Source organism: Chiloscyllium plagiosum, unplaced genomic scaffold (genome assembly GCF_037043375.1).
Source record: "Chiloscyllium plagiosum isolate Xiang-an unplaced genomic scaffold, Cpla_swu_hap1 HiC_scaffold_15, whole genome shotgun sequence".
Classification (NCBI taxonomy): domain Eukaryota; kingdom Metazoa; phylum Chordata; class Chondrichthyes; order Orectolobiformes; family Hemiscylliidae; genus Chiloscyllium; species Chiloscyllium plagiosum.
The window spans coordinates 28818766-29099679 of record NW_028270153.1 but is presented as its reverse complement, the minus strand read 5'-3'; the positions used below and the strand labels follow the sequence as shown (position 1 = coordinate 29099679).

At 40.5% G+C, this 280914-nt stretch overlaps 1 protein-coding gene across 3 annotated transcripts; it reads right to left on the bottom strand.

Moving 5' to 3' along the window:
- Positions 1 to 154027: 154027 nt before the first annotated feature.
- Positions 154028 to 266773, bottom strand: mtcl2 (microtubule crosslinking factor 2). Of its 3 annotated transcripts, none has more exons than XM_043710552.2 (14): positions 265828 to 266773; positions 257363 to 257587; positions 245640 to 245798; positions 216658 to 216720; positions 214053 to 215342; positions 205925 to 206092; positions 196396 to 196521; positions 192111 to 192341; positions 191281 to 191445; positions 189793 to 189960; positions 177570 to 177821; positions 172623 to 172693; positions 167495 to 168950; positions 154028 to 165786 (listed from the first exon to the last, which is right to left on the bottom strand). In XM_043710552.2, the coding sequence occupies exons 1-14, from the start codon at positions 266485 to 266487 to the stop codon at positions 165649 to 165651; spliced, it is 5172 nt and encodes a 1723-aa protein (XP_043566487.1). In that variant the 5' UTR covers positions 266488 to 266773; the 3' UTR covers positions 154028 to 165648. The 3 variants fall into 3 exon arrangements, with proteins under 3 accessions (XP_043566487.1, XP_043566488.1, XP_043566489.1); XM_043710553.2 differs by having other exon boundaries at positions 205925 to 206089; XM_043710554.2 differs by lacking the exon at positions 205925 to 206092.
- Positions 266774 to 280914: the final 14141 nt, after the last annotated feature.

The following is a 280914-nucleotide window of genomic DNA, read 5'->3' as shown; positions in this document are numbered from 1 at the left end:
CAATACCGGAGCTCGAATCAGTTTATTTTTAATAATATTAAATCGCTGCTCCTCCTCATCTGACCAGTCCACCTTTTGTCCTTCTTGTCCCAGTTTGTCGTACAAAAATTTTACTAAAGTGGTGTAACTTTCAATCCATATCCGGCAATACCCTACTAGTCCCAGGAATTGTCTGACTTCCTTCTTCGTCCTGGGTATTGGCATACCCGTAATTCCTGATATTCGTTCTGGCGTGATACGGCGGTGCCCCTTACTGACTTGATGGCCCAGATATCTTACTTCTCGCTCCACAAACTGGAGTTTTGTCCTGGAGACGCGTAGACCCTGTTTCCCCAGGAAGTTCAACAGGGCAACGGTGTCTGCTCGTACCTCCTCTTCTCTTGGTCCTGAGAGTAAGAGATCATCGACATATTGGAGCAATTGATTCTCCGCGTTACACTGAAATCCTCCTAAGATCTGCTCCAGTATTTGTCCAAACAAATTGGGTGACTCCGTGAATCCCTGCGGCAAGACCGTCCATCTTAACTGTCGCTTTCGTCCTGTGAAGGGATCCTCCCATTCAAAGGCAAAAAGGTTCCGACTTTCTTCGTCAAGGGGGCAACTCCAGAAAGCATCCTTCAGATCTATTACGCTGAACCATTCATGTTCAGGGGGAATTTTACTCATTAACGTGTAGGGATTAGGTACCACCGGGTATCTAGCCTGGACTACTTCATTCAACCCCCGCAGGTCTTGCACCAGCCTATATGTCCCGTCCGGCTTCCTCACAGGGAGTATTGGAGTATTGAAAGGGGACATGCATTCCTCCAGTAGTCCATCTGTGATTAATCTTTCTATCACAGGTTGTAACCCCTCCCGTCCTTCCATAGCAATCGGGTATTGTTTCCTTCTTACCGGGCCTCTTCCTGGTAACATGGTGATTTGGAGAGGTTTGATGTTTAGACCCCCTCTATTCCCCTCTCGGTACCAAACTTCCGGGTCTATTTGTTGATCATCATCTTCGGTGAGGGCGAACAACCTTACCACCATTTCCCCGTTACTTGGTACCGTTCCGATCCCTAGTTTGACCTGCAAGTCTCTTCCTAACAAATTAAATTCCGCCGATGGCAGTAGAAGGAGGTCTCGTTTAGTAGTTCTGTTTTCATATCCAATTTCCACGTCCTCTACCACTGGGACTTGTAATTTCTGTCCTCCAATTCCAGATACCCCCATAACTTTTCCTCCTGCTCGGGTGCCGGGGGGTATTTGGATTATACTTGATCTTTCGGCTCCCGAGTCCACCATAAATGTGATCTCCGATCCTTGGGGCCCTACTTTCAAGTTTACCAGGGGTTCCTGTCGATAGTCCTTTTGCCCCAAGGGTAGGAACCCCCGACCTCCCTAATCTTCCTCCATCAGGGCGTACGACCTCACCTCCCATGGGCACTTCCCGGAGTGGATTCATTCTTGCAATCGGGACAGAGTTCCATCTGTGACTCTTTTCAGCTTGAGATCTAGTCTGTACTCCTGAGGCACCTGGTGGTTCCTCCCCATTTTCTTCCCCTTCCCCTGAATCGTCGTCACCCGAAGGAACATTCTGTGGGGCAGACGGGGTCACGTAGGGCGGCGGTAAGTGATCTAAAGGGTCCCATTCTTTCTGCCCTTCCGAGTCTTTATTAGTTACCTGCATTTGGCAAGATATCGTAACCGGCAGCCAACAAAGGGCATAATCACTTTCTTCCAGATTAACATCAGGTTTTGAATTGACATATAAAATGAGGGCTTGCCGGACCCAGTCTTCGTCAGTACCGAATCTAGGCCACCACACTGAGTCGCCCTGAATAGGTTTCTGGGACCACTTTTGACAGTATTTTACCATCTTCCTTTTAGATTTTCCCTTTCTTCCAGCCTGATCCCAATTATTTAGCATTCTCCCTAACGGACTATCGTCAGGTACCCCGGGGTATGTGTCATTGTCCCTGTTTAAGCCTACCTTTCCCTTAATCACCTAGATCCCTTATTTCCCATTTCCGAGGACTTCGTATTTTTCCCGTGATAATCTATCACAATGTAGCCAATTCCCGGACCTTCAGTCCCGTGATCGCCCAGGTTCCTTTGCAGGCACCCCCGGTCTTTGGATTCCTGTGTCCTACGTCTCTGTGACACAAATCACAGGCACCCCGTAGGTACACGTTCCTCCTCAAACACGGTCTCTGCAAAATCCCTCACAGGCGAGCCCCGGTCTCTAGATTCCTGAGTCCCACGTCTCTGTAGAAAAAATCCACAGGCACCCCGTAGGTACCCAGTCCTCCGGAAACACGGTCCCCGCAAGTTTTTTCTTACCTGGGTTCGGTGCACCGAAATTACTCGATCGTTAACCGTCCCCACTGCCTCGGGTACACCCCTCCTTTGTTTTCCTGAGCCTCCCGGATATCACTCGCTCAAACCGCGCGGGGCGACAAGCAAGGAATCAGGGACTGCTGAACTCAGCAGGGTGCACCTTCTCCGATATCCTTCCTCAACTCCCCTTGCGGCCGGAGTGTTGATCCCGGATGACGAGCCCCCAAGTTGTTAGAAACGAAAATCGCTTCTCAATAATCGCTCTAGACAAATTCAGGAAAACAAAGTTTTATTAACAAGTCAAGTCTGCAGAGTCGGGCACCCTTAAAGAAAAGGCGCGCTGAGGCTTACAAAGTCTCCATTATTTATAGGACAAGTCCCTCCTCTCCTTGGCTCCAACAAGCCATGAGGTTCACATTCTTAAAAACATCATTATTTTTATCACAAAGTCTGCAACAAAAGGCTCCAGAGTCTCCAAAGTTTGTTGTTTTTCTCACCCTGTAGTCTTATCAGTCAAAAGCTTTAATTTGAAACAGATGTCTCAAGTTGTTCCCCCATCCTGGAGTCTTATCAGTCAAGGACTCATCCTTCACAGCTGTGTGAATGGCTTCATTAATCAAGAGCCTGCTTGCTTTTACTATAGCTCACAAATTGTCAGCATTCTGCACAATTTAAACTACTCTACTTTTGAGTATATAAAATGGTTGTTAGAAAAGAAACAAAGGTTTTGTCTTTTATTATAGATCAGTCTGTGGTCCAGGCACATCTTAAAGTTTAAACCGAAATTACCTCTTACAAGACCTCAACACTCACTGGATGAAACGTTTTCCTCATATCAGTTTTGCTTTTTTATTACTTTAAAACTGTATCCTCTCTCTCTTACACAAGTGAGAACTGTTTCTGCCAATCTACTCTGTCCAGACCTTTCATGATTTTCAATACCTCCATCCATTTTATCCAGTGACAACATCAGTCTTCATAATTGAAGTTCCTCATGGCTGGAACCATTACGTGTAGCACATAAGGACATAAGAAATGGGAGCAGGAGTAGGCCATCTGCCCAGTTGAGCCTGTTCTGCCATTCAACAAGACCATGGCTGGTCTTTTCATAGACTCAGCTCCACTTACTCGCCCCTCAGCATCATCCTTAATTCCTTTACTGTTCAAAAATGGGGTGATTGGCCTAATTTCTGCTCCTATGTCTTATGGTCTTAAAAATCTATCTTTGCCTTAAAAGAATTCAATGAAGTAGTATCAGCTGCTTCACTGGGCAGGAAATTCCACGGATTCACAACCCTTTGGGTGAAGAAGTTCCTCCTCAACTCAGTCCTAAATCTGCTTCCCCTTATTTTGAGGCTATGCCCCCTCGTCCTGTTTTCACCCACCAATGGAAACAACATTCCTGCTTTTATCTTATCTATTCCCTTCAAAATTTTATATGTTTTGATAAAATTCCCCTTCTTTCTTCTAAATTTCAATAAGTATAGGCCCAGTCTACTCAATCTCTTCTCATAAGCCAACTCTCTCAACTCCACAATCAGCCTGGTGAATCTTCTCTGCACCTATCCAGTGTCAGTACATCCTTTGCCAAGTAAGGAAACCAAAACTGTACACCGTATTTTAGGTGTGACCTCACTAGCACCCTATACAGCTGCAACACCCAGAACTGATTAGATTAGATTAGATTACTTACAGTGTGGAAACAGGCCCTTCGGCCCAAAAAGTCCACACCACCCCGCCGAAGCGCAATCCACCCATACCCCTACATTTACCCCTTACCTAACACTACGGGCAATTTAGCATTACCAATTCACCTGACCTGCACATCTTTGGACTGTGGGAGGAAACCGGAGCACCCGGAGGAAACCCACGCAGACACGGGGAGAACGTGCAAACTCCACACAGTCAGTCGCCTGAGGTGGGAATTGAACCCAGGTCTCTGGCGCTGTGAGGCAGCAGTGCTAACCACTGTGCCACTGTGCCACCCATTTTTATAAGATTAGATTAGATTAGATTAGATTACTTACAGTTTGGAAACAGGCCCTTCGGCCCAACAAGTCCACACCGCCCCGCCGAAGCGGTTACAATACTCGAACTGAGGCTGAACTTGTGTGTCATAAAAGTTCAACATAACCTCCTTGCCCTTGTAACTGTGCCTCTATTAACAAAACCTAAGTTACTGGAGGTTTTATTATCTGTTCACATGACCAGCCCTGCTATTTTCAGAGAGTTATGCCCATATACACACAGGTTTTTCTGCTCTTTGAAGATAGGATGTCGTTCAGCTGTCATTTTCTTTCTGCCAAACCTTGGTTTTAAGTTATTCTGCTCAAATTCATTCCAAGCGCATTGATGGCAGCTTTCCTTTCATTTAGTATTCTTACTCTGACTGTTTCTTATTTTCACCCATGACATTGCTGCTGATGTGAACCAGGGCTGCTGACTGTTCACCTTTTCCCTCACAGTGCTCAGCAGCTGTTCAGTGGCATCCTTGACCTTGACACTGTGGAGTCACAGTCACAGAGTCATACAGCACGGAAACAAACCCTTTGGTCCAAACAATCCAATGCCAACCATAATCTCAAACTAAACCAGTCCCACGGGCCTGTGCTTGGTCCATATCTCTCCAAACGTTCCTTATTCATGTATTTAATTACATCTCTTTTAAACATTGTAACTGTAACCACATCCACCACTTCCTCTGGAAGTTCATTCCACACACAACCACGCACTGTGTAAAAGAAAATTGTCCCTTATATCTTTTTAAAAATATTTCTCCTCTCACTTTAAAAATATGCTGCCCAGTCTTAAAATCCCCCACCCTAGGGAAAACACACACGCCGTTCATCTTACGAATACCCTTCATGATTTTATAAACCTCTATAATATCACCCCTCAACCTCCTATGCTCCAGTGAAAAAAGTCGCAGCCTGTTCAGCCTCTCCCCACAACTCAAACCCTTTATTCCCAGCAACATCCTGGCATATCTTTACAAGGATGTTGCCAGGGTTGGAGGATTGGAGTTATAGGGAGAGGTTGATTGGGCTAGGGCTGATTTTCTTGGAGTGTCGGAGGCTGAGGGGTGATCTTACAGAGGTCGATAAAATCATGTGGGGCATGGTTAGGATAAATAGACAAAGTTCTTTTTCCCCTGGGGTGGGACATAGGTTTAGGGTGAGAGGGGAGAGATATAAAAGAGATCTAAGGGGCAACGTTTTTCATGCAGAAGGTGGTACATGTATGCAATGAGCTGCCAGAGGAAGGGGTGGAGGCTAGTACGATTGCAACATTTAAAAAGCATCTGGACGGGTATATGAACAGGAAGGATTTGGAGGGATATGGACCTAGTGCTGGCAGGTGGGATTAGATTGGGTTGGGATATCTGGTCGGCATGGACAAGTTGGACTGAAGGGTCTGTTTCCATACTGTACATCTCTATGACACTATGACTCTATGATCTCTTCTGAATCCTCTTCAGCTTAGTAATATCCTTCCTATAACAGGGCTACCAGAACTGGATAAAGTACTTCTGTACTTACCAGTTCAACATAATGTTCCAACTCCTATACTCAAAGGTCTGAGCAATGAAGGTAAGCTGTGCTACATACCTTCTTAACCACCCTAACTACATGTGATACAAACTTCAGAGAATTATGTACATGAACCCCAAGGTTTCTCTGTTCTACAACACGACCCAAAACCCCACTTTAATTGTAAAATCTTGCCTTTATTTGTTTTACCAAAATGCAATACCTGGGAGGCAACACCATCCTGATTCACATCTGTGATTGCAGAAATGTTTATCTATCCTCTTTTTGAATCACTTACTATTACTTTTCTTCCAGTATCCTCTATACCTCCATCCCTCTTCCTTCTGAGCAGCTGAGCCATCCATGTTGCCATGAACTTGGGTCTGTCTGCACTGCTCAGATGTACGATCATTCTCATCAGTATTCAGAACTGATTGAACAATGAGAAGCATTCAGGGAACTCCTGCACCAGCCGTGTATTTCTTTTTGATTGCCAGGTGGTCACCCATTTCCACTCCGCCTGCAAACTATTAAGCTGTGGGGTGACTACATCTATAAATGTACCATAGATGTAGTTCTCAGCCTCAAGGGTGCACCGTAGTGACATTAACTGCTGCTTAACGTTTGAAACCCAGAGCTGGTGCAACTGATGGCACTTCCTGAGCACAATGCATCCTGGAATTCCCACATTGCACAAGATATGCACTCTCAAGGTTGGAAATACATACAATATTCTAAGTTTTATTAGCAGGAGCATAGAATACAAAAGTGTGTTGTTGAAAATGTACAAGGTATTAGTTCGGCCTCAGCTGTAGTATTGTTCTGGATACCGTGTGTTTGGATTTGAAGGTATTGAAGCGGCTGCAGAAGAAGTTAATGAGAATGAGGAGTAACTTGAATTATGAGAGTGGATTGGAAAAGTTAGGACTATCTTCCTTAGAGAATAGAAGTCTACGAGGAGACTTAATAGAGGTATTCAAAATTGTGATGGTTCTGAATGGTGTAGATAGGTAGAAATTGTTCCCACTGGTGGAAGGACTGAGAATGAGATAACACAGATTTAAAATAATTGTCAAAGAAGCAAAAGTGACACAAGGAAAATCTTTCTCACACAGTAAGTGATATAGGTCTGAATGCACTGTTTGAGAGTCTGGTGGAGGCAGGTTCATTTGATGAGACCTAAGGAAATTAGACTCTTATTTGGAAAGAAACAGTATGATGGGTTATAGGAGAAAGCAGGAGAATGGCGCAGACATAACAATCCAAATGAGCTCCTCCTGCAGAATAATAATTCTGTGATTCCAAGTATACCACTTCACTCTAACCCTAATCCTAACCTTACCAGAGATTTTAGCTTGACAGGTGCCTGCTGTATCAAGCATGGCTGAGCTGGTGACTCTGCCAACTGCCAGAGGCATATTGCAAAAGCTTACAGGTTAATGGTCAATCTATTGGGTATGATGCAAATGCACCTTCTGTGATCATCAAGTCTTGAAGTGGAACTTGAACTCAGAACTTCTGGTTCAGAGATAGAACTACCACTGAGACACATGACTTTCTTTAAGTTGAGTTAGGATCCTTAAAATTTAAGATATTCTGTCTGACCATATATCAAGCCCATCACCAAGCTAGCATGATTTCACACCCCTAACCTTCAGATTGTGTATTGTTAACATCCTCACTCAAACCATTGTTACCCCTAAACTTAAATATTGCAATGCACCTGAACCAGCCTCCCACATTCCATCTGACATAAACTGACCTCCTCCATAACACTTGCACCCATCTTAATTGTTTCAAAACTTATTTACACCTCATCCATGTGCTCATTGACTTACTTTGGCTTCAAGTCAAGCAACTCTCTGATTTTAAAATTCTAATCCTTGTTTTCCTTAATGGCCTTGCAGCTCCCCAACTCAATAGCCTTCTCCAAACTTATTCAATATCTCTGCATTTCTCTATTCTGGCCATTTGGGAATCCCTGATTTTAATCACTTCACTCTTGGTAGCTGTGCTTACAGCTGTCTCAGCCCTCAGCTTGACATTTCTTCTCTAACCTTCTCTGCTTCTCTGTCCACTATTAAGATGCTCCGTAAGATATTCACTAAAACACCTACTTCACGGTAGATTATTTGCCTTAACAAGTACCATTAGGAGAAAAGGATTCAATTGTTTTCTAAATTCCATGATGCGGCAATGTGATTAAACATTGATCTGGTGAACTGTAAATTCAATGTTACATTTATCCTCAAATGCAGTATATTCTCATACTTGCAACTTATTTTACATGTCATAAAGAAAACAGGAATCTACTTTTTTTTTGTATTTTTGAAACTGGATAATAACCTGATAGATAAAATCACCTTCATGTGAAACACACATTAATTAATCTGCAATTTATATTGAAATTCTAAACTTCTCATTAACATACATCAAGATTAATTTTAGTGCAACACAGTCAAATCTATTTTTAAATCTCATTATTCAGCAAATCCTATTTTTCTCAGTCAATAAATGACACAGAAGGAAGTTTCCTTCAATCGGTCAGTTGATTGATGAATTATACTTGTCACATACTAGAATTTTTTCCAGTTTTCCCAATAATGTAGATAATGAAAATACATTCTATCATCTCAGTTGTAAATGGAGAGAAGAATAATACCATCCAACTGATGAATTAACTGGCACTATAAAGGTTCACGAATGAATAATAAGTTAGTGTCTGGGCATAAAATATTAGTGAATATCTAGTACCTGATAAACTTTAGCCTAGCTGGGTATCAAATGAGGCAGAGAGAAGGAAATTGGAGAGGGAAAATAAAGTTGTTGGGATTGAGTTGATGGTTAATCACTGAATCATGGAATATATTTTACACACGTTCTAAGTCTTATGAAGCCCCTTTTCGGAATATATTTTCCAATAGCATAATCAGTTTTTGGTCATTTAAGACTAAAAATTCTAAGAAACAATTAAAAGTAGACATTTTGCTGGCTGCTAAGATTTTCAACCTCTTTAATTGCAGACACCCTTCCAACCAGCATTGTGGGTCAACCTACAGCAGGTGGACTGCAGCAGTTAAATAAGGCAGCTCACCTTCTCAAGGGCAACTAGGGACAGGCAATAAATGCTGGCTAGCCAGTGAGGCCCCCATCCCAGAAATGAATAAAAAAAGCTACTAATTGTATTTAACTTTCCACTATTGATTAGTTTCTTCTAGACTTGGTAACTCAGTTAAAATGTCCCTTGTTTTTCTTTATGTTTATGCTCTCCTCTCCCAAAATTATGACATCTTCCAAAGAGACAATTTGACATCTACCACTCACCCATTAATATCTTGCTGTATTATTCATTATTTGCATGTGGGGGTCAACAGTTGGTCATTAACTTATGTAACCTGGGCCTTACAGAGACTGATTCTTTCCTCATCCAAGTAGGTACACTTCAATGGGCTCACTGGAACGTTCACTGGATAACAAACAGTACTTTTCCCTCCGTAACTCAAGGAAAATTACCCTTATTTCCATGAGGCTAGCAAGGTCAGCAAATTCACCACAGACTGAAATTTGAACCTGATGTTTCTTGCTCAGTCTGATTCAACGATTCATTGCCTCAACAAATTAGCCAATTTTCATTTCATTTGAAAAATTCAAAGATACCAGGGACATTTTACTGTTGTGATGACCTCTCCAAGCAGACTTTAAAGGACACCTTTCTAAATATGGTTATTTGGAAAAGGAAAGCAAGATGAGAAAAATCATAACAGCACTTCACTAATGTGACATCATGATAGTGATCTAATAGCATTATGTACATGTTTACAAAGATTTGTTGAACATTTTCATGATATTACTGTTGTTTCTAAACAAAACAAAGTTATTGATTTTTGCTGTTAAAAATTATGTCAACACATTTTATCCACATTAGTTAAACAGTAAACTAATCTTAGTATGATAAAATATTACAATGTCACTGAGAGTTGAAGATGGTGTAAACAATACACTACACCTTAAACTATTTATAACCAACAAGTGGATTTATAATAGTATAAATGTCAATGCTCTCCTATCGAACACCATCAAATGTAGCCAATGTGCACTGTAAGCACTCATGGAAGCCCACTTTTCAAAATGGATGTATTAAATCACCATTTTATCCAATGCTAGTAGGTTGACATTGTAAACAAACAGGAATCCAACACATGATTCACACAACAGCTCTTGCTCAGATTTAAGTGTTTGCAAATATTTAAGGATATTTAAGAGACGGTTTTCATTGACAATAAAACTCTTGCTTTGCAGGTTTAACTTTAAATTGCTAAAAAATGGGACTAATTATTTGGGGAACTGTTGAGCCTCAAAAGTCCAGATAAATTCAGAAAAAAAAGTAAATTTTTGCAACTCATTTAACATAGTAAAATCTCCCAAGGCATTTGACAAGAATAAAACCAATAAAACTACTGGGCAACAGGAGGATGTATTAGGGCAGATTACCAAAAGTTTAATCAAAAACAGCTCAAGGCTGATCACAGTGTGCAAGATAACATGAGTCCTCCCATACACTTTCTTGATTTTTGTTTCAAGTCTTGTCTTACTTCCTAAAGAGAAAATTGGTCTTGAATATTTAATTTAACCAATGAGTTTCATACTAATGTGATATGATTTATACATTACTATGATTACATTTTCTTAACTGACTACTTTCTTGCAATTGATGCACTGAGAGAAAAAAAACTACCAGAGCCTAAGCAATGCATGGCTCTTCGGGCAGTGTCTTAGAAGGCCAAAGAAATTCCTGAAACCCTGTCACACCAGTTTCTGAACTTTTCAGATAGTTTCCAGGAGTCCCAGGACCAGGCCTTATTTGTCTCTGTGTCTACCTCGTTTTTGTTCCACCTTTATTCCTTTACAGAGGAACTGCAATGTTCCACCCCAGCAGTACCATTTTGCACAGCCTCTGTTGCATCTAGTGTAATTAGAATTGATAGAGAATTTCCAAGCTGTTCCAGATTAATATGTTTTAAAATATTTGAATTGTGAAATTATTTTCAACATTTTGTCAATATTTTCTTTCCTATTATTGCCTGGTTCAGTATCCCAATTGTTGTTCATTTGTAGCAAATCTGACTACATCAGAGCCTTAACATGTTTGAATGTATGAACATGTATGAACACATGGCAAAGCATGGAATAAGGAAATGTTTATGTTACATTAAAAGAATAGTGAGCAGTGAATGGAATAGCAAAATTGAGGCATGCAACCGAAATCACAACATTTTTTAATGTAGCAGTCCATGAAACATTACAATTGCTGTCATTTGGATTCTTTTAGAAGGGCTTGCTGTGGCTATTCTCTCTATCATCACATGGTAAGCTAGACCTCAATGGCCATAGACTTCCCATTTCACTATGAAAGTTAAAGCAAGAACTTGCAGTGTTTAAGAAAAAGTGTTGAAACATAAACACTTATAATATAACAAATAGTCATTTAGATTTAGCATGAAAAAAGACCATTTTTAAAAATGAGGGACAAATCTACTCTAACTACAAACTCATTTGTCTCACCCAGAAAAATAAATGATCAGTATCAGGAATAATTATGAAGATTAGGTGTGAATCATTGAGACAGTAAATAAAACCCAAATATATTTATGAGGGATGATCTTGCCTGACTAATCTCTTTGACTCTTCTTTGCAGTCAATTGGATAATAGAAAATCACATGACAGAATGATAATAAGGCTATGCCCAGATCATCATTGGTCAGCATTTGGGGTTCCAAGGAAATGTTGCTTGAGCAAGAGCTTTAGATTTCTGATCTGTTCTGTTAATTTATAAAGGTTATTTACATAAGAAAAAAGGGGTTTCAAGTATCTTCAGTTTCCAGTGCTGATACTTTAAATAGCTGGATGACTGCCACTTTTATCGGCCTGCAATAAAAACTAATATTTTTAAGCAAGTTAGCTTTAGACCTTTTCCTATGTGGGTTAAAATGCCCAAGTTGTGTTTGGACATTCTGCGAGAGAAAATCAGGTCAGCCTGCGGCAGTTGTATTTTTACATCTGCAGGTGTATGAAGTGTGTATGTGCAAATTGGAGCCCATCCCCACTCTCTTGCCATGTTTGTATACTGTACTGCGGGATTTCAGCCTCTGCTGCCATTTTAAAATGAAAGAGAGGCTTTCAAAAATTCGGGCCATTATTGGTGAAGATAATTGGCAGATAAAATAATAGATTTACAGTTTTGCAGTAATTGATCCCCATTGGGAGCTTATGCCAATGGTTACTTTCAAAAGAAAAATCCTTCCAAAACCACAATTCCCAAAAGGCTGGATGTATGAAGATGGCTTGAAATATTGCTGAAGAAGATTTGGAGTATGTAAAGAAAAATCTTTTATCATCTGGAAGATCTTCTTGATTACACCTTGTTGATGATGTTACTAAAATTAGTTTATAAATCAGTGATTTTTGATGAAATTGTATTTATTTGTGTATGTTTAAATTAATTTAATAAGTTTGAACTTCACGCACACAAAATGATGTCTGCATCACTGTGAAATATTATTTTATGAATACAAATTCAATAATAAAATTCACTTAGGCTCATTTTGCACAAGTTTGGGGAGTGGCAATGTCTGGAACAGTCCCTGACTTGCTAACTCTGAAATATGCTGATACACTGCTATAAACAGGCAATGAGACAGTGGGAGAAGGGGATTTGTTGACCCCTATTTTTTGGCTAAAATTTTAGTCTCAGAAGCTTGACTTTTTCTTGAGTAAATAGTCGTAGTTATGCTGCGTCTGATGTGGAAATAGAGGCTGTCAATGTTGGTGGGTCCAGAGGATAGGAATAAATTTAGCATTTAACTTATTAAAGCAATATACAAAGTGAATCCCTAATTATACTGCTCAAGCCTTGGAGCATAAAGTGAAAGATGCAATGCTAAAATAATAGTTTCCTAGTACAGTTTCCTAGTACAGTTTTCAGTTTATTTTCCACTATTCCATTAAGACTATTAAAGGTATTGATCACTCCTGATGTGATTATGTAGTTCCTGTTTTTGGGAAATCTTCCCTTGACTAGTTAACATAAAAAACGTAGGAAACATAGCAGATAGGAGCAGGAATAGGCTATCCACCCCTTGTGCCTCCTCTGCCATTCAATAGGATCATGGCTGATCATTGAGCTGAATACCCCAAGCCTGCCCTCCCCTCCAAAATCTCTTGATCCCTTAAGCAACAAGAGCTTTCTGTATTTCCTTCTTGAAAACACACAATGTTTTGGCCTCAACCACTTTCTGTGGTAGTGAAATCTACAGGCGCACCAATCAGGGTGAATAAATTTGTCCTCATCTCAGTCCTAAAATGTTTATCCCTTATCCTTAAACAATGACCCCTGGTTCTGGACTGTCTTACCATTGAGAAATCTTTTCTGCATCTAACCTGCCTAGTTCTGTTAGGATTTTATCGGTTTCTATGAGAAACCCCTTTATTCTTCTAAACTCCAGTGAATACAATCTTAACTGATTTGATTTCTTCTCATTCTTCAGCCTTGCCACCCGGAATCAGTTTGGTAACCCTTTGCTGCATTCCCTCTATAGCAAGAACATCCTTCCTCACATAAGGAGACCAAAACTGTGCATAATATTTCAGATTTAATGTAGTTTAATTTGAAATGCTGTTTTGTAATTGTTTTTAGTACCTTATCTAATTTTTATGATCATTACTGATGCAGCTTCTTCAGAGCTCCCTTCAGTTTCTAACTCCCATATACTTTCTGTTGTAAGTACTGCAGAACTAACCAGTAGAAGCTAATGGTTGGGGTAGAATGCTGCCACCAATCCTTCTTTCTAGTGTTTTTCAAAAATCACTTTAATGGGTTAAACAATACCTACTTTCTATACTGGGTCTAAGGGCATATTTGGTAGAACATAATCCATTAATGAGCCTTAACAAGAAGAAACATTTGGCTTAACAAGATGTAATTTATTGCATGATAACAATTGGGACTAGTTACATTTGGTAGTTTCACATAATTACTATGTCTATTCATAACCGGGGATGACATTTCTGATCCCATTGGACCTCAAGATAGATTCCTGTTTTTCCATCCAAGACTGCATGACATCATGGGATTGAGTCGAACCTAATGTTGTCTCTAACGTTAACCCTTTCAGAACAATTACCTTATACAACAGCTGCTCCCACCAAGCATTTTATCCCTGTAGTTAAAAATCATACTTTCAGGCATATGACTACTTTTATTCATCAATGTCCCCTCCCCCAGGTGTTTGACTTCAGATGGTCCGGAGATTTTCAAAATGCATTCTTAAATGTAGAAGATGTGTAGCTGACCACATTGGAGACTGTTGACCGAGATGCTGATCATCTTTTTTGTCTGTTAGATATACTTTCTGGAGCTTGTTGTTCCTGTTAAACCCAATAGTCATTCCATTACCTTAACTGGAGGAATCTTAATCTCCTGAACCCCCTTTGTAGAGGAGCTCCTCATAACAACACCTGGAGGACTTTTAGTCTCATGAATGTCCATCAGGGAAGATGTCTACTCTGTCAAAACGTCCTTTCTTCCTTGCAATATCCTGGATTTCTGGACCAGACAATTTTGTCTTTTTGACAGTGTCCTCAACCTGTGAACTTTGGACTGCTTTCCATAAAGCTCTCTACAGCTCATCTCCATTTTGCATAAGCAAACCTTTACTCTCAATCTGCTGATTCAACTGTGTTGAAGTATGTAAGGACCTGACTTCAACTTGTTAAGTCAGTTGGGCACTTTTATTCACCCTCATCAGATGTATTCTTAGTAAACTTAACTTATTTATATTTCAATAATGGCACAAGACATTTCTGCTAACTTACTACCTCTACCATTGCCACTGATAGTTCTTGTTTAAAAGATGAAGGATTGAAATATTGCTCTTGACCTTGTGATCACTCATTATCTGGCAACAAAATAAAACCTGCTGAATCAATTTGTTCATCAGATTGTTGTGCAGTCTGACCAACTTCATTTAACGATTTGTCAATGAGATCAAATAGGTTATACTCAGCATTCAGGGTCAAGATTACTGTGGTGCTGGAAAAGCACAGCAGGTCAGGCAGCATCTGAGGAGCAGGAAAAATCGACGTTCGGGCATAAGCCCTTCATCAGGCCCTGCTGTGCTTTTCCAGCACCACTCTAATCTTGACTATAATCAGCATTTCTCCATGTTTTTCTGCTGACAGATCTCTGAGGCCTGTCTGTGTGGCAATAGTTTATGCATTCAGAAATCAATGCAACGATATTTCAATTGACACATATTGAACCTCCAAGTAGCTGTATGGCCTACTTAGTGGGAATATTGATTGTAGTGCTCATTCTTCTTCTCAGTATTTTCTTTCTCTTCCAAAATTCACAGATTTTTGTCTTCTGAAGGATTTTTGATGATAGCAGAATTAGGAAACATTTCCACTATTCTAGTTGCAGACTTCCATCTGTTATGATAACAGCCAAGATACATAATGTCAATACTTTGTTTCTTTTCCGTCATGAGTCAAGGAAGCCCAATTGAATCTTTTACCAGTTGCTTCTTTACATCACAGTAGTTTGTTCCCTTGGAACAAGTTTTACTCTTAAGTTATTTCAACAATTTGTGGTTAAGGCAGGGATACAGACTCAAATGTGAGAAGTGTTATGTCCATGTATATTGACAACTCTCTTATGCTCTTTGTGTTGTAGTTTTATTCATAGTATCACAATACTCTTGAGGGTTATTCCAACAGAAACACACAATTGCCTCCAGGTAGGTTGTAAATACTGTTCCTTTTGCCATGGTTATCAAGCTTAAAATTAATGAGAGTTATATTTGAGTTAATTGAATAACCAATATCTTTGAGGAATGCTTCATGTATTTTTTTTATGCTTGTGGCTCTACCATATTAATATCTTTGTGTGAATAAACATTTGGCTTTTTACTGCTATAAACAGTACCCTACCTCTGCACACCAGCTGGAGTTTTATATATGTGGTATTATTCTGTCATAGCTGGGCACTGCTTGTGCCAATGAGGTATGTTTGTTCTACTGCAGGGAAACTGGCTGTTTGGCCAACTTCTTGTGTTGGTTTGTCACTTGTGTGTTTAGAGTATTTATACCTTCCAAAGTGGACAGGTTCAGTTGGCCTAGGTAAAAACAATGACTGCAGATGCTGGAACCCAGATTCTGGATTAGTGGTGCTGGAAGAGCACAGCAGTTCAGGCAGCACCCGAGAAGCAGTAAAATCAACGTTTCGGGCAAAAGCCCTTCATCAGGAATAAAGGCAGAGAGCCTGAAGCGTGGAGAGATAAGCTAGAGGAGGGTGGGGGTGGGGAGAAAGTAGCTAGAGTACAGTAGGTGAGTGGGGGAGGGGATGAAGGTGATAGGTCAGGAAGGAGGGTGGAGTGGATAGGTGGAAAAGAAGATAGGCAGGTAGGACAGGTCATGGGGACAGTGCTGAGCTGGAAGTTTGGAACTAGGGTGGGGTGGGGGAAGGGGAAATGAGGAAACTGTTGAATTCCACATTGATGCCCTGGGGTTGAAGTGTTCCAAGGCGGAAGATGAGGCGTTCTTCCTCCAGGCGTCTGGTGGTGAGGGAGCGGCGGTGAAGGAGGCCCAGGACCTCCATGTCCTCGGCAGAGTGGGAGGGGGGAGTTGAAATGTTGGGCCACAGGGCGATGTGGTTGATTGGTGCGGATGTCCCAGAGATGTTCCCTAAAGCGCTCTATAGGTTCAGTTGGCCTGCTGTGTTAAGCTTGTGCCTCCTGTTGTGATTCCAGCTAATGGTAATACTGGACAAATCAGATCGAAGAGATCTGGCTTGATAAAATTTAAGTTTTGTTTTTGCAATTTGTTTAGTATGGTGGTTAATCACAAGAGACTGCCAATGTACTTTTAACCAAAGAACATAAAGTTTATTACACACAAAAGGAAACAAAACATTAATTATGCTACATTACGCAAGAAATAATTGAAACAGTCTTATTACAAATATTAGAAATAGACTCAGCCATTTTACGCTCAACAGCAATCTTACAAATACTCAAACCTCAGTGAAAAAAACATACTGTCTCCATTTTAAAGTTCCTTGTTCAGTTGATGTAGCTATTTATTTTCTTAATGATTTCTAATACTTTCAGAGCAAATGCATTGGCTTTCTATATCCTCAGCTTGCAGCAGTTTCCTTCTAAGCCTCTCAGGACCTTTTCTCCAACCCCAATTTTCTGAACACTGTTAAACTAATAGCACATTTTCACTCTTACTGAGCCTGCATCCTGTTTGACTTTCTAAAAGCTCTGTCTTTCTGTGATTCTGGACCCTTGTTGTTTGGCAACTATATTTCATGATTACTTCCACCTTTTTTATCCAATGCACTGAACTGTTCACCTCAAGCTTTACTCCAAGGCTGCAAACCTTCATTTAAGAATACACATATCTACAATGTGCAGACTCTGCAGAACCATTCAGAATAAATGATACGAAAATACTCTTCCTTTCTTAAAATACCCAATGTAGAAATACAAATCAAACTTAAATTATGCATCACTTCTCCACCATAAAAGCCAAGTTCTCAAATGATAATAAAGCATTTTCTAGGTGTTGTTTTAACCCTCAATTTTAAGACCTTAAACTCTATTATAGCATTTTTTTTTCTGCTAATAATATCTTCGATTCTGTAATATGGCAATATTGTAGTATTTTAATTCCTTTAAAGCTTTAAATTCTGTTTAAAAAGGAGTCTGTAATTCAGTACTGCTTGTTGAGGTTCTTTGCATTGTCGTGATCAATAATAGTTTCCCACCTCCTGCAGTCAAAATTGAAGATTTCCCAATTACTGCAGCCTAGATGAAAATGGATACTTTCCCATTTTTCATGGGTTAATATACAATGCACTTCCATTTCCCTAATTTTTCAAATAAACTTTAGATTAGATTAGATTACTTACAGAATGGAAACAGGCCCTTCGGCCCAACAAGTCTACACCGACCCGCTGAAGCGCAATTCACCCAGACCCATTCCCCTACATTTATCCCTTCACCTAACACTACGGGCAATTTAGCTTGGCCAATTCACCTAACCTGCACATTTTTTGGACTGTGGGAGGAAACCGGAGCACCCGGAGGAAACTCAAGCAGACACAGGGAGAATGTGCAAACTCCACTGTGGCTTTGGACATAATAAATCTTCCTGCCAAATGTATGGTTTAAATTACATGTCTTCTGATCTTCTCACAATCTTGAAATTATCTTCTTATGCTAGACTGTCATTTAAATTGGCTCGATTATATTCCTGATGAGGAGGCCTGTTAATTAAATTAACAGCCCTTGACTTTGTTATTATATCTTATGGAGTCCTCTTGTGATGGTGGCAACTCTCACTTTGGATGGTAAGTTATTCTTTTTTACTTCTATCCTTTTAGCCTGGAGTTTGGTTTTGGGTCTGCTTGTCTTTTTGAGCACTTGTAGCTGCTGACTCATTGAGTATTCTTAAAGCAGTAATGCCTTTAAAGTGCAAACCTATCCTGATTTTTTTTTCTCCTTGTTGAATGGATTTTTTCCACTGTTGTTACATTGAAGTATTTGAAGCAATGATCCCACTGCTGATCAACAGGTCATATGTGCTGCAGAACCATCAACAATCTGCTAATGGTTACGGGACAATGTTGCCACTGATCCTCCTTTCCTAATTGTGTATAAAGGCCTATTTAGTGAGTATTGGTAGACAATGATCCACTATTGAATCTTAACAAGAGGGACTTGTCTTAAGAACAAGATGCAGCTTATTGCATGACAGCAATAGGCAAAAGTCGTGTTCGCTAGTTAGACATAAGACTTTCAGAAGCGAGGGATGGTATGTCTGATTCCATCAAGATCTTAAGCTAGATTCAATTTTCACCACCCAAAGCTGCAGGACACAATCAGTTTAGGTGAAGCCTAATGCAGTTACCACTACTAATACTTTCAGAACCATTACATAATAGAACAGATAACCTAGAGTAAAGCGAAAACCTTTTAAAATGGAGAAAAGGAGAAACGTCTTCAGCCAGAGATTGGTTAATCTATGGAATTCACAGCCACAGAAGGCTCTGGTGGCCAGGTCATGGAGTATATTTAAGATGGAGATAGACTGGTTCTTGATTGTCAAGGGGATCAAGGGTTACAGGGAGAAAGTGGGAGAATAGGGTTGAGAAACTTATCAGCCATAATTGAATGGTAGATCAGGCTCGATGGGCTGAATGGCCTAATTTATGCTCCAATGTTTTATGGACTTATGGTCTTATACATGTCCAAATTTGCAAACCATTCCTTTTTAATTATGCAACAGATCCTAAAAAGAACTTGCATGCTCACTGATTTAATCTTTGAAAAATAAACAGTGGCATACAGATTGGTTTATTATTGAAAGGTTTAAACATCCGAACCTTGGAAGAACATATAGCAAAGAATGTAGATAGAGATTCAAAGATAAGAGCATCTAGTTCTGAGCATTAAAATGCTACCTAACCATATGGTTAGCAAAACAATAAAAACAGAAAGTGCTGGAGAAACACAGCAGACCTGGCAGCGTCTGTGGAGAAAGTAACAAGTCCAGTGCCTCTTCTTCAGAATGGAAGCATCAGCACCTGCAGTATTTTATTTCATATGATGATCAAAGTATCCATTGAACACCAGTGTGATTCTGGACTTGTCATTTTGGGTAAAAACCAAAAGAACTGCGAATGCTTTAAATCAGAAACAAAAACAGAACTTGCTGGAAAAACTCGGCAGGTCTGTCATCATCTGTGAAGAGAAATCAGAGTTAATGTTTCAGGTCTGGTTCTGAGCAAGGGTCACCTGACCTGAAACATTAACCCTGATTTTTCTTCACAGATGCTGCTAGACCTGCTGACTTTTCCAGCCGTTTCTGTTTTGGTTGTCATTTTGGATGTTCTTTTGTTTTCACTGCCTGCATGGATATTGACAAGAATAGCTAAATAAAATCACTTCTGAAGTTGCATCATTGGACCTGAAACATTAACTCTACTTTCTCTCCACAGTTGCTTACAGTCCTGCTGAGCTTTTCCAGCAACTTCTGTTTCTGTTTCTGATTTTCAGTATCCACATTTCTACAGGTTTTTTTTGTAAAATAAAATCTTTCCTGACAAAATCATAAAATTAATACTTTTTCCCCCCAATAGCGATAGGCCAGCTTTCAACTGGTAATGCAGCAGTAGTCATTTATCACTTCCAGGAAAAGCTGACTCCATTTCAAAATTCCTGTCAAGCTTCCAGATGGGAGTGGATTAACAAAATGAATATGATGCACTACCTGTAAATTCAGCAGGTTCTCTGTGCTTTTGAAATATCTGCATTTCCCACTCCAGCACCTAGAACTTTGCTTCCCACTTCTTCTCAATTCATCAACTAACATTGAGGTTCATGAACTGCATTCTTTGTTCTCTACTATCAAGCAGGAGCATTCAGCATATAATAGTAAGGCAAATGACCGGTTTAATCTCTGATAATAATTAATTCACTTTTGTGATGACAAAGGAAAGAGTATTAGTCAGAAATGCAGGAGAACTTCCTCTTTTTTTCCCATGAGATCTTTAACGTTCAACTTGAACATTACAACAGGCAGATACGATTAACAATCAATGTATCATCTGAAGAATGAATCTTTTGTCTTTGTGGTGTTGTCCCAGTGCTCCACTGGGATTCTGTCTCAGTTATGTACCATAGTCATGGATGCTATGAATTAAAGAAAAATAATGATGGAGCAAGCACTGAAAATGCTGGAGAAATGAAGCAGGTCTTGCAGCATCTGTGGAGAAAGAAACAGAATTAATGTTTTGAATTGAGAGTGTGGTGCTTGAAAAGCATAACTAGTCAGGCAGCATCCAAGGAGCAGGAGAATCGATGTTTCAGGCATAAGCCCTTCATCAGGAATGAGGCTCTCAGTCCTAATGAAGGGCTTTTGCCCGAAACGTCAATTCTACTTTCCTCAGATGCTGCCTGACCTGCTGTGCTTTTCCAGCACCACTCTCTCAACTCTGACCTCCAGCATCTGCAGTCCTCACTTTCTCCTTAATGTTTTGAGTCCAATATGACTCCTATTCAGAACCTGAAATGTTCTGAAGAGGAGTCTTAACAGACTTGAAAGGCTAACTCTGCTTCTCTCTCCACAGATACTGTGTTTAAATTTTCCAGTATCTGCTTTATTTTGCTTTTAGAACAATGGTGGGGGATTGGTTACCAGAGTTAGTCATCTTAAATACTGAAAGTTCTCTTTCTTCCCCTCACCAATTCTGTACGCCCAATCTTTCTCTTGTTACAGTGCTTTCTTATTGATCAGTGGTCTCAAAATATTGGTCACGTAGTGTACATTCTTCAACCACATTGAACACTACATCCATACCCAGTTCAGTACTTGTCAAAGATTCATGTTTCTCATTGCTTGGTGGTGATCAGGAATCAAAGTTCTGTCAGTTTTCCCATTCTTTAATCCAGAATATGGAGATAAATTTTAGATCGTTACGAATGTGAGAGCTAATGCAGCACTGCTGAGGATAAAAACTGGGTTCTTTGTTTCAATGTATTAGTTTCTCACATACTGAATAACTGCCTAATCCATTGAGAATGAGGATTTTCCTTTTGATCTGAAATATTTAGGATGCTGAAATAATGCCTGGGAGATCATTCCAATCATTTACTATGACATAATTTTACATTAAAAAGCAATTCAATTAGTTATTGATACGTATAATTGCAGTTAAGATATAAATGTTAAGATGCGCTATCCAGAATAACAGGACTATCTCACTTACCAATGATTCTAGTGAGCGTTTAGGGGGCATGCTCTTATTTCAGATTTTCAAAGATCAAGAGAACTGAAAACAATATTGAACAATTGGTATTATTTGTATTAACCGTCTGTTAACAATTACATATTCAAACCACAAGGTGGCACCATTAGGTAAATTCAAGATAATTTGTGGACAAAACAGTAACAAAACAAAACTCATGGTGAGAGATTTAACCCAACTAGCATGACAGGAAACCCATGGGACCAATTAAAATATGGGTTTCCACACCTCTCTCAATATTGTTCTTGTATTGACTTTAATGAAGAGTAAAATGAGATGGATTGTAAAACCAGCCTTGGACCAGAGTTGGACACTGAGGGTTGTTTAGATTAAAACTGCCTCCTGTCAGGAGTAGACCATTCAGTTGTCAAGTCTGTTCAGACATTATATTAGGTCATGATTGAAATGACCTACTGCCCTATTTACCATCCCTCCAGATTGGCTAATCTAACATAATTTATTGATTGTCTTTGAAATTACATTTCTCAAATCCTACAGTAATGCCTCTTAAGAAATCATCAACATTCACAAGGCGAGTGACTGAAAGTTTTCCTTTTGAAATAAAGAATTTTCTTTAGTTGAGCACAACCTATTCTCAGTAAAATACATTTCAGAAAAATCCACAACCAGGAAACACCATTCTGGCCATAATCACATGTTTAATTTCCAAAGTTTTCATTTAGCATTTTGTGTATTCGGATGATATTGTTTCTGAAAAATATAAAGTACCACCCTGTAGACGTATCACCCTGAAGCTTAGTTTGGATTCCACCAGACCCACTCAACTTCTGACTTCATTACAGCCTTGTTGAAACATGAACAGAAGAGCTGAACTCAAGAGGGGAAGTGTGGGTGACTACTCTCAATGTCAAGGCAGCCTTTGATTGAGTGTGATATGAAGAAGCCCTTGCAAAACTGGAGTAATTGGAAATCAGGGAAATTTCAAAGTTTGGGTGAAGATTTGTAGCTCGGGTGCTCTTTGTTGTGGTTCTGTTCACCGAGCTGGAAATTTTTGTTGCAAACGTTTCATCCCCTGTCTATGAATTCGACTGGGACAACGCTACCATTATAGGGCAAGCCAAACAAAGAACAGCCAGGGAATTCCTAGAAGCATGGCACTCATCCACAAACTCCATCAACAAACACATCGACCTGGACCCAGTATACCGGCCACTACAGCGGACAGCTGAAACTGACAACCGGAAGCGGGAGGGACAGGCCACTATAAATGCCGGAGGAAACACCACAGAAGCGCTTCACAGGAGGCTCCCAAGCACTGAGGATGTCACCTCGACAGGGGACGAAACGTTTGCAACAAAAACTTCCAGCTCGGCGAACAGAACCACAACATCAGGGAAATTTCTTTGGAAGTTCCTCAGGATAGTGTCCCCAACCATCTTCAGCTTCATCAGTAACCACCCTACATCATAAGATCAGAAGTGGGTCATGTTCACTCCTCAGATATCAAAGCATTCCATTTCCAAATGCAGCAAGACCTGGAAACATCCAGACATAGGCTGATATGTGACAAGAAATATTTGTGTCACACAAGTGCCAGGAAATGACCGTTTCTAGCAGAAGAGAATTCAACTGTATCCCCGGACATTCAATGGCATTATTATTACTGAGGCCTCCATCATTGACATTCTGGTGGGTTACTATTGACCAGAAACTGAACTGGACTAGCCATGTAAATATTGTAATTACAAGAACAGGTCAGAGACTAGGAATCCTGCAATGAGTATCTTATCTTCAGATACTTCAAAGCTTATTCGTCAGCTACAAGGCACAATTCAAGAGTGTGATGGAATAGTCTCCACTTATTTAGATGACTAGACCTCCTTTAACACTTGTTTGGGTGAGTTCATCACTCAAGAAGCTTGACAATTTCCAGGGCAAAGCAGCCCACTTTATTAACAGTCCATTTAATGCCTTCAACATTCACTTTGTCTACAACTGACGCACAAAGGCAGTGTACCACTTACAAGATGCACTTTTTCAAATCACCAAGGTTCCTTCCACACAAACAAACTCAACCACCTAGTAAGACAAGGATAGCAGATACATGGGAGCACTATCACCTGCAAGTTTCCCTCCAGGTCATAAACCATTCTAGGTCCTTTATTATTGCTCACAGCATTTTGGGTGTTTCTACACTACAGGGTCTGAAGGGGTTCAAGAAGGCAGCTCAACATCACCTTTTCAAGGGCATCTAAAGATGGGCAATAAATGCTGGCATGGCCAGCCAAGCCTATATACTGTGAATGAATTAAAAAAGGAAATGGAACTTTTATGTTGATTAATCTACATTCTCATAAATATGTGGCCAAAAGAGATAAAAACAGATTTTCAAGATTACTTTACCAGCTCTGGGAATGTCCATTTTAACATCTGTAAACCCCACTGCTTTAGAAAGGCCCTTTGTCAATAGCCTCCTTCTAACCTTATAGGGCCCACCTGCAAAGATTTTTTCACATACAAAGCTGCTACACATAGCATAGAACATTATAGCATTGTACAAGCCCTTCTGCCCTTGATTTTGCGCTGACATGCAGAACCAATCTAAGCCCATCTGTCCTACACTATTTCATTTTCATCCATATGTTTATCCAATGACCATTTAAATGCCCTTAAAGTTGGCAGGTCTACTACTTAAATTGGATTCCCTACAGTATGGAAACAGATCATTTGGTCCAACAAGTCCACACCAACCCTCTGAAGAGAGACCCATTCCCCTATCCTATGTTTACCTCTGACTGATGCACTTAACACTATGGGCAATTTAGCCTGGCCAATTCATCTAACCTGCATAATATTGGATTGTGGGAGGAAACCAGAGCACCTGAAGGAAACCCACGCAGACATGGGGAGAGTGTGCAAACTCCTGAGGCAGGAATCGAACCTGGGCCCCTTGCACTGTGAGGCAGCAGTGCTAACCACTGAGCCATCATGCTGCCCTGTTGCAGGCAGAGCACTCCACACCCCTACTACTCTCTGAGTAAAGAAACTACCTCTGACATCTGTCCTATATCTATTACCCCTCAATTTAAAGCTATATCCTTGTGCAAGTCATCACTATCCAAGGATAAACGATCTGACTGTCCACCCTATCTAACCCTCTGATTATCTTGTATGTCTCAATTACATCATCTCTCAACCATTTTCTCTCTCATGAAAACAGCCTCAAGTCCCTCAGCCTTTCCTCTTAAGACCTTCCCTCCATACCAGGCAATATCCTAGTAAATTTCCTCTGAACCCTTTCCAATAATACTTCCTATAATGCAGTGATGAGAACTGTACGCAATACTCCAAGTGTGGCTGCACTAGAGTTTTGTACAGCTGCAGCATGACCTTGTGGCTCCAAAACTCAAAACCCTCTACCAATAAAAGCAAACACACCGTATGCATTCTTAATAACCCTATCAACCTGGGTTGCAAATTTCAGAGATCTACGTACATGGACACCGAGATCTCTCTGCTTATCTGCACTACCAAGAATCTTAACATTAGCCCAGTACTCTTTATTCCTGTTGTGTCTTCAAAGTGAATCACCTTACACTTTTCCACATTAAACTGCACCTGCCACCTCTCAGCCAGCTCTGCAGCTTATCTATGTCCCTCTGAAACCTGCAAAATCCTTCAGCACTATCCACAACTCTACCGACCTTAGTGTCAGCTGTACATTTACTAAGCCATCCTTCTATGCCCTCATCTAGGGCATTTATAAAAATGACAAACAGCAGTGGACCCAAAACAGATCCTTGCAGTACCCCAGTAGTAAATGAACTCCAAGATGAACATTTCCTGTCAACCACCACCCTCTGTCTTCTTTCAGCTAGCCAACTTCTGATCCAAACCACAAAATCACCCTCAATCCCATGCCTCTGTATTTTGTGCAATAGCCTATTGTGGGGAACCTTATCAAACACCTTACTGAAATCCATATGCACCGCATCAACTGCTTTACCCTCATCCACCTGTTTGCTCTACATCTCAAATAACTTAATAAGATTTGTGAGGCCCGGCCTACCCTTCACAAACTGCGTTGATTGTCCCTAATCAACTTATTCCTCTCTAGATGACTATAAATCCTATTTCTTATAACCTTTTCCAACACTTTACCCATATGGCTATTACTTCACAAAATAAACTGTCTCCAACTGCCTAATCCCCTTTGTTTTGCCTTTCATTAGTTACTTAGAAGTTTATTGACAGCCACCTTCACAAGCACAAGGACTTCTCTTCAATGTTCTGTGCCAAAACATGGTGAAATCTATTCGAACTGTGCTCTCTACTTGCAATTTATATCTGTAAGAATACTATTGCACAATATCCTTCTTGCAAAATTAGAATTAGGTTATAATTTTCTAATGCAAGAACAATTTCAAACCTGCTATCAGAGGTGCATGCATTCTCCTACCTTTCACTTTCACTCCATTCTGCTAGTTCAGGGACCTCACTTCTTATCCATTACCTTGAGCTTTGCAATTGGCCTTTAGGTGTGATAGGTCTATTATGTATATCATAACCACTTTACATTACTACTAACTAACCCTTGCTAGATTGCAATAATATAAACAAAGAACTGTGGATGCTGGAAATCTGAAACAAAAGCTGAATTTGCTGGAGAAACTCAGCAGGTCTGGTAGCATCCAAAAGAAGAAAGCAGAGTTAAACATTTCAAATCCGATGACTTTTCATTCGAGACATTGGACTTGAAACAATCACTCTGCTTTCTTTCCACAGATGTTACCAGACTTGATACGTTTCTCTAGCAATTTCTGTTTTTATTTCTTACCAGAAACACATGAGCAACTGAGGTACAGGATGCCTTATTTATTTCTATCACCTTTTTCAGAGCTTTGGGACCTCTGTTTGATTGGCTCCCTGACCATGTCTCGAGGTTGTGCAGTTTTACTGATTGCAGGAGCAGGATCCTGACTTCTCAGCCAGAAGCTCCAGTTTCAATCCCACTGGAGAACTTCCTGGCCATGGACACTGTGTTCACAATGTGGGCCAAATACTTCAATTATCAAGCAGCAAACCCTTCCAATAGGCTTGATAGCAGGCAGTGAGAGTGAGAGAGTTTCCTGGTCAGCCATTTTTCAGGAGGCAATGGCTAGCCATTGCAGTAATTTGCCAACAAATTCGCAGACTAGTCCAATGAAAGTCCATGGTTACCAAACCTCTGTTGGGACAAGTTATCTGAAGACAGAGGAGGAGTCATCTGATCAAACGGGTTCTTCCTTTGTGAGAACTGGCCACCAGTTAGCATGTCCATATGAGACACCTTAACATAATGTAATGATTTTACCTAAAACATACTGGGGATCATCCTTCTCTAAACCCAATGAAACCATCTGTTTCTTTTAAATATCACCTCTCATTCTTCGAAACATTCAGTGAATAATGGCCCAACTGTTTTCGTAGAAATCCCTTCATTCTAAAAATCAAGACACGCACTTCCTCTGAATTGCTCAAAGTTGTATGCCCTTCTGTGAGAAGACCAAAACTCTACACCGCACTCCATGTATAGTCTGTCTCTAGTTCAATTGAACATGAATGAGGGGAATTCAAGGATATGGGGCAAGTACAGGAAATTGGGATTAGCATATTTTGTGGTAGTTATGTCAATGCAAACTCGATGGGCCGAAGGGCTTTTTCTGCACCATATGGACCTATAAATCTATGAAACCAAATAATTAGTTAAATTTGAATTTCAGCAGCTGCTATAGTTGCCTTTGAATGCGTGTCCCTAGTAAAATACCCTGCACCTCTGCATTACTAGTCTGGTGATATTAATATGACAGCAAATTCTCTTCATGTGTAGTATTGAACAATAAGTGCATTGGTCTCCAGTAGTGCTGGGAGCCAACATGTAATAGATGTATTTCAGATCCCTGGGTCACAGAATGTATTCCTGAAAAATAGTGTTTTTTGGTCTCAGGGCCAATTTCTATTCTATTCTTCCAAAAGCTGACTGCTCCGGATTTGATGCAATCCTTCCATTAGGCCAGTCAATTTCTTATGCAAATTCAACGTAATTTTCCTGCTATTCAATAACAATCAAAATCGTATTTGCCCCATTATAATTTTTATGACTTGCATTTCAGCCGTTGTATTCTATGCATTTGCACCTCTAGATTTCTAATTTTCTCCACACCATTCATAGTCTTCATTTTAACATTTATTTCTTTGCGCTGTTCTTTTTACCAAATTATACTATCTTACATTTCTCTGCTTTGAACATCAATTACTATTTGTCTTCTCCATTGACATTAATGTTCATCTTACTCTGTGACATTCATCTTTACAGTATTGTGATTTCATTATTTTTCAATACATTTCCCACTGGCTGAGGCAACAGGGGATCAGGCTAATACACTTCTGTGATGCTAATCTGCAGCTCAGCTACCACAAAAGGGAGTGAGGTAAATGATGACTTGTTTTATATTTCTAGTCAACCTGTTCAGAGATGTTATTATACACATCTGGAGCAGGTGGGACTTGAACCCTCAGCCACCTTGGTGAGAAGTAGAGATGCTACCAATGCGCCACAAGAGTGAGTCACTTTGCACTGCCAACAGATGCCATACTGGCTGGCTCAAAAGTTATTGTAACTCATTATCACACAGATACTAGATAAGTTCCCATGTTAGCCACCACTGTTAACTACACTAGCTAATTCACTGATTGGTTCGATACAAGTAAATCAGATTTATTGTGTTCAGTATCATGGTGTTCAGTATCACTCAATACCCATCATTAGTATTTGTTGAAGATAATTGACTGGTGATTGTTTTACAAGGGGTACACATTCTCATGAAATCACAAGGTCACTTGCATATCAATCTTCTCTTTTCTGAACTCACCAGCATGCTCATTATTCTTTTAAATAAAGTTTAAGTAAAATCATAAGATAAGCATAATTTAAATTACTTTAATCATTAACATGTCATAGTCATAAGGCTATTGGGGGAGGCGATGGCCTCATGGCAACTATTAATCCAGAAACTGGGGACCAGGGTTCGAATCCCACTATGGCAGGTCATGGAATTTGAATTTTTAAAAATCTGGAATTAAGAATCTACTGATGATCATGAAATCATTGTCACTTGTCAGAAAATTGGTTCACTAATGTCCTTTAGGGATATGTCCTCACTTGGTCTGGCCTACATGTGACTCCAGACCCACAGCAAAGTGGTTCACTCTCAATTGCCCTCTGAAATGGCCAAGCAAGCCATTCAATTGTACCAATTGCTACAAAGTCTCAAAGAAATGAAACTGGACAGATCAGACAAAGTCCAGAAAAAACAACGGCAAAAACAACTCTTTCAACTCTGCAAAGTCCTCCTTACTAACACTGGGGGTTAATGCCAAAATTGGAAAAGCTGTCTCACAGTCTAATCAAGAATAGCCTGATACAGTCATATTCATGGAATGATACCTTACAGACAGTGTCCCAGACACCACTGTCACCATCCCTGGATATGTCTGAACTTACCAGCAGGACAGACCCAGCAGAGATGACAGCATGGTGGTATACAGTTGGTAGGGAGTTGCCCTGGGAGTCCTCAACATTGACTCCTGACTCCATGAAGTCTTATGGCTCCAGGTTAAACATGGGCAAGGAAACCTCCCGCTGATTACCACATATCATCCTCCCTCAGCTGACGAATCGATACTCCTCCATATTGAACAAAACCTAGAGGAAGCACTGGGAATAGCAAAGGCAGAAAATGTACTTTTATGGGGAATTTCAATATCCGCTACTAAGAGTGGCTTGGCAGCAGCACTATAGATAGAGCTGATCAGGTCCTAAAGGGCATATCTACTAGACCATGTCTACAGCCAGTAGTGAATCAACAAGAGGGAAAAACGTACCTGACCTCATCCTGACCAATCTGCCTGCTGCAGATGCATCTGTCCATGATGGTATCAGTAAGAGTGAGCACCACACAATCCTTGTGGAGGCAAAGTCCTGCCTTCACATTAAGAAAACCCTCCATTACGTTATAGCACTATCACCGTGCTAAATGGGACAGACTTTGAACAGATCTAGCAGCTCAAGATTGGGCATCTACGAGGCATTGTGGGCCATCAGCAGCAGCAGAATTGTACTCCAGCACAATCTGCAACCTCTTGGCCTGGCATATCCCCTACCCAACCATTATCACCAAGTCAGGGGATCAACCCTGGTTCAATGGAGAGTGTAGGAGGGCACACCAGGCATACCTGAAGATGAGGTGTCAACCTGGTGAAGCCACCAAACAGGATCACTTGTATGCCAAACAGCATAAGCAGCAAAATATAGTCAGGGCTAAGTTATCCCACAGTTGAAACTTTATTGCTGGAACAGCACAGCAGGTCAGGCAGCATCCAGGGAACAGGAGATTCGACGTTTCGGGCACAGGCCCTGATTCCTGAGGAAGGGCCTGTGCCCGAAACGTCGAATCTCCTGTTCCCTGGATGCTGCCTGACCTGCTGTGCTGTTCCAGCAATAAAGTTTCAACTTTGATCTCCAGCATCTGCAGACCTCACTTTCTCCTCTAAGTTATCCCACAACCAATCTAAGCTCTGCAGTCCTGTCACATCCAGTCGTGAATGGTGGTGAACAACTAAACAACTCACTGGAGGAAGAAGCTCCACAAACATCCCCACCCTCGATGATGGAAGACCCCAGCATATCAGTACAAAAGATAAGGCTGAAACATTCATAACAATCTTCAGCCAGAAGTGTCAAGTGGATGATCCATCTTGGCCTCCTCCAGTGGTACCCAGCATGACATATACCAGTCTTCAACCAATTCAATTCACTCCATGGGATATCAAGTAACGGTTGGAGACACTGGTTACTGCAAAGGTTATGGCCCTGACAATATTCCAGCAATAGTGTTGAAGACTTGTGCTCCAGAAGTTGCCACTCCCCTAGCATCACTGGCGTCTACCTGACAATGTGGGAAATTGCCCAGGTATGTGCTACACATAAAAAAATGACAAATCCAACCGTGCCTACTATCACCCCATCAGTCGACTTTCAATCATGAATAAAGTGATGGAAGGTATCAACAGTGGTGCTCCCAAGCAGCACCTGCTCAGCAATAACCTGCTCAGTAATAACCTGCTCAGTGACTCACAATTTGGGTTCCGCCAGGACCACTCAGCTCCTGACCTCATTACAGTCTTGGTTTAAACATGGACAAAAGAGCTGAATTCCAGATGTGAGGTGAGAGTGACCGCCTTTGACATCAAGGAGCCCTAGCAAAACTGGAATCAATTGGTATCGGGGGTAAACTCTCCAGGTTGCTTAGAGTCATACTTGGCACATATCTGACATTGTGGGTTGGTCCAGCAATTAAAGTCTAATTAAATTTGCTGGACAATAATGCTGAAAATCAGATTGATCCCACTCATATGTACTTCTCAGTGTGTTTGGCTGGAGAGTGTGTCATATGTTAACAACATCAGGAGGTTGTTGGTAATCAGTCATCTCAGTTCCAGAACATCTCTGCAGATGTTCCTGAGGGTATTGTCCTAGGCCCAAACATCTTCAGCTGCTTCATCAATGACCTTCCCTCCATCATAAGGTTAGAACTGGGAATGTTTCCCGATGATTAAACAATGTTCAGCACCATTTGCACTCCCCAGATACTAAAGCAGTCCGTCCAAATGCAACAACATCCAGGCTTGGGCTGATAAGTGGCAAGTAAAATCCGTGCCATACAAATGCCAGGTTATGACCATCAGCAACAAGAGGCAATCTAATCACTGCCCCTTGATATTCAGTGGTGTTACCATCACTGAATCCTCCACTATCAACATCCTGGGGGTTAACTCAAGTGGACTCAGCACATAAACACAGTGGCCACAAGAGAAGGACAGAGATGAGGAATATTGCACAGTAAATCCTGACTCCTCAAAACCTGTCCACCACCTAAAGGCACAAGTCAGGAGTTTGATGGAATACTCCCCACTTGGCTGGATGAGCGCAGCCCCAACAACACTCAAGAAGCTTGACACCATCCAGGACAAAGCAGCCTGAATGATTGGCACTGCACCCACAAGCATCCATTCCCTTCAACACCATTGCAGCAGTGTGTACTATCTACAAGATGCATAGTAGGAATTCACCAAAGATCCTCTTCTAAATCCATGGCCACTTCTATTTAGAAGGATATGGGCAGCAGATAAAAGGGAACACCACTAGCATCAAGTTCCCCTCCAAGCCACTCACCATCCTGACTTGGAAATATATCACTGTTCCTTCACTGTTGCTGGGTCAAAATCCTGGAATTCCCTCCCCAATGGCATTGTGGGTTAACCTGCAGCAGGTGGACTGTAGTGGTCCAAGAAGTCAACTGACCACCAATTGCTCAAGGATAACTAGGGAAGGACAATAAATGCTGCCAAGCCAGCAACGTACACATTCCACAAAATGAGTAAATTATCATTGCCCTTAAATGGCATAGAAATGATCAAAGTATGAAAATAGCTGCCACAATTGCAAGGCAAATAGGTAACAACAATATGTCAACACCATCAGATAAGTTAACTGAAGAGTATGCATGATTTTAAACCAGTGAGTATCAGCAGATATGAAGAATAAATTTGTCATGCCTTTCTCCAAAAATAAGAAATAAAATACAAATAAAAACAGCAACAAGGGCAATTTGATAATAAGCTTGAATTATTCTGATAATAATGGATTCAGTGATGTTTGGCGATTGTGATTTTCTAATGTTAACTGCACATGAATGGTAGAATTGAATTGATTTGATGGCAAATTCATCAGAACATGAAGTTATCCTAATAATAATCAGTAGAGGTCAAGTTGGACTTAGTCATTAGGTGAGACAATTTGACTTACTTTCCACAACAAATATGATGAAAATGTTTTTTGCAAATAATTACACTGTATTAAAAAGAGCACTTTGGAGTTTGTGGAAATTCTGCAATAAAATTGTCTTAGATGCATGTACAAAATAATGCAGCAAATCAATGATATGGCTGGAACTGAAGATTAATTTTTGTCAGAATTTCACACAGTGTTAATTGACATTATCTAACTGCTGAAAGGCATCTACAACTGTTGTCTTAATCAACAAATTCTTTGCTATTAACAGCAACATTATATAGTGGTATGCATTCTTAAAGAGATTGAGCTATGCATTACTGGAATCCTCTATGGAAAAAGGCAATCAGCACATAGTTGTACAACTTCATCATTTCTATTCACTAGAGATACAAATCTGCAATGTCATGCATCGAGGGAATGGTCTAGGGCATCTGGATAAATGTTTCTGCCAGGAAATTCAACAACAGAATGTTTGCGAAAAAGAGTGGTCACTACTTGAATAAAGTATTTGCACGTAAAGGACTATTTTTCAAAAATTAAAATACAGTAGTAACTGTGAAATGTTCAGTCATGATATTAAACAAAAATGCTGCTTGGTTTGAGCTGAATTAGTTGCTGTCCGTTGGTCCAGCAGTTAAATTCTAATTAAATTTGCTGGACAATAATACTGAAAATCAGAGTGATCCCACTCCTATGTACTTCTCAGTGTGTTTGGCTGGAAAGTGTGTCATATATTAACAGGAGATAAGGATAGCAAATACAGGAGAATCATCTTTCTATGAGAATGTACTTGTTGAACACATTAGCTAGGCTAGATATATCCACAGCACAAAGGGTTGGGGGGGACCTGGAATCATACCTTTGCAGTAGTCATTTTACAACCAGCATTGAACACAGTCTTTTTTACTGTGGTGAAATCCTTTCTTATCCAGTTCTGTATCTTTTGAATCCAAATGCATTTGAACGTATACATATAAGATCTGAAAAACTTTAAGAATCATGCCACTGTATATTTATTTCACATGTCCTTATAGACTTATAAAATTGGGTAGGGTTTCCCTAGTGGGTATTCCTGTTAATAAATCATAACTGATTCTTAGTCAGCATGATTGTGACCCTTGTGGTGCTGTGGTAATGCCTTTATCTTTGTGACAGGGAACCTTGGAATCCCACCTGCTCCAGAACTGTGTGGTAACATCTCTGAGCTGTGGATTAGAAAATGCTTAAATGTGATTTTGATGGAACCAAAAATCAATAATTAAAGCACATAGATACTTTCTAATGAGGCAGATAAAGTACACATTTCCATTGTAGGTTTTCCGTGGAAAGGTTTGCTAGCCTCCCATCAGAAGCAAATGGGCCTTGGTGTAGAAGTCTAAAGATCCTTGAAGGTGTCACCACGGATCAACAGGATGGTGAAGAAGGCAATCTTCGTTAGCCTTGCCTTCATTAGCCGGGCTGTAGAATACAAGAGCAAGGAGGTTTTGTTACAAGTTTATAAACTATTGGTGAGGCCACAGATGGAATGCCATGTGCAGTTGTGGTTGCAATACTACTGCAAGGACATGATAGCACTAGAGAGGTCGCAGAAGACAATTGGGTCTCTGGTGAGAATCATGGCCTGCATACCATTGTGTAGCAAGCAGAGATAATGATGAATTTCTGAGGGCAATCACATTTGAAGGGGATGCTCCATTGTCCCCCCCAGCTGATAGAGTTAAAGGCCTTTGTGAGGTCAAAAAAGGCCATGTATAAAGGTTGCTGCTGTTCTCTGTATTTCCTTGAACCTATCACACTGCAAAAGTTGTGACCTAAATAGTTATAAAATCTCAGCTGCATTAATTTACTGAGCTATGTCAGAACCTGATTATTTTCTGCTAGAATGAAGGCTTCAGATAACCCCATGAAGTAAAAAAAAGTTATTGGCTGAGAAGGAACTATTATTAGATTTGCCACTACTCTTTCATTAAATGTCTTCATTCCACTGACTGCCTGTCCTGGCATTTCCTCAAGAATTCAGTCAATTCTGTTCAAAAGGAGAACCATAGCAGACATTTCTGTGCTCTGATTTGTTGTTTGTCACATGGAATATTGCTAAAATTAATTGAAAAATGACACTGAGATGCCTCCAGCTCTGAGTAATCTGTTTGGGGGACATGGGCATCGCAGTCTGGCCAGCATTTATTGCCTGTCCCTCATTGCCTTTGAGAAGGTGGTGGTGAATTGCTTTTTGGAACTGTTGCAGTCCATATGCTGTAAATAGATCAAAAATGCATTTCGGGAAGGAGTTCCAGAAGTTTGCCCCAGTAACACTGAAGGAACAGCAAAATGCTTTTAAGTCAGAATAGTTTGGAAGGGAACCTGAAGGTGTGATATTCCCATGTATCTCTGCCCTTGTCCTTCTAGATTATAGTGGTTGTGGATTTGGAGGTGCAGTCTAACCATCTTTGGTAAATTTCTATAGTGTATTTTTGGTAGTACACACTGTTGCCACTGAACTTCGGTGGTGGGGAGAGTGGATGCTTGTGGACGTGGTACCAAACAAGCGAGCTGCTTTGTCCTGGATGATGTCAAACTTCTTCAGTGGTATTTGGGCTGTATTTATTCAGGCAAGTGGGGAGTATTCTTTAACATGCCTAACTTGTATCTTGTAGATGGTTTCAGGCAGTGGGTACTCAGGACGTGGGTCACTATCTGCAGGATTCCTAGTCACTGACATGCTCTTGTGAATAACATTTAAGTAAGCTATAGAAATCTCTAATGGTTATTTCTGAATAAAACCTTACAGCTTGGTCTATTTAATGTTTTTTAGCATGAGTTGTGAAATGTATGAGCAAGATTATTTATTATGCAATGAAGGCCACAATATATAGTTAGCATATTGCAACTTATATTCTAAAGTAGTGATAAATGAGTTTTTGAGCTTTTAATTTGAGAAGGCAACTTTTAAAGGGCCAGCATTGGGTCAAACAAATCTTTTCAAAAGTTTTTGTGATTTAAACTAAACACCCAAGAGGCTACCTGGTGGAAGAATTGCTGAAATGTTTATTAATGTAACATTTGCAACCCACAGATGGAGAGGAGCCACGAACAGTTATAGATCAGAAAAAAACGATCTATATTAGCAGAAGTGCAGTTTAGCCTTAGCATTCTCCCAGCCATCAGAGCTGAAAAAAATTTTAAAACAGTTTTACAGTCCAAGTGGACAGGGTTGAGAAAACAAAACCCATGGTGGCTCAGTGGTTAGCAATGTTCCCTCGCAGCGCCAGAGACCTGGGTTCGATTCTAGCCTTGGGCGACTGTCTGTGTGGAGTTTATACATTCTCCCTGTGGCTGTGTGGATTTCCTCTGGGTGCTCCAGTTCCCTCCCACAGTCCAAAGATGTACAATTCAAGTGAATTGGCCATACTAAATTGCCCATAGTATTAGGTGCATTAGTCAAAGGGAAGTGAGTCTGGGTCATTAGTCTTCAGAGGGTTGGTGTCAACCTAAATGGCCTATTTCCACACTGTAGGGAACTTAATCTAATCTGAGCTTTTTCAGAGTTTGGTGAGGCAAAGTTAGTGAGTTACCCTGTGGGTGTGTCTTAATGAGAGACTGTCTTATGCAGAGTATCATACCTGGTGAGTGCGCTGAACATCACTGAAAGGATGCTGTTTTTTAACCTCGGTCACTGACAAAAACAAATTAAAGATTGAAGAGAGTGGTGATACTTCACTGGTGTTGAGTGCCTGTAAAGTATGTTGTTGGGAAAAAAGTTGAACTTTTCTTTTTGCTATTTATGGTAAGATGTTTCCAAATTATCTTATATATGGATTTTTTTTTCTTTTCTGAAATAAACTAAAGCTTTCTTAAAAGTAAATTGGCAACCTTGTGTGAATATGTTTAGTGACTGACCACCACATTCAAGAAATTACAAAACTAAAACTTATAGGCGTGGGCGGCACGGTGGCACAGTGGTTAGCACTGCTGCCTCACAGTGCCTGAGACCCGTGTTCAATTCCTGCCTCAGGTGACTGACTGTGTGGAGTTTGCACATTCTCCCCATGTCTGCGTGGGTTTCCTCCGGGTGCTCCGGTTTCCTCCCACAGTCCAAAGATGTGCAGGTTAGGGGAATTGGCCATGCTAAATTGCCTGTAGTGTTAGGTAAGGGGTAAATGTAGGGGCATGGGTTGGTTGCGCTTCGGCGGGTCAGTGTGGACTTGTTGGGCCGAAGGGCCTGTTTCCACACTGTAATGTAATCTAATCTAATCAAGCCATGTTTTGCTTTAGAGTCTGATGTGTCCTGTATTACTATCAGCTGGGATCAGAACAATTAATGTAAGAGTGGACATTCTGTTGGTCTTACTGATGAAGAAGGTTCCTGTTTTGATCAGTGGTATGAAATTTTGGTTTAAAGCAAGGTGTCCATGGGCTAGACATTCTGATGGATAGATAGTCATTGGAGCAGGGTAGATTGGAGTTGTGCATCAGAATCAAGCAGAATCACTGATGCAGCTGACTCTGAGGGAATTTGAAGATTTTGATGGTCAATAAGTAATGTTACATTTGATCATGCATAATTACTGGGGCTTTAGGGTTCTGATATAGTTATAAGCATTCCCTCTGACAGCTTGACTTGAATTGCTTGACTTCACCCACAGATTGTGTGAATTTTGTAGAATGGGTGGAGCCAATATAACATGAAAACCTGCCCTTTCAGAACTATTACCTTATATAATAATTTTTACACCACTGGAAAACTCACGATCTAACATTATGGACTTTTTCAGAGCATACACCTACAACAACCTTAAACACAAATAATCTATAGTAGACCCATTTCATCAGTATGGACTTTATAGAGGTATTACATATCCAGATAGTACTGAGGATTGCTGCGTCCCTAACTTTGACTTCCCTTTTTTCCTATCCTTTGACTACTTCCATCATGTGTTAGTGCTTTTTTTTGTAGCCATGGTTCACTGCATGGAACTGTCTGGTTTCAGAAATATGTAATACTGTATCTGTAGTCCCTTTAGTTGGTTTTTGACACCACTACTTTGCCATATTCTGTGAAACTAGCCCTTTTTTGTGTTTTGGAAGTAGAGAAGTAATTTCTTGGGAAATTTACATTGACAATGATTACTTACAATGATGGACTACAATCCAAGAAGCTGACAGCACAAAAGGAAGCTATTTGCTCCTTTAATGCTTGTGCTGACTCTCTGAAAGATCTATCCAATTAATCTTCCCCCATTTGTTCTTTACCCACATTTTCTTTTAAAAGTACATATCCGATTTCCTTATGAAAGTTACTGTGCCATCTGGATTAACCATCTTTCCAGTTGTGCATTCCTGGTTGTTGTGATAGGTGTGTTTTATTTTAAAATAATTATATCCCCCCTGGTTCAATTACTAATGAGTTTAAATCTGCCTTTTCAAAGGGAGATTTCTTTGCTTATGACTTTCTGTAAAAAATGTTGAATGAGCATCTTAAATAGTTTTGAGGCAATTGTGTATTTATTCATTTCTAATAGTCTAAAATAATTATGCTTAAACCTGTGGTAGTCTGGCAAGAAAATTAAAGGATCCCTTTGACAGATATTTAAGTAATGTTGGTGACATAATTCCTCAAGCAAGAAAGGGAGATAGCTCCTGGGAATTTCCCACAAGACATAAATATTACATTGAGATTGTACATCAATGCTATTCTCTCAGGAAGACTATTGTCGAAGAAGATCACCAAATCATAATAGCACTTGTTGGAATTTTTTCTTTTTAAATATTTTACTTCAGTTTAAACATCTCACCTTCTGCTTAATCTGGGCATCCAAACAGTTCCCTGGTGTTTCTTTAAGAGTGTATAAATATCTTTAGGGTATAAGGTTACAAACCTGTTCTTTATAAATCTTTGAGACAGCTTTCCCTCTTGAACTTTGCCATTTAATCCATTCTGTTTTGTTTACCTATGAAGTTACTTTGAAATGCATCTGTTAGAAATGTCAAGTTAACGGACAGACTGGTGGACTTCTTTTGTTACAGGTTACATTTTGTCTATGGCAACTGTTGAATGACCTTTAGCGACAATGTCACCTGCTGCCTGTCCGTTGTACTTAATAAAAGGAGATTTTAGTCCATAGATTGAAGCATTGAATCTCTTGTAATAATAGTACTAAAGAAGGCAGAAGAGTCAATTCTTCAGTAAAAATTGTTTTCATTATAAACAGCTGGAATCTACTTCACATTTGTTAAATGTGTCCTGTAAGTGTTTCCAAGCAACGATTTCATGAGATTTACACTATTATATGACAATGAAACTATGAAATACAGAAAGTACATAAAAATGTGAAGGTTTTATAATATAGATAGTTGGGGTTTGGTGACTTGCTCCAATCGTCTTATTGAATGAATGTTATATTTAATGAGCTAAAGAATTTTATAGACCCTAGGAGGAAAAAGGTTGCTGTCTTTGTCTCAGTTATTTCAGGTGGAAAGAATAATATTGATTTTCAGCTTATGACAGAAGTTGTACTGGTATTATTAGCTAATTGTGAGAGGAGGAATCTGGCTCAGAAAAAGATACAGGCGCTGTTCTATGCTGAAGAAAGCAATGCTTTTCTTTCTCCACTTCCACTGCAATGCAGTGCTCCGAATTCATCAAGCTACACAATTTTGAAGGAAGAACCTTCGATGTTACTAGAACAAATCAGAATTCCTCACCTCTGTGGTGTGATCTGAAAGGGAAACACCTTCTTTGTTGTGTAATCTATGTTTCTGGTTCATACTATGCTGCTTAGTTGTTCCTCTGATAAAATGAGGCCACTAGCCAGTTCTAAACCTCCAGTTAATATCCTATTGTATCACATTTAGGGGAAGAGTAATACATTAAGAGAGCTATGCAGTTAAAGAGAAGACATCTGGGACGAGAGGAGAACAAATTGAGAGAAATGGATTTTGTCGCATTATTGCTTAGATTTCAGAATGAAGGGAGGTGTACCTTTCAGACAGTCACATAACATCACAATGTTATTCTCCAGCTTAACAGACCTCACTTGCAGTCACTCTGATTAGTGCAATGGAGTCAGTGTAGTGTATTCAATCAGTCATTAGGTACATGTAATGTTTCGGGCAAAAGCCCTTCATCAGGAATTCCTGATGAAGGGCTTTTGCCCGAAATGTCAATTTTTCTGCTCCTCAACTGCTGCCTGACCTGCTGTGCTTTTCCAGCACCACTCTAATCTAGACTCTGATCTCCAGCATCTGCAGTCCTCACTTTCGCCGACATGTAATGTAACAGTCAGTAAGCAACTAAATCCAAACTGTGGATAGGTCTGAGATGTCACAGCAGTGTAAATAGTTGGAGATCTTAGTAAACTTCAAAGTATCTGTCTCAACAAATATCCAGTCTTTGTGGTATCGTATGTGAACTAATCTATAGAGAAACATACAGACCATATCATGCTGGCAGTGGTGTTTGACTCAATAAACTATGCAGGAAAGGTAATGAACAGAATGCTGACAACATGGATACTCATTGCAATAAAGACATGAATTAATAGTTTCAGCAGGAATAGACAGAGAACTAAGGATGTAAAGTGCTGGAATTTGCAGAGTTTCTTGAGATCTCAATGCTTGGGCCATTTCTGGGTCATGGATGCACATACATTGATGGTGGCACCTCTTTAAACATCTTGCATAATTTGTCTTATTAATTCCCCTCCAGGGAACTGACCAATAGCAATTACAGAGGAACCTTGATTATCTGAACGAGATGGGCAGGCAGTATTTCATTTGGATAATTGATTATTCGGTTAATTGATTCAATGCCTCTCCTCTGGGACTCAGAGTTTTCTGAAGTTTCCTTTATCCTCACTCTGCCTGCCTTGTTCTCTCTCTCTGTCTCAGGGTTTGTTTCTGAGCAGACACACACTTGTGTGTAAAGGACCTACAGCATTGCTGAAGCCTCCTGCACCAAAACACCCTGCCGCCCCATCAGTTCAATGGGATTGACACAGTGAGCACTTGCTAAATACATTCCCTGTTCAGGAGACTAGGCAGCAGCACACCGCACATGTGTCCCTGCCACCCCCCAACCCCACCATCTGTTCCCATGCTGCCCCATGTACGCACCCCAACCCTGAATAAAACTCCACTCCCTCGTCCACCTTCATGCCCCTGTCCGTGCACCCCCATCCACTGTCTGCCACCCCCCACCATATGCCCCTACCCACCAACCACGCCCCCCCTCCCCCCCCCCCCCCCCCCCCCCCCGTCCACGCCCTCACCCCTTGTCCGATCCAGTTGCAGATAGTTGATGTTCGGATAATCGAGGTTCCTCTGTAATGGGCAGTAGGTGCTGTCAGTGAGATTGAAGTTGCCCTGTATAAAGGCAGCCTGCAGCCTCCAGATCAACTACACACAAAATAAACTGAAGATTGGAGCTGTAGTAGCTAGCATTTGGAAAGACAAGTTTCATTGTGAGGTAGTCTCACTGTCAAACGATGTCTATCTGAAGGCTCTTCCATAGTTGAGAGGGAAATTATCCTCAGAGGATACGTGGTAGAATTTCACAAGTGGCCAAAGAGGTGAGCTGCTATGACAGTTATATTGGTGCAGTGTCAGAGGCATTTCAATCACCTGGTGAGAGCTGGCATGGTGGCATTCCTGCATGTATAATACGTCAGTCATGGCACGTGCACTGGTATAGATAAGCCATGCTCAGGGATTCAACAAAGATCAATGTATGAACCAAGACAGAGGAAAACTTATATCAGAGCACCATCATTAATACTTGACACTTGATGCAGTGCCAAGCAATTCACTGGATGTTGCAGATCTCCCAAATGCACCAATAATGGTCAGTGAAAGTGACATAACACTGTGAACATCACTGGGATAGGAAGATTGTGTGCCACTCTTCCTATATAATTTAAGAAGAGAAATCATAATGCAAATAAGCAGAGAAAGATGGTGGTAGTATTGCATACCTCACAATGCTAATGCCAGTGACAGAGAGGAATGATTGAAATTGGCAACATGGCAGCAGCAGGTGATGTGGGCATGTAGCTGATTTATGGCTCCAGATATGAATCCTTCTCAGTTGTCTTATTAGTGCCTTCTCTATGTTGATATAAAGCTCAGGGGCATGTACAAGCAGGAGGAAGAGGGTATCACTTAATGTAATAACTGCACCCTTGTGTCCCACAGGACAGGTGGCGGAGGTAGTGCAGGAGAGAATATTGAAGACAACTGAGACCTCAAAGTGGGAGACACCAAAACATCAGTCTAACATATGCTTCAACAATACAAATACAAATACTATCCCATCTGTGAGATATGCTGAGAGGTTAGAACGAATGTCAGTCACTGGTAAACAGCCTATCAAAGGATTGCGGGCAAGTTCAGCAATGTTAAATTCAGTCACATGTTGAGCCTGGTAATTATCACAGAAACGGATATTTATAAAATAGCAGTGTGAGATTTCAGAGACTCTGCTCCCACACAAACAACATGGAGTTCAACAATGCCATGAGTAGCACCAAGTCTGAGCACATGACCTCCTCCATGCAGGAAGCGTTGATCCTCATGGAGTGCTACTGAATGGATGCAGGCATTTTACATTTTACACATCTTGTAATTTGGAAACTGCTGTTATACAGGACTGGAACGTGGATCTTGAGAAAGATGAACATCCAAAGACCAGAAATTGTGAAATATGGTTCTGGAGAAGGATGGATAGTTGAGTTGAATAAAAAACAAGAGCAATGAAGAAGTCCTCAGAATAGGGGTAGAGGAAAGATCGTTAGTGAATATCATCAAGAAAACCCAGTCATTTTCAAAGGTATGAGAACCTACTGAAAGTAATGATTGGAGGATAATGAGAGAGATATAAACAATGAGGGCTTAAAAGAACAATGATGTGAGATGACATGAGATTGAAAGTTAGAGGATCCTATGAGCAACATGAAAATAAAAAGGCATGACTGAAAACAGAGGAATAGTGAGTAGAGGATCTGTTCTTGGGCAGATCACTACTGCTACACCTAATAGACCAGATGGATGAAGAACTAATCTCAAACAGAACTCAAAATCATTTCATTAGAGTATGATAATACATAAGCAGAGTACAATGTGTAATGGATCAGACCAAACCCCCTCAAAACATATCAAGGAGATTACCTAGACCTTAACTTTTTCTTATTTTAAAGGCAAGTACCAGGCGTTGTGTTCCAGATACAATTCAATTGATCAAACTACCAGGCTTGAAGCAAAACACTCTTTATTCATACAATATTGTTTAAAAAAAGTCAACATAAAAAAGAAAAGAAAAGAATTGGCTTAACTGTAAGTCTGTTGAAATACTTAACAAAATAATGAACTTTTCATTATCTGTTCCAATATAGTAACATCCCATAAACATATCCTTAGCAAAGGCAAAGTTAGTAGAGTGTCTCACATGCAATTCTAGCTGCAGGAAGAGAATTCCAGCGTTTAGCAATAGTAAAAAAAGAGAGAGAGAGAAAAATGTTGCAGCTTTCACAACCCCAATAACTATTGAAAGTTCAAACTAAAATCTTGATTCTGTGGAAGCTTGACACCACCCATTCAACTTTAAAATACACCTGTTTACTTGATTGGCTTAAAGCAGACTGCTTATCACTCCTGTCTCAACCTGTTTTCATAAAAAAAATGACAAAATATACCTCTAAAGTCATAGGATCATCATAGGTAGAATCTGGAAATGCTCACAGATATTGTAAAATTTGTGTAGAAAGAAATTGCGGTACCAATTCATGTCAATGACCTCACAAAAGAACTAATTTTATGAGAAAATGGATTGTCCATATTTTCAAAAAGCTTGAAAAATACCTAAAGTCTTAGATGTTGCATACAGAGACACAATCTTATTAATAAATGGAAGTAGTTTGATTCGGGGAGGGGGGGTGTTGGGGGCCACAATGCAAACAAGAATATTATCTACAATAATATGTATCTTCCATATCAACTCTTGTGATTTGACTTTATTATCAGGCATAAACATACTATAGCTTGTAGTAATTTTTATATTATGCCTCAAAAGCATCTACAGAGTATAGTACTTGTTAGCATTAAATATTTCTAACCCAGTTTTCATTGAAGGGAATGCATATTTGTAGGATAGTGACAGCCTTGCAGCTATTTCTGTAATCTATTTTTGTTCAAGTCAGTGTCAGTCTTCAAAACGATTACAGAAGACCACCTCTGTTACAAACGGTTACTTTGCTTTATTCAATTGTGCACAAGGACCTTGTAACGTGACCCTGACAAATTATTAAAACTTTTAAATAAATCTTAGGAATAAAAACATTTATTTCAAATTTGTAGCTTTTCAGTTAAGCTGATTTTGGATTTTTAAAATTGTGTATTGTGTCACGTAATTGTATAACTTCGAAGAGGTTTGTTTTGTTCTCTCAATGACCGTTAGTCATTTATTCTCCAACTCTGCCAACACACATTCTGTGAATTCCCCAACTGTTATATCATTCACAGCAGAGACTGGCTATCCTCAGTTGATGTGATACTGTTTAAAAAAGTTAAAGTTGAAATATTAACAACTGTATAGTAAAAAGATCCTGTGAACAGCAAATTGTATTTTCAAATGAGAAATGAGACTATCAAGCAAACATTTTGATGCAACATGTTTCTGCTTCAATGTAAGAAAGTCTACTAATTCAAATGGCATATCTCATAGCTCATTTTTGTCTTCTAGAAACTTTGGAAAAAATTGCTGTCATGCCAAAGTACTGTGTTATAAGATATGAATTATACAAGTTACACACAGAGTTCTCTATTGTACATATTTCTAATTTGTGATAATGGGAACCTTAAAACCTTGATGCAGACACCACAATTTTTGGTAAAGTATTGGTATCAAAAACTTCATTTAAATCACTATGATAATATTCTATTCACGAGCAGACTTGGCAGACCACTAACTTATTCATGTGCCACTCAATTTCACAGATTTAAGTAGTTTTTTTTATGACATAAAGGAGCTCCATATTTATTTGATACATTATACCTGTCTACACCTTTGAGGGACACTTGACAATTGTCTTGTTTGATTCTTTTTTTTCTTTTTTGCCTTGAGTTTATGTGAAAATGAAACGCAGGCTGTTCGTTTGTTTGCTGATTTTTTTTGTGCTTTTGGGTGGCCCTATAGTCTTTTATAACTGCTTTCAAAATGTTTCAGGTGACTGAAATAAGGGCAAATCAACACAATCTAGTCCAACCTATTAAAAGTTTCAAAAAGGCTATGAATTCTTTGAAGCAACAAGACTTATTTTTGAATGAACTTCTATCTGAATGTAAAGTTCAGCAATTGCTTTCTTCAGAGAATTTCTCTGTTAGAGCAAAAAACAAAGAACAACGACAATTACCGCACAGGAACAGGCCCTTCAGCCCTCCAAGCCTGCGCCGATCCAGATTCTCTATCTAAACCTGTTGCCTATTTTCCAAGGATCTGTACCCTTTGCTCCCTGCCCATTCATGGATCTGTCTGGATACATCTTAAATGAGGTTATTGTACCGACCTCTACCAACCTCACTGGGAATGTGTTCCAAGTATCCACCACCCTCTCCGTAAAGAACTTTCCACGCATATTTTCATGAAATTTTTCCCGTCTCACCTTGAACTTATGACCCCTAGTAATTGAGTCCCCCACTCTGGGAAAAAGCTTCCTGTCTATACCTCTCACGATTTTGTAGATCTCAATCAGGGACACCCCCTCAACCTCCATTTTCTAATGAAAATAATCCTAATCTAGTCAACGTCTCTTCATAGCTAGCACCCTCCATACCAGACAACATCCTGGTGAATGTCTTCTGTACCCTCTCCAAAGCATCCACATTCTTCTGGTAATGTGATGACCAGAACTGTACACAATATTCCAAATATGGCCGAACCAAAGTCCTATACAACTGTAACTTATCCTGCCAACTCTGATACTCAATACCCCATCTGATGAAGGAAAGCATGCCGAGTGCCTTCTTGACCACTCTATTGACCTGTGTTGCCACATTGAGGGTACAATGAGCCTGAACACCCAGATCTCTCTGTAAATCAATTTTCCCCACGGCTTTTCCATTTATTGTATAGTTCCCTCTTGTACTGGCTCTTCCAAAGTGCATCACCTTGCATTTGCCTGGATTGAACTTCATCTGCCATTTCTCTGCACAACTCTCCAATCTATCCACTGTCTGCTGCATTCCCTGCACAGGCAGAAGAACAGGAAGAAATCCTGATTGAGAGAATGCTGCAAGTACACAATTGCATTCAGAGATAGAAATAGTGGGAGACTGGAGGAAAGAATAAAACAAGTGTGGAGAGTCGTAACTATGAAATGTCAAAATGGATGTTGGGGTAAGACACAGAGAACAAATAAATGAGCAAAAGATGACACTAAATAAGATGTAAATGGGAAATAGCAGGTCCTGAAAGGCAGTATTCAAGCACACAGAAATTTTGTATAAAAACATCTTAAAGCATAGATTCCTGATGTATTCCAGACTTAACCTCGCCTCCATTGGGTCTTTCACCTCAATTCACATTCTGCATTTGTCTCTTGTTATGGCTCCTTTCATTGGAATTTTTTTACTTTGCTGGCTTTTTTTGCTCTTAACTCTCCTGTCACAGACATACCAATTACCTTATGCCAACCTAACTGATTTCAGTGTCCTTCTCATCCCATCTTCACTGTGTTTTTCCTTTCTTTTACTGGCTTTTCCAGGACCAAACAACATGCCCACTTCAACCTCAATGGTAATTGTCAGTCAAGTTTTTTTGAAACATCCAAAACTGAATACTTGATATGTTACTGTTGTTGTAAAATGATTATACAATGGATTCTACAACCTGAATATTTCCAAGTATGGCAAATGTTAATATCGACAAATGTCCTGATGGGTTTCAGTCTGTGGACTCTTGTGAGATTTTTGCACAATTTTAGGATGCGCAGTCATTAAATATGCACCTCCCCTACAACACCGTGAAAATGCCATGACAGAAATGCTCATTGTTGCCAGATCCTTCCACTATTCACGCTGCTGGCATCATATCGGAATTCCAGCTTCATACCTGTTAAAAGTCTGCAAGCCTGTCATAGATCCAGTGTATGAAAATCTCTAATGGGTATGGCAAGCTGGCACATTGACTCATGGATAAGGATCTGGAGGTCCTGACAGACAGATGGTGGAGAGAAGGACTGTCCTCTTTCCTCAGGGCTGCCAGAGAAGGTCAAAGCATCAGACCCTGGCCAGCCTGGTCTGAAGTTGCCACCACACGTCAGTAACATTGCTATAATATGGAGATTCCCCAATAATGCAGGAAGAGATTCATGAATTTCTGCATCTTCTCTCTCCTATCTCATCTAACTCTGCTACTGAGCCCACCTATTACAATGGCTCATGGCATCCCACGCTCACAATTATATGTAGTATCTTATCTCAGTGGCTCTCACTCACCCAATTCCCCAGATTAGCAGACATTCAGTCTGCTGTGCTGCCCACTCACTCACTCACTTGGTTTATCTCACCATTTTTTCCCTATCTGCATTAACATTAACAAATGTGTCAGCTGTTTTGATCTAATTCAATCACTGTCTTTGTTTCATTCCAGAAGACAACAGCTTATAATAAGTCAGAGTGAGCAATGATGGATAGCGGATTGTCTGACATCTATCTGCTCACCTTCTAGGAGGAGACAATCCTTTCATTAGTTGGAAAAGATAAAGACTGCTCATGTTGTGATGCTCCATGTCCCGGAAATCAGATAAAATTCATTGTGATGTGTTTTCCTGCTCTCCATTTGCCACCACTGTAAACCCCTGAGGAAGCATTGGCAAAGCTGTCTCCTGCATCTTCAACCGGCTCAAATACTGAAACCTTGGTAGGTACTTTAGCTAGATCAGAGTCAGGAGCTTTTTCCTGTGAGCACATGGCTAACATGTGTCCATGGCAGGCTGAGGAAGGAATATCCCAGATTGTTGGCCGTCAGAGAACTACCAGAGACCAGACAGTAGAGACCCATGGTATTGGCCATTGATAACTATGTATAAATGTACAAACAGATATTGGAGCTGCAGGCAAGTTTGTTGGAGATTTTTGACAAACTGGATCAAAGATTGGAGGAGTCCACCAACATTGTCTTTAGTGTGCTAGCTACAGCATGTATGCACCAACTTGGACAGGTTGGCCACTGCCATGGAAACTAGGTCCAGCAGAACACTCAATAGCTGCTGTAGATGCAAGCAAACCCATATACCATCACTGTAACCATTTGTTGTCAGCGTCAATAGCTTGGCCAGGAGATAGGATGGGTGCCTGTGAAGGAGGAATTACATAAAGGCCCCTTCAAAGTCTCCTTTCAAGTTGCTGCAGAGATTTTCCACCTCCACCCTCCCTGCAATCCTCAATCCTGTGGAAGTTCAAGTCAAGGAGGGTGATCCTCCATCTGGGCTGGATACTGTCAACATCTTTGGGCCCCCTAACTTTAAATATGCCTGGAATTGTCCACCCCAAAAGGCTTTTTAGTGCACACTCCCTTCATCCTAACTGTAGACCCAGGGCTACACCTAGACATAATGGGAGGGAAGTAAAAAGAAAGCACTCTGAGGGCATCCAGGTGGCATAGGTGACATCTCAATGTAATTAGAATATTGCGTGTGTAAATATATTTTCAGTTCACATCATCACATATCTGATTGGTTGTCATTCTAACTGCAGCTACAAGAATGAAGTTAGAGGAGACAATCTTGCCTTAATGCCACATGATGTTAGAACCCTTTCTGAAGGAGTTCTACTCTTTCCATAGCACCTATTGTTGCTAATTTGTCACATTTGTATTTGGAAGCATCAGATATTGTGAAGTTGTCAATTAATTTACAATGCTAACTTATATTATCTTTATTGCACAATCATTTTACTTTGTTAGACTTTTATTAGCTTGTTTTTCCAGCAATAATTAGACTTAAGAACTTTGTGGTGCACACTGTTGTAATGCACGGGACCATGATGTCAGTCCCTGAATGCAAAGTAGTCTGGCAGCAACATTGCAATGAAAGGTGTTGAAGAGTTCCAAAGTACAGTACTGATGTGCTGAACTGTGTTACAAATAAGCCTGAGATGTACCATGATCTGGTGAGGTTGGTGCTTTGTTGATGCCAATCTCCTTAGATTGTGGATACAAACAGTCACTGCATGGAGTGTGCCCTGAGTTACTGGGGAATGCTGGCCCAGCTGGAGATCCAGTGAAGATACTGGCGAGCTGCATCTGTAGATAACTTTCATGTCGGGAATTGGCACTGCATATAAATGAGGTGATATTCGCATAATGAGATGTTAATGCATGCAAATAGGCCCCTCGCTGCTCACTGACAAGATTTCTTCCAGTCTTTGAAACCTAATGGAAAACTCTGACATTTTTCACCTCGTATTGAGAAGTTTCATTATTTCATTCTCACCACATTTCCCGGCTATCTCGTCATTTCCCACATAGTTCAGAGGCTGGGGATGATTCCACACTGTAAATATTTGACACTTTTGGTGGTCATCTTCCAAAGTTCTACAGACTCTGGAGCAGTTCCTACTGATTGGAGAGTGGCAATTGTAACCATGCTGTTTAAAAAGTGAGAGACATTAGGGATGGCTAGAATTTTCATGAGGAGATATTGGTTCAACTAGGCCTGTTTTCATGAGAATTTGGAAGAATGGGAGGGGGGGATCTGATTGAAATGTATAAAATTCTAACAGGACTAGACAGACTAGTTGCAGAGAAATGTTTTCCCAGGTTGAGGAGCCTAGAACCAGGTGTTACAGTCTCAGGATCGGGGTGGGCTATTCAGGATTGAGATGAGGAGACATTTCTTCGCTCAGAGATTGGTCAATCTATGGAATTCAATATCACAGTAGGCTGTGAAGATCAGATCATCAAATATATTCAGGATAGAGTTTGATGAGTTTTTAATGTTAAATGCGTCAAGGGGTCTGAAGAGAAAGCAGGACTATGGTGTTAAGATAAAGGATCAGCTATGATGATACTGAATGGCGAAGCAGGTTTGAAGGGTCAGATGGCCTGATCGTCCTCCATGTTTCTATATTTCTAATAAGGAAATGTTGGTAAATTTATGTTTCTGACTGTGACAACTTACAGAGGTACAATGCACGGGTGAGCTAGTTAATTTTACAGTCATCGAATTGTTCTGAGCTGGAGCTTAGCTGGCTGTATGCTATACAATCTGAGACAAAGATTGTGGAACTAAGCAGAAAGGAAACTAAGTTAGTTGATTTCCAGTATTCCTCATAGCAGAGAAGAAAACATTCATTGTGTACAATCATTACTCAGTAAGTAAAACACAGCAATAATTTTTGCACAGAAACAAGCCTGAAGAATGATACCCTTTTTATCCATGCAAGCATTAGCATTAATAACTTCCAGCTTCACAAGGTGGGAATAGTTCTACATTGTTAAGCCAATCAGTTGTTGAATGACAACTTAATTTCCAGTAATGTATTAAACAAATTCATAAATTTTAAAGCTCACATTTCAACAACCAAAACAACCTTAATTGTTTATATGTTTATTAGTTAGTTTTAGAGCATTGTGATCTAATGGGAAACATTCTGGCTGTACTCTGTTGATAATCTTGAATTTTCAACATTCGTTGTTCGCAAGTGAATCTCTTTCTTGGGAGAATAACTCATAACATTGTCCCAATAAATAGTATTTCCACGTCCAATGGCTTTTGTGTTTCATGTGAGGGCTCAGGGTTATAAGTTGTTACTGTGCATGAGATAGGCCCATCAAAATGAAACCCAATCTTCCTTCACTCTATGGGCACATTTTCCAGCAAGAGATCCATTGATTAAAAGCAGAGACCTGAATCTGACATTTTCCCCCTGTTGCTTCAGTTGGAAATAATGCATCTGCTGAGACCAGCTAATTCAGTGCCAACCAGGGAATGCGACTAATTGATTCATCATTCTGGAGTTCAGAAGAATGAGAGGCGATCTAAGTGAAACAAAAAAAATTCGGAAAGGGCGTGTCAGGGCAGACATCACAAGGTTGTTTCCACTCGCTGGGGAGTCTGAAACATGTTGGTACAGTCAGAGGATAAGGGGAGATGGACTGAGATGAGGAAACATTTCTTATTTCAAAGTATTGTACATCTTTTTCGCCAGCAGATCTTGGATACACAATCATTGAATATTTTCAAGGCTGAGACAGACAGATATTTGGTTTTCAAGAAATCAAGGGATATGGGAAATGGGCTGGAAAATGGTGTTGAAGCCCTTGTCTAGTGTATTATAAAAATGGACTCTAAGGAAGTCAGAAGCTGAGTGGGCCCGTGGAATCCAAATTGAGCATCAGAACAGCCTATTGCTAAGTACTACTTGATGGTAATGTTAATTATCCCAATTAACACTTTGTTGATGGTTGACTGATGAAGCAGTAATTGGCTTAGTTGGATTTCACAGAACAACAGAATGGTCACAGTTCAGAGGAGGTCATTTGGCTCATTGCATTTGTGATAGGGCTAGGGTTAGGGTTTGGGTTTGGGTTTGCATTCACTGTCTGAAAGAACATTATTATTTAGTGACATTCTCCCACTATCTTCATTGTTTGTGTTTAAATAATCACCAAATATCCTCTTGAAACCTCAATTAAACTTGCCTCCACCATAGTCCAGGCAGTGTATCCAGTCTCCATCTACTCACTGTATATACATGATTTGTCTCATATTACATTTGCTTATTTGTCCAGCTTCTTGTGCTCAGGACATGTTGGGGCAATTATCCTCATTGTCGAGTAAATACCAGTGTTATAGATGTACTGGTAGCTGTTGGGTATTCTATCCATGGTACCTTAAAATTTTTTATAAAGCACTTTTATAAGTTTAATACTATCCTTATCTTCTTTCCAGAATGGTGTAATGGAGGGGTAGTACCTCTTAGAGGTAGGCTTATCGAGTTTGGAGTGGCTCATTCCCCATTGTTTCTCACCTTTACCCAGCTGTCATCTGTAGCTCCAAGTAATCGTTGGCATGTGACATCAACCAGGCTTTGGTAGACCACTTTGAGTGGGAAAAACAAGATGGAGGTAACCATTGGGTCTCCTATCCTTGGTGACTTGGAGTTTGTCTACCCTGCAATATAAAGTCTGATTTGGGTAGATTGCGTGAATAAGAGCAACTTAAAGTTCAATGGTCTTGAAGAGGGGCCAGCATACTGTTGTGGAGTTCATAGAGCTCAACAAAACCTGGAAGATGTGGGGTCACCCATGGCATCCATATCTACCTCTGGCTGTGTAGACTTGTCTTGTACAGAGGGCAGGACCAAAACAGTAAGGTTGATGATGCAAAATTCTCATTTACCGTAATCCAAATTTACACTCAAGTCATGTTCTATCATCTGTTATCTATTGTCTATCTGTCACACGTCCTGTGCTGAGTAACATAGCAGCAGCTGTGAATTCACTGGGAGCTGTAGATATGTACCTGGTTCACCAAAAAGGTTGTTTCACTGGAAGGAAGCAGCGACTGTTTGAGTATAATGATAACCTACTACATATACTTTTACATACTATAATGTGAAAAATATTTAGAAATTGTCAGAGATCCTAGAAATACTTTGAAGTTGGAAGCATGGAAGTCTTGCCTATAGAAAGCAATAGATGTCAGTTCAATTAATAATTTTAACTCTGTGTTTTGCTTGATCATGTTATAGTTAACATGTAGGATGGAATTAAAATACAGATCAACTGTGATGTCATTGAATGGAAAAGCTACTCCTCTTCCCATGTTTCATTTTGCTGCAATGGTCCTGGCATCCTGCTAGTAAAAGAACTTATTATATCAGCATTATTACAGCGACATTTGTAAGCTGCCACAGACAAAAGCTTTATTCACTGGCAAGTTTGAACACTAGGCCTGTCTCAGAACATGAGATGTGGTTGCTCTGCAGTGGCCACCACAGGATGACAATGGACAAAGACTACTGAAGGTTTGAAACTCCCACTCTTTCTTCCGAGGTTGTCCACTCCACAATGTTTCACTGAATCACTCCCAACCTGCACACTGGTGTCAAATAGATTCCTGTAAAGAAATGCGGCATGTTAATTAAAAGATTTTTATGTTGCAGACTGAATTCTACAAAATAGGTCTTGGATAAGGTGTAATTTCCTTCAAACAAACACGGGGGGGATCAAATTCTTTAACTTAGGGACGAACTTTTAATTATTGGAGCCTGAGCAATGTGGGCGAGAGCAAGGTATGTGGCTGAATTAGATGGGAATTCAGGTAGGTTCCATCTCGACAGTGGGAGTATCTCACTCTACCTGTGATGCTGTACAAAAGCAGCATGGAAAAGGTGCTTGCTAGGCAATGGCAAGTGCCAATTGACAGAGTTTAAAGTTTGTTGAAGTTCAATTCACTCCATTAGTACTCAACTTTCTATTTTACCAAACTTGCCATACAAGCTAGATGTCAAGAAAACACGACATGGAACGCAGAGGAAGTACCTAGCCATTTCAGTTTTCCACTTACACTGAACAACCTCCATTTTGACTCGGCAGAAGTGGGTACTGCAGATGCTGGAGATTAGAGTCATGATTAGAGTGGTGCTGGACATTCCTAATGAAGGATATCTGCCCGAAACATCGATTTTCCTGTTCCTTGGCTGCTGCTTGACTTGCTGTGCTTTTCCAGCACCACTCTAATCTTAACCCCCATTTTGACCCTGGGCACCAACATCTCATAGAACATGGAACATAGAATCTCTTCAATGTGGAAAGAGGCCATTTCATTAAAAACTATTTCAGCTTGTCTCATAATGTGCAACATATGAATTGACAAAGCCCTTTAGTCACAGATGATATATCTACTTCTTAATTTGCTATTTTAGATTCAGTGATTGTATGTTTGACTCTTCTATGATTAAACAAATCATTCTGGCAAGAGCTCCAATTAGAATCTCTACAGTGTGGAAACAGGCCATTTGGCCCAACAAGTCCACACCAACCCTCCAAAGAGAATCGCATTCAGACCCATTCCCCTAATCCTATTACTCTACATTTCCCCTAACTAATGCACCTATCCTCCACCTCCTTGAACGTTAAAGGAACTTAGCATGGCCAATTCACCTAACCTGCACATCTTTGGATTGTGGGATGAAACTGGAGCACCCAGAGGAAACCCACACAGACAGAGGGAGAATATGCAAACTCCACACAGAAAGTTGCCCAAGGCTGGAATCAAACCTGGATTCCTGGCACTGTGAGGCAGCATGCTAACCACTGAGCCATCGTGCCACCCAAATTGCTTAACAATTCCTTAACAAATTTAAAATAAATTAAAGTGTGATACATCAATCAACAATGAGGTCACCTAATACTGTGATTATTGAAAGTAAAAGAAAATGCTGAAATACTCAGTACATTGTGGCAAAATCTATGGAGAGAATGAGTTAATCAGCTCAGTTTTTCCATATTTTCGTGAAGTGTCAGTTTCGAGGAATTTACAAGGCCTAGTGATTTCTTTTACACCATCTCCTGCTGCTCTCCTCATAATTATATAATTGGCCTCCATGATGCCTTTCTTGTTCAATCGTGCAATTGCAGAAGCCGAAACTCTTGTCAATGCTGGGACTTTCAGTATAAATGATGTAGGTGCCATATTTACACCCGAGCTGTGCAACACTTCAAACACTGCATACCAGTAATGACCATTCCAAGTTTGTTTCCACATGGCATTAGGAAAGGAGTTGACAAAGAAAGAGAAATTGACAAACTGTTTTGCCAACAGTGACATTGAGGACCTGCTGGATGGAATGATGGAGACAAGGTATTCCCTCTTCCCTCAGGACTGCAGGAGAGACCACAGCACCAGAAACTGCCAGCTTGAGGTTGAGGTTGGCCACATGGAATAGTGCAGTGGCCATAGTTGAGAGAAATGTGCAACAAAGCTGCAAGAAGGTTCATGATCTGTACTCTGCAAGGGGAAACATTCTAATTTCCTCCCTGCTAGCTCACACTCATTTTGACACGGTCACTTCATACACATCCCACCAAGGCTAAAGGTCGATTATTATCTACTTCACAAAGCCTTGATGACCTCTGTGCCTTCTACTCACCCATTTGGGTACCACACCAGCTATTATACTCTTGCACTGCCACTTGCAGCTCATCCAACCATTTTCATCTCACTCGACCTCCCCTTTTGTCTCATTGCAGGAGATAGGTCAAAAAAGGCAAAGACTGGCAGCAGGATGGTCAATTTATAAATGATCTGGATGTGGGCATAGAAGGATGGGTTCGTAAATTTGTGGAAAACACTAAGGTAGGCAGAGTTGTGGATAGTGCCCAAGGATGTTGTGGGTTACAGAGGCCCATAGATAAGATGCAGAGAAGTGGCAAATGGAGTTTAATGTGGAAAAGTCTGAGGTCATTTACTTTGGAAGAAATAACAGGAATGCCGAGTACTGGGCTAATGGTAAAATTCTTGGCAGGATGAACAGAGAGATCTCGGTGTCCTGGTGCATAAATTCCCAAAAGTTACCACCCAGGTTGAGAGTGTTGTTTAGAAGGCATATGTGTGTTGGTGTTTATTGGTTGAAGGATTGAGTTTAGGACCCATGAGGTTATGCTTCAGCTATACAAGACACTGGTAAGGCTGCACCTGGAGTATTGCATGCAGTTGTGGTCACCACATTATAGACAGGATGTGGAAGCTTTGGAAAGGGTTGAGAGGAGATTTACTAGGATGTTGCCTGGTATGAAAGGAAGATCTTATGAGGAAAAGCTAAGGGAACTGAGGCTGTTTTCGTTGGAGAGAAGAGGGTTGAGAGGTGACTTAATCGAGACATATAAGATAATCAGAGGGTTAGATAGAGTGGACAGTGAGAGCCTTTTTCCTTAGATGGGGAAGGACAACATGAGGGAACATAACTTTAACTTTAGTGGGCGGCACGGTGGCACAGTGGTTAGCACTGCTGCCTCACAGCGCCAGAGACCCGGGTTCAATTCCCGACTCAGGCGACTGACTGTGTGGAGTTTGCACGTTCTCCCCGTGTCTGCGTGGGTTTCCTCCGGGTGCTCCGGTTTCCTCCCACAGTCCAAAGATGTGCAGGTTAGGTGAATTGGCCATGCTAAATTGCCCTTAGTGTTAGGTAATAAGGGGTAAATGTAGGGGTATGGGTGGGTTGCGCTTCGGCGGGTCGGTGTGGACTTGTTGGGCCGAAGGGCCTGTTTCCACACTGTAAGTAATCTAAATTGAGGGGCGTTAGATTTAGGACAGATGTCAGGAGTAGTTTCTTCACTCAGAGAGTAGTAGTGGTGTGGAATGGCCTGCCTGCAAAAGTAGTAGACTCACCGACTTTAAGGGCATTTAAATGGGTATTGGACATACATGTGCACGATAATGGAACGGTGTAGGTTAGTTGGGCATCAGATTATTTTCACAGGTCGGTGCAAAATCGAGGGCTGAACGTTCTATGTTCTATGTCCTAATATTTATTTTCTCAAGACGAAGGAAGCAATGATCCTTGAGTTGAGCAGAGATTCATGTGGCAATGTCCAGATCTTCATTTCCATGTAATCTGGTTCTGAAGAAGGGTCATATTGGGCTCAACATGTTCACTCTGTTTCTCTATCCATAGAAGTTTTCCTGTATTACCTATGTTTGATTCAGATTTCCAGCATCTACAGTATTTTGCTCTTATTCAAAAATCAAAGATCAGTGATTGGGTGAAAGTCAGGAAAAAGTGAATGAAGGGCTCGCCTTCCATTGTCAAAGGCAATAGTGATGGAACAAGAAAAGAAACAAAATAACAAAAGATGCCCAAGTGAGTGTTCAGCTGACAGAAAGAACAACACACAACAGAAAGGAAACAAGATGAACAAAGGAAATGGTCTGAAATTGTTGAACTCAAATGTTGAGTCCAGAAGATTGTACAGTGTCTAAACAAAATGGGGATGGTAAAGTTGGGACTTGTTCTCACGCACAGGGAACCTGTTCCACTATCATTCAAGATTCGCTTTGTACTGTGCTTGGCTCCTTGCCAGCCTGAAATGTGCTTCTGAGTAGACACCTCCTTAATCTGGAGATAACACAAGAAAGTGAGGCAAGGCAGCTCAATGTGAAAGGTCTGCAACAATATTTAGAGGGAATGTGTAGAACTGAAGAAAACTACACCAGAGAAGCAGACAACATTGTACAAACCCTACAGCAGTCAGTGCTTTAGATTGTGCAGAATCACAGAATTGTTACAATGCAGAAAGACTTATTGCCAATCTCCTGCTTTATCTCCAAATCCCACACATTGTGTTTTATTTAAATTGTCATTTAATGTCCTTTTGAATGCTTCAATTGAGCATGTCTGCTCTACACTTCTAGGCATTGCTTTCTAGATCCCAACAACTCATTGTGTATAAAGGCTTCTTCTCACCTCACTTTTGCAAAACACTTTAAAACTGTGACCCTTGGTTCTCGATCCCTTTTTGAGACAGTTTCTCCCTATCCATTCTGTTCTAGCCCATCATGCTTAAGAAAACTTCTATCAAGGAAAAGAGTCAAAATTTCTCCATGCTATCCTCATAATTGAAATTTCTCACCCCTGGAACCATGCAACATAGAGAGTATCTCTTCTGTACTCTCTACATTGCATTCTCATCCTTCCTATGGTGTGGCACCCAGAACTGTACATAATACTTCATGTGAGGTCGAACTGGTTTCTTATATAGATTCAACATAACCTCTCTGCTGTTGTACTCTATGTCCCTATTAATGAAACCTAAAATACTGTATGTTTTATTAGGCATGTTAGACTCTCCATCTGTCTTTGCCACTTTTAATGGCTTATGCATGGATACACCCAGGTCTGTCTGCTCTGGCACATTCTTTAAACTGGTAACCCTCTTTATACACTGTCTATCTGTGGTCTTTGCAGTAAAATGTATCACCTCATACTTCTCTGCATTGAACTTCATCTGTCATTTATCTGCACACTCCACCAACTTGTCTGTATCCTTTTGAAGTTCTACACTGTTCTCACATTTTACAGTGCTCACAAATTGTGTGTCATTTGCAAGCTTTTAAGTTGTGCCCTGTCTTAAAGTCACCCGCCAGACCTATCTGCCCAGTCCAGTTGACTGACTGTGGTGTATTTGTGAAGTTGATAAAAGACTTCTTTTAAAATCCTGCTTAGCTAAAGACAGTCATTAATCAAACACAGTTCAGCTGTGCTTGACAGGGTAGGAGCCAAAGTAGGAGATTGTTGTGGAAATAAAGCATAAAACAAAAACATACTCAGCCAAATATGAAGAGTGGGAGTAATAAAACAGTGCACCTGGTTAACTACCTTGGCGCACTATAACCAAGAAAATACATGTGATAACTGATAATCTTCATAATTGGTTGTGTTTGTTATTGAAAATTACAAGTGATTGTGTCTAAATGGAAGGAAATTACTGTAAATGAGCCATTGGAATCTGATGTGCCGTACTGGTACTTTTGAACTTGCAATAAAGTGCCTTTTGAGGAAATATAGTTGCTCAAAGCTCTCTTTACAAACATTATGTTGGCAGAAATAGTTTACCAGCTATTTGCATTAAATGGCGATTGTTAAAGGCACGTTAGACCAATGAGTCACATATGCCTTTTGGGAAAATATATCCAATTTAGAAAGTTCAATTTTAATGTATAGCAAAATCTATACAGATTCATAAAAAAGTAGTTTTGTTTGTACCTTGTGGGCTGATCTGTACACTGAATACTAAAGTTTAAGTTGCTGTTGCCAGTTCATAAACTATCTCCAGGACTTTTCTCTTTTGTTCATGCTCAAAAGGCAGTTTCCCTAGTGTGATCAAACTTCCTGCAGACTGAAAAGTGCAGCTCTGTTCATGCCATGTGTGTGGAATAATGGCCTAAAGTTTAATAAATAACTTTTATTTGACATACACAGCACATAAACATTCAGCATGGGAAAAGCGCTCAAAGTCCTAGAGATCTGCCTGCTGGAGGTGAGTCTCATTAAAGTGAGAGGTTAAGAGCATCTTCCTAAGTTTGCAGATGACACCAAAATTGGAGGTGTAGTGGACAGCGAAGAGGGTTACCTTAGATTACAATGGAATCTTGATCAGATGGGCCAGTGGGCTGAGAAGTGGCAGATGGAGTTTAATTCAGATAAATGCGAGGTGGTGCATTTTGGGAAAGCAAATCTTAGCAGGACTTATACTCTTAATGGTAAGGTCCTAGGGAGTTTGCTGAACAAAGAGACCTTGGAGTGCAGGTTCATATCTCCTTGAACGTGGAGTTGCAGGCAGACAGGATAGTGAAGAAGGCGTTTGGTGTGCTTTCTTTTATTGGTCAGAGTATTGAGTACAGGAGTTGAGAGGTTACGTTGCAGCTGTACAGGACATTGGTGAGGCCACTGTTAGAATATTGCATGCAATTCTGGTCTCCTTCCTATCGGAAAGATGTTGTGAAACTTGAAAGTGTTCAGAAAAGATTTACAAGGATGTTGCCAGGGTTGAAGGATTTGAGCTATAGGGAGAGGCTGAATAGGCTGGAGCTGTTTTCCCTGGAGTGTCAGAGGCTGAGGGGTGACCTTATAGAGGTTTACAAAATCGTGAGGAGCATGGATTGGATAAATAGACAAAGTCTTTTCCCTGGGGTGGGGGAGTCCAGAACTAGAGGGCATAGGTTTAGGGTGAGAGGGGAAAGATATAAAAGAGACCTAAGGGGCAATTTACTCTGGCCAATAACAGTTTCTGTTTATGATTCTGATTTCCAGCACCTGCAGTTATGTGTTTTTTTTTTGCCTTCTTCATACACCACTTGCAATTCTCCTCTCCTTCCCTGAGAGTCCAGGTGGCACACATTTTTGACATGAAAGTCAGAGTGAACACTTGGTGATTGGATCCTTGTCGATTGCTTGATCCAGGCATCATCTAGCTGCTTCTTCAGAATCAGATCCTGCATGCTCCATGTTTGCATTCTGCCTTGATCCTTCATTCACATATATCAGCATGGCAAACCACCAGCCTCACTGGAGGATGTTATTGAACTGGAAACGATGCAGAAAACATTTATTAGGATGTTACTAGGACTGGAGGGTTTGAGTTATAAGCAGAGGCTGGATAGACTGGGACTTTCCCCCCTAGTGTGTAGGTGACTGAGGGGTGGCCTTATAGAGGTTTGTAACATCATAAGGTGCATAGAAAAGGTGAATAGTCATGGATTTTATTCCTAGGGGTGGGGGTGTCCAAACGTAGAGGACACATGTTTAAGGTGAGAAGGGAAAGATTTAAAAGGGAACCAAGGGGCAACTTCTTCACACAGAGGTATATTGAACGAGCTGTTAGAGTCGCGTATAATTGCAATATTTAAAAGACATTTGGGCAGGTACGTGGATGGGAAAGATTTAGAGGGGGATGGGCCAAATGCAGGCAAATGGAACTAGGAAAACTAATCAGCATGGGCATGCTGGGCTAAAGCATCTGTTTCGGTGCTGTATGACACTATGACCAGGAGCCTTGAATCTCACTGGACAAAACTCTTTGGCTGAAAATGGGAAAATTCAACATCATAAAATTGATTGACACGAGCCAATTGTCATCATTAAATGTAAATAGTATTAGTAAATGAAGTGTCTGAACCAAAGTTCTAGGAGTCATTGAACTGAAAATGAATCAAATTATTGGATAATACAATCCCATACCAATCAACATTAATATTTCAATTATTTATGGTACAAATGTACAAGAGGGCGAATGGGAAAGGAGAAATCTGGGGTGAATTGGAGTGGAATATAAACACTTGCACAGACCAGTCTGTGTTCTGGATTCTATGTAATTTATTTTGATTCTATGCAATGTTTAATGATTAGAGGATAGCCATTGCTTTTGCAGTAAATTAATTATTTCTCCCAAGTGAACTATTTTGGTGCTTTATCATTCATTTCATGAACTAACTCATTTAAGTTTAATTTCAGCTGGCCAATCATTGACAACATGAGAAAGAGAATTATTCATCTAATACCTCAGAGTGATCTGTTTACAATTAGGAAACTTGAATATTTATAACAGGAACTTACAAAAAAACTTGGATACAAAAAAAAACTTTGCAGCCATTAAATTGTTTTTGAAGTGTTATTTTGGTTATTTTGTAGGCAACAGAGCAGCCAAATTTTTCATCTCCACAAGTAGTAATGGAATGAATGACCAGACAATCTATCTTTGGCCATGATGCTTCAGGGTGAATGTTTGGACCCGAGGAGAGCTCCCTGCATTTTTTGAAACAAAATTATGGGACCTCTTGCATCCTTTAGGAAATGGAGATACAAGGCTGGATTTTTGTGAAGTAGGGATGACTTTTGAAAATGGTAGATGAGTCCTGCCCTTATATACTACAGAGCTATGGAGATGCGGCATGAATCACATAAGCTGGAAAGTCAAACTCATTACGGCCACTTGAACTGAATTCAAAGAGACCTTACTTTAGTTGGTCCAAAGATATTAATCAACAGTGTGGGAGTCGCAATTTAGATTAGGTTCCCTACAGTGTGGAAACAGGCCCTTCAGCCCAACCAGTCCACACCGAGCCTCCGAAGAGAAACCCACCCAGACCCATTTCCCTCTGACTAATGCACCTAACACTATGGGCAATTTAGCATGGCCAATCCACCTGACCTGCACATCTTTGGACTGTGGGAGGAGACTGGAGCACCCAAAGGAAACCCACGTAGACACAGGAAGAATGTGCAAACACCACACAGACAGTCACCCAAGGCTGGAATAGAAGTAAATGCACTTAAAGAGCATGGAAGATCTGATTAAGTGTCATGATCTGAAGTCTTTAAAAATTCCCTGTGATTTAATTGGGAAACAAAATGGGCTGCAGCTAACAGTGAGAGTTTAAAACAAACTCTCGGCAGGACTACTCTGATTGACTGTTCATTGGTAACCGATAGGTTAGAAAAGTAAATTACCATCTGTTTCCGCGGTTTCAACAGAAGTAATTGCTGACATTTTCCAAGGCCTATGACAATATTGTTATGAATACTTGTCTGAGGGTAAGAAGCTGCAATTATGAGGCAGAGAAGTCTGAGTTCAGAGTGGGCAATTTTCTGACTTGAGATACCCAATGCAGTAGTGGAAATCCAGCTCCTTCAAAAATCTAGCCGCTGGATGTTACATGCTCCTGCTGTATGAAGATTCCGTGGAGTGGCATGTAATGTAGGAAAGGTGGCTCACCCCCATCATCCCACTCACACCCCAGCTCAACCTCATGATGCCAAATTTGGAAGTTTACTCACCATATATAACTAAACAATTGGGGGTCAATTGAGATTGTTAAAGCTGAGTTGTCACAAATGTAACTCTGCCCATCCTATAATAATATTGGTATGAACAGATGGATGGGTGTGGAATTGCAATTTTTCTTTAAACTGTTTCAAATGGTGGTTTAAAATGATAGGGGAGAATGTGCTACCGATTCCCTTCAGCAGCACATTCCAACAAGATAGCCCACCTCTTACCTTTAAAAGCCACCCCTACCCCTCAGAGTTACAAAATGAACTAGAGCTCAAAGCCCCGGATTCACCCACATCTGGGATCCAAGGGGAAACCTGCTCCCAGTTAGCAGCATCCACCCTGACGATACTTCTGACCAACTGGAATTGGGGATTATTTTTGATTTGGGAAGTTTATGATATTAACTATTGCTGTGTGAAGGTCACAATACAAAACATACTTGAGAAAAATTTGGCTTGCAACTTGGCAGAAACTGTGGGCAGAATGAAATACCTTGCTCTGGGGTGGTCTCAGAAGCATGGACATTTAATCAGCTGGGAGGGTGCCATTCCACTTGTGCTTTGATTAAGTCTACTTGAGGAGATCCATAGATGGCCTTCTCACCCACCACTAATGGGAACAGTTAAGTGAAGAATTATTAACTCAGCAATGGGCAGGAAGTTCACCATGTGGGGAGTGCAACAAGAAACCTTTGCAGGGTTGATTGAAGGCTTCTGAACGTGGGGAGTCCCTCAAGCAAATAGGCTCAGTGCATGACTGAGGGACCCAGCATCAGGAAGGTGTGGGTTTGGGAGGTGCACACCGGGAATCATTCCCCCTGCTCTTCTTGCTGACTCTGTCCATACCCCCCTGTTCTGAGACCACTACCCCACGACCTCCTTCCCATCACCACTCATCTGTGGCTTGACATCCATTGATGAAAGGATGTTTCCTCTGTGGTGCTGCCATTTAATAGAGATGATAGACTCTGATTGGCTGACAGCTTTCAATGGGCTTTTACCTCTGCCTTCATGGGCCCTGATCTCAGGGAAGCCCCACCATTGTCCAGTAGCACTTAGTCATAGAGTCATAGAGATGTACAGCACGGAAACAGACCCTACATTTAATGTGGAGGGCTTTCTCTGTAAGAGATGACAAACAGCTCCCACTAGCTTTCCAACCAATGGCTCAATCTCCACTGTTTCTATTTTAAGCAATTCTTTTTGCGCATTTAACCATACTTAAGAAAAACAATCATATGGAAAAATACAACATGACAAACAGGAGAGAAAATGTGAAGTCTACAAAGGGAACAGTAAGAGATGACAGAGAGCTGCTGTCAAAAAGTTGGATTTTAATGACATTTTTAAATGTGAGCAAGGAATCAAGTGGTGAGAGCTTCAGGCTGGTCACTGAAAGAATATTGAGTCTAATGGTAAGATAATCACAGTAACTACAGAAAGAGGAATGTTTTGTGCTGACTTTGTGGAAGTATTGAATTAACAGGGATTTATTTTAGTGGATTTAACTACATTTGATGTTTCAATGATGTGGAGTGCTCGAGGGACCTGTTTTAAAGTGAATGTCGATTTTTCATCTAGATAATTTATAATGCTATATATGTTTGACATAATGAACTTTTATTGATTGTATGTGATTATATTACTTCCCACAATGTAAGGGATGTATTAATGGTATATCATTGTAAAAACATGTTGGTCTTCTTTATGCGCACAACTCCTTTACACTGCATTCTTGCTTGAGCAAAAGCAGCTACAAGATATTCAGATTCAAAGGATTTGCTGGAAGAAGCCATTCAGCCCCTCATGTCTGCACATGTTCTCTAAATTAGCAATATACTTAGTGCCATTGTCTCATCTTCTCCCTCTAACTCTGCATACACTTCCTTTTCAGGTAACAGTGTACTTTCCTTTTCAATACTTCGATTGCAGCTGCCTCCACTAAATCTCAAGTAGTGAATTCCAGACTGAACAACTCATTAAGTTTTCTGTCATGTTGCTTTTGTTTCTTTTACCTATTACTTTAAGCCTGTCCTCTCTGGTTCCCGACCTTTTCATGAACATAGAACAGTGGACTGTACAGAACAGGAACGGGTCCTTCGGCTCACGATGTTGTGCTGAACATGATGCCACATTAAACTTCTGCCGACCCTTGATCCATACACTCCCATCCCTTACATACTCACGTACCTATCCAAAAGTCCCTTAAATGCCCCTATCCTATCTGCCTCAACCATCACCCCTGGCAGTGCATTCCAGATTCCCACCACTTTCTGTTTAGAAAACTTGCCCCTCACATCTCCTTTGAACTTTCCCCCTCACCTTTAATCCATGCCCCTCTAGTATTAGGCAATTCAACTCTGAGAAAAAGCTTCTGACTACTGCTAGGTGGAGCACTGTGTCATATCAGAGTGTGGGTTTTAAACTCACACCCAGCAAAAATGGACTCTAGGTAACAAATTGAGAGCATGAAATTACAGAATTTGAAGATGTACAATCTGTGTGATTAGAATTGAGGAACAGCAAACAGAAAAAAGATCCTGTTGGGATTTTGTACAGGCTTCCTAGCATAGCAGGATGTGGGGAAGGAAATGATTCAGTAAGTGGATAAGGCATTTAAGAAAGGCAATACTACAATAATCATGGTGGACTTCAAAATGCAAAAGGTGAACTGGGTAAATCTGGTAGGGCACATCTCAAAGAAAGGAGTTCATGGAATATTAAGGAGGTGGTATTTTGGTGCGGCTTGTGGTAGAGCCCACTAGGGAATGAACAATTCTAGATTTGGTGATCTGTAATGAGGCACACTTAATTAGGAAGCTTAACATTAAGTAACCCCCTAAGGGGCAGTGACAATAATATGATAGAATTCACCCTGCTATTTGAGAGGGAGAAACTGGAAACAATTGTATTGGCATTACATTGTAAAAATGAAACGACAAAGACATTTGGGAGGAGCTGGCCAGAGTTGAGTGGAAGGGGAGCGTAGCATGGAAGGTGGTGGAGAAGCGATGGCAGGAGTTTCTGGGATGGTTCAAGAGACACAGCAGAAATTCTTCCCCAGGAAGAAGAAACATAATAAAGTGACGATGAGACAACCATGGCTGATGAGGGAAGTTAGGGACAGCATAAAAGCAAAAGAAAGGGATACAATATGGTGAAGCTTAGTGGGAAGCCAAAGAATTGAGAAGATTTTAAAGACCAGCAGAGGGCAACTAAAAAAAACAATAATGGGGGAGAAATAGGAGCAGAAGTTAGTTAGCATTATCAAAGAAGATTGCAAGACTTTTTTATAGTTTTATAAAACTCAGAGGGTGGATGGGACCACTGGAAAATGAGGCTGGAGGAGTAGGTGACTGGGGTGTCATATGGGAGTTGAAACTTTATTGCTGGAACAGCACAGCAGGTCAGGCAGCATCCAGGGAACAGGAGATTCGATGTTTCGGGCACAGGCCCTTCTTCAGGAATGAGCAGAGAGTGTTCAGCAGGAGAAGATAAAAGGTAGGGAGGAGGGACTTGGAGGAGGGGCGTTGGAAATGTGATAGGTGGAAAGAGGTCAAGGTGAGGATGATAGGTCGGAGTAGGATGGAGGCGGAGACGTCAAGAAGAAGACTGCAGGTCAGGAAGGCGGTGCCGTGCTGGAGGGATTCGGCTGAGACAAGGTGGGGGGAGGGGGGATGAAGAAACTGGTGAAGTCCAAGTTCATCCCCTGTGGTTGGAGGGTTCCCAGTTGGAAGATAAGATGCTCCTCCTCCGACCGTCGCGTTGTTGTGGTTTGGCGATGGATGAGTCCAATGACCTGCATATCCTCGGTGGAGTGGGAGGGGGAGTTGAAATGCTGTGCTACAGGGTGGTTGGGTTGGTTCGTCCGGGTGTCATATGGGAGCACTTTGGGGCCATCAACCATAATTTTATTAGTTTTAAAATAGTGATAGTGAAGGATAGACCGGATGTAAAGGTTGAAGTTCCAAATTGGAAGAAGGCTAATTTTGACAGTATTAGGCAAGAATTTTTAAAAACTGATGGGGGGGGGGCAGATATTTGCAGGTAAAGAGATGGCTGGAGAATGGGATGCCTTCAGAAATGAGATAATGAGAGTCCAGAGCAAGTATATTCCTGTTAGGGTGAAAGGAAAAGCAGGTAGGTTTATGGAATGCTGGATGACGAGAGAAATTGAGGTTTTGGATAAGAAGAAGAAGGAAGCATATGTCAGATATCAACAGGAGAGATCGAGTGAATCCTTAAAAGAGTGTAAAGGCAGTAGGAGTATATTTAAGATGGCAAAGAGAGTTAAGGAAATCCAAAGACTTTTATAAAAATACATTAAGGACAAAAGGGTAACTAAGGAGAGAATAGGGCCCCTCAAAGATCAGCAGGTCAGGCAGCATCCAAGGAGCAGGAAAATTGATGTTTCGAGGGCTTTTGCCAGAAACGTCAATTTTCCTGCTCCTCGGATGCTGCCTGACCTGCTGTGCTTTTCCAGCTCCACTCTAATCTTGACTCTGATCTCCAGCATCTGCAGTCCTCACTTTCGCCTCTCAAAGATCAGCAAGGTGGCCTTTGTGTGGAGCCACAGGAGATGGGGGAGATACTAAACGAGTATTTTGTATCCATGTTTACTGTGGAGAAGGACATGGAAGATATAGAATGTAGGGAAATAGGTGGTGGCATCTTGAAAAATGTCCATATTACAGAGAAGGAGGTGCTGGATGTCTTGAAATGCATAAAACTGGATAAACCCCCAGGACCTGATCAGGTGCACCCCAGAACTCTGTGTGAAGCTAGGGAAGTGATTGCTGAGCCCCTTGCTGAGATATTTGTATCATTGATAATCTCAGGTGAGGTGCCAGAAGACTTGAGGTTAGCTAACGTGGTGCCACTATTTAAGAAAGGTGGTAAGGAAAAGACAGGGAACCATAGACTGGTGGGCTTGACATCGGTGGTGGGCAATTTGTTGGAGGGAATCATGAGGGACAGGATTTACATGTTTTTGGAAAGGCAAGGACTGATTAGGGATAGTCAGCATGGCTTTGTGCGTGGGAAATCATGTCTCACAAACTTGATTGAGATTTTTGAAGAAGTAACAAAGAGGATTGATGAAGGCAGAGGATTGATGTGATCTATATGGACTTCAGTAAGGCATTTGACAAGGTTCCTTATGGGAAACTAGTTAGCAAGGTTAGATCTCATGGAATACAGGGAGAACTAGCTATTTGGATACAGAACTGGCTGGAAGGTAAAAGACAGAGGGTGGTGGTGGAGGGTTGTTTTTCAGACTGGAGGCCTGTGACCAGTGGACTGCCATAAAGATCTGTGCTGGGTCCTCTAGTTTTTGTCATTTACATAAATGATTTGGATGTGAACACAGGAGATATAGTTAGACACCAAAATTGGAGGTGTAGTGGACAGCGAAGAAGGTTACCTCAGATTACAACAGGATCTTAATCAGATGGGTCAATGGGCTGAGAAGTGGCAGATGGAGTTTAATTTAGATAAATGTGAGGTGCTGCATTTTGGGAAAGCAAATTAGAGCAGACATATACTTAATGGTAAGGTCTAGGGAGTGTTGTTGAACAAAGAGATCTTGGAGAGGCAGGTTCATAGTTCCTTGAAAGTAGAGTCGAAGGGAGATAGGATAGTGAAGAAGGCATTTGGTATGCTTTTCTTTATTGTTCAGAGCACAACTGGGAGGTCATGTTGTGGCTGTATGACATATTGGTTAGGCCGCTTTTGGAATATTGCATGCAATTCTGGTCTCCTTCCTTTTGGAAGGATGTTGTGAAATTTGAAAGAGTTCAGAAAAGATTTACAAGGATGTTGCCAGGGTTAGTGAATTTGAGCGATAGGGAGAAGCTGAATAGGCTAGAGCTGTTTTCCCTGGAGCGTCGGAGGCTGAGGGTTGACCTTATAGAGGTTCATAAAATCATGAGGGGCATGGATAGGATAAACAGTCAAGGTCTTTTCCTGGGGTAGGGAAGTCCAGAACTAGAGGGCATAGGTTTAGGGTGAGAAGGGACAGATATAAAAGGGACCAAAGGGGTAATGTCTTCAAGGAGAGGATGGTGCAAATATGGAATGAGCTGCCAGAGGAAGTGGTGGAGGCTGGCACAATTATGGCATTTAAAAGGCATCTGGATGAGTATATGAATAGGAAGGGTTTAGAAAGATATGGGCATCATGCTGGCAAATGGGACTAGATTAGGTTGGGATATCTGGTCGGCACGAGCGAGTTGGAGTGAAGGGTCTATTTCCGTGCTGTACGTCTCTATGACTCTATGAGTAATAATGTGGAATAAAGAAATGGCAGAGGAACTGAGTAAGTACACTGAGTAAGTTGTCACAGAAGTAGACACCTATAGCATACCAGACCTTCAAGAGAGTCAGGAAGTAGAGGTGAGTGTCATGACCATCACGAAGGAGAAGGTACTGGGAAAGCTGAAAGCTTTGAAGATAGTTAAATGACCCAGACCAGATGAACTACACCCCAAAATTCTGAAAGTGATAGCTGAGGAGAATTGTGGAGGCATTGACGGTGATGTTTCAAGAGTCTCTGGAGTCATGGAGGGTCCCAGAAGACTGGAAAATGGCTCATGTAACATCCTTGTTTAAGAAGGAAGGGGGTTGGAAGATAGGAAACTCGGTCGTTGCTAAAATGTTAGAGCCCATTATTAAGGATGAGATTGTGGAATAGCATGGTAAAATAGGGCTGAGTTAGCATGGCTTCGTCAAGGGAAGGTCATATCTGACGCATATGTTGGAATATTTGGGGAGGTAATGAGCTAGTGAATGTGATCGTTTTGGATTTTCAGAAGCCTTTGATAAGGTGTGCACAGGAGGTTGCTAAATAAGATGACAGCCCAAGGTGCTGGTGTAGATAAAGGATTAGCTGACTGGCAAAAGGCAGAGAGTAAGGATAAAGGAGTCTTTTTCAGGATGGTAAAAACAATGACTGCAGATGCTGGAAACCAGATTCTGGATCAGCGGTGCTGGAAGAGCACAACAATTCAGGCAGCATCCGACGAGCAGCAAAATCGACGTTTCGGGCAAAAGCCCTTCTGTGATTAGTGCAGTCTCACAGGGGACCGTGTTGGGCTTGCAGCTATTCACATTATACAGAACAACCTCGATTGTCCGAATGAGACTGGCGGGGAGTATTTTCTTTGGATAATTGATTGTTTGGATAACTGATCAGAATTGAGAAATATCTCAAAACAAGTTACCAGGAGGTTGAATTAATTTAATATTTAAACACTTGCACCAGACAGAGACAATTCAGCCGGTGGGAAGATCACCTTCGGGAGTACACCGAGCTGCCACCTCCAACCTTTTCAGCCGGACTCTGAGGCCACCTTCTCCTCTCCTATCCTTTGTTTCTTCTCCTTTGGGTCTCTCTCCTTAGCAACCACCAGCCCTGTGCTTCCTCCACTGCCGCTGGTTGGAATCGCGGCCTCACACAAACGTTCCCAGGACTGAGGCACAAAGTGGATGCAACACCATCTACCACCGGGTCTTTGCACAACATGCGGCACAATGGCACAGTGGTTAGCACTGCTGCCCCAGAGTCCCAGGTTCAATTCCAGCCTCGGTGACTCTCTGTGTGGAGTTTACACATTCTCCTCATGTCTGTGTGGGTTTCCTCCCGGTGCTCCGGTTTCCTCCCGCAATCCAAAGATGTGCAGGTCAAGTGAATTGGCCATGCTAAATTGCCCATCGTGTTAGATGCATTAGGCAGAGGGAAATGGGTCTGGGTGGGTTACTGTTTGGAGGGTCGGGTTGAGCCAAAGGGCTTGTTTCCACACTGTAGGGAATCTAATCTAATCAAAAGAACAGTTCCACTCCCTTCTGGAAATCTATTGCAGGAGCTAGACAACCAGATCCCCTACTGTTAAATTTATCTCAATCATTTTATATTTTAAAATGAGAGGCAGAAAGAAAGAAAGAAAAGAAATGACAGAGGCATAGTGAGAGAGAAGTTGCTGAGTTCACTGGTGGGCAGTCTGTCTTGGAAAGAGAGTTTCTGCAGGTAGTGACAGAGTCCAGTTTCCAGTCTCAAACTTTGGGAGCTTGAAATCTTTTTCAGATAATCCTTAATTTGGATAATTGATGTTCGGATAACCGAGGTAGTTCTGTACATGATTGATCTGGACGAAGGAACTGGGGGTGTTGTTGCAAAGTATGCAGGTGATACAAAGCTAGGTGAAGGGGCAGGCAGCATTGGGAAGGCAGAGAGGCTGCAGAAGGTCTTGGATAAGTTAGGAGAGTGGGCAAAGCAGATGGAATACAATGTGGGAAAATGTAAGATTAAGCACTTTGGTTGAAAGAATAGAGGCATAGACTATTTTCTAAATGGTGTGATGATACTATGGCTTTAAGAGATGTATTTTGTCTTTTTTTATGTAGACAGGTTGAGGCAGAGGAAATTAGCAGTTTGCTTCAAGCCTATAAAGTAAACATCTTGTGAGGCATTGGAGTTTCTTTTAAAAGTTGGAACCATAGAAGCAGTCTGGTTGGATGGGACCAAGCACCCACAGAGCCAGGATTTTAGTTGTAGCTTTCAGTAGCAGTTGGGGTTTGGAAGCTGCTGTACATTTCTCCCTGCTCCAGCAAAATGCTTGATTTTCTCTCTCTCTCTCTCTCTCTCTCCCCCCTCTCTCTCTCTCAGAATTTTCTCTTGATATTCTTTCCTCCTGAACTGGAGAATTGCATATGTGATAATCAATTTTGTGTTTGTGAGATATTACTATATTGGAATAGTTGCGGTTTAGTAGTTAAATAATCTACTAAATAATTCCTTTAAACTTTCCAACAGAGTTAAGTTATTCCCATCCTTCTTTCTTTAGTTTGTATCCTGTATGAATAAAGTGTGTTTTGCTTCAAGCCTGGTAGTGTGACCAATCGAATTTCATCCAGAATGCAATGTGGCACTTGCCTTTAAAATAAGAAAAAGTATGGGTCTAGACTATCTCCTTGTCACGTTTTGAGGGGGTTTGGTCTGATCCATAACAATGGGAAAAGGCTTCAGAAATCTGAAGCAAAAAAGAGTCTTGTGAGTCCTAGTTCAGGATTCTCTTAAGATTAACAAATAGGTTCAACTTGTAGCTCGGAAAGCAAATGCGGTGTTAGCATTCATTTCAAGAGGGCTAGAATACAAAAGAAGAGATATACCTCTGAGGCTGTAAAAGGCTCTGGTCAGACCGCATTTGGAATACTTTGAGCAGGATAAGGCCCTGTATGTAGGGAATGATGTGCTGGACTTGGAGGGGGTCCAGAGGAGATTTACAAGAATGATCCCGGGGATGAAGAGCTTGTCATGTTAGGAGCGGTTGAGGATTCTGTGTCTGTACATCAGTGGGATTTAAAAGGATGATAAATACTGAGAGGCCTGGGTAGAGTGGAAATGGAGAAGATATTTCCATGAGTAGAAGAGACTGGGACCCCAAGGGCACAGCCTCAGAGTGAAAGGATGACCCTTTAGAATTGAGATGAGGAGGAATTTCTTCAGCTAAAAAGAGTGTTGAATCTGTGGAACTCAATGCTGCAGAGGCCTGTGGAGGCCAAGTCATTGAATGTATTTAAGACAGAGATGATAGATTCTTGATTAGTAAGGGGATCAAGGGTTACAGGGGAAAGGTGTGAGAATTGAGTTAAGAAGTCTATAACCATATTAAACTGTGGAGCAGAGTTGCTAGGGCTGAATGGTCTAATTTTTGTTCAAATGTCTTCTGGTCTTTTGGCAAACTTAAATTTGGGTCAAATAAATGAAAGTGCATTTGGGAAGAACTCTTGAGAGCAGTCTTCTGATCTACAGACTGTGTTTGGAATTTTGTACAGATCTTTTTCCTCATGTTTTAATAGATCCTTTGTACTTTACTGCCTTTTGCCCAACTCTGATAATCTTTAAGGGGCTGTCCTTTTCATCCTGTATTCATATAAGCATTCTCAGCACTTCATTTTTAGTTTTCTTGTAGAAGGCTTTTCAGCTTTTAAAGATGAAATGAAACAACAATGCCATTTTTTGATGAATTGCCTCCATAACATTAATAGCAACAAGCATTTATATTTATATTGCATCATTACTGTAGAAAAACAAAGCATCTCATGAAAGTGTAATAAGACAAAATCTTCAACTTTGAACTAACCAAAGTAGTAATTTAATCAGTATTTTCTAGTGAGAAATGAGCAAAATTAAAATAATGGAATGTTACAGCACAAATTCTGGCATTCAGCTCATTAAGACAGTGCCAATCTTATTGTCTACAGAAGACAACTGGCTTAACCTCAGTGTAGCTCTCACTTCCCAGAATCTAAAACATTCTTCTTCGAGCAACCATTTATTCTTTTTCTTTAAAATAATCTATGGATTATTTTGGAACAATCATGTAAATTATGGTTTTTCTAATCTCTGTTTCAATTTGATGTAGGAATGGCAGTTCCACAACAACAATAACAAACTGCCATTCCTAGATGTCACAGTAGAGCCAATGGGGAACTTCAAACCAGCGTCTACAGGAAAACAACACATATGGATCAAATACTGAACGACAGAAGCAATCATCCCAACAGCCACAAATGAAACTGCATTGGAATATTATTTCAACAAGCTACCACACACTGCAGCATAGAGGAACTATGCAGAGCAGAGGAAAATCAGTATATTCAAAAAGGACAGGTACCCAATGAACACAGTCTGCTGATTTCTCAGCAACAAATGCCAAGAAGCAGACAAAACACGTCCACAAACCCCAGCCACTCTCCACTACATCAAAGACAATGTAGAAATGACTGCCAGACTACTCAGACCTCTTGGCATCATGGTAGCCCACAAACCCACCAACACACTAAAACAGCAGCCAATAAACTTGGAAGACCCCATACAGACAACAAGCAAAACTAATGTCATTTACAAAATACCTTGCAAGAACTGTAATAAACACTATATTGGATAAACAGGCAGAAAACTAGCCACCAGGATACATGAACACCAACTAGCCACAAAAAGACATGACCCACTTTCACTAGTATCCTTACTTACAGATGAGGAAGGACACCATTTTTACTGGGACAACACATCCATCCTAGGACAAGCCAAACAGAGACATGCATGAGAATTCCTAGAAGCATGGCATTCCAACCAGAAAACAAATACATTGAGCTGGATCCCAGTTACTACCCCCTGAGAAAAAGAACAGGAAATAACATCACTACAGGAAATGACGCCACCACAGAAAATGACATCACCCACCCAAGGAATCCCAAACACATAAATAGAAAGCAGGCCACGCCACCAGTGCTTCATCAGGAGGCTCACTGATGATGTTGCTTAGTATGGTGGCGAAACATCTGAAAACAAACCTTCCAGCTCAGAGCAAACCTACATCCAGAACCTTAAGCTGAGCTCCAAATCTTCTCAAAACTTGCTATTCTGATTTATACTTTATTGATCGAAAAGACAGAAATTATTATTGACAGAAAAACACTTATGTATGTTCCACAGACATACCTCTGTTTGCTATTATAACTCATTAAACTTATGTCTAATTTAAAAAGACTTTTGCTTCTTCCATAATAGAGAAATATGTGTAAAGATATTAAATGTTTGTACATTAACAGGATCAAGTCAATTCTAGTCTTTCTCCCAGGTTTATCTTCTAGAATTTTTTTATGGGAAGCAGCTTTTAAAACTCTATGAATTTAAATATTTATAGTGATGCAAAAATGTATTCCCTCATGATATTCTCTGGAAAGGTTCCTGCGTGATTTAGCCATAGATTATAATATACCTGATTAGCAACTGGATTTCCACCTGTTAAAGTTAACAGACTGGGCACGCTCATCATGTGAACTTATGTGCTACAAATTCTGATTTGTTACATAATTAGTGGCGTAAATTCTCACAATGAGGCAATAACTTGTACTTTGTTTATACTTGTGAATTACTTTAGTTTTAAGGTGTATTTTGTGATAATTTGGCATTTTACAAAGGTTAAAGCATATCAGTTTTCATTAGCTTAGTACTTGCAAATTTGATGATCTATTGATTACAAAAGGTATGAAAGGATACAATATACACAGGAACAGGCCCTTCAGCCCACAAAGACTACGCTGAGAATTACAGAGCAGTTGACATGTCATGATGCAGTGAAATAAAGTTTCACATTAAAATTGCCTTGGAGAATAATAATTTTTGTAGCATCTATTTGCTACATTTTGTATTAGAGTCATAGAGTCATAGAGATGTACAGCATGGAAACAGACTCTTCGGTCCAACCTGTTCATGCCGACCAGATATCCCAATCCAATCTAGTCCCACCTGCCAGCACCCGGCCCACATTCCTCCAAACCCTTCCTATTCATATACCCATCCAAATGCCTCTTAAATGTTGTACCAGCCTCCACCACTTCCTCTGGCAGCTCATTCCATACACGTACCACCTTCTGTGTGAAAAAGTTGCCCTGTAGGTTTCTCTTATAGCTTTACCCTCTCACCCTAAACCTCTCACCCTGGTTCTGGACTCCTCGACCCCAGGGAAAAGACTTGCCTATTTACCCTATCCATGCCCTCATAATTTTGTAAACCGCTATAAGGTCACCCCTTAGCCTCTGATGCTCCAGGGAGAACAGCACCAGCCTGTTCACCCTCTCCCTATAGCTAAAATCCTCCAACCCTGGCAACATCCTTGTAAATCTTTTCTGAACCCTTTCAAGTTTCACAACATCTTTCCGATAGGAAGGAAACCAGAATTGCACGCAATGTTCCAACAGTGGCCTAACCAACATCCTGTACAGCTGCATCATAACCTCTCAACTCCTGTACTCAATACTCTGACCAATAATGGAAAGCATACCAAATGCCTTCTTCACTATCCTATCTACCTGCGATTCCACTTTCAAGGAGCTATGAACCTGTACTCCAAGGTCTCATTGTTCAGCAACAGTCCCTAGGACCTTACCATTAAGTTTATAAATCTTGCTAAGATTTGCTTTCCCAAAATGCAGCACGTCGCATTTATCTGAATTAAACTCCATCTGCCATTTCTCAGCCCATTGGCCTATCTTGTCAAGATCCTGTTGTAATCTGAGGTAACCCTCTTCGCTGTCCACTACACCTCCAATTTTGGTGTCATCTGCAAACTTACTAACTGTACCTCTTCTGCTCGCATCCAAATAATTTATGTAAATTACAAAAAGTAGAGGACCCAGTACCGATCCTTGTGGCACTCCACTGGTCACAGGCCTCCAGTCTGAAAAACAACCCTCCACCACCACCTTTGAGCCAGTTCTGAATCCAAATGGCTAGTTCTCCCTGTATTCTGTGAGATCTAATCTTGCTAACCAGTTTCCCATGGGGAATCTTGTCGAATGCCCGACTGAAGTCCATATAGATCACATCTGCCACTCTGCCCTCATCAATCCTCTTTGTTATTTCCTCAAAAAACTCATATTCCTTGCATGGGATGATGTTTTGTTGCAAATGTTGAAATGTAACTTGCCTTTATGGAAAAAAAACCCATCATAATGGCTACAGTAATAGTTATGCCTATAGCCTTTTAATGTTAACTATGTCACCCTCTGACAGTTGTGGATTCATGTCAGTTTGTAGAAATACAGCAGAATCTTACCATGTCCCATTCTGTCACTGGGACTGAGCCCATGTGGATGGGCAGCGGGACATTAGTGGTGACCTCTTAGTTGTTGACTGCTAGGGTTAGGTGGCTGCTGGCCCCTGAAAACATCCAGCCAGATCTCAGGGCTGATGGCCCGACAGCCTTGGTAGCAGCATTGATAGACATGATGGTGCTGAGGTTGCTGAAGGAAGAAGAAGGGGTGGCATGGTGGCTCAGTGGTTAGCACTGCTGCCTCACTGCACTAGGGTCCCAGGTTCAATTCCAGCCTCAGACGATTGTCTGACTGGAGTTTGCACATTCTCCCCGTGTCAGTGTGGGTTTCCTCCGGGTGCTCTGGTTTCCTCCCACAGTACAAAGATATGCAGGCCAGGTGAATTGGCTATGGTAAATTTCCCATAGTGTTATGTGCATTCGTCAGAGGGAAATGGGTCTGGGTGGGTTACTCTTTGGAGGGTCAGCATGGACTGGTTGGGCCAAAGGGCCTGTTTCCACACTGCAGGGAATCTAATCTAATGTTTTCTCCACATTGAGGCTCCCTTGAAGCTCAGATAAGCTTTTTTCTTCATGTATTCTGGGGGTCCAGCCAGCAGGTCCAGGCAAACATTTAATGAATTCTCCAGCAGCAACCTTTGCCACCAGGTGTCCCCTCTCTGTTCTCTGAAAGGCCTGGATAGAAAGCTCCCCAAACTCCCTATCATGTCTCAGTTTCCCACTGGGAGGCTGATTTGATATTCTTAATAGTGCTAGGATCAGGTAAATTGGCCATGCTAAATTGTCCATAGTGTTCAGGGGTGTGTATTCAGAGAAATATAGAGTAATAGGGGAGGGGAATAGGTCTGGGTGGGTTACTCTTTGGAGGGTCGGTGTGGATATTTTGGGCCAAATGGCCAGTTTCCACACTGTAGAGATTCTATGATTCTATATACCTGTCTAAACACCAGTAAAGTGCTGGTGGCTGGTGAGAAGTGGGACATAATTAGTCATTTTAGTTGTCCACCTGCCTCCAGTGGGAAGATGGTCATGCTGCTATTAGTGCTGCCAACCAGAATGCCCCAGACAGAAGGAAGACAGAAGGGCTCACTTCCTATCATCTTCTGTGCCATTTTACCAGGCTTTCTGGCTCCCAGCCTATCTCTAGAGGGTGAGGAAAATTGAGCTTACTATAAGTTGCACTGTCCTGACAGCCCATTTCCACTCATCTAACACCGCATGGATGCTCACAAAAGTGAACTTTATATCTATCTACCCAGCTTGTCTCTGGGATTTGACTATACACATTAATAATGCCCCCCTGTGGAAGCCATACAGCCAATAAACCATAACTTACCATGACCTCCAATTCTGCCCCTACCCATCTCCATTATATTTTGAGACTGTCTCCCATCACAATTCATATCCTCACCACATGCCTCTGTTTCACCACCTTCACCACAGCCAAACTGCCTACCTGGCAGTGATCTCCTTTTGCCCCAACAGATCCTGCCTACACCCAACACAATGATTAACACACAGACCCCCAGGACAGTTCTGAGGATAGGTCACTGGACCCAAAACATTGACTTCGATTTCTCTTCACAGATGCTGCCAGACCTGCTGAGCTTTTCCAGCAAATTCTGCTTTTGACACCCCAGCAATATTCCTGATAAATCTTTTCTGAACCCTCTCAACTTAATAGTATCCTTCCCAAAACAGAGCAAACTGAGCTGAACACAGTACTTCAGAAGATGCCTTATCTACATCCTGTACAATTTCAACATGACGTCTCATAAGACCATAAGATCACAAGACATAGGAGGAGAAATTAGGCCATTCAGCCCAGCGAGTCTGCTCCACCATTCAATCATGGCTGATACATTTCTCAACCTTATTCTCCCACTTTCTTCCCGTAACCCTTGATCCCCTTGATACTCAAGAAGCTATCTATCTCTGTCTTAAATGTCCTCAATGATCTAGCCTCTACAGCATTCTGTGGCAATGAATTCTATAGATTTACCACTCTCTGGCTGAAAAAAAAATTCTCCTTACCTCCATTCTAAAAGGTCTTTCCTTTACTCTAAGGCTGAGTCCTTGGTTTCTACTCTCTCCTACCAATGGAAACATCTTCCCAACCTCTGCTCTGTCCATTCAGTATTCTGTAAGTTCCAATTAAATCATCCTTCATCCTTCATCCTTCTAAACACGATTGAATATAAACCCAGAATCCTCAAACATTCCTCATACATTAAGCTTTTCATTCCTGGGACCATTCTTGTGAACGTCCTCTGAACACACACCAGGGTCATTATATCCTTCCTGAGGTATGGGGCCCAAAACTCCTATATTCAAAGCTCTAAGCAATGAAGGCAAGCATGCTAAATGCCTTGTCCAAACCCAATTGCAAGTAAGCATGTCTTATGTCCAGCTTTGTGAGGTACAACCCTCCTGCCAGCTTTGTGTATAAGTCCTCAATTAAAGGGATTGGTTATTTATCCAGCTGCGAAAAGCAGTTTACTGTTTGCTTAAGGACCCCACAAAGGCAAACTGACCCACTGAGCTTCAAAATCTGTATGGTCAGTGCTGCCTATTCTGTGAATGGCACTGGTATGATGATTACTTTATTTTCTGATTTATGCTTCTCCTTTCGCCCATAAGGCAAATGGCACTAGCCTAGCAATGCAGAATCATGGGATTAATTCCTGGTCAATGTGCAAGGTGGCCTTGGCTCCTGTGATCGTCCCTGGACCTATCTGAAGACTTCTGGGTATTTAATTAGGGCTTCACTCAGGCAGCCATTTTCCCATTGAAATATGTTGAGCCAATCTGGGTGACTCTATTGCAACCAATTTTACCTTATCAAGCTTGGGCCCGAGCCTGCTTCTCATAAGAGAGACTAGAACTGAAGTTATACACTTAATCTGTAAAGGTTCCCCGTACAGGTTCTCAGCCGAGTTGAGTAGATACAAATGTTTTTGCATCATCAGTAGTTTTATACATGAAGCTGTAAAAATCCCATTAAACACATTTCCTGTGAAGTGTGACTTCATTAAAATCTGGTGTGTACATAGACTGCAAACCATTGGATACAGGTTCTCCTCAACGAGTAGCAGTGTGTCGATCTGGCAGTTAATCCAATCTTTGTTGAAATTTACCGGAACAGTTACTTTCATCTTTTGGAATCTAAGTCATGTTACAGGAAACTTTCTGCACAAAAACCTTGCCTCAAGTAAATTTGCTGATAGCTGAATGTATTTTAAAATGTCTTTGAACTAAATATCATTTTTATTCCAGTAACAAATGTGATTTTTCAAAATATTTGTTCATGGGTTATTGGCATCGCTGATTAGGCCAGCATTTACGACTCACTCCTAATTTCCCAGAAGGTGGTTAAGAGTCAACTGTGGGTCTGGAGTCACATGTAGAATGGCAGATTTCCTTCCCTAAATGGTATGGGTAAACTAAATGACAGTTTACAGCAATCGACGGTGATTATGTAGTTGCAATGAGGCTAATTTTTTATTCTAGATGTTTATTGAATTCAAATTTCACCATCTGCCACAGTGAAATATTAATCTGTGCTCTTAGAACATTAGCATCGGATTCTGGATTAGAAATCCAGGGACATTATCACTACACCACTGTCTTCCCCAAAAAACATGAAAATTTCTTTAAAACCTCAGTTATGTACATTTTGTACAGAATGTGGAATATAAGGATCAAAATTATTGTTTTTATCCTATTTCCACATTTAGTCTACATTTTGTTAACATCGGTGAAATTCTGTGGATGCGCAATTTTGAGGGATTTAGCTCCTGGACTGATTTTTCTAGGTAGGAACTAATAAAAAGGCACAACACATCTGGAATAATGATTCTTCAATGTTTCTGTTTGCATTTATACATTACTTTTCATAACACAGGATGTTTCCATGTACTCCACAACCAGTGAATAGTTTTTGACATGTGATTATTGTTGTGAAGTGGAGAAACCATTAACCAAATGACTGTCAGACTTTTGGATAACAGAAGCTTTACAAAATGTTTGAACTCAATATCACATTTTACCAAACAGGCCATGCAAAATTTGATGACCTTCTCTTTGGATAATGGACATCCCCATGTCTGTTAATCCATTCCTGTCATGGGAACATTGACAAATATTGTACATATTTGTTTAACAGTTGACCTAATTTGGAAGTCCATCCCTGATCTTTAGACCAAGGATTAGAGTAAGCTCCAACTGCACAAACGGGGGTGGGGGTGGGGGTGCTGCAGTTGATTGACACATTTGCAATTTTGTCTATGAAAAACACGGGAATAGACTTTCAGTTTCTTGAGGGTCCATCTGAATTTTTCAGCCTGAGAAAAAAACAAGAAAATTAGAAATTGCAAATTTTAAAACCTTCTTTGGATGACGTACCATAGAGTCATACAGATTTACAGCATGGAAGCTGACCCTTCGATCCAACCCGTCCATGCCGATCAGATATCCCAACCCAATCTAGTCCCACCTGCCAGCACCCGGCCCATATCCTTCCAAATCTTTCCTATTCATATACCCATCCAAATGCCTTTTAAATGTTGCAATTGTACTTCTCTGGCACCACTTCCTCCAACAGCTCATTCCATATGCGTACCACACTCTGTGTGAAAACGTTGCCCATAGGTCTCTTTTATCTTTCCCCTCTCAACCTAAACCTATGCCCTTTAGTTCTGGACTCCCCAACCCCAGGGAAAAAAAATTGTCTATTTACCCTATCTATGCCCCTCATAATTTTGTAAACCTCTATAAGGTCACCCCTCAGCCTCCAACACTCCAGGGAAAACAGCACCCTATAGCTCAAATCCTCCAACCCTGGCAAAATGCTTGTAAATCTTTTCTGAACCCTTTCAAGTTTCACATCATCTTTCTGATAGGAAGGAGACCAGAATTGCACACAACATTCCAACAGTGGCCTAACCAATGTCCTGTACAGCCGCAACATGACCTCCCAACTCATGTGCAAAATACTCTGACTAATAAAGGAAAGCATATCAAAAGTCTTCTTCAGTATCCTATCTACCAGCGACTCTACTTTCAAGGAATATGAACCTGCACTCCAAGGTCTCTTTGTTCAGCAACAGTCCCTAGGACCTTACCATTAAATGTATAGGTCCTGCTAAGATTTGCTTTCCCAAAATGCAGGACCTCGCATTTATCTAAATTAAACTCCACCTGTCACTTCTCAGTCTATTGGCCCATCTGATCAAGATCCTGTTGTAATCTGAGGTAACCTTCTTCGCTGTCCACTACACATCCAATTTTGGTGTCATCTGCAAATTTACTAACTATACCTCTTATGCTCGCACCCAAATAATTTAAATAAATGACAAAAAATAGAGGATCCAGCACCGATCCTTGTGGCACTCCATTGGTCACAGGCCTCCAGTCTGAAAAACAACCCTCCACCACCACCCTCTGTCTTCTACCTTTGAGCCAGTTCTGTATCCAATTGACTAGTTCTCCCTGTATTCCGTGAGATCTAACCTTGCTAACCAGTCTCCCATGGGGAACCTTGTCGAACGCCTTTCTGAAGTCCATATAGATCACATCTACCGCTCTGCCCTCATCAATCCTCTTTGTTACTTCTTCAAAAAACTCAATCAAGTTTGTGAGACATGATTTCCCACACACCAAGCCATGTTGACTAAGTTCCCTGGCTTGTCTTTACCACCCTTCTTAAACCGTGGCACCATGTTAGCCAACCTCCAGTCTTCCAGCACCTCACCTGTGACTATTAATAAAAGAAATATCTCAGCAAGAGGCCCAGCAATCACTTCTCTAGTTTCCTACAGAGTTCTAGGGTACACCTGATCAGATTCTGGGGATTTATCTGCCTTAATGCGTTTCAAGACATCCAGCACCTCCTCCTCTATAATATGGACATTTTTCAAGGTATCACCATCTATTTCCCTACATTCTATATCTTCCATATCCTTTTCCACAGTAAATACTGATGCAAAGTACTCATTTAGTATCTCCCCCATTTTCTGCGGTTCCACACAAAGGCAGCCTTCCGGATCTTTGAGGGGCCCTATTCTCTCCCTAGTTACCCTTTTGTCCTTAATGTATTTGTAAAAACCTTTTGGATTCTCCTTAATTCTACATGAAGAGAAACAGTTTTGAATTACAACAGAAGACCAAAATTTCAAAGTATCTCTTGTGATGACAGATTTATCACATTTCAGTGTCACATGTTGACAAATGAATGGATACAGATTTGCCTGTTTTGGGAATGAATGAGACATTTCTGAATTTTCGTATGCTTGCCAATCAAATGGTGAACAGTGTTGGAGAACAAACCATGAAAGTGAAGTTGACTGGTGAGGAAGAGAATAGATTTTCTGTTGGTTTGCTGTGTACGTACGACAGGACAAGCGATGAAGCCAGTTATGATATTTGAAAGGAAAATCTCCCAAACCATTAATTACAAAAGGGGTAATCATCTATCTTCATGGTAAAGCTTGAAAGTATGGCTGGAGAAAGTTTGGAGTTTCCAATGAGGTTGATCACATAAAAAGTTTTTTTTTAATTTGGTACATGTTCAGATCACACCTTGTTAATGACAATATTAATGACAAAAGATTGCAAACAGTGATATTTCTAGTGGTTTAACTAGCTTTGTTCAATCATTTGGTGTGTTCCAAAACTAGCCCTTCAAGGATTGAAGTGATGATTGGTGGAGAGATGAAATTCATCAAAAAAGGAAGCATACAGCTCTGTTATTAGCATTCCTGTGTGAATAGGCTATGGTGGTCTGTGATGAAATCGTAAAATAAAATCATTTAAGCAATGTAGAACGTCTAATGTAGGGACAATGGAGATTGGCAACAGGTTTGTTGATAAAGATGACGTTGCTGATCCATATGTTGATTGAGATTTATAATTTGCTTCTGAAAGTGAGGAAGAGGGTGATTTTTAAGGATTTAAATTTAATTCAGTTCATTTTATTTTACTAAGGAGTGGTATTTTCTGTTATTTGTTTAAAAAACCTGTGTTAAATTTTATCAATCTGTGTTTATGAAGCTTTTGTTTTGAAATATTTGGCAATTTTGGTTAATTTAGGGTACAGAAATCAATGCTTGCCTTCATAGAGGTGATTATTTATTTAGAAATAAAAAAATTAAAAAATGGTAAGTTGGCTTAGTCAAGTGAAGTTTTTGAATTCAGTGATGGCAAGGCAATGGGAGTGGGTGAATTTTAACCTCTTCAAAATGCTGCTCCTAAATAAGTTATAGAGTCATAGAGTCATAGAGATGTACAGCATGGAAACAGACCTTTCGGTCCAACCCCTCCATGCCGACCAGATATCCCAACCCAATCTAGTCCCACCTGCCAGCACCCGGCCCATATCCCTCCAAACCCTTCCTATTCATATGCCCATCCAAATGCCTCTTAAATGTTGCAATTGTACCAGCCTCCACCACATCCTCTGGCAGCTCATTCCATACACGTACCACCCTCTGCGTGAAAAAGTTGCCCCTTAGGTCTCTTTTATATCTTTCCCCTCTCAGCCTAAACCTATGCCCTCTTGAGCTCTCATTGTGAGTAAAACCTTAGTCTTAGAAACTGGACTTTTACATGTGTGTTTACATAATGTTCTTGAAATGATTGTTACTTCTGTGAGAATTATTTGTAGTATTTGATGTCCTACCAAAGTTCGTGAGTAATAAGGGTCCATTTTTGGCCAATGGGTAGAATACTGTATTGGGTGAATTCTAATGAATAGGACCAATCAAGCAAGACTATTAAGACATCAATTTTCAGACTGTTGATTCCAACTGAGTTACCAGATTTTGACAACTCGGACAACATTGTCAAGATACACATCAGATGTCACACATAGGTTATATTATAGTTTGTCCTTGCAAGAAAAGTGCTCTTGCTTGATACAAACTGGGCATCCTCTATCATATCCACTAAAGGCGCATATCAGCAGATATATCTCTTAGAGCAGTATTCTATTTTCATTCCACTCTTTTGTTATGTATCACTTTTACCAAGACCTCTAAAGTTAAAAGTTTCAAATTTTTCTTTCACTTCCCATATCACAGGTAAGGGTATGGTCATAGACCATTGTTTCTTCTGCAAAGCCTTGAAATTATTCATTCTTTTGTACGTAAGACCTTTCCCATCCATGGCCTCACATGTGACCACATCTGGTTTACTGGTGTGATGTTGATTGTGTCCATGCACCTGGAAAATTATGAATAAATGTTCTTACCTTTATCCATATGTTCTTATCATAACTGCTGTTGCCACAAATTCAAAGACATCAATCACTGTCGCACCAACTGAGAGTCCAACTTGAAGCAGCTTCGAGGACAGATACACATAGTCTTCAAGCAGTGGTATCTCAACAGTGGCATTCATGCAGTTGAGGAATTGATCTGAGCACTCTAACTCTCATAATTTCAGTCAGTTTATAACATTAAGACCATAAGACATAGGAGCATAAATTAGGCTATTCAGCCCAGCAAATCTGCTCGGCCTTTCAACCATGGCTGATAGGTTTCTCAACCCCATTCTCCTGCTTTGTCCCATTACCCTTGATCCCCTTGATACTCAGGAACCTATCTATCTCAGTCTTAAATATACTCGAAGACTTAGCCTCCACAGCCTTCTGTGGCATTGAATTAAACTTGTAGGAAAATTGTATTTTAATTCAAGGGGTCTGCAAATCCTCAGAGATTGGGTAGATCTATCCTGGATACATGTTACTATGAAGAAATACATAAAGCTTAGCAATTGCATTTATAAAACTAAGACATCTTGCTTCAAACTATGGTGAGTCAGAAGATAAGGTGTGGACATAATAGTTAATGAAACATTGAACATATGATAACATTTTGGGCAAAGGGAAATAAATTTGGAGGGTGTCTGTATCTCTGTTACAGGTATTTATAATAGCATTCCCTCAAGCATTGCTGGGTGTGAGAAATATAGTGGTGAGTTGTCGGTATGGATTTCAAAAGGGAATATCTTGCTTGACCAAACTTATTCAATTTTTTGAGGCGGTAACAGAAAAAATAAACAATAACAACTGAACACTTTTAATTTGCCAGGATGTTTTGAAGACCTTTGATCAGGTGCCCATCATCAATTAATGAATAATGGCAGTGAAAGTGAAATCAGAGGTCAAGTGCCAGAGTAGATTGTGTGGTATTTTTCCAGATGACCACTCCTGGTTCCTTGTGGTATTTGTTACCTCTCCCAGTATGTGGTACTGGATATAAATTTTCAGAGCTGGTTCATTTCCAATAGTCCTCTTTTGTCTTGCTTTATCTTGGGCCTATCCATAAGACCATAAGATATAAGATATCTGTTACAATACATTGACATAGATTATCCACAGAGGAGGCACTGTTCTTAGGTAACAAAGACTTATTGCATTATAGTGATAAATACAACTACATTTGGTCAGGCAAAATTATAAGGAGTTTAGGGAGGTGATTCCGTTCCATCCTCTCCCTCAAATAGCTAATGCTGAACTCCTTGTCTCCACCACAGACTTCAGAGCCATTATCTTGTATAACAGGTTACTGTCTGGCTTCAAGACAGAAAAAGAGAGTAAGATTAAAGGGCAGTTATTCAGAGTAGCAGAAAGTGAGAAGCAATGTTTCATGCAGAAGGATCAATGCTGGGATCACTACTGTTCACAATTCACATTAACAATTTGAACTTTGCAATAAAACACCATTTCTAAATTTGCAGAGGGACTCATTTGGAGGGGTAATCAATACTGAGGAGGACCACAACAAATTACAGGAGGACATTAATAACTCGAAGGATAAACAAATTAAGTTCAACAGAGACAAGTTTATTGTAGATAATTTTGATAAAAAGAATTGAGAGGTCATTTATTATTTGAAACGACAAGTCTAGGTGAGGTAAGTTGAACTAAGTCATTTCAGGGTACAAATATACTAATTACTAAATGTTGTAGCACAGGTTAGTAAAGCCTTGAGCCAAAAGTAAACTGATCATTAGGTTTTATTTCTGGATGGGTGGAATTGAAAAGTGGAAAAGCTTTGTTAAAGGTAAGCCTATATTTTGTTTTAGACCACATTGGTGTATTGGATGCAGTAGTGGTCCTGTAATATAAGAAAGATGCAGCGAGGATTTACATGGATGATAGCAGAAACATATGTGTGGACATCAGGAAAGGATTAACAGGCTAGTTCAGTTCTTCTTTCAAAACAAAAGAGACTGAGGTGGCAATCTAATAAAAATCTTTAAAATTATGTAAAGATTACAATGGATGAAGGCTGAATATTTATTCTTGTGGAGAACAGCACAACTGGAGTCATCAATATAAGATAGTCACCAAGATAGCCACAGAGAACTTGGAATAAACAACTTCGCTCAAACAGTGGTAAGAATAAGGAACATGGTACTGATTGAAATTAATAGTATCAATGTATTTAAGGGGAAATGAAATGAACATATGAGGAATAGATGGTTACAATGGTAGATTTAGATGAGATGGAAGAAAGTGATGATTTGGAGATGCCGGTGTTGGACCGGGGTGTACAAAGTTAAAAATCACACACAATCCCTAACCTATAGAGTCCAATAGGTTTAATTGGAAGCACACTAGCTTTCGGAGTGCCCCTCCTTCATCAGGTGGTTGTGGAGGACACAATTGTAAGGCACAGAATTTATAGCAAAAGTTTACAGTATGATGTAACTGAAATTATACATTGAAAAATACCTTGATTATTTGTTGAGTCTCTCATCTGTTAGAATGACCATGATAGTTTCACTTTTTTCATATGTAAATCACAAAACAGTTTTTAAAAGTTACATTCTCAGGTTAACTGTAACAATTGGTGTCAGCCAGGTAATATGCTGAGGGTGTTAGCCCCCTGTGTTCCCTATCTGTGCCATAATGTTTAGACTGATTCTATTCTAAAAAGTGAGTTAACAGTCTTACATGGATTCATGCAGTTTTTCAGCAAAGTATAATGTAATTCTGCAAGTACATATTCACCCCATAAACGTATATGTATATGTGTGCATGTAGGTTTTTGTGTGTGTGTGTGTGTCTGTCTGTCTGGGGTGGGGGGTTGTGAGTGTGAGAGAGAGTGTATGTGAGTATAAACTGTTTAAGTCTGTGAGAGGATGCACATGTGAGTGTGGGAGTGTGTGTGTCTGTAGGAGTGTGTATGTGTTTGTCTGGGTTGGGGGGGTTGTGAGTGTTTGTGAGAGAGAGTGTCTGTGTGTGAGTGTAAAGTAACCTAAGTCTGTGAGAGGATGTATGTGTAAGTGTGGGAGTGTGTGTGTCTATAGGAGTGTGTATGTGTTTGTGTGTGTCTGGGGTGGGGAGTTGTGAGTGCCTGTGAGAGAGAGTGTGTATGTGTGTGTGTGAGTGTAAGATGGTCTAAGTTGGTGAGAGGATGCATGTGTGAGTGTGGGAGTGTGTGTGTCTGTAGGAGTGTGTGTGAGTGTGTGCGTATATGTGTGTATAGGAGTGCCTGTGTGTGTGTAGGAGTGTCTGTGTTTGTGCATAGTGCAATGGTGGTCACCTGTAGTGTGACATGAACCCAAGGTTCTGGTTGAGGCCATCCCTGTGGGTACGGAACTTAGCTATCAGCCTCTGCTGGGCCACATTTTGCTGCTGCCTGTCCTGAAGTCCGCCTTGGAGGATGGTCACCCGAAGGTCCGAGGTTGAATGTCCTGGACCGCTGAAGTTGTTCCCCAACTGGGAGGGAACACTCCTGTCTGTTGATTGTTGTGTGGTGCCCATTCATACATTGCCGTAGCCTTTGCTCGGTTTCCCCAATGTACCATGCCTCAGGGAATTTTTGCCTGTAGTGTATGAGATAGACAACATTGGCTGAGTCGCATGAGTACCTCCCACGTACATGGTGGGAGGTGTCCCCATGTATAATGGTGGTGTCCATGTCCACACTCTGACACGTCTTGCAGCGCCTACCGTGATAGGGTTGTATGGAGTTGTCCTGAAAGCCGGGCAGCTTGCTAAGAACAATGATCTGTTTGTGGTTTGGCGGTTGTTTAAAGGCAAGTAGTAGAGCAGTGGGGAAGGTCTTGGTGAGGTTCTCATCCTCATTGGTAATGTGTTGCAGGTCGTGAAGAACATGGCGTAATTTTTCAGCTCCTGGGAAATACTGAACAACTGCATGCTGTCGGTTGCAGCATGTGTCTGTCTCCTGAGGAGGTCATTACGGTTCCTTGCTGTGGCACGTCGGAACTGGCGATCGATGAGTTGAGCATCGTACCCCGTTCTTATGAGGGCATCCCTGAGTACTTCCAGGTGCCCGTCACGTTCCTACTCATCTGAACAGATCCGGTGAACACGTAGGGCTTTTCCATAGGGGATGGCTGTTTTAATATGTTTTGGGTGGAAGCTGGAGAAGTGTAGCATTGTGAGGTTGTCTGTGGGTTTGAGGTAGAGTGTGGTGCTGAGGTGTCCATCCTTGATGGAGACGCATGTGTCCAAGAATGAGACAGATAGTAGAGAGTAGTTCATTGTGAGTTTGATGGTGGGATAAAACTTGTTGATATCACTGTTTAGTTTTATCAGTGAGTCCTCGCCGTGGGGCCAAAGGAAGAAAATGTCGTCAATGTACCTGGTGTACATTGTTGGTTGGAGGTTGGAGGTCCTGCGTAGAAAAGAAGTTTTGTTCAAACCTGAGCATGAAGATGTTGGCATATTGGGGTGCAAATTTGGTCCCCATGGCCTTTCCATGTGTCTGGATGAAGAACTAGTTGTCAAAGGTGAAGACGTTGTGATCGAGGATAAAGCGGATGAGTTGTAAGACAGTGCTCGGAGATTGGCAGTTGTTGGTGATGAGTACTGAGGCTGTTGCTGCGAGGCCATCATTGTGGGGGATGCTGGTGTAGAGTGCTGAAACGTCCATTGTGACGAGAAATGTTCCTGTTTCGACTGGTCCATGGGTGCTGAGTTTCTGTAAGAAATCCGTACTGTCATGACAGAAGCTGGGGATCTCCTGTACAATGTGTTTCAAGATACCTTTGACATAGCCAGAAAGGTTCTCACACAGGGTCCCATTGCCTGATACGATGGGACTTCCTGGTGTATTGGCTTTATGTATCTTTGGAAGGCATAGAGGTCACCTATGCGAGAAGTACGTGGGATGAAGGCATGATGTGCTTGTCAGGCAAAATGGGCTGTTTCAGTACTATGTGACAATACTGTCCCTTTAAGAGATGTGTTCTGTCCTATTTCTCTTTTGGAGGGGTATTCTCACAGTAGTACTGAGATGTCTCCTTCAGGCAGTCAGTTTGAAAATAGCTTTGGGTTTCTGTCCGAATTTTCTATTCAGAGTAAGGCAAAAGAATCATAAGTGTGAAGAGTCAGGCTCCCACAGACCTAGAGACCTTTGTTTTGTTTTCAGTTAGTTTATTTGTTTGTTAGCTGCTGTTCGGTTGGCTAGAGTTCTCTCTACTACTAGATTGAAGACTTGGATAGAGAGGTTTCCTCTTAGAAATAAGAAAGGGGAGATTGTTTCTTTCAATGTTTCTTTCTGCTGGACTACAGCAAACAGCATATGAGAATAATAACTGTTTTGCTGCATTGCATTTTTGCCAAAGGGTGTGCTTATGGGATGCTACCAATATTGGAACAGTTGATGATTAGTGATTAATACATTGTCATGTTAAATATGTGAATAAAGTTATACTGATTCTTGATGAATTTTAAATTCATTGTAAGAACAAAGTGTGTTTTGATTAAAGCTTAGTGGAGGACCAATCAAATCATATCTGGAACATTGTGCCTTACATTTTCCTCTAAAATAAAAGTTAGGGTCTAGGCTATCTCCATAATATACTTTCAGAGGCTTGGTCTCGAACAACTGCATCTTCTGCATAATCTTATATAAACATGCGGAAAATTGGAGCAAACTCCTAAGGTGTACATAGACTTTAAAAATACTGCAGTACAGAGATAAGAAATGATTCTTTAGGTAGGCAGAGCCTTGGTCAGACTTCATCTGAAGATAACTTTTCTGATTTGTGCAAAGTTTAGATTAGATTAGATTACAGTGTGGAAACAGGCCCTTCGGCCCAACAAGTCCACACCGACCCGCCGAAGCGAAACCCACCCATACCCTTACATTTACCCCTTACCTAACACTACAGGCAATTTAGTATGGCCAATTCACCTGACCCTGCACATCTTTGGATGGTGGGAGGAAACCGGAGCACCCGGAGGAAACCCACGCAGACACGGGGAGAACGTGCAAACTCCACACAGTCAGTCGCCTGAGGCGCGAATTGAACCCGGGTCTCAGGCGCTGTGAGGCAGCAGTGCTAACCACTGTGCCACCGTGCCACCCAAGAAGGTTACATAGATTTGGAGAAAATCATGCTATAGAGTTCTACAACACAGAAATAGATCCTTCAGTCCAATTCATCCACATCGATCAGATATCCAAAATTGATCTCATCCCATTTGCCAGCATCTGGCCCATATCCCTTTAAAACCTTCCCATTCATGTACCTACCCAGATGCCTTTTAAATGCTGTAATTGTACTGCCTCCACCACATCCTCTGGCAGCTTGTTCCAGTTGTTGGATAGATCTCATTGAGTCAGTCATAAATTCATACAATACAGAAACATACCACTCAGTCCTACTTATTCATGGGGAATAACCTTCCCAAACTAAACTAGTCCACTTGCCAGCGTTTGACCCATTTCTCTCCAAAACTTTCCTGTTCATGTACCTGTCCAAACATGTTTTAAATATATCTGTACCAGCCAACTTCCTCTGGCAGTTCATTCCACATATGAACCACCCTCAATGTGAAAACGTTGCCCCTCAGGTCCCTTTTAGATCTTTCTGCTCTCACCATAAAAATACGCCTCTTTGTTTTGAACTCTCCCACCCTAGGGAAAAGACATTTGCTTTTCTCCTTATTTGTGTCCCTCATGATTTTATAAATCTCTATAAGGTCACCCACCCAATCTCCTATACTCCAGTGTAAAATGTCCCAGCCTATTCATCCTCTCCTTATAGCTTAAACTCTCTAGTCTTGGCAACATCCTGGTAAATCTTTTCTGAACCCTCTCCAATTTAATAATATTCTTCTTATAGCAACATGACTGGAACTATACAGAATACTCCAAAAGTAGCATCATCAACGTCCTGTACAACCTCAACATGACATTGCAACTCCTATACTTAATGACCTGAGCAATCAAGGGAAATGTGCGAAATGTATTCTTAATGACCCTGTCCACCTGTGATGAAACTTTCAAATTATATACCTCAACCTCGAGGTCTCTCCACTTGATAAGGCCAAGGCCCTACCATTAACTGTATAAACACCTTGTGGGTGTTTTACCAAAATGCAATACATTGCATCTATCCAAAATAAACTCCATCTGCTACTCCTTAGCTCATTGGCCCAACTAATCAAGATCCCTTTTTAATATTAGTTAACCTTTTTCACTGTTGACTATAACAACAATTTTGCTGTCACCTGCAAACTTACTAATCACGTCTCCTAAATTCTCATCCATTTCATTTATATACGTGACAAACAACAGTGGACTCAGCACCAACCTGTGCAGAACACTACTGGTCAAACAGGCCTACAGTCCAAAAAACAACCCTGCACCACCCTCTGTCTCTTACCGTCAAGCCAATTTTGTATTCAACTGACAAGCTCTCCCTGAATCCCACATGAGCTAACTTTACTAATCAGTCTGCTGTGTGGAACCTTGTCAAAGGCTTTACTAAAGTCCATGTAAATAATGTCTACTGCTCTGCTTTCATTAATCTTTTTGGTTACATCCTCAAAAAAACACAATCAAGTTTGCAAGACATGATATCCCACGCACAAAGCTATGCTGACTATTCTTATATAGTCCTTGCTTCTCCAAATGCAGGTAAATCCTACCTCTCAGAATCCCCTCCAACAACTTACCCACCACTGATGTCAGATTCACCAGTGTTTTTCTTGCAGCCTTTCTTAAATTAAAGCACAACATTGGCCACCCTTCAGTCCTCTTGCACCTCACCTGTGGCTGTAGATGATACAAATATCTCTGCTAAGGGGACCACAATTTCTTCCCCAGCTTCCCACAATGTCCTGGGACACACTTAATCAGCCCCCCAGAGCTTCATCTACCTTCCTGTTTTTTAAGACCTCCAGCATCACCTCTTCTGTAATGTAGACTGCTTTCAAGACATCACGGCACGGTGGCTCTGTGGTTAGCACTGCTGCCTCACAGCACCAGGGTCCCACGTTCGATTCCAGCCTCAGGCGGCTGTCTGTGTGGAGTTTGCACATTCTCCCCGCGTCTGTGTGAGTTTCCTCTGGGTGCTCTGGTTTCCTCCCACAATCTGAAGATGTGTAGGTCAGGTGAATTGACTATGCTTAATTGCCAATAGTGTTAGGTGCATTGGTCAGAGGGAAATGGGTCTGGGTGGGTTACTCTTCAGAGGGTCGGTGTGGACTTGTTGAGCCGAAGGACCTGTTTCCACACTGTAGGTAAGCTAATCTAATGACATCAATATTTATTTCTCCGAGTTCCCTAGCTTATACGTCTTTCTCCACAGTAAAAACTGATTTGAAACATTCATTTAGTATCCTTCCCATTTCCTGTGGTTCCACGCATAGACAACCTCGTTGATTTTTAAGGGGTACTATTCTCTCCTTAGTTTCATGACTTATTAGATAACACCAATAACAGTTTATGAGAATAGTTTGCAAAAACAGAAATGTACTAATAAAATTTTCTTGAATGATAATGTCAGGAGAGCCATCTGGCTCAATTGCGGTGTCAAGAAACTTGTCAAAAAAATGCCACTCAGACCAAGTGAATAGAATATGACTGGCACCATGTGTCAAATCTCTAATTGTCTTGACTGCAGAGAAGCACCATTAAGTTCAATGAGCTAACAGTAGCAGGTAAAGTAGCACGAGCCATTCTAGGTACCAGTACATTGTTTACCTTCAAAGGCATAGTTATTTAACTTATCCTTCTCAATTCACCCTGCTTAAATGGACACTGACTAGAGAAATTTCAAGAGAGGCACAAGTTTCCCCTCACAGCATTACTTGAAGGAGGTGTGTATAATGACAGGTTCATGGATGTCATACAGTGATGTGCAGGATTCTTTACAGCTACTGGTAAAATTCCAAAAAATTACAGAATTTCATTGTCACTTTACATGTTAATAGTACATAGTCCAATAGGAATTTGACTGCTGATGTTAAAATGCTTGCCAAAAATGAATTTTTCCCATAATCAAGTCATTCATGTTAATCTATTGGGATCTCATTTAGAAACTGATTTTATGGTTGACCGGAAGTAAATTTCTGTTCAGATCTTCACAGTCATTTGATTTTATGTTCAAAATAAGCTCTGGTACAATGTCAACATTGACCAATAGAAATTGCACAGCTGATACATCTCACATAATATAGCATCTCATTACTGCAGATTCAACTGACCGTCAAACTGACTTGACACATGAAAGTAATCTTTACATATTTGTGGTACCAGAGGATTCATGTACATCAAGCAAACAGAATAGTGGATTCCAGTTACAAAAATGAATTGCTACCAACAGAACTTTGATCAGAGTATTTATATCAAATGTGGAATGTATCTCATTACACTTCAGGTGGCCGTGGAACAACATTACATTTCTTGACTTTTCTATGACTGTGCTTACATGAGATGCTTTCTTATATTTAAGACAAATGGTAACAGATTCTGATTAGAAACATATTAAGTTATTTTTGTTTTCCACACTGAGAATGATAACCTGCTACATAGATTTGACTAAAAAAAGGTATAATTCCATTATCACATTCATTTGTTGATAATGAAGGTGCAGTCTTTCAGATAAGACATAAACTCATATCTTCCATCTCAGCTAGTATCATGATAATGGGTCAGAGCCCAAATTGCTTGTAGGCATTTTGATCTTTTATGGTAAGACAGTTGGCTCTATTTTTATAGAAAGAACATATAAGCTAAAGGTGGCTGAGTAGGTAATAACTGACAATCTTGACAATTCCTTTATGAATTATGCCCACCCTTGAGAGAGATCATGGAATGTTGTACCTGGAAAAGTGTCAAGGAATTTCAACGAATCACTCTTAAGGAAGAGATAGGATGCAAGAACCTGAACCATTTTCTTAAAGTTACATCTTCAGACTGTTGATGGAATTTGAGGTAGCAGAAAGCACTCTGGGTGAAAGACATGAAAGAAAAATATAAATTGCTGATGTAACATAGCAGATCTGAGATGATCTGTTGAATCACGCAACATGATGACTTCCATATTGGACACCGAGTACCAACATCTCAGGCACGCTCCATGGGCACCCCACATTCATGGACATTGATATCTGTGAACCCTCATTGGCAAATTACTGATTCACTTACAGGAGGCTTCTGCACTGCAATGCTGCACCTCAGAGTGCACTGGCAACTGTCATTGTAATACACTGTCACTCTGGGACACACCCCCAGATCATTGACTGGACTGGAATGCATCTCTGGGCTCTTTACTCACTGCCATAGCACTTAATCAGCCTTAGCCTACCTGGATGCTCAGTGTATTTCTGACTTGCATTGCCTTGCCTTATCATATCTTTTAAGATGTTGCCCACTCAGCCTGTTGTTATGCAATGCCATTTAGTGCAGAAATAAAGCCAGGAAGTATCTCATTGTTGTCAGCAGATCTGAGTTTAGTCATGAAACATAGCGGTCACTACTGGTCCTGGGGAAGAGGAAGACCCACCTTTGCATCATCCCGTCCAGCACAATAGCTGCAAAGCAAGCAATAGATTTCTTCCTGATTGTCATGACCAGAGCAAATGTCAGGAACAATGCAGGATGGCTCCAGAGTGACAGTGTTTGTCTGGGAGCACAACAGGCCAGTGAATTCCAGGATATAGCTGAGTTGGTGAGTCAGTCTAGATACAGCACATGGTAAGGTGGAGCTGAAAACTGGACATGAGGGACAATGTAGGGATGGGGTAGATAATTCATGAAGTGAGTGTGCTAAGATAGAGCAAGAAAACCTGCTAGGTCTCGCAGTGAGATATCCTCCAAAAGAAAGATGGTACAACTCAGGCTTGGCCAAAACCATAAGATTCAGTCTATAGTATTATCAGTTAGAGGGCATTGGAATTTTGATCTAATGAAAATGAAGGAATGCAAGTGATAATGGTGTATGAGGTCAAATGACAGACTGGTACTTGTTAACAGTGTCAAGTGCACCCACAATAGATATGCTACTTTTTTATTGCTTAGAAGTGATTTTAGTATTTTTTACTGATTTTTGATTATTACAATAACCATTGCTTTTTCACATTTTTCTCGCTAGTTTTATTTCACTATTTCTTGGCCTACAGCCACATAGTAATGATCTAAATCTGAATGAAAAAACAGCATTCGACGCTTTTTTCACAGAAATCAAACAGTGACAGTGACCCAACAATTCTGGGTTTAACTACAATTCTATTTTGAGCATTGTCCTCTTTTAAATATGTAATCTTCTACATCTGTCACCAATGATTTATGACCATTGGTTAAACGGAGGATCTCTGTAAGCACAGTGGAACAGTAAACAGATGTGAGATGCTCTGCCAAAAGATTAAAAATGACTGTGGATTGAAAATTAAATTGAGAAGTTTTGTTTGGAGTTGAAACCTAGAACAACAAGATTTGATGCTGGCAAAACCTACTTGTTCAGGGAAGTGTAATATTTTCACAGAACTGTGAAAACACTCCATGCTCTCCTAGGAAACCTATCAACAGTACCACACTACTAACAGCCAACTCACGGCTGAGAGTAAGTTAATAATAGAGCAACAATTAATGTATAAAATGACTGACAGCTAGTGAGTGGAATCAGTATTAGATAAATGAATGGTGTGCTTTTCGCTTAACTGTTAAGGTTAAACTTTTCAAAGTGTGTGACTACTCAAAAAATGATATATCACTTTAATTAACATTTACAATATGATTACAAACAACATGCAACTCAAAGCAGCAAATAAGTGCACTGAAAATTAAGTCTTTTATCAATCACATTCATGTTACCAGATCATGTGTGTTACTGATAATATTAAAAGAAAATTGAAGCTTAAAGACTGTAGAAACATTCAAAATTCATCCTTGTTTCTGAAATGAGGCTAATTATATGCCAGAAATCCTCTGACTATCTACAGCTGTTGGATGGTGATATTAGCACAGTAACCAAATAGTTATCTAGGAAGCTGTTCACTGCTGAGTTTGAAAGTTCTGAATTAAAATCTTGCTCCAGGAATTAAGCTCCTATCCTATGGACTATCCAGTGCAATACTGAGGTCATACCACTTTCCTGTAGATGAGACATTGGACTTCAGTTGACCAAATGCTGTAAGCTGCATCGTTGGGTTTGAAGGTGGGTCCTGACACAACATGGGCAGATAGTGGGACCCCGGATGGGATTATAACAACAATAGATAATTAGAGGTGACTACTAGGAATGTTGTAAACATATGAACAAAAATCAAGAGTAGGCCACTCAGGGTCCTATTCTTCCATTCAATAAAATCGTGGTTGATCTGATTTTAACCTTAATTCTGCATTCCTGTATTTCCCTGATAATATTTCATTTTCCTGATAATCAAGAATCTGTTATCTCCACCTTAAATTAATTTATTAATTTGTTTGTTCACGACTTGCCTCTCAGAGCTGTTAATGCAAGTGGAGGGTGACAGCAGAACCATCAATCAAAAGAAAACAGAGGTTGCTTCCATGCTGAGGCATCTTGAAGGCCTGGACACAATTTGTTTATACTGCGCTAACACCAGGGCCAGGCAGGTCCACACAGTTAGAGGAATGATTCTTCCAGCTATATGATGAAAGGGCATTTACCTAAAATATCAACTCTTACTCCACAGGTGCTCCCTGATTTTATTTCTGATTACCAGAATTCACTGTCTTTTGCATTTAGAGATTCTTCTATTGTCCTCCCCATCATTTTTTAAATTCACTTGTGGAACATGGAAAGTGTTGGCTGGCCAGCAAATTCTTTGCCCATCCCCAGCTGCCCTTGAGAAGGTGGTAGCAAGTGGCCACTGCAGTCTACATGGTGTGGCTTGACCCACAAAACCCTTAGGGATCCAGCAACACTGAAGCAATGGCGATATATTTCCAAGTCATGATGGTGAGTAGCTTGGAAGGGAACCTGCAGGTGGTGATGTTTGCATGTATCTGCTACCCTTGTTCTTCTAGATATAAGTGGTCATGGGTTTGGAAGATACTGTCTAAGGATCTGTGCTGAATTTCTGCAGTGCATCTTGTAGATAGTACACACTGCTGCTACTGAGCATTGGTGGTGGAGGGACTGGATGCTTATGGATGTAGTGCTAATCAAGTGGGCTACTTTGTCTTGGATTGTGTCAAGATTCTTGAGTGTTGTTGGCGCTTCTAACGTGCACATTGTAGATGGTATTTTTGGGGAGTCAGGAAGTGAGTTTTTGGGGAGTCAGGAAGTGAGTCACTAGCCGCAGTATTCTTAGCCTCCGATCTGCTCTTGTAGCCATATTGTTTGTGTGATGAGTCCAATTGAGTTCTGGTCAATGGCAACCCCAAGGATGTTGATGGTGGGGGATTCAGTGATGGTAACAGTGATTAGATTGTTTCGTATTGGAGATGGTCATTGTGTGGTGCAGATGTTTCTTGCCAGTTGTTAGCCCAAGGTTGGTTATTGCCTAGATCTTGTTGCATTTGAACATGGACTGTTTTATTATCTGCCTAGTTATGAATGGTGAAGAACATTGTGCAATCATTAGCGGACATCCCCACTTCTGACCTTTTGATGAAGGGAAGGTAATTGATGAGGCAGCTAAAAATGGTTGGGCCTAGGACACTAGGTAAAAACAATGACTGCAGATGCTGGAAACCAGAGTCTAGATTAGAATGGTGCTGGAAAAGTACAGCAGTTCAGGCAGCATCTGAGGAGCAGTAAAATCGACATAGGACGCTACCCGATGAACTCCTGCAGAAATGTCCTGGGGCTGAGATGACTGATCTCCAACAACGCAACCATCTTCCTATGTGTCAAGTATGACACTAACCAGTTGAGAGTTTGCCCCCTTGTAACCATTGATTCCAGTTTTGCCAGGGCTGTCTCAATAAACAACATCAAATTAGATTCATATTTACACTGTGCAAAATGGCTAGCCATTTTAGCGGACATAACAATAGTAGCAGTAAGTAATTTCCCTGAGTAGCTGTAGAATATTCCAGCTAGATATGGTTGGTATTGTATGAATGCTTGTTCTTCTTGAAATGTACTTTAAGGACAAAGCAATCAGGCAGGAACCATTCCGCTTCTACAAATTTATTGGTTTCTGCATTTAACATTAGTACAAGAATTAAGCACCATAATGAGTCACTTAATAGTTGCATAAACATTAACCAACTGACCTCAGACTTTGGCTCATTAACTGTAAGCTTTGTTTTCTCTTTGTGAAAAACTGGTTTAATTTTGCACTAATTTGTGTACATTTTAAAATGACAAAATATGAAAACTAATGTGGTAGAGGAAAGAGTAGACAAAAAGGATTTTCATTTATCTATGAGAAGTAAACCATTAGTTCAGATATGGTAGAGGTGATAATGATGTTGCACATGAATTGGGTGGCTAGTGCCTGCAAGAATTTCTGTACAACTCATTTAAATGATGGATTTGTAATCAGTGAGGTGCCAATATGAAATACATTTCTAGTCAGACGTTTGACAATTAGAAGGTGGGAAATTGGGCAATGTGGCTACTTCTTGAAGGTCTGTGGCAGAATCTTGAAGGAGGAATTCATTTTTGTAGGAACTATAGCGATAAGCAAGAGTGTGCAACAGCAGCTTGAGTTTTAGCAGAGCCTCAAATTTCTCTGGTGACTACCATGAAGGAGAATGAGTATTGTGCACAGTTTGGTCCTTTTATTTGTGGAAAGATATAGTGTCATTGGAGGCAGCTCAGAGGAGGTTCACTGGATTGATTCCAGAGATGAGGGATTTGTCATTTGAAGAGAGATTTAACAGTTTAAGCCTATATGCTCTAGAATTTAGAAAAATTGAGGTATTCAAGATAATAAAAGATGTGGCTAAAATAGACATGGAGAAGATGTTTCATCTTGTAGGGCATTCTCGGATGCGAGGTCATAGTCTTAGGGTAAGAGGTAGCAAATTGTAAAAAGAGTTGAGGAGAAACCACTTCTCCCAAAGGGTTGTGAATCTGTGGAATTCGCTACCCAAGGTGCAGTGGATGCTGGGACAGTGAGTAAATTTAAGGAGGAGTTAGGCAGATTTTTAATGGTAATGGGTTGAAGGGATATGGGGAGAAGGCAGGAAAATGGGGGTTAGGAGCATATCAGCCATGATCGAATGGTGGAGCAGACTCGATGGGCGGAATGGTCTAATTCTGCTCCTCTATCTTATGAACTTATGATAAGAATATCTGTTTTGCAGATGGTTGATGGGCGCCTAGGTTATTTGGTGAATGGAGGTGAAGATTGATAGCACAAGATCTGAATGCTCACCTGTATTGTCCAAGGCGTGACTGTGGTGCATAAAAATCATTAAAGGTCTACCCAAATGTATCAAATTATGACTCCTCCTCCCATCTCTTTTTGGTTCTGCATGATATCGAAGGAGAGTATGTTTATCTGGATGGTTCCTTTTGCCACTTACCATAGCTAATTTCAAGAGAGTATACACCTCTACTTCCTTTCTGCTTGTACTCACACTGTCCAAACATGCTACTGCTCTCACACAACAATCCCCATATTGGTTACATCTCAAGTGAACATTAAGATAAACTTTATTCTGTTGAAAGTATTCTTTCAAGGCATAAATTAACCATGTGTTCCCCCTTCTTGTTAATCTACAGGGAGGCTCTGTTCAGTATGAAATTCTGCCCTCAGACTTTTGGAGGAATGAAAGACACTATCAGGAGAGAGTGGGCACAAATGGGAGTGATGTTGAGCATGGAGGTTGTATAAAGAAAGGTTTTTGTTTTTGCTGTCTTGCTTTTCCCTTTCTGGTTAGCAGTCTTAAAGGCAGACACCCACCTGGACAATCTGGTAATACATTGCATTGTCATTAATCTGCTCATGTGTACTGTTGCAATCCAACACTACCCCCCCCCCCCCTTTTTAGTCTAGCTAATTAGATGACATGGGGACTCCAATCAAACAGACTGAGGAAATTGCATGATCTTTCATTCCTGTGCTTTCAGGCAACAAAGTGGAAAGCTGCATCACATATGACATGAGCAGTTAGCTCAGACAATCCATACATACAAGAAGATTCAACATGTGATTGGAGGTGGCAGCTACAGCTCAAGAAGGAGCTAGCTGCATGGTCAGATTATGTATAAACTCCAGTAACGAGGACCCATGGTCTAGGTTGTGGGGACTCAGTTTCAAAGAGATGGATTTCTTCTAAGCATTCATGATTTCTGAATGCATTGGATTATATGCTTCCAGTGAGCTTCCAGAACATGTTTGATAGAATGATAGTGTTTAATATCAGTTTGTTTGAGTTTCACATATGGGACAATTGATACTCTGGAGTCAGACATGGAATGTGTACTTACTGAAACCCTCCCTCTAGCCCAGGAGTCTGTGCTATCACTAATACTATTGTTCATGGGTGTTCATTCTGGGTCCCTGCAGACCCTTATCTGTTCTCCTGTGCTTAGGACAGCTAAGATACTGATGACGATTAGATGCAATTGATTATTGGTTGTTCTAAACCTTCACCCTGCCAATAGGTAAATCAGGTTGCCTCAGCATATGAGGAATTGTGTGATGGGAAAGTAAGAGGAGAATCGACGTTTCGGGCATTAGCCCTTCTTCAGGAGGGCTCCTGAAGAAGGGCTAATGCCCGAAACGTCGATTCTCCTGTTCCCTAGATGCTGCCTGACCTGCTGCGCTTTTCCAGCAACACATTTCCATCTCTGATCTCCAGCATCTGCAGACCTCACTTTCTCCTCCTGATGGGAAAGTAACCCAATCCATCTTTCATGGTTGCAATAAATCTGATCTCTTTCAGAAATGTCCACAATAAATTGGATCACATTCTTCCAAAAGACATTGAATTGTTGTAAAGCTGGGTTCTCTCGCAACTCGTCTCATCCTAGATCTCATTGCTTACAAGAAACTCTTAATTATAACCTCTTAACTCAACCATAATTTCCTTCTGTCTCTCATTCACCATCTGGGGAGTATTTCATAGAAGTGAGCAGGCAAATCAGACCTCAAGAATAACATCCAGTGGAAAAGCATGCATAGACTTGCGTATTGTGTTGTTGCTAATCATGAATCATTTTGCACATGACTAATAGTGATTCACGAACACAGGTTGGGTTGTGTGAAGGAATTCACAAAGCAACATGAGTGCAAGCAAACTTCTAATCTTGTGTGATTCCTGAATTCTGTGCAAGATTTCAAAGGTGTCTCCTGCTGCTGACGCATGCTCATGACAAAAACGATGCTGCTGTTGGCTCAAGCCTCAACTACAGCCTGATTGATGTTCTAATCCCTTGTGGCAGCTGGGGCATGGAGGGTTGGTGTTACAGTAACTTTGACTGGAAGAATAAGGAAAGCTGCGGTAGCTCTGCTAATTGGTTGTTTGTCTTGTTGCAGGACATAACACAACTCTGTGACAACCTGGAGAATTGTAGGCTTCTTAAAAATTGTTCCTTTGAAAGCTGTAGGTGTCTTGTACTACAATTTCTAATGGGAGGGCAAGAATTTGTTCAAGTATGCTTCCTTGTATTTAATCTCCCATTAGCTTCCTTTTTCTCTCACTGGAGAGGGATTTCCAGAAGGACCCTCATGATGAAACCCTCATGATGAAAGAATTGAAATATTCTGATTCCATTAACAATCCAAAATATTGTATCACAACTATAAACATTTTCATACTATTTTGGGTAGAAAAAAAAACACCATGGGATGATGCAAGAAAACATCTCCAAATGGCTGTCGACCACTTTAGCTATGAGTCACCAAAGACCCTTTACTGAAAACAGACTGCGCTCCCGTTGGTAGATCGGAGTGGAAGTCGTGATTGTAATAGGGTCTTAGCTGCCTCATTTAACCTTGGTTTTCATACATTTCTGCCCATTTCTGGAGGGAGTCCAAACCAGTTGAAAGTCAGGACTGATGTCAACACAATTAGTGCAACAATCTGCAGTTTGATTTTGATCCTGTTACTGCTAACTTTTACAAGTATCAACCTGTTAGTCATTGCATGGGAAACCCAAATGAAATACAGTTCAGTGAAAACCCTCCTAAAATAATTCACAAATAAGACCTCAAGAAGCGAGTTTTAAAAATAATCAGTTGATAAATAAGGAAATAATTGAAATCATCTGTAAAATGTTTCCTGGTAAGCAGTGACCTATGGAATGATGGCTTGTGTGGTGTAGTGGTAGTGTTCCTAACTCTGAACCAGAAGAATTGGTTTCATGCATCCATTTGTTCCAGAGGTGTGTAATAACATTGCTGAACAGGTTAATTAGAAATTATAGGTTTTGGGGTAGGTATCCGGGATGAAATTCTGTCTTTTGGAATGGGTTAGAATGTCATGCATGGCCATTAGTTTTTATAATACTCATCACTGCAAGAAATAGTAACGTAAAACAATGGAAGCAACAGCTGTCAGACTCTAAGGACAGAAGAAATGCAGATTAATGTTTCATGTGTGGGTGTTTACAATTTACGGAGTTGTCATTTTTGAGTCTCTTTTATGGTGCTGTTTGCTTTGAAATGACCGAGGAAAGGAGAGCCTGATATGAATTTGATTCTTAATGCATTTTTCTGCTTTGGAAAGCTTCTGTATTGAAGATTACCACAGGGTCCTTGTCAACAAGAAAGAGAAACTTTCAGGAGTTAGAATTTGTTTAATGTTTAGCTCTGATATTTGTGGTACATCTTCATATTCAGTTGTACCCCAGCTTTTTGCCAAAGTTAAAATTTGAGAATCCATCCTTGATTAATAATACATAAATTATAGATAGGCATAGATGTGGTGAAATATAAATGCTAAATTGAGTCTTTAGAAAATAAAACACAGTCGCTCACTGAAATGGGCTTATGCCTGGATGAAAGGAATCAATTGTCTTCCTGTGAAGGATCCCAGTTAAATGGTTTGTGTCAGTTCAGTGAACAATTAATGCCAGGAGTCTTGTTTTGCTTGAATTTCTTCATAGTTATTTAGCATAATGAACAAACATGGAACGAGGCAAAACATGGAGTGAAACATAGTGATTTATTCAGCAGAATAGTCAGTGGATTTATAAATACTGCTTCCTATTTAAAGGAAGAATATTAGATAAGAGAAATTCTTCCTCATTCAGTTTTCTAATATATTCACCAAACAATGGATGTGGGAATGATAGATGCTGATAAGAAGAACAGTGTTTTTGCATTATCACTTTTCACTGGTTATTTTATGAGAACTGAAGTCCAATTTCACTACTTATTGATATATATTATCACCTTAAAGAAGTGAATTCCTTCCATTATAGTACAATTGTTGAGACATTTCAATCCATCATAACAAATTACCAGCATTGTCGAGAAACAGCAGTATCACAGCCACCACATTAATCAATGTGCAATCTTAAGGTATTAATGTAAAGCCTTACTGCCACCAGAAGAAAAAGTATTTCTGCTAACAAATTACTGCCTTTTTGCTGGTGGTGGAATGGGAATGATTCCTGGGTATTTCTGTTGGAACAATTCCCAGCCTCTCCAATATGGGACAAGGACAGATTGTTGACTTCCTGAGGTGGGTGGGGGACTGAATATGGGTCTTTCCATGTGGAAGAAGATCTTTTGCTGCATGTCCTCTTGCTTTGGTTGTTTGCCTATGATTTCTCTGGGCACTCCCAATGGTAACTATGACTGGAATTGGACTTGCTGCTTTCGCCACTTGCAACCAGCTGATAAAGGCGCAGGGTATCTCGTCTCAGTGGTGACCTTGGACTCTGGTCCAGATGCGCACTCCTCAACATGTCTGCACCATGTTGCCACCGACTGGCATATAGAGGCTGAGAGCTGGAAATTTATGTCTCATTTTTCCATCTTTACCACTGAGTAAACTAATAGCAGATACCTGTGTCCTTTGGGAAGAACAGCCAAAGTTAACCATTTCCTCTCAGAGTCAATGGTAAACCCAACAGTTTGTTTTGTTTTGATATTTTTGAAGTTCTAGAGGATGCATTGAGTAGGAAAGCCATCTGTTCTATCTCCTACTCTATACAGCAGCCTTCCATGCTGGAGGGAATCTTGTTGGACCTCCAGTATTGAGATTTCACCCACCATTCTTAATTGAAGGCAAACATACTCTCTTGCACTAATTGGCCAGTCAAGGAATTGTCAATGATTGGGATCCCAATGTGAACCTAACCTTGAAGTTGCAAACCAAAAGATAAGCCCTACCACAATGTTGATGATCAGTTAGACCAATTGGCTTGCGGGCTTGTAATGTAGAATGAGGTCAACAGTATGTGTTCAATTCATGAAATGGCTCAGGATCCAATGAAAGATTCTTCTTCTCAACCTCTTCACTTGCCTGAAGCATGGTGACTCTCAGGTTAAACTCTCCCCCCCACCAGTCATCTCTCTCTAATGGCAAGACTCTAGTGACTTTACTATAATGGTGAGGAATTCCAAGTCTTAAACAAGACTTTTTAAAAATATAAATCAATTTCACTGTTATGATTTGATATGATATCTTTGAGTGTTTAAGCCCATCTGTCTTTAACAGGCAGTGTTGAGTTTTGTTAAAAGATGAGCAGAAATCTAGGTTTGTTCAGCTACCTTATGAAGAAGCAGCGCTCTGAAAGCTAGTACTGTACTTCCAAATTAACCCGTTGTGAGTTTTCAACAGCGAATAAATTAATATTTATCAACATGCTTTCAGGACATTTTTTGCCATCTAATTAAGTATGAATAGTGCATGTCAAATGATAAGAATGTTAGGAAATATAATGTTAAAAATCACACAATGCCAGGTCATAGTCCAACGGGTTTATTTGGAAGCACAGTACTAGCTTTCAGAGCGCTGCTCCTTCATAAGGTGGCTGGAGCAGGATCATAAGCCACAGAATTTAGAACAAAAGATGACAGTGTCATGCAACTGAAATAATATGTTGAACAACCTATATTGCTGCTCATCTTTTAGTGGCCGAGCAGAGGCTGATAGCTAAGTTCGGTATCCATGAGGATGGCCTCAACGAGGACCTTGGGTTCATGTCACACTACAGGCGACCCCACTACACACACACACACACTCACCCACACACTCACACATTCACACAGACCCTCTCTCATACACATGCTCTTTCTCAGACACACACATACACCCCCCACAATCATACCCACACATACACCCTCTCGCAGGCTTACACTCCATCAGGCACACACTCCACCAAGCATGCACACATGCAAACACACACTCTCACATGCACTCGCACACACACTCACACTCTCTCCAACACACACAGTCTCTCTCTCTCTCTCTCTCTCTTTCTCTCTCCCTCACATGCACGGACACACACGTGTAAGTCTATGCAGTGAATTTCAATTTGCAGAATTGTAATTACAGATAAATTCTAATTTTGTTCAAAAGCACATAATCTGCAGGCAGTCAATGCAGGCAGTCAAACCATGTGACATTTTATAAATTCCTACTTTGGAAATAGAACCAGTCTGACTCAAGGTTGGGATACAGACTGACTCTAACTTCACACCTTTAATGTATTATCTGAGATGAGATGTCTTTTTTTTAAATAAAATCTTAAGTTATCTCAAAAATGTGACTTGAAAGAAGTTCTGGGATTTACATATTAATGAACTGAAACCTGCAACCCATTCTAAAACATGAAAGAGTCAACAGCAATCTATGTTTGTTCAATATATTGTATTAGTTGCATGACACTATGATATTTTGCTACAAATTCTGTGTCTTATGATCCTGCTCCACAGCTACCTGATGAAGGAGCAGTGCTTTGAAAGCTTGTATTTCCAAATAAACCAGTTGGACTATAACCTTAGAATCTTAGAATCCTTACAGTGTGAAAACAGGCCCTTCAGCCCAACATGTCCACACCGACCCTCCAAAGAGTATCCCACCCAATCCATTCCCCATTACTCTACATTTACTCCTGACTAATGCATCTAACCTACACATCTCTGAATACTGTGGGCAATTTAGCATAATTTTAATATCTGCTTTCTATAAACATCCTCCCACTAATCACAGAGAGAGATAACTTGGTGTTGTGTGATACTTAACTTCGTCCACCCCAGTCCAATACTGGCACCTCCACATCAGGAAAAAATAATACAATTGCTCTGCCATTGATGGTTGAGCCTTTTGCTGCTAGGATCTAAACTTCATCATTCACTCCTTAAAATTCTAAACTTTACTATCCTCCTTTCGGACCTAAACTCTACCTCATTGATTGATCTTTTTGTCAGAGAGTCATAGAATGTATCGATATTTAACCCTCTGTGCTTGTACTGGTTCTTTGTGGAAGCAATCGAGTCATTTCATTTTTCCACTTTTATATCTATTTCTGTGAATGTTTTCACTCCAAGTACTTGTCCAGTTCTCTGCTGAATGCTGAATCTGCACCCATTAGGCTTTTAGGCAGTGCATTCCAAATTACATCAACTTGCTTTCTTGATATAAAAAAAGTTTCCTTGTGTTGTCTTTGCTTCTTAAACATGTTCCAAAACATGTTTGCTTCTTAAACCAGTTCCAAAAATGTACAACCCAGATGGCCTCCTTCTTCAAGGACCGCAATTTCCCCCCCGACGTGGTCGACGATGCCCTCCACCGCATCTCTTCCACTTCCCGCTCCTCCGCCCTTGAGCCCCGCCCCTCCAACCGCCACCAGGACAGAACCCCACTGGTCCTCACCTATCACCCCACCAATCTCCATGTACAGTGCATCATCCGCCGTCATTTCCGCCACCTCCAAACGGACCCCACCACCAAGGATATATTTCCCTCCCCTCCCCATCAGCATTCCGTAAAGACCACTCCCTCCGTGACTCCCTCGTCAGATCCACACCCCCCACCAACCCAACCTCCACTCCCGGCACCTTCCCCTGCAACCACAGGAGGTGCAAGACTTGTGCCCACACCTCCCCCCTCACCTCCCTCCAAGGCCCCAAAGGAAACTTCCATATCCGCCACAGATTCACCTGCACCTTTACACACATCATCTATTGCATCCTCTGCACCCGATGTGGCCTCCTCTATATTGGGGAGACAGGCAACCTACTTGCGGAGCATTTCAGAGAACACCTCTGGGACACCCGAACCAACCAACCCAACCACCCTGTGGCTCAACACTTCAACTCCCCCTCCCACTCCACCAAGGATATGCAGGTCTTTGGACTCCTCCATCGCCAGACCACAACAAAATGACGGCTGGAGGAAGAACGCCTCATCTTCCGCCTAGGAACCCTCCAACCACAAGGGATGAACTCGGATTTCACCAGTTTCCTCATTCCCCCTCCCCCCACCTTGTCTCAGTCAAATCCATCGAATTCAGCACCGTCTTCCTAACCTGCAATCTTCTTCCTGACCTCTCCGCCCCCACCCCAGTCTGACCTATCACCCTCACCTTGACCTCTTTCCATCTATCACATTTCCGACGCCCCTCCCCCAAGTCCCTCCTCCCTACCTTTTATCTTAGCCTGCTGGACAAACTTTCCTCATTCCTGAAGAAGGGCTTATGCCCGAAACGTCGATTCTCCTGTTCCCTGGATGCTGCCTGACCTGCTGCGCTTTTCCAGCAACACATTTTCAGCTCTGATCTCCAGCATCTGCAGACTTCACTTTCTCCTTCTTAAACATGGTCTGGCGGAGGAGGTCTTGGTTGTGAGAGGCCTAATTTTAATGAATAATCAGTTAGATCAGTACAGCTCATTATTCTCCCACCTCTCTCACTATTCACAACCTCTACGAATACCCCTATCATTCTCAACAATCATTCCCCTCTCATCTTTCATATAGAACAAACACATACTGTAATATATCTGTTTCTAATTCCACACACACTTCTTCATTTGCTGTATTCTGTTCTCACATCCTAGCAGTTCGTGGACCAGCAACTCTTCATTTCATGTTCCCTACATCTAGTTCTCCATTCTTCACTTGTCCATCCTGATGCCAGCATTGAGTGTTTCCACTTTATGCATGGGCCCTGCACATCACCCCTGCCTTTTCTGGCATCTTAGCTCACTTCCAAATACAGTAAAAAACACTGGGAATTAGCAAAGAAAGCAAAGCCAGGATTATTGAGGTAAGTGATGTTAGTGGTTTAACAAATATCAGGCAAACTTCCTGACTTCAAGCTGCAATCTGAGGACTGTCACCTGATGATGTTCTGCACTCATTATTCCTTCTCAGGATCCTGACCCCTCCTCAGAGATCATTCCCTTTGAGTTTGTATCATTATGTGTTTCATGCACCTCATACACCAGCACATAGGGTGACAATCCATGTGAGCAAGACATTAAAACAGAAGGGTTTGCATTTGATGAAACAGTCAACATTTGTGAGAATTGGCATGGAACGCTGAACAGACTGCTCTTTGAAAGGTGTCGTCTGCTCTCTTAGCAAGCCATTCAACCAATTAACACAACAAAGTAAACTGGATGAGGCTGCCCTGATGGAAACTGCTGTGTAACTGACTTTCTCAGACAATGATGTGATAGCCAGAAGCATCTGTAGAGTCCCATATGAGCAGCCACAACCTTCCAGAAGCTTTGCTGAAGCTACTTGGGAAATGCCATCTGGGAGTAGCAGACTTAATCAATCATTTTACAAGAAAGGCATTATAACTTGCTATTGGGTGAGGACTTAACACATGGCAAAGTTTGTGTTGATTTAAATTGATCACATTTGACATATTGGTCTGGAAGTAATTCACACATGTTTAGCTGTAGGCATATTATCCGAATACTTACACAATACTTAGATTTTCTCTTTAGAACGTCAATTTAAACACAATACACTAATACTTTAAAGTATAAAATACAATAGTTCCACAGCTGTCCATTGAGAGCCAGCTTAATACACCAAACGTAGCTGCCTCGTATTGGAAGAACTGCAGTATTACGAAAGCAGACAAATTGAGAGGTGAGGCTGATACTCTGCTGTAACTCACATCCCTACTGACCTACAAGGAAACAAAGCTACTTCCAGTTTCTATGAAAAAAACAGTTTCACCACCTGTCCTCACATTGTATAACTGGTTGCAAAGAAATTGTTCTTGTGGTTCAGTTTTTGTATTTCTGGTATTATTTGTGTTGCCTGGTGTTTTTGCAGGTCAAACAGATATAGTGCTTGCAGTAGCTGGCTCCTCACTATATGCACTATAAGATTGATTGTTATTGATTTTATTTCTCTCTCAAGCACTCGCAGACTCTATCTTATTTTCAGACAGTTACCAAAGTGCTTATGAACTGCATGCTCCGCAAATCCAGGGAAATATTCTATCTGGGTGATATGCTGTTTTGAAACTTTGCAAGTCAGTCTATATAATTTATGTAAATATGTAATATTATATTTATAGATGATTAAACTGCCCAGGGGTTTTCCATGACTAACATTTCTGGGTAATAATTATCTTTATTTTCAGCATTGGCAATGTCTCTACTGATATCTTCACCATAACAGTCAAGAGCTTTAATAATGAAGCAACAATGAGCTATCAGTCTGAAAGTTACATTGAACTGCACTGATAACAGGTTTGCTTATTGTATATAATTAATTACTCTCGAGCATACCTTCTGTGGAATTGCTCATCAATAGTCCAGAAGTTGACGTGCCCATTGAAAACATCCTGTGGTCTCAGGCAAAGTAAGCATAACTGTAGTGTTGGCATGCTGATAAGCAATGTGTTTCATGGTTGCTATAATCACTTGACATGTTTTCCATAATTAATAATTTAGCAATGTCTGGTATCAGAAATGCATTGGAATTAAAATTGCATGTTTGGGAATTGAAGTTTAACAGCCAGCATAGTTTAAATAAAATAAATTATTTAAATGTTTGACTGTACCAGTTCCATCACCAGTGCTGTGCTGCAACGAATGCCTCAGTGATTTGCCATTCCTTCCCAAACAAAGTAAGATGCTGGGAGGGTACTGCAACTATAATCATTATAGCAGCATAAAATCCTTACAGTGCAGAAAGAGGCCATTCAGCCCATCAGGTCTGCACCAACCTGACCCACACTCCAACCTATCCCCATAGCCCTGGATTTATCATGGCTAATCCAGCTATGCTGCACAATTCTGAACACTATGGGGCAATTTCCATATGGCCAATCTACCTAATCTGCACATCTTTGGACCATGGGAGGAAACCAGAGCACCTGGCCGAAAAAAACGCCGTCACAGGGAGAGTGTGCAAATTGCACACAGCCAAGGCTGGAATCAAACCCAGGTCGCTGGCACTGTGAGGCAGCAGTACTAACCATTGAGCTATTGTGCACAGTGTCTGATCTTCTTATTATATTAAATCTGGATCTTGACCCTTCTATCTGTGGGAATAGTTACTCCGTATCTCCGCTGTCCAATCCCTGATGATTTTAAATACCACCATCAAACTTCAATTAGAGCTTGTCTTAGAGTCAAGGAATCATAGAGTCAGACAGCACGGAAACGGACCCTTCGGTCCAACTCGTCCTCACCAACCAGACATCCCAATCTGACCTAGTTCCTTTGGCCAGCATTTAGCCCATATCTGTCTAAATTCTTTCCTATTCATATTCAGATGCTTTTTAGATGCCATAATTGTTACTCACATCCACCACATTCTCTAGCAGCCTGTTCCATACATGCACCACCCTCTGCATGAAAACATTACCTCTCAGGTCCTTTTTAAGTCTTTCCCCTGTCACCTTAAACCTATGCCTTCTAAGTTTGGACTTGACCACCCTTGACTATTCACCCGATCCTTGCCCTTCATGGCTTTATAAACCTCTTTAAGATCACCACTCAGCCTCCAATGCTTCAGGGAAAAAAGCCCCATGCTATTCAGCATCTTCCGATAGCTCAAACCCTCCAGTCCTGGCTTTTATGCACCCACTCAAGATTAACAACATCATTTCAATATAACGGTGAATTGAACACTGTATTCTAAAAATAGCCTCACCAATGTCCTGTGCAGCCATAACTTGATGTCTCAATTCTTACACTCAGTGTTAGACTAATGAAGGCAAGCTCGTCGAAAACCTTCTTCACCAGCCTGTCTACCTGCAATTCCACTTTCAAGGAATTATGCTCCTGTACTCCTAGGTCTTTTTGTGCAGCAACACTCCTACCATTTACTGTATAAGTCCTGCCCTAGCTTGCCACACCTAAATGCAACACCCTACATTTATCAAAATTAAATTCCATCTGCTACTCCTTGCCCCATTAGTTTATCTGATCAAGGTCCCATTGTACTCTGAGATTATCTTCTTCACTATCCACTATGTCACCTATTTTGGTGTCATCTGCAAACTTACTAACCATGCCTCCTACATTCACATCCAAATCATTTATATAAATGATGAAAAGATGAAAAGTATTGGATACACAGAAATGCTAGACTTGTCTGGCAATTAGCATCAATGAATGATCTTACTTTTCACCTTCTTCCCGTTCACTAAAAATGACACTTTCATCCACACAGTACACAGTGCAGGCACGTGCTATCTGACCAGCTAAGTACGTCTTGAGCTCTGGAGATTGGGCATTACCCAGTACTGACCCTGGTAATACCACACTGACCTTTTCCCTCTGGTCTTGTTCTGGTTTGTTTTGTTTCCAAGGAAATTGGACCCAGCGCCTCTATTCCATGCAACCAATGTTTCTCATCCCTGGAAATACTCTTGTGAATATTTTCTGAACACTCTCGCTCTAAAGCTTTTACATCCTTCCAAAAATGTGGTGCCTAAAAGTGCATGTGTTACCCTAGTTAAGGTTAAACAGTTCTATACAATTTAAGCATAGCTTCCTTGCTTTTGTCCTTCCCACTTCTTAAAAGTCTGTGACATTGAATGCTCTATTAGCTGCTCTCTCAACCAGTTCTGCCACCTTCAATGATTTATGTACCCTCCTGCTTCTGCATCCCCTTAGAATTGAATTACTTTTATTCTCTGATATTTTTCTTCCAAAATGAATCATTCTGCATTAATTATTTTCTGCCACTTGTGTGTCTGTTCCACAAACGTCTCCTGTCATTAAAAATGCTACATAATCCTCCTCAAAGCTCACAATACAGGGCTAGTCATTTATTTTGACTCCACATAAATCATCATCTCACCTTTACCAACTACGCAATAAGGTCCTGAACTATTTTCCTCTTTGCCTTTGCAATTTGCACTTCACTAACTCAACATCAATGTGGAGCGATAACCTGATGAGCCAACAAGCAGATTTTGTTCCTGGCCTCAAGTCTTTTATTTGAAATGGCCAACACGATTTTAAAAATCTTTGGAACTTGATGTGTCAAATAAAAGAAAACAGAAGGAACATAAGTCCTGTGTTAATATCAATGTGCACGTTGCAATTTGAAGAAGTACATCTTTCAGTTATTTGCAGTCAAACATCATGGCTAACCATGATGAATAAAAGAAAACTCTCAGGAACTTGAACCCAACTACAAGGTATTGAAGGAAAAACAAGCAAAGAAATATAAGCTGAATTCAATGTCAAACAAAGAACACTGATTGATTGGATAAAAAAAGCAGAGAAAAATTACAGAAGAATATGAGATCAGTCAGAGTGGAATACTAACACCAAAAAGATATGACTCAAAGAAAACCTGGGTTGGAGAAGGTGCTCTTTGCCTGATATAAAAATACAGTTAAGCTGAAATAAGCATAGCATTAACAAAACAAGATTTTGTTGAAAAAATTGAAAGCTTTACAAAGAAAATGGATGCTGACAACTTTATTCCTAGCAACAACTGATTTTCTGGGTTTAAAGTGCAGCATAACTTCATCTACAAGCATTGAGCAACTATTTTCAACAGGCTGCCATTACAAATGAGAATGCATTCAAGTTACTGGACTAGTTTTCCAGTCTTGTAGAGAAGGACTAATTGTCAATAATGAAGCAATTATCATTGAAAAATGTTTTCAAAATTAACTGGCAATCACATATAAAATCTATAAAATTCTAACAGGACTACACAGGGTAAATACAGTAAGGATGTTCCCAATGACCGGGAATCAAGGGACACAATCCAAGAGGTGGGTCATTTAGGACTGAGTTACTTCACTCAGTGAGTGGTAAACCTGTGGCATTCTTTGCCACAGCAAGTAGTTGAGGCCAAAACATTGAATGTTTTCAAGTAGGTGATAGGTATAGTTCTTAGGGTGAAAGGGATCAAAGGGTATGGGATGAAAATGGATAAAGGATACAGAGTTGGTTCATCAGTTATGATCTGCACTAAAGGCGAAGCAGCTGAAGGGCAGAATGGCCTACTCCTGCTCCTGTTTCCTATGTTTTTATGTCATAGATTATCATAAGCGCTTTAGTCTGCATTCTAGATTAGATTCCCTACAGTGTGGAAACAGGCCCTTCGGCCCAACAAATTCACACCTACCCTTTGAAGAGCAACCCACCCAGACCCATTTCCCTCTGACTAATGTACCTAACACTGTGGGCAATTTAGCATGGTCAATTCACCTGACCTGCACATCTTTGGACTGTGGGAGGAAACTGGAGCACCCGGAGGAAACCCACGCAGACACGGGGAGAATGTGCAAACTCTACACAGACAGTCGCCTGAGGGTGGAATCGAACCTGGGGCCCTGGTGCTGGACCAGGAGGCTGCCGGAAAGGTATGTTTCCCATTTAATTGAATGGGTTCACTCCTATCCACAGTTTCGGGTTTCTGTCGTAAGTCCTGGACCGTGTCCCCAGCGGGTACTGGGGGACTACTATACTTCCAAGCCTTGCATCATTCTTTAAAATTTTGCCATGTACACCAATTTGTAGGTCAGTCCTGCTGATCAAGAGAAGCAGGGATCCCAGCACTGACTCCTACAGAGCTCCAGTACAAAGCTTCCTTAAGTTCAGAAACACCTATTAACTCCCTATGCTGTGTCCTGTATCCAATTATATCCATTTTGCTACTGCCCTTTCATGCCATGAACATTGTGACAACAGTCAGCATTCACTGTTAACACTGAGCAAAATTGAAAGTAACATTAAATATCCTTGCAAATATTCCCAGAACATCTGATTAGCATCAGAATCCTGCAACAGATGAAATTATCCCCTGGTGATACACAGGAGGAAGAGCATTCAGTCGAGGTTGACAGAGAGACTTTGCTGAGGAGCATTCTGGGAGAAGTTGGCTCAGTCACCACAACAGATTAGGAAGAACCCCATATCAAGGAACAGTAAGCCCCAAACATTACATTACTGTGGTGTTTCCATTCTTTACTCCTCCTTTAACCAAAAAAAAGAGAGATTGAGACAGGCTGTTAGGAGGTTTGTGTAGCCTATAGGGTATTTGGTCTGTTTGTAAAGATTGCATTATAATTTAATGCTACTAGTTGGTATAAGTACGGGCTTAGGTGAATACTGGGCCTCTGTGTATAAGACGAGCAAAGTAGGATTCCTTTATCTTGCTTAGTGTAAAGGGGAGGAGTTGGTAGTTAGGGCAGTGGTGCCAGTGGTACTAGTAAATTCGTAAGATATAGGAGCAAAATTAGACGACTCAGCCCATCGAGTCTGCTTCCCATTCGATCATGGCTGATATGATCCTCACCCCCATTTTCCTGCATTCTCTCCATATCCCTTCAACCCATTACCAGTTAAAAATCTGTCTAACTCCTTCTTAAATTTACTCACGGTCCCAGCATCACCCCACCTTGGGGTAACGCATTCCAAGATGCACAACCCTTTGGGAGAAGCCATTTCTTCTCAATTCCATTTTAAATTTGTTACCCTTTTTTGTAAGACTATAATCTCTCACCCTAGAATGCCCCACAAGAGGAAGCAACTGTTCCATGTCGATGTTATCTGTACCTTTTATCATCTTGATCTAAATTTGATCATCCTTCATTCTTCTAAATCCCAGACAGTATAGGCCTAAACTGTTCAATCTGTCTTTATACAACAAACTCCTCATCTCTGGGACCAATCCAGTGAACTGCTTCCAATGTCACTACATCTTTCCTTAAGTAAGGAGACCAAATCGGTGCACAATATTCCAGGTGCAGTCTTACCAATACCTTGTATAGTTGCAACAATACTTCATTACCTTTATATTCTATTCTATTAGCTACCAAAGCCAACATTCTATTTGATTTCTTTATTCTCTGCTGTACCTGCATGCTAATTTTCTGTGCCTCATGAACGAGGACACCCAGATCCATCTGTACCATAGCATCCCAAAGTCTCACCCCATTTAGATAATAGGTCGCCTTCCCATTGTTCTGACCAAAATCCATGACCTCACACTTATCCACGTTGATCTCTGTCTGTCGCATTGTGGCACACTATCCTAACCTATCTTTATCCATTTATAAGGTTCTTATTTCCTCATTGCAATTTACCATCCTGTCTATTTTTGTGACATCTGCAAATTTGGCTATTGAGCCTTCTATCCTGTATCCAAGTAAATAATGTAGATTGTAGTTAGCTGGGGCAAAGGATCAAACCCTGTAACACTCCACTATTTACTTATTGCCATCCTGAAAAAAGCCCATTTATCCTGACTCTTGTCTTTAGTCCATTAGTCAGTCACCTATCCAAGCTCATAAACGACCCAATCCGATATAATCCAACCATGTGAACTAACCTTTCATGCGGCACCTTATCAAATGCCTTCTGGAAGTCCAGATATATTACATCTACAGGATCTCCATTTTCCACTTTGCTCATTACGTCTTCAAAGAACTCTAGTAAATTAGTGAAACATGATTTGCCCTTCATAAAACCACACTGATTCTGATGGATAGTATTTTGACTTTCCAAATGTCCTGATATTGGTTCCTTGATAACTGATTCTGATACTTTCTCAACAACAAAATATTAAACTAACTGTCATTTCCCACATATTGCCTCCCTCCCTTTTTGAATAAGTATTTTTAACATTTTTCCAATCCATTGGAACTTCTTCAGTGTCCAGGGAATTTTGGAATATTGTAACCAACAGATCCACTATCTCCGTCACCACTTCCTTAAACACTGTGGATGCAGGCCATCAGGCCTGGGGAACTTGACTGCCCTCAATCCAAATAGCTTGCTGAGTACCTTTTCTTGATCAATGTTGATTGTTCTAAGTTCTATCCTTTCTACTGCCTCTGACTTGCCTGTTCCAACAGGAGTGGTACTATTGTCCTCCACTGTGAAAACTGAGGCAATGATTTAGCATCTCTGCCATTTCAGTGTTCCCACTATTAACTCTCCGGTTTCATCTTCCAAGCGACCAACATTAACCTTAGTGATTTTCTTCCCTTCTATGTACCTATAGAAGCTTTTGCTATCCTTTTTGACACCTTGTGCTAGTTTTCTTTTATAATTTACCGTAGTTCTATTTATTAATTTTTTCATATTCCTTTGTTTATGTTTGAAAGTTTCCCAATCTTCCAGCCTGTCACTGGCCTTTGCAGTATGGTATACCTCAGTTTTTGACTTTATATTGTTCTTGATCTCCTTGTTTAGCCATGGATGTTTTACCTCCATTATCATCTTTCTTTCTCAGTGGGATACATTTTAGTTGTGAGGAATTGAGTCGCTCCTTGAACAACAACCGCTGTCTTACCTTTTCGCCTTCCTACCAAATCTACTCGTACCAAATCTGTCTTCATGCCTATGTAATTTCTTTTGTTTAATTCTGGAGCACTAGTGTTGGATTCCACTTTCTCACCCCAAAACTGAATATTGAATTCTATCATACTATGGTCACTGCTCCAGCTGGTTGCTGGAGACACTCCGGCTCAAAATTGATGATCAGGAATCTGAGCTTCAAACACTGAGGCACATCCGGGAGGGGGAGGCGTACCTGGACACTTTGTTTCAGGACGCAGTCTCACCTCGTAGATTAAGTGCTTCAAATTCAGTCAGTGACTAGGGACAGTAGAGTGTGATTGCAAGTGAAGCAGGTAGGGGATCCTGAGTTCAGGAATGGACGAGTCTCAGCTCTTGACCTTGTCCAACGGGTATGTGGTACTTGCTCCCTTTGTGGATGAGCTAGCTGACTGCTGCACCATGATGCAGGAGACCATTCAAGAGAGTGGAGCAAAAAGGCAAATGATACTTGTAGAGGACTCTATAATTAGGGAGATAGATAGTATCCTTTGTAAGCCAGATCAGGAGTCCTGCAGGGTATGTTTCCTGCCCAGTGCCAGGGTGCAGGACACCCCTGACCTGCTTGAAAGCATATTGGAGTGGGAGGGCAATGTTGGGACAAACAGCATAGGCAAGGCTAAGAAGGAGGACCTGTTTAGGGATTATCAAACACAAGGAATAAAATTAAGGAAAAGGGCCTTAAGGTTTACTACCTGAGCCATGTACAAATTGGTTTAGAGATAAGAAAATGAGGGAAGTAAACACGTGGCCAAGGGAGTGGTGTGGGAAAGAGGGGTTCCACTTCATAGGACATTGTCATTAGTTTTGGATGGGGTGATCTATTATGGACTAGGCCAGACCACTCAAGACATTCATAACCAGGCAGCCCAGGTCGTAAATTTGCTATTTGTTTTGGTGAGTGTACAGTGAGAATTACCAGGAGTAAGTTAGCTAGTTTGACTACCAGGTTTTAAAACAGACAAAATGTTTTTCACAAAATTACAGAATGAAACACAAATAACAGAATATGGAATATCCACAGAACTCAGATTATCCCAAACTATACTTAATTATGCTGTTCTGAACATACACAACAGTCTCATAAATAAACCCCTTAAACACAGAGCAAAACATGAAACAAAGGCTTACAGGTTGAGGTTAGACGGGCAGAAGGAGAGAGTCTAGCAGCCTGTTTCCACACAGCCCACTGCTGCACTGACTCAGCCAAGACTTCAGCTTCCAGGACTGACCACTCCCCTTTCATTGTGTAGTCACTTATAAAACATAAGCTTTGGTCTAAAGTCTCATCTGTTTATGTATAAACAAAAAGGCCTCCCAATACCCTTTTATCTCTATACCAAACCAGCCTGAGCCTGAGTGGTTTATAGCCCCTCTGAAAAAAAACCAAGGACACAGTATCCTTGAGAAAAGGAAAAGCTTTTAGAAAAAGGACCAGCTTTGTGACAGCTCTCCACCTGAACTGATCTGGAACCAATGTTCTAGCGAAAAGGATAAATAGGATGGTCACTAGGACTTTAAACTAGTGAGTCGGTGGAAAGGCAACAGAAAAATGACAGGAAGTATGGTGGTAAATAAAAAGGAAAGCAGCAGGGTAGCATGTGTGCAGGAGGCTTTAACTATGATGTCATCAATTAAGCTGTCCCCACCACACAATACCAAATCCAGAGTAGCCTGCTCCCAAATTGGCTCCACAACATACTGCTCCAAGAAACAATCTCTAATGCATTCAATGAACTCTGCCTCCGGGCTACAGTTGCCAATTTGATTCTTTCAATCTATGTGCATGTTAAAATTACCCATGACTATTGTTGTACCTTTCTTACAAGCCTCTAATATATCCTGCTTTATACTGTGCCCCACTGCAGAATGACTGTTTGGGGACCCATAGATTACTCCTACCAAGTACTGTTTCCCTTTGCTATTTCTTATTTCTATCCAGACTGATTCCACATCTTGATCACCCGTGGTTATGTCATTTCTCAATATAACACTGATCCCTTCATTCGCCGGCAGAGCTACACCACCATCTTTTCCTTTCAGTCTGTCTTTCCAAAATGCTGAGTATTCTTGAACATTCAATTTCCAGACCTGGTCTCCTTGGAGCCATGTCTCAGTATTTTTTATCAAATTGTACCCATTTATTTCTATTTGGGCCTTTAACTTTGGGCATTTAGACACAAAGCATTTAAATTTACTCTACTGGTAAATTTTCCTACTCTGTGGGAGATTAGGGAGTGTCCGAGAGTCCCTGATTCCCGTGACTGCAGGAAGTGTGACCAACTACAGACCAATTGTTCATTTGGAGCAGCAGTTCAACACACTGAGGTGCTTTCAGGGGCCACAGAGTGTGATGTGCACTAGTTACAGGGAGCTGGTCACATCACAGGTTTGGTCAGGTACATGGGTGACTGCCAGGACGGATAGGCAGGCAGTGCAGGAGTCTTCTATGGCTATTCCCCTTTCTAACATGTAGGTTGTTTTGGATACTATTTGGGGGGATAGCCTCTCAGTGGCAATTAACAGCAGCATCCAGGCCTGTGGCACCACAACTGATTCTGCTGTAGAGCAGGGTCGGGCAAGATCCAAGTGAGCAATAGTGGGGTAGTTAGGAGCATTGGCAGGTATTTCTGTGGCCACGTTCCAGAGTTCAGGATGGTGTGTTCCCTTCCTGGTGCCAGGGTAAAGGATGTCTCTGAGTGGTTGCACAAAATTCTAATGGGGGAGGGTGAGCAGCCAGAGGTTGTTGTGCACACATTGATACTAACAACATAGGTAGAAAGAGGGATGAGGTCCTGCAGAGTGAGTACAGGGAGTTAGGAAACAGGCTGAGAGGCAGGACCTTGAGGGTAGTAATCTCTGGATTACCACCAGTGTCATGTGCTGGTGTGGCCAGGAATACAAAGATGGGCAGATGAATGCGTGGCTCAAGAGCTGGTGCAAGAGACAGTTTCATGTTTTTTTTAGATTAGATTACCTACAGTGTGGAAACAGGTTATTTGGCCCAACAAGTCCACACCGATCCTCCGAAGAGAAACCCATCCCCCTATATTTACCCCTGACTAATCCACCTAACACTATGTGCAATTTAGCATGGCCAATTCACCTAACTTGCACATCTTTGGACTGTGGGAGGAAACCGGAGCACCCGGAGGAAACCCACGCAGACATGGGGAGAATGTGCAAACTCCACACAGACCGTTTCCCAAGGTGGGAATTGAACCCGGGTCTCTGGCGCTGTGAGGTAGCAATGCTAACCACTGAACCGCCGTGCTGCCCTCTTGGATCATTGGGACCTCTTCTGGGACAGGGGTAACCTGCACAATGGGGAGGGTTGCACCTAACCTGGAGGAGGATCATTATCCTGTCAGAGAGGTTCACTAGTGCTAATTAGAAGGGTTTAAACTAGAGTGACTAGGGGCTGGGAACCAGAGCAGCAGGTCAGCAAGTGGAGAACCTGAGGGGAAGGTACATGTTAGGACTAGTAAATTAGAAAGAAAGGACAGGCAAAGATAGGTAAATGAACACAATGGGACTGATGGGTTTGAAGTGTGTTTACTTCAAAGCAAGAGCATTACAGGTAAGGCAGATGAGCTTAGAGCTTGGATCAGGACATGGGACTATGATGTTGTGGCTGTTACAGAGACTTGGTTGAGAGAGGGACACAACTGGCTGCTCAATGTTCCAAAGTTTCATTATTTTCAACGAGATAGGGAAGAAGGTAAAAGAGGTGGAGGATTTGCATTACTAACAAGGGAGAATTTGCACCTGCACTCAGAGAGGACATACTGGAGGGCTTATTCACTGAGGCAATATGGTAGAGCTCAAAAATAAGATGGGCACAATCACTTTGATAGAATATGCTGTAGGCCCCCCAATGGCCACCAAGACATTGAAGAACAAATATGTAGTCAGATTATGGAAAAATGCAATAAAAAGAGTTGCCATCATGGGTGATTTTAACTTCCCCAATTTTGACAGGGACCCCCTTAGAGCAAGACGCTTAGGCAAGGCAGGATTTGTTCAGTGCATCAAAGAAGGTTTCTTGAAACAGTATGTGGCTGGTCCAACTAGAGGCGGAGCCACAGTGGACCTTGTATTGGCTAACGAGCCTGGCTAGGTGACTGACCTTACAGTGGGAGAGCATTTTGGAAACAGTGATCACAACACCTTAAATTTTAAGACATTTATGAATAAGGATAAGTCAGGACCTTGGGGGAAGGTGCGAAATTAGAGGAGGGCAAATTACATCTGTATTAGGCAGGACCTAGGGAGTGTTAATCGGGATGAGATGTGATCAGGCAAGTCCACATTTGACATGTAGGGATTGTTTAAAGATCTGCTGATGAGAGTTCAGGACTGACATGTTCCAGTAAGGAGGAAGGACAAGGATGGCAGGTTAAGGGATCCTTGGATAATGAGGGAGGTTATGAATTTAGTCAAAAGGAAAAAAGAAGCATATTTAAGGTTTAGGGAGCTAAACTCAGACAGGGCCCATTCATGGGCGGCACGGTGGCACAGTGGTTAGCACTGCTGCCTCACAGCGCCAGAGACCCGGGTTCAATTCCCGCCTCAGGCGACTGACTGTGTGGAGTTTGCACGTTCTCCCCATGTCTGTGTGGGTTTCCTCCGGGTGCTCCGGTTTCCTCCCACAGTCCAAAGATGTGCAGGTCAGGTGAATTGGCCATGCTAAATTGCCCGTAGTGTTAGGTATAGGGGTAAATGTAGGGGTATGGTGGGTTGCGCTTCGGCGGGTCGGTGTGGACTTGTTGGGCCGAAGGGCCTGTTTCCATACTGTAATGTAATCTAATCTAAGAATAGAAAGAAAGCAGGAAGGAACTCAAGTAGGGAATTCGGAGAGGAAGAAGGGTCCGTGAAATGATTTTGGCAAATAGGGCGAAAGAGAGTCCAAAGGCATTCTTTACATACATTAAAAACAAAAGGATAACTAAGGAGAAGGTAGAACCACTCAAGGATAAAGGAGGGAACTTGTGTTTGGAGGCAGAGGAGGTAGGTAAGATTCTAATAAGTATTTTCAGGAGAAAGTTATGGAGGATAGTGAGATTTGTGTGGAGCGTGCAAATGTGCTATAGCATTTTGAGATCAAGAAAGAAGTGGTATTGGATCTCTTGAAGAGTATTAAAGTGGATAAGTCCCCAGGGTCTGACGGTATTTACCCCTCATAAGAATGGGATATGATGCTCAACTCATTGGTTATCAGTTCCGACATGCCACAGTGAAAAACCTCAATGACCCCCTCAGAAGACAGACAAGGGAACATGACCGATTAAGCTCACTTCGCCGTCCAGTACTTCCCCAGAGCGGAGAAACTATGCCATGTTCTTTACAGCCATCATCATGTCATTGATGACGACGAGGTCATGCCTACACCTCCAATTCTTATCTTCAAACAATCACCAAACCTTAAACACACCATCGTTCGCAGCAAACTACCCAGCCTTGAGGACATCAACCACAACACCACACAACCCTGTCATAGCAACCTCTGCAAGACATGTCAGATCATCAACATGGATACTACCATCACAGAGGGGAATATCACCCACCACGTACACGGCAGGTACTCATCTGACTCAGCCAATGTTGGCTATCTCATACGCTGCAGGCAAGCATGCCCAAAGGCATGGTATATTGGCAAGACATGCAGATGATATGACAACGGATGAGTGAACACTATGCAACAACCACCAGATAGGAATGATCCCTCCCATTTGGAGAACACTTCAGTGGTCAAGGATCTTCAGGTAAGCATCCTCCAAGATGGCCTTTGACACACACAACAATGCAGAATCATCGAGCAGAAACTCATAGCCAACTTCCTTACATTTGAAGATGGCCTCAACTGTGATCTTGTGTTCATGTCACACTACATGTGAGCACCATGGCTTAGTTGGTTAAAGCACCTCCCTAGTAAACAGGAGATCCTGAGTTTGAATCTAAGCGGTGCCTTCGTCTTTGAATTTAACAGACACACTACATGTGAACCCCACCTCACTGTTCTGTATCTATAAGATCTTCCTTACTGTCCTGTTTTGACACGATTACCTTGATAAATTGCTATGATCTCTTTAGCTTAATTAGTTTGTACAGTTTTGGATTACTTGTTATTTTGGTTAGACCCTCGGCATGCGACTCTTATTCCTATCATGTTGTTCCAGCCATTTGGTTTGTCTCCAGCACAACGTTATTTTTAATTTTTTGTAATTATCTCTCTGCCTTAATTAATCAAATTATAGGTCATCCCTTGACTTGCTAATCAACTGTTGACACTTTACTCATACCGTATAAAACTTTTGATCACCGGCAGAGACTTGTTATTCAGCCTGTTGACACTCCACTCACACCATCTGTACTATGTTTTGATATCTCTGACTATAAATTCTGCGCCTGTGTGCTTCCCTTAGCTTCACCTGACAAAGGAGCAGTGCTCAGAAAGCTTATGATTTCAAATAAACTTGTTGGACTATAACCTGATGTCAGGTGACTTCTGACCTTGCCCATCTCGTTCAACACCGGCACCTCCACTTCAATCTAAAGAAGGGACAATTAAAAAAAAGTTTAATAATGATTAAATGAGTGAGACATTAGTGGACTATAGATGCAAAGGATTCTTACTCAAGCATACATATATATCTTAAGATAGAACAGGTGGAAATTGATAAAGGAAAAAATACCCAAAAGTACACAAAGATACCTGTTGGCTAACAGAATAGTAAAACTCCTATCAGGTAGTTTGAACAGGATGGACTCATTGAAAGGTCTAGGTTTCACTGAACCACTGAAAAATTCTTTAAAATTATTGCTTGGATCATTGGGGAGTGAGTCAACTGTAACACTATTGTACATTCATCATTCATTGCACCGTTAATCTTCCTGTAAATCAGGTACAATGCCATTTTCTAATCACTGCAGCTAGATAGCGCATCCACTTGGTCCATAACAACCAGCAGTAACTGTTGTATTGTCTCATGGTCAGAATGCCAATATACCTTTAAGATACACAGCATGCTGGCATATATTTAAAGACACACTCATTATATCATCACTGTATTATAGTATGTGATATTGGATATAAATGTCTCAACTGAAATCACATGAAACATAACCAGTGTACAGAAGTTTATAACTTCATAGCTTAACTTTAGCTCAGGCACTGATGTGTCTGTGAATGCAATAATTGGAGGACTAGGAGATGGTTCTTCACCTGTGACCTTCACTGTACGCTAATGCTCAAACCCATGAGGTGGTTACATATGGATAACTTAGCTTAGTTAAAAACCATAACCTTAGTTATGGTTGACTCTTAACTGCTCTCTGAAATGGCAAGTCACTCAATGGGCAATAAATACTGGCCCTGCCAGCAATGTTCATATCCCATGAATAAGTTTAAAAAAAAGTACAAAGATCCAGTAAGAACTGAGACATCTTTGTTCATGTTCTTAAAAAATGACAGTTTTACATTCATGTGACTGTCAGATAGCAGGAGGCATGTAGGTGCTTTGATGGTCAAAGATCAGTATATGAACAGTTTGACTATTTCTGTGTAGCTTGCTTATGCAGCAGAGTGAGGAAAACCATGAAAAATACATATGTTCCACAAACATATTGCTCTTTGTCTGCAGATTTAACATCACAGATCAAAGCTGAGCTGTGGTCACATGACAACTGGTACTTGTGTGTTGTTATGGTGATAGAGAGCATGAGATTTGTTCAGCTGATGCTTGGGGAGAGAGTGTAAAGAGGCTGAAAGGTAATTGGTTTCTAAAGTGGCTTTATATGTCTCAGGTGATGCCTTGCAAGACTGTCATTGTAAGAAAATTGTAGCAGTTCAAGGGTAAATTACCTTCCTTGAGTCTATGTATGCAGTACAAATTATCTTTAAAATGCAAAACATTTTGCATTCAGATATCTCTGTGATAATTTCTCTCAAATGTAGACAAAGCCACACCTAAGATTATCACTAAAGATATGCATTAGAAGCACTTGTTCTGTCCTGTGAACAATAAGCTGTTCTGCTTCACCCTCGTTCTGTATTTCACCATGGTAACAGATAACTGATGTTGTAAATATGTTAAGTCAGGATAAAATGTATGAGTCTTACCAGTAATAGATATACCCCCTTACCTACCAGTGTGAGGAATTGCCACAAAGATGAAAGTAGGATGAACCATATTCTGGTATATACAGGAGCAAGTTAACATACTAATCAACACAATCTTACAATAATGCAATTTTCTTCCTTTTCTAAATACAATGAATTACAAACATGTTACATAATTTCTTTCTCATTTCTCTTTCTTTCTTATTTGTGTTCTGAAATAATGGCACATTTTGCTGGCTTAAATGTCAAAACATTATTCTGCAAAAGAAATGTGAAGATATATCCTAAACCGCAACATATTAAGCTGAATGCAGAATAAATAACCTAATAAAGCTTTGACAGAAGTATATACAGTTATGGTAATAATGTAAGAATATGTGGTAGTTTAGGTTTTGTAGCTGGTCTTTTATTTTTGACCTATATTGTCAACTCTAAATGCAACTTTTGGATTACAGGAAATAGTGTATTTTATGCAGAGAAGATACCCCAAAGTAGGTTAATCCTTTGAAATCTTTAGAGGTCCATTTATAATATATTGCTCACTCTACAGACTTCAATAAGACAGAAATATAAATTGGGATTTTAGGCTCAAAGGTGCTGATTTGAGTCCACAACTTTCTGTAACTTTAATGGACTTAAAATCTTGCAGAACATGAATTGGATGAACTGATCTTTATGCTTGAATTTCTGAAATACGCTTCTGTTGGTGACCAGATCGACACCAAGACTGCCATTTATTAAAATGAATCCTTTGGTGCCAACTGGGCTATAAAGTATTGTATATCATGAATGCAAGACAGATTTGTCACCTTGTTGTATTTTCTCATTCCTGATGCTCAGTCTGTCCGAGAATTTTGGATTTATTAAAATGCATTGAATTTGAAAAAGTGCTTTCCCTGTTAACCATAGAATCGGATGGTACAGAAGAGGCCTCTTGGCCCTTGAAGTCTACACCAATAAAAACTGTTTTAAGTCTACACGAGCCCCATTTTCCAGCACTTGGCCTATACCCTTGAATGTTATGACACTTAGCTCTCATCCATGCACATTTTAAAGATTGTGTGATCTTCTGTTTCTACTGCCCTCCCATAGCATGCATTCCAGGCTCCCACTACCTTCTGGGTAAAAAAGTGCTTGTTCAAATTCCCACTAGGCTTCCTGCCTTTCACCTTAAAATTATTTCCTCTTATTATCGTCCCTTCAACTAAGGGGACCAGCTGCTTTCTATCCATCTTGCCCATGTCTCTCTTATACACATCTAGTCAGGTCCCCTTTACTGCTCTAAAGAAAACAACCTGAGCTAATCTAGCCTCTCTTCATAATTAAAATGCTCCAGGCAACATCCTTGTAAATCTCTTCTGCATCTCCCCCAATACAATCACATGCCTCCTGTAGAGCAGTGACAGAACTGCACACAGAGATCTGACCTGCAGCCTAACCAAAGTTTTGTTCAGCTTCCCTGCGTTTATAATCTGTGCCTTGATTGATAAAGTTAAAAATCACACAACACCAGGTTAAATAAACCTGTTGGACTATTACCTGGTGTTGTGTGATTTTTAACTTTGTCCACTCCAGTCCAACACCAGCACCTCCACATCATCGACTGATAAATGCAAGTTTCCTGTACATCTCCTTACAACCCTATTAAGCTGACATGCCTTCTTCAGGGATCTGTGGACAAGGACACCAAGATCCACCATTCATTAAGTTCTCCCTTTTTTCTTCCAAAGTGCATCACCTGACACTTATCAGGGCTAAATTCCATCTGCCATTGATTTGCCCATCTGACCAACCAATCTACAATATATCCTTCAGTAACCTAAGACACTAAGGCTACCCAGCCAACCTTTGTGTCATCCGCAAATTTACTTATCATCCTCCCCACATTTCTTTCTATACTGTTTATACAGCAAACTTTGTTTTAACTGGCATCTTTTGCACTGGCACTCTTGACAAAAATACCCTTCAATACTGGAAGTTAACTGTATTATCAAGATTTCTGCAATGTCGGAGTAGTCCGTTAAGCACGTGAATGAGAAGGCTCTTTGACCCTAAGTTTTGTTCAAGTCAAAGTTGCATTATTATTTAAATGATTTATGCTGTAATAAAGTATAACAGTGATGTGTATACCCCCTGCACTACGTTTCAATTACTTAGTGTCTGCTTTTTATATTGATTACTGTACTTGGACCTCTTGATCAACCAGAATATATGATTAACTGGCAAACTCCTGGAGCCATAGGTGCTGGTAATTAAAAGTTTCACCCTTGATGCTATTATGTAATATTCTGTCTATAATTAACCTAATCTGTAATCTTTCAAAAGGTTGCTTGAGAAACTATAGCTTGTGAGGTTGCTGGTAGCTATTTTAGGTCTGGCCTGAGATAGTCCTCCCTTTCCTCGTACTTATTTTCCTGGAAATGACAAGTTGCAAACTGCAGCTCCAGTTCCATTGCCCAGGGTATTCTGGCTCTGCTCTTACACAGGTATGTGTGTTGACAGCTAATAGATACTTGACCTATAGCAATGAGACAGTGTTATGTGAGAGCTTATCTGTGTTAAACATTCACTTAACAAAGCCTTTGATCATTACAAATACAAGATTGATTGATACAAATGAGTCTTTCAGGTAGCTTTGTGTGTTGTCAGGGAGCAACTTTCTCCTGCCTTATGGGATCTCTGTGTAGAAACATTTGGCAGTGTCTTGACTAGAATAGTAATTAAATGGCCTGCTTTGTTGTGAAGCCCACTTTATGATGTTGTTGGCAATGGTATCCTCCAGTTAGCCATGCAACTGCTACACCCGTTGAGAGACCATCCTTGGGACCTTCATGTGCGCATGTGAAACTCTGCAAGGATTGCAAGAATCCTTTCTTTTCAAAGCAGGCTATTGGATCAGAATTCACAGGTTATTCAGCTCAGGAACAGAATCATTCTCTTGTTCAGTCCTGTTAAGCATGTGATGCCAAATCCCAGAAATCCACTGGGTATATTTTTGACCTGGTGCCAGATAGGGAGGTGGAGAACAATAGAATTGGAATGTACTGTCTAAAGCACAAATGACCAGGTTTAGCTTCTCCCTTAGTGGTAAAGTTATTGCTTTTTCTTATCATTTAAAATAACAGGAGAGTATTTGCAAGAAGGCCCATTGTGCTACATTTCTTCATTTTTTTTCTAAGCAATAAAACAGTGTGAAAGGTCCCTGCTTGCTAGCTATGCAGTGTAACCTAGGTGACATCAAGAATTGTAATCTAATAGGGTGTAGTTCTGTCCCCATTTGATAGGAAGGACATAGAGGCTATGGAGAAGGTGCAAAAGAAGTTTACCAGGATGTTGCCTGGATTGGAGTGTATTTGTTATAAGGAGAGGTTGAACAAAATTTGGACCTTTTTCATTAACGTGTTGGAGGCTGAGGGGCGACCTGATATAAATATATAAAATTATAAGAGACATGGATAGCATGGATAGTCAGTCTTTTTACCAGGGTGAAAATGTCAAATACCAGGGGGCACAGGTGAGAAGGAAAAGTTTAAGGAAGGTGTTTGGAAAGCTTTTTAAATAGAGGGTTGGTGAGGCCTGGAACATGCAACCAAGGGAGGTGGTAAATGCAGATACTATAGCAAAATTTATTAGGGAATTATTCAGTCACATGAACTGGTAGAGAATAGAGGGAGATGAACTATGTGCAGGCAGGTGGGATTAGTTTAAATGGTATCATGAGAACATAAGAACTAGGAGCAGGAGTAGGCCATCTGGCCCCTCGAGCCTGCTCTATCATTCAATAAGATCATGGATGATCGTTTTGTGGCCTCAGCTTCACTTACCCACCCTCTCACTATTTCCCTTAATTCCTGTATTGTTCAAAACTTGGCTTTAAAAGCGTTTACTGAAGTAGCATCAACTATCTCAGTGGGCAGGGAATTCCATAGATTTACAACTCTCTGGGTGAAGAAGTTCTTAATTCATTCCTAAATCTGCTCCCTCTAATCTTGAGGCCATGCCCTCTTGTCCTAGTTTCACCTGCCTGTGGAAACATCCTCTTGATTTCTATCTTACCCAATCCTTTCATAATTTTATATATTTATATAAGATCACCCCTCAATCTTCTAAATCCCAACGAATATATTCCCAGTCTATTCAGTCACTCCTTCTACACCAACTCCCTGAACTCTGGAATCAACCTAGTGAACTTGCTCTGCACCCACTCCAGCGCCAGTAAATCCTTTCTCAAGTAAGGAGACCAAAACTGCTTGCAGCACTCCAGGTGTGGCCTCACCAGCACCCTGTACAGCTGCAACATAATCTCCCTGCTTTTAAACTCAATCCCTTTAGCAATGTAGGACAAACTTTTATTTACCTTCGTAATTACTAGTTCTACCTGCAGACCAACCCTCTGTGATTCATGAACAAGGACATCCAGGTGCCTTTGCACAGCAGCATGCTGCAACTTTTTACCATTCAAGTAATTATCCTTGTCACTGTTACTCCTATCAAAATGGATGACTTCACATTTATTAACATTGTATTCCATCTGCCAGACCTTCGTCCACTCACTTAAAATATCTATGTTCCTCAGCAAAGTTTCACAGTCCTTAGCACACTTCTCTCTGTCACTCATCTTAGTGCCATCTGCAAATTTTGACACACTGCACGTAGTTCCCAACTCCAAATTCTGTATGTAAATTGTGAATAATTGCGGTTCCAACACTGATCCTGAGGCACACCACTAGAACCTCATCATCAACCAGAATAGCACTCATTTATCCCCACTCTTTGCTTCTTGTTAGTCAACCAATCTTCTATCCATGTTAATACCTTTTCTGTAACCCCATGCATCTTTAATTTATGCAGCAGCTTCTTGTGCGGCACCTTGTCGAAGGCCTTTTGGAAATCCAGATGCACCACATCTGTTCTCGGTTGTCGACCTTGCTTGTAATGTCTTCATAGAATTCCCAAACATAACCTGTCCTTCATTAACCCATGCTCATCTGCCCAATGGGACAATTTCTATCTAGATGGCCTTGCTATCTCTTCCTTGATAATAGACTCAAGCATCTTCCCCACTACCCAAGTTAAGCTAACCAGTCTACAATTCCCCACCTTTTTAAACAGTGGCATCACATTTTCTGTTTTCCAATCTGCTGGAACTGCCCCAGAGTCCAGTGAATTTTGGGAAATTACCACAAGTGCATTTGTTATTTCTCCTGCCATCTCTTTTAGTACCCTGGGATGCATTCCATCAGGGCCAGGAGACCTGTCTATCCTTCGCTTCATTAGTTTGCCCAACACTATCTCTTCTGTAATCATGGTCAACACAGACATAGTGGGCAGAAGGGCTTGTACATGTGCTGTACTGTTCTATATTCTAATAAGCAAATGTGATGCCAGATGTCCATACCAGATGCAATCTGAAATGTCGATTCCCCTGCTCCTCAGTTGCTGCTTGACCTGCTGTGCTTTTTCCAGATCCACATCTTATACACTCAAAAAAAGACGTACATCATAGCAGGAAGCAAGTGGGTAAGGTTGTGAGGGCAAGTCAGGTTTGAAATATTAGATGAAAAGGCAAGGAATGGCTATAGACATCTAGATTGAAAGATTACCTCCAGTTCACTGTCATGAAAATCTAGTTCTAAGTCCAGAATACCATAGTTGTACATTGTCTTGCACTGACTCCAAACTTTTGAAAGGATATAATTCTACAATAGTGTGAGATTTTCTGCATCCCAGCAGCTCACAGATGAAAACACTAATCCTGGAGGGCCCTATCTTGAGAGTACATCCAATAGTATTTAAAACTCTGATGAAAAGATTGGCTGGAGTCAGTTGTATATAAGTGAGATATTGGAAGTTTTTGGTCAGTTGCTTTCTTCCAGGTTTGGAATTGAGTCAGGTTTCTGGGCTCAGGTTAACCTGAATGTTTCAATGGGCTGCAGACAGTATTTCTGCCTGGATTTGGAAATTCACTACTAAGAGAGAAGGATAATATGCAGCCTGAAAGTTAAGTCAGTAAACATCATTGAAGAATTCAATGAAGCAATGGGGAAGTGTTAAATAATGACTACTGGAACCAGTTGTGCTGACATGGTCCCTTTATATTCTGCTTGATATTCTGCATTATCATGCAAAACTTTATGCCTGTTGAATTTCTGAGTTCTTTGCCCGCAGTGTTACTGATTTCAGAACGATCATAGAGAATGTAGTACATGGCATCATGATGTCGCAATCATTTTAAGTCCACTGCACCCAGCCCATGTTGCTTTCACCTATCCCATCCAGCAGTAAATACATGGGTTTGTAAAATGGAAAGTAACGTCTTGTTATGAATCCCAGTTGAATTCATTACCACTGTTCCACAGCTGGATTCCAAACGATTTTAAGACACGGAGAAATCCTTCCTTCACTACTGACATCAGTTTAAGCAATTTAATGCAATTAATGGTTGTTGTTGCCAAGTATATTCATGGTTGCATTAGCTAATCAATCAAAATAATAACCAATTAGAATAAAATCTGCACCTGAGGAATATAATTTGCTTCCTCGGCAATTCTTGTTTTGTGTTCTCTTTGCATGTACATACATACAGTGTTGATATATATGTTTATTATGAAGGTACTGAATTCCTGAGGTTTAAATCAGCATTTCTGTATTGCTTCAATGGAGAATGTGAAAACTTACTGGTTTACTGATGGAGTTCTGTTAAAGTCATTAACTTTTACTCTCTGAGTTTATGAGGCTAAGTCACCACCATCTCCAATCTCCACCCATCAAAAAAATACAAAATAGATTGGTGACCTTGTACAGAAAACAGTCATGTTTTTAACATCATGAAACATTACTTTCCTAATCTCCTGAAGACTCCTAATAAAGTGATAAATTATGCTTGACATTTGGATCAAATCTACCTCTCCACGTTCAGTTCATGATTGCAGATTGTATCATAGATGCTGACTGTAATACAGTCAATCCCCACAGAAACCTGATGTGGGTAATAAAGAGGCAAACCTCATACATGAATAGACATGAACATGTTTTTGCAGCTGTTTGCCACTTCTTTTTTATGCCCTTTGTCTCAATTTACATTTTATTGCATCTGTCTATTGTCTTGTCTCGAGTAATTCTGAACAAGATTTGGTCATTGGGTCAAATATTTAGGACGAGGCACTAGCTTTCATTAGTTTTTTTAAAATTGATGGTCAAAATCCCAAACAGTGTTTTATTTGAAAGTTAATCTCTGGGATCGTCCAACAAACTGTAAGTGTCAGGTACAAAGCACTGCCCGGCAAAGTTCAGGTTTCATATGTGGCAGCCTAGCCAATTGCAAAGTGATTTCCGAAAGGGAAAATATGTCAACGGAGTGCTATCACCTAAACTAAGCTCTCTACTTGCTGCAACAATAGTCCATTCCTTCGAAGCTGTTTCTTTAGTCATGTTCACTGGAGAGTAAAACAAAAAAGTAAACAGTGTTGTTTCTCAGCTCTGGAGGAATTGCAGAAACAGCTGGACATAAATGAAGTAACTGAAGGCTGTCGGAGTTCGTTGATTCTTGGTCTGTAAGAATACTAATCTCTTGTCATGTGACCTGTTGATCTGATTTGGTGAGAAAATTGAATCAAGGTTCAATTTCTGCTAAATATCGATGTCAAAATATTAAACACAGAATAAAATAATGACAACAGTTTACTTTAAAATGTTGAGCTGTAAGACCAGCACAGTTATATTGAGTCATTGCAGTGTAAAAGGAGGTCATTCAGCTCACCAAGTCCAGACCAGCTCTCTGTGAGCAATCCAGTCAACCCCATTGACATTACTTTATCCCAATCACCTTACAAGTTTTAATAATTACTTTTTCGATAAGTGCCCCTCCAATTTCCTTTTTGAAATCATCAACTTTGCAACCAACACTCTGGTAGAGAGTGAATTCCAATTCATTAATGAAATCAGTTGTTGGAAATGCTCAGCAGGTCTGGCAGCATCCGTGAAGAGAAATTAAATTTTAATGTTTCGGGTCTGGTGAACCTTCCTCAGAACCAATTCATGACCACTCGTTATGTGAAAAAGTGTTCCCTCACATCCCCTTTGTAACTTCTGTCCGAAGTCTTAAATCTTGGTCCCCTAGTCCTTGTATCATCAACTAATGGAAACGAGTTTTCTTTTTCTGCCTTACTTAAATCTGTCACAATCTTGTATACCTCTGTCAGATCTCCCCAACTCTCCTTCAAGAGGAACAAATGCAATCTAACCTTGTATGAAATACATAAAGCTAACATACAAAGTTCAACAGGTAATCAAGAAGACAAATGCAATGTTGGCCTTTATTTCAAAGGGAATAGATTATAAAAACAGGGAAGTCTTGCAAAAAAACTATACAAGGCTCTAGATATTACCACACCCAGAATACTGTGAACAGTCTTTGGACTCTTACATCAAGAAAGATACACTGACAATAGAAGCCAACCAGAGAATGTTCACTAGGCTGATCCTGGATATGGAAGGATTGTCTCATGTGAAGATGTTGCATAAGTTGAGTCTGTACTCATTGGAGTTTGAAAGAATGAGAGTGACTTTATTGAAATATACAAAATTCTTAGGTAACTTGACAGGTTAGAAGTGGAAAGGTGTTTCCCCTTGTGGGAGAGTCTAGAACCAGAGGGCATAATCTCAGAATAAGGGTAGCACATTTATGACAGAAATGAAGAGGAATTTATTCTCGCAGAGAGATGGAAATCTGTAGAATTATTTATCACAGAAATTGGGTTGTTAAATATATTCAAGGCTGAGATTGACAGATTTTTAATCAGGAAGGGAATCAAGGGTTATGACATAAAGAAGAAGTGGAGTTGTGATTTTTTTAATCAGCCATATTCTCATCGAATGGCTGAGCAGATTTGATGGGCCAAATGCTGTATTTTGTTCCAATATCTTATAATCTTTTGGTTGTGGAGGGAATTAAATAACCTCTTGTAAAAATGGGTTACAATAGGACTAAGATGACACATCAAACTAGTATGCTAAGGCAAATCTTGGGAGGTATGAATCTTGAACACAGTAAGGGTCCACACCAGTAGAAATGACTAGAAAATAACCTTGGTAAAAACAATGACTGCAGATGCTGGAAACCAGATTCTGGATCAATGGTGCTGAAAGAGCACAGCAGTTCAGGCAGCATCCTGAACTGCTGTGCTCTTCCAGCACCATTGATCCAGAAAATAACCTCGTCCATCCTAAGGCTTCTTTCAGCATTGGGAGCTGACTAGAGAGTATAAAAAAAGTTCCTGTAGAAAACTTTGGATAAAGACATAGGACAGAAGATTTTTGTTTATTTTACAAGAATGAAATGTAAGCATGTATACATATGTGATCACGGCATAAAGGTTCATGGTTTCTGTATGTATGGGACAGAGTTGGAAAGGCCAGACAGAGATCAGTCACAGCTTGGACAGAGTGGTACAGAGCAGACACAATATCTGACAGAATTCTGTTTAGCCAATCAGATTCTCTCTCAGTGGTTATTTGAATAAACATGACCAGCAGTCTAAAGTCCTCCTGTGGTTTATACACAGGAATAACCTCAATATGGTCTTTTAGTTAAAGTTCCTCATTCATGCCATTTGATGACTTTGAGACAAGGCCATGATATAAGATTGAACCAATAAAGTTTGTTTGGACCATCAGGTTCTAAATTACTTTTGATGGATTCTCCCACTAGACATATTCTGTGAAAAAAATATCTTTCTAAATGTAGAACTCAATCTTATGTCTCCAATCCACAGTATTTCTTGCAAAGTGACTTGATCATCAAATCACACAGCACTGAAGGAGGCCATTCAGCCCAAGCCATCTGCTCTGGCTCTTTGAAACAGCTATTCATACATTAGGCTCCCTGCTCCTACCCCATTGTCTTCCAAATTGGCCTTGCAGTTATATGTCTAATTCCCTTTGGAAAGTTATTGTTGAATCTGTTAGTACCAGCCATTCAAGCAGCGTGATTAGAATAACTTGCTGCAAAAAACAAATTCTCCTAATCTCTACTCTCATTAAGGGTACGACTTGCACCTAAATACAAAGTATAGTTATTAGGAAGCTTTATGAGTTTGAACATTCAGTGACTTGCTTAATTATCTAAAGTAAGTTGAAATAAAATCCTTTCATCTCTGTAGTCTATTTTGATGTCAACCCATGCAAAGTAGTATATCTACTCTGATAACTTTATTGTAGACATTCAAAAGCTAATTTAAAGTCTTCAAATTTAGTTTGTAACTGATGAAGTGATAAACAAAAAGACTGTCAAGAATTTATAAATCTTAATCTCAGGCAGGTTTTTCTGTCAAACTAGCGCTAAAGCTTCACATTTATGAAATAAGGCAAGCTGTGATTGAAATACATTTTGGTACAGAGCAGACACAATATCTGACAGAATTCAATGAATACATTGAAATACATTACAGTGGGACTATGCTGAGTAATTTTAGAGTATTTAGAGTAATTCACAATTACCTTTATAAGAGGGTTGAAAATGTGTTGCTGGAACAGCGCAGCAGGTCAGGCAGCATCCAGGGAACAGGAGAATCGACGTTTCGCACATAAGCCCTTCTTCAGGAATGAGGAAAGTGTGTCCAGCAGGCTAAGATAAAAGGTAGGGAGGAGGGACTTGGGGGAGGGGCGTTGGAAATGCGATAGGTGGAAAGAGGTCAAGGTGAAGGTGATAGGTCAGACTGGGGTGGGGGCGGAGAGGTCAGGAAGAAGATTGCAGGTTAGGAAGGCGGTGCTGAGTTCGAGGGATTTGACTGAGACAAGGTGGGAGGAGGGGAAATGAGGAAACTGGTGAAATCCGAGTTCATCCCTTGTGGTTGGAGGGTTCCTTGGCGGAAGATGAGGCGCTCTTCCTCCAAGCGACGTGTTGTTGTGGTCTGGCGATGGAGGAGTCCATAGACCTGCATATCCTTGGTGAAGTGGGAGGGGGAGTTGAGGTGTTGAGCCACAGGGTGGTTGGGTTGGTTGGTTCGGGTTTCTCTGAAACGCTCCGCAAGTAGGCGGCCTGTCTCCCCAATATAGAGGAGGCCACATCGGGTGCAGCGGATGCAATAGATGATGTGTGTGGAGGTGCAGGTGAATTTGTGGCTGATATGGAAGTTTCCTTTGGGGCCTTGGAGGGAAGTGAGGGGGGAAGTGTGGGCGCAAGTCTTGCACCTCCTGCGGTTGCAGGGGAAGGTGCCGGGAGTGGAGGTTGAGTTGGTGGGGGGTGTGGATCTGACGAGGGAGTCACGGAGGGAGTGGTCTTTACGGAACGCTGATAGGGGAGGGGAGGGAAATATATCCTTGGTGGTGGGGTCTGTTTGGAGGTGGCGGAACTGACGGCGGATGATACGCTGGACATGGAGATTGGTGGGGTGGTTGGTGACCAACCAACCCAACCACCCTGTGGCTCAACCACCTTGACCTCTTTCCACCTATCGCATTTCCAATGCCCCTCCCCTAAGTCCCTCCTCCCTACCTTTTATCTTAGCCTGCTGGACACACTTTCCTCATTCCTGAAGAAGGGCTTATGCCCGAAACGTCGATTCTCCTGTTTCCTGGATGCTGCCTGACCTGCTGCGCTGTTCCAGCAACACATTTTCAGCTCTGATCTCCAGCATCTGCAGACCTCACTTTCTCCTTTTATAAGAGGGTACCAAACAAACCGGAGTTGTGTCATTATTGTTGTTCTTCTGCCATAATCAGAATCAGTGTTAACAACAATATTTATTCAACTTGTAATGCTTCCCAGAAGTAACTGGTTTAATCAGAATGATTCATAGATCACGTATCACTACAAACCCTTTACAATACCAATACTTCTGAATATTATGAGATTTATGAATAATCCTTTCAATTATTGTTAGGTTTTCAAATACAGCTGAATTAATTATATTATAGTGATTCATAATGGTGAATCACTATAATATAGTGAGGCACATTTGAGTTACAAACAAGCATTGTTTTGCATTCTGGACACTCTAGTAGAAATATTGTATTCTCTGTGTGACAGCCATCTTCTGATAATTTAAGAATCAGTTAGGATATAATTACGATCTGTCAGGCATGATATTAACCATATCTATTTTTAATAAAGCTTTTGCTAAATTATCACATTTAAATATGTCACTAAAAATCTCAATTTCTTTTGAATTTTATCCTGATTTATTTCAACTGAGCATCCTAAATTCTATTTGGGAGATTACAAGCTAAATGACTGTATTCTTGCATGTATTTGTGAGAAATGAACATTTCAACATAGTAATTGCTTTAGGATTCAGTGCAACAATGCATATTAAATGCTTATGGTTACTAAATGAAATAGTATCTGGAATGTGCAATCATGCCAGAATAGTTAGTTCCAAAACCAAAAAATTGAACATGGACTTCAGTTTAACGAATCATGAAATGTTGAGGTGAATGGTGCCATTACAGTTCTTGGCTAATCTCCATTTATTAGTCTTATAATTTGTTTAATTTGAAGTAAAATACAATCCACAAACTACATGAGAGCAAATCAGTCAAAAAAATTCAAGATTGGGAAAGTTGGAAAAATGAAGAGAACAGGATCCATCCCTAACAGCATTGTGGGTCAGCACGTGGACTGCAGTGGTTCAAGAAGGCAGCTCACCACCACCTTCTCAAGGGCAATTAAGGACAGGGAACAAATGTTAGCCTATGCATTGACACCCACACCCCACAAGTGAATGATAAAAGAAAATTCTAAAAAATTAAAGCCAAGAAATTGGGGCTGACTATAATAACAAATGAACATTTAATTTGTTTATATACAAAATGCCCCTGCCTTCTATTTAAACAGGTGTTAGCTGAATTATGTTATCTGACATAAATTTCAGTATGTTAAAAGAGTGATGCCATTAAAAAAACTCTAATCTTTCGTCCACTAATGTTGTTAACATCGATCTGTAAGCTTTCCAATGCTTAATATTACAGGTAACCTTATGGACAGTAAGTGGGCTGCAGTGATTTTCAATTTCGATGAATATAAAACAATGGTCATACAGTGAATCTCAGTTTTGATAGAGATAGAAAAAATCTTCAAGATGTCAAAATTTCTACGCAGCCATCATTTTGGTTTTGAGGTTCTGTTGAACTGTTGCTTTAATAGTTGCTACACTGACTGAGTGTAGCGAGTGTTTCCTGCCAAGGGAATCCCAGTATTAAAGATAAGTAGTTTTTTTGTGTTTACTTATTTACAGCTGTGCTGTAAAAGCTGTCTATGGAATGGAAAATATGTTTGATATTTATTCAGCTGTGATTGCATTAGGTCAGCAATGCAGAACTTGGGAAGAACTTCAAGTTCATCAGTCAAGGTCATATTAAATTTTAGTTATAAATGAAGGTCAATTTTACATGAATGAATCTTGGACAAGGAAAGAATTGCTGCCTCTCCCAACATTTTTAACATTTACATGAATTGATCAAACGCAAGTATATTCCTATTGGCATTAATTTCCGACAAGCCAAATACAATAACATGGCTCAACTCTCCAAGATAATCACTGAGAACGCTTGAGAAACTCAGCACATCTGGCAGCATCTGTTGAGAGAGAAACACTTTGAGTTCTGTGTGAATCTTCCTCTTCAACACACCACCATGTTACCTGGCCACCATCTCTGTCTCAGACTTATTGCAGTGCTCCAACAAGGCTAATTGCAAGCTGGACGAACAGCATCTTATCTTCTGCTTGGAAACCCTGCAGCCATCAGGACTCAATATTGAGTTCAATAATTTTAAGATTTGAATACCTCCTTCCATGTCCTTTATCCACCCACACTGCTGGCTCTGTCATCACCCAGGCTGCTTTCAGCATGGCCAACCCATTTTAATCTGTTTACGGTCCTCTGTATCAGCTTTTCTCCTTCCCCTGGCTTATCGTTATTTATCTCTTTGTTTGCCTGTCTGTCTCTGCATGGTAGCTCAGTGATTAGTTCTGCTGTCTCCTAACACCAGGGATCTGGATTCAATTCTAGCCTTGATGACTGTGGGGAATTTGAAGATTCGTCCCATATCTGTGTGAGATTGCTTTGATTTCCTCCCACAGTCCAAAGATATGTAGGTTAGATGGGTTGGTCATGGGAATTGCAGAGATGGGGTGAGTCTGGTTGGGAAGCTCTTTGCAGGGTCAGTTTTGCTGGATGGCCTGCTTCCACACTGTAGGGATTCTATCATCTCACTTCTTTACTTACCACCTTTTCCTAGCTGCTACTTGTTCTGAAAAAGGGTCACTAGATCCAAAACTTTGACTCTGCTTTCTCTCCACAGGTGGTGCCCAGACCTGCTGAGTTTGTCCAGCAATTTCTGTTTTTCTTTTCAGATTTCCATCATCAGCAGTTCTTGATTTTAATCTATATGTGACTTATCTCCTACAACAAATGGACTCAAAATGTTAACTTGGTTTCTCTCTTCAAAGGTGCTGCCAGTCCTGCTGAGTTTCTCTAGCATTCTCTGTATTTATTTCAGATTTTCAGTATCTGCAGTATTTGACATTTAACTCTTTGAGATAGCTGTGCGCCTGTAATTCTGGAGTCTTGCACGTTTCTAATACGACTGCTCCACATTGGGTCCCCAGACTACATGCTCTGAAATATCCTCCCTTCATCTCTCTATATCTCTATCTCATTTTTCTCCTCTAAGACTCCTCTTCAACCAAACCTTTGGTCTCTCTCATCTGTGGCTTAGTGTTGTATGCTGTTTGGTAATGTTCCTATGAAGCACTTGGGATATTTCTGATGTTTCAGTAGAGCTTTTGATGACTTGAAATTGGAGGCCAGCCAGGAATGTGTGGGAGTAATCAAGTCTAGGGGTAACAGAGATTGGATGAAGGTTACAACAGCAAATCAGCTGAGGCAGGAGAACCAATACAATGATGCTATTGAAGTAGAACTAGACAGTCATGGTGATGTCTAGATATATGTGTAAAGGTTTGTCTTAGTCTCAGGTAAGAACACCAAGGTTGCAAACTGTCCAGTTCAGGCTCAGACAGTTGCCAGTGACCAGAAAGAATGATGAAGAAGACAGCTAAAGATTAGAATTTGTTGTGGGGACTAAAGATGACAGATTCTATCTTCCCAGTTCTTGCTTGGAGGAAATTTCTACAGATCCAATACTGGATGTCAAAATGTCTTCTTCTCAAATTTATCCATAGCTTCACACCCTCCACATCTCTGCAATCACCATCCAGTCTCACAAGCCATCAAGATATCTCTGCTCCTCTCATTCTGGCCTAATCAGGTAAACAATCTGATAAACTAAGAACCGTGACAGGGCCAAGACAGAATTGCATGTCATCAGTGTATAACTAGAAATTAACCCTGTTTTCATCTCAGGTCCCTGGTTTGGCAGCATGTAGATGAGAAATAGGAAGGGGACAATGATATATATTTGAGGGACACCAGCGATAACAGTGTAGGAAGAGAAAGTTTAAGGATAAGATTAACTCACATACAGCATGAAGTGATATGGTGTTCAAGGTGAGCTAGAGGACTGAGGAACCTTATAAGGCATTTGGGCTGGTGGGCTCGAGAAAGTGAGGAAAATGGCAGAGGCATTTTAGCAGATAATCTCAATTTAGCCTTAAAGAGGTCCACGAGATCCTCACACAGTTTTTGAGGGAGTGTGGAGAAGAAGTGGGAGACATTTGCAGTCAAAAGAAGCTGGGCATTACCTTTCTATTCCAGCAGTTTTAGCAGATGAGAGATAGAATCTGGAGCGCAGTAAATGGCCCAGATATATCTGGTAGATAACGGTTAAGCTGTTTATCTACCATATCCATTTGAACTGGATTCCTCACACTTAATGGAACAGAGATGAGGACCTGTGACTGGTCTGAGAAAAGATAATTAATTTATTAAGAGCTACAGCATCAAAGGTGTGGGTGAGAGTACAGTTGTGTTAATCAATTGCAAAGAAACAATGCAATTAATGGAGGGCCAAAAGCAAGAAAGCTAAGAGTTTTGAAAGTGCAATTATACAGGATTGGGAAAGAATTTTCTGAGGGTTGGATGTAGAAAAGTTGGTTTGGGAATGGAAAATGGCCTATGATGGAGAAGAAGACAAAGAATTGATCAGAGATTACCTTATCTGTGATTCACGTAACGGGAGTGGCGAGGCCATGTGAGATAGTACGGCCAAAGTGGTGATTATGAATGTGGCTTGGGATTTAAATGGAGAGAGCTTCAGGGAGGATAAAATAGCAATGAGCATAGAGAGAGAAATAGAGAGCATGATGAATTGAGATGGAGTGGAGATCACTGAGGAAGACAAGTTGCTCGGTAGAGAAGCTGAGAGAGGAAGGCAATGAAGTTGTCATAGAGAGCCATAAAGTCACATGAAAAGATACAGGCCCTTTGGCCCACCATGTCTGTGCAGTTACTACCTTGCTGTTTGAATTCATGTATCTCTGGACATCGGTGTGCATCTAGGAAAACTCAATAAACAGTGAAATTCACAACTAATCTTGGAGGAACCTGTGTGGGAGAGATCACAGCACTGGAACAGATAAGTGCATAGTTTTTAAGTGTGGCCTTGCTATAAATCTACAATAGTGGGTTCTTTCTTGATTATATGTTTTATTGAGATCTGTATCTTCATTACATTTTAAAAGTATAAGCCTTAAGTATTAAGTTAGCCTGGACCGTGTTTTTGTTAGAGCAATAATATGATGCGATTTTCTGGGTCTGTAGATTGTGAAGTAACAAAGATGACCTTCAGTAGAGTGATATGTTCATCTTGTTGGATGTGGGAGTTTAGGAAGAGTTTCCATGTTACTGAGGATTATGTCTGCAAGAAATATCTTTGGTTGCGAACCCTATCAGAGCGAATGGATTGGTTGGAGGGACAGTTAGAAGCAATGAGGAATTTACAAGAGCAAGAGGATGTGATGGATGGCAGTTATAGGAAGGTAGAGAAGCCACAGATACAGTCAGATAGATGGGTTAACTACAGGAAGGGTTTGAAAGGCAGACAGGTAGTGCAGGAATCTTCTGTGGCTATCCCCATTTCAAACAAGTATGCTGTTTTGAAAAATGTAGGGGGTGATGGACTCTCAGGGGAATGTAGGATGAACAGCCACTTTTCTGGTATCAAAACAGGCTCTAATGAAATGAGAGGTAAATTGGGTTCCGAGTGATTGATCATGATAGGAGACTATCTAGTCAGAGGCATAGACAGATGTTTCTATAGCCAGCAATGAACAATCAGAATGGTGTGTTGCCTCCCTGGTGCCAGGATCAAGGATATCTCAGAAAGGGTGCAGAATGTTCTCAAAGGGGAGACGGACGAGCAGGAGGTCATTGTACACATTGGAACCATAGACATAGGAAGGGAAAAGAATGAGATTCTGAAGGAAGAATATAGAAAGTTAGGCAGGAATTTGAAAAGGAGGTCCTCCAGGGTAGTAATATCTAGATTACTCCCAGTGCTATGAGCGAGTAAGGGTGGGAATAGGAGAATAGAGCAGGTGAATGCGTGGCTGAAGAGGTGGTGTATGGATGAAGGATTCACATTTTTAGATCATTGGAATCTCTTCTGGGGTAGAAGTAACCTGCATAAGAAGGACAGATTGCACACGAATTGGAAGGGTGGATGTGATCTGTATGGATTTCAGTAAGGCGTTCAACAAAGTTCCGCATGGAAGAATGGTTAGCAAAGTTAGATCACATGGAATACAGGGAGAACTAGCCATATGAATACAGAACTGGCTTGAAGGTAGAAGACAGAGGTTGGGGATGGAGGGTCGCTTTTCAAACTGGAGGCCTGTGACCAGTGGAGTGCCACAAGGATTGACGCTGAGTCCACTACTTTCTGTCATTTATATAAATGATTTGGATGTGAACATAAGAGATATAGTTAGTAAGTTTGCAGATGACACCAAAATTGGAGGTGTAGTGAACAGCGAAGAAGGTTACCTCAGAGTACAACAGGATCTTGATCAAATGGGCCAATGGGCTGAGGATTGACAGGTGGAGTTTAATTTAGATAAATGTGAGGTGCTGCATTTTGGAAAAGCAAATCTTAGCATGACTTATACACTTAATGGTAAGGTCCTGGGGAGTGTTGCTGAAGAAAGAGACCTTGGAGTGCAGGTTCATAGCTCCTCGACAGTAGACTCGCAGGTAGATACGATAGGGAAGAAGGCATTTGCAGTGGTTTTCTTTATTGGTTACAGCATTGAGTGCAGGAGTTGGGAGGTCATGTTGCAGCTGTACAGGATGTTGGTGAGGCTGCTTTTGGTATATTGCGCAATTCTGGTCTCCTTCCTATCGGAAAGATGTTGTGAAACTTGAAATGGTTCAGAAAAGATTTACAAGGATGTTGCCAGGGTTGGAGGATTTGAGCTATAGGGTGAGGCTGAATAAGCTGGGGATGTTTTCCCTGGAGTTTCAGAGGCTGAGGGGTGACCTTATAGAGGTTTATAAAATCATGAGGGGCAGGGATGGGAGAAATAAAATCTTCTCCATGAGGTGGGGGAATCCAGAACTTGAGAGCATAGGGTTAGGGTGAGAGGAGAGGTAAAAGGGACCTAAGGGGCAATCTTTTCATGCAGAGGGTGGTGCATGTATGGTATGAGCTGCCAGAGGAAGTAGTGGAGGCTAGTAAAATTACAGCATTTAAAAGGCATCTGGATGGGTATATGAATAGGAAAGATTTAGAGGGATATGGACCAAATGCTGGCAAATGGGACTAGATTAGGTTAGAATATCTGGTCAGCATGGACGAGTTGGACCAAAGGGGCCGCTTCTGTGCTGCACATCTCTATGACTCTACGTCCATGCCGAACAACAATCACCATACACTAAAGACAGAAGGTCGCACAAGGTAAAGTCATAGTTGTAGTACTTCATTGGGCTGACCTCTCATTAAAGAGACTGATGTCTGATGGTTTAACTGGAAGGTCACTACATCTCAGGCAAGGGGAGAGGTTCAGAAGAAGAGTCCTTCATGGTAACCTCAGCTGGTGTACAAACTGATTGGGAATTGTTCACATTATGCTATATTACAAAACTGACTTCTAGCCAACTGAGCTAACCATCTCAGGACAATATTGTTACAGTATGTGGATGATTGGTCGAGGACACAGACTTTAAATGAGAGGTGAGAGATGTAGAATAAAGTGGTATTCTCAAAGGATGTTTCAGAAAAGGATGGGGACAGACCAAAGTGTGATTTGGTGATGGGAGCAACAATGCTCGCTGGCCTGAGTGAGGGCAAGTGGAGGAAGGTATAGAAGGTAGGGAAGCTTAATTTAGAGATTTCATTACCCTTCAACCAGGCTTAGCATAGCATTTGAACTATGTCTGGTTGTGATTTGAAGACAATTGTAGTAAATGAGCTACAGTACATCACCACTATTAAGGACACAATAGATTTTTCAGGAGGATGAATTAGGTGGAATTCTATGAGAATTTAAAGGTAAGTAGTATAGGATGGTTGAGCACAAAACGTGGCCCCAGATTGCAGTCATGTTAGTGTTTCTGTGATAGCAGGGTTGAATTCCAACAGATCCAACAATGTTCATCCTGGAGTTCATTTACTAGTAGTGTACCGCAAGGATCGGTTGTTTGTCATTTTCATAAACGACCTGGATGAGGGCGTAGAAGGATGGGTTAGTAAATTTGCAGACGACACTAAGGTCAGCAGAGTTGTGGATAGTGCTGAAGGATGTTGTAGGTTACAAAGGGACATAGATAAGCTGCATAGCTGACAAATGAAGTTTAATGCAGAAAAGTGTGAGGTGATTCACTATGGAAGGAGTAATAGGAGCGCAGAGTACTGGGTGAATGGTAAGCTTCTTGGTAGTGTAGATGAGCAGTGAGACCTCATTGTCTGTGTACATAGATGCCTCAAAGTTGCCACCCATGTTGATAGGGTTGTTAAGAAGGCATATGGTGGGTTAGCTTTTATTAGTAGAGGGATCGAGTTTCGGAACCATGAGATCACGCTGCAGCTGTACAAAACTCTGGTGCGGCCACTTTGGAGTTTTGCGTAGTTTTGGTCACTGCATAATATGAAGGATGTGAAAGCTTTGTAAAGGGTTCAGAGGAGATTTACTAGGATGTTGCCTGGTATGGAGGGAAGATCTTACGAGGAAAGGTTGAGGGACTTGAGGCTATTTTCATTAGAGAGAAGAAGGTTGAGAGGTGACTTGAGATATAAGATAATCAGAGGATGAGATCGGGTGGTCAGTGAGAGCCTTTTTCCTAGGATGGTATTGGCTAGCACGAGGGGGCATAGCTTCAAATTAAGGGGTGATAGATATAGGACAGATGTCAGAGGTAGTTTCTTTGCTCAGAGAGTAGTAGGGGTATGGAACCCCCTGCCTGTACCAGTTGTAGACTTGCCAACTTTACATGCATTTAACTGGTTATATGGATGAGAATGGAATAGTGTAGGTTAAATGGGCTTCAGATTGGTTTCACAGGGTGGCGCATTTAGTGAAGTTTGTGGAACGTTAATGCTACAGAATGGCTGCTATGCTAACTGATGTGATAACAGTTTGAATCAATTCATCATGTGAGACATACAGTGCTGAGATGATCATGATTTAGTGCATTTCAAATGCAAGATTAGAGGTTTATTCAGAAGCAAGAACAGGTTAGGAGATTTGCTCCATTTCACTTTGCTAGCTGTTGTGATGGTAACACTGCTCATTATGTTGTATGAGCCACCTGGACTATCAGTCACCATAGGTACATTTGTTTACCACGTTTTTTTATGTTGGGGGATCTACAGGACCCACTTGGTCGCGTGTGTCAGAGGAAAACCACTAGGTAGCAAAACAAGAATAGTCTCTTGTTTTAGACAAAACAGTTTATTGTATGACAGCCATCTGAAGCAGTATGTGTTTGAATGCAGCAAGAACTGGGCAATATCCAAGTTTGGGTGGTTAAGGGGCAAGTAACTTTTGCATCATGCAAATGCAAAGCAATCAGCATTTGAAGCAAGAGACAATCTAACCAGCATCCCATGCTCGTCAATGGCATTACCATCAGTAAATCCCCAAGATCAACATCCTGGGATTTACTACTGACCAGAAATTGAATTAAACTGGCCATAGTGGCCGTCTCCTTTACATGGATGAGACCAAATACAGACTGGGTGATTGCTTTGTGGAACACCTCTGCTCTGTCCTTAGGAATGACCGACACCTCCCAATGGCTTGCTATTTCAATGAACTGCCATGCTGCATGCTATCATTTCTGCCGCCCGGGCCTGCTGTAATCTTCAAACAAAGCACGATGCCAGCTTGAGGAAACATCTCACTTTCCACTTTGGCACTTTACATCCTTCAAGTCTCAACATTGAATTTCACAACTTCAGAAACTGCATTATGTTTGTTCTCCACTTCTCCTACATTCCCTTCCCCACCCACCCATACATCTTGACTTGTTTGTGTCTTGTTTACTTTGCTCTTGATATAGAAGACCCATTCTCTCCCTTTCAGTCCCTAATTTATTCCCATTTTACATCTTTTTTTTTCTCTTTCGCCACCATTAATAATTGTTTTTTTTGCATTGGACACCTACATCATCTACCTCCTTTTCTTCTATCAAAAGTATATAAAAAATTCTTAACATGTTCAGTTGTGAATAAGTTATATTGGACTCAAAATTTCTCTCTCCATAGGTGCTGTCAGAGCTACTGAGTTTCTCCAGCATTCTCTGCGCTTGTTTCAGATTTCCAGTATCGGCAATATTTTACTTCTAAATGACCACAGAAGTATTATGCTACAACAGCAAGCCAGAGGCTGGGAATTCTGCAACAAAGTAACTTATGTCCTACTTCCCCAGGGCCTGTCCCTCATCAGTCAGGAAAGTGAAGTATTCTCCATTTGAATGGGTACAGCTGTAACTATACTCAAGATTTGTGACACCATCCAGAACAAAGTAGCGTGCTTGATAAGCATCCAATATACAGCCCTCCACATTCAATCCCTTCATCACTGGTACATATTAGCAGCAGTGTGTATCATTTACAAACTGCACTGCAGTGACTCACCACAAATCCTCTGACAGCAAACTCAATCTCTATCATCTGAAAACTCAAGTGCAGCAGATGCTTTAAAACACCAACACCTGGAAGATCCCCTCCAAGTCAAAAGAAATCCTGACTTGAAACTATATCACCGTTCTTTTATTGCCACAGGGTTAAAGTCTTGAAATTCACTCTCTAACAGGAGTGGGTTTGCCTAGAAACCAAAGACTGCAGTTGTGCAAGAAGATAATTCACCACCATCCCATTCTCAAGTCAATTCGGCAACACCAAAAGGGCAATCAGGCATTTGACCTGGGTTTGATAAACATTGTTACAAGCACTATAGGGGAGGCCTCGATGGGAGGTTTATCTCTTCCAGATCCAGATTTGTTCTCCTGCCCAATTTCCAGCAACATCCCCATTTTAAGTGGCACTTACTGCACTCCTTAGCATTAAGCCTTTTAAAGCCTACAACACTATCTGCAGTAATTCACTCCTGAAATTAGATACTGCTCTAAACCTGTAATCAACAGCAGTGTAGTTGGGGCAGAAATTTCCTATTAGTCCTTGATCTAAAAGAAGTATCATCTCTAAATTAACACCTTAACCTTTTAATTATCAATACATCACCTTTGCTCAAAATTAAACAATTCTTCTTGCATGTTATTGAATTAAATAAAGGGTAAGTGGTACTTTAAATATAGCACATGTTGTTTCTAGTCACCAAAGAACATCAGGCTAGAAAAGGAATGCACATCTGATTTTTATGAGGGCAGTAAAAGTAACATATCTGCATTCTTCATTATCTGAAGTTTTATAATTTACGTGTGTTGCTAAAAGAGATTGCCATGTTGCAACCTGTCTATTAGACACCAATGTTGCTATATGTGGGCTTGGAGTGCCAGTAAAATGTATGACTGAATTGCAATACATTTATACATTTCAAACTGGAAAGGAAACGGAATTGTTCATTAGGTGAATTATATATAGAATCATTAGCAAAATAAACTTTTTGAATAATCATATGACATACCTGCTATACTAAAGTCAAGTTTCCCACATCCAGTAGTTAACAGCAACCAGTTGTGTTAAACATTCTCCATTATTATTGCCAAGAGTTGTTACTAATTCTTAACTTTCTGGGGTCAATTTCTTGGCAAGTTTTTGATAATATTTTGCATCAATAGAATTTCATTAACTTATATTTTAAAACATAAATGAAAGTTTGTTAACATAAAAAGCTGTGTACTGTTATTTCAGGCCCACAGACTCTTGAAGGAAGTGGTGTATTATAAATAAAATTTTAAGAGTACCACAAGAAACCAGACTGTTTACACAAGTCGGGTCACTATGTCACAAGTTAGGATTAGAGCTTTTTAGATACTCTTCTTGCAACTCACCTGCCTTTGAGAACTGTAATTAATTTACTAAAATAATCTGCATTTTATATCTCTAATGCCTAAAAACTTTAGTTGTCAATATTAATAGATCAATACTTACTATCTTCTGTATTTTTATGGCAGCATCGGTTATTTAATAGGTTAGCATCTTGATCAAATCGGGAACAGAAGTTGAGGAAAGCAGAATACGCTATAATGGAAATTACTCCTGTTTATCTGTTTTGTGCCATTACTACCTCCCTCAAATATTTAAGTAATTGTGCTATAACTTTGTCCTCACGATCAGATTTCACTGCCTCTCAGAGCAGTCTGTTCTACAGATTAATCATGCCCTGCATTGAGGTTGTGAAATCAATACAGTCCAAACACGTTTCCTTTCTCAGCTTGAGCCTGTGTCTTGCAGTTCTAGAGTTTCTGGAAATTTCAAATATACTTTCTAAGCTCAACATGTATGTGCATTAAGTATCTTAGATATTTGAATAATACCTTCCTTCAGCCACCTCTGCAACAGAGTAATATTAAATCAATGTTAAGCATTTATTCAGCAATATTGCCACCAGTATCACTGAGGCTTATGATGTCAACACCACAAAGTCAGTAGAAGAGATAAGGGAAATGACCTGGTGAAAACAGCTCCTAGTCAGCATGAGGTTTGCGAAGGGTTTTAATTATAACGATAACTTGAGTTCATGTGGCATCTTCAGTGGAACAAAGAAAAGTATTTAAGTAGAGAAAGGAATTACAAACGCATTTGTTGAAATGCTGAGAATCAAAGATCTTGCCTTATAAACTGCCAGCACTCTATGTCCTTTCAGGTAGATAGGGTGTTTCACTCATATTGAAATGTTCAAACCGTAAAACAGAGTTCCACATGAAAACGGTTTCATAAATTTATATGTGAAAATGTGATCCTTTAACCACTTTGAACCTTTATTCCTGCACAACAATAAATCATGATCAGAATGACAGCTATGTTCTTGTGTGCAAATTTTCTAGCAACCACAATTGGCTCGCGTGCAGTCTTTCCTTAAAATGATCCCACTAGCACAGATGGGGAAGCTGCAGGGTATCAATGCTTTTTGAGATGGTAAAATAAGAATATAAACTTTAAATCTTTACGGTCTTTTCAATAATGATCCTTCCAAAATAAAGATAATATTATAATTAGCAAAGTCATAAACATTACTGTTTTTAAGATCAAAACTAGGAATGGTTCATTTTCATTGGGTTAAGGTCATGTAAAATGTGTAGATTTCAGAGATATGTGTTTGCTGAGGACATTTTGTTTTCTCGATGACCCCAGCAGTTTGCTCCCTTCCCTGCTCTGCTCCTGAATGCAAAAGCTCATAAATGGGAACTAATTCCACACGGACTGTTACCGATCTCTAAAGCATTAAGGAACTCATGTGTGACAAAGTCACAAGTGAACTTTGTCATTTCCCTTCACAGTTTGCTAAACATTGTCACTTCAATTTTATCATACAGCAAATGGATTTTGTCCTTCATTCTGGCTACTAGCAATTCTGAGACAGGTGATTGAGCGAGGTGGAAATTCCAATCAACATAGTTTACATATGAACATTTTATTATTGCCTGTTTTTATGCTCGTGTGTGCTATTTTGGTGTAGGTGTTAAGAGGAATGCAGTACAACTACATTAACTGGTCACACATGAAATCTGTCATTTGGAATTGTGATTCAGAACCAATTATAATTGAATATGTTGATTACTGATTATTTCCTATTTTATTCAACATCTGACTTTCTCACATATTACACAAAACATAAAATATCTAATAATTTTAACTTTGACTGCTGGGACCAGACATCAAGAATTCAAGCACATGGGCCACGCAGTCTTTTATTAATTATGAAAATACATGTGTATATGTGCATGAGGAAGATGGTGATTGCCTATTCAATTTATGACGTGCAATCTCAGATTTATTGCACAGACCAGTCAGCTTAAGACTTTATAAATGTACAAATCTCTGAAGTAGGATATAAACTCGCAACCTTCTGACTCCAAGGCGAGAGGGCGCTAACACCCTGTTTTCCAAATTATTTTGCAAAACAATTCTCTAATTGCATCAGTTTTTTTTTCTTTCCAATCTTTTACTTTCTCTTTCGACCCAAAAGGTTATTACACTTCTGTAAATCTTGACAGTGCATGTGAACAGGCTACATGTCAATGCTGCCAAGTCTGACTTAGGTCTCATTTGTACATTTGTGAGATCCACAGCATAAATTTACTTTCTGTAGCATAGGACCACTGAGGCCAATTGTACTGCTATAGATACATTAAAGGAAGTGGAAAAACTAAACCAGATTAAATATAGCACCTCAAAACTGATGTACAGGCAATAATATAATAACTTTAGCTTTGTAATAATGGCTCAGATGTCAATGAATTTCTGTGCTCATGTTATTATATCCTAAACAGTAATTGCTTGTCAGAAAATAAATGCTCACATGGACACCCACACTGAAACTAGGAGGTGCAATGAGTTAATACTCTGGTCTTTTATTTCTGGGAGCCAATTGGAAACATCTCCTATTGTGTGGAAGCAAGTACTTTCTTTCTGCTGGTTGCTCGTGCTTGGTGCTAAATCAAACATCTACATAATTCTCAAGTCTCCACCAAATGACCAACAGGATATCTGACTCAGAGAGAATATAAAATCACACATCCGAAGTGCACCCATTTGAAACATGTTAGATCAAAGGAGCTACTTTACTTTGCATTCACCCAGTGAATGCTTGATACTGACATCATGTACCCAAGTGGAAAAACATCGAATTTCCTGAAACTGAAATTCCACACAGGACTAAAAATACTCCTAAATGAAAAAGAATGGCTACAAGACTGATAGGACAAACTCCTCCCAGCAATTCACAACACTATTGCATGTCTATTTGTCAAATAGGAATACATTTTGCCTTGTACAGTAGAATGCTGTACTGTGGAATGCTTAAAATCTCATGACTGAAATATGTGCTAAGCCACTTTTGTTTTCCATACGCCTAGGGCCTTTTTGACGCACCCCTCTCAAAGACGTCATGTGGAAACAGGGTGAGGGATATTCCCTGCTAGATTCCAGAAGGAAATATAGCTTCATGGTGGCACAGTGGTTAGCACTGCTGCCTCACAGTACCAGAGACCCGGGTTTGACTGTGTGGAGTTTGCACGTTCTCCCCGTGTCTGCGTGGGTTTCCTCCGGGTGCTCCGGTTTCCTCCCACAGTCCAAAGAGGTGCAGGTCAGGTGAATTGGCCATGCTAAATTGCCCGTAGTGTTAGGTAAGGAGTAAATGTAGGGGTATGGGTGGGTTGCGCTTTGGCGGGTTGGTGTGGACAGACTGAAGGGCCTGTTTCCACACTGTAAGTAATCTAATCTAATCTAAACTGCACATCAGAACCCTTTACCATAGCTCTTGGCCCCAAAGCACAAACGTAACCTCTCCGGCTCCCACATCTTCTGGAACAGGCTCCGTTTACTTGAAACCCAAATGTAACAGCTTCATTCTAGCACTGCTCTTACTGACAGCTAACACTGGTACCATGGTTCCATTCTAATGAAATCTGATACCATCTATAGAACTGTGGGCCTCACCACGCAGATATGTTCAAGCTTCTGGGGTCTTGAATTAAGGCACAAATAAATATAAATGTTCATTCCTTTGGGATCACCCACTTTAACAAAGATACTTTTCTATTTGTCTTGGAGGGATTCCTGTGCAGTCAAATTATAACCTTTGCATTTGTATCTTATGCATTTGAGGCAACTCCTCAGTAATCTCTTCTAATTTATGAAGTCTAGCCTCAAAACATCTGGTCAGTCTACGTAGACATGACCAATGGAGTCAGTGTCAGAAGAATAACATCAAGCCAGTTACTGTGCTTTTGCTATTGCAGTGATCCTATCTTTGGGTCAGAGTTCCTAGGTTCATACCTGACCTGACCCCGAGGTGTCTATAACATTGCTGAATAGGTTGATTAAAAATAGCTAAAGGAGATATCTTTCTCCTGCCTATCAGATTCACAAAATCTTTTGCTTCTCTCTAGCACAAAAGCATAATACTATGAATGCTGGAAATCTAACATTAAAAAAAATTGGCTGAAACTGCAGATTTGACAGCATCTGCAAAGAGGCAAGCAGAAACTTGACAATATGGAATTGCTCTGGAACATTTTTGACCAGGCCTGTTGAGCACTGCTGGCACATTCCACTTGGGACTCCACTCATTTACTGCTTGCATTTTGTAGCGTTTTACTTAATTAAGAATGGAGAAAATAATTTTGATGTCTCATATTGAGGCACAAGTTTAAGACACCATCTCACCAAAATGCTCAAAGCTTTCCATACAGCTATTTTCAGAACATTCGATAGAAGTACATGATTACTATTTTTTAATTTAGTTTTTAAACAAATAAAAACAAGATATTACAAATTGGAAACCTTTACAGCTGACACTTATGAAACAAGGTACATTAAAAGTTAGTAAAAGAGCTCTTGTGACACAGTGGTAGCGTCCTTACCCTTGGCTGAGCGTTCAAGTCCCACCTGCTCCAGAGACTTGTAATAACATCTCTGAACAGACTGATTAGAAAAAATATGTTAAATTTAAAAAATGCCAGCAAAATAACATTTATCTCAGGAAACATTGCTCAGTCATGTGCCAAATGACAAATAGGTGACCTGGTGTCGGGCACATAACACCAACAAGTTATTCTGACTTCTTTAAAAAAATGATTGTGGTATTAAGAGGTTAATACATCTTAAAAATACTACTTGGAGTCCCAAACCCATTACCAAATAACAGGAAGCAACTCTAACCTATTTAGAAGAGGCAGCTTGTGGTTCCTATGGTGACATAATCTGGATGAGTTCATTTCCGAAGGAAAGATTCAGCTGTGTCTTCGCCTTTATTTCCATTTTTTTTTGCTTGAATGACACTTTGGATTGCATTCAAAATAGGGCTGAAACCCTGTGCTTGTTGATTGAAGCACATTAAATAATCCCTTTGTTCTATAGCTGCCTTTGCAAGGACAGCAACAATTGCACCCTGCACAACACACAAGCATCCTTCATTAGTTCTTTATTATGAGATTTCTCAAAGCGTTTCAGCTTCACAGCACTTACCATTTCAAATCACAAGATCCATTTCCGGGGCACACATTGAAATCAGAGTCAAGTTCTGTTTATCCTACTCAGGATTGCCTATTTCTCACTAGGTTTGAGAGGTGCGAAATGGCTTTACAGCTTGGATGTAGGCTCCTTGGTTTATGATTATTAAGTATGTCACTACAAGGGATTAGATTTAACTAGCATTCACCCTAACTGATACATCAATAGCAAAGAAATTAAAGATTCTTGGCGGGGAGTAAACAGAAGTGGTCTGAATAAGAGGTTTAGCCTGCAGGATTTATAACTAAATTACCTTACTGATTTTTTCATGAAAAATGATAAGAAAAATCAACTGTTGTTTGTGAGAGTTCTACATAAATAACTTGGATAAGTGACAAATGCACTATTGGACAATCTAAAGGTTTTGGTATGAGGAGATTTGAAAAACGTAACCTCTTGTGTTAAACAAGGCTATACTCAATCCATTAAACTTTCTGGCACTGCTCGCAGCCTAGTGAATAAATGAACTGTGGAGATGGCGTCCAATAGTTTGTATTTTGTGCTCGGGTATTGCTTTGACCACTTTCGACTCCCATAATCTACAATTCATTTAGATCAGAACATATGGTGACAAATACAAAGAAATGATTCAACCTGTCACTCCACTGACAAATATCTTTATATATACAAAGAATGATGTAACAGTAAAATTAAAGTCTGGCATAATTTCATTTTTCATGATTTTAATATGATAGCAACTAATTAAGCATGAGCAAAATGTTTGTGTTTTGGAAATGAACCTTTAAAAAGGGTATTTCCAGATTCCAGGTTTCTGGAAATTACTTATTTCTTGAAATAAACAAGGAACATCCAAACCCTGCTAATGGAACACATTTTCCTTAAATGTGTGGAAAAAAGATTCCAGCGTTTAAATAATAAAAATAAACACTGAACACAAAAAGTACCTGACTTTGAACAGAGATATTTTATTAAGAAAACACATTACATCAGTTCTTGTACTGTGAACTCCTTGAATTCAACAACATTTTCTTTACATGAGCAGAGATACCTATGGCTAAAAATCAGCTGCCTTCAGATTCTACTCCAAAATACCCGGATTAAAAGGTTTCTTTTTTAAAGCATTTTTAAAAATGTTTTCTCAAGGCATCAAAATAACATCAACCACAAATTTCACAAAGCGAACACAACAATTAATACATATTAAACAAATTGTAAACACTTCATTGTTATGTTGACTGTTTTCTTGAAAGTACAGCAAAATGTTAAATTAGTTCTAACTTGTTTCTGCAAACAAGCTTTGTTCTGTTTTATATTTACAGGCAGTTTAAATAATTTACCACAATTTGACACGTCTTGGAAATCACGAAGAACAGTTTCAAATTAATCTTATTGTTCAGTTCAATGTTGTTTCAAGGAGATGACAGGGTTTAGGTATTGTGGATGAGTGTGCAAGCAAAATCATGCAGGTGAAGTACTATGTCATCATACAAAGACTGTTAAACTCTGGCATGGCCAGAATGACCTTTGGGTGTGCCTTTTAATTCATTTTCACATATAAATTTATTTCAGGTATTATTCATTAAAAAAAATCAATTAGTTATGGTTTTTTTCCACAATTACTGGACAATTATTGTCCTTTTGGTGTACTGTTAACGCTACTACAAGAGGCACCTAAAAGCCTCCATTTTTCCTTCGACATACATAAATAATCAAGTTCTTAAAACCATCTAATTGCAGATTTATACCACAAAACTCAAAAAATACATAAGTTTGTGCATAGAATGTAAACTCAAAGTACAGAAAACAGCATTTCATTGTACTTTATATTCTTCAGTCAATGCTACATATAATAAAAATAATCAGTACATATTTCTATAATCATTTCCAATAACTTAAGATTTTGAAAGCAGTTCACCCAAAAGCCACAGTGGCTGTGCCAAGGTCCTTTATCTCTCCTGCATTGTGTATTGCATAAACTAAGTACAAATACCTAGATATATGTTTTTCTTTCCATTATTATACACAATTTATTTTCTATGAACAGTATAAATAATTAAAAGGTATTTTTACAAACATATGCTGAACTTTTATATTAAAAGGTCACCTAAAAACAAAGATTTAAAAATCTAGTCTTACATTACAAAAACTAAAAAATACTAATGTTAGAAAAACTTAAATATATCCAGAATCAAAAATGACCATCAGATATTTTGGAATTTAAATAGCTTTCATATATACACACACGACAAAGACATAGAAAACAATGAAGCTTATAAAACTGATATACATTAATAACTTTTAAATCATGTAATAGAAGCATGGAAAGAGCAGGTACCTTAATATTGTCTCACTGCTTTAAGAGCATTTATAGTACGACCTTTCTCACATTAGTCACTTAAATCACAGCTCTATTATCCAACAATACTCTTGACTATGTGCAGTCACTTGTCAATTAAAGTATAATCTAAAACAGATACATGGTATATGCAAAACAAGTCAGAATATTTGCTACAGGCAGTATGATTATGAGGCCTGATTTAATCAGGTAAAATGATTTTAAAATGTCTCAACTAACTGCCCTTTTTTTCCTTAAGTTCGAACCCATATTTCTTAAAGGTTATCCAAAACTTCGTAACAAAGTCTGAACATAACGGAGCCCTGCCCTGTGCGAGTCTGCAAATATAATCTTAAACAGATGTAGTAACATGCAACTGAAACAATGGCTTTTGACTTACTAGTGAACATTTGGTGAACAACTTACAAAGTGGTTCTTCTCATGTATTTTTAAAAAACATACAAGCTGACTGGACAGTGTTGAGTTTCTCAAATTATATGAAACTGCTCGTGTCCAGCAGTGTGTTGCAAGGATTGGTGCTGGGTCCACTGCTTTTTGTCATTTGTACAAATGATCTGGATGTGAATATAGGAGGAATGGTTAGTAAGTTTGCAGATTACACCAAAATTGGAGGTGTAGTGGACAGTGAAGGAGGTTACCTCAGTGTACAACTGGAACTTGGTCGGATGGACCCATAAATGGCAAATGGAGTTTAATCTAGATAAATGTGAGGTGCTACATTTTGATAAGGCAAATCAGGTAGGACTTATACACTTACACCTGGGGAGTGTTGCTGAACAAAGAGACCTTGGGAATGCAGGTTCATAGTTCCTTGAAGGTGGAGTTGCAGGTAGACAGGGTAGTAAAGCGTTTCGTACACTTGCCTTCATTGGTCAGTGCATTGAGTATAGGAGTTGGGATGACATCTTGCAGCTGGACAGGACATGCCCTCTTTTGGAACACTGCAATCAGTTCTGGTCTTCCTGCTATAACAAAGATGTTGGAAGGCTTCAGAAAATATTTACAAGGATGTTGTTGGCATTGGAAGGTTCGTGCTAAAAGGAGAGGCTAAATAGGCTGGGGCTATTTTCCCTGGAGTATCGGAAGTTGAGGGGTGACCTTACAGAGGTTTATAAAATCATTGAGGGGTATGGATAGGATGAATAGACCAGGTCTTTTTCCCCCGGTTAGGGGAGTCCAAAACTAGAGGACATAGTTTTAAGGTGAGAGGGGAAAGATTTAAAAGAGACCTAATGGGCAATTGTTTCATGCAGAACGTGGTATGTGTATGGAATGAGCTACCAGAGGAAGTGGTGGAGGCTGGTACAATTACAAGATTTAAAAGGCATCTGGATGGGTGGTTTAATAGGAAGGGTTTAGAGGGATATGGGTCAGATACTGGCAAATGGAACTAGACTAACTTAGGACATCTAGCCAGCATGGACAAGTTTAATTAAAGGGTCTGTTTCCATTTGGTTCTATAAATCACAATCTGATCAATTCTCGCAGAAGATTTGAGCCATAGTTTTCTGAAATTTCTGTTGGATTTTCATTCCCCTCTTTTTAAATGCTATAACTGGGCTATGCACTTCTGGCCAGGATTCCAAACACGGCCTCATCAGAAATGTGAAGCATAACAGAGTCCTTCTTTGTAGGACAATATCGTCAAGGGAAATTAAACAATACTCCCTGCTTACAGCAGAAGCCACCATATTCTATTAAACCTGCATTCACTAATACCATGAAAAGGTTTGGGACATCTCAATAACTTCTGTCTGGTATTTCTTGGGTAACTATCTGGCTAAGTTGGTCAGATCTCTCCCAGATTCTAAATCATACGTCAGAAGAATTTGCACAGGACGCTGGGTAACTGCTCAAGAGAGCCTGACTTGTAAGGCACGGATCAAGAGAAGTCAGATTGAATGGAGTAAATATGATGGGAAGGCAGAAAAGGTGGCAATGACAAGGACTCCTGGAGTGACCAAGAAGGGGAGGAATAGTGGCAAGTGAGGTTTAAATGGGTAGGCAACGGAAAATAAAATGGGAAGGCAATGACATTGGAAACCAGTTGGAGGAGAAATCATCAGGAAAGCTGGATTGGTCAGGTTGTGAATAAGGAGGTCAGACTGGAAGCCATAATAGGACAAGTGCTAGCAAAAGACAGATAGTTGGCATTATTAATATGGAAAGACAATGACAAAGGAAGCTAAAATGGAGGAGATGGAAGCAGAGAAAGACAAGTTGATAGGGATAACCATTGTGGAAACCCTGATACAATTGAATGGATAAAGAAATTATAAACATTATAGGGAATCCAATTATGAGGAGGAGGCTGGTAAAAGAAGTCATAGGTAAATAAAATTAGTGAATGAGAATGAAGGGAGCTAGAGAATTCATTTTAGGAAGCACATGGAGTTCAAAAAACAGCTCAAGCAAGTGAAAGCAGAAAGAATGTGAGGGAAACGCGATCGAATCCTGATTACAAGAGGAAAACAGACTGCTTGCTAAGGATCAAGAGAAGTCTGCATAGAGAAATTTCAGTGGGTGTTGAAAAGTGTGGCGCTGGAAAAGCACAACAGGTCAGGCAGCATCCAAGGAGCAGGGGAATCGAATTTTCGGGCAATTGTCCTTTATCAGGAATGTGGGGGTAGAGAGTGGAGGAGATAAATAGGAGGCTGAAGGGTGGGGGTGGGGCTGGGGGCCGGGAAGGTAGCTGGAAAGGCGATAGGTAGATGCAGGTGGGGGTGATGGTGATAGGTCAGAGGAGAGGGTGGAGCAGATAGGTGGGAAGGAAGGTGGACAAGTAGGACAGTCCAAGTGGTTGGTGCTAAGTTGGAGGGTTGGATCTGGGATGAGGTGGGGGAGGAGAGATGAAGAAACTGGTGAAATCAACGTTAATGCTGTGTGGTTGAAGGGTCCCAAGGTGAAAGATTAGACGTTCTTCCTCCAAGTGTCGGGTGGCTAGGATTTGGTGGTGGTGGAGGCCCAGGACCTGCCTGTTCTTGGTGGTGTGGGAGGGGGAGTTGAAGTAGTTGGCCATAGGGCAGTGAGGTTGTTTGGTGCTTGTGTCCCAGAGATGTTCCCTGAAATGTTCTGCGAGTTGGCGTTTTGTCTCCCCAACGTACAGGAGATCACATTGAGAGCAACGGACACAGTAGATAAGGTGTTTGGATGTGCAGGATAATCTCTGCTAGATGCGGAAGGATCCTGTGGGGCCATAGATGGAGGTGAGGGGGGAGGTGTGGGCACAGGTTTTACACCTCTTACGGTGGCAAGGCTAGGTGCTGTGACTGGAGGGTGTGTTGGTGGGAGGCATGGACTTAATGAGGGAGTCACGGAGGGAATAATCTCTGCCTTATGCTGATAGGGGTGGAAGGGAAATATATCTCTGGTGGTGGGGTGTGACTGTAGGTGGTGGAAATGACCAAGGATAATGTGCTGGATAGGATAATCTCAGTGGGAGCCAGACGGGGAAGTGAAATGGGGAAGAAATTCATATTGTGAGGGGAGTCAAATGAAGATGCAGAAGTATGGAGACGGAGTCAGCCGAGGAGACAGACTTAGAATCAGAGTTACAGTGAGAGGCTGGAAAGAGAATGAGTAGTGTAGTCTAATGGGAAGAGTAGGAAAACAAGTAAAAACAAATTAAGAATCATGGTAAGACTAGAAAATGTCTGTTCAGTGAAGAACTCTCATTGGGGTGGGGGGGAAAGGGGTGCAATTTGGTTCGAAAGTTTTCACCCCACTTAAAGTGTTGTCATGATGTGGAAAGGGGATTCTCCCTGCATCACATCATTTCCAGGAATTTAGGAACATTTCTGGTGCTGTTCCAGGATAACCCCAGAACTGTACCTTACTGTCACCAAGTGGTCTAGCAGAACCTATGTCTGCTGAGAGTAGGTGCAAATCCATTTGGAACAGTGGAGAAGGCAAAGGCAAATGGCAATCAGTCCTAGCAGGAAGCCAATCCAAATTTCTGGTGGTAAAACTAAGCAGACACCTCTGTTAAAAATGTACCCATCCCAATGAGACGATGAAGCCGCTGAAGCTCCACATGGACAACCTGTTTGATCTCCAAGAAATCGAGGCACACGAACGCTTCAGGCTAAGATGTGGGGAATGTGAAACAAATTAAGATGAGAAATAGGAAACCAGGTTGGAGTGGACAATTGAGAAGGTGCCAAGATGACTACAGTGAGAAAGAAAGCCAAAGAGAAAGACAAGGGTACCCGAAACTGAAATGGGGTAAAGAACCAAATCAGCATATGAACCAGACTAGGAGAACTAACAGGAAGTAAAGCAAAGACAGGCTGTGAAGAAAAATTGGCAGGGTAACTTAAACAGAAGGACATGGTAAGTTTAACTAAAATTAAATGTGATGGATGACAATATGGAATGGGGTGTGATAGGGGGAGTGGATAAGAGAAGACAAAGTCAGAAGTCACACAACATCAGGTTATAGTCCAACAGGTTTATTTTAAAACATGAGCTTTTGGAACTCTGCTGCTTCATCAGTTGAAGTGGAGAGAGACACATACGTGTTCTTTCTCCACTTCACTAAACGAAGGAGCAGCGCTTTGAAAATTTGAGATCTTAAATAAAGCTGTTGGACAATAACTTGGTGTCATGTGACTTCTGGCAATGGTTAAGTAAGTGAGGGAGATGGGGGAAAGAGACATACATATTCAAACAAAAACTAAGAGTGGGAGTGTAAGCGGCAATGGATACAAAAGAAACACAAGTTGGGCCAGACAACCAGACGACATGGTAGACTGAAAATGAGAAATAGACTTTGAAGAGAAGGAAAATAATAGTGATATATAGGAAGAAAAGGGAAACTAAAAGACTTATAATGCACAATGCAAACCAGTTTGGGAGTGATAACGTAGGGGCAGGTGGAGAGCAGATATTGAAGGGGCAATGTGGAAAAAAATCATAATAAATAGCAAAGGGAAAAACAAACAGGAAATTGGAGCCAAATTAAAGGGGGCATTGGAAAAAGGGACCACAAAGAAATAGACTGAGAGACAAAGCTGATAGAAAAATGATTATATGTGGGCATGGAGATGAGGTTAGAAGATAAAATACTAACTGGAATAGGAAGTGAAGATATTTTGGGAAGAAAGCCAGACATAAAGAGAATGGGGGAACTAATGACCAATGGACTGAGGAGTGGCAGATGGAGTTTAATTTAGATAAATGTAAGGTGCTGCATTTTGGGAAAGCAAAGCTTAGCAGGACTTATACACTTAATGGTAAGTTCCTCGGGAGTGTTGCTGAACAAAGAGACCTTGGAGTGCAGGTACGTAGTTCCTTGAAAATAGAGTTGCTGGTAGAAAGGATAGTGAAGAAGGTGTTTGGTATGCTTTCCTTTATTGGTCAGAGTATTGAGTACAGGAGTTGGGAGGTCATGTTGCGGCTGTACAGGACATTGGTTCGGCCACTGTTGGAATATTGCATGCAATTCTGTTATCTTTCCTATCGGAAGGATGTTGTGAAACTTGAAAGGGTTCAGATAAGATTTACAAAGATGTTGTCAGGGTTGGAGGATTTGAGCTGTAGGGAGAGACTGAACAGGCAGGGGCTGTTTTCCTTGGAGCGTCGGAGGTGGAGGGATGACCTTATAGAGATTTATAAAATCATGAGGGGCATGGATAGGTTAAGTAGACAAATTCTTTTCCCTGGGATGGGGGTGTCCAGAACTAGAGGGCTAAGGTTTAGGGTGAGAGGGGAAAGATATAAAAGAGATCTAAGGGGCAACTTTTTCATGCAGAGGGTGGTGCGTGTGTGGAATGAGCTGCCAGAGGAAGTAGTGGAGGCTGGTACAATTGCAACATTTAAAGGCATTTGGATGGGTATATAATTAGGAAGAGTTTGCAGGGATATGGGCGAGGTGCTGGCAGGTGGGACTAGATTGGGTTTGGACATCTGGTTGTCATGGATGAGTTGGACCGAAGGGGCTGTTTCCGTGCTGTACATCTCTATGACAAGTCATATTGGGAAGGTCAGTGCAAGGCAGATGTAGATGGATATGGACATGTCTCGATTGGGAATTGAGAGAAATGGAGTCATGGGAAGAATCATGGGAAAGAAAGACAAATCCAGAAAGGTGGTTGAAAGGGGAAATCAAGGTAGCAAAGATGATAGAATGTAATTTATAAAGAAGTAGAGGTGCAGCAAGTTGTAGATGAGACAATAACAAAGGAACCCAGATTGGAACAGGTTACGGGAAGAGAGGCTAAATAATGCAGATACAGGAGGAATAATAGCAAGGCTGCAAGTCTGAAACATGGAATATTAGATTGGAAATATGAATAAGGAGAAAATACAAGTTGGTAGGAAGATGGAAAACGAGAACAATAGGGTCACAGACCACAAAGAAAAGTGAGAGTTGTATAAAGGCTGACGTTCGATAGAAGAGGAACATTTGAGAGAGAGTAACCAGGAGAAGTTATAGGGAATGGGATAACAAAAGGCAAAGATTTAAAAAGAGCAGGAATGAGGAATATAGCTGAAGACAGAAAAGAAGAGGGTCAGCAGTGATATTAAAAGGCAAACAGTGATACAACAAGAAAGGCAAAATAAAACAGAGGGGAAATGGAGGACAGAAAGGACTAACTGAAAATGGTGGTGGGGAGGGGGTGAAGAGGAGGTAGAGACAGGAACACAGGTCGATAACTTAGGAAAGGAAATAGGAAGCTGCGTGTGGAAGGGATCTGGTCTCACTAACAGGTGAGCAATACAGGGATTCATGCAGATACTGAGGAGGAGGAGGAAGAGAAGATAGGACAAATATAAATCAACAAACAAAATGGGGTAACATTCAACTGAACAGTGACCTGATGGAAAAGATCTGCAAACAATTACAGAACCAAACGTATTCCCTTAAATTAATAGGAAATACTATTGTACAGGTTCTACAACAGATGAGCATATTCACTTCCACAGGCTACTAAATTGAGTCAGACATCTAATCTATCACAAAAGATTCAGGACTACAAATTAATCTTGGGTGATGGTGCACAACAGGCAGTTTTAGATTGATGGCAACATACAATGTCTAATACAGTATTCAGTGCTACTGGAGTTAGTGGAAGTAAATATTAGGTGTCATGTAAAATAGGCTGAGAATTCAGTAGCACCACTTTGATACTTCACCGTCAGAGGTAGGACTGGGAAGTGTAAAATGAGGTATGGGGGAGTGGAATAATGAAGGTGGAAGTGGTAGGAGGGCAGTGGGCAAGATGGGTTGTACCTGATTTGGCAGAATGTTGAAGGATTTTATGATGTAAGGAGAACCTGACCTCAACAAAATGAAAGATGAAAATGACTTTAGGCAGTTTTAAGAATGAATTCCAGGTGAATGCTTTATGGCCCATTTGTTAAGTCAGCCATTGCATCAGTTGAGCCCTTGGAGTGTACTAGGACTCCCCACACTGATAATCAAATGCAAAAGGTGGCTTTGTGAGAGAGAAATAGATTGGTCGCAGTTGAAAAAGTGGTGCCTAACTTAAACTCAATTAGTGAAACAACTCCCTTCCTCCTGCCTTATACTGGGACTAGGCCGACACCAGTCCCCTTTGGGAAGCTGAGGAAATCCCTGCATTGCATTTTGTAGGAGGTCAGCTGACACCGTATATCTGCACTCTTATACTTTCTTTTTCAGCGGCTTTCAGATACAATCTCTCTTCTAATGCAACAGTGCTGAAATGTGGTGCCGTGTACAATCTAATTGTGCAATCATCTCACTCAGTTTTTTCTAAGGTTACACTAAGGATAATACAAATAAAAAGACAAACAAAAAAACACGGTAGTTAAATGGCCTGAAAGTCCTGGATACCCATAAATGGCTGAAGAATCTCCACCTGATCAGACGAGGCTCCTGAAATAAACCTCACACCGAAGGTCATTGACATAATCAGCTGTGAACACCTGACAGACATTCTCAGGCAGGTCAGTAGCAAAGAAAACCCCGAACAATGGTCTCCAAGGTTTTAATGGGGGCTACGGGAGATGCACTCCTACTCCTCCCAGCTCCACATACCCACCAAATATATCTGAAGCAATTAGCTTTTTTGTGTCATACAAGGTCCAAATGTAGACCTAGATTTCCTGAAAATAGCTAGCTCTGTCCTGAAGACAGCCAACTCTATGTAATACTGCAGAGTGGACCTCAAACTGGCACTAGACCCATTATATGAATATTTAAAGAGTTTATTACACACGCTTCAGATTTGGACCCTTGCTGCCAGTTTTATTTTTTGCCTTCATCCAATATGTCGATGGGTAGTTAGAATTAGAATCCCTACAGTGTGGAAACAGGCCCTTCAGCCCAACAAGTCCACACCAACCCTCCGAAGAGTAACCCATTCCCCTACCCTACATTTACCCCTGACCAAGGTACCTAACCTACACATCCCTGAATACTACAGGCAATTTAGCAATTCACCTGCACATCTTTTGACTGTGGGAGGAAATCAGAGCACCCGGAGGAAACCCACACAGACACGGGGAGAATGTACAAACTCCACACAGGTAGTCGCCCGAGGCTGGAATCGAACCTGGGTCCCTGGCCCTGTGAGGCAGCAGTGCTAACCACTGAGCCACCGTGCCACCCCACTGAGCTCTGGCTCAATGAGTATTTGCTTCCCGTCTGCTAAACTGTGGACTCTAGGGTTTTAAACAGCTGTGAAACGATGTTGCTATGCCATCAATCACCGATCGTTGTGCAATCTATAAAACAGTTCATTTGATCCATAGAACCCACATTGTCCAGTATGTCACAAAGCAATAATGTGAAATAACTCAAACAGTCTAAATGATGATAATGGAGTCTTTTGGTTTCCTTAAATTAATGTAGCTTTAAGAGGTGTTCCTGTTTTATAGCACACAGCTGACCGCTTCATTCTTATTATAGCTGGAGCATAAATGTCTCCTTCTCCAGTTTAATGGTTTTTCTTTGAAAGATGTCATTTTCCTGATAGAATTTATCATCAGGAAGAATAATGTACAACTGGATTATGTGTTCCCCAAGCTTTTGGGCCAGAAGTAATGTGGGAATTTATTTTACTCCCAGATCCAATTTTATTACCCGTTAGAAAAGAAACTTTAGTTACAGATGAAAAACAATTCGAAAATGAGAGAGAAAGCTAGTCTATGACCTGCAGTCTCCAACTTAGAAGTATTCACAATCTGCAAAGCAACCAACTGAGCTATGACTACATTGTTTAAGTAACATTTATAAACAGTGTTCCAGATAAGCTACGCACAATTGCACTGCAACTTGGAATGCATCACACAGGCCACTCCTAAGTATTTCCTTTAAGACACTGCGTGAGTGCATTGTTGCTCAAAGCTTAATGGTGTCAAGCATTCACTGACCAGGCCATGTATAACAGAAACAAATTTAGAGGGCAATTGCCTACAAGTCTCGTTCCAGCGTGGGATTGAAATCTGCCATGAACAGTGGTACAAACAGCTGGTATCAAATTGGCTGCCTGATACATTTATCATCCAACATTTAGTCCCATTGACTTCAATAAGATAGAATATCAAGCACAGCAGCAGGTGACTGATGTAATACCACCCACACAGCTTCTCCATTCAAGTCAAATTTTATCCTCCATGTTGACACATTGGCAGAAACGCCACAGGAAATCTGCTAGCTTATAATGATCTTTACACATGATGGCAAGACACAACTAAATTTGAAATGATTTGTACGTGGGATCTCTGAGTTTCCTAATGTGTAATTCAAAACATGTGCTACAAATATTTATTCCTCTTAGTTAAGGATGTTTATGGAGTGTAACGATAGCAACTGAAGTCTTGTCCACCTCCTTTGCCTCAGACACATCTATAGATCACAAATGACAGTTGGAAGAGAGTAGCGCAGAGATGGATGTTAATTAAAGAAGTCGAGACTGTCGTCTATGACAATTAGTTTAACACTCCTGCTGTATGAATATCTATGTACAGCTATTACAGAAATGATCCAGCACCTACACATTATAACTTAGACACCTTAGATTTTCTTGATAAAGATCACTCAATAGTCAGCTTTGCCTCTATAGTTTTTACCTTTCAATCTACAGTGACCACGACAATAAATCCTGAACATCTTTTCTAAATGTCTCTGAAAAATTCACTTAAGCTCTTAGAGAAAGCAGAAGTTGCAGAGATTATTTTAGCCCACGTAAAGCTGTTTCCTTGCCCCGGCATAGTTCATGATTCAGCCGGACTTATCGTCAGCCACGCTAGGGTCTGAAGGTAAAGATCGTGATTTACACTGTGATAACGAATGGCGAACCGACGATCTGGATGGAAAGCAGGAGGTGAGTGACTGAGATGCACAATCACATGATGTTTCCTGCATGAGAACATGAATGAAATACCACATGAATATTCTACCTGCAAAGCAAAATCCACCTTGCATACATACACACACACATCTATATTTGTATAATTAGGAGACAATATTTAAAGTGAAATTCTACAACTAGAAACTAAAATTGGTAATGGCAGACCAAGCACTTTAACAAATAGTATCCCATTTAGAAACTATCCCATTTAAAATAAATGTGTTCACACTTCGATGAAACAAGTAGACAGAGAAACAGTGGGCAGGTAATGCCAACATCACCACAGCAACTACACTGAGGAACATTAGTGCTCAGAAAAGCAATGTCTCCCAGTTTGGCTTCCCAGTGTTAACATCATGTATCTCCAGGTAAGAAACAGAATAAAACTCCTTCCACTACCTACATACTGCATGTTCTAACTGGGAAAAATAAAAATCCAAAGTGTGACCTTCCTTTTTTCCACACTAGACATCTTATATCCTCTTTGGTGATATTGTTAATTAGGAGGGACAGTTTCCATATTTTAGGAATAGGTTTCAGATGGTCAAAACTCATTCCCTTTTAGTCATCAAACAGAAAACTCTTCTTTCGCATTAGTTCCGTTTTAATTTTAACCCAAGGCCAAACTTATATGTGGAGATGATGACATCAGCGTAGACCACCAGTTGCAAAAGTTGGGGCGAGCCTGCTTTTGTATGTGTTTCAATGCCTAAGTTGATTTTATGACTGCCGGGCCATCAATTGACTCAGGACAAAATGTCCAATCTCATCTTCAAGAAAGTCCCACCTTCGCCAGCTGTTGATTAATTAAACAGCTGTCAAATTTCAAGTGCCAATGGTACCACTGGGAGTGGTCATCACTGCCCGAACTGCAGGCAGTCCCCAGAGTTGGAACTGAATTAGAAAATGAATGGGGTATTTCCATTGGGGCCGGGCTGGTAGGCTGTAATGAGGATTAATGGGAGGAGGACATCTGATGGAGGGATCCCCTCTAAACCACAACAATCTAGCAGGGCTTGACAGGAAGAAGCTTTTCAATTGACTGCCTACTGGAGACTCAACTGACTCAAAGGAAGACAGGCAACAAGTGGCATGGCCTTGCTGTGATGTTCAATTTTACAGCCCAACCCCACCCCCATCAATCTTTTCCACAGAGGGGTCACGGGGTTGGGGTGGAATGATGAGGGTATTGAAATCCACTACAATTCTAGAAGTGAAAAACTATTAACCTAAGGCAATATAAAAGTAAATTCTGAGACAGACATTCTCAGTGCTGGAATTACAGATCTCACTGTATGACTGAATCACTGAGCTCTACATGATGTTCTCCACCAGATCGATGAATAGAAGCAAACCCATGGGCCCCCGTCCATGTCTTAATCCCCCATTTTGAATTCCACCAATTCAATTTAATCTATTACTTACAATTAAGCAGTTTATCCACAACATTAATATTGAATATATATTTTCAGCTAATGACTTTAGATATGAGTGAATAAAAATTGATGATTTATTTGCTTTATAAACCTAAGGACATTGTCCAATTGACATATTTTAAAGGGCACAAGCACAAAGAGCCTCTTTCTGTGCTGGAACTGTGAGACCTTATAATACTCCAGATATGTTATATTAATATTAGTAGCCCCAGAGCAGAGAATTTGGAAAATAATTTAATGACACATTTCAAATGAGATAACACTCCCATTAAAGCGGTACCTCAAGTAGACCAGGTGTTCCACATGCATCCCGTGTGTCTGGATCTTTCGCTCCCTGCGCCGGACAGGGTGTTGGTTTTTGGTCCTCCTTGTTCGGTTGCTTGGGAAGTCTTTTATTTACAATTCGGGAAACACTGTCTGTCTGTGATTGGCCTGGAGGAGCAGCCACATCTGTTTTTCGGACACTTTCTTCAGAAACTGGATCTTTGAGTGGCTTGTCAGCTCCATTTGTTGGACTCTGGGATCTGCCACACACATTTCTGAAAAACTCCTGAACAATCCCATATCTTGATGTATCACCTTTCGTTTTCGTCTCATGTTGGCTTGATTTCCAGATGGAGTCGACACTTCCAGATGTATGTTCAACAACGTTGAACAAACTGGACAATCCATCATTGATTGAGCTGAGCACTGGGCTATCCCTTGTAGTAGTTGACCTAGCCCAGGCTGACTCATTTTGTCCTCTATGAGACATAGCCCATGGACTCCGCTCTCTTGTATGATCTATTTTCGATGAGCTTCTTCTTTGCAACTTTGGTGAGCCATACTTGGGTGAACAGCAAGGGCGTTCAAACTTAGTTGGCACCTTTTCCAGTGATGAAGAGAGTTGTTTGCTCCGTGAACTCTGGGTTGGCATCAGTAAGGAGCCCCTGGATGCCCATGACCGATGCAGGCTACTAGAGATCGATCTTGGACTCTCAGTCTGCAGCCCAATACTAATACTTCGGGTGGTCTGAGTGCCCACACTGATAACTGCAACAGTCTGGCTTGCAGTATTAACCTTCCTTTCCATTGAATTTGTACAAATAACATTTCTGACACAGTTGGCAGCCTCCTTCATGTCATCACTCATATTACCTGATATTTGCAGATCATGCAGAGCAGATGGAAACCCAGTAACAGCAGCAGTAGCAGAAACAGAAACAGGATGTTCTCCCGTGTCACTTTCCAACAGATCCCGGTGCTTGGAAAAGTTATTAAACCACTTATTGTGCACCTTCTCTGGATGGAACTCCATGTCCTCAGTTTGTTTGGGTTTTGCCATGGTAAACAGAAAACCTGGTTCAATCATAATCTTTCCCTCATTGTTCTGAACCAAAGAACCATCCATCCTACGCACGACTGGTGGACTGTAATAAATGCGAATACCAGTTCTATCTGGTGCTGTGTAACTCCTTTGTATTTGTTTTGTATTGAGATGTGGGTTAACTAGATTTCCTGTCATAGTGAAATCCCATGATGAAATTGCAGGCATCTCCACATCTGACTGGTTGATCAACGCACTTTCTGATTTTTCATTTAATAACGCACCGTTAGCATTCTTGTGTTTCCAGTTTTTCTTGTTCAGCTCCTCAAGATCATTTAAACCTTTTGGCAGGGGTGTAGAGGGTGGAGGTAAATACGGAGATGTGTCCAACAAGCTCTCAAACTCAGACATGGAAGAAACTGATTTGGCCCTAAAAATGATCCATTTAAAAAGGAGTTATCTTCTCTTTGTAAAAATGAAAGATAAGGACAAGTACCTCATCATCCATAGAAACAAACAACACTGTTAACTATTGATTTTCTAGTTAGGATGGTAAAGCTTTTGATAATATGTTAATATAACAAAAGATTTCAGAAAATTACAGTTTTGGAAATATACAAATTCACTGGCAGAAGATCAAGAGATATCTTGCTCAATTACCAATTACAGACCAGAAATTATTCTGTACTTAGTAAGGATAATGTCATGTGCACGTGCAGAATTTCAGGGAGGTATCAATGTAACAATGTAACTGTATGGGGTTGGTTGTATAGGAGGCAATAATTACAGGGATATTCTTGGGTCAATGTTTAAAATTTCTTTATTATCACTCCTCAGTCCAGGGTAGTTAACACCTCACTGCCTTTAATCTGCACAAAGTTGTGTATTGGGGTGGAAAACAATATTGATCCTGCAAGAAGTTGACGAATGCCTTAACTGAGGTGTTAAAAATGATAAAATGATGGCTACATACAGAATAACAAATTTACTTAACAGACGAACGTAGAGCAGGTTTTAGAATTGAGTTATTTTTCAATAGCTAATCATTTCAGGTTAATTAAATGAAGAATCAAATTATATTTTGTTTAATTGTGGTTAGTTGTAAAATAATTTCTGTGTGGAAGAAAACGATATGGTATGGGTCAAAAGTATGGTTTATAATGTTATGGCTCTTGTTATGGCTCAAGCTCATAGAAATATAGGCTCAAAAAATGAGTAGATGTTGCTGTTACATAGCACGCTGTATTTTAAAATGGCTCGTTTTATAACAAAGTATGTAACAAGGATGTGCATGACAGTTTGTATAGACAGTTTGAACTCTAATCTGTTTTAGCATCTTTAATTACCGTGGAGTCATGCATGGCTCTTTTAAAGAAAGGATATTGATATGTTTTTAAGAATATTTAGATGTATCATTTAGAATAATATTAAATCACTAGGAGCTGACACTGTATATTCTAAGCAGATGCATATTTCTTAATTGGTGTCACATTATCTTGGTAATGATCTGTGGAGTTAGTTAAGAGAGACAAGCTGCCACAAAATTGCAATCTTACAAATTTGACATTTAAAGAATCAATCAGGAGAAACAGGAAGTAATAACAAAGGAGATTACAACTTTTAAAGAAATGAATACGGAATTTGGCAGATATGACCCAATTCATCCAAGACTGAAAATCACACAACACCAGTTTATAGTCCAATAGGTTTAATTGGAAGCACTAGCTTTCGGAGGGCAGCTCTTTCATCAGCTGGTTGTGGAGGACACAATTATAGGACACAGAATTTATAGCAAAAGTTTACAGTGTGGTGTAACTGAAATTATACATTGAAAAATACCTCGATTGCCTGTTGAGTCTTTCATCTGTTCGAATACCAGGATAGTTTCACTTCTTTCATGTGTAAAATCACAAAACTTTTTTTAAAAAGTTGCATTCTCAGGTTAACTGTAACAATTGGTGTTAGCTAGACAATATGTTGAAGGTGTTAGCCCCCTGTGTCCTCTGTCTATGCCATGATGTTTAGATTGTTATCTCACTTTTTAGGTTAGAATCAGAGTTTTACATAAATTCATGCAGTTTTTGAGCAAAGTACAATGTAACTCTGCAAGTACAAATTCACCCCACAAATGTGTGTGTGTGTGTGTGTATAAGCGTGTGCGTGTGTGTGTCTGTTTATAGTACAATGGTGATCACCTGCAGTGTGACATGAACCCAAGGTCCCGGTTGAGGCCCTCCCTATGGGTACCAAACTTAGCTATCAGCCTCTGCTCGTCCACTTTTCGCTGCTGCCTGTCCCGAAGTCCGCCTTGGAGGACATTCTCTCTCACACACACAACCCCCCAACCCAGACAGACAGACAGACACACACATACACAAAGACCCACATGCACACATATACATATCCGTTTGTGGGGTGAATTTGTATTTGCAGAGTTACATTGTACTTTGCTCAAAAACTGCATGAATTCGTGTAAAACTCTGTTATCTCACTTTTTAGATTAGAATCAATTTAAACATTATGACACAGACAGAGAACACAGGGGGCTAACACCTTCAACATATTGTCTTGCCTCCACCAATTGTTACAGTTAACCTGAGAATGCAACTTTAAAACAAACGTTTTGTGATTTACACATGAAAGAAGTGAAACTACCATGGTATTCGAACAGATGAAAGACTCAACAGACAATCAAGGTATTTTTCAATGTATAATTTCAGTTACATCACACTGTAAACTTTTGCTATAAATTCTGTACCTTACAACTGTGTCCTCCACAACCACCTGATGAAGGAGCGTCGCTCCGAAAGCTAGTGCTTCCAATTAAACCTGTTAGACTATAATCTGGTGTTGTATGATTTTTAACTTTGTATACCCCAGTCCAACACTGGCATCTCCAAATCATCCAAGATTGCACTATTAATGCACAATAAGCCAGTTAGAGGCTAGAATGTCTCTGATCATGACACACGGTTATGAAATGGTGATTACTAGTGGTTTGATGCACAAGGGAAGATAGATGGAGAACTTTAGTTAACAGAAGGGAACAAGAGAGCCTAGTTAATCAGATCGATTGAAAACTACTGCTTTTATTAAACACAATTTCTCTTATAATTGCTTTGATAAACTTAAATTCTGTAAAACGCATGAAAACATATCTGTCTTGTAGGACATGGGTCTTGTAGGTAATCAGAAATGGCAAATTTTAAACCTGCTCTCTCAACTCAATCTATAATTGTAACTGATCTAGGTGTTGCAATTAAAGTTAAGTGCTATTGAAAAAAGTCACATTTTGTGAAAGCTTTCTCATTTTACTCATCACGACAATTGACAAGAAACGTCAAAGTAAAAAGGGAAAAAGATTCTGCTGTATGTCAGGAGATTGGTTGGCAAAGGGACTCTGGTGGGGGAATTCCTTTGGAGAATTTACTCCTAAATGACTACTTATAATTAAAGTGAAGCCCTAAATCTTACAAGGGTATAATATTAAAATTAGAACTAAGACAAAAGAAACATGTTTTCACAGAGATTGATTTAAAAATCTCTCACCCTTGCCCCCAAAAGGCATTCAATGTTTTGTCAGTTGAAAATTTCAATATGACGAAAGATTTTCGTATGTGAGGATATAAATGAATTTTGAGCAAAGATGGGTAAAGTAGAGTTGAGGTACAGATCAGGCAGGCAAAAGTGAGGACTGCAGATGCTGTAAATCAGAGTCTAGATTAGAGTGGTGCTGGAAAAGCACAGCAGGTCAGGCAGCATCCGAGGAGCAGGAAGGGCTTTTGCCCGAAACATCGATTTCCCTGTACCTCGGATGTGCCTGACCTGCTGTGTTTTTCCAGCACCACTCTAATCTAGACTCGAGGTGCAGATCATCCATGCTTGAGCGGGTGAACGGCCTACTCCTCTTATTGCAAATTTGTATCTAAGAAACAACTCAGCATATTAATATTTAACCTATACATTGATTGAGCTTCAAAACTTAACAAACTGGAAAGGTAGTAAACGTGTGCCTATTTAATGCTAAATGTTACTTGAATTACAATTAAATTTTTTGCTCGGCTACAATATTTCATCAAAGTATAGATAAGCCAAATTTTACCGTTGCAAATTAGTTCCTTTAGCCTCTAATTCATCTGATGTTTCCTTTTCATTGTTTCTGTGTTGCAGCATCTGAAAAATATAAAGAATGTGGCTGGTAAACAAGTCAACTGGAATTTGCAGGATCTAGTGAATCTCGTTTAATTTCCTCACAATTATACTGATTGTCACTATAAGTCATCCTGGGTTAACATCTGAGAAAATGCATCACAACCCTGGGCTAGCTTGACAATAGCAGCTGTCTTTGTACCAGCATCACAAGGATTCAGGAGGCCTTTCATCTTCGAACTGATACAGATGCAACAATTAGCTATAGCATAGGTAAGGAGTGGGAGTGGGGTTCTATTATAAGCAAACAGTATGCCATTTACAAAGTGCACGGAGAGAATTTTCCATTGTTGCTTATATTTTGTTACATGCAATGGTGATGCCATGATATGGACCAAAACATAGTTCTTGTGATCTGCTCACATCCCTCGACCCCCGACCATCTCCAATACTGGATGAAGTGGGGGCGTTGATGGAAGTAGAGGGCATAGTTCTGCTTTGATGATCTTTTTTAATCATTCACAGGGTAAGAGCATCACTAATTAGGCCAGCATTTATTGCTGATCTCTAATTGCAGTTTAAGAGTCAATCACTTAGCTGTGGGTCTGGAGTGACACGTAGGCCAGACCAGAAAAGGATAGCAGATTCATTCCCGAAATGACACGAGAGAATCAGATGGATTTTTCTCCTGATAATTGATTTCTGGTCATAAACCAGATTTTTATTGAATTCAATTCATCTGCTGTGGTGGGATTTGAACCCAGGGGATGTCTTTTCTCGACTATAACTTATGAGCTAATTACAAAACTGACTTCTCAGAATTCTCAAAATTAAAAATAGGTTCTTAGATGCAAGAAAAAGGTCTTTTTTATTGCAAGAACAAATTCTCTAAAAAGATATTATGCCCTGCAGAAACCCAATAGTGATGTTCTCTACTGTATACGTCAGCCTTAAATTTAAAAATGCTATTCACTAAATTAACAAGCTGCATTCAAGTAAGGTGAAATCACAGCTTTAATCAATTTTCACAGAATTTCTCTACATTCTGCAGTATGAGGGGAGATTTCCCTTCTTGTTCCATTCTCAGCTACAGAGGCAGAAAAGGGAAGGAACCCATTACGAAAGGTCTCTGCTCCCAATACATGGAACTGGAATTCCTTTTGCTTTTATACAGAAGCACAAGGTAGTAATTGTGTACAACATAAGCATACAACATGCATGATCATGGTAGGAGGTACTTATTACCTCAGACAGACATCTGGCTGCTGCGAGCAACAAGGAGAAGATCCCAGAGGAAATGAGGCATTAGGGTACATCAAAGACTCTGATCACTTGACTGCTAAGTGTTTCTAATCTTGCTTTAATTGCAATCTGGTAGGGATCAGGGCCTTTTAACTTCTACCTTTCATTGCAGCTAGAAAAAAAGATTACAATTCCCAAGAATATAGTTGTATTCTTTCTTCCAACCTAACTCCATGACATTATACGACTTGTATGTATTTGCACAGCTACCTGGGAGGGGCAGTGGGAAGTGCCTCAGGAGGTTGATAATTAGCAGGGAGCCAGTGGCACCTACGTCATACTTTCAGACAGATCTCTGGACAACACTCAAATGGTCACAAATGCTATCAAAGTGATAACAAACAAGTTTGATTTGCAATGTTTAAGTTAAATCCTATGTGATTATTATATGGTGGGCAAATGCTCTCAGTTTCAGGATTTCCCCTTTATGTTGTATTTCAGGCATGTGAAATCTAACCTATTTTTCATAACTAAGTCCTTGTGGAAGGGTAAATGTATCACCAGATTGCAAGTGCTCACTGAGACTCCTGAGATTTTGATGGTCTTGGATATCTTCAAAGTGTATACTGTGAAAGCATTGTAACTGATTGAGATACATCTGTTACTGTGGTGGCTGACTGGGCCTTCCCTGCATGCTACTTCCTTCCAATAATATCTGGAATGGCTGATTGCCTAATGAGGAAAGATTGGACTTGTATCCACCATTCCAGGTATTAGTCTGGTAAACCTTCTCTGAACTGCCTCCAACATATTCATATTCATGTCTTTCCTTGATTAAGGTGACCAAAACTGTTTATAGTACTCCAGATCTGGTTCTATATAATTGAAGCATTGCATTGAGAACTGTGCACAGTACTGGTCAGCTTATTTCTGGAAGAATGTGACTGACTCACTGACTGTCCATTCCTGGAAGCGTCTGGCACAGCAGGTATGAGAGGAAGGCGGAATACAAGGACAGACCAATCAGCCACCATTGCAACAGATGTATTTCAATCGATCAGTCACATGCTTTCACAGTTTAGATGAGTAAGAGGCAATTTGAATAAGACATAAAATCCTGACAGGTTTTGATGGATTTTGACAGGGGAGATGTGGAGGCAATATGTTTTCTTATGGGAGAATCTAGGGTTAGGCATCACCCATTATATCAGTGATTAAGTAATTCTTTTTCTTGCAGAGGGTCACAAGTCTCTGGAACTCTTTTTCTGAAAAAGGTGGTGGGGCATAGATAGAGGTAGACAGATTCTTGCGAAGTAAAGAGTTGAAAAGTTTTTGGTATAGGCAGAAATGTGGATTTGACATTATATCAGATCAATCATGATCGTATTAAATGGTGGTGCAGGCTTGAGGGCTGTATGACTTAATCCTGTTCCTCAATTGGATGTTCAGATGATTGCAAGTTTGTCCCTTTTGCAACCGCAGACTTTGCAGTTCCTCACAGTAAGCCCAAATAACGTAAGTTTCATCAAATTTTTGCCAATTTGGCCAAACCTTCACAGTGCTATGTCAGCTACTTACACACCTCCTCATTGCAGTTAACTACTAGGATTGTTGCCAATTAAAACTCTGTCTAGTGTGGTGTAACTCAATTTAACATCCTCGACCAACCCTTTATTTTTTGCACATAGAAGTTAGTATGGAGAATCAATACGGGTGTTTAATGATTCTAAAAGAGTGTGCAGAATGAAGAAAACATTCATGGGTATAATTTCTAAACTTAGTGTTCTTCAAGCAGAGAATGGTGGTGTTATTTGAATGTAAATACATTCCACATGACCTTCTATTAATTACCTCTAAAACACAGAAAACTGCATCCCACATTGATCTCCCTGGTGACTCCTTATACATGTTCCTTTTCTATGAAGTTTCATGAAGGGAGCACTCATTTGTAAGTTATTGTCTACTATAATAAAAACTGTTTTAGTGAATTAGAAATTGATTTGCTCTATATTTTCTTAAAAAAATAACTAAATCAAAAAAAAAATTGCCAGATTCAAAAACTATATTATGGTATTGGTCCATCACAGCGGTGTCATAAAAGTTAAATTAATAATCTCCTGCATGAGATGAAGGTAAGATCATTAGCACAAACACACGCATTTTAGATCAAATGCTACATAGAACACAATGGAAATTAATTCTGTGAACACAACTGACCACTGTTGAACAGCCAGCATGATAATATCACATGAATCTTCCATCTACTTCACATCAAGGGACAATTCTCAATGCTTCGCATTCTTGAAAGTTTATCCCTCACAGGAGAGTGAAGGAGTAGGGACAGCTCCATGATACACCATACACGGTGAAAGAAGAAATGTGCTTGGGGTATTGAAGGGCCTTTTATTCAATCATTTTTCAACACTTTCTCTGAGAAGTGTTGATAATGTTGAATACAGTTCACTTGTGGCACGATAATAAAATGGAGGGAAAGCATTACTGTTTATTTATACAAAAACTGGCCTTGGAGGAGATCAACACAAGAGGCATTACTCCCAACAGAAGAAAAAGGTTCAACTTTCAGCTAAAAAAAAACTTAATTCAGTAGGTGATGTTATGGGAAAGAGTCACTCTCATAAGTAACTGGTGCTGGATTATGATGACAAAGGTTTCACAAACTATGGGCATGACATTCTGGGACACAGGTTTGCTTCCACAGCAGCTAGCAGCAAAGAAAATGCATGGTTCCCCCAAGAGATGAAACTTATGATTTATGAATGCGTTTTTAACAAAACTTTTTTTTCCCCTCCCCTTTACTATCATCTTATGACTTGCACTGACAGGAATAGAAACTGATCATCTGTCAAACCACTCAAAAAATAAAAGCAATCAAAACAAAACCTTCATTTTTTGGATGTTAGTGAGACATAAATATTAGAAAACAAATGCAGCATTCCATATAACACTATTACCCATATTAAATAAAGTGGGCTTCTTTACAAAGTGACCCTAAAAAAATGCTGAATATAATTGCAATGCTCATTTACCTCCACATAGTATTAATTGGACAAATGCTACAGCTTTCGGATTGGCAACTGCAAACCTCCGAGCAGCAAGACCCCGCTGCAGTTTTAGAGCTCATCAAATGGGCATCCAATGTGCACATAAAGACATAAATGAGGCATACCGCCATCACCTATATACTCCGTAAAGCAAGAGATTCACTGAGGACAGGTTGTCACCTTATAGAGTGTAACCAACTTGTCCATGATCTTCTTTGTAAAACAGGAATGCATATTTTGTTTATGTTTTACCAAAACATCCCTGCTTTGAAGACAGAGGTTGTTTTTCTAGGTTAAATATCCTATCCCTGCTGTCTGAATCCTATCTCAAACAGTATCTCAGACAGCAGCATTATACTAGGAGAGGGGTCTGTCAGGAAAATGGGCATTTGTGGTGTAGGACTTTCTGGTCCATTGTTCAACTTCCCTCAAACAAACATTCACCTTTTGAAGAGGAGGCAAGTGCTCTTTCTCAGCACACTTGTTAAAAGAAAGCCTTACTTTTTATTTTTAAGAGGAGACCATAACATTTGCACCTGTGGGACTACAGGCTTAAAATTATTTAATTCACATCAAAGTGGTTGTTTAGCATGTACCTGATTGATTTTATGCTGCATTTCCTTCAGACGCTGCTCGCTGTGGCTCCGCTCATTATTAAATCTGTCCAGTAACTCTAACTTCTCTTGACTCCAGTTCTTTTCACTGATTTGAAGTTGCTGTGTTAGATCCATAACTGCACTGTACGACTCTGCGAGGAGTTGTTGATGTTCTTCTCTCTCCCATTTCAAAGCAGATTTCATATCACCAGGAGTTTTCTCAGATGTCATTTTGCCAGCCCTACCTTCCAGCTGTTGTGGGAAATGAATATTATTCATGGGATGCAGTCATAACTGGCATTTACTGCCCATCATTCAATGGTACAACTAGTGATCTGTAAGTCTATTTAAGAGTCAACCATGTTGCTGTGGTCTGGTTGCACACAGGACAGACCATATAAAGCTGACAGATTTCCTTCCCTAAAAAAACCATGACTGACAGTAACTTTTAAGCTCCAGATTTAATGATTCAAACTTTTTTCCATAACATTAATAAAGATCTCGTGATTACTATTACAGTAACATAACCATAATGCTACAACTGTTGATACTTTTATAGCCTGATTTTGAACCTTTGTAATAAAATTGGAAGTAAACAGGTACGTTTATGTATTTTGGTTAAAAACCATTTATCTAGATCTCAAGCTCCAGCATTTACTTTCCTGTATTTCACTTACAGAAAATGCATATTATTTAAGGTTTGGATTTCTGAAATGACTTCAACTGATTTTCTTTTTAACAAAACATAGGTTAAGTACTGTGCTTATAACAATATGCTTCAAACTGTCTACTTCAAAATTCATCTAGAATCTCCACAAGTCTGTTATGCATTTTCTGGAAAGTTACTCTGATTACATGCTTCTAATAGAAAAACAAAAAATAGCAGAAATAGTAACAATAATACAGCTGCAATCCTTCTTGTTATGCTGCTCAAAAGTCTAGGAAATGCAATTATTGAGCTATGTCTCTAGATCATTAACTGGATGATGTTAGGATACAGATTAACTGTGGGTCACCCTCTCCGTGTCCCAGATACAATGACTAGATCAGGGAACTGGACGCTTGGATGAAGGAATAGTGTGGATTAGAGGATTCCACTTCATGGGACATTGGGTCAGGAAAGGATCTGTCCCATTGTGACAGAATCTGCCTGGACTGGGCTTTGATGAGGCTCCTAGTGCAATGGATGAATGGAGAGGACACAAACAGTAAATGGGGAAAGGGTACAGGTGAAAAAGGTAGCATAAGTATTGGTTAAAAACTTGTAAAAGGAGACAGAATACAGTAACAATCTCAGATTCTGTTTTAGGCAGAACAGATAAAGGGAACATTACAAGATATGTGAAAATCAAATTGAGAGAAAGAAGGTCCTTGTGGATAAATCATTAGAGTAGATGCAGCCCAAAGAGAGTTTAAATGAACACATTGAACACAGTGTAGGTGTAAATTCAGCCAGGTGGACATGATAAAATAATAATTACTAAGATACAGTTACAAATGGTCAGAACAAAGAACTAAATATATCCGGTTAAGGGTCTACAAGAATTCTAGGGAAAATAATAGAATGCAAGGAGTAACTAAGAATGTTTTTTGTTAATAATAAGAGAGGGTATAATAAGATATAAGCAGGCAGTGGAGACTTTCCTGGTAGAATGCGAATGAGGAATGGATTTATGACTATCGTGGGAATTGCCTGTAGTCTGTCTGGCAGCAGCTTCAAAGTGGTTGATGCCAGAGATTAAGCAAGCCTGAATGGGATTTTAGTCCTCATCTAGATTGGGATAAGCAAATTAGCACATCAAAATGGCAATGAAATTACCAGCTCACGTCCAGGGTTCTTTTCTGGCACCTACCTGATGTGGAAAACGACCCAGGTATGCTTTAATCTGATAAAGGAAGTAAATTCAGTTTGCCCCATTTCTACTCTGTCAGCCTCATCTGGCAGCAAAGTGATGGACAGTGTTGCCAACAATACTTATTAAGCAGCTCTTATTCAACATCAACCAGTTTATGGCTAAAACAAAGAATTGCAGATGCTGGAAATCTGACAGAAAACCGAAAATGCTGGACAAATAGAATGTGTGTGCAGTATGTGTGTTCACATTTCAGGGTTCGGTGACACTTCTTTAGAACGGTCACTGGACCCAAAATGTTAACTCTGTTTTATCTCTACAGATGCTGTCAGATCTGATGAGTTTCTCCAGCAATTTCTATTTTTTCTATCAGCTTCTGGTTATTTAGTTTGCTCAGTTATGCTCACCAGGTCGATATAGTTTCCATGCCAGTATTTCAGAGGTAAGAACATGACAGATGCCGTAACTATAATCTTGCACAATTCTCTTGATTCAGCATCTATTCCTTTAGATTGAAAAAACTGTATTGAAGTAGTAGTTAGGAAATGTTTGTAGATATCGGTTACATGGACCTCCATTAGGCATTTGATAAAGTATCTCATAAGAGACTTTAAAGAGTAAGCTGACAGAATTGAAAACAAAATATTGATTTTGGTTAAGAAATCAAATGAGCAGCAGGAGACAAAGATAATAGGTGGGTACTCCTTTTTGGCAGAATGTGACTGGTGGTATCTTGTGCTGATTTGTATTGAGGACTCAATTATGCAGTATCTTTATTAATAGCTTAGATGATGGAATAGAAAGTCACATATTCATATCTGCTGTTAGTACAGTAATATGGGGGGAGCATAATATTTTATGAAATGTTCATAGGATAAGTGAATATGCAAAACAGTGACAAATTTATTTCAATGTAAGAAATACAGGGCCATTTATTTTAAAACAAAATTGAAAAAGTCGATTTGTATTGGCTGAGAAACTAAACACAGTGGAGAGTCTCAAAGAAATTTAGGGCTACAGTTAATCAAAGCATTAAAATGGCATGAACAGCTGCTGAAAATAAATAAAATGGTTAATAGAAGACTGGCTTTATATTAGGAGGATTAGAATAGGTACGGTGATGAAAGATCCCGGCTACCACACCTTAGAAAGGATATAATGGCCTTGCTGGAAATGTAGCACCAATTTACAGAATGATAGCTAGACTCCACGGGTTAAACTAAGAAGAGAGTTTACTCCCTGTAACATGGAAGGTTAAATTATTATTTGATTGAAATTTTAAAGATAGTAAAGGAAATAGATAAATTCTACCAAAGCACCCTACTCTTCCACTGGTTATAGAGTCTAGGACGTGGATGCTGAAAGGCTGCCTCCCCTTTTGGGAGAGATAAGAACTAAGGGACAGAGTTTAAAAATAAAGGAATTCCCAAATCAGGTAGCGATGAGGAGGACATTATGCTATTCTATGTTTCAGTGTCTTTGGAACTCTCTTCCCCAAACAGTCTTTGAATATTTTTACATCAGAGATAGATACATTTCTTGATCAACAAGAGAGTCAATAGTAAATGGGAAAGTGGAGTTGAGGTCACAATCACATCAGCCATGATTTTGTTGAAGGGTAAATGGCCTACTCCCACACCTAATGCCTATGTCTGTATTCTTTCATGAATGAAATTTAGAAACTGTTGTACATATGAAAAATGGTAATTATTTGGAACTATTCTGTAAACAGCAATTAATGCTCAATTACTAATTTGAACTGAGATTATTTGTGTTCCTTTACCTGAAGGTATTAAAGATTACAAGGTAAAGGTGGGTTTGAGAGTTAGGTCGCAGACCAGCCATGATTTGATTGAATTATGGAACAGCTTAACTTATTAGCCTATTCTTCCTGTGTTCCAAATGACAATACCACAAAAAAGCAAATTACTATTTTAAAATGGGACTATGAGCAAGAGGCACTTCTTCATTGATAGCTACCATCCATAATAAAACTTTGAATATAGGATAGATCATTTTTCAGTGGTTAATTACGGTCTACCCTTCAGACTGAAATTCTGAGTTCAATACATTAGTCATAAGAGACCGAATCACAAATGCATTTAGAACCACTAATAAGGATTTAGTCATGCCTTGGCAACTTGATCCGATATCATATGTACTACTCTGACTCGAGCTTCCTGTTACAATTACATTTCTTGAATAACTGGGGATGCTTAAGTTCTTGACTCTTAACTACCAAATACCAGAAGAGCTAGAACCATGACATATTACCTACCATTCATCACAATGGATACATGTGTTACTTTCTGTTGAAACTGTTTGGGAGAAAGGGCAGCTGAAACACTGACAATGCCACAAGAATCCTGAGAACAGGAAAAAATAGTCAACTTCTATCAAAATGGAGATGAGAGGTTATGTTTATTAACATCTTGCAAAATTTACATTTTTTTCATATAAACATCACATGATTATACAAGGATTAATTGAAGTAAAATTAGACTGTACAATATTACTGCAAACTCAATTAGCTAGAATTTAAATAGCTAAAATGTGGTTGTTAAGATATAATCTTGCATCTCCATTCTGATAGGAAATATCTTTCCTTTGCCCAGAATCATTGTGGTGGTAACAGCCTCTTTACATCTCCCACTAGAACTACACAATTACTGATATCATAAGTGTTCACTCCAATATGAAATAAAAACATGCCATTTTGTACTCACAACGATATAGTCAAACATCAGTTGGTTGGCATGGTAACTGAATCTGAGAAACTCTACAGTATTCTATTTTCTGAGATTTTGTTTCCATCTTTAGGCACTATTAAATCACACTGCAGAAAATGGGGTCAGAATCTTCTATTGAAATAATGGTGTGGCTAATGATATTCAGCACCATCTATGCACAGAAGTTACGGGAATCTCAGGAGGATGAATGTTCACTTATCATAGAAATATAAGCAATGCTTTTGAACTGTGCCCTTCCACAGTTTCACACTGATTTCCAGTGTGAAAAGAACATTTTGCTATCTGCTTCACTATTCAAAAGGACTGTTACAAACTGATGTATGTATGTGGTAGATGTGAACTAATCTTGTAGTCGTAAGTTAAGGCTTGTCCATTTGAAATCCAGCACCCTTTTAATCTTGTGATAAGTGATAATTACTGTCAAACCACCTCATAGGAACAACACTTTCCTATTACAAGCGTGGAATCTCATTTTCTCAACTTTTAATTGTCATTACCAGATATTTTTAAAAAACATGTTTTTTTTTTAAAAAGTCCTGTTGTCTCTTTCTTCAGTTCTCTCTCTATCCAACTGTACTTTTCCTCACTTTATTTCTCTGTCTGACTTTGGATTCACTCACTCTAATTTACAACTCCTTCTCAGTTATTTTGCTGTGAAATTTCACAATCCTTCAGTGCGCTAGATACATATGTGCTTGCCATGTTCACGCAGGTCCCAGATATATCCTGTTTCAGACTCACTATGAAAATGTCTTCTTTTACTTTCATCAGCTTTCCATGTAAAGAAGTTCAATATACAAACATGCAAGGCCATTATGAATAAAGCCAGATGTGTTGCTTGAGCAAATTATGGTCAAATTTGGAATACATTTTCTGAACTGGCTCTCTCAGCATGCAGTGCTGCTGGATATTGAAAGGAGAGGTGGTAAGGTGCTTTTTAAATGCAACTTTTACTCCCATTTCTGGAAAATACTAACTGAAAATTCCCAAATATTAATGAATTTTCATAAAGATGAACAATATCGGTGTCTTGGGGATTATTTTCTCACAGTAAGGTTCATGAGACAGTACATAGCATACAAATTTCCTTCTGAATCACAGCATTGAAATTCCCAGGGCATTACATGCAGCTGTGTCCCTAGGTCAGTCCAGGGAAACTGTGGTATGTTGAGCTAAACAGCTGTAAGTTACAGTTACATCAGCCAACATCTGCATGTCATGGTGTAAAGTAATGCAGACATTACCAAGCAAATAAAGGAGGGAGGTGGTTTTTATTTGTTTTACAAACAATAGTGTCAAAGAATTTAGTGATCCTCTTGAAGTTTAACATTTGGACAGATATGTGAGTGTTTTGTAATTTTAGATTTGAACTCTCATCCTGAATATTAGCTCATTATTGTATTAAGTGTTGCAATCCACAAGTGGCAACATGCCTGTAATATTAAACTACATGACTTAAGTTATTCTAATGTTCTACGGCAACTTGACACCACTGAATTACTGCATACTTGGCTGCCACAAAAAACTGTGATGCTCTGAGAGAGATGGGGCCAGATTTTTCTCTCAAATTCAAGTTTAATGCTGCTCAACATTATTTATCCTTATGAGGTGCAGCAACCTTGAGGGTCAGATGTGTGGTTAAACATGATAATTCACATTTACCGTCTGAATTACATTGAATGGTGTGAAGTTGCATTTCTAAGTTTGAATATGAAGTATGCCTCAATAAAGTGGTGTTTAAAAGAAAAATATTAATTTTTATTTTATATTTCTCTTCTGTCTCTTGTTTTCATTTCAACACTCTTCATTCAATCTTTCCCACTTTTCATTTCTCATGGTGTTTGATTTGACATTGAATTCATTTACTCCAATTCACATTTCTTCTCAGTTCTTGCTCTGTTTATTTCACAATCATTTGATTTGATTGCTCAAGGAGATAAACAGATGCTGCTCTGTTTACTCAGGTCCCTGTACTCCTTGCTGTACCATCATTTACTTGCACTTGCAGCAACTTTTCAGCTCAGACTTAAAACTCTAACATTCAGCACATTGGTTGGAATTTAACAATGGAGAAGAGCAGGGGTTCAATTTTCTTTTATAGCTTTCAAAAGTAGGGTTCTATGTTATAGATTGGAAGAGCTGCTAGCCAATTTAAATCACTGTAGAAATCATCATGGTAGAGCCTGACAAGATATTTCTAATATATTATAGTATTACCTTCAATTAAAAAAAGCATCGTCATGCAATGCGTACACAATGCCACTCAATGTTAGGGGCAACATACCTTTGCAGGACTGATGCCTATGATAAATCACCATACTAAAAACACACCTAATCTGCAGCTACCAAAATATTTTACAGTTGCCTTTCAGATGTTTTCGGCTGGTATGTCTCAGTGTACATGAACCTTGGGAGGTGTGCTTTGATTGGGATTTCATAACCCACGCCAGCACTCATGAATGATGGTGCATGTGTTTGGCGACAGGGATATTGGTGTTGGCAATTTTTGTGTATTCCTCAAAGGGGGAATCCCGATCCTGAAAGAAGCACATGGGTATTGCAACAAGATATTGCTGACCTGTGAACAGGTCATTAGAAAGTGGGATGGGTTTGGGTTGAAAAGACGGAGAAAATTTGTTTGTTCAATAAAAATAAATAAATACAGCATTTTGTCACCTGATTCACACCTCCGTGGGGAAATGGAAACCTGGCCTCATGAAAAAGACATGAAGCCACTATGAACTTCAGTAAGGCGTTCAACAAGATTCCCCATGGGAGACTGGTTAGCAAGGTTAGATCTCACGGAACACAGGGAGAACTAGCTATTTGGATACAGTACTGGCTCAAAGGTGGTGGTGGAGGGTTGTTTTTCAGACTGGAGGCCTGTGACCAGTGGAGTGCCACAAGGATCGGTGCTGGGTCCTCTACTTTTTGTCATTTACATAAGTGATTTGGATGTGAGTATAAGAGGTATAGTTAGTAAGTTTGCAGATGATACCAAAATTGGAGGTGTAGTGGACAGCAAAGAGGGTTACCTCAGATTACACCAGGATTTTGACCAGATGGGCCAATGGGCTGAGAAGTGGCAGATGGAGTTTAATTCAGAAAAATGCGAGGTGCTGCATTTTGGAAAAGCAAATCTTAACAGGACTTATACACTTAATGGTAAGGTCCTAGGGAGTGTTGTTGAACAAAGAGATCATGGAGTGCAGGTTCATAGTTCCTTGAAAGTAGAGCCGCTGGTAGATAGGATAGTGAAGGCGGCATTTGGTATGCTTTCCTTTATTGATCAGAGTATGGAGTACAGGAGTTGAGGTCATGTTGTGGCTGTACAGGACATTGGTTAGGCCACTGTTAGAATATTGTATGCAATTCTGGTCTCCTTCCTATCAGAAAAATGTTTTTAGATTAGATTAGATTACATTACAGTGTGGAAACAGGCCCTTCGGCCCAACAAGTCCACACCGACCCGCCGAAGCGCAACCCACCCATACATTTACCCCTTACCTAACACTATGGGCAATTTAGCATGGCCAATTCACCTGACCTGCACATCTTTGGACTGTGGGAGGAAACCGGAGCACCCGGAGGAAACCCACGGAGACACGGGGAGAACGTGCAAACTCCACACAGTTAGTCGCCTGAGGCAGGAATTGAACCCGGGTCTCCGGCGCTGTGAAGCAGCAGTGCTAACCACTGTGCCACTGTGCCGCCCCCTTTCATGTTGTGAAACTTGAAAGGGTTCAGAAAAGATTTACAAGGATGTTGTCAGGGTTGGAGGATTTGAGCTATACGGAGAGGCTTAACAGGCTGTGGCTGTTTTCCCTGGTGTGTCGGAGGCTGAGGGGTGACCTTACAGAAGTTTACAAAATTATGAAGGGCAAGGATAGGGTAAATAGGCAAAGTCTTTTCCCTGGGGTCGGGGAGTCCAGAACTAGAGGGCATAGATTTAGGGTGAGGGGGGAAAGATACAAAAGCGAGCTAAGGGGCAACGTTTTCACACAGAGAGTGGTATGTGTATGGAATGAGCTGCCAGGTGAAGTGGTGGAGGCTGATACAATTGCAACATTTAAGAGGTATTTGGATGGGTATATGAATAGGAAGGGTTTGGAGGGATATGGGCCGGGTGTTGGCAGGTGGGACTAGTTTGGATTGGGATATCTGGCTGGTATGGACGGGTTGAACCGAAGGGTCTGTTTCCATGTTGTATTCTTTATGCCGTTAAGAAGGACTTATTCTGTGCTGGTTCCCTTAAGGGGGGATGTTGTCAATCCGGTGCTGAGGTGTCTGCTCAATGGAAAGCAGAGTAAATAGCTTAAGATTTTTAAAAATTGGATAAAGGAAACATGAGTAGGTGGAGTCAGACTCACACAGACCTAGAGTTTTGCTTTAGTTGTTGAAGTTGGAATTTTTGGATTGGAAGCTGATGGATATAGCTCTCTTTCTGCAGTGGCAAAAAAACCCGGGAGTTTTCTCTCTGTTCTTAGATTCATTTTTTTGGTTTTTCATTTCTCCAGGACTAGAGGAGATAACAAGTAAGGGAATTCTGGTTTGCTGGGTTTGCCTTTGCGACAAGCGTATTTACGGACTGCCTCTATGTTGGAACAGTTAATGAGTAGTAGTTAAATAATACTTTTTTTAAAATCAAGTATTTTAATAGAGTTAAAATTATTTCAATTCTTCTTTTTGGTTTGTATTTTCAACTGTAGCGTAAGAAATAAAGTGTAATTTGCTTAAAGTCTAGTAGTTTGACCAATTAAATCACATCTGGAACACAGCACCTTATACTTGCCTTTAAGAAAGTTAAAAATTCAGGGTCTCAGTTATCTCCTCGATATATTTTTTTGGTTTAGTCTAGTCCATAATACCACTCTGCTATATGTGACAAAGTCAAGATTAACAGAAGAATTGTGAAGTCATACTGATCAGGAAAAGGTGGACAGACTGGATCTCTTTTCACTAGTAAAGCAAAGTCTGAGGAGTGACCTAACAAACATCTATAAAATCATGAAGGACTTTGATAGAATAGGCTCTGTCCAACCTTGCCTCACAAAACAATTTGTCTCAGGATATTTGGTCAATTTCGCCAATGCATCTTGTGAATAGTACAAGATGCACTTCAGAAATTCAAAAGATCCTTGATTATTAATATCCAGAAAGACAATGACAGCAGATACATGGGACCATCACTAGCCCAAGTTCCCCACTAAACCACTCACCAACCTGACTAGGAAATACATCACTGTTCTTTTAGTGATATTGAGTCAAAATCCTGGCACTCCCTTGGCATTGTTAGTCTCCTTACAGCACCTAGTCTGTAGCAGTCCAAGAAGGCAGCTCACCATCACCTTCTCTAGGGAAACTAGGAACAGGCAATAAATGCTAGGCCAGACAGCAATGCCCATGTCTTAGGAGTGAATAGAAAGAAATCTTCCCATTTCAGTTATTAGTTTATAAAACCTTCTCTGAACAGCCTCCCAAAGCTTTTACATATGAGGTACGATGACCAATACAGAACACAGTACTCTTGATGCAGTGTCCTATATAACTGAAGCATAACCTCCATATTTTTGTACTCAACACACCTCACAATTAATAACACCATTCTACTAGCTTTCTTAGTTACTTCTATATTAGCACAGTAACCTTTAATGATTTGTGCATGATGACACCAAGGTCACACTGTACCTTAAGAGTTCTGCAAAATCTGCCTCCTAAATCTACTCTGTGAAGCTTACTAAGAATTTTTTATGTTTCAATAAAGTCTCCTCTCATTCTTCTAAACTCCAATGAATACAAGCCCATCTATCTCTCCTCATAAGGCAATCACTCTATACCTAGAATCAACCTAGTGACTCTTTTCTGGACTGGCTCCAACGCCAATCTACATTTCGTTAGATAAAGGGTCTAAAACTGTTCACAGTATCTTAATTTTTTAAAAAAATCCATTCATCTATGGGATGTGGGTGTCACTGGCTAGGCCATCCCTAAATTGTCCAGAGGGCAATTAAGAGTCAACCACATTACTGGGTCATCTAGGCCACACCAGGTAAGGATGGCAGCTTCCTTCTCTGTAGGACATCAGTGAACCAGATGGGGTTTTCCTGACAATCAACAATGGATTAATGGTCATCATTAGATTCTTAATCCTGGATCTTTTATTAAATTCCAATTCACCATCTGCCACAGCAGGATCAAACCTGTGTCCCCCGAACTTTTCCTGGATCTGTAAATTAACAGTCTGAAGATAGTATCACTAGTCTGTTGCCTATGTAACTTGATGAATCAGATTTCATGCACATGTGCATAATTTCAAAATATGCCAATGATTCAATAGTGAAAACATTGTGAAATGTCAGGAGTGTAATGCATAACTTCAAAATTGTATATATAGGACGGCACAATGTGTGGACAAGTGGCAAGTAAACTTTAATACAAAAAGAGTGAAGTGGTTAATTTTGGTACAAAGAACAGAGATACCAACTCAGGTGGTTATAGAAGCAGAGAAACTTAGATGGTAAGTACACAAGTCATTGAAGATAGCAGGACGGGTTAAAAGAAATGCGTACAAAGTATACACATCCTGCACTCGATCAATAGGTGCAGTGTACAAAGAGATTATGTTGAACTTGTGTAAGACAATAGGATATCCTCAGCTGGAGTACTGTGTCCAGTTCCAGGAGTCTTGCTCTAGGAAGAATATGAAGCAATTAGAGAGGCTGTATAAAAGTTCATGTGAATGGTTCCAGGGCTGAGGAACCTCAGTTGTGACATTAGATTGGAGAAGTCAGAACAGTTTCCTTGAAGAAAAGACTGACAATGCATTTTGTAAATGTGTTCAAAATCATGAGGGGTCTAAACAGCAAGGTTTCTTCACATTTTTCCAGGGGATGTTGGCGTCACTGGCAAAGCCAGTATTTATTGTCCATCCCTAATTGGCCTTCAGTTGACTGGCTTGAAGGCAGGTTCAGAGGTCAAATAAGATTGAATACAGTGCTGTTGATCTGGAGTCATACATGTGGCAGACGAGGCCTAATTGGTCAAATGTCCTTTCCTAAAGGGGTTTTGTGCTTTAACAATTGACAATGGTTTCATGGTTTTCAGATTCATTCACTAAATTCAAACTTCATAGTTTGCTGTGGTGGAATCTGAACCAATATTCCCACAGCAATAGTCCAGGTCTCTGGATTACTAGTCCAGTGACACCACCAACACTATGTCACTATCTTTCTCATGAGTGATCTGAAAGAAACAAATCTCACTCATGAAAGAACTAAGAACAAGAGGGCACAGATTTAAAGTAATTGGTAAAAGAAGCAAAAAGATTCTTCACAAAGCAGGTAGTTAAAGTCTGAATCACTCTGTCAGACTGTATGATGCAGGCAGGTTCCAGTGAATTTTCAAAACAGAATTAGACTGTTATCTTAAAATGAAGAGTGTGCAGGGTTGCAGGGAGAAGATTGAAGTATAGCACTAAATGAACCTTAACACAATGCTACAAATGTACCTTAATGCCCTTTGATATTAAGGAGCACAAACTAGCCTGGGACTATTGACAATATGCTAAGGATAACTGTGAATTATTGCTGACACTGAATAACTGCCTCAAATTCTGCTTACTTGTGCAATACGACTTTTGAGCTCCACTTTTTCTATCTCCCAGGCTGACTTGGCGTTTGCAAACTCGTGTTGAAGATCATTTGTTCGCCTTCTTTCCTCCTTTAGTTCTGTGCAAAGGTCCTTTAAAATCATTTTAATGTCTCCCACAACTCTACTATATTCATTTGACTGCAAAATATAAACCAAGCATACAATATCATTGTTAAAAAGGAACATGAAAATCCTATCACCCTAACAAAATTGACAATTAATTCTGAGCTTGACAAATACCAAGAGATTGATGAAACAGAAACATCAGTAATATTATCTCACTTTAGTTTAACAATTGTTATTATAAATTGGCCTTCTTTTCAAAAAAAAACAGACCTATGCCAAGTTACAACAACACCACAATAACAACAAACAACATACACTTAAGAATGGATTTTTGAAAGAACCATATTTAAATAATTTCTTCTTCCAGAGAATATTTGGCAAATTTCCACATCAAGTTTACCTTACCTCCCTAGAAATTCATTAGAAGATAGGCACAGGATAAAGAAGGATTCAGTTATACAGAAAATTGAATCATCCACAAACTCCATCAACAAACACATCGACCTGGACCCAATATACCAACCACTACAGCGGACAGCTGAAACTGACAACCGGAAGCGGCAGGGACAGACCACTATAAACACCGGAGGAAACATCAAAGAAGCGCTTCGCAGGAGGCTCCCAAGCACTGATGATGTCGCCTAGCCAGGGGACGAAATGTTTGCAACAAAAACTTCCAGCTTGGCGAACAGAACCACAACAGAAAATTGTTGCTGTAAATTTATTCAGGCAGAAATTGAATTTAACACAGTAACGCAAAAGGCTAGCCATGGAATCAAACTGAAAAATACAATACCAAAATGGCCAAGAAATACTTGCAAAAGGTACAACAGCAGATGGGGCAAACAGACTGACTCTCACAGGAATCAATGGCCAGACTTCTGCTGTTGCTAATCCATGCAAGTCATTTGAATTCTAAAGTTAAATGCAAATTTGTAAAATTTGGTGACATTGTCAAAAGAAAATGATGTAGCAGCAAAAAGGCATGCAAAACAATTTAAACCACTTAGGTAAATGGTAATCAAATGGTAACCCACCAAAGATGTCCACTGCACAGATGTCACTAAGATGGTACAATGATCTAGCATTCTGCAGCTTAAACAGGTTAAAGTTCCAGTGTGTCTTTACACACACACACACTTTTTAAGAATATAAAAATCTTGCAAATGAGTCTTTCACCATAATGATAAATTATACTTGAAAAGAGTATAAAAATTGTGATGGTAACACTGAATAATTACTTAATTCAGAAATCTCTCGAGTAAAGTCTTTAATTGAGATAAATCTTGTACTTTAATAGACAGCTGTTTTAGCAACTTATTTCAGACAGTATGAAACAGATATGAATATCCAGAAGCAATGCAGTAATTGGCTATTTAAACAATGGCATACCTGCTTTGCACATGATGTAGGAGGAGATTTCTCCACTGGAACAGTCAAAGCCTCCTCAAGGATATTGTGAGATTGGTCATCTGTTTTCACAGTCTTATTGTCCACTTGGCGAGGGGTCAGCTCCTCCTCTTCAATCAGCAAATATAAATCTTTCACACTGTTAACCTGCCAAATGCATTGAAGCACAAGAAATGTTTCTTTAAATTTCATTCATGGTCACAGGGTGCACACAATGGTGCAGTGTGCACAACAACAACTGTGAATTTTTAGTTTTGGTACACAAATGCTCAATTCTAAAAATTATTACAACCCACTGATATAAACAGATATCAACTCTTGGTATATAACACTACTAACTACAACTCTAATCTCCTTATTAATTCCTCTTCACACATGCACACACACAAAACAAAAGGGAAAACAGATTATTGGTGGAAGTAGAAAACAACTGGAAAGGCAATGCAATGGTGTTCGCTTCCGAGTTTTGATATTGAGATGACTGTACTTCAACTAGCCAAGTTCTCAGTGTTTCAAACCTCCTCAGCATCTTCTATGTTTCAATAAGATTGCCTCTTACTTGCTGAAACTTTCCAAGACCATGTGCCTAATAAGACCATGAGTCTTATACATTGTTCCTGCAATCTACTCTGAAGTTCTAATGTATATGCATTTTACATACATATACTAATCAGATGAATTTATTTCCATTAACACGTGCTCATTGCAGCTATTTTATACATTTAACTCTGCACTACTGTAATGGTTTGAGTCCTCAAATAGACAATAGTGGGCCAGACTAACAGATCTGTTAAAAATGTTGAATACTGCACCTCTAGTAAATCATCACCGTCATTATCCATCTTCTTGCCACATTTCCAGTGTTTCAGGAACCATTTCAGTTTCATGTAGAGAAGGAAGAGGTTTTGTTTGAATTGATCTGCCTCCTTCACAAACAGGTTTTTCTCTTGACTCCAGAATTTCTGCTCAAGTCTGGTTTGCAAATTCAGGCTCTGCAGCTCAAAATCTCTTCGCACAAGAGCCTTTTGTTGTTCCTCTTTAAGCTATGGAGAGCAATTAAAGAGTCAATGAAAAATATAAAAGACTTAATTTAGATGAGCACTGAACCAGGCCATGTGTGTCATCTATCAGAAATTCATGAGTATGTGTCATGCTTCATTGTGCACTCACCTTACCATACAAAACAGCTGTTCAAACTGATATACGTTGTTATTCTTGTCAAACTTGCTTAAGTACCTCAGCAAAGAAAATTAATAACCGTTTTCAGTTCCTCTGATCATTGGATACAGTGGTGAATTTGTTAGTACTGAGTTGTGAATGTGATCTCAATGCTTACATGTAAATAGGAAGACAGCAAGACAGGCCAAAGGTGATTCAATTTCCCTAGCTTCTCCCTGAAGGCGCAGTACAAAATCTGCAAATTGTGCAAGTGCATAAATATGTTTTTTTTTCCCAATGATTTTCTCCCTACTCATTATTCAAATAAAGGGTGTCTGCAGGCCTATGATGCCTCAATCAAATGCCCATTGTTTGACAGTTTCAACTAGAAATGCTCAGAATTTAGGGAGAATCCCTGGAAGACCAGTCTTCAACAATAGCCCCAATCCAAACTTGCTTTATCCAAGTTAACATTGTTAGTGCTTTTCTAATAGATCATTGAGCAGAGAGCAAATATTGAACTTTTCCAGTTTCATAGCACTCCAACCAATGCAAAACTGTCATTCTCTAATGCATGCAGTCAAATCACAGAATCTCAGAATCATACAGTATAAACGAAGCCTTTCGGCCCATTGAGTCTGTACCATCAAAAATACAACACTACCCACCCTAGTCTCATTTTCTTGCACTAGCTCAGAGTCCTGAATGTTGTGACCCTTTAGGTGCTCATTCAAGTACTTTTCAAAAAGGCTGAGAAGTGTCCGGCCTCAATGACCCTCTCATGCAATGCATTCCATACCGCCACCATCCTCTGGAAAAGGTTTTTCCTTTAATCTCCTTAAAACCCTTCATATTAAAATTACACCTCCTTGTTATGGAACCTTCGACCTAAGGGATCAATTGCTTTCTATTCACCCTGTCTATGCCCCTCAAAGTCTTATAAACCTCAATCAGGTCACCTCACAACTTTCTTGCTCCAACAAAAACAACCTGAACTTATCCAGTCTCTCTTCACAGCTGAACTGCTCCATCCCAGGCAACATCATGATGAATCTCCTTTGCACCCTCTCCAATGCAATCACATCCTTCTGATAGTGCAGTGACCAGAAGTCCACACTGTACTCCAGCTGTGGCCAAACTGAAGTTCTGTACAGTGTCAACACGACCACCCATATGCCTTCTCAACTACCCTATTAACCTGTCCTGCCAACTTCAGGAAACTATGGCAAAGCACCCCAAGATCACACTGTCCCTCTGAGCTTCCAAGTGCCTTGCCAGTCATCGAGTACTCCTTTGTCATGTTCGTTCTTCCAAAGTGCATCACCATATTCATCAGATTTAAATTCCATCTGCCACTGATCTGTCCATCTGACTCATCCATTCATACTCTCCTGTAACCCAACATCTTTCTCCTCACTGTCAACCACTTGGCCAATTCCTGTGTCATCTGCAAACTTACATATCATCCACCACTACATTCTCATTTACATCATTTATGAATATGACCAACAATAAGGCACCCAACACTGGTCCCGGTGGTATGCCAATGCACACCAGACTCCAGTTACACAAACAAACAGTCTTCTACCACCACCCTCTGTCTCCTGTCATTCACCCTTACCTTAGTCACTTGGTCACCTCAAAAAGATTTGTTAGGCATGACTTCCCTCGAATAAAGCTATGTTGAATATTCCTGATCAATTAACTTTCTCCTTCACTATTTTCTCCAATAGTTTCCCTACCATTGATGTTAGATTTACTGGTCTATAGTTCCCGATTGATCTCTACCACCTTCTTCCAAAGTGGAACCACACGAACTGTCCTCTAGTCCTCTGGCACTTCCATTATAACTTGAGATGACATAAAAATTTGGTTCAGGGCCCCTGTAATTTCCTCCCTCCTCTCCCACAGCAACCTGAGACACTACTCATCTGGACCTGGGAGTTTGTCAACTCTTAAATCTACCGGAACCTCAAATATCTCCTCACTTCTTATATCAATTTGCTCAAGGACCTCCAGTCCATCTTCTCAAATTCTGTATCTGCATCATCCTTCTCCCAAGTAAATACTGATGTGAAGTACTCATTTAACACTCTAACAATGTCCTCTGGTTTCATGCACAAATGGCCTCCTCGGTCCACAACTGGCCCTACTCTTTCCCTTGATATACTTGTACAATATCTTTAGGATGCTCCCTAATTTTGTCCACCAGCATTTCTCATGTTTTTATCTTATAAGCCTCTAAAGTCAACCAAAATTACTAAGCATGGTTTAAGAAAAAAATGATAAAAAGATATAAGTATACACACTGATTTCTCTGGAAATATGAACTTGATCGGCTAGTTATCCATATCGATTTTTATAATCTGTTTTTAAATGGCATTGGATAGACCAAGCAATGATCATTGCAAGTTACTGAATTCCATTTTCTGCAGGAATCAGTCAACAGAAGTCCACTTTGATAAACAAACCATTTCTCAAAAACAGAACAGAACTGAAGCAGATTTGTCCAGTATTTCTTTTTTGCTTATGAAAGGGCATTTCTGCATTTCTCAGGTGGTCACAAGGGTGGCTATTCCGTTCAATGGGGAGTATTATTGGTGAAGACAGGATTCAGCAGTACTCCTTCACTTAAAGAAATTAAACTGCTTGATCTTAGATTTATTTTGCCTCTAATACGACAAGTTTCCAATGAAACTATGGAGATGTGAACTATTTCCTTCGACTAACAATCGCTAGTTTTCTCTCTCAGAAGAAAGAGACAGAGACAGGCAGATAGAGAACAGAGTGACACAAACTCTGGAAACCAATGGTTAAGGGAATGAAGTAAAGGTAGAAAAAAATAGGTATTTTAGAGTCATAGAGCTGTATATCATGAAAACAGACCCTTCGCTCCAGACCACATATCCCAACCTAATCTAGTCCTATTTGCCAGCTTTTGACCCATCTTCCTCTAAACCCTCCCTTTTCATATACCCATCCAGATGGCTTTTAAAAGTTGAAATTATACCAGCCTCTACCACTTCCCCTGGCAGCTCATTCCATACACACACCACCCTTTTAAAATCTTTCCCCTCTCACCTTAAACCTATGCCCTCTAGTTTTGATCTCCCCCTTATGGGGAAAAGACCCTATCTATTCATCTATCCATGCCCCTCATGATTTAATAAGCCTATATAAGATTACACCTCAGTCTCTGAGGCTCCTGAGAAACAAATACATTTTAAACATGCACATGCTTGTTAGGCTTACTATTTAGCCTACAGCTGACAAAAGCTTTTAACATGAACAATCAAAGTGGTAGATAGTTGTCTATGTGCTATGGAATGGTCCAGTAAAATGCCCTGCAGTGTGATTTTCCATCCGTGCCAGTGCCTGTTTCTCAAGTAAAGACCTTTAAAAGTAAAGGTAGATTCACCATAGTCCTACAAGACCATACGAATGTTTTCTCACTCGAGAGAGAACTGATAGTGGCTTAACCTGAGAGATACCATTCCTCAGGTGAGGGGAAACATTGTGAAGGAGAATCTTTCATGGTAACTACAGCCAGCTGGTAATCTCAATCCAACCTTCATGGTAATCTTAACCCATGCAGTTGATATTGCTCTGCATTCCAAACCAGCTTTCCAGCCAACTGAACTAACCAACAGCCAACTTTAAAAGTAACACCATGTTGAAACTATTGAGTAAAAGTACAATGACATTTTGTCTGAGCAGGAACTTTCTACTTTTTTTGGTTCAATGTTGGACAGACAAAAGAAAACTGAGTAAAATTATTCACCAAACTCCTCAAGAATGAGCAGCTGCAATTTTCAATTAGCAACATTTAACATTACAATTAGCAACATTTAACATTACTTTTCTATAGCATTTTTTGAGAGTGTCAATTTAAAACTCAAAATTCAGTGAGAAACGATCAATTGTTCCTCTTCAACTGACCTGTGACATTTTCTGTTGAAATCTCATTGCATCTTCATTTCGAAGCTCTCTTTCCTGAACAAGCTGTTCTTGCAGTCCTCGGATAGTCTCCTTCGCTTCAGATAAATCAAGTTGTAGTTCCTTGACCTGGTTAAACAAGTCATAAGTTGTAGTTGGGTTATGAAGAAAATTTCAGACTGCTTTTCCTCTTGTTTCACCAAATACTTCTCAGATTGCTTCATACCTGCCCGCAGTGGAGAGGGCAGGATACTGTCACCCATAGGAAGTACTGTAGACACTGCAAGCAGCTTATAAGAATGACGGCACTAGATAAACCTTTCCGTTTAATGAACAATTGAGAACTATGGCAGCACCCCAGCAACACTGATATGAGTGTTCTAACTTGAGATATGAAAAGCCAACTTTTTTTTATCTGGGTGCAGAGTCATGTTTTGGTGTGAAAATGGTTACATTTTGATTTTGTTTCAGAGGAAAACTGATTTTCTCGACCCTGCGCTATCTTCCTTGAGCCCATTTACAAGTTGGAAACACCTAGCGTGCAAAAGGCACACCACCCCCTGCTGAGGTCAGATGCCCCATTTTAAACAGGGGCCAAAATCAGGATTTCCTCCTCCACCCATATTTTTGTCCACTGTTCGAGGGTTTTAGAAGCAGATTAAAGTATGCCAGGTTTGATAGTTTGTGAAGAGAATGCAAAGCCAACTGAGGGACTGGAAACATTCTGAAAGACAAGTGTAAAATACTTTGAGACCTTCACTGCCACTATTAGCAGCAATGCTGTAATCAAGCGTTTTTCACACTGTGATTTATAATAAGGATACAAAGATAAAGTAATCCTTACATTATCAGCATTGTATATTTGTTCACAAGTACGTACCATGATGCATTAAGAACTTGTACCCTCTGCTGTCACGATTTCCTGATTCAATGGGATTAGAAGATCTGGCTGATTTTTTTTGTAACCCCTCCCTTTGTATATTGGGTAATGGGGGGGCAATCTCCCTGCCCCTCTAATGATAGGCTTTGAAATGGAAATCTGTTCAAAGAGTGGAGCTGGAAGCCTTTGGTTTGACAGTTGTTCTATTATTAATGTTTGGCCAGGTTTCAAAAGCTTCAGTTCTGCAGGTGGTCTTACTGATCCAAGAATGACAAACTGTTGCAAACCTACTTTAAAAGAAAATGTCTATGATAGGTTTTTCTTTGCTGGTTTAAAAATCCAATTGGCAGTTAAGAGATTACAATTTGTTCGCTTGGGTTTTTGACTTCAACATCAATGAAAATGAATTTAAGATCAGTTTTTTTTAAAAAAAGATTGTTAGGAGGTTTAATTTTATTTTCCCCAATGACTATGTAGTATTTCCCAAGTCTATTGCATGACTTCTGAGGATTATATATAATGCACGCTGGGCAAGAGATGATAAATGCAAAAGGGTGGAGTGGCAATGTTCTGGGGAAATTGGGGAGGCACTGAATGGAATGGAGTTGATCAGGGCAGTAATGTTTAGGGGGCTTTTAGGAGCCAGCCTGCTGTGTTGGAGACTGAACTGGGCTTTCCAATCCACTCCAAACTCTCACCCTTATGTGTTCTTGCAACTCACAAAATTCACTGTGAACCTGAGCAGTGCAAAAAGAGACCAAAAACCCATCACAGACACATGGGTCAGGTATTCATTTTCAGATCTGCAATAAAATTTGCAGATTAGTTTTTCCCTGAGAATTTCCTGCAAATTTGACCCCTGGGGCCATATTAGCATTCAATTTGAGAGGATTGGAATACAAGAGCAGGGATGTACTGCTGAGGCTATATAAGGATCTGGTCAGATTGCATTTGGAATACTGAAAGCAGTTTTGGGCCGTGTAACTAAGGAAGGATGTACTGGTCTTGGGAGTGGTCTAGAGGAGGTTTACAAGAATGATCCCCGGATGAAGGGCTGGTCATATTAGCGGCAGTTGAGGAGTCTGGGTCTCTATGGAGTTTAGAAGGATACAGGGGGTAGATCTGATTGACACCTACAGAATATGGAGAGTCTGGATACAGTGGACATTGAGAAGGTCCACAAGTAGAAGAGACTAGGATCAGAGGGCATAACCTCAGAGCAAAGATGACGAGGAATTTCTTCAGCCAGAGGTTGGTGAAGCTGTGGAACACATTGCTCAAGGCTGCGGAGGCCAAGTCATTTAGGATAGAGATGAATAGGTTCTTAATTAGTAAAGGGATCAAGGCTTATGGGGAGAAAGTGGGAGAATGAGTTTAGGAAACCTATCAGCCATGAATAAATGGCGGCGCAGACTCAATGGGTGGAATGGCCTATTTTTACCCTGATAGCTCATGGGGCAGAGATACAGAAAATAAAATCTATCAAAACAGTAGCAAAAACAGAAACTGATGGAAAAGCTCAGCAGGTCTGGCAGCATCTGCGCAGAGAAACTAGAGTTAACATTTCGGGTCCAATAACCCTTCCTCTCGAAGATAAAGAGGAACTGGGGAGTAGTGCAGCCCGAAGCCAATCTCTCTTGGAGAGAGGTTGAGGCTGTGCACATGATGGCACATGGCCCTGAGTCTGGTTCTCAGTATGCAGTGACAGCAGTTGTCTGTGCAATGTTGAAAATTGCTGAGATACTAATGATCCTGCATGGGATTCAAAGCATGAAGGATGAGACTTGAACTGGAATCCATGTGGGGTGAGTTTGAACTGGAGGTAATCACTGAGGAATGAGAGGTGGCTGTGGAAACGTGTTTTAGCAAATACCTGGTCAAACACCAGGGGTGACAGCAAAATTAAGAAGATGGACAACGAAAAAGATTGGAATTGAAGTCCTGTTGGAGACAGGAGCAGAACTTCAAGGTGGGCATGCGTAGGAGGAAGGGTCACTTGACCTGAAACGTTAGCTCTGCTTTCTCTCCACAGATGATGCCAGAACTTCTGAGCTTTTCCAGCAATTTCTGTTGTTGCTAATTTACAGCATTCATAGTTCTTTCAACTTCTATCAAAACAACTGTCTGCAAAACTACCTGAAATCCTTTTGACTGATGCAAATCTCCCAATACAAGATCAGAAACCAAATTCAGCAGAAATATTACTGAATTGCTTGAGAAATGGCCTTGAGAATGCACAGGAATGAAAAAATATACAGACAGAGAACTGAAAATTGCATCCACTAACTGTGCACATCTGTAATGAGGAGGACATATAATTCTTCAATAAAAGCTGCTGGACTGGACTGGAAAATTACCTCTCTATTTGCTTACATCAAAATCTTTCCTCTCGGACTTTAACTGAGATAGTCAGTCATTTGTCTTTTGCTGAGATAGAGGAGCGTAATTTGAACATGTACATGAAATACCTGTACACTAACAAAGACAGTAAAATACACTCCCTTTAACTCTGTTGACATTTACCTCATATAGCCTAGAACTGTGGGATATTGCAAATACCTCCTTCCATGACATGTTTTACAAATCTGTTTGGATACTATTTTTTCACCAAAAATATATTATTTCCCTAAAACTAATGTTCTTTAATGCTCAGAGCTATTTAAATCAACCTGTTCCATTTTATTTTAAAAATTCATGGAAAGGTTTTATTTAGCAACAATAGATAAAATTAGAATGCAAAACAGAAGGAAAGTGGAAATAATTCTTAAAAAAAATTCCTAATTTTCTAGTCCATCTCATTGCTGATACCAGTGCGGAATGGATATGTAAGAGGTGCCTTGGCAGTATATGTTAAGCATAACTTTCTGTCTGGACTATATTTTAGCAGAATAGATGATATGTTCAACATGAACCATAAATATACTGTCACATACTCAAAATATCTCCATGTACATTTCTCAGAGTTTTTATTGAGAAGATAAAGTGCAATGATTTTATTAATGATGGGAAAACTTATTTCTGACTTCAAAAATGTGTGGTGCTGAAGACATGTTAGAGTCTTGCCTGCTCTGCTTCCACCTTTCAGATCTTTGCCTTCTGCATTAACCTTTGCACAAATATTCTGATTGTTCTGATAATACTTCGCATATTTTAATTTCCAGAAGCTGAAAATTTACTTGATGCTCCTAAATTACAGATCATGAGAATTCCTCTACAGCTTCCCTTCTTGTTGTTTCAGAGGATGTATGGACAGAGGAGAAGCCAGGTATGGGTACAATCGAAGTATGATGGAACATTCACCACCTATCTGGCATATAGTTATAACAATGCTTAAAAGATTAACACCATCCAGGACAAAAGCAGTCATTTAACCAGCATGCCTGTTACGGGAATCAATGTTCATCACCACCACCAGTACATAATGGCTTTCTTTATTTCATCCAGAGGTAAACCGCAGCAACTTGCCAAAGCTACTTCAACAGCACATTCCTTTACTGCATTATAATATTTGGAAAGACAAGAATGGTTAGCACTGCTGCCTCACAGTGTCAGAGACCCGGGTTCAATTCCCGCCTCAGGCAACTGACTGTGTGGAGTTTGCACATTCTCCCCGTGTCTGCGTGGGTTTCCTCCGAGTGCTCCGGTTTCCTCCCACAGTCCAAAGATGTGCAGGTCAGGTGAATTGGCCATGCTAAAATTGCCTGTAGTGTTAGGTAAGGGGTAAATGTAGGGGTATGGGTGGGTTGTGCTTCGGTGGGGCGGTGTGGACTTGTTGGGCCGAAGGGCCTGTTTCCACACTGTAAGTAATCTAATCTAATCTAATCTAAACAGTAACGTTGTGGGAATACCATTACATCTAAATTCCTCTCCAAGTCACAGATCATAATGACTGGTCATAAACTTCATTGCTGATGAGTCAATATCTAGGATCTCTCCAGCAACATTGTGGTTGAAACCACAGTTAAAATAGGGCTCATCACTAATACCCCAGAAGAATCAGGGATAGATAACATATTTGGCTACGCACAGAAAATGTGCCCTACTCCAATGGCAAACAGTCATTGTGTTAAGCTACAGTCAGGGATGGACATCTCTGTTGGCTGTTGAAAAGACCACAAACCTTTGGATTATCCTCAAGCCACCCGAAAAGATTCAGGCCAATTGGTCAATCAAATCATGTCAATACGTATGTGGATAATATGTGTTTGTTACGCACTCATTTTCTCAGCATCAGCATGAATGGAGAACTGTCACAAGGTGTAGTTTTCTAAGTTGAGTGTAGCAACACCACACTCTCGATTCTGATCTCCAGCATTACGTCCAAACCTGCCGCTGACCATGTTTAAAGGTGGCCTTTTACTTTTCACAGGACCTTGTGGACAGAGATTAATCCATCACCATTTATACCATGAACTGAAGACACCTCAGGAAGCTTATCTTTAGGTCACTGACTTGCAGAATTTTTAAGTGGACCCGTTACTATGCAGTAATCACCCCGATCCACTTTCAACCCCACAATTCAGTACATGTTAGCCCACTGTGAGACTACTTACCCTATGAATCAGCACAGCCCCTGTGGCCCCTCCAATCCAACACAACTCCACTCTGGCAGTGCTAACCACTTGGAACACTGTCTGCAACCTCAAACTACACTGAACCCCCCCCCCCCCCCCCCCCAAATTGTCTACCTGCCCCTATGGCACACACCCACATTCTCCAAACAACCTCGATTCTACTATAGCACTGGTGTGACTCAGGAGCCAGGGGTTTGGATGGTAAGCTGAAACGTAGTTTGGGGAGGAAAGTGGGATCAGGTGACCAGTGAGCATTGTGAAATGGGAGGGTGAAAAATGAGAATCCAGGGCTGTGGGGGAATATGAGGTCATTAAACAGCAGGGGGTCGGGGGGTGTGAGGTGGGAATTGGTGCGAGAGTAGTTTTGGGAAGTTCTGGATCTGGTCCTAAATTAGCTCCCTGGAATGTCTGATGCTGTTGTCATCCTCAACAGCAGCAGATGTTTCAGTGTTTACTGCCATTGGGATTGCTAGATCTGAGCCAATATATTTGATCAGGGAATGTTTGCGCAACAGGGTTACTAAAGCATTAAAGATCACAGCATATAGAAAGGAGATCCTGTGGAACAAGTATGTAAGAATCATGGGTGGCACCAATGACAGAACAGGCCAACTGGCACACAGCCAAACATAAGTTACAACAAGAGTAGTAAAAAGAATCTCCTCATACAACATCCTCAATAACTGAATAATCCCAGTAAGAGAAGTCACTACACTGGCAGACTGCTGGGTTTCAGCAATTAACTGGTGTGATGAATGAATGTAAGTTTAATCAAATTTAATGTTCACCCAGTTTCCTAATATTTCCTTCTCTTTCATACTTGGTTTAAGTGAGAGGAATGGTTTCTGTCTGTTATGTATTGCAGATGAGACTGTGTGACAGAGAATAACCAAGAGCAGACACAAGAAACAGGGAAAGGTATATCTTGGTGCTTGGGAGACATAACCTTCATTGTCTTTATGGTCTCTGGTCCCAGGATCTGTAGAATGACATTTGTAAATGTATTTAAGCACCTGAAGGTGTGGACTTTCCTGCTGTACAAACATGAACCTTCATGTTATTTGAAGCTTTGTCTACAAGCAATAAGAAGTTTAGAGCTTTGAAGACAGATGTTGAATACCCACCACCCAATGTCTTATCCTCAGTCTATGGAAATTAACATTAAGCATCTAATCTTTTTGGTTGCTTGCTGTGAGGTCTGAGCTTTAAGATGCAAGTCAATGAATTGGCTGAATTTTCACAACGATGACTTTGAAAATTTTCCTTGCAGCATTACATGTATGCACGTGAATCTGTGAAAGAATTGTTGGAATGCCACCTTAATCAAGCAAAGACATGCCAAGAGGAAACTTTGTAGGATGCTTATTTTGCTTACATCATGCTGGCAGTCTTATCTCTGTGCTTTTCCTGAGGTTGCCAAACTTGTACCTCACCTGCTGTCCATTCTTGTAGATGTTAGGAAATGCCATTCACTCTTTTGACTAACTCCTCTCTGGTGCAAACCTTGCTAAACTCCTTTGGTTTCCTTGCTCCAACAGCTCACCCACAACCATATCCAAGATGAGGCAAGTTTCTTTCCCTCTGCTCTTCCATGAAACTGAAAATATAAGACCTGCTGCCACAGACTGTGTGTATGCCTAGAAGACTCTTCCTTTTTAATAAAAGCAGCAGCCCTTCAAGGACTATCACTGGGGGTTCTGGCTGCCTAAGCTCCCAACATGAGATTCAATCCACACTGGGAAGTCATTAAAGCCATTTGATTACGACAGCCTCAGAAGACTGCAGGATGTTAACCCTCACCCAACTTAATAAGCGTGAACCTTCGAAATCTGGTCCTGTTGCTTCAATGCTAGGTTAGAAAAATCGCATATCATGGCTATGAAGAGACATCACCATGAAGCAAACCTATGATTTCATGATATCCTTCTAGTCTTCTTCTGAAGGAACCAATTCATAATGGGTACCTGGAATCCGCCTAGGCCCATGTCCAAATGGTGGTTCTTCCATATTTCTCATTCATTTGAAGGATATGGGTGCCACTGACTGGGCCAGCAATTATTGTTCATCCCTAATTGCCCAGATGACAGTTACGATTCAACCACAAGTTGAATTGGCTTGATGAAAGAAATAGAGGGTGGTGGTGGAGGGTTTGTTTTGGATTGGAGGCCTGTGACCAGCAATGTTCCGCAAGGGGGGGTCCACTGTCTTTTGTCATTTATATCAATGATTTGGTTGAGAATATAGGAAGCATGGTTAATATGTTTATGGTGTTGGTGGTATAGTGGACAGTGAAGGTGGTTATCTCAGAGTGTATCGGGATCTTGATCAGCTGGACCAATCAGCTGAGGACTGGTAGATAGAATTTAATTTAGATAAATGTGAGGAGTGACATTTTGTTAAGGCAAATCAGGGCAGGACTTATACACTCAATGGTAGGATCTTGGGGTGTGTTGTCTAACAGAGATGACTAAGGATTCAGGTACACAGTTCTTTGAAAGTTGTGTCACAGGTTGACACAGTGGTGAAGGCAGCTTGCCTTCATTGGTCAGTGAATTGAGTACAGGAGTGGGGACACCATGTTACAGCTGTACAGAACCATAGTGAGGTCAACACTGTATTGTTCTGGTTGCCCTCCTAAAGGAAGATTATTATTAAATTGGAAAGGGCGCTGAAAAGATTTACAAGAATGCTACTGGAACTGGAAGGTTTGAGTTATAAGGAGAGGTTGGACAGGCTGGGACTTTTTTCCTCTGGTACATAGGAGGTTGATGGGTGATCTTATAGAGGTTAAATAAAATCATGAGAGGCATACATAAGGTGAATAGCAAAGGTCTTTTCCCTAGGGTAGGGGAGTACAAAATTAGACAGCATCATTTTAAGGTGAGATGGAAAAGATTTAAAAGGGACCTGAAAGGGGGAACTTTTTCACACGTTCATATGTGAAACGAACTGCCTGAGGAAGTGATACATGCAAGTCCAGTTACAACATTTAAAAGATATTTGAACAGGTACACGAATAGGAAAGATTTAGAGGGATATGGGCCAAATGGTGGCAAATGGGCCTAGTTTAGTTTGGGAAACTTGGTCAGCATGGATGAATTGGACTGAAGGCTCTATTTCCGTGCTGTATGACTCTATGAGGCTATTGATCCATGAGTGGAATCACAGATTGTCACAATTCATGGGCGGCACGGTGGCACAGTGGTTAGCACTGCTGCCTCACAGCACCAGGGACCCGGGTTCGATTCCAGCCTTAGGTGACTGTCTGTGTGGAGTTGCACATTCTCCCAGTGTCTGCGTGGGTTTCCTCTGGGTGCTCCGGTTTCCTCCCACAGTCCAAAGATGTGCAGGTCAGGTGAATTGGCCATGCTAAATTGCCCGTAGTGTTAAGTAAGGGGTAAATGTAGGGGTATGGGTGGGTTTTGCTTCGGCGGGTTAGTGTGGACTTGTTGGGCCGAAGGGCCTGTTTCCACACTGTAATGTAATCTAATCTAATCTAATTCGAACATGGCTACTGTTAACCACCATGTAATTAGCAGCTAGAGGTAGTTTGACTATTCCAGGGTCAGTAAGGCTGACCGTAACATTGACAGTATTTCTCCAACAATAAGCAATCTCCCACTATTTTCATCCAATGTTACATATTTCTTTGGAGAACAATAAATCTCTGTCTTAAGACAGGCAAACAATTCACTCATCACATTACAAAACCAATCCAACAGATTGTCATTCAGATTTCAATTATTACATTCAAATTTGTGCATTTAGCTTTCACTTGAGTATTTAGCATCAAATGTCAACACCAGAAAATCAGCACTGTAGAATCACTGTAGAAATTCAGCATAATTAACAAGAATTAGATTTTTAAGCTCTATATGCATCCACTTACAATTTGAAAAGATGAATATAGTTGGTTGCATACAACATTCACAGTAAAGTAACACAATGTCTCTCAGACCATGGGGATTTGTTTTTTATATATTTGCATTCATGAAGACAGATACTGAAAAGACGATACCATATTTTCCATTATCAGCTTGTAGCTTTATTACAGACATAGATGATTTTATAAATTTACCTCTGAAGCATAGGAGTCACTTTCCTCATGGGTGTAGATGTTATAATCCTTAGCCGTATAATCCTTGGCATTTTCTCCGTACTCCTTGGTATCAGAATTGGCTACACAGATCTCCGGGGTATGGCTAACATCTTGCTGCCAGTCCACTTGATCCCTAAAGTCAGGCTGCTGCATGCATGGGCAAGTTAATGAAAACAAAACAAAGGATAGGGAAGGAACAAAGAAACAAAAACTGGGTATAGTAAACATTGAAAAAACTACAAGACAAAGAAAAGTATGAAAAGGAAAAACATCTTTATTACAGTGGCATAAGAGAGTGTCGTAAACAAAATTAAAAAGACAATGAGTAGAATTATGGGCTGATTTGTTTGAAAAAAAGAGAAAAGAGAAGAAAAGAGAGAGTGTGCAAACACCAGTTACGGTGCACATGCAGTGAATGATGTGGGGGTTAAACCAACAACATGCAGGCAACAGAGCTCAGATTCAACCAAGGGTGTGCATGCACTTCTTGGAAACACTCTCTGAAGCAATAAAAAGTTGTGAACCCAAACTGACTAAGCTACAAAAGCATCTGCCCATTTAGCCAAAAAGCCAATATCCAGTGCACACTACTTCAGGTTCTCACGACTTAACCATTTACACAAATATCCCATTGGAAGTGCTTCATTTGTTCACAATGAAGCATCATTGTAGAATACTGAAACCTTGGTAAGATGCACTTTACTCAAATGTTTTGTGCTGAATAACTGAACTATCCAAACATTTGAATTAAGCAAAATAAATAACGGTGCAGCATGCCAATGCTGAAAGAGGCTAGTTAAAGTAAGCAACTTTGAAATTGTCCACTTGGAATTCAAAGTTGTTATTAAAAATATCTGCTTAACTGCTATTCAAATAAATAAAAACTAAATGATATAGAGAACTACAGTGATTAAAACAGCTATGCCCTCAGCTGCTTAGCCTCACGGTTTTGTTTTGGAATCTAATGTATGATCACGAAGTGAATGAAGGAGAAATACATTGATGCATTGTGGTAGTTTGTGCTCAAGGCCCATACTTCAGTTTCTATGGCTACACTGATTTCTTTATTGAATCAAAAATGCTGCTTAAAATAACCTTTAGCTCTACCCATTTCATGCTATTCACTTGAATCTATTGACTTTCTCCTGTGGTAGTAAAGTTCACTCTCAACTACCTTTCCTAAATGGCTATTACTCTTGTGTGGTCTCGGCAGTCAACATTTAATTAGGTTATTTTGAAGATGACAGTGACAAAAGCCCAGTCTGATTTTATCTTCACCCCAAAAATGGATTTTTAGCATGGGCTGCTGTGATCAAGAGCATGAACCACAGGTGACTTTTTCCTATCCTTAACCAATCACAGTGCCTCATCACAGTGTTAGCTAAATGCAACCAATTTATACAGGTCAGGATTGAAATTTGGGAGCTGAATTTTTGTGGAGTAGGGCCTTTAGCAGCTGTGGCTGAAACGCAGAACACATTCCCTGCTAAAACCATTTTTAGCTGCTAAGTAAAGGGAGCAGGAGCCTGATTTATATTTTCCTTATGCAGAATTCTGTCAAATTACATTTTAAACTTAGGGACCTTAATTTAGAGTTAGAGGTTGGTACCTGACCAGGTTACGAGGCTGGATAAGGTCACCTCTCAGAAATATCCCTTACATTGGGCAGCTAATTAGAAGAAAAGAACAGACTGCAAGGCCCGCTTGGTGAAGAGTGTGCAATAAAGGAAGCAAGTTGCAAGGATTAAAAAAAGGTGCAGCAGCTATCTGCACTTGGGTGACAGGAAGGCAACATGCAGTCAGAGCCAGGAACTAGCAGAGCCACCATAGAGGGCAGCTTGAATGAGGAAGAAGGGATACTATAAATATACAATAACTGAAGAGGTTATCTTGGCCTAAATGATAGGTACTGCAGGAAAAGGCCCTGAATGTCAAGAAAGAATGGTTAATCATCTGTGCCACTGGAGGAAAATTTCAGATCACAATCAACTGATGCCGATTTCCTGTTTGGTTGTCCTCAGATGTACCATGTTTCTCACCTCCAGCTGGCTGACTCCCTTCAAGTATCTCTGCAACATCTCTCAATTGACGATGCCCCGCTGCATTACCAGTCACCAACATATTCTTTAGTTATGCAAACTCTTTCCAAACTCACGCTCGCAGCGTTTCTCCTCTGTCTGGGACAGAAGTTATTCCCTCAGCATTGCAGCTCCTCCTCCGAAACCTAAAACGGTCCTAGTTGCAGAAGTAGGATTCCATCTCTCCCAGACCTTCTGGAGTTGTCCTCCCCCTCACAACAAAGCTGAAAGCATATGTGCAAGGTGCCTCACTTTGTTCAGTGCAACATAACGCCGTGTGTTGACATGCAGAACCCTGGTCATCTGGTTATAACGAGATTGACTTTGCTTGGGTGTTGATCATTGGCAAAGGTAGCAGTGAAAGTGTTGGATGGCCTGGCAGTGTGGTCATGCAGGGTGTGCTCTGATTGCATGTGCCTCTGTGACACTATAGTCCGTGTGACACAGTTTGTCACAATGATGAGGATAATAGATTTGATTGACTGTATGCTAATAGACTGTGAGCAAAATGAAGGGAAGTCGCTCTGAATGCAGCATCTAAAAATGATCGCCTGACCATTACAATAGTCTCAGTTAATGCAGAACGTTGGAACCGGAAATTGTGTGGTCCTTTATTAGAAAAGATGCAGAGACAACATTAAACTCTTTTCTATTGAAATTAATGGTCGGCTATCCAATGACCAACACCATGGAGGTCCATTACACTGGATCTGAGACATGAATGGTCATCCTCCTCCTTCTGGGATTGGTGACTGACTTGGAAAATTGCCCAACTCAAGCAACCTGTCTTGGTTGTGAAACCTTGAGGTTTCTCACATCTGTCCCATTCAGAGTGAAGCTGCTGAGGTACAGCAGACCCACTATGTCTTCAAAGGGTAAAGTTTGGCCAAAATAAATGCAAATATTGATGCAGAGGTAATGCTTTGCTCTGATACAAATTCCATTTTAAAATGTCATGGATTTTAGAAAGATTTACCAAATAATATGCAACTTTAAACAAAAGTCTCTAATTGACTAATGTCTCTGGCGGCAACAGTAAATTTTCATTCAAGTTGGACAGTTTTTAAAAAATATCGTGGCTTACATATGGTGGGGGGGTGGTTGGAGGGAGAGAGGAGGGAGATTGAGGGAGGGAGAAGGGAGAAGGGTGAGGGAGGGAAAGATGGAAGGGTTGGAGGATTGGGAAGGGTGGGACGAGAGGGAGGGAGTGAGGGGGGCAGAGAGAGAGAGAGATACACACAGAGACAGACATAGAGACAAAAAAGGAGGTAGGGTGCAGGTGTAGAGAAGCTGACAATACTGAATACTCTGCTTTCTTCATAGCGATGGGCACTTTGTCTTCCATGGTCTTCAGCAGGAGGGGGAAGGGTCAGCTGCTACTGTGGTACAGATGCACTCAATTTGGATTCATGCAATTGGAAGTGCTGTTATAATTCTGTCTGGCCTGCTGAGTATTTCCAGCATTTTCTATTTACATTAATCGTTCATTGGCTAGTTTCTTGTTATTGTTATTGAGCGATTACCCATAATGCTAAAGCAGACTCCAAGCATGTGCAGATTGTGATATGACCTGGTCACGATAGGCTGAAGGAAGTGTCACTGGCGTCACCAGGCTGGGAATGAAGAGGTGGGGCAATGAGAAGGGTAGGGGGAGGCTGGGACTGACAAAACCGATCTTTCCCTTCCTGGCATCATCTGCAGTAGAGCTTTCCTTGGGTTCTGCCCAGCAAGGGTTTTATCCTGGAGCTGGCAGGCTGTGTTAAAATGATCCTGTTTGCATTGTTTTTATGATCAAGCCTATTCTTTACTTGAAGGATATTGTACTTTTCTTCGTTTTCTTGTTTTCACAACTTCTATAGACTAATGACACTCAAATGGTTGAGTGTCATCTTTTGTTATGACCTCGCCCTACAGTGAGGTTTGTGGGCAGCACCATCTTTGTTCATGGCAGCTGCTGTTCTATTTTTTTGCATGCATATGGTAGTGCTCCCAATAAACACAGCCTTGTGGAAAGGATGTCTGGGCACTCACTCAAACCGTTCAATATGTTGCAAGAATTAAGTTTCATGAATGATTAAATAACACTTGGCTGAGTTTCACAGGTTTGTAATACATTCCAGAGAATGCCAAATATCGACATGCGTAGGCAATAATGAAATTGGAGGGAAGGGATCTCAGCTGTTCAGTTATACAGTCATACAGACCCTTTGGTCCAACCAGTCCATGCCTATATGTTCCCAAACTAACCTAGTCTAAACTTGCCTGCATTTGACTACGCAACAGTCCATCTTCTGTAGTTACACCCGCACACTCCCCACCTCTTCCTCCGCTACATTGATGACTGCATTGGCGCCACCTCGTGCTCCCGCTAGGAGGTTGAGCAATTCATCAACTTCACCAACACATTTCACCCTGACCTTATATTTATCTGGACCATCTGTGACACCTCCCTCCCCTTCCTGGACCTCTCCATCTCCATTAATGACGACCAACTTGACACCGACATTTTTTACAAACCCACCGACTCCCACAGCTACCTGGATTACACCTCTTCACACCCTTCCTCCTGCAAAAATGCCATTCCATATTCCCAATTCCTCTGCTCCCAGGCGGACCAGTTCCACCACAGAACACACTAGATGGCCTCCTTCTTTAGACACTGCAATTTCCCTTCCCACATGGTTAAAGATGCCCTCCAACGCATCTCGTCCACATCCCGCACCTCTGCCCTCAGACCCCACCCCTCCAAACGTAACAAGGACAGAACCCTCCTGGTGCTCATCTTCCACCCTACCAACTTTCGCATAAACCAAATCATCCGCCGACATTTCCGCCACCTCCAAACGGACTCCACCACCAGGGATATATTTCCCTCCCCACCCCTTTCTGCCTTCCGCAAAGATCATTCCCTCCGTGACTACCTGGTCAGGTCCACGTCCCCCAACAACCCACCCTCCCGTCCTGGCACCTTCCCCTGCCACCGCAGGAATTGCAAAACCTGTGCCCACACCTCCTCCCTCACCTCCATCCAAGGTCCCAAAGGAGCCTTTCACATCCATCAAAGTTTTATCTGCACATCCACCAATATCATTTATTGTATCCGTTGCTCCCGATGCGGTCTCCTCTACACTGAGGAGACTGGACGCCTCTTAGCAGAGTGCTTTAGGGAACATCTCTGGGACACCCAAAACCAATCAACCATACCGCCCTGTAGCCCAACATTTCAACTCCCCCTCCCACTCTGCCGAGGACGTGGAGGTCCTGGGCCTCCTTCACTGCTGCTCCCTCACCACCAGACGCCTGGAGGAAGAATGCCTCATCTTCCGCCTCGGAACACTTCAACCACAGGGTATCAATGTGGACTTCACCAGTTTCCTCATTTCCCCTTCCCCCACCTCATCCCAGCTCCAAACTTGCAGCTCAGCACTGTCCCCATGACTTGTCCTACCTGCCTATCTTCTTTTCCACCTATCCACTCCACCCTCCTCTCTGACCTATCACCTTCATCCCCACCCCCATTCACCAATTGTACTCTATGCTACTTTCTCCCCACCCCCATCCTCCTCTCATTTATCTCTCCACCCTGTAGGCACTCGGCCTCTACTCCTGATGAAGGGCTTTTCCCCAAAACGTCAATTTTCCTGCTCCTTGGATGCTGCCTGAACTGCTGTGCTTTTCCAACACTACTCTAGTCTAGAATCCAATTTAATAATACCCTTCCTATAACAGGACAACCAGAACTGCACACATTACTCCAGAAGTGGCCTCACCAACATCCTATACAATCTCAATATAACGCCCCAACTCCCATATACAAAGATCTGAGCAATGAAGACAAACGTAATAATTATCTTCTTAACCACTCTGTCCACCAATGATGCAAATTTCAAAGAATTATGTACCTGAGCCCCTAGGTCGCTCTATTCAACAACACTGTGTAGGAGAAAGTGAGGACTGCAAATGCTGGAGAGTCAGGGTTGAAAAATGTGGCGCTGGAAAAGCACAGCCAACATTTGGACCCTGCCATTAATCGTACAAGTCCTATCCTAGTTTGTTTTACCAAAATGCAATGCCTCGCATTTATGTAAATTAAACTCCATCTACTACTTCTCAGCCCATTGACCCAACTGATCAAGACCCCTTTGTAATCTTAGATAACCTTCTTCACCGTCACTATATCACCAGTTTTGATTTCATCTGCAAACTTGCTAATCTTGCCTCCTACATTTTCATTCAAATCATTTATATAAATGACAAACAAACCCAGTACTGATCCCTATGGACTACAACGTTAGTGGAATCATACTCATATGCTACCTCAGGTTTCCTTGTCTGTCTTGCCAAGCAGCAGTGAAATTGTGTTCTTGAAATCATTTTTAAAACTCTTTGTGGGGAATTAGTTGGTGTGTTAGAGAGATGGTTAAGGTATGGTACTGAATGACCTTGTGCAGGTTTAATTCCCATACCAACTGGAGATTTCATGGACCTGCCTCTCATTTTGTCCAAACTCACTGCCGTACGGTATGTTTCAATTTGATTTTCACCAATTGTCTCTTGCTCTGTCTCTATGGAAACAGATGTCTATGGTCCTTTTCAATCCATGGCTAATTACCATTTTTAAAACACACAATGTATGCAGCTCCTGCTTATTGTTTGATATTGGGCCCTTCAGTCAAATAAAAATTGAGAACTACTGTCTCATATTGCAATGGTGATAAATGCTAACATTTTAAAAATATCTCATTGGATTTAAAGCATTCTGCATGCCCTTAGCTTGTGGAAGACACCATATAAATGTTTTTTCCTCCTTTCATTCAATTTTGATGGAGAACATTTTAAATTGTTGCCTAGTCCATGACTGCACTGGTTGGTCAATAGTAAGTGTAGATGGTGCTCTGGATAAACCCATTCCACTATACTGGCCAGAGTGGACGAGTTAGAGCAAGGGGCCGAAATTAGTTTACCCAGATCCTCTTTTTCAGTTATAGGTCATTAATACGCCTTTTGCTGTAAGGATTTTGCTGGGCGAAGCCTGATAATTCTCATTCTAGCCTAATTATAGTGGATAAATGAAAAAATGCAATTTATTTGCACAATGTGTATCTCTGGCTATCTGGAAAATACATTGTAATATTCAGATGTGACCTTTATGAGCTTATAAAGATAAGTGCTGATTGGAATTCAAATCCTAATCCCGTATCAAGTATTATGTAATGGTCGGAGTTCCAACTCCTTATTTTCAGGTTGGTAGGGATCCTTGGGGATGCAATTTAAGAACATACAAACTTAAACACAGGATACGTTAAGAATGCAATATATGTGATGCACTTTAGGGAATTCAGACTCTGATACATTGAAACAGGTGATCACTTTGCAAGCCTCTAGCCCTGTTACAGCGCATTCCCTAGTGGGAGTGCATATTAGGTATTTGAGTACAGAGGATGACATACCCAAATTCCGAATCTGCACTCCCTGTTGTGTGGAGCTCTGCAGCACGAGCACAAACCTGTAAATGTTTCTAAGCTGATTCTAATTTAAGAAACTTATAGTGAACTTTATAGCAAAAGGCTTCAGAGCACTGAAATTAATCCATTTGATTTAAAGCTAGTGATAACTCGAATAAGTGACAATCCAAATATTTCCAATTCTTTAAATAATTAAGAATAACTATGGACCTCATTATATTGCCAACTACAATTATTTATCTGTCCAAACTTCAACAACAATTGGCTTTATTGAGATGGAGGACCAAAATAAGCACAATGGCTTAATTTTTTCCATTCATTCATACACATGCATCATTTTCTTGTACCATGCACACTTCATTGGTACAAAGCTCCATGCTGATTTAAGGTGTTGGTTGCATGCAATGAGTTGTTAGCTCTTCTGTTGTTAATGTTAGAGAAACTTAATTGAGGGTTCACTTTAGAAACTTTTAATACTATTGTTATTTCAACTGTGTAGCATGACAAACCAGGAAGTTATCACGGGAACAAGAAGGAAAGGTGCAAGGAGAAAGATTCTCTTACCTTTAAATCTGCTGCAAAGTCTTTTCCAACAGAATCCATGGGCAAGTCCTGAGACATTGTTGTCATTGTGGATAGAAAGCTTGCTGACTCTGTTAGATGGGGTAAAGGGGACAAACTTCTGCTTTCTTCTCTGATAGTTTCGCCCAGACAATCAATTTTCTCAGTAACTGATGCCAACTCAGTCTTTAAGCCAAGTAGCCTTGAATTAATGCTGCTCATTAGTTTAGGATCATTGGCATTAGCAGCTTCATCATTACTTTCACTGAAGGATTGATTTGGCAAATCAATAGTTGAACAAAGCTTGACACCAGAATTTAAGCCACTTGTGTCTGAAATTAAGAGATCAATGACTTCGCGAACAAGTTCAGCTTGATCTTTAATGCTAAACAGAATTTCCAGGTCTTTCCTTCCAAAGAATTTTGCAGCAACATCATCATGATCAGCAATTCTGCTGCTTCCACTACCAGAGGTTCTCTCTTGGGTTTCCCTTGAATCATTTTCTCCTCCAACTGGTACTTCTCTCCTTGGCTGGGGTGAAGACATCTCTGCAGAGTCACTAATGTCAGCATCAAGCTCTCGGGAACATTTTTGGCAGTGGTAGGATGCCAAGTCATAACGCTGAAGGTTTGAAACGAGCACACGATTCTCATATTCCAGCTTCTTGACTTTCCCATTGAGGTCATTGATTTGGAGTCTTGCTGTCATTAGCTCTTCTTGGGAAGGTTCGGTCAACGAGGGACAACTATCTGACCATGACGACTCCTGATTGGACTCAGATTTATATCTATTCAGTTCATTCATGAGGTGCTTATTTTGGTCCTCCATCTCAATTAAGGATCGCCTCAGAAGCTCTGCCTCCTCTTCCACAAACTGAAGGTGACGCCTGAGCTCCCCAACATTCTCCCCAAACTCACCGTAGCTTGTGCTGGTAATTCCCAGTCTGATATCCTGGTTTGAGGAGTCTTTTTCACCGTGACCCTTTAGATCATCCATTTCGGCTTTCAGTCCACGGTTTTCGACCTCCAGCTCAACTGTTCTTCTGCTCAAAATGTTGGCTTCTTCTTCAACCAGCTTTAGGTGCAATTTTAGCTCAGCTTCTCTGACATGAGGCGATTCTCCAATGTCACCAATAGACACCGCATTGTCCAAATCACCATAGAGAGAGCTGTACTTCACCAGCTCCTCTCGCATGTTTTCATTCTCTTTTACTAACTTGGTCAGCTTTTTGCACATCACAGCGGCTTCTTCTTTGGCAAAATGGAGCTGACATTTCAGATCAGCACTATCCTCCTATATTTAATCAAGAAAAATGATCAACACTGCACATATTTGCAAGGCAAACTCATTCAGATTATCTTGACTCACGACTATTTAAATTGCAAGTCAAGCTTAAGGGCAAATGAAAGTAGGATCATGCTATGTTGAGCAATGTTACAACATGAAAAGTACGATGGCCACCTTGGTTTTGTAATTTCCTGCTGTTGACATTAGATGCAAGCAAGTACTTTCTAGTCAATTGTCATGGAGGAGGGTATGAATTAGAGGGCAAGATATTCCCTTGATACTATAAACACTTGGCTTGGAAGATATTGAACAAGTACTGGTTGATTTCTAGGATAAACAGATTTGGGAAAAGAAGGAACATAGCAGAGAGAATGTTACCCTCGTGAATGAAACACAAAAGAGCGTTACGCAAAATCTGAGCTGCAGTATTCTTAAAAAGATATTTAAAAATTGTGTAATCATGTTTGCAAGGAACATTAAGCTATAATCCAAGGATCATGGACTTGTTTTAACCTGCTGAATCTATCAGGGAAGGCTGCAAACTTTGCCAGGGAGTTCCCTATTGCCTAATATCTCAAATAATGCCTGTAATTCTAAAGCGAAAAATGATATCTCTTAAATTTAGCAGTAAAATTTTTTTACAACAGAACTCTGGCATTCTTCTGTACCTTCCTACACTAACCATTATCTTGTTCTAGGATGGACCAATGAATCATATCTCTGTCAATGTTGCCATTGAAGGAGATGATTGTGGTGTAGACTGTTGTCAAAGGGCTGCAATTGCATTTTTAAGAAATCTTCCCAAGCAACTTGCTTGCCCAAGGAGAGCCCATTTGAAACAGCCTAACTGATTGTCAACATGTTTTGAACTGTAGCAACAGTTGTGAAACTACCAAAGACCTTTAATGTGGTATTCTTAAGAACATTTCTTAAGAATATGAACACAAATGACACATCAAATCAAGTCTGCACATTTTAGCTTAAAACTCTTGTTTTAAGAAGAGTTTAAAGTTCACGAAAAATCAGCATGTTACAGAATAAAATGTCTCAGATTGCCTTTCTAATTACACTCCTATTACACTGTTTGCTTGAGCAGTTTTCTCTGCTGTTTTACTCCCATCTTAATTTAAAACAGATAAACTTACTACCTCCTTTAATGCACTTGTACATGTCCAAAAACAAAACCAAGGAAACTCAAACCACATCCTATCAGTCGGGCAGTTAAACATTTTCACATTTATACAGCTGCAAGCCTTATATTTAAAATAATTTATAACAAATCATTGATATTGCCACCACTGAAAGAAAATTGTTTTGGTACCTGCAGCATGGGCTTCTTTTCTGGTTTTGTAGCAATGCGGCTACCTCTTTTCTTCAGGGAGCTCTGAAAGAAAAAGGGGGAGGTGTTATTTTTATTAGAATTCTAACCATTGCATAGGGTGCATTTCATGATACATAAACTATTTCAAAAACACAGAACCAGTGGCCCATATTAGCTACTCAGAACACATTCTCGAAAATAGCTGGCAACCACATGCTGAGTAGTTAATTGAGTCACGCACCCTATTCCCTTCTTTCATTAAATCCCAACTTTTTAATATGTTGTGCACGCAATTATCTCTAATAAACAAAGCTGCTTAGTTAGAGAAGTGCAGTCAGTTGTAAACTGGTACTGCTATTGAATGTAGAGAAGATGAAAAGGGTCAAGGATCAAGAACTTGGTTTTTAATGCACTCACTCATTCCCGAAAGACAAAAAAAATCTTAGGTTTAAGATGCTGTAATTTATTTGATTCTCTCAATTACTCCTAGTGCAAGGACCCCAGGCAAATAAGCATGGGACTCCATAGTTTGGATTAACGCTGGGTCAATTCCTCTCCACCTAACTGCGCAAACTACAATTGTCCACCCGCATCCCCAAACTGACCTGAATTTCCAGCTCCCGGTATAATCCATACAAGAAAATGTCAAGCTCCTTCTTGAACACAGAACTTCAGAAAGTAATTATTAACAATAATGTGAGTCTACCTGAACCTAAAGCATGTATTGTACCCAAAAGACAGTGTAGCTATTACAAAAAAAATGAAATAGTATTTCATACTAATAGTATGCTCCAGCCTACATTTTTCAGCACGTGGATTATCATTTCACCTATTGTGGATTTTACTGACTTGAAATACAAGGAATGCTTCCAACAAGCAAATCTTTTCGTTAATTCATTTTAAATACATTGCAGTTTTTGATTAGTTGAACAGTACTGTAACAAATAGCTTTCGGTCCAGTACTAGACCATAACCATCAATCCTACCTTTTTGATTAATGAATCAAAGTACAGAGAAGAATGCTCTTATCAGATGTCAGAGGCAAATCATTTTCATTGTTGCTCGAAAAAGTTCCATATTTGGAGAAGTATATATTACTATAATCTGGTTCAATACTACAAATGTACTTATCGCACAGAATCTAATGGCTCCCAAGAGGTAAAACTACATTTGGCTCGACTGTTAATCCAGAAACCCAGGTAATGTTCTGGGGTCCTGAGTTCGAATCCTGCCATGGCACATGGTGGAATTTGAATTCAACAAAAGAAATCTGGAATTAAGAGGTCTAATGATGACCATGAGTCCGTTACAAATGGTTGGAAAAACCTATGTGGCTCATGAATGTCCTTTAAGTAAGGAAACTGGACTATGTGACTCGAGACCTTCTGAGCAATTTGGGATGGGAAATAAATGCTGGTTGAGCCAGCGACACCCTCATTCTGTGAACGAATAAAGTAAAAGTGAATGCCTTTCTCACCATGATGGGACCAGCTGCTTTTGAAATGATGGCTCACCAAGGTTGCCAAAAGAACCCTAGTACTAAGACAGTGTATTCTGGTATCACTAAGAACAAGTTTGCAATGAAAGAAAGCAGCTGCTCAGCGAAACTGTTGTAGATTGTTGTTCAAATTAAAGAAACTCTCTTGTCACTGTGTGTATGGCAAGAGCTTCAAAATCAGAGTTTGAAAGAGGAACAATAAAAGAAACAATAAAATGCATGTGACATTTTTGCACAAAGACCATAAGCTGCCATGGAAACAGACCTGCTTTAAGGCCATTGGCACGGAAATGGCAGCAAGAGATATTTGCAAAGGAGTCATTTTCCAAAGCCAGCAGGGGAGGTTCACTGGATTTCAGCAAGGTCCAGGCTACAGCAGCCAGGTTCATGGTCTCTCAGTCAGAAACTTAGATGTTACCACTGCTGTGGTCACCATGTAAATTTTCCATTTCCAGGCAAAGTGAGAAGGCAGTCATATCTGGGCAGTAACCCTGCCCCCGATCACAGTCAGGTGCCAAGGCACAAAAGTGCCTCAAATTGAGTTTATAATAGATTTAAAGCTAGTTCAGGAGTCTCCAACTCCTCACTATTGCTTATAATAGTTATGAAAACAGACTTTGATGCTATCAAGCAGGAAAATTGATTTGTGCTCAGTGTGCAAAATGAAAACAACATATGGAAGATGAGAATAATAGGACTAATGATAAAATTCCAGTGTCCACATTCAAAAAGATCCTCAGATTCATAACTTACTGACATTGTGATATCTCTCATTTATGTCTGCTTTCTCAGGTGATTACTAAGTCACATTTAGTTATGCTTAACTGGGACACGATTGACTAGTCATTCCAATAACTGTATTCTTGTGTTCGGAGAAGTTACTGTCAGATCAGAATATATGTTTGATTCTATTATTTGCCATCGGTAGTACTGCAAGAGGATAAAATATCCCAATTGGCAAGGAAATTAGCAAGGAAATTAACGATGTCGTTAAACTGGACTGAGTCACTGACAGTAATGATTAGTAAGAATGTATCTGAAATCATCAAAACATGAAAAGAGAACAAAGTGATCTTTGAACATTGAGAACAAATTGATAAAATTAGCCATCAATATGAAGTTAAATATTATAAAATCAGCAGATCATGCAAATGTGGACATTCATTTAAGATTCTGGATATAGACAGATTTGTTTCTATCATTTGAGCCGCTTGTGAATGACTTTACATACAAAAATAATATGCATAAAATTTGCGAAGAAACTTGGAACCATGCAGGCTCGCTACAGAGCTCAATGATGACATGAAACATTGATTTAAAGAGTATGATGAAAAATTGCAAGAGGATTTCACACATAGAAGTGAACTGAATATTGATCGTGGCTCTCTTGTGAGGTTTAGAGTGTGCCAAGGTTTAGAGAGTGCGAGAGCAAGTTCATTAAATGCACACAGGGATAGTCTGGTTGGAAGCAATAAGCAACTTTTGCTACCTAAAGTTAGAGATGTTGCAAAGTTGGTTTAAAGTTGTACGTCTTAGAATGTGAACTAATCATTATGTGGTCAGACACAAGAAAACTGAGAAAACAAGTACATATCAATTTCTTTAAAGTGGAAAGGAAAGTTTCAGTCAATACCTATAGTACGTTGGTACATATTGGGACTATTTCCAGCTTTACAAGTGACAACATTTTTGAGGTTTTGAGAGGTTAGTTTGTAACTTAATGGGTTGCCAATGGTGTTATCTGTCAGATAGTGTTCCAGAGTTCATGTCAGTAGACTTTAAAATTCTTCAAAGAAAGAATGAATCAAATCAAACTCAATCTAATAACACTGTATCATCCAATATCAATTTTTTAAAAATAAGAATCATAGAATCCATTTAGTGGAGAAGAAAGCCAATCAGCCCATCGAGTCAGCACTGACCCTCCAAAGAGCATCCCACCAAGAGCCGGCCCCCTACCATATCCTGAAACCCCACATTCACCATGGCTAATCCACTAGTCCATACATCCCTGAACACTATGGACAATTTCAGTATGGCCAATCCACCTAATCTGCACATCTTTGGACTGTGGGAGGAACTCCAAGCACCCAAAAGAAACCCACGCAGACATGGAAAAATATGCAAACTCCACACAGGCAGTCGCCGTGGGTGGAATTGAATCCAGATCTCTGGTGCTGTGAGGCAGCAGTGCTAACCACTGAGCCATCTGGTTGCCCATTGCACAAAGTGTTTAGACTGTGAAGGGGTCTTTGCAGAATTACTTGCTAGGTGACAAGTTAGGCAGTAAATTCCATGTTTCTCCTTGACATAAGCTAAACACTTTTCTGTTCTCTCACAAAATAACACCAATATTACGACTAGTTGCTCACCTACAAATTAGTGTTCAAACATGCTCCTTGTCCAAGGTTTAGTTTGCTTAAACATGACATCAATAGTGAAGCAAGAGAAAAGCAGAAGTGAGGATGAGCCATGATACATGAGGCATCCACTCCTGGTCAGAAGGTCATAGTGAAAAAGCAGCACAGACTGGAGACGGACTGTCAGTGTAATTTAGACCATTTGCCTGAATCAGCAAATCTGTCAAAGAGAAGGCTTGATAAACCTTCTGTAGTCCAAATTCTTCCTACAGTGAAAGTCAGGAGGTAACTGAAAGTCAAAAAAAAAAATGAAATATAAACAGAAATTGCTGGAAAAGCAGGTCTGGCAGCATCTGTGAAGAGAAATCAGAGTTAATGCTTTGGGTCAGGTGACCCTTCCTCAGAGCAGGACCTGAAACATTAACTCTGATTTCTCTTCACAGATGTTGCCAAACCTGCTGAGCTATCCCAGCGACTTCTGATTTTGTTTCTGATTTACAGCATCCACAGTTCTTTCGGTTTTTAAAAATAAAATGAAAACTAGCTATTATTACACTAGATTCCACTAGTACAGCAAAATGAATCAGGATCTTTGATTAAGACAAATGTTACAGCCCTAGTCATCAAGTGTAGCTGGTTGTGAAGGTTAAAGCTCGGCTTTGACACAGCCAGATGTTGAGAAAGCAGAGTCAAGCAAATGGAAAAGAGACAAGATATAATCCAAAGGAGAAATGAACCAGATAGGTTCATTGTAAGTATGCAGGAACGATGAATAAGTACGTTTCTATTTTACATTACCATTTTTCAAATGATATTTTTGCTAAAAAATACCAGCAATAATGAAATATAATTTTAACAAGAAATTATTCTGGAAGTATGGTGGTGATTACAGTAATAACAAATACATACCTAACTTGTTAAAATTTTCAGGTTGTAGGATATTGGCTCAGTCATACTGAATATTATGAAATTATACACATTAAAATGCAAATTGAAACATGTACAAATTATTGTAGGTACGGAGGAAATGCAGTGAATTGCTGTCTCTGGTGAGGATGGTATAAATACAGTTAATTTGATCATGACTGCATATAAAAAACTTTCAAGGAGCCTTACTCAATGCAAACACAGCAAACTGCAAAAATAAATGATCAATATTTATCTGTTTTACTTTTAAGTTTAACTGACAACTGAAAGAGTAAACAAGTTGGCATTACAAAAGCCAGTAAAATCACCACACAAAGAAAATCATCAGGAGAATCTGGAAGAATTCACAATAAGTACAATATAGATACATTTTGCCATATCTCTCTCATCTCCCTGGTTACATGGCACCATTTTGAGATGTTAGCCTGGCTCAAGTCCCAGTACATTACACGGCTTTCCTACGCATTCTTATGTGATGATGTTTAAAACAGTGCAGGCAATAATTTAAAATGTGACTCTGTGTGCTGGGTCTCTGTTTAATATTGAGATACACACATAAGAGCTCATCACACAGCAGCGAACAAACAAGTTGGATTAAGGTGTCTAATTTAGCAAACAAAAAAAATTATATCTTATATCATTTTACTATAAACTTCCAAAAATATTTTTAAATGGTTTACAGCCCAAAATTTTTAAATGATTTTTAAGCATGAATACCTTGAAAGAATAAAACTCTTTGACTTAATTTGAAAATGTTACAGAAGTACCCTTACAATTTTAGATATCCTGAATGCTTGTGTCAAAGTTCCAAATGAAAGATTTTCAATTAAATTAAAAAGTTGCAGGAATCCTACTGACCGCCATCCCCTAGGATTAGCATCAAATTACTTAGGGAGTCTCCTGTAAAGTGCATAGATATCCAAGGGGTTGTTGCAAGCAATTTGGGTGAACTGATTGCATTAAGATGTCTCCATTCACTGTGACAGCACCTGCTGACACAACAAGAAAAGATTCCCACTACACCACAGAGTTGGGATCTGGATGGTAAGCCAGGAAAAAGGTGAGATGAAGGGTAAAGAGAAAAATATGGGACGGGGTATTGTAAAAAAGAGAGAGAATAGGCATTAGGGAAGTGACAGGGGCTGAAAGACACAGTGAGAATGGGAATGGGAGCCTGGAAGGAAGGAAGGAAGGATATTGACACTTGATTCCTGGCACAATCCAATTTTTGGACTGTACAAAGACAAGATCAGAAGTAGATGTTTGTTTCAAGGAAGCTGGTGTGGGGACTGGAGGAGGCACGCAAAGAAGTGGCAGATAAACATATGCAGGACGGAATAGAATACAGAAAAATACAGCGCAGTACAGGCCCTTTGGCCCTCGATGTTGTGCCGATCCAAGCCCACCTAACCTACACTAGCCTATTATCCTCCATATGCCTATCCTCCATATGCCCATAAAGAGGGAGAGTCCACCACTGCTACTGGCAGGGCATTCCATGAACTCACGACTCGCTGAGTAAGAATCTACCCCTAACATCTGTCTTATACCTACCACCCCTTAATTTAAAGCTATGCCCCCTCGTAATAGCTGACTCCATACGTGGAAAAAGGTTCTCATGGTCAACCCTATCTAAACCCTATTCTCAAAACATCACTGATGTGGCATATAATACCAAATTAAGCATAGTTGTGATGACAAAAATGATGACATAGTGAATGAAATCAGTAATCTAGTTACAGATGTTTGCACCATGAATTGCTTAGCTGTAGTCTTTCCTGTATGTGTCACTGTCTGAAATTAACAATGTAACATACACCATCATTCCAAGTTTCATTTATTTCTGTGGTCTCCAGTGGAGGAGAGTTTTATCGAGCTAATTAAGGGAGAATACACTGATGCACAATAAACAATTAGAAGTGTCACTTATGGATGGAAATTTAATATAAGGCAATACATGTGCTTTACATTAACCGTCTGTTTCTTACAGAAAGACAAATCAGCTTTATTCTGAACACAATCAAATTTCAATCAATAAAATACCGCAAGTTACCAGACCCTAGAGAAACAGCTATGGAAGATTGCCGCACAAACATCAGTACTGATGCAGAGATCAGCTGTGTATCCTAATAAGGAGGATGCTAAGACTTTGCTGCAACAGATGCCCTATTAGTTTAACAACAATACCCAGAGCTAAATAAGAAAATGGCACAGTATCAGTTTTCAGCTGTAAGATGCAGTAAGCTTGTACAATATCTTTGGGTTAACAGCAGCAGTGAAAAACATTCTAGGCCAATTCAGATTACGGTGAGAAGAGGCCCAAAAAGGTAAAATTTTAAATTTTTTTAAAAAACTTCCCTTCAAGGCCTCAGGGAACAGATCTGCTTCTACCTTCCCTCTAGTAAAGCATAGGCCTTCCTTGCTTCAATGTCCCTATCTAGTGTGATTACCATCTACACAACCTGCACACCGGAGATGTTCCCTGCCTTTACCTAGTCTCAGAGGGTGCTCTCTGGGCAATGGAACTTTCCACCACTTTCTGATGCCTTCTTGCCTGGAATGTGCCAACACAATTTAAACCGAAGGGTCAAAAACCTTAGGCCTCAGTTCGAGCGAATCAGGTGAGTGTCCAACTCATGTTGAGCTCGGTGAGATATTCCTTTATCATATAGTTTTGAGCAGCCAAAGTAAGCAGTAAAACTCAAGTTTTTTCATCTTTTTATTGCCAAAAAAAAGCTTGGGAACTGTAAATAATTCTGCCTTAAAGCAGCATTTGTCTTCCACTTCACAGAAACAGCATTCATAATATAGAGAAATGAAAAGTCACACGTCTTAAAGATAGTAAATAAAAGTATTTTGTGATGCTGCACATAATTTGCAGCGAATTCTTGGGTGGTGTGATAACATGATGTAGTGTTATGCTGCTATTAATTACAGAATGCTACAGTTCATCAAATAGCCATTTGGATCATCCAGTCTGCACTGGATCTCTGATTGAATTGTACATTAAGTTTCATTAAGCCTATGGAGATCAAAGCTCTAGCTTCAACACCTAACATTACCACGGACACTACAGATGGAGATACTTGTCCCTGTTGAGCAAATGTGCAATCGAACATCAAACAGGACTGCACTCATATAAACACAAAAGAAACTAGGTCAAATATAAAACAATTTCTAGATTGTTGTGTGCACAGGATAACGGTGTATCACTCAAAAGGAGCTGTCAAATCTGACATACATGTCCTCTCAGTCTGAAGTTAGTACATACATCCCCTTTAAGGCAGGTGGATACTAGACCATCAGCAAGATATTTTGTGCTACAGCCTGGAGACACACAAGAAAATGTTTTATATATCATGTATTGTTTCCGACAGTTTCCTTCTATAACTAACAATTTGATTGAAATGTATACAGCTCAGCTGCTTTTAGCAATACCATATTGTTGAGAAAATTATCCTGTTTCACTGATACCTGGTAATGTTTCAGGCATGATACCAAGGCATGATGGGTCGGTTAGCTGGGTTTGCTGGATGGCTGGTTTGCAGTGCAGAACGATGGCAATGCCGTGGGTTCAGTTCCTCCACGGCCCGAGGATGCCGCGAAGGATGCTCCTTCTCAATCTGTCCCCTGATCTGAGGCATGATCCTTCAGGTTAAACCACCACCAATTATCTCTCTCTTAATCAGTGGGCAACTCTATGGTCTGCGGCAACTAGGAGAAGGTGAGGACTGCAGGTGCTGGAATGTCAGCGTCGAAAAGTGTGCTGGGAAAAGCACAGCAAGTCAGGCAGCATCCGAGGAGTAGAGTCAATGTTTTTGGCATAAGGCCTCCATCAGGAATGTGGAGAGGGAGTGGATAGATGTAAAGGGGGTTGTGGGAGGAATGGCAATAGGTGGATGCAGGTGATTGTGATAAGTTAGTGGGGAGGGTGCCGCAGATAGGTGGGAAGGAAGATGGACAGGTAGGACAGTTGAAAGGGGGTGGTGCAGAGTTGGAGGGTTGGATCTGGCTTGGGGGGGGGGGGGGGGGGGGAGATTTGAAAACTAGTGAAGTCAATGTTGATGCCATGTAGTTGAAGGATCCCAAGGCAGAAGATGAGGCATTCTTCCTTCAGTTGGAAGGTGGGTTTGGTTTGACACAGCACGGAGGATATTCAGGATTTGCATGTCCTTGGGGAAGTGGGAGGAGGAGTTAAAGTTATCGGCCACAGGGAGGTGGCATTGTTTGGTGCATGTTTCCCAGACATGTTTCCTGAAACACTCTGCAAGTTGGCACTCGGTCTCCCTGATGTAGAGGAGACCACATCAAGAATGATACATGCAGTGAATGAGGAGAGTGGATGCGCAGGAAAGTCTCAGCCGGATTTCAAATGATCCTCTGGGGCCATGGACAGAGGTGAGGGGGAGGTGTGGGCACAGGCTTCGCACCTTGTAAGGTGGCAGGGGAAGGTGCCGGGTGTGGATGATGGGTTGATGGGGAACGTGGGCCTAATGAGGGAGTTGCAGAGGGAATGGTCTCTGCAGAACATAGGTAGGGTTGGGGAGCAAAATGTATGTTTGTTGATGGGGTCAGACTGTCGGTGGCAAAAATGGCGGAAGATAATGTGCTGTATCTGGAGATTCTTGGGGTGGAATGAGGGGATTTGGGGGCTTCTATCCTTGTTGCAGTTGGGGGGTGTGTGGAGTTTGAGGACGGAGGTACAGCAAGTTGGAGAGATGTGATGTAGGGCATTGTTGATCACATGGGAGGGGAAATTGCAGTCCTTGAAACGGGAGGACATCTGGGATGTCCTGGGGTGGAATTGCTCCTGCTGGGGGCAGATGTTACAGAGGCGGAGGAATTGGGAGTAAGGGACAGCATTTTTACAGAAGGATCGGTAGAAGGTGGTGTAATCAAGGTAGCTGTGGGAGTCAATGGGTTTGAAATAGATGTCCCTGTTCAGTTGGTAGCTGGATATGGAGATGGAGAGGTCCTATGGTCTGGCAAGACTATGGCAAGCACTGGGGAATATGAATTCAGATAACTCATAGCTGCATGTAATATATTCAGGGCAAGATTTAAACTTAGGCATAACAAAAGTATCAGTCAAGAACAAAATTTTTCTTTCCCCAACATACTTATTCTAGAGTTATAGAATCACGGAGTTATCTAGCATGGAAACAGCATACACGTTGCCAACAAGGTATCCTTTATGAACCTAGTCCCATTTGTGAGCATTTGGCCCATATCTCTCTAAACTCTTCCTATTCATGTACCCATTTAGATGCTTTTTAAATGCTGTAATTGTATCAGCCTTCACCACTTCCTCTGGCAGCTCATCCCGTACGCGCAACACTCCGTGAGAAAAAGTTACCCCTCAGGTTCCTTTTAAATTTTTTCCCTCACACCTTAAACCCATGCCCTCTAGTTTTGGAACTCACTACTCTGAGGAAAAGACCTTGGCTATTCACCCTACATATGCCCCTCATGATTGTATAAACTTCTATAACGTCACCTCCCAGCCTCCGATTCTCCAGGGAAAATAGCCCCATCCTATTCAGCCTCTCCCTATAGCTGAAATCCTTTATAACTGGCAACATCCTTTAAATCTTTCTAATCCCAGTCAAGATTAACAACATCCTTCCTATAGCAGGGGGCCCAGAATTGAATGTGGTATTCCAAAAGTGGTCTAACCAATGTCCTGTAGAGCCGCAACATGACCTCCCAATTCCTATACTCAATGCACTGACCAATAAAGGCAAGGGTACCAAACACCTTCTTCACTATCCTATCTACTTGTGATCCACTTTCAAGGAGCTATGAACTTGCACCCCAAGGTCTCCTTGTTTAGCAACACTCCCCAGGACCTTACCGTTATGCCCTGCCCAGATCTGCCTTTCCCAAATGCAACACCCCACATTTATCTCAATTAAACTCCATCTGCCACTTACGGCCCATTGGTCCATCTTAGGGTTACAGAGATGTTCAGCACGGAAACACACCATTCGGTTCAACTCATCCATGCCAACCAGATATCCCAACCTAATCTAGACCCATTTGCCGGCACTTGGCCCATATCCCTCTAAACCCTTCCTATTCATATACCCATCCAGGTGCCTTTTAAATGTTGCAATTGCACCAGCCTCCACCACTTCCACCACCATGAGCAGCTGATCTAGATTCCATTGTACTCTGAGGTAATCTTCTTGACTGTCCATTATACCTCCAATTTTGGAGTCCTCTGCAAACTTACCAACCATATATCTATGTTTACATTCAAATCATATAAATAAATGACAAACAGCAGTGGACCCAGCACAGATCCTTGTGGCACACCACTGGCCACAGACCTCCAGGCTGAAAAACAACCCTCCACCAGCACCCTCTGTCTCCTACCTTCAAGCCAGTTCTGTATCCAAATGGCTAGTTCTCCCTGTATTCCATGTCATCTAACCTTGCTAACCGGTCTACCATGTGGAACCATGTTGAATGCCTTATCGAAGTCCATATAGATCATGTCCACCACTCTGCCTTCATCAAGTGTCTTAGGATATTTGAGGAACTGGTTGAAATAGACTTAATCGTGTAAGATAGACAGATTACCATGTGCAGATTGTCACACATCTAGGGTAGTTAGCTGATCTTATTATTTCCAGTAAGCTTGTTTGTCAAGTCCTGTTTCATCTCTGGAATCATACACTGCTCCAAGCTTAGTAATTTTGTTCCTCTCCCTGACTCGCTTCACGTTCTCCAGCCTGAAAAGTGAGCTTAAGACCTTTTATCAATACTTCTTCATGACAACGTTTATGTATTATTACTCCATGGATTTTGGGCATTCACTCCCATTTGTTGTCCATTCCCATTAAAGTAGTTAAGAGTCAATCACATTCCTTTGGGTTTCCAGTCACATGTAAGCCAGCCTGGGTAAGGATACTTACTCCAAAGGGCACTAATGAACCAGATTGTTCTTTTGTTTTAAAACAACAATTAATAATGTTTACATGGTCACCATTAGGCTATTTTTTTAAATCCTGGAATTCTACTGAATTCAAATTTCACCATTTTCCAGGTTTGAATTCAAACCCATTTCCAAATAACATTAGCCGGGTTTCTGAATTACTTGTGACATTGCCACCACTATCCCTCTGCCTTCCCAACCAGCAGGAGGGATACAATGGCCCAGTGAGGGTCCCTGGCTTCAGATGAATTGCTCATTTAGTCAACCAACACTGGGGCTGTTTCAAGGAGCACAGTCAGCTGTGCTTATAAAAAAAACTGTTTAAAATGAGACTGTGCCAAGCCCCACTGTTATCATTGCAGTAGGAATAAAAATATGTCTGAAAAGAAAACGTCATTCAAAAAAGATGTAAGTAAGATAAAGTACGTGAAAGCAATCAGAGAACAACTCTGCACAGGATTAGTTAACATTATCCAAAATTGCTCTGAATTGAGCCAGGAAGTGGTGTTAATCAGGCATGTTTTGTTAAAATACTGAACTGAGCCAAAATGGGTGTTGGACTGGAAAGTTCAAGGAAGCTCCATTGATTTGCAACCTGTATATTAAACACAGACGATTTCCTTTAAACTGAACAGCCATTTCCTGTCAGAAAAACAATTTGGTGTTGCAAACAACTTCATGATTGTTGTTGAGGTGACAGTTTGTAAAATATTTGTTTAGAAAGTACAGAACGTTATAAAACATCCCTTTATTCTATTTTTCTTCTTTTCTGCTTGGATGACAATATTGTCTATTCCACAATTTTAAACCATGCTGAATGGAGAAAATAATTCCATGAATAGATTGTGATAAGGTCAAACTAGAATTTTTCAAAATGCTAAATATACTGAGGAGGTACAAATTAGTGATAATAGTTGACAGTACCTCATGTGGTTGCTGGACAATTTTCCTTTCACTACATTAAATGAGGACATCACTCCAAAGGTTTTCCGTGGCTGAACTGCTCAATTAAAATCTTGCATACATGAGGAACAAACGAATGAAAGGGTAAGAGTGTAGAGTCGAGAAAAAGTCATTTTAATCAGGGGAGTATAACCAATGTTTATAAAGTCTGAATCTGTGCTGCCTGGCTATTAAATTCGAGTGGCAGATGCTATTGCCCAGGCAACAAACCCCAGCCCAACCCACTCACAGTGCTCATTAACTGCCTCCCCTATATCATGACCAAAACTGGATAAAATATACTTCAGCCTTGATAAGGTGTCTGAATTTCTCTTCGTGATTCTTTTTTGTTAAAGAAGTGTGACTGACATTTTGACTCCATTGTAAACAAGGTATTTTCTGTTGGCTGTGTAGGTTCTGTCTACATTTTTAAAAAATGCTTGACACTTTTTCTCAAAAATTTGCAGGAATAAATTTATAAATAAATTATACAATATATATGCCAAGAAAATAATTTTAGTGTATTAGAAATAAATATACTTTAAAAATAATTGAATACTAGATTAATCCGGAAAAGCTTATGGTAATAGAGTGCCACACAATGCTGCAGCACTAATGAAAGGTACCAGAGTGACAGGATACAGAGTTTTAATTTCTGCTAACCCTACTCACAGCCTCTTGCTCTTCTATGTCACCTTCCTGGCTGCATTGCTAGAAGAATCCCCGACAGGCATCGAAACATTGCTGTCAAATGGAAAGGGTTGGGGGAAGCAGGCAAGATGCTGTTTTCCTGGACTGTGCTCATGAATCTACTGACAGGTGGCCAAAAGCAACGCTGGTAATGGGTGGAGAGTTGGCTACCTGCCTTGCACACTTGGCCACAGGGATGTACATGGCTAAGGAACCAGCAAAAGGAAAAACATTTAAAGAGGCAGTGTGGGGGGGGGGGGGGCAAAGAAGGGATAGTGCAGATGCTCAAAGCTGAAAAACATCCAAGTTATGCAGTATACAAATTACGCTTTATATAAAATCCAAGAATTTCAAGCGAAAAGAAGATCAAAAAAAAAAAGTATGAGACATATGCCATGTGAATCTCTCAAGGTTTTTTATGATTCCATGGGCATCACTGACAAGGGCAACATTTGGAGCATATCTCCAACTGCACTTGGCAAGGTGGGGTTAGGCACCTTCTTGACCCGCTGCAGTCCATATCGGTGGGTAATTCACAGTGCATTTGTACTTCCAGGACGTAGACCCAGTGACAGTGAAGGAATGGCTACACTTTCAAGTCAGGATGGTGTGTCGCTTGGAGGGGAACTTGTAGCTGGGATGTTCCAATGTATCTGCTGCCCCTGTCCTTCTACGTGGGAGATGTCACGGATTTGGAAGGTACAGTTGAAAGAGGCTTGATGAGTTCCTGCAGTGTTGACACTGTGTATTGGTTGTGGAGGAAATGAATGTTTAAGTTAGTGAGTGGGGTGCCATGGAGTGAGATGGTTGGTACTGGATGATGTCAAGTTTCATGAATGTTGGAGCTGCACCAATCCAGTCAGTAGAGTGGTTTCCATCATGCTCCTCATTTGTAACCTGCAGTAGTGGGCAGGCTTTGGGGAGCTTGGAAGCAAGTTAAGTCCCTCATAATACCCAACTTCTGAAATGCTGTACAGCTGTAGTCTTTATATGTCAGATTCAATTCAATTTCTGGCCAGTGGTAACCCCTAGGATACGGACAGTGGGTGAATCAGTGATGACAATGCCACTCAATATCAAGGGGAAATGGCTAGTTTGGAGATGGTCATTGTGTGGCACTTCTAGGCATGAACATCACTTGACACCTATCAGCCGAGGCTGAATATTGTCCCAGGTCTTGCTGTACATGGAGATCTTTAGTATCGGAGAAGATGCAAATTCTACTAAACACTGCGCAATCAGCAGCAAATATCTCTGCTGACTGAGGGAAGGCCAGGGATGATGGAGCTGCAGCTTATTGGGGTTACCCTGAAGGATTCCTGCAGCAATCGACTCCATGACTCAATATCCTCAGGCTGAACAAGTTGGTTTCTAACAACCACAATTATTATTTTTTGTGCTAGGTATCACTCCGAACAGTGACAAGTTTTCCTTCAATTATCAGAGGTGCTTTAATATCGCATACAGTCAAATGTTGCCTTTATGTCAAAGGTAGTCAACTCCCATCACTCCAAGCTTAACTCGTGTCAGGGACAAAATTGATTCAATAAAATAATAGTAATCTTGTAACATACAAACAACAAATCAGGAGGAATAGGCCACTTGGCCCCTTGAGCTTGTTCCTTCATTCAATACGATCATGGCTGATCTAATTACATTCCCATTCATGCTGGATAATCTTTCTTGATTATCAAGAATCTACCTACATCAGAATTAAAATGTACAAGCACTCTGCTTTCATCATCTTGAGGAATTTACAACTCCCTGACAGAGAAATCTTTCAACTGTCTTAAATCTCCACCATCAACGCTCAGCAGTAGCAGCCAAAATCCAAAGATCTTTTGAAAATGCCATCCAAACTCATGATCACTTCCATCCAGAACGACAAGGACAGTAGATACAGGAGAACGTTATTGAAATAACTCCAGAGAATATTCCATCACTAAGTCACCTTTTATTTACATGTGGAGAGTCCTCGACACTGATCCAGCTCCCTCAGAGCCAGATCTCAGAATGAACAAAATGCCTGATGCTCCTGTTTGTATCTGTCAGCCGGGGCTCCCAGATTGGACCAGATTAATAGCCCCTATCAGAAAACTCATGTTTTATGAGATTCACTTGGCTAACCTCATTACAATCACCTGCAAGTTCCACCCCCGCTACCTCAAGCTACTCAACACCTTGACTTGGAAATATATTGCCATTTTTTCAGTGACGTGGAGGTGCCGGTGCTGGACTGGGGTGGACAAAATCAGAAGTCTCACAACACCAGGTTATAATCCAACAGGTTCATTTGAAATCACAAACTTTCAAAGTGCTCTCCTTTGTCAGGTGCAGCCATGTCTTCAGTATTGCTGGACCAAAATCCCAGAGTTCCCTCTTCCATAGCATTGTAGGTGTACTTACAGCACATGGACTGCAGCGGTTCAAGAAGACAGCTCACCATCACCTTCTCACGGGCAATTAGGGACAAGCAATAAATGCTGGCCAGCCAGCGATGCCCATGTTCATGACTGAATCAAAAGTTGGTTGCCCCATCTGTTTAAACAGTAACCTACGCCAAATTTTTAATTCTCCCACAATAAGAAACAGCTTTCTCAGCTGCACTTGTCAAGAATCCTCTGGATTTTATACATTAAAAATACAAGTCTTGTCCAGCCTGTAACACAAGGGCTCCTCTATATACAATGTGGTATCAAATATACAACTGGTCCCGTGCCCTAGTAAAGTGCAATATTATAATTGGCAAAGCACCTCATTCATTGGAATTTCCATGTCTTTCTCTTTGCTGCACCTCACAAAATTCTGCATTGCTGCTAATGAGTGGGAAATTTAAACATGATACTTTTATAAAACCTCTGGCAAAACATCAATTCTTTTCCACATCTTGCCACCAACTTCATAAGAAAGCCATATCTCCTTTGCATCAATGAAATTATGGCAAGCTTAAATGTAGTTTAAAAGTACATTCTTAAAATATACAAGGTAAGAATCTTATCGGCAGATGACTAACCATGTATTGGGTTTTGTTGGGAGGGGAGAGGAGGGAAGAGAAGGGGTGCAATCTAGGATAGTTTAAAAGGTCGCACAATATCCCAAAATAGTTAATTCTGGATGAATGCACACATAATGTTTCAATTTATCAAATTACCTGGTATTTACTCTTCCCATAGCAATTTTTTGACAAAAACTGGAGATTATTTCTAACCGTTGGTTTCTAATGCTCAACATAGCAGTAACTGCCATTGTCAGTGTTATCCTATAATCAATGTCTTTCGTCTGGTTTCTTCATTTTGCTATTTTAAGCCATTAATTTTAAGCAGGATCACATCTCTGGAGCAGAAATTTGATATGTGCATGTAATGGATATGTGTGACAGTATTGCCAGTAGGACTGTCTAGACTTACACTGCCATAATCACATTTCAGACAAACACTTTTTACAACCTTTTAAAATTTTTAAAAATCCTATCTTTTGCACACTACGATGGCGCTGGAGAATAGCTAATTTTTACACTTTTTACTGTACTCTAGTACTCAAGTACACGTAATAATATAGCTGAAAGTGTGTTGCTGGAAAAGCCCTTCAGAAGGGCTTATGCCCGAAACATCGATTCTCCTGTTCCTTGGATGCTGCCTGACCTGCTGCGCTTTTCCAGCAACACACTTTCAGCTCTGATCTCCAGCATCTGCAGCCCTCACTTTCTCCACGTAATAATATAACCTAAATCTAAATAAAATCCAAATCTTGTTGTTTGGCATCATAGAATTTCGGTCATATTTGTCCTGACTGAATCACTGAATGACTAGTTATAAAGACTGTTGTACAGGGGGTTGTAAATGGCTATTTTTATCCGTTTACTGAACATCTAGTTGAAGCATACAATTACATTGCAAACTAATCATGTGTTCATCAGGATTTGACTGCACTGTCAGTTCTGAAACTTGTATCACATTGCTTCTTTTCTATAGTTGACTTGTAGGTGAAAGTAAATGGAAAATAATACCAGGGACCTACCAAATTCTTACAATTTGCAAAAAAGCCCATTATGTAAACAACATGTATCAAAAGGATTATTAAGTTAGAGAAGTAAGGGAGAAGAAAAGGAAAGGTGCAAGGCATAAGTGGTACACACAGTGGGAGACAGAAAGGCCGAATGGATTGAGAAGAGAGTAAAAAGAGGAGAAAGATAGAAAGGAAGGGAAAGGATAAAGAGCATACATAAGATGTTCATAGCTCTTTGAAAGTGGAGTCACAGGTAGATGGGATAGTGAAGAAGGCGTTTGGTATGCTTTCCTTTATTGGTCAGAGTATTGAGTGCAGGAGTTGGGAGGTCACGTTGTAGCTGTACAGGACATTGGTTAGGCCACTTTTAGAACATGGTGTGCAATTCTGGTCTCCTTTTTATCGGAAGGATGTTGTGAAACTTGAAAGGGTTCAGATAAGATTTACAAGCATGTTGCCAGGGTTGGAGGATTTGAACTACAGGGAGAGGTTGAATAGGCTGGCGCTGTTTTCCTTGGAGCGTTGGAGGCTGAGGGGTGACTTTACAGAGGTTTATAAAATCATTTCGGGCTGGATAGGGTAAATAGACAAGATCTTCTCCCTGGGGTGGGGGAGTCCAGAACTAGAGAGAATAGGTTCAAGGTGAGAGGGGAAAAATTTAAAAGGGACCTAAGTGACAACTTTTTTATGCAGAGGATGTTGCATGTATGGAATGAGCTGCCAGAGGAAGTGGTGTAGGCTGGTAAAATTACAACATTTAAAAGGCATTTGGATGGGTATATGAATAGGAAGGGTAAAGACGGATATGAACGACGTGCTGGTAAATGGGACTCGATCAGGTTAGGATATTTGGTCGCATGGATGAGTTGGACCGAAGGGTCTGTTTCAATGCTGTACATCTCCATGACTCTATGACTCTAAAAATGTGAGTAAGAGAAGAATGAAATGTAGATAAGAAAAAGGAGAAAGCAGGGATAGAGTGAGGAGCACACTGTAATCTGTAATCTAATCTAATCATGACAGAGACAATGATAACAGAAGGTTATGACAGACACACACATTGGATGGGAACTAGTTGAGGAACTGAACAAAAGAGGAGAATTTTATGTTTATTAGATGCAGCATATTTTGTCACAGTGGATTGCAAGGCTAAGAACATCATGGTGTAGTTAGTTATGAAGAGAGTAAATATGTTTTCCACATTCAGCATGACATATTGCATAAATGATCTGTGAAAACATCATCTACTATGAGAGGGCTATACCAATAAGTACCTCAGTACTTGCCAAGCTTTTCTCGTACTGCTGCAACAAGGCTGGCATTTATCAGACTCTGAGGAGAATTACCCTGACAAGTCCTACCCAGAAAGGACAAACCTAATCAGACAGCTTGTAATCAAGAGTGAGTATGAGAGAGACAGGGTGTGTGAGACTCTTCACTGGCAGAAGTCACACCTAACACACCTAAGCAAAATTGTTGAAATTGGTGGAGGTCTGTTATCTCAGCTCCAGGACAGGACACTGCTGCCATTCTGCAACTTTAAACATCCATTACATCCACAAGATCACTATATAACTCACCAAAGCTCCTTTGACAGTACCTGTGAAATCTACAACCTTTACTAGCTAGAAGGGCAAGGGTAGCAGATGCATGGGATCACTAGAAATACAAGGCCCCTTCAAGTCGCACATCAGCTTTACTTGGAACTATATTTTTGTTCTTTATCTGGGTCTAAATCGTAGAACTCCCTTCCAAACTCCACTGTGGATTACAGATACATAATGTCAAATATGTATATCCAAAAACAGGCATTCTTAAAACTAGACATTTTTTATTTTCTTCTGCTGCAACAAAACCTTGACCCAACCTGACACTGCTCAGACTGATCCACCTAAATCATGTAGGAGCACCCAATGTGACCTCAGCATCTAATAAACATAGATACGTCTGTGCAGAATAAAAATAAACACAAGCTTCCATCAAAGCAATGACAGTAATACACCGCAAAAGGATATAAATTTAAAGCACTCACATTAAAAATGATATGCCATGGGCAGCCATGTAAAATGGAAGTATAATTCATTGTCTATAGCCAAGAAAGTGGAATAATTGCAGAATTAAGATAGAATTACATCTCTGTAAAAACAGAGTGAAGAGCAAGGGGTTTGTGGTTTAAAACAGAATGACTGATCTGGATACTTTATGCTGAAAGTGACAGAAAGAAATTAATTAATTAAAAACAATGCATAAACCAAAAAGAACAGAAGAGCAATTTATTGTCATGTGTATTTTTACAAAAAAATAAGAGTGTAAAGTCTTATGTCGCTACACCACAGTGCCTGTATTAATGCCAGATGTCATAGATAAGAAGAAAAAAGTAAAAATTAAGACAGAGCTCATGTCAGATCAATTTCCGTTCAGGGAAAGTCTATTAAAGATGAACACAAATACCTGGAAGCCGCTGCCGAAGGCCTCCACTTCAATGAGACCCTCACGCTGGAACGAGACCCACATGCCAATCTGAGACTGCCTGTCTGGGACAAAGTTAAAAATCACACAACACCAGCTTATAATCCAACAGGTTTATTCGGAAGCACTAGCTTTTGAGGTGCTGCCTCTTCATCAGATGGTTGATGACAAAAGTCCTTCCAAATAAACCTGTTGGATTATGACCTGAAGTATGATTTTTAACATTGTCCACCACAGTCCAACACTGGCACCTCCAAATCACATCCGGGTCAAGGCAGCCATAACATGAGACCGCCATTCTGGGCTCGAATACAAGACCTCCAGACCACACACTGAGCCAAGACTGGACGAGATCACCTCACCGGGTTTCTGGAATACCCAGAAGCCGCTGTCAAAGATCTCCACACCGATGAGACCTTTGTGCCGGTACAAGACCACCAAACCTGGAGACCGCCATGCCAAGCTGAGACTGCCCCCATGGGATGAGGTTGTCACAATGGGAGACTGCCGCGCCAAGCTGGAAGCCTCCTCTTCACTGGGCCCAGGCCAGGAGAAGAAACCTTCCACTGAAGTGAAAGAGGGTAAGATAATAAGTGGAAATATTAAGAAAAGGCAGAGAAAGAAAAAAAAGCAAAAAGCGGACAGAGTAGATGAGCTCTGGGATCCTGGGCTGAGGAACCTACATGCTGCATTGCTACATCATTACTATATTGCTTTTTAGAGTGATGAATTAGACAGAGTGATGATAGAATGACTCTACAGAGAAGGGATGGCATTTGTTGGGGTATGTCGTTTGACCAAGCGAAGATTTCTGGTGTACTGAACTGATCATTTCAACTCCATGTGAATATTCCTCAGGGTGGTGATCAAATTTAAAAGGGCATCACAGTAACTGAAAGTACATGGAAATAAATCCTCAGATGATCACAGGCAGCTAAAGTTAGATGCGTTTTCTAGTTAATTCATGAAAACCTCAGATAAACACATCTATTAATTCTGATGAAACATCCCTAATTTGGCATTATATATCAAGGTTGAAACTTTATTGCTGGAACAACACAGCAGGTCAGGCAGCATCCAGGGAACAGGAGATTCGACGTTTCGGGCACAGGCCCTTCTTCAGGAATGAAGAAGGGCCTGTGCCCGAAACGTCGAATCTCCTGTTCCCTGGATGCTGCCTGACCTGCTGTGCTGTTCCAGCAATAAAGTTTCAACTTTGATCTCCAGCATCTGCAGACCTCACTTTCTCCTCGAAGATTATATATCAAGTTAAAGCATAAGAACAGCTGATTAAAGGGCACCAACAAGTGTAGGAAAGACACAAAGACTAGGGTTACTGTGGGCTTGGTGAAAATATTATGCCTGGAAAATATAAGTAGAAGCTCATATGTGTTGGAAAGGTCTGGCACTCAAGATGTTTTGAGGAAGAATAGTTCCAATGGATTACTAAGGTAACATGACAGCATGGATAGGCAGGCAAATTTCTTTGGACTGGTTTTAGAAGCACTGTAAAGAATCCATATCTTGCAGTTTCCATCAAATCCACTAAAGCTCAGATGGAAACTGCAAGATGTAGATTCTTGACAGTTGCTCAGTACATTGTGATGCTGAACTTTTTGTGAAATGTATTTCACAAGTACTTACCAACAAATGTGACATCGCCCATTTAACCAATGTACCAAATTAGTATAAGGTCATGAATTCTAAGAATGAAAACCAAGTTATGCAACAGATGCTTAGTGCTACAAACTGAGGCCTAGAGCTGACAGGGCTCTCGAAAGCATTTTCAGTGCTAAACACCACCAGTGGTTGGAATGTAGAACTTGATACAACATGATGTAGGTGAGACGAATATCATACTTTTTTAAGGGGATCCTATTGAGTTAATGAGGAAGAAAGTAGAAAGATTTGTTGATAACTTTAAATGAAATAGGGTAGGATGGTCTGCTTTTTGTTACACATTCCATACAATGCATTTGAAATGTGGTCATAGGGGCTTCATGTTGATTTCAGATGTATAAAGGCCAGTCCAAATTACATGTCCTGTGCTTTATGCTTCATTTACCACATTGCTCTGTATAATATCGTCTGGGTCTGCATGGGTTAATCTTTGGAGGGTCAGTGTGGTCTCGTTGGGCCAAATGGCCTGTTTCCACACTGTATGGATTCTATGATTATAATGTGTCTTCTCCAATAGTGTAAGTTTATCTGAATCAATAATATTTCATGTACGATACTTTTAAAACAAAAGTTCACAGAATCTGAGCTTCCCAGGTAAGGCCAGCATTAATTGCCCACACGAAGTTGGTGGCACCTTATTGAACTGTTCCAGTTCATGTGGTTCAGTACACTCCCAGTATTGTCAGGAAAGGAGTTCCAGCATTTTAACACAGTGATAATGAATGAAGGTGGTATAGTTCCAAGACAGGACAGTAGGAGTTGGAGAATGATCTTACAAGTTTATGTGTTTGGCTGCCCCTGTCCTTCTAGGTGGTAGAGGTTGCCATTTGGAAAGTTTGTGTCAAAGCAACTTTGATGAGTTACTGTATATAGTACACACAACTGTCACTATGCATCAGGTAGGAAATGACCAAAATGGAGGAATGTGGTATCAATTAAGCAATTAACTTGTCCTCTTTAAAGTAAAGCTTCTGGAATTGTACATATCAAAGCAGGTTGAGAAAATGTAATCACACTCTTGATATGTGCCATGTGGATAGTAGACGAGGGTTTGAGGTGTCTCTAAATTGTTCTTGTAGCCACTATATTTAGTTGACTGACTCAGTTAAGTTCTGGTTAATGGTAACTCCCAGGACATTGAGGGCAGGGAAATTCAGCAATGGCAGCACCACTGAACAGCCCGAAACGTCGATTCTCCTGCTCCTCGGATGCTGCCTGACCTGCTGTGCTTTTCCAGCAACACACTCTCGACTCTGAACATTAAGGCAGGATAAAGTTTTCTCTTTATGGAGATGGTCTTTGTCTAACACGTGACAAAAAATGTTACTTTTTGTTTATTAATCTAAGTCTGCAAGTTGTCCAGGTCTTGTGGCATGTGGGCACTGTTATGATCCCAGCTGATGGCAATACTGGAAAGTCAGACCCCTGCATGAAACCTGGATTTTTCAGTTTTAACAACTTGTAGATTTCTATCCAAACTCTCTTGGCTTAGATGCTCCATAGACTTGGAAACACTTCTTTGGAGATGACTGGATCCCCTGAATTAAGCTGAAAAACTGTGGGTTCGCGAGGAGGAAAAAAGCTGCTCTCTTCTAAACTCAGCAGTTCTTCTGAACTAAAATGTTGAACATTCTGTTCTGAAGTCAAAACAAAATTAATTGCCTTCTCAACTGCAATCATGTGCTTTCTTGGAACTGATGTATTCAGGTCACTGTTCAAATTGACTGACTTTTTTTTAAAAACAGAAACTTCACAGAACTGACCCACATCCATCTCTCTCTGTTTTGAAATCCAGAAGTATGATATACAGTACACGTTTTTCACGGCACAGACTGTTTCAGTACTTAACGAGTTGCCACTGGCATTGAACACTGCAAAAAAGAAGCAAATACTCTCCTTCTGACCTTGTGATGGATTCGTTACAATAAGACAGTTGGGCCGAGGAACTTAGAGTCATAGAGTCATACAGCACGGAAACAGGCCCTTCGGTCCAACCAGTCTATGCCGACCATAATCTCATATTAAACTAGTCCCACCTACCTGCTCCTGACCCATATCCCTCCAAACTGCTGCTATTTATGTATTTATTCAAATATCTTTCAAACATTTTAATTGTACTCACATCTAATAATCAACTTCTGCAACAATGTTCTCCCTCCAACACCACAAGCATCTTCCTTTGCGTTGAACATTATGACAACCAGTGGAGAGTTTTCCCTCTGATTCCCACTGATATTCATTTTGCAAGGGCTCCTTGATACTTCACTCAGTCAAACACATCATGATGTCAACAGCAGTCACTCTCGCCTCACCTCTGAAATTCAGTTTGTTTGTCTTTGTTTGGACCAAGACTATAATGGGGTCTGGAGCTGAGTAGCCCTGGCAAAATCCAAACTGAACATCAGTAATTAGGGTGTTGCTCAGTGCTGCTTGAGAGCACTATTGATGACATCTTTGTTGATGACTGACAGCAGATTGATGGGCACTAATTGGTCAGATTTGATTTATTGTGCTTTGTGTATTCTGACATACATTGTCAATTTTCTAAATAGCTGGGTAGATAGCTGGATGTTCTGATACAACTTGATTCTGGAGCACAGGTCTTCAGCTGGGATGCTGCAGGGCCATATTCTTTGCCACATCTGAGAGATATATTTTCTGTCCAACTAAATTATAATTCAGCAAGAATTATGGAAGGGTTCCGATGGATTTTCAAAAGATTCGGTCCTTTTCAGAAAAGGCACTGTCACCAATGGTGCAGCAAAGAAAATAGTGGATGACCATTAGAAGAGGATTGCATGGATCTCAGAATATTGTATCACCGAAGGAGGTTGAGAGAGATTGGGTGGGGAAAGATCATGGAAGAATATGAAAATTACGAATGGCTTCTTTTGAGTTGAAATCCAGGTATTGTCAGACCTGAGGTCAGTGTGGATCAGCAGGCACTGAGCTGATAAGTTAACAAGACTTGATGCAAGAATGGATAAAGACAGCAGTGTTTTGAGCCATTCAATTTACAAAGGGTACAAGCTGGAAAATACCTTCATGCACAGTGGAAGAAATTACGTAAAATGCAGCAGAACCACATTAATACAGCTAACTCATCAGAATTGTTTCTTCTCATTGCAAACCTCAAATTAATTCCTGATAATACGATCTGGCCATCTGTTTTTCGCGTCAAGAAGTCTGAACAATGTGACTTTGAAAACAGTTCAAAGACAGTGTAGATCCATCTGCTGTAGAATAGTGTCAATTGTGCCTCAATGACAGGACACTTGATTCTGAGTCAGGTGGTTGAGGGTACAAGTTCCACTTCAGAAACCTGAACACTAAACCTCCAGCCCAGTACTGTGGGAGATGTGGTCTTTTTGATGGAATGTTAAACCAATGCCTGTCTGACTGTCAGAACTGGGTTCTGTAGAAGGGTCACTGGACCAGAAACGTTAACTCTACTTTCTCTCCATAGATGCTGCCCAGACCTCAGATTTTTCAGCAATTCTTCTCTTTTTGTTCCTGATTTCCAGCATCGCAGTTCTTTTTTTTTTGTTTAGACTGGTAAATGGGCATATGGGGAGATTTCAGGGGAACCAGGAGGAGGAACATGAGCCCACAAAAATACAACAAAATCCTGGCTTCAAGAAACAGAATCCAATTCTTACTGTGGCACATTATGGCTACATTCTTTTGATAAGTGTTCTCTTAGATTGTTGCATTAGATTCATATTTTAAAAACTATGCGATTTGTTTTGAACATAAATGTATGGTTTTGAAATCATTAACCTTTTAACAGTGTTTCTGAACCAAGAGGGTGTGCCCCACTGTGGAATGTGATAGTTGTCTCGGTGGGACCACAATGATTTACATTGTTGGCAAAAATGCAACCACAGACTTCTCATTAATGACTTAATTATCTCGTTTTGGCTTTTTTAAAAAAACAAATTAGCAATAAAACTTATTCTCAAAAATCATTCCAATTTTTAAATATTCTTAAGCAGTTCCATTAATGATTAACATAATGCTAAATTGCGTGTAAACATAAAAGTACGCTTCTTGTTTGTTTTAAACATGGTGGGACCAGGGCTTTTTGACAAAATGGCTTATGGCAAGTAAGTTGCAAAAGGTTGAGAACGCCTTTGTGAAGAGATTATAATTCAGAACAAATATTAGAGGGTGTCATTTGTATTACCTCAGTAGCTACACTCCTTACAGGATTCTACTGGATTAGTCAAGAAATCAGCAGTTAGTAATATGCCACAATGGAAAAATGGCAACACTTCAAATATATGAAGAGTAGTTTTAGAACAGGCAGGAGCAAAATTTGTGGTTCATTAGTTAACACTTTGCAAGGGCTTGTTCTTACCCTCATATATTGTGCATTATGTCTGAATAAAAATGAAAAGGAAACTTCCCGTTAAATACCATCAGCATCAAACTCAGAGATAAAAACCAAAAGGTCAGGTATCCAATATAGAAAGAAATAATTGTCATAAAAGGATTAAAAATGCCATATTCTACAACTATAATCTTTCAACTTGATTTTGCGGCACAGATTTCTTGTTTAGATTAAAAGCTCCCAATGAAAAATGATGGCAACCTAATTAAATTGTAGAAGATTCCAAAAGTAAATAATGGGGCCATTTGTCTAGTATAAAGATACAAACATGGAAGTACTATTCTTAATCATTAATATTCTGCAACAAGGAACTCGAACTACAAAACTTTTTTTTATTCATTTTTTGGAAATGCGTGTTGCTGACTGGGCCAGCATTTATTGTCCTTTCCTAGTTGCCCTTGAGAAGGTGGTGGTGAGCTGCCTTCTTGAACTGCTGCAGTCCACTTGCTTAAAGTTGACCCACAATGCCATTACAGAGGGAATTCCAGGATTTTGGCCCAGCGACAGTGAAGGAACGGTGATATATTTCCAAGTCAGGATGGTGAGTGACTTGGAGGGGAACTTGTAGATGGTGTTATTCCCATATATCAACTGCCCTTGTCCTTCTGGATGGGAGTGGTCATGGGTTTAGAAGGTGCTGTCTGAGGATCTTTGGTGAATTTCTGCAGTGCATCCTGTAGATAGTACACAGCGTCGGTGGTGGGGGGAGTGGCTGCTTGGGGGTACAGCACCAAATGAGCGGGCTGCTTTGTCCTGATTGGTGTCAAGCTTCCTAAGTGTTGTTGGGACTGCACTCATCCAGGTATGTGGGGAGTATTCCAAGACACTCTTAAATTGTCCTTGTAGATGGTGGACAGGCTTTGAGGAGTCAGGTGGCGAGTTATCCACCACAGTATTCTAGCCCCTGACCACCATTTGTAGCCAAAATCTTGCAATTCCCTGGTGAATCCAGTTGAGTTTCTGATCAATGATAACTCCTAGAATGTTGATAGTGGGGGATTCAGTGATGGTAACACCAAAGAATGTCAAGGGGTGGTGGTTAGATTGTCTCTTATTAGTGATGGTCACAGCCTTGCATTTGTGTGGCACGAATGTTACCTGTCACTTGTCAGTCCAAGTCTGGATATCGTCCAGATCTTGTTGCATTTGGACAGAGACTGCTTCAGTATCTGAGGAGTCCTGAATGGTGCTGAATATTATGCAATCAATCATCAGCGAACATCCTGAAGAAGGGCCTGTGCCCGAAACGTCGAATCTCCTGTTCCCTGGATGCTGCCTGACCTGCTGTGCTGTTCCAGCAATAAAGTTTCAACTTTGATCTCCAGCATCTGCAGACCTCACTTTCTCCTCAGCGAACATCCCCACTTCTGACCTTTTGATGAAGGGAAGGTCATTGATGAAGGTGGTTGGGCCTAAGACACTACCCTGAGGAACACTTGCAGAGATGCCGTGGAGCTGAGATGATACTCTCCCGACAACTGCAACCACCTTCCGACATGTCAGGTATGACTCTGGTGGTTACAGTCTTCCCCGATACCCACTGATTCCAATTTTAGTAGGGATCCTTGATGCCACATTTGGTCAAATGCAGCCTTCATGCTGTTACTGTCCCCTCCCCTCTGGAATTCAGCTCTTTTGTCCATATTTGAACCAAGGTTGTAATAAGGTAATGAGCTGAGTGGCTCTGGAGGAACCCAAACTGGGCATCACGGTGCAGGTTATTGCTGAGCAGGTGCTGCTTGATAGTTATGTTGATGACACCTTCCATCACTTGACTGATGATCGACAGTATAACAGTTCCTATTCTGAATTCAGCTAAATAAATTACCCTGGGGCAAAGTGGAATTCTCATTAAACAATCACTAAGCATGGAAAAGTATCGGGCCGCTGGGGGAAAGGAAGGAGAAAGCTAGGCAGGTTGAATTAGCTATTCCAGTTGAACACTTAGTTAGTAAAATTAATTCAATACTTCATAAGCTTGATAGTGTGGTATTTGTTTTAGTAATACAGCTGAAGACTGATAAAACTCGCTAGAAGTTTGTTTTATGAGCCTTGCCATTAGTAAGAAAGATAATATTTACTATGGTAGATACAGAATTACACGTATTAGATCATAAATGTACACAGTTATCAGTCTTAGTTTGTGTTCTGGTATCTCAATCAGCAATACTTGAAAAATGGCATTAGTGGATGGCTTGAAATGAGAAGGGTGTGTCAACTTGAAGCTTATTAGATTGGATTAGATTCCCTACAGTGTGGAAACAGGCCCTTCGGCCCAACAAGTCCACACCAACCCTCCGAAGAGCAACCCACCCAGACCCATTCCCCTACATTTACCCCTGACTAATGCACCTTGCACTAAGGGCAATTTAGCATAGTCAATTCACCTGAGCTGCACATCATTGGATTGTGGGAGGAAACCGGAGCACCCGGAGGAAACCCACGCAGACACGGGGAGAATGTGCAAACTCCACACAGACAGTCGCCCAAGGCTAGAATCGAACCTGGGACCCTGGCACTGAGCCACTGTGCCACCTGTCTGTAAGGCTTCACAATTAATTAGTTGGATCATGAAGAAGCAGAAAAACTTATCAGCTGACGGCTAATGGAAAATGTCATGCAAAACATCAATGCTCGCAATATTTAATACAAGAGTCTATACTTTTTACACAGTTACACAAAACATACAGCACAGAAACAGACCATTGAACCTGAGCAGCCTGTACCAGTATGTCACCTCATCCTTACACATCTGGCAGCATAACCCTCTATTCATTTCTCCTTGCATTTTTGTCTAGTTTCCTCTTTAGTGCATCTAATTCAAACAGTCAACTTTCATTGTAACATAAAATTGACCTTTATAGGGCCCATTCTACAAAATCATGCTCCTGGTATGAAGCTTTGTCGATTAAAATGTTGAATTAAAAACCATGGAAAATACAACCACAACTTTCAGTCAATGCTCCTGTGGGCAAGGTCCCAAATTAGCAATGAAGTATTGAAAAACCTGCCCGTACATATTTATGGGATTATGTACAGTATTTGAAAATGTCAGCAGCCAACCATGAGCAATGTTACCTCTTTCATTTTGTCCACTTCATTCTGTAGCACCTGTTTGGAGACGTCCATTTCAATGAGCTTCTGTCGAAGATCTTCATTTTCTTCTTCTAACTTTATTCTCTTCTTCTCCACTGCTTCCAGTTCATTGTGAAGTCTTACAGACACATCTTTTGAAACCTGTAGTATACAGGAAGTCAATACACGTTATTCAGAACATGCACTTGGCAAAGAACAAAGAAACTTTACAGCCCAGGAACAGGCCCTTTGGCCCTCCAAGCCTGAGCTGATCCAAATGTACTGTTTAAACCTGTCGGTCAATTCCTAAGCATTTGTATCTCCTCTGTTCCCCACCTACTCATGCATCTGTCCAGACGCATCTTAAATGAATCTACCGTGCCTGCCTCTACCACCTCTGCTGGCAACGCATTCCAAATGCCCACCACCCTCTGTGTGAAGTACTTGCCGCGTGTATCCCCCTTAAACTTTCCACCTCACTCCTTGAAAGCATGACCTCTCGTTATTGAATCCTTCACCCTGGGAAAAAGCTTGTCTCTATCGACCCTGTCTATACCCTTCATGATTTTGTAAATCTCAATCAGATCCCCCCTCAATCTCCTTTTTTCTAGTGAAAATAAACCTAACCTACTCAACCTCTCTTCATAGCTAGCACCTTCCATACCAGGCAACGTCCTCATAAACCTTCTCTGCACCTCTCCAAAGTGTCCACATCCTTTTGGTAATGTGGCGACCAGAAATTTACACAGTATTCTAAATGCGGCCGAACCAATTTCTTGTACAATTTTAACGTGACTTGCCAGCTCTTATACTCAATACCCCGTCCAATGAAGAGAAGCATACTATATAACATCTTGATCACTCCATCCACCTGTGCAGCAACCTTCAGGGTACAATGGACCTGCACTCCCAGATCTCTCTGCCCATCAACTTTTCCCAAGGCTCTTCCATTCATTGTATAATTCTCCCTAGAATTAGACTTGCCTAAATGCATCACCTCACATTTGTCTGGATTGAAAGCCATCTGCCACTTTTCTGCTCAACTCTCCAGTCTATCTATATCCTCCTGTATTCTCTGACAGTCCCTTATGCTTTCAGCTACTCCACCAATCTTTGTGTCATCTGCAAACTTGCTGATCATACCAACAGTGCCGTCTTCTAGATCATTTATGTATATTACAAACAACAGTGGCCCCAATACTGACCCCTGTGGAACACCACTGGTCACTTTCTCCATTTCGAGAAACTCCCTTCAACTACTATTCTCTGTCTCCTGTTGCTCAACCAGTTCTTTATCCACCTAGCTAGAACATCCAGCACACCATGTGGCATTTTACCTTTTTTCCCCAAAATATTCCCTCAAAGCCATACCCATTTATGGCACAGTAATTAGGATAAATTCCTTCTTGCCACTCATTGAATTTCACCAGAGGCACATTAAACTCTTGCACGCTTGAACTGTGTTGCAAAAGGTTCACTCACAGTCATACAGTCAGAGATGTACAGCACGGAAACAGACCCTTCGGTCCAACTTGTTCATGCTGACCAGATATCCTAACCTAATCTAGTCCTATTTGCTAGCACTTGGCCTATATTCCTCTAGACCATTCCTATTTATACACCCATCCTAATGCCTTTTAAATGCTGCAATAACAGCCACCACCACTTCCTCTGGCAGCTCATTCCATACATGTACCACCCTCTGAGTGAAAATGTTGCCCCTTAGGTCCCTCTTATATCTTTCCCCTTTCACCCTAAATCTATGTCCTCGAGTTCTGGACTCCCCCACCCCAGGGAAAAGACCTTCTCTAATTATCCTATCCATGCCCCTCATGATTTTATAAGCCTCTATAAGGTCACCCCTCAGCCTCCAATACTCCAGGGAAAACAGCCACAGCCTATTCAACCTCTCTCTATAGCTCAAATCCTCCAACCCTGGCAACATCCTTGTAAATCTTTTCTGAACCTTTTTAAGTTTCACAACATCCTTCAGATAGAAAGGAGACCAGAACTGCACGCAATATTCCAACAGTGGCCAACTAATGTCCTGTACAACCGCAACATGACCTCCCAACTCCCAAATTTTGTACTCTGACCAGTAAAGGAAAGCATACAAAATGGCTTCTCTGCTATCCTACTAACCTGCGACTCTACTTTCCAGGAACTATGAACCTACACTCAAAGGTCTCTTTGTTCAGCAACACTCCCTAGGAATTTACCATTACATATATAAGTCCTGCTAAGATTTGCTTTTCCAAAATGCAGCAAGAATTTTTACCATATTGCCAAAAATGGTACACAATATTCTGTCCTTGTTCAAAAGTAGTTGAAGTGTCAACAAAAAAAAACCTACATTTCATGATTTGTTTTCAGAAAACTGTTCAGAGCATCATGCTCCATGAGTAGTTTCAAAATCATTCGAACTACATCAGCTGAGCAAGATGCATGGCATTTTTGCCACATAAAAAGAGTGAGGCCTGTGCAATACTTAACATTTACATGAAGGGCATGACAGGTCTGATCCTGAGCACTCTCCCCTGACTGAGGGATCTAGAACATGGGGATAGTCTCAGGCTAATGAGTCTATCATTTAGCAGTGATATAAGAATAGTTCTTAGAAGAACAGATTAGACAGAAGACCTTGGAAAGGTGCAGATGTAACAGAGTTGTTGTTCTGGGTGAATTAAACTTACCCAATATTGACTGGAACCTTCTTAGTGTAGATGGTCTGGATGGAGGTGATTTTGTCAGGTGCGCCCAGGAAGGATTCCTGACTTAATATGTTGATAGGCCAACTAGGGGGAGGCCATATTGGATTTGGTGCCTGGCAATGAGTCGGGCAAGGTGTCAGATCTCTCGGTGGGAGAGCATTTCAATGACAGTGAACCCTTACCACAGCCATGGAGAAAGGTAGGAATAGACAGAATGGGAAGGTATTTAATTTGGGGAAGGGAAATGATTAGACAGGAGCTGTGGAATATAAATTGGGAACAATTGTTTGACGGGAAATGCACAACAGAAGTAAGAAGGCTATTTAAGGAGCACTTGTTGCGAGTTTTGGATAACTTTGTCCCACTGAGTCAGGCAAGGAATGATAAGGTGAAGGAGCCTTGGATGACAAGAGAAGAGGAGATTCTCATCAAGAAGAAGAAGAAAACTTACTTCAGGTTGAGGAAGAAAGGATCTGGCACAGCTTTAGAAAATTACAGGGTAGCTAGGAAAGAACTCAAAAGTGGACTGAGGAGACCTAGGAGGGGGCACAAAAAAGCCTTGGTGGGAAGGATTAGGGAAAACCCAAAGGCATTCTACACTTACATGAGGAATAAGAGAATGATCAGAGCGAGGGTAGGGCCGATCAGGGATAGCGAAGGGAACTTGTGCCTGGAGTCTGAAGAGGTAGGGGAGGTCCTAAATGAGCTTTTTGCTTCAATATTCACGAGACGGGGGAACCTTGTTGATTGTGAGAGCACAGTGGACCAAGTTAATAGGCTTCAACAGGTTGAAATTAAGAAAGTGGATGTACTGGAAAATCTGGGAAGCATCAAGATTGATAAGTCCCAAGGGCCAGACCAGATATAGTGAAATCCCTGGGAATTACAGACCATACAGTCCTACATCTGTGGTAAGCAAGGTACTGGAAAGGATTCTGAGAGATAGGATTTATGACTATTTGGAAAAACATAGTTTGATTAAAGATAGTCAGTTTGGTTTTGAGTCAGGCAGGTCATGCCTCACAAGCCTTATTGAGTTCTTTGAGGATGTGACGAGACAAGTTGACGAAGGTCAAACAACGGATGAGATATATATGGATTTCAGGAAGGCATTGGATAAGGTTCCCCACAATAGGCTCATTCAGAAAGTTAGGAGGTATGGGATGCAGAGAAATTTGGCTGTCTGGATACAGAATTGGCTGGCCAAAACAAGACAGCAAGTGGTAGTGGATGGACAGCATTCGGCCTGGAGGTCGGTGACCAGTGGTGCTCTGCAGGGAAAGGTTCTTGGGCCTCTGCTCTTTGTAGTTTTTATAAATGACTAGGATGGAGAAGTGGAAAGGTGGGTTAGTAAGTTTGCCGATGACACAAATTATTAGTGGTGTTGTAGATGTGTCAACGGCTGTTGCAGGCTACAAGACATTGCCAGGATGCAAAGCTGGACTGAGAAGTGACAGGTGGAGTTCAACCTGTCACTTCTGTCCTAAAAGCTGGATGAATGTGAAATGATTAATTTTGGAAGGTTGAATTTGAATGCTGAATACAGGGTTAAAGACAGGATTCTAGGCAGTGTGGAGGAACAGCAGGATCTTGGGGTCCACGTACACAAATCCTTCAAAGTTGCCACCCAAGTTGACAGGGTTGTTAAGGCGGCATTTGGTGTTTTGGCTTTCATTAACAGGGGGGTTGAGTTTAAGAGCCGTGAGGTTTTGCTGCAGCTCTATAAAACCCAGGTTAGACCACACTTGAAATATTGTGTCCAGTTCTGGTCACCTCATTATAGGAAGTATTGAAGAGTTAATTTGCAGTGCTGACCTGCAAGAAATTGAATGCCCTGGGGGCTAGAGTGGGATGTCTCTCTCTTGCAGGTAGAATGTAAGAAATTTACATTATTATCTCCCATTATTCAGAGCCATTTCCAAGGCCATTTCCTTGCCATTCAGAGCCATTTACATTGTCATTATCTCCTATTCAGAAATTAATAAGAACATTATAGTTGGAAATCTGATGACGCCCTGTAATTAAGAAACGATTCAAAACAGATTTGACCATTAAGAGACAATTTACATTACATTATTTCTGTACACGATGTGGTCAATGCATTCTGTCTTGAGTGACATGTGACTGTGGGGGAGTGACTGGGGGTTGTCTTGCGGGCATTACTGACTGTGATGTAAAGACTTTGTATAAAGGAAGGACGGTTTCCTTTGTTCAGGAAGAGCTCTACATAACTCCACATACCCTGCGAGATGCGTGTTAATAGTTCCTCTGGCAAGTTTGTACTGTACTGTGCTTAACGAAAGTTTGGTTGTTCACAGAAGTTGGCGTGTTGCAGTTGCATCAAGTGTGTAAGAATCTCAGGAAAAATAAACTTAACAGAAGGATGTAGATGCTTTAGAGTATGGTAAATATGAATATATAACCACATAGTAATACATGTTGGGATGTTACACAAGCCTAAGGTCTGGGTTGCGTGCTTGAGTCAGCCTTGCGTGACTGCAGCCTGTCAGGTGACAAAAAGGTGAAGAAAGATGACCACAGCATAATGTGGTAGTCTGCAGCAATCCAGAAAACAATTGTGGCAGAGTCTGATTTGTTAGGGAGATATAATGTAGGCTGAGTGCAATTGGTTATACTAATGTAAGAGGGATATGGTGTGGCTTTTAGAACAGCATAATCATTAGAATACACTTGCTGTTTGCAGACTTTCAGGGTTATCTGCTCTGATGGCCACAGCTTTTGTTTGCAAGTAAAGGCTTATATTTTGAGGAATTCTCTGCATCTCCTGGTCATTCCTAAAAGGTACTATCTACCACAACAAGAGTAGGTGCAGAGAAGATTTACCAGGATGCTGCCTGGATTGGAGGCCTTGTCTGATGAAGAGAGATTGAATGAGCTCCGGCTTTTCACATTGGACAGAAGAAGGAAGAGAAGTGACTTGATAGATGTGTATAAGGTAATGAGAGGCATAAATAGAGCAGATAGCCAGAGACTTTTCCCCAGGACAGAAATGGCTGTCACGAGGGATCATAATTTTAAGGTGATTGGTGGAAGGTATTGGGGAGATGTCAAAGGTAGGTTCTTTAAGCAGAGAGTGGTGGGTGCATGGAATGCACTGCCAGCAGATCAGAGACATTAGGGTGATTTAGGTGACTGCTGAGCAAGCACATGGATGGCAGTAAATTGAGGGTTGTGTAGATTAGGTTGATCTTAGATTAAGATAAAAGCTTGGCACAACATTGTGGGCCAAAGAGCCTGTACTGTGCTGTACTGTTCTATGTTCTATAAGGTTCGCCACTTAAGGGATTGACAGTCTATGGAATTCCCCACCACAAAAGATATTGGAAGTTTCATTAGTATCAATATTTAACGCTGAGCTGTCCTGAAGTCATGAAATGTTAACTGTTTCTCTCTCAGCAGATGATGCCAGCCCTGGTGTGTTTCTCTAGCATTTTCTGTTTTTATTTTAACATTTCTAGGTGCTGCACCAAGGCAAAAACTTGTGATTTGATCTCATTAATATTTGTCATATCCAGTTTTGTTCTCAACTTAATTTCAGGTGATGATTAATAGATGATCATCTAGTTCATACCATAGTTGAGTTAAAGTTTTTGTTAATGGAAGTTTAAACTTCAGAGGATGGATGAACTTAGCTACCACAGGTCTGTGCAGAGTTGGCCTAACTGGAAAAAACCTTCCTCTGACCAATCATAAAATAATGCAGCATATTGTCCGAAGCAATCAACAGTCTAATAATGACTAATGACATATTAATTCAAATTGAAATAAATTTTGCAGTGAAAAAAAGGTGTTCCTATCATCATGCAGAAAATCACAATAACTCAATGAAACAACATGTAAATTTCTGGTGTGAAATAAATCATGTCCAATATACAAATAACTGTGTTGTGGTTCTGTTCGCCGAGCTGGAAGTTTTTGTTGCAAACGTTTCGTCCCCTGGCTAGGCGACATCATCAGTGCTTGGGAGCCTCCTGCGAAGCGCTTCTTTGATGTTTCCTCCGGTGTTTATAGTGGTCTGTCCCTGCCACTTCCAGTTGTCAGTTTCAGCTGTCCGCTGTAGTGGTTGGTATATTGGGTCCAGGTCGATGTGTTTGTTGATGGAGTTTGTGGATGAATGCCATGCCTCTAGGAATTCCCTGGCTGTTCTCTGTCTGGAGAGAGGCATGGCATTCATCCATAAACTCCATCAACAAACACATCGACCTGGACTCAATATACCAACCACTACAGCGGACAGCTGAAACTGACAACTGGAAGTGGCAGGGACAGACCACTATAAACACCGGAGGAAACATCAAAGAAGCGCTTCGCAGGAGGCTCCCAAGCACTGATGATGTCGCCTAGCCAGGGGACGAAACGTTTGCAACAAAAACTTCCAGCTCGGCGAACAGAACCACAACAACGAGCACCCGAGCTACAAATCTTCGCCCAAACTTTGAACAAATAACTGTGTTTGCCAGACACTGCAAAAATAGATAATAAGTTCTACATCTTCTGTGTTGCATTGTGCCTTCAGATCTTGGTTATTATTTCATTGGTATTATTGATTGACTGGTACACTATTCTCAACAAACACAATCTCACCTGAACTCCATCTGCTAGCCTGAACCTTTCCAAAATAATAAACCAAAATGTATGGTTGAATGCCTTGACAAAGAAATAATGAGCTAGGCTGGACAGCCAGTGTCTAGCATCAAACTCAAACTTAATAGGAGTGGCTCCCAATTCCATCTGCAAACTCATGATTACCTTCAAACTGGGTGACATTGTGCGTTAGAAAGCTGACCCTTCAAACACATTAAAATCATGACAATTGCAGGTTAGGTTGTTATATAAAGAGGATCAAAGCTGCTACATCATAGATTCTCTCCCAAAATATTTTGTATTAATAACAAAATTGCAGTTTCCAAAAATGAAAAAAATTCTTTTTTCCAAGTTCTAATGCATGAGAACATTTAAAACATCATTCCTGGCCTCAAACTACTTTGCATTTTATTTGCACTCCACTATAGCACACAGGAGTTATGCTTAAATTTGGCACATATTCACAGTTTTAATTTCCTCTACATATTTAAACACCATAGATTGGAGATTCATGGCATATTTGTCCAATAAATATTTTACAAAGAAATAGTAATATTTTGTAATCTCTTTAGTTTCATATTCCGCAAGCTTGACTGTTTCATCCAAAAGTTTCTGCAAATGATCAGACTGTACTAAAAATTGTGATTTCTTGTTAAACTGATTTAATCTTTAATTTGTAATTTATATGGTTACCCTGTATAACTGCTTGTGTTTCTAAAAATATTGCTTCAAGTCTGTATAACTGGTTCCAATACTACTGTAATAACTGCTTTTCCAAGAGACACAGGAGAAATGATTGGCATCCAATGTGATCTCCAGTATAAAGAGAAAGAACCATTAACTCAGCAAACAATTCTACTTGTGATATAGATAATGGCAAAGTTATAAGTTCACAGGAATCATTCCCTACTAATGAAAACTGGCATTTTGCTATAAGCACAAAACAAATATTGAGAGAACCTTCCAAAGTTTCTACAAGCAACAACTCATAATTGCCGAGTGCAGTAATCGGGATTTAATATGACTCAGAGTTCTCAGGGGTGTGAGTGTGCTGTACAAACATGCCCATCGTTAGATGCTAATTCATGGCTCTGAGGCAATAAAAGGGTGTTAGTTGTCAGAAACCAATCTTGGGTTGCTGTATTTACATTATTAAGATTTTCACACTTCAAGCAGTCAAATTTGCTTCATTTCAGCAACAGCTTAATATTTTGTGTTATTTATTAATGACATTCCTGTCACAATAAAGCAGAGTGATTTTCTGACTTATAGTGTCACAGAGATGTACAGAATGAAACAGACCGTTTGGTCCAACTTGTCCATGCCGATCAACTATCCTAATTTAATCTAGTCCCATTTGTTAGGACTTGGCCTGTATCTCTCTAAAGCCTTCCTATTCATATACCCATCCAGATGCCTTTCAAATGTTGTAATTGTACCAGCCTTCACACTTCCTCTGGCAGCTTATTCCATACATGCAGCACCCTTTGTGTGAAAAAGTTGCCCCTTAGGTCCCTTCCAAATCTTTCCCCTCCCACCCTAAACCTATGCCCTCTAGTTCTGGACTCCCCCAGCCCAGGGAAAAGACCTTGTTTATTTACCCTATCCATGCACTTCATGATTTTAAATATCTCTTTAAAGGTCACCCCTCAGCCTCTGACGGTCCAGGGAAAACAGCCCCAGCCTATTCAGCCTCTCCCTATAGCCTAAACCCTCCAACCTTGGCAACATGCCTGTAAATCTTTTCTGAAACCTTTCAAGTTTCACAACATCCTTGCTATAGGAGGGAGACCAAAAGGAACATCTTGGAACTTCATTAATTCTAATAACGTTTGTTGGTAACAGATGAATTGATGACAAAAACTTCCTAAGGACTAAAAGTTAGGATTTTTCCCTGAATAAACCTTATTCCCTTTACCAAGGAAGCCAGGACCACGCAAGGGGAAATACTTTGAAATGCATTTAAATAACTAACACACATAAACCTCCACACATGTTTCGTTTTTGTCTGACACTTTTCAATGCAAAACACTAAACTTATTTTTACCCCAATTATCTAACCTAAACTCAACATTTCCCAGTAAGAGTGTAAGTGGGAAATAAACAAAAAAAAAGGAATCAGTTTAATTGAATAATACATTTGGGAAACATTTGGAGCAGTGAGGATAATGGAATGCCTGGCTGATACAACAAAAATTATGATATGAACAGTGACACATAAAATTGGTATTAAGCATCCTTGATAGCTATCTCCTAAAGAGCTGCTACCTACATCATATAGATTAACACATACAAGTTAAAATTAAAGCTGGTATTACTAAACAAATAGATCAGGACAAATGTCTAATTGTAAAATAGTTTTTGACTCTTGAAATCCCATCCCATTCATTGGGACATATACATACAAACAGGAAACATCAGATACACCAGCAAAGTAACAAAATTTAGACCATTTAACTTTACTACTAAAAAAAGTTTAATGACCATATAATTTCATACTTGAGGTCAAATATTCTGTTGTAATCTAAAGCATCAAATATTTTTAAAATAAACAATTGGCTAGTAACCAACAGAATAAGATTAGTGATGCGCTGACTGAAGTGAGGAACATTTACATATATTAGTTTTACACTTAAAAATGAATACCCACTAACTTCCTGTACTCATTGTTGCATTTTTAAGATAGATCAACCCACCTCCAGGCAGTGGGGCAGGTCTGAACTAAGAGGCCAAAGGATCAATATTATTCAGTCCTCAGGCCTTAGAAAAAAATTTAAGTGTTAACAGCATCATTTGGCGCTTTGAGCCTGCTCTGCTATTTAACAAGATTATGGCTAATCCTCTACCTCAACAGCACATTTCCACCCTATTCTCATATCCCTTAATACCCAAAGACCTTGTGTTTTGAACATACTCACCAACTGATCATCCACAACTTGCTTGGGGTAAAAAGAATTCCCAAGCTTCAGAACACTTTGACTGAAGAAATTTCTCCTGTTCTTAGTCCTAAATGGCTGATCCATTATTCTGAGACTATGACTCTGTACTCTGGGTTCCTCAGCAACTGGGGATATTTTCTCAATACCTACTTTGACAAGTTGCTTAAGAATTTTATATGTTCCAATAAGATCATCTCCTACTCTTAAACTCTGAGGTATATAGGCCTAGTCTCTCCTTATGCATTTACTGAATACATCGTGCATAACGGGTAACAATAAAAGATAATAGGTTGCATAATAAATGGAAGTGATAAAAGATTTAGGCTCCTAGCCAACTGTTTATCTCAAAAGTATTTTATGCTTTAGATAGTAACATGACATTTGACCTCAAGTATGAAAAAAAATTGTAATTAATATTGTTACTGACAATGTTTAAATGGTCTAAAGCTTGTCAACATAATTGTATTTTTGATTTTTGCACATATATGTCCCAATGAATGGGAATGGGATTTGAAGAGTCAAAAGAGACATTTTAATATTGGATATGGAGGGAATGGTGCACAAAAATTATAAATGAAGCACTGCCTGCCTCAATGGTAAATCCAAGGAGTGAGAGTGCATATGTAGAGAAATTAGAGCAATCTCCTAGAAGGCAGCATTATAAGTTTAAATAACAGAACTGAAATATTGAATAGACCGGTGGTCACTGTCTTCAAAATTGTCCACAATTTTTTTTTTAAATTAAGGTTGGGTTTAAGAACTTTTGGGGCTTATTTCACTTATTTCATGTTATAAAGGTTTACTAATGACGTAGAGATCACCATTAGTAGAAGTGCTGCAGAATAATTATGATGCTGATTTTGCTTTTTAATTTTAATTCATTCCAAAAATTGGGTTTTCAGCTAATTGGTTTCCAATAGAAAAGGTAGGAAGTCACATGACACCAGGTTATAGTCCAGCAGCCTTTATTTGGAAGTACAAGCTTTCAGTGGCTACCTGACAAAGAAGCAGTGCTCCAAAAGCTTGTACTACCAAATAAAATTATTAGACTATAACCTTGGTGTTGTGTGATTTTTAACTTTGTCCACCCCAGTCCAACATGGACACCTCTGCATCATTGCTCCAATAGAAAAGTAAACTTAACAGCTACTTGAAAAAAGAAAATGTATTCTCATTGAGTTAATCATATCAACGTTGTTGTACAGAGTCCTGGGACACTTTATTGCTGAATGTGAATGATGACGTTTGCAAGCATTCCTGTGAACTTATTCATGACAATGCGACTTCCTGACAAAACACATCTAATCACCCTTCAAGCAATAAACATTGGCTGAGAAGACTTTACACCGAAGGATTCCTACACAGTAAGATATGACATTTAAGAAATGCAAATTAAACTTTGTACCATACCAGTCCCTTTAATGTATTCCAAGAATATTCTGAAAACAATGTTTAAAGAATACACATATACCTTCACATCTTGCTCCAAACTCCGGATTAGTTCTCCGTCAACTTGGCCTGTCTGAGCTACTCGGAGGCTTCGTCGCTCAGTCTTTCGCAGCCGATATTGAAGGATCCGGCAAGTTTTGTTTGCCCTGTCTAGCTCTTGACGAAGTTCCTGGAGCTGGTAAACATCTTCTTCTAAATAGATATCTCTCATTTCGAGCATTTCAGCTCGAAGCTCCTCAATTTCATCCTAAAATCAAGAAACATTATGAGTATTTCATTTTTATTTTGTATCAGTCATTTAATACAGCAGAATAGAAAATGAAAAGCAGTAAATAAATTCTTACTGTCCTCATAACAATAAGTGTAAATGAATTCTATGCAGCAAATTATTTTCAATCTGTTGAGTTTCATTGTTCTGGCAAGGTATAGTCAGTACTCCTGAAGAATGAAATTTAAAAGCTTACAGATAAACCATTCAGTTCTTTTGGGAATGAAACTGAAGCAGCCAAAAAATAAATGCACTAGCATAGAATCCCTACAGTGTGGAAGTAGGCCATTTGGCCTATCGAGTTCATGCCAACTCCCTCAGAACCAGTCCTTGACCAATCCCTGTAACCCTACATTTTACCTTGACAAACCCACCTAACCTACACATCCCTGGACATTATAGGGAATTTACCATGGCCAAACCACCTAACCCGCATACTGTGGGAGGATGCTGGAGTAAGCAGAGGAAACCCACACAAACACAGGGAGAAAGTGCAAACACCAGACTGTCACCAGAGACTAGAATCGTACCCGGTCCCTAACGGTGTGAGGCAGCAGTGCTAACCATTAAGCCACCATGCCTCCTCATTAAATATCCAGTTATTAGTGCTTAAAACTGAATTGAATGGCTCAGATCTAAAAGAAGACCTTAATGCTTTCAAAATGAACTGCAGTATTTCTAAATATTATTTTAAGTGTGGGATTTAATAAAATTTTACATGTTGAAATGCAAAACAATAACTTCAGAATGCAAGGTCACCACAATTACTTGTATGTTTCAGCTATGAGAAAGATGGATCAGGCATTTTTGAAATAGAATTATAAGGAAGGATGAGTTGTATCAGCTTTCTCCCTGGTTATTTAAAACTTAGACAAATACATACATTGCCAAAACAATACAAGCAGATAATCTGTAGTGAATGGGAGCTAATGCTACTAATCTCAGATAGGACATACTGAAAATCTACCATTCCAAAAGTACAACAAATCATGATTCTTCACATTTGCAAACAGGACAGAAACTATTAATGCACTTGACAGTTTTCTCTGTGTTACATGAAATGAGAAATAATAATGGTAACCAGTTTTAATAAAGCAGGTTAATTTCTGTGATAGATTGAAGCGCCTGAATTTCAATTAGATGATTGTGCAAGGTATGCCTTTTATGAAATATTATTAATGCACTGATTAACATCATGCAAATATGCACCATGGCCCACTGAGAAGCATGTCTACATAAGAATGGACGTCACTACCTCCTGTGATTTTCCCAGCTGTAGTCAAAACAATTCAGTATGCTTTTTTGTATAGTAAAAAAAATTGCAAATGAACATTTTTCAGAATAGATTTTATAAATACAAGGAACAATGTATTATTTACAAACAAAATCAGTCATTATATCAAAAGATGGACGTACAATCCAATCATGGTTGCAATACAAGTGTAATTGTGAGTTTTACTATTTTTGAAGTGAATTTTGAAGAGAACAGTAATATGCTTTGCATTGAATTCCTCTGTATGACATGAATTCAGTGTTACCCATGATGCGAACAGTTCTGAAGAGCAGATTTTCCAGCTGCTTCATGATGCCAGCTGTTCATACATTTAAGCTTTTTGTTGGAGCAGATAGGATATAAATGACCACAGGGAAGGATCAAATGACTAGGTTACATCACTTCCTGTTGGTGCAAGGTGGGATTTCAGTGACAAGCATGGGGTTAATTGATGAGAGCTGTTTCACACTAAGCTGGAAGCTTGGCAAAAGACAGATTTCAGGTGATTAGTAGGTGAAGCCTGCATTTATGATTTAGCCTGTATTTTTAGATAACTTAATCAGTTATACACAAATTGTTGGTGGATGCTCAAATTAAATTCCAGTTTTGACTTTAAAAAAATCTACCGCTCAAATAGGCTTTAAAATAGAGAGTTGCATTTCTATTTGCATCATTTTATGTAGTATGTTGAATAAGCTTTTCATCTTGCAAATTTTTTTGTTGTCAGGATGTAAACTGCATTTATTACTCATCCCTAATTCCCCTGAAGTGGTGGTAGCAGGCTTGCTCCTTGACCATTGAAGTCCTTGTAGTATTGGAACTTCTGCAATGATGTACAACTCACCCTGACAATGAATGAACAACAGCACATACTTAAATTAGGATATTAAGAGACTTGGGCACAATGAAGCAATTTGCTGCAAGTGCAAAGTGATAAAATTGCAGTGAGGGCAACTGCACTGGTCCTTTGTACGAAAAGGAAAAAAGTGCATTCCCTTAACCAATGAGATTTAGTGTTTTGAGAGGAACCAAAAAAAGGAAGGACTGATACAGGGTGAATTCAATGTTAACACAAGCACAGAAAGAGAAATACAGAGAAGGAAAGGAAGGTTGGCAAAGGATGACAGAGGGAAAGCAAGGATTATTTTGTCACTTCAAAAAATCTGAAACAATTCATAACTCAAAAGCAGGAAGTGCTAGTTTTGTGACATTAATAATTGAGCAAGCAAATCAATCAACCAACTGTGATGATTTGAAACCCACGGGGCAGCTTTTCCTCCTTGCAGGTCGCTGGAAAATTTGCACATTAATAACACATGTTGGTCAGACACCATTACTGTTTTAGTAAAATCTGGCTCAATGTTACTTAGCCCAATGGATGGAAAATTTAGCCCACGTAATATGTTGCCATGGTTTGGATTATAACAAAGTTTTGGTTTAGGATTTAGCTAAGAATGCCAAAAATAGGCCAAAACAACAAATAAAAAATATGAACACAATAGAATGGAGCAGCCCAAACATCATCTGCCTCAGGACTATAAAACAATTCAAGACCATTGAGTACTAACTTTGGGATCAGGAGCTAAATTCCTACTGACATACACAACTTTAAATTTCCCCCAATTCCTACACTAAAATAGACGGACTGATCTCTGTCTGAAATTCAATACTGACGTTAGTCATGTCACATAACTGTCAGAATTTTAGCTCTACTATACAGAAATACAGATAATTTCTGAACAAAATACTATCAAGTGCAATATAGAAATAAAATGCTTGGCAAATGCTTTAAATTTCATGCAGTAAGCTTTAAGGGATTTACAAACATTTTACAATGCATTAAAAGTGTTTAACTGGCAAGCTCAAATTTGCTTCTGTGTAACTTAAATTTAAATTTAAACAGATGCTTTATTTTTGCATGCTTGCAAAGAAACAGCATATTTTTCTGTCCTACTTTACCATGAATATACTTCACCCCACTGCTGAAGAGGTAAGGCAGCTCTTATGAAAAATAATTTACGTGATTAAAAATTTAAAGCTAATATTTAGGAATATAGGATGAAATAATGGATCATCGGACAGAGAAAACTTGTTAGTTTTGATGAAGCTGATTGCCACAAAGAGGCTAAGTTCTGTAAATATAAATCACATTTTGAGGCTGTACTTTTCTTTATCGTGCTGAAGCTCTGCCAATACCATCCTGAAGTCACCAATCTCTCTCCCTTGGGAAACTGACAACAATTGTATAGGCTCAGCTGAGATCAACTAATTGAACATATGAGAGACTAAAAAGATTGAAGTTAGGATGTTCTTGTCCACATGACTCACAGAAGCTGATTATGCTGGATTTCTATATCCTCCAGTTTCTTTCAGCAGAATTAACTTTTGTTTCAAGTAATATCGTTTCTTAAATTTACATTTCGCTGTGTGATATCAATACAAAGATATTCATGAATGTTATTAAGATGGAATTATATGTCATCCCTGTCATTGTCACTGATGCTACCTAGAACCATTTCAATGCCACAGCTGTGGGTTTCTGAATACCGCCCATGTTGATCCATCATGCTGATGTTTTGTTTCCATAACAGCAGTTAATATTAACATTTAAAGTCATGGAGACTCTGTCTTCACTGGAAGGTGTGCACCATGAAGTAATTCATACTGATTTCTTATTTATTTTAAGTGATACGATTACCAAACTTTAGTGCTTTTATTTTAAATTTATGCTGTGGTTCTGTTCGCCGAGCTGGAAGTTTTTGTTGCAAACGTTTCGTCCCCTGTCTAGGTGACATCCTCAGTGCTTGGGAGCCTCCTGTGAAGCGCTTCTGTGGTGTTTCCTCCGGCATTTATAGTGGTTTGTATCTGCCGCTTCCGGTTGTCAGTTTCAGCTGTCCGCTGTATTGGCCGGTATATTGGGTCCAGGTCTATGTGTTTGTTGATGGAGTTTGTGGATGAGTGCCATGCTTCTAAGAATTCCCTGGCTGTTCTTTGTTTCGCTTGCCCTATAATGGTAGTGTTGTCCCAGTCGAATTCATGTTGCTTGTCGTCTGCGTGTGTGGCTACTAGGGATAGCTGGTCATGTCGTTTCGTGGCTAGTTGATGTTCGTGGATGCGGATCGTTAGCTGTCTTCCTGTTTGTCCTATATAGTGTTTTGTGCAGTCCTTGCATGGGATTTTGTACACTACATTAGTTTTGCTCATGCTGGGTATCGGGTCCTTCGTTTTGGTGAGTTGTTGTCTGAGAGTGGCTGTTGGTTTGTGTGCTGTTATAAGTCCTAGTGGTCGCAGTAGTCTGGCTGTCGATACATCAAGAACATCTCTGAAATGACAGCCAGACTACTGTGACCACTAGGATTTATAACAGCACACAAACCAACAGCCACTCTCAGACAACAACTCACCAAAACGAAGGACCCGATACCCAGCATGAGCAAAACTAATGTAGTGCACAAAATCCCATGCAAGGACTGCACAAAACACTATATAGGACAAACAGGAAGACAGCTAACGATCCGCATCCACGAACATCAACTAGCCACGAAACGACATGACCAGCTATCCCTAGTAGCTATAAATGCTGGAGGAAACACCACAGAAGCGCTTCACAGGAGGCTCCCAAGCACTGAGGATGTCACCTAGACAGGGGACGAAACATTTGCAACAAAAACTTCCAGCTCGGCGAACAGAACCACAGCAACGAGCACCCGAGCTACAAATCTTCTCACAAACTTTGAATTTTAAATTTATTTTCAATATTTAAGTCTCAACTTTGACACTTTGAATCAAAGGAGATTACAGATTATCTTGGTAAACAATAGCTAAATTATGCACTTAAGAAAAGAGGCTGTGCACCATTGAATACTTTTTCAGCATGGAACATATATTCAGGGAAGGATTTATTTCATAATAGTTATAGAGTCAAAGAGATGTACAGCACAGAAACAGACCCTTCGGTCCAACCCGTTCATGCCGACCAGATATCCTAACCTGATTTGGTCCCAATTGCCAGCACTTGGCCCATATCCATCTAAACCCTTCCTATTCATATACCCATCCAGATGTCTTTTAAATGTTGTAATTGTACCAGCCTCCACCACTTCCTCTGACAGTTCATTCCATACAGGCATCACCCTCTGCATGAAAAAGTTGCCCCTTAGGTTTAGGATGAGAAGGGAAAGATTTAAAAGGGACCTATGCCCTCTAGTTCTGGACTCACACAAACCAGAGAAAAGACCTTGTCTATTTATCCTATTAATGCTCCTCATGATTTTATAAACCTCTGCGAGACCATCCCTCAGTCTCCGATGCTCCAGGGAAAACAACCCCAGCGTATTCAGCCTCTCCAGGTGGCTCAAACCCTTCACCCCACCAACATCCTTGTAAATCTTTTCTGAACCCTTTCAAGTTTCACAACATCCTTCCTATAGGAGGGAGACCAGAATTGCACACAATATTCCAAAAGTGGCCTAATCAATATCCTCTACTTACCCCAATTCCAACCTTCCAGCTCAGCACCTTCCCCATGACCTGTCCTACCTGCCAATCTCACGTCCCACCTATCCATTCCATCCTCCCCTCTGACCTATCACCTCCATCCCCACCCCCATTCACCTATTGTACTCTTTGCTACCTTCTCCCCAGCCCCTCCCCCCATTTATCTCTCCACCCTGGAGGCTTCCTGCCTCTATTCCTGATGAAGGGCTTTTGCACAAAACGTCGATTTTCCTGCTCCTCGAATGCTGCCTAACCTGCTGTGCTTTTCCAGCACCACTCTGATCTAAACAATGTCCTCTACAGCCACAACATGACCTCCCAACTCCTGTACTCAATACTCTTACCAATGAAGGAAAGCATGCAAAACACCCACTTCACTATCCTATCTACCTGATATTCCACTTTTAAGGAACTATGAACCTGCACTCCAAGGTCTTTTTGTTCAGCAACACTCCCCAGGACCTTACTATTAAGTGTATAAATCCTGCCCTGATTTGCTTTTCCAACATGCAGCACCTCACATTTATCTAAATTAAACTCCAACTGCTGCTCCTCTGAGGACCATCTGATCAAGATCTAAGGAAGATATGTTGAATGTTTTTAAGTAAGCAATGCTGTATAAAGAATACTGGATTTCTTCTTGCAAATTGTACAAAATGGTTGTTAAAAAAAGACAACTATTACACAAAATGTGCCATCTCCTTAGATCCCTTTAATTATTAACTAAATAAAAACTATGCAACATTTGAAATATGGCAATGTCAACTTTCATTTAGTATAGTAAAAGGCTCCAAGGTACTTCAGGAGCAGTATTAGACAATGTGACACCCAGCCACATGAGGAGATATTAGAACAGATGGCAAAAGCTTAACTAAAAAGATAGAATTGAAGGAGTTCTTGAAATAGAGAGGGAGAGAGTAAGTAGGCAAAGTTGCTTTGGGAAAGAATTCAGAGTTTAGGGCCTGTAAAACAGATGGCACATTGTGATGATTGCATAAAGTAAATCTGCAATGCACAAGAGACCAGAATTAGAGGAGGAAAGAATTCCCTGAGGGTTTACAATGCTGGAGGAGGTTACAGGGGACAGGAACTATCACGAGGGATTCAAACTCAATTTCAGTAGTTGTTGTTGTACAAGACATTGTTTAGGCTACTTTTTAGATTAGATTAGATTAGATTCCTTACTGTGTGGAAACAGGCCCTTCGGCCCAACCAGTCCACACTGACCCTCCGAAGAGTAACCCATTCCCTCTGACTAATGCACCTAACACTATGGGGAATTTGGCATGGATATCTTTGGACTGTGGGAGGAAACTGGAGTACCCAAAGGAAACCCACGCAGACACAGGGAGAATGTGCAAACTCCACATAGACAGTCGCCCGAGGCTGGAATCGAACCTGGGACCAGAGGAAGTGGTGGAGGTTGGTACAGTTACAAGATTTGAAAGGCATCTGGATGTGTACATGAATAGGAAATGTTCAGAGGGATATGGGACAATGCTGACAAATGGGACTAGATTAGTTTAGTATATCTAGTGGGTATGGATGAATTGGTTTGAAGTGTCTGTTTCCATGCTGCATAACTCTGTGACTCTTTCACTGTAACAATGAATGGGACTTGGACAGAGTTTGCATACAAACAGCAGTTTTGGATGGGCAATTTTATAGAGAATGAAAGATGGCGCAGCAAACGAAGAGTTGTGACTGAGAAAAACAATTGCATAAATCAGGATTTCAGCAGACTCAACAAGAAGTATGAACAAAGTTTTACATGGCATGTGCATCAATGGCAAACTAACAGAAATTTCTCTCAGCCTGCAGCACTTATATATACCCATTTCTCTTGGGTGCTACAAGAATAAAAAATGCTTATTCCTTCAAGAATAAATAAACTGCCTCAAAATACAGTGCTATTGATGGTATATTTATAGGAGTTGCACATTTTCTCTTCATCTCTCAGAAATCATAGCAGAATTAAAACAAACATCTACAAGAATCCAATACTATAACCAAGCAGTGGCATAACTCAAATCTGGACTCCATTTAAAAAAAAATCGAATGTTTTGGCGAATGCTGTTGTTCATACCCTTGAAACACAAGGTGTGTTCCCATCCCCAGCCCTGTAAAGAAACCTTACAGTAATACTTTAGCAATTTACAGCTCATTCCGCTGTGTCCACAACGAATCTACTGATCAGTGTTAGGATGGAGGACAATAATGAGATTCTGGGTGCACCTCCACAAAATAGGGCTAAAACCTAAATAAAACACACAGGCAAGGTCCACAAACACGACAGTGCTCCTGCGGCTAGATCATCCAGTTCACCCACAATAGGCCATTCTGTTCACTTCCCACCCATTTGAGGCACATCCACGTTCAGAAACAAAAAGAGAGAGATGATCTGCCACAAAACAGTCTGCTCGAGATGATTAAGCCGGCCCTCGCCTACCTTCAGATAATCGTTTTCAGACCGAAGCTCCTCGATCTCTTTCAGGAATTCCTCCTGGATGCTGTCAACGAATTCTTCGCTGAAATCGGAAAAGGCCAGCGAGTTGCTGACATGAAGCCGGCTCCCCATCGACGGGGACTTGGCTCCGGACGCTCCGTCCGACTGTCCGCCGCTGGCCGAGGATCCGCCGTCCTCCTGGCCGGGGGGAGTGGGGCAGCCGTCCCGGTGCTCGCTGGCCCCGGGGGACAGGATGCCGGAGAGTTGCTCGGACGGGCAGTCGGAGAGCTCGGAGCTGCTGCTGGAGCTGCAGCTGGAGTCGGTGCCCGGGGCCGGAGCGGCAGCGCTGGCGAGCCGCTGAATCTTCTTCCTCTTGCCGCTGGCGCTGCCTTTTACCCCTCCACCTCCTCCTTTCTCCGGCTTCTTCACCGCCGCCGCTTTAGCCGCGGGCATTTTGCCCAGTTTGATGTCCTTGAGAGCCGGGCTGTGCCGGGAGAGGCGGCACTGGGAGATCCCCAGAGCCGGCTTGGAGCCCGGGTTACATTTGGATTTCGCCACCGACCAGCCCCGGATCGCTTTGGGTCTGGCCGGAGACGGCGCTCGGTGCAGCTTCTTCTTCTCGACTTGCTGCTGAATCTCCGGGGCTCTGCTCACCGCCTCCATCCCTCACCCATCCAAACCCCTCGACCAACGGATTGTTTGTGAAAGGAACAAGGCACATAAGATACACACACACACACACAGCACTCCCTGCCTCCGCCACAATATTCATCCCATCGCCCCTCGATTCATTCAACAAGGCTTGAGCTGAACACCAAACAACAGACCGCCTTCGCTTTCCTTTCTTTCTCCAACTGTAAATATCTCAGAATCTCCGTGTTTTCACCAAAGCAGACACTGACTGTTTAATGCGCCACTCTGCTCCTGTAAAATAGCATCATACACCGCCCAAAGCTCCTGATCCAGTGACGCACACTCCCCACTCACAGCCAGCTTGCTCCCCTCCTCCCTCCCTTGCATCAGACGTCTTTCACTGGAATTGCTGCTAAGCCCAGGGACAACACTGAATCACAGTGTGCTGGGTTCCATCATGCTGCCTGTTCATTCCACTCGATCCCCTTTTGCCTCTTCCCAGTTCAGACTATTAGCAAGACGACCCTACGCCGTCTTCTTTTCTCTTAAAGGCAGGTGTTGCAAAACTGGAAATGAAAGAGAAAACGAGCAGCAAAATAAAACCAGGGTTTTTGGCTGCTCCTCCAGAACCTTTGCACATTGTTGTGTTTGTTTCAATGCGCGTGCTGTGAATTCACAACTTTTTCTGCTTTTAGTTTCTCATTCAGAAATCAGTGACAAGGATTGATTTTTACGATGAAATCAGAAGCACAGGTTGCAACCTTATAACTCACAATAAGTGGGCTTTTCTGTAGACGGAAGAGATTGAATGGATTTACTGCCCAGTTCCCTCCTCTGTCGAGGGAATTGTGACTCGTGGTGCATTATGGATCCTGAAGCAAAAACAGTTTGTCCTCTTGGCCATTTTTTATCTTTTTTTTTGTTTTCAACTATGCAGCGACAATGTAAAGGGACCATTGTCACCCAATGAAAAAAATAAACTCACCAACATGTCAATGAGTATTTTCCACAACAGGATAGGAACCATAGGCCACAAAGGACCAAAGACAATTTCTTTACGTGTAGCTCAAGAGTAGCTACTCCACAAATGTGGGGTAAGGTGAGAAGGCAGTTCTCCATGAACTCCTGCATCCAGTTCAGGGACTGAATGCACAACTACTTTTATGTTGTACCACGTAGAAATGTACCCAACTGACCAAACCAGATCACCACTTTCAGCCCGCTCACCCTTCCACAAAAGGCTAGTAGCGCCAATTTAGATAGCCAAGTCTAAATAAATATCAACAACACAAACAATATCTGCCTTTATTAACAAAGTATGGTATATTGATGGTCACACAAAGCTTCAAGCAAACCAACAGGCACCTGGTGATCCTGTTACAAAATAAATAAAGTATGTGGAGCCTTATTATGAAGCTGGTCTTTACAATAAATTTACAAATTTACTGGCTGAAAACTAAGTAATGTTCTAAAAAATCTAAAGTCACAATCCAATGACTTGAAATCAAGTCAAAGATGGCTGGACATTTCCATCATAGTACCTTCTATATTTTAAAGCTATTGAACAGAGTGAACTAAACAGAAAAGCCTCACAATGAAAAATTACCTAGAACAAGCGTGAATGAGGATAATCTCCGACCCCATTAACAAATCATCTAGCAATCTGTGGGTGGCATGGTGGCTCAGTGGTTAGCACTGCTGCCTCACAGCACCAGGGTCCCAGGTTTGATTCCAGCCTCGGGTGACTGTCTGTGTGGAGTTTGCATGTTCTCCCCGTGTTTGTGTGGGTAATCCAAAGATGAATTGGCTATGCTAAATTGCACATAGTGTTAGGTAATGGGTCTGGTAGTGGGTAGGTAGGTAGTGGGTTACTCTTCGGAGGGTTGGTGTGGACTGGTTGGACGGAAGGTCCTGTTTCCACACTGTAGGGTGCCTAATCTAATCAATCATCTGGGTACTCAAATGGGGAGGGCAGCATGTTAGCCCTGCTGCCTCACAGTGTTGGGGATCCAGGTTTGATTCCAGCCTCAGGAGACATTCACCTCTGATTCCCTCTTACAATCTAAATATATGTATATTAGGGGATTAGCCATGGTAAAGACAGGGTTAGGAGTGTGGTCTGGGTGGAATGTTCTTTAGAGGGTCACTGTTAATTCAGTGGGCCAAATAGTCTGCTTCTGAAGAGTCAGAGAGCTGTACAGTATGGGAAAAGACCCTTTGGTCAAAATCATCCATGCCAATCAGATATCCTAAATTAATCTGGTCCTGTTTGCTAGCAACCTGTGGCCCTAAACCCTTGCTATTCATCCACCATCCAGATGCCTTTTGAATGTTGTAATTGTACCAGCTTCCATCTTTTTCTCTGACAGCTCATTCCACACACACACACTACCCTCTGTGTTAAAAATTTGCCCCTTAAGCCCCTTTTAAACTTTTCCCTCTCACCTTAAACCTATGCCCTCTAATTTTGGACTCCACTACTACTTTGGAAAAACACCTTGGCTATTCAGCCTTACTCTGCCCCTCATGATTTTATAAACTTCTATAAGGTCACCCCTCAGAATCCGATGCTCCATGAAAAGTAGCCTCAGCCTATTCAGCCTCTCCCAGTAACTTAAATCCTCCAACCCTGGCAACATCCTTGTAAATCTTTTCTGAACCCTTTCAAATTTCACATCATCCTCCCTATAGGAGGGAGAGCAGAATTGCACACAATATTCTAAAAGTGGTTGAGCAAATGTCCTGTACAGCTGCAATGTGTCCTCTCAACTCCCATACTCAATGTACTGACTAATAAAAGCAAGCATACCAAACTTCACTATCCTGTCTACCTGTGATTCCACTCCAAGGTCTCTTTGTTCAGCAACACCTCCCAGAACTTTACCAATAAGCGTAGAAGCCCTGCCCGGATTTGTCTTTCCAAACTACAGCACCTCACATTTATCTAAACTCCATCTGCCACTCCTTGGCCCATTGGCCCATCTGATCAAAGTCCTGTTGTACTCTGAGGTAACCTCTTGGCTGTCCACTACACCACCAATTTTGGTGTCATCTGCAAACTTACTAACCATACCTCCTATGTTCACATCCTAATCATTTATATAAATGATGAAAAGCAGTGGATCCAGCACCGAACCTTGTGGCACACCACTGGTCACAGGCCTCCAGTCTGAAAAGCAACCCTGCATCACCACCCTCTGTCTCCTACCTTTGAACCGGTTCTGTATCCAAATGGTTTGACCTCCCTGTATTCCATGTGATTTAATTTTGGTAACTAGTCTACCATGTGGAACCTTGTCAAATGGCTTATTGAAGTCCATATAGATCACATCCAATGCTCTGGCTTCATGAATCCTCTTCATTACTTCTTCAAAAAACTCAATTAAGTTATTGAGACACAATTTCATACACACAAAGCCATGCTGACTATCCCTAATCAGTCCTTACCTTTTCAAATACATGTGAATTCTGTACCTCAAGATCCCTTCCAACAATTTGCCCTGCATTGATGTCAGTCTCACTGATCTACCTGGCTTTTCCTTACCACCTTTCTTAAATAGCGACATCACATTAGCTAACCTCCTGTCTTCTGGCACTTCGCCTGTGGCTATCAATGATGCAAATATCTCAGCAAGCGTCCCAGGATTCACTTCCCTAGCTTCCCAGAGTTCTAGGTACACCTGATCAGGTCCTGGTGATTTATCCACCTTTATGTGTCTTAAGACATCCAACACCACCATCTCTGAAATATGGACATTTTTCAAGATGTCACTATTTATTTCCCCAAGTTCGCGAGCTTCCATATCCTTTCCACAGTAAGCACTGATGCAAAATAGTCATTTAATATCTCCCCTATCTGCTGTGGTCCCACACATCGACAGCCTTGCTGATCTTTAAGGAGCTCTATTCTCTCCCTAGTTACCTTTCTGTCCTTTATGTATTTGTGGAATCCCTTTGGTTTCTCCTTAACCCTATTTGCCAAAACTGTCTCATGTCTCCTATTTGCCCTCCTGATTTCCTTCTTAAGTAGACTCCTACTGCTTTTACACTCTTCTAGGGATTCACTTGATCTCTGCTGCCTGTACCTGACATATGTTTCCCTTTTCTTGACCAAGCCCTCAATTTCTCTAATTATTCAGCGTTCCCTACACCTACCAACCTTGCCCTTCACACTAACAGGAATATACTGTCTCCGGACTCTCATTTTTGAAGGCCACCCACTTCCCATCTCCCTTTACTTTGAATATCTGCACCCAGTCAACTTTTGAAAGTTCTTGCCTAATACTGTCAAAATTGGCCTTCCTCCAATTTAGAACTTCAACTTTTAGATCCAGTCGATCCTTTTCCACCACTATTTTGAAACTAGTAGAATTATGGTCACTGGCCCCAAAGCGCTCCCCCACTGACACCTCGGTCACCTGCCCTGCCTTATTTCCCAAAAGTAGGTCAAATATTGCTCCTTTTATGGAAGGTGCATCCCCATACTGAATTCAGAAAATTTTCTTGTACACACTTATTTCCTCTCCATCCAAACCCTTAACACTATGGCAGTCCCAGTCTATGTTTGGAAAGTTAAAATCCCCTATGATTACCACCCTATTGTTCTGACGGACAACTGAGATCTCCTTACAAATTTGCTTCTCAATTTCCCACTGACTATTGGAGGGGGGTCTATAGTACAATCGCAGTAAGGTAATCAACCTTTCTTATTTCTCAGTTTCATCCAAATAACTTCTCTAGATGTACTCCCAGGAATATCCTCCCTGTGTACATTCTTAATGTTATTCTTAATTAAAAATGTCACACTCCCTCCTCTTTTGCCCCTCTTTCTATCCTTCCCATAGCATCTATACCCCAGAACATTAAGCTGTCAGTCCTGTCCATCCCTCAGCCATGTTTATGTAATCACTATGATATCCCAGTCCCATGCTCCTAACCATGTTCTGAGTTCAGCTTCCTTCCCTGTCAGGCCTTTTACATTGAAAAAAAAAGTTTAGTTTATCAGTCCTAACTCGTTCTCTGCTTTGTTCCTGCCTGCCCTGACTGTTTGACTCACACCTTTTCCCAACTGTACCAGTCTCAGTCTGATCCAGTCTCTGACTGATCTCTTTTTTCACTATCTCCCTGGGTCCCACTCTCCCCTATCTTTTACTAGTTTAAATCCTCTCAAGCAGCTCTAGCAAATCTCCCCATCTTCCAATTCAGGTGCAATCTATCCTTTCTGTACTGGTCACTTTTTCCCTAGAAGAGATTCCAATGATCCAAAAGTGTGAATCCTTCTCCCCTACACCATCTCCTCAGGCATGCATTCATCTGCTCTATCCCCCTATTCTTACTCTCACAAGCTCATGGCATCGAGAGTAATCCAAATATTATTACTCTCAAAACCTATCTTCCTGCCCAATTTCCTGTAATCTCTCCTCAGAACCTTGCCCTTTTCTCATCCTGCGTCATTAGTTGCAATGTGTACAATGACCTCCTGCTGGTCCCTCGCCCCTTTTATAAATTTCTGTACCCTCTCTGAGATATCGTTGACCTTGGCACTAGGGATGCTACACACCATTATGCTGTCTCGTTGTCAGCCACAGAAATATCTGTTTGTGCTTCTGACTAGAGAGTCCCCTATCACAATTGATTGAAACCATTCGATAGACAATGGAACTCTGGCTATGGAAGGAATTTTCCCAAATGTTAAACTGATCTTGTAAACGTGGCAACTGAACCCTCTAGGCAAGACCACATATACGTCACTGGACAGTTGGAGAAAGAAAATCACGGAACAAGCCGGCTAACCCTTAGTGTGTTTAAGTATCTATTTTCTTTGCAGACCAGCACAAGCAAATGTGACACAGAAGATGCAAAACTCTGAGGTTAGTTGCTGACAATGAATTCTGCGGGATGATTCCTTTCATGACACACTTCTCTGTTCCTCCATCATTGCTAACACTTCCTCATTCCCCCATGGCACCTTCCCATGTAATCACAGAAGGTGTAACACTTGCCCATTAAACTTCCTCCCTCCTCAGTGCCCAAGGCTCCAAACACACCTTCTAGATGAAACAACATTTTATTTGTACTCTTTTCAATCTAGTCTACTGATTTTGCTGCTCACAATACTCTTTCTTACATTGGCAAAACCAAATGCAGAATGGGAGACCACCTCTGCTCTGTCTGTTTGAATTATCCTGACCTTCCAGTTGCTTGCCATTTCTGTCAATGACTTTGTTGTCATTGCTAATACTTCTGTCCTCAGACTGCTACAGTGTTCCAGTGAAGCTAATGCAAGCTGGAGATAGAATATCTCATTTTCAACTTGGGCATTTTACAGCTTCAAGGACAGAATATTGAATTCCACAACTTCAGAGCATGACCTCTGTCCTCCATTTTCCTTATACATACACATATACTGCCCACACACACATACACAAACATTTGTCAATGTCTTGTCAGTTTTGCTTACAGCAGAGTGATTCTATTTTTTGTTTTCACACCTTCATTTACATCTGATGTGAGTAACGAGCAGGTCATTGCTGTATGAGGGCTGCATGACAGTATAGTTAATCACAGCCTTCATCATATTGATGATGATTTGACAGTTTTTAGGATGAGGTTAGGAGAGTGAATTGGCTCCTTTGTTTTTAATCGTCTGTCAGTTGGTTGCCACAAATATTTATTTTTAGCATACAGCTATCACACTTTAATTAAAACATTTTCACTAGGAAAGAAAGCAAGGTCTCTCACACACACACACACACACACACACAGACGTGTATAACAGAGAGTGTCTGATACAGACACGGAAAATAAAATGTATTCAGATGAAAAATTATTAGGGTCCTTGAGGTGCTGAGACTGTAGGTTTTTTAATGGTTAACTTGTATTCTCAGCATGATAGAATGTGTAAATATTTTTGAGTTCTCAGTGAGTGGTTATTTCCACAATTTGCTTACTTCACTGGGCACTGTCTTCCAAACTGATGAGAAACACAAAAGGGAGAGAGTTCCAGTTCTCATTTACTACTACCATAATTAAATAGACCAATGGGATGGTAACTAGCTGGATTGGATTATAACTGAGCAATATTCCATTTTGCTGAATAAATGCCAATGCTGTAGAATTGAGATTAGTTAGCTCAGTTGGATGGATGGCTGGTTTGTGATGCAATGTGATATTAACATCATATGTTCAAATTCAGGAAGGTCCCACCTTCTTAAATTTCAGGTTAAACCACCACCAGTTCTCTCTCTCTGTCTCTCTAACGAGAGAGAACAGCCTTATGACTATGGGACTATGATGACTTTATCTAAGTGGAACAAATTGATTAGGGATTTGGCTAGAGATCATGACCCAATGATAATACAGAAGTTCTAATTTGGCCCTTTCTTATAACTGTTTGGCAGATGCGCAAGTATGGCATTCTTCGGGTGTGTCCTTTGAAATGTCAAATTGGAGCAAAGTCCTGCACAACCAATACAGTGTGGCAGCGTGACCACAGAATTCTTTCTACACTTGACTAATATATTTCCCTTAACAGATACCAATAAGAACAGATTAATTTGTTGAGACAATAAAAATTGTGTCCCTTTGTAAACTCTGGCAACCTATTCTAATTTACACTAAATTCCACTCACCCGTCACTATTTGTGCTTTATATTCATATATACACACATATTCATATTTGCTTGTTCTATTTTTGTAAAATAAATTAATTTTGCAGTTTAAATTTTTAACAATAAATTATCAAGGCCACTTTTCTGAGGCAATAGGTACAAATTACAGTAGAGAAGCTTCAAATAATCAATGGAAAAGCCTTCCTGCATGTTTTTCTGGGTATTCTTGGAAGATTACAATCAATGCATTCACCATCCATCGCCACTTTTTTAAGACTCAAGGGTACAAGCCATCAGGTAGAGGAGATGTGTCAAATCTCTTAATGCTTTTTCTCTTGTAATAATGTTTTGTTTAGATTCCTCTTGCCTTTCAGTCTTTGATGTACTACTATTATAGGTGTACTTTTTATGTGAATGTATGCTTTGGATTTATTTACTGGATTCCAAGCAGTAGTGATAAGGTAGGGTATGGCACTGATCTATAAATCAGAGATGCATGAACAAAGCTGCTACAGTAATTATATTAGGGTTGCTGCCACCAGAATTGCCTTTACTCTAAGGTCCTGTCACGTTATATAGTACCAAGTCTAGAAGGGCCTGCTCTCTGCTCCGTTCCAGAACATACTGCTCTAAGAAATTATCTGGAAAGCATTGTATGAACTCCTCATTGAAGCTGCTTTGCAAATTTTATTTTTCCTGTTTAGATTAAAATCACCCATAATTATTACTGTCTCTTTATCACGTGCACCCAGTATATTTTCTTGTATTCTTTGTCCTACATTGTGATTACTGTTCAGGGGACTGTAAATTACTCCCTGAAGTAACTTTTTTCTTTACTATTCCTTATCTCCTCCAAAACTGATTTCTATGTGCCCCTCAGGTCACCCAAACTGATCCTACATATATATTTCATTCAATCTACATCTGCGTTCTACATTTGCCAGCTCATTGTCTTTCTTGCAAGTGGAGGAACAGGTTACATAGTTGCCAAGAAAAGGCAATATTGTCTATGTGGGAAAGATTCTCTACCCTGAATTGACATCTGCAAAGTAACAGTTCCCTAAAAGTTTCAGTTGTGCAGTTTAATATGGGAGTTGTCCACATTGCCTCAGTTAATGTTTCTGAACTGTACCGATTCAATTGCCTATTGCCTTGAACGTGTTAATTATTTATTTGCGATATTATATTCATACATGTCAAGTTAGAGGTATCCTTTTGATACTTGTAAATTCAAATATAAATCTTTCAAATTCAGTTACACCTTTTTTGACCATCATTTTCTGAAAATTCCTTTGAGTTGATCAGTTGCTACTTCCTTTAGAATGAATTCCAAAAGTTTAGGCTAATTAGCTTATAGTTTCCAGTTTTCGATCTCCCTCCTTTCTTGAATTGAGATTTATTTACATTATTTTCCAATTTGCCCAGATCTTGCCACCAAAACACAGCTCACCATAAAGAAAGTGTTAAGAAATGTCTCACCATGGCAATTGATGAAATTTGCATTCAATTAATAAATCTGGAATTGAAGTCTGTTTTAGTGGTGATCATGAAGCTTTGGTCGATTGCTATAACAACCCATTGAGTTCATGAATGTCCTTCAGGAAAACAAAATATACCATCCTAGTTTGGCCTACATGTGAATCCATGGGATTGACTCTTATATGCCTCAGATGCAAAACCCGCTGGCACATCCGCCCCCATCCCCCCACCCCCACCTCCATCCAGGGCCCCAAACAGTCCTTCCAGGTGAGACAGAGGTTCACTTGCCTCTCCTCCAACCTAGTTTACTGCATCAGGTGCTCCTGATGTGGTCTTCTCTACATTGGGGAGACCAAACATAAACTAAGGGAACGTTTTGCTGAGCATCTCAGCCGGGCCCACAGGGTCTGACCTGACCTCCTAGTCACTGCCCATTTTAACTCCCCTTCCCACTCCTTTCCTGACATAACTATACTCGGATTCCTCCATTGTCACAACAAATTGGAGAAACAATATCTCATCTTCTGCCTACGCAGCTTACAGCCTGGAGGATTTAACATCGAGAGCTCCAATTCCAAATAACCTCCCTTCCCAATTCCGACTTCCTTCCTAGCCCATCCCCCTCTATTCCATTCCTCTCTGCCACCAACCAGATTCATTCCTCCCATCGACCAACCAGGTTGTACCCTCTACCTGGCTTCACCTATTCCCAGTTCACCACCCCGTCTCCCCACCACACCCTTTATCTGCAACTCCCCTTACATTCATCTCCAGTCCTGAAGAAGGGTTACACCTGAAACGTCAACTTCTCCAGTTCCTGATGCTGCCTGGTTTGCTGTGTTCTCCCAGCCTCCTGCTTTTGTCTACCTTGGATTCTAGCATCTGTAGTTTCAAAAATGGTCTAGCATGTCATTCTGTTGTATATAAACACTAACAGTTCTGATAAAATTGATGGAACAGGATCAATCACATGGCATCAACCAAGTCACTGAAAATATCGAACACACATAATCCTGTTGACCCTGCAAAGTTCTCCTCAATAATATCTGTGGCTTTGTGGCACAACTGGGAGAATTGTCACACAGGCTAGTCAAGCAACAGCCTATATAGTCATACTTACGGTATTGTAGTTGAGAGTGTGTTGCTGGAAAAGCACAGCAGGTCAGGCAGCATCCGAGGAGCAGGAAAATCAACGTTTCGGGCAGGTTCCCTTCATCAGGAATGCGCTCTGGCCCGAAATGTCGATTTTCCTGCTCCTCAGATGCTGCCTGATCTGCTGTGCTTTTCCAGCAACACACTCTCAACTCTTATCTCCAGCATCTGCAGACATCACTGTCTCCTTACGGTATTGCATGCTACTGACAACATCCCAGATACTACCATCCTCATCCCTGAATCCTCATCTGGCTGGCAGGGCAAACCCATCAGAAATTGCAACACAGTGACATACAAACAGGAAGTAGTTGTCCTGGGAGACTTGGACATTGATTATCAACCCACAAAGTGTTATGGCATAAGGTTAAACATGGTCAAAGTTTACCACATACAGCCCATCTGCAAGCTGGTGAATCAGTTCTCTTACATGTTCAGCATCTTGCAAGAAGCACTGAGGTACTCTGGTTTCCTGCCACAGTCCAAAGATATGCAGGTTAGACAGATTGGCCATATGAAACTATCATAGTGTCCAGCGATGTGTAGGTTAGTTGGATTAGCCATGGGAAATGCAAGGTTAAAGGGATATGGTAGGGGTTTGGTATGGGTGTGATTTGTTTTGGAGCTTCAGTGTGGATATGATGGGCCAAATGGCCTGCTTCCACACTTTAGGGATGCTATGATTCTTTGAAGATTGGTGGGAATTTCTACTGCACCCTCATTAGGAAGACAAAGTCCTGCCTTGACATAAAGAATACCCTCCATTGTGTTATGAGACATCACAATTGTTCTAAGTGCGACAGACTTTGAACAGATCTAGCAACTCAATACTGGCCATCCATGAGGTGCTGATGGTCATCATCAACAAAGGACTGTATTCAGCCACAACATGTAAACTCATAGCCTAGTATGACCCCCACTTTTTCATTACTACCAAGTTGGGGATCAATTCTGGTTCAATGAAGAGTTTAGGAGTGCATTCCAGGAACATCACCACAAATACTTAAAAGTGAGATGTCAATCTTGTGAAGTTAAGACACTCCTCAGATCCACAGCATCACAGATGGCAGCCTTCAGACAAGTGGATCTACGCCACATGATGTCACCAAATAACTGAAATGCCCTTACAATGTTCCAGTAACAGTACTGGAGACCTGTGTTCCAGAACCAACTGTGCGTCTAGCCAAGCTGTTCCAGTACATTTGCAACACTGGCATCCGTCCGACAATGTGGAAAATTGTCCAAGTATATCATGCACATGAAAGACACAACAAATCCAACCTGGCCAATTATCATCCCATCTGTCTCCCCAACTCAAGGAACCCAAGCAAAACAGGAGTCAATCAGAATCTGGGAGAAAACTCTCCATTTGTCACAGTCATACCTAGCAGAAAGAAAGATGGTTATAGTTTTTGGAGGTAAATATCTCAGCCACAGGCCATCAGGGAGATGTGTGAGTTAGGCCCAGTCATCTGCTTCAACAATGACTTTCTCTCCATCATAAACTCAAATATGGGAATGTTCAGTTATGATTGCACAATGTTCAGAATCATTTATGACTTCACTGATAATGAACCAGTCTGTGTCCCAGTGCATCAAGATCTGGACCAAATCCAGATTCGGGCTAATAGTTGGCATGTAACACTTGCATAATACAAGTTCCAAGCCATGGCCATTGACAATAAGAGAGAATCCAACAATCACTCCTTAACATTCAATGACATTACCATTGCTAAACACCCCACAATCAATATCGTGGGGGTTACCATTAACTGGAAATTGATTCTAGTTATGTAAATACCATGGCTACAAAATCATGTCAGAGGTAGGGAGTGCATCAGTGAAGAACTCACCATCTGACTCCACAAAGCCTGTACACCATATGCAAAACACAAGTCAGGAATGTGATGGAATTCTCTTCACTTGCCTCGATGAGTACAGTTCTAATAACCACCAAAGTGGCTTGATACCATTCAAGGCAAAGCAGTCTGCTTGATGGGCCCCCTCTCCGCCACCTTTAACATTGACTCTGTCTACCACCAAGGCAGTGTCAGCAACATGTACTAAATACAAGATGTACTGCAACAACTCACCAAACCTGCTGAGACAGCATCCTCCAAACCCATAACCTCCAACCACCAACAGGACAGAACAAACAAATCATTGGAACACCAACATCTGCAAGTTTCCCTCCAAGTTACACACAATCCTGACTTAGAAATATATCAGCAATTCCTCCCTGGCAACACCATGGGTATATAATCTCCCCACCCCATGGATTACAGCAGCTCAAAAAGACAGCTCACCATCAACTTCTCTCATGTAGTTAGGAAAAGACAATACATGAGAGCCAAGCCAGAAACACCAATATGCCATGGATGATAAAGAACGCACAACATGAATTTATCCTGATGGCTGCTTAGAAGACAAAAATGTCAAAACATTATGATATGGAGTATAGAGCTAAAATGTGTTGCTGGAAAAGTGCAGCAGGTCAGGCAGCATCCAGGGAACAGGAGAATCGACGTTTCGGGCATAAGCCCTTCTTCAGGATATGGAGTATAAACAAGATAACCAGAGTTGCTTTCAAGCGTAATGTATGGTTGATTAGCTCCAGATCAGTATATGATAATTAATCCTACATTTTAATTTCATAAATGAGCAACAGAATCTAGGGTAAAAACAGAATATGCTCAAAATATTCAGAAGTTCAAGAAGGGAGAACAGAACAAAAATGATCAATTTGGAGGTAAATTCCCTGATGTTTGTTGAATTGCACTAAACGGATGGAGTTTTGCTAGAGTAGGCTTTTTACAGGATTGGGAATTGGAGCATCTTAAAAAGTGATAGGTGCAAAGTGGAATTCATCACTAAGCAATTTTCGAGCTCCCATTTCCCAAATATGTTGAAAAGGTAAAAATGTGAGGCTAACAAGTCATTTAATATTTCATTCAGTGTGTATTTATCATTAGTGAGAGGATCTTCAGGTGGGGAACTGGATAGAATTATATTATTAACAAAGCAATACCAGTGTTGATGCCATTCACAAATCTATTTGTCTGTAAATAAAAATACAAGTGTTAACATAAGTTTGTTCTTTGGAAAGCTTAAGTTGTAGTCAGTAAAAATGGTACAATTTACATAAATACCACATGTCAAAAGTAATTGCATTTCATGGTTATAATTTTCATCCTTTTCCCCTTTAATAGTTAGAATAAAACACAGTAATTGCAAGACCATTTGCAATTGTGCTTGTCTGGATTTCAGTTTTTAAAGTAGTCTGCAGTCAATGTCTTATGTCAAGTTCTATTTTTAAGAAGTTGTGAGTCCCTGTTGACATTTGTAGGTTTCTGTTCCTTGTCAATGGATGTGGCATTTTACAAGTGAAGACTATTTGGTTCTGTTTTTTAAAAATTTTGGTTAGTTTGCAGGACTGGCTGCTGCAAATCAGTAGTACAGGTTACTGTGCCATCATTTTAAACTTTGGGCATGAGAATATGAAAAATATGTTTGTGGCATGGATAGCGGGGTTCTCAAGACATGGATCGGTTTCAAGATAACTTCTAATTCATTTTAAAACTTTCCTCATTGCCAAATAGACCTGTGCCTTAGGTTTTTGTATGTAGATGTACAAGGACTACATTATTTTGACAACAATGCTTGTTTTAGAATATTTCAATTACTAGAAGTGCATGAGATAGTCATAACATATGTAACCTTTCAACAACTAAAGGATCACAGTGGTTTGCAGTAAGAAAAACCATTGAGCACTGCTGAGCAAGCAAAATGCATTTACTTTGTTTGAAGATAAGCAGGTTGTGAAAGTGTCTGTCATAACCATGAGTAAGGATATTTTTATGGGAGGAGCTAACTAAAATTCCTGGTCAGTTTGCGGTATTTCTGCTATATGTTCAAAGGGAGCATGTGAAGCAACTGGCAACTAGTGATATGGATATGCAGGTCCTGACCTTGTACCTGTTTTCTTAATGGACTTTTGGAGCAGGATGCTATCTTCATCAGTTTCAAAGGTGGAGAGCGTTCTAAATGTCAGTGTTTTGATGTCCTTAAATTTCCATTTAGACGCTGTGGAGGGGCACTCGATGAGCCAGAACGATCTATCCAACAACCCTCAGTCTATGCAGGGAGTTTGGATGGAAAAACAAAAGCCTCATTTGATTCTCATAAAATATACTTGATTACAACCAAGAAAAGCCTT

Coding starts and splice junctions, on each gene's coding strand:
- mtcl2 (XM_043710552.2), bottom strand. CDS start 266,487: ATGGAGGCGGTGAGCAGAGCCCCGGAGATTCAGCAGCAAGTCGAGAAG. Junction 206,093..214,052: donor ACTTTGCAGCAGATTTAAAG/GTAAGAGAATCT, acceptor CCATGCATGCAG/CAGCCTGACTTTAGGGATCA. Junction 172,694..177,569: donor TGCAGCATAAAATCAATCAG/GTACATGCTAAA, acceptor TATATTTTTCAG/ATGCTGCAACACAGAAACAA.